The sequence below is a fragment of the Agelaius phoeniceus genome, chromosome 2, assembly GCF_051311805.1.
Source record: "Agelaius phoeniceus isolate bAgePho1 chromosome 2, bAgePho1.hap1, whole genome shotgun sequence".
Taxonomy (NCBI): Eukaryota; Metazoa; Chordata; class Aves; order Passeriformes; family Icteridae; genus Agelaius; species Agelaius phoeniceus.
Window position 1 is genome coordinate 57,440,202 of NC_135266.1, and position 288,358 is coordinate 57,728,559.

The following is a 288,358-nucleotide window of genomic DNA, read 5'->3' on the forward strand; positions in this document are numbered from 1 at the left end:
GAACTGGAGTCTTTACTCATCCACAGATTCAGTGTGTGGCTTCTGAGAAGTCATTTGAGCTACTTTAGTCCTCAGTTCTTTTTCTCCAAGGCGGTGGTGAGCCCTCCCACTTCGCTGTGCTGTTCTAAAGATCAGAGCACTCAAGTTTAGAGGTTGTCAGACATTTAAATAATAAGGCCTGAGAAAAAAAAAAAAGAGAATACCTTGATGAATATATGGAACAAAATCTCCCTTCAAAGCAAAAGAAAGGAACAGGGAAGATTAAAAAGGGCCCCTCACTGAAGGGGTTCAAAGCACAAAAGAGGAGGAGGGAATTCCTTTCACCCAGCCTCAGTCAGGTGCCCACATTAGCAGGACATCGTGGAGGTAAAAGAGAATCAACCTTCATGATGCTCAGAAGGCAATTTATGCAATGTGTTATTACTGGAAATTTCATCCACTACATCTATAGTGAGAAGTGTTTCCTGGTCCAGGCATTCATTGACTACCATGGCTGGACTGCACACACAGACCAACCCTCCATCTACCTCTGGGTACTCACAGAAAAGGAATGTGCATTTGGGGAAGACAGACACAGAATATTTCAGTTGTTCCCTTATTTAGAAAGCTAGGAATGATATTGAAATTAATCACACTAGAGAGATGTAAACAGAGCCTTTGTGACTGGCTTTTACAGCCTCAGCTTGCTTTTTCAGAGTCACCATGGATCTGTAGCTGAGCAAAAACAGAACTGGGTCCTATATCCTGTTCCAGTAATGTATTCATATCCTTCACATTTAGAAAAACTAATAAAACAAAATATTTCCAAGAACTTCTATTCTTAGTCTATATTGCCTTGATCTCTTGCATCCTAGCACATAGCAAAGCCTAAGTTAGGATCACTGAGCAAAGCACATAGACCTCCTGCCTGTGAAGAATATGAGATCACACAAAATCAAAGAACCATAGAATGGTTAGTGTTGGAAAGGGCCCATGGGAGGTCATCTAGTCCAACCTTCCTACTCAGGCAGGGTCCCCCAGAGCTTGTTACTCAGGGCTGTGTCTAGACAATTCTTGCCTATCCCCATGAGGGAGACTCCCCAGACTCTATGGGCTATCTGTTCCAGTGCTCGGCCACCTGCACAGGAAAAAAAGTTTTAACTCATATTCAGGTGGAACTTTCTGCTCATTGCCTCTTGTCCCCTATTGCCTGGCACCCCTGAGAAGAGCCTCTTGATGCCCTCCCTCCCTCCATATACACACCTGATAGGTCTGGCTCTTAACCCCTCTCTAGATCCCTTCTTACATGACAGCTGCTGGTTGACTGTTCAGTCTGGCAGTCTGGTCTCTGCTTTTCAGTTTGTGATTTATCTTCCTCTTGAAAGAGATTTAAGAACTGCCTCATGAAAGGACAGGGGGCCTTGGTGTTTAGCCTCCTTACTTAGCCAGTATGTCTCTCCAAGTAGGAAGATAACTGACAAATAAGATGTATAATACTACAGGACTCCCTACTGTGGCTGCTACCTAATGACTACCTGTCATTAAAAGTGTCTCAGAAGCTTTTAATAAACTCAGGAAAAAAAAAAAAAAATCTTTGCAGTGGTTGGTGTCCCAGAAGGCACAATGAGATTTATTAAGAATTTCTGCAGACTTTAGACACCTTGGTGTTCATGCAATTCTCATATTGATTTATGCTAATTTCCATTAAATGTAGCTCTTTGTCAAGAAAGAAAAAATGATTTTTTTTTCTTCAAGGAGTAAAACATATAAAAACTTCACATTCCCTTACCATGTAATATAATTGAGTACTATTTGTTTCTTTATTAAGATTGTTAAGGTTGGACACATCCTCCCAGGAGGTATCTCTGCTGAGATTATACATCTACACCCAACACTAATCAGCTTCACAGACTTTTAAAACATGTCACTTGGCTAACATTGAAGGCTGTAAAGGAGAATAAACCAACCCAAAAAACCACTTTATATTCTCAGCCACTTGACAGTGAATAGCTATAAAGACAGGTTTAAACTTGTTGAAATTGTTCTTAGACTTTTAAAACTGCATTGCTAGTCTTCACTTCCACTTTTACTGCTTTCAGCTAATTTTCTGCTGAACACTAACAGTAATCAGGTGTAATAAGAAACAGAAGAGGACTCACAAAACATATGGACTACATTTTACAAAATTGGGCATAATCTGGTGTGTATGTCTAAATTATGCATACAGAAACTAATACAAGGTAACAGACTGTGTGCAACACTAATACCTGGCTTGTACTGCACAGCAGGCATTTGATTAATGAACTGCATATTTCAAGTTTTGAGTGTCTAGTTTTGAAAATTTAGCCCACGTATCCATTTACTACAAGTAACAGTAATGAGTAAACCACTGTTACTATTGTTGCCTATTTAAATGATACTTATCCAAGTAAAATAGACAGACATTTGGACAACAGGACAATTGCTGTTTTATCTCCTTTCTTCTCGATCTAGAGACAAGTATTCCATAAAGCAAGAACAGGAAGTACAAAAGTACAGTTCACATACTGTTGAAGTTTGAAGTGCTCTCTGCAAGGAAAAAAAAGAAAAAAGAGAACTCATAGACAGCTTGTTTATGACTAGGAGAGTGTAAACACACATCTATTTTATTTAACTTGCTAATCCTCTGACACAACTTGTGAGGTGTCTGATCAGCAGGCTTCTTGTTCATCTTCCACTGTAGAAGTATCTCTGCTTTCCTTAGGGGTACTGACAGCTGGCAGCAATCAGAGCCATCTAACTGCCAGTATCTCATTTAAAGGCAATGACATTCAGCTACAGAAATGAAAATTACTTTAATTCACTCTATTGTACTGTGCATCTCAATGAAAAAAATGCAAACTCTCTTGGGAATGGAGACATTTAGACCCTTTCTTCTGGAAAGGGTTTGGTTCACTAACCAGTACTTCAGAGGTGAGCAGTGCAGGACATTTCTTGTTCTTGAGCAGGCCTCAGGCATAAAGCAGCTACGCCTATCATAATCCACTTTGGATATGTTGTCTTCAAGTTCAACATTAAGACACAATCTTCTTCAGAATTAGCATAATTGGTCTATTTGTGGTCTTTCAAACAAAGGCAAGACATTTTTCAGCAAATGACACTTTTGAAACAAATCCCTCCACCTATCTGGATTTTCAGCTCATTCAGGACAAGTCAAGTATAAGTTATCCTATAATGTGCTGGGGTAGAGTCTCGTGTAATTTCCTTCTATCTTGAGATGGAAGGTGAAAGAACTTTTCCTAAAAATTTCAAGTGGTATCAAGCTTTCTCAGCATATTGTCCTAACTTTGAAAAATGTTAGGGGCTTAGTCTCCTAGACCCAGTGTATATTAAATTTCCTGGAACTACCAAGTGGCTTTCCAGCAATTTCCAGCTTCTCCCAGTGTCAGGTTTTGATATAGCACAACTCCCTAGAAAAGTGAAAAAGACAAACTGAATGTCCCAGTGCTCTAGAGAACTTTATATATTGCTGGACTGATGGACTAACAAGAACCAGTGATGGGACTGGCACAATCTTTTTCTATGTCATCACTTGTAACTTCTGCAGAGCAGTGAGGTCTATTTTGCTTCTTACTCAGCATGTTAGTAATTGGTTACCATAGTATGACCAGGTCTGTATCAAAATTTCAACCCATGCATGTCTCTATCATATGCCTATCATCCTTCTTGTCCTTTAAGTCTGTAGTTTCAGAGCATTGTAGGCTTCTTAAGCGTAAATTGGTTCTTCTGAATTCAGTTCTCAGGAAATGCTAGCTATGTCACACTTTTATACATTACTTCTGAATCTTCAGCTGTGTATTCCAGTTTCTAATTTCAATCAGGATTTTTTTCAATCAGGATTTTTATCAGATGTCTCCTTTTTCCTGGCATTACATATTTGTCTTCTGTATCACTAACAGATTCTTACATATTTTCAGACTTTTTTTTTACATTCATCCTTCATGCATTTCACATATGTATGGGAGGCCCCACCCTCTGTCCAGCTTCATAGTGTATTGACATGATGAAGTTACTTTTTAAGTTAATTAAAAACTATGAAGCATAACAAGTGACAGAACCAGATATAAGTTAAGGACATCACGATTGTCTTCCTTCTCATTCATTGCTTAGATGGCAAATATAAGTGTTACTTAAATTTTTTGTCTTTGACAATCCAGATGAAAATTCTAGTAGTCTTTTACATGTCCTATTTTTCAACTCGGATTTTTTTCCTCTACCATTTACTCACAATACTTTGTGTTCAGTAGCCACATCAGGGCAAAGCACTTGGATGATATCTTATTTATTCAGTGACAAGTGCCAAATGTTTCTGCATAATAGAACACACATGTAGTTCATTCTTTGGCTCTCTAATTCAAACCCAGTTATTGTAACAGTAGATTCCTCACATTTCTTTCTCTCTTTTAGCGTGACATGTTTGCTGTAGTCCAAAACAATTTATTTAAAATATTTAAAAAGTTAACTATAGTCCCCATTTCATATTAATTGCATAAGCTACTGATCAGGTTACCCAGATGATGAGCTGTGCTAAAATTCCACACTGAAAGAGATGTACCACACTACAAAGCACCCAAAACTTTGAGTTGTCCTGTACCAAAGTAGACAAAAGTCCGGTTGTGGGAGCTGCAGTGAAGGGCTGCAGAACTCAAATTGACTCAAGTTGTTTCCATGGAATACTCTATGAAAGAATGTATCCAGCAAAACCTTGGAGTAGGGGAGAGCTGGTATTGCTATCTACTCACTACTCAAATAAATAACTCCACTGATCCAGAAAACTGACTACATTTCTTTCAGCTATAAAAATTAATCAAAATATTATCAGTTCTCCTGTACACTTTTCTCTGCCATTTTTCCTCATATCTGTATACTTTCCCAAACTCATTTTGCAACAACATGTTAAATTTTGCACATAGGATTAGAAGGCATGCATTGAGCAGTTAATAATGGGTACTCATTTTTTTTCCAGTTCCATTTCTGGTCCATTTTCTTGGTATTGTAGAAGGTCTTTGTACAGTTTTCCTAAACTGAGTATTTCATCAATCAAAGCCTAGGTAAATCAAGAGTAGAGAGATTAAAAATTGTCATTAGTTCAGCCCTTTATTATTTTTTCCTTGAGGTGACATCAGATACAAAACCCTTGCAGCTTATAACTGAACCAAGATACATACTGCAGCAGATTGCCCATCTGGTGTGACTTCAGAGTATTAAAATATTTTGCAGGCTATCAGCACAAGGACCAGTCAAAATCTTTGCAATCGCCCAGACATCTTATTTCACACTACACAGAGTTGTGTGATCTCCAATTAAGATGTTCAGAATCACCATTATTAGCTTGTGATGAATGTTGATCATATCACCTAACCACAACAGTTCTGCATTTCAGCTGTAACCATCCAGCTAATATGCAGTTACTGAAACAAGGTTTTGATCCAAAATATTACAGAAAATCAGGAACTGTCATTTACAGAGTGTGAAATCAAATGACTTTCTAGACTCTGTTGAACACTGTCACTGTAGATTAATGTGATACAACTAAATGATTGCAAAGCCATGATTTACATAAGACTGAATCTGAATGAATATAGCTTGTATAACCTCCCAGTTTAAAATAAATTGTTATACAACGACAACTTTGATTCTAGATACACAGATCATTTTCCTCTATTTCCACCTAAAACATAAATGGATAATTATATCCATCCCCACCTCCCTCTCAGAAGGCATACTAATAGATATGGGCATAAAACATTCAATTATGAGATTGTGCACATGTGTAGTTCAAAGCTAGAAAATACTACAAGTCTGAAAACTGTATTGAGCAATTTAAATTATAAAGCATGGATTATTTACTAAATATGGCGAACATTTAGAAATTACAACGGGTACTTAGTTACTTGTAATACTAGTTGAAGACTGGAAAGTTAAGTATGGAAAGCAAGCATTGTTTATTCTGATATATCTGTTCTGGTGAATTTTCTCATGTAAACACTGGCAGAAACTTACAGAGAAAGTCTAGAAATCAAACCGAGTTTAAGTGTTGTTGCTTTCGTGTGTAACACAAGTATCAAGCTCTGCGTATTAATCAAGACATTTATTATTGTAAAATGCCAGAGCTATTTAGAATGGGAAAAAAAAAGCAATGCCCCAAAAGCTTGGTGTCTCTTTGTGAAAGACACACAGGAGATGAAGACTAAACCAGGAGCAATACATAACAATGAGAGAGGCTGTATTTAATTCTTCACTTCTGTGGGCAGATTGGCAATGGAGAATTCTAAAGAAAGATTAAAACAATTAAGTTGTTTGCAGATGCCTACATATGACTTCTTCGTAGACTGAATGCCATCTGGGGTGAAGGCACAAAGGTACCTGTTTAGAAAGCTAACATATTCATGATGGGACTGCTGTCATGTACCTATTAGAAAGTTAATTTCTTAATCTTGCAAAAGTTTACAAGGTTGAATGCGAAGCTCTGCAAGTGAGAAAAAACCCCAATATATTGTAGCAGAAAAGAGGAAAAAAAGAGACAAAACAGAAAAATGGAATAGATTTTGCCAAGAACATGTTTTAGAACACTTAGGTTAGTAGCAGCATTAATTCTTTTAATCACCATCCAAGTAATTCTGTACAACAGGAGAGTGCATTTGCAACTTAACGCTTCACACAGTTTTTGAAGTAGTTTAATATCCATAATGATAACAGCCTGCAGCAAAAGGAGTAAGGGAACTAGTCATTAAACCTTTCAGGGAAAAAAAATATCTGTCTTCAGTTTTCAGACTATCAAAACCTATTTTCAAAGAAGTGCAGATTACCTTGGAAGTGTGGTTATTCGAGATTTTATTCTCTGAGGATCACAAAAGAATTTTATTGTTAATTCCAAGGAGTCATTAGCATTGCTATTTAACTATATCTGTGATTCTGAATTAATAAGAATATGTGTAATAAAATCTATTGAAAGGGAGTGAATTTATTGACTGAAAATCACTGAAATCCCCAGAACAGTTTGAGAGAATGAGATTTACCTCACCTGCTTTCAGCATTTAAATATACTCTTCTGGTCTAAACCAGGTATCAAAGCATCTTCTATAGTCAGTGAAGACATAGAAGGATCTCCAGAGGTTCTTCTTGCCATTTGTTCTAAATTCACATTTTAAGAGTGGATGAACTGATTTTTGTAGATGTTAGTTTTTCTTCACTACATAAAAGTGAGAACTTCAATTAAGTGTTAATTCCTTAATCATAGAAAGAGCCTAGCTTAGTTCTTTACTGATTCAATTGTCCTCAGCCAGAACCTCTCCTACACATAAATGCTACAAAACTCCCACATATTTTGCTTTACAGAACCATACTACTTTGAAATACTTTCTCATTTCAGTTATATTGTCACTTGTTCCCAGTATTGTTACTGACTTGTGACATGAAGGGCCACAGGGAAGTCACATCACCTAAGCAGAACTTGGAGTGATCATTACAGGGACAAGAAGCCTCAGAATGAGTAACACCATTGTGGGGGGGTGGAGGGTGGATGAGTCAAGCTCATGATATGCTGAAGCAATGCAGTTTATTTGGGATCGGTACATTCCAGCACTCCGTTCTCAGCAACATTCCATGCATAAGCCTGCCTGCTGCTTTGAGCTCTTTTTCCTGCTCTTGCTTCTGGGCATGCTGTTCTTCCAAAAATACTCTTTTTTGGTATCCTATTTCCAGCAAAGAATTGAAAGAGAGTTGACCACTGTACTGCTTTTAATTATGTGTATTTTGAACCATCTTTGGGGCAACATTCTTCCTTTTTCCATGTTGTACTTCATATAAAGAAAGCTGCTTGAAAGTATGTGTCATGCACACAATGCTGTATCTGGATTATTACATCTTGGCTACCTTATTAATCTCCCAGCATCCTGCAAGCTTATGCAGACAGATCTCCATATTCCCTTTCTTTCAGTGGGACAAAAAGAGGTCTTTGTTGGTGCCTTTGTAAATGGAAAACCTGCATCTATCTGATGTCCAGATTTTAAGCTCACAAAACATACAGTAAATAACAATTTTATGAGCACTTAGTAGGGTATAGTGATTGACTTATTGATAACCTCCTGCTTGATTTAAAATCTTGTCAAAGACTTTCCTTACTCCTTTGAGGAGACTTCCTCTTCATTGGAACCAGCACGATTGTTCAATACAAGGGGAAATGAACTCACGAATGAAAACAAATAGAGATTTGTAGACAGATGTGAATAAGGAATTACATTACTTTTAAGAGACTAATAGGCACACTTACAATACTGGAATTTTTTTTCTCTCATATTAATGGTGGCTGTAGCAGTAACAAACAAAGCTCTTGAGCCTCATGATGTTACTCATGGGATGAGTAACCTCATGAGTTACTCATCATCCATACATGATGGATTCTTGTGTGTATCACATCACAGAAAAAAAGACAGACTTTCACTCTGACAGATATAAACCCTGTTGATATAAACCACACAGTATGGGACTCCCAAGCTTCTTGTGTTTCATCACTGTGGATACACACAATCATCTCCAGACCCTTGTTACAGTCACTGGAACTGCTATAGTCAGCGGAACTATTCCTGACCCTGGTCTTGTCGTCATCCCATACTGTTGTCTCCTAATACAAAAGTTCCATACCTTCTTGGTGTTTCTCGTGGGCAGCTCCTCAGCACACTGACTCGTGCTTCTTCGCAAAGTAGCCAACTGACTCCAGCTCCCTTCTCAAGGGGCCAACCCACTCTTTTATAGCACTTTTCTTCTCATTGGTCACAGCTGTGGCCTGTAAAGTCAGGCCTGTTCCTAATCTTTGATAATTGGCCCAGCTGCAACTCCTTAGGGGTGAGATTACTTTCCACACTATATTTATTTTCTTATATTCTATCCTCCTACATGATCTTTGGCCTGACTTCCTCAGACTTGCTTCATCATCCCTAAGTCTCCTGACAGTCTGGACTACTAGATAAACTTGGCTATCACCTCTGGGCTGGTCTTTCTTTCCTCTGGCTGGGATCAGTGGGATGGGCCCTGGCAAGTAAGGGCCCTTGTCCTGCTGGCCATGGTATCTCCCTCAGCACCACGTAAACCGAGGCTGAGATTCTGCTCTCTCTAAGTTTTCCATTTATAAGGTACAGAAACAATGTCATCTGGCTTTTACTTTTCTGGCAAATAGACCTTGGTTTCATAAGTGTCCATTCTGGTTGGGCTGTCATACAATGAACCAAAAGCATCTTGAGACTCTATTGCCTATGGAGCTGAGGGGCAATCCTGTAATTGTTACAATACAATTTCTTTCACTTGCCTCCCTCCCCTCAAATACATATCTGACAGCTAATTGCATCTCTAGGTCCTACAGGATATCACAATTCAATATAATTATCTCTCCATTTCTGCAGAAATACTTTGTGAAAATAAGTTAAAGTGTTCATTTTTCTTAACCAACAGTTTTCATTTATCATAACATAGGTGAAGGAAGATGGAAACTTATGAAGTTTGTTCTGATTCACACTGTCATAAAACTGCCACTTAAGAAACTTCCTAGGAAAAACCCCTAAGCTTAGCTGTGCTGCACTGGAAGACTACTTGTGATGCAAAGTACACCCTCCAATTACACTCTTCATCATCCTATGACAAGAGATGAAGCTACTATTTAGCATAAGAAAGACAGTGCATTGCACCCCGTAGAAATTTATGACTATGTGTGTTAAAAAGCCATTAAAATCAGGCTGCCCTTTGAAACTTGCCAAAGAACAGAGCATCAGAAAAATAATATGCAGTTCGGATAGCAACAGAGTGACTTGCATTACCCACAAAGTTGCTGATTATGTTTCATATAACAATGTATTTCAGGAATTTCCCCAAATGATATATATTGTTTTTAAAAAAAAAGAGGATGCTTTTTTCTTAATCTCCATGTACAGTACTTACTGTAACTGAATATTAAGTTGAAGTAACCATAATGTGATTATATCCACTACTCTGGCAAGAGGAAAAAGTAGACTGAGAAACTTAAAGATGGATTAGAATAAGAAAATCAGTCAGAGAGAAATAAAAGCTATATAAACAAATTATAGTCAATTTTGAGACTTCTGCAATACATAACTAACACATAAAAAGCATTATATATGCACATACATATATGTGTTTATCTCTCTTTCCATCCCTCCCTCTCTCTCTTTAAAAGATACATCTGTCAAAAGAAAATAAGGGATCTCTAAAAGCAAACTGTATCATGCCCTAGTAGAAAGTAATATAAATTATCACAAGGAAAAATGAAAGACAGAATCTTAGAAGGAAATTTGGAAAGTGAATAATAAAAAAAATACAGAAGTATATTAAAAAAGGAAAGCTATGAGGAATTTGGAGAGTTATCAGGAAGTAATGGAAGATAATTACATCTCAGAAGTCTGACAGAAGACTTGAAATCTTTGTAGTGAACACCCTGAAAAAAATCACTAAGCTTGATCACACTTCTATGGACCCTTATATTCACAAAAAAAAACTTCAGTATGTGTGGGGGCATATAGTAGGAAAATAAAGATAGTGCAGAAGGTAATCTGGCCCCTAAGGAGCTGCAGCTGTACTAATTACCAAAGATTAGGAACAGGTCTGCCCTTAACAGGCCACAGCTGTGTCCAATGAGGTTGAGTGCTATAAAAGAGAGGGGTAGCTAGTTGAGAAGGGAGATGGTGTCTTCTGCCTGTGCTATGAAGAAGAAGGGGTTAGTGCTATGAGGAGATGACCATGAGAAATCATCAAGAAGGTATGAGAGCTTTGCAATAAGATGACAACAAGCATCATTTTATCTCTGGTTTTTTGGGTTTGGTTTTTTTTTTTTTTGACAGAACTGAATGCTTGCAATAGTTTTACTAGGAGCGTAACTATAGAATAGGTAAGGTTTGAACAGTTCATTTAATTCTTTAGGTGGCTCTGAAAATCCCACATGAAGTATAAAATTAAGTAACACAGCCTTTATTGCGGCCCATGATACTCAGACCATTTACAATTTATATCACCTGTCAGGCTTGGCCTAGTCACTTCAACTAAAGTTAGAATTGAAGATAATTTGGTCTATAATTAAATTACAAACCTGAACTTTATAATAATGTAGTATGCAATGTATCCTAAATAGTGCCACAAATCACATCTCAAATATCCTCATAAAGATCCATTTGATGAACTGTATAATGGACTTCTTTACTGGTTTTTTCCCATCTAGGTAGTATCTTGAAGAAGGTATATTAGATTGCCTTAGCTAAATGAGAGGCTAGCCTAAAATATTTTGTGAGAAATTATTAGCAACATGTAATCCACAATAAATTGATGAAGCAAACTACTTTCCTACTTCTTATATCCTCATGTTTTACAGGGTGACTTTGAAAGCTTCAAGAAGGAGAGTGGTGCTATTCAGACTACAACTATTTTTGAAAGCCCTTAAATTCCAACTAGAAAAGACAAAAAATGAATCCATTGCATGTTAAATTTTTTTTGAAATGTCAAAAGTATGACTGATATATCAATATCAGGACTGTGGCATGTGCTGTCCTCAGGAATGCCTTTCTTGTCTGTCCATTCTGGAGTAAAGATGGCTAAACCTGCAGCATCTTGCTTTGTTGTTTTCTTCAGTAAAAACTCTCACATTATAAGAAAAAAGGTATTGTAGTGTTTTAGACACAACTCTCATGGAAATTTCATTTCAGCTGGAGTCATTTAATTAGATCTTTTAAAGTGGAAAATACTGCCATGCAAACATGAAGAATAGGCCTGAAGTCCTTTGTGCTTCTCTAAAATCCAAGTATTTTTTATAACTGTTGCAAGATACACATTCCATTGACACTTAGCACTGATACCATCGTGCAAGTGTGACAGTCCAAGACTCCTAGTGATAAGAATGGCAATCAGGGATATTCTGGTTTCCAAAAGTATTTCTGCTGGTAACAGAAATTAATTGCAAGAAATATGACCATAATGCTTTCCTGAAATACAGCCATAGTGCTTTTTATGTAAGAAAGGGAAGAAAAGGGCTGTTTTCTGAAGACTTTAGTTCAGATATTTTTAAGAAACAAGAAATATATGTGCCAAGAGGTCTGATGAGTTCAGCTTTATGAACGCTGTGATCAAAATGTCTCAAAGCTGCTTGTTTTTACAGACTATTTGCCATACCAGGAAAGACAGCATTTTCTTTAATTTTTCTTTAGTTATCTGTCCTGCCATAAGTCCCTCTCTACTTCTGCCTAAGCTATTATACAAATATTAACTAGAACACACTACTTGTCTTCCAGGGTGCCAGTGAATGATGGCAAACAATTGTTTTGAGTACTTCTAACTGTACATTGCATGCTGGGCAGTCAAGACAGATGAGAGCAGTAGCAGGGCTTTAAAAGAGATGCATCATAAGACAAGTGGCATCATATGTTCTTCAAGCATCACATGAGAAAAAATATCTTATTACCAAAATGAGCCCAGAGAATATCAAAGAAAATTACTATTTTTTTTAGCACTGTCTTGGTTTAAGACAATTTAAAGAAGCGGATTCTCTAAAATGAGTTGCCTCCCCTTAGTTTCAACCAATCCCTTTCCACAATAAGGAATGAATATGAGTAGATATAAGTGAAAAATAACTATTTGCTAACAAGTAAAGCAGCAAGAGGCAATATACAGCAGTGAGTAATCACTAGATAGAAAATTGCAAAATCTCACCAACTCCAGAGGAACAAAGAAATATGCAAAATGTTTCCTAATCTCTTGCAAGATGGTGACCCCCACTGCTGACTGCATGTAGGGAGACAAAGGGAGAAAGGCACCCTTAGAAGGCACCAATGTGACACCCCAGTTACTTAAGTCCAGGGTATAACCAAGGTTTTTTTTGCTCTGGGTTGACACAAAGGAGACAATCCCAAACAGATATTCTTAAAAGGTAAAAAACACAAAAGTTTACTGGCAAATCTCATGAAATAAAGTAACATTGGCAAAAGAGTAAACGCAACGTAACATCACTTATCACAGAAAAGACTTAGCCCACAGAAAACATAACATTGAGTGGGTTTAAAGGTTATGGGAGAAAACAGTTAGAAGAAGAAAGGGAGAAAACCAGAAAGGCAGGAGAGGCATAGGAAAACAGTCCTAGCTCCCAACTCATGTGTTGCAGTGATGTCAAACCCCAAGATGATGGCAGGGCTAAAAGACAACAGGCTCGTCCCATGGTCGGGCTTTTTAAAATCCTGGACCCAGGTGGGACCTGTGGGTCTCGGCCACCCGGGGGCTGGGTCAGGCAACACTGGGGCTGCTCCACCGTGCTCTGACACTGAGGGGCTGGGGGGTACTGGGGGCACAGCACCCCTCATCAGAGCAAGCTCTAACCCACGTTGTTGGAATGTGCCCTACCACACATTCCAAGCTTCCCAAGATGCCTTGAAAGAGATTGCTTCTCCAGTCTCTGACAGCCGGCCATGGGTGACCGTGTGGTCTGGGAAACAAAGGGCCAAGGTGGTGGCCAGAAGACCTCTCCCAGGAAGGTAGGAGCTGAGGCAGGAGCTCTAGTGGCCGATGAGAGGTGCTGGTGGGCTGGGGTCAGCTCGGGCCGCTCCTCCTGCTGCCCAGGGGCTCTGCTGGCGCTGGGCTGGGGCAAAGCGGAGCGCTCTGGGGGCACCAGCGCCGGCTGCCCCAGCCCCGGGAACCCGCTCGCTTGGCTAAGTTCACTCAGAAACAGTTTGTGATGGCAAAATGCAGTTTTTCTGAGTGGGTATTATTGCAAGCCCAGAAAAACAAACAAAAAAATCCCCCAAATGCCAAACAGGCAAAAAGCCAACTGCCCAAGCCAACCCCTCTGAAGCAGAGCCTGCATCATCAGCAAGCACTGCCAGGCACAAGAGCAGGCTGGCTCAGCTGCCCCAGCCTTGTAAAGGCACCCGGCGACCAGCACCTCCCAGCTGCCTTGCAATTCCAGCTCTTGGAATCTGCTGGCTCTGAAAAAGACAGTAACAAGTTTGGGGCAGAGAGAGATATGGAATATAATAACATTCTGTGTTACCCACGACAAACATTTAGCCTGAACTCAGTTCTCAGAATCTCTTCAAATAGATTAATAACAAACATAAGTTATCCTGATCATGAGCTTAGGCAAAGGAAAAATTCAATCCTTTATGAAGAACGATTAAAACCAAAACTTCTTTTTGTCACATTTTAGTAGACTTACAATTCTGTAAGCTTTTACAACTAAGATCATAACCATAATCATATATCAGAAAATGCCTAATACATTTTTCTCTTGTAAGAACTTAAGGTTAGTGTCGTATTAGTTGGCAAATTTTCAGTTCTTTCCTTTTTCTGATTATCATGATCTTCTAGGATTGGTTTAGCTATGGATTTTAATTTTTCCCAGTCTATGCTAAAAACAGAATGTGGAGATGACATATACTACTACAGGGGCAGTGACACTGACTAAAGGAGAATCAAATTATGTGCAAAAAAGCCAAAATAATTGTTTGTTTTACAGGAAATAAAACTAAAAGCAATTTTTTTTTCAATAAAACTTTATTATTTGAACAGAGTATGAATTTTCTCATAACTGTACCATAAATTTGTTAATTTATTAGTATGATAAACTTACTGCCATGTTCCTTAGTAAACTTAATAGGCTAGACTAGATGAACAATTTGAGGTTTTATCTTCCCATTATCCTAATAATGAAATAATATGTTTTGCAAGCCACCCATGCTGTGAAAATTAAGTAAGATCTTATCCACAGGTTACATTTAAGGATATTACATTGCAATAAATTTAAAATATTAATGAGTGTTGTTTCAATATAAAAATACAACTGTTAAAGACTTTCTTAGATAAAACAAGGATCAATTGCCTCTATGAGACACGAGGACAGGCCATGGTTTTCTAATGTAATTTTTATTGGCCTTGTGAGTTAACAATCACATATATTTTTGTAAGTCCAGGACTAACTTTTTGAATAAGATGGTAGGAAAGGTATAAGATACATATTCAACTGGTACAACTTACAGATAGCTATGCAAGTTTGAGAGATTTGGGCAAGAATTGCCTGTTTGGGGCTTTCCATGGGACAAAAAGACATTTTCCTGAAAAGACGTGTGCTATTTGCTTGTCTCTGCCAAACCACAGGAGCTGTGGCTAGGAAGGTTTTCCTTGTTAGCATACTTAAATAGAGTAGTAATAAACTTGTAAAAACAAGTTGCTTGCTTGTAAAAACAGCTTGTAAAAACAACTTGTTGCTTGCTTTGTAAAAACAATAACACTGCTGAAAAAAATCCTTCATAACTTTTATGTGACAGGTCAAAAGGATGAATCTCATGAAAGAACAGTTAATTGACTGTTTTATCTTCTTCTTATGGGAAAGAACTAGGTGTCTCCAAATGAAATGTGGACAACTGCCTAAAGACAGCAAAGGCTGCCTTTGAAATACTTTGTACAGGAATATATTTGGAAAACTGCCTCTCTAGAACAATGAATATTAGGAGAGTATTCTTTTCTTTTTTTTTTTTTTTTTTAAGTCATGAGTCACAGTATATTAAAAAAAAAAAAAAAGAGAGAACAGAATGCTAAAAGCCTAAATGAATCCCATCAGTCTGCAGGACTATTTTGCAAATGTCCGTGGTTAACTTACAGACTTACTTTGTCTCAGACTTTCATATTTGAAAAATTCTCATTCCAGAACAAAAATAATGCAAAATGGCCAAGCTATTTGCATGCCCTGGACAATCTGCATGCTATGACAAAGTAGAATCTCTGCACAATTTTAGTATTAGTGATGCATTTCTTTCTCACAATTTTTTTCCTCAGTCATGATTAATCTTAGTAAACTGAGCTGTTGCAACAGTGTATTTGTTTTGTGAAACACCTAATGAGCACAAGAGGGGCAGTATAAAATAATAATAATAGATCAAAAGCACTAACATTTACTTTTGGCTTAGTAAAACTGCCTGATAAATTATTCCCTTCAGTGTTTCTCTGTTATTGCAACACAGTACCTTGAAAGTGATATATTGGCACAAGCCATTGTGTTCTACCACAGTGCATTTAGGAGGTCCATTTAAACAGCTTTATCATGTGCACACATAGCTTGATTAATTTTCTAATCAAATGTTCCAGGAAATCATTAACCATGACATTAAACACTGTTCTGCTAATTATACTCTCCACAAAGAATTCCAATATAAATTTACAAAACATCTATAGAAAGGTGCCAAAGGATGAAACACTTTAACTTATACAAATAATTACGGCATCTACTCTGCGTGGCCCCACAGCTCCTAGCCCTGCAAAGGCTGAGTCTGGGGCTGAATTCTGCTGTGTTTCACCAGAACTCTGTGTACTGGCAGATGTTACATTTTGTAGGTCACTGCCTGTGTAAGTCATGGTGAAGGACTGAATGACAGAAAAGAAATTCTTCTGTTTAGGAAATACTCTAGAGGTATAAATGCTGAGTATTAGCCTTTTCTTAATGATCCCTAACACTGAGATTTGGAGATAGATTTTCCCCTACATAAGTCTCCAATTTGCATCATTATTCTAACTACTCTTAATTTAAAATAAAGATAAATGCAAGGTATTGATTGTAGTAATGAGAATTCCATTGCCTTGTAAACCATATGCAATTTGCTAGTTTACAGCATAATGAAATCTCTATTTATGCATTTCCCCGTAAACCACAGTGTCTTGCAGGTCTTTCAGTGATGGAAAACAACAGATTGCATTAAACAAATGCAGACTGTAGGTCCACCTGTTCTTTTGGCCTTGGCAGAACAGTTAGCAGCTCCTCCACACAGACTGTGTCCATCACGAAACAGAAACTCGGATGCAGGAGGATGATGGAAACACTGCCACTGCTTTGGATAGGGACTGTGTCTCTTCTGTGTCATTCTGCCTTCTTAACCCAATACCTCCAGGTTGGTATAAAAGTAAAATGAGAAGTATTAATAATATATAAAATATATATAGGTATGTATGCATATCTATGTATGAATTGCTCTCTACAGCTACCAGAGAAGAGGTTCTAATGGAAGTGGGGGCCAGTTTCTACTGTGACTGCAGTGACAGGACCAGAGGAAATGGCCTAAAACTGAGACAGGGGAGATTCAGATCTGTGGAGGGATGGAATGTAAGAGAATAGTGCAGAAGGTCGTCTCACCCCTGAGGAGTTGCAGCTGTACTAATCACCAAAGATGAGGAACAGGTCTGCCCTTAATAGGCCACAGCTGTGTCCAATAAGAAGACGAGTGCTACAAAAGAGTGGGTTTGCTGGGTGAGGAGTTGTTGGAGTTTGTTGGCTGTGCTGTGAAGGAGTCAGTGCTGCGAGGAGGTGCCCATGAGATACCACCAAGAAGGTACGGGACTTTTGCAATACGATGACAACACAGATCAGGTATTAGGAAATTATTTTCGCTGTTAAGATGGGCAAGTGTAGGAATAGGTTGCTTGGGGAGGTGATGGAGTCCCCATCCCTGGGGGTGTTTTAAGAGGTGGTTTGGATTTTTGGACTGGGTGATCATAAAGGTCTCTTCCAAACCTGATGATTCTACGATTCTATGTAATAATACATGTTTACATATGAGAGTCAGTGCTCTAATTATAGAAAAAAGCCATTAGAAATAGATGAACCACTTTTCACCTGTCAAACAGCGGCTCGAGGTAAGGAATCGGAATTTTTAATAAAGCCACTTGTTGGAAATCGGCATCCTAGGCCAAACAGGTGAGGGACCCGCCCCATGATCAGATCCTGAACATTCAGGATGCAGAGAAGACAGGATTTGCACGATGAGGACACAAGCTCTCCCCTCCTCCGTGTGCGCAGCCCGGGGCCGCCGTTACCGCAGCCCCACGGGACGCTCCCGTTCCCGGCGGGGCGCGGCCCGGCGCGAGCGGCTGACTCACCGCAGACGGGCGCAGCTCCCGCCAACCGGGAGGCGCCGCCGCGGCCGCGCGGGCGCGGATTGGCCGGGGCGGGCGGGCGGGGGCGGGGCCGGCGGTGGCGGGACGGTTCGGACGGCGCGGACGTTGCCGCGCTCCGCCAGCCGCGGCCGTTGGGAGCGCGCGGCGCGGGCGTGGCGGGATTTAGGAGCTTCTCCTGGGTAAATCCTGCGCTGCGCTGAGGCCGCGGCTTTAGCGCTCAGCCCCGCTCCTCCCCCCGCGGCGCCCTGCTGGCCGAGCCCAGCTAAGCCGCGCTAATCGCGGGCGCCCAGCTCGGCCGGGGCCGCCGGGCCTGGGCCCGATCGCGGCCGGCGCTGCCCCCTGCCCATGTCCCTGCCTCGCCCGTGCGCGGCCATGGAGCCGCCGCGGCCGCGCTACTGCGCCCCGTCCCCGCCGCCGGGTCGCGGCGGGCGGGAGAACAAGGGGCTCCGTCGGAAGGGCCCGCCGGGCACCGGGAGCGCCGGGGGCCCCGAGGAGGCGGCGGACAGCAGGAAGCCCAAATTCGTAAGTACGAGCCGGTCCCGCGGCGGGGGTGCCTGAGGAGTGGGGCCTGGCGGGCCTGTGCCGAGGGGGCCCGGCCGGGCAGTGACACCCCCGTCTCCCCCTCGCCGTCCCCTCCGGGGCCAGTCACTGCCTGGGGCCCGCCGAGACCGGGCACTGAGTGGGAATCCGTGGCACAGTCAAGTTCAGCTGGGCTTCCAAGGCTGACCCCGCCTAGTCCAGCTCGCCTCTTGCTTGCCCGTGTGAAAGGACGCAGCAAGTTTTCAGCTCTCTCCCGAGTGCTTCATCACAAAGGTTCATTGCCTTTGCTTGCTGCGTGCCAGCTATGATTGCAAGGGGAATAGACCAGACTTCCACTCTTAATGTGTGTGTAAACGGTGTTACATCTAATAGGACTGCGGAGTTTGTTTTGTTGTTGTTGTGGGTTTTTTTGTGGTTTTGTTTTTTAACTTGAGTGATATAAACTCTACAGTGTAAAAACTGCCTTTGAATTTAAGGGACTTAGTACAGTTCTCTTCCGTAGGCCTGCTTTTACAAGCTTTTGGCTAGCACACCAAGAAATTGGGAAACTCAAGGTGGCTTGTCACGAGAGAATGTGTCTGCAAGATGTGCTCTAACCAAAGTGTACCCAGAAATAACCCGTTTTTGTTTGGACATGATGAAAATTCCAAGCATTAGAGTTGAGACCAGCGTATATTCTACAGGCCTTGTATCCAGTTGGGTTGGAAAACACCTCTGAAATCATCGAATCTAATCTGTGACTGACCACCACCATGCCAACTAGACCATGGCACCAAGTGCTGTGTTGAGTCTTTCCTTAAACACTCTCAGGGATGGTGACTCCGCCACCTCCCAGGGCAGCCCATTCCAATGTCTCATCACCCTTTCTGTGAAGAAATTCCTCATTATGTCCAGCCTAAACATCCTGTGGTGTAGTTTGAGACTGTGTCCTCTTATCCTGTCGCTTGTTGTCAGGGAGAAGGGGCTGATCCCACCTGGATACAACCTCATTTCAGGGAGTATCTGCTGCATGCAGAAGAAATCACCCTGTGCTCATATTTAGGTGATGCATGTTGATCTTTGTTCAGCTGTCCCTGATCCCACCTGCTCTAAACTGTATTTGTTACATAATTACAAAAGAGATGCTATAACGCTTATATTAGACACTTGATTCTAAGGTGAATTTATGAAATGTTCAGTACTTGAGTGCCTGGCACTGGTGCACAGGTTCAAAAAAGTTAGCCAATAAACGGTATCAAACAGACTGGCCAGACCTGTTCTGGAAGGTCACACCTTGCTCCTGGAATACTCCTGTTTGCTGCAATCTTTTTGTATTGTGGCTGCAGAGGCCACTGTTTGCACCATGTTCCTGTGCCTTTTTCTGCATGTGAGAATGGACATAAATGAAAATGACCAAGAGCTATTTGCTTGGCTTCGTAAGTGGCTGTGTATCTATTCACTGGGGACACGTGTGTTTTAGTCAGGCAGGTGACATGGCCCCTCACCTGATGAGGCTTTCAAAAGGGCTCATGATTGTTCCTGTATTCTGAGTTAGATGTACAGGAGAAATAGCAGCAAGATATTCTCAAGAGGTCAAAACATCAAAAAAGACTTTACTGGCAACCTCAGACAATCAAAGATCTTTGGCAAAAGGTTTAGTGCAACATTCAATCAACATAAAATTCATCTCTAAGCATTAACTTAGCCCATTCGACTTGGCAAACTTTAGGCCCTATTAAGTTACTCAGAAATTCTAAGAAGTGGGAATTAAACGAAAAAGGAGAGGATGACAAAAAAGACATAAAAAAGGACACGTATAGCTACCAGCTGCTGGGTTCCAGCAGTGCTCAGCTGACAGAAGTTCCAAGAGGAGGTAGGGTGAAAATATGTGCTTGCCTTGGGTTCAGCTTTAAATACCCCTTGGCCTTCTGGGGCCCCTCCCCCAGGTGGGACTTCTGTTTGTTTGGCCACTCAGGAGCTGGGTTAGGGGCTCCAGAGGCCAGGTGCGGAGCATTGCCACCTCTGTGCCAGGAATTGGCAGCCAGTGTGGGGCTGGGATACTCCAGGAGTGGGGTGTGTGTGCAGAGCAGGGCATCACCTCACCAAGGCAAGGGCCAACCAGCCCCTTGCTCCACACACATGTACCCCAAAATGTCTCATGACCCCAGATCTTCCCAGTCACTCACAGCATGCTTTAGTATATGAGCTGTGAGGAGAATGCCACGTGGTCTGGCCACTGTAAAAGATTGGATGGTGTTGCTGTATGAGTTGAGGGTTGGATTATTCCTTTTGTGAGAGTCATTGATTTTTGTGCGTCTGTGACTGACAAGAGCTCTGGGTTGAGAGGTTTCACTTACTACCAGTACTTTAACTGCCAAGTTCTTATGCAGATATCACAATGGTTTTCATTTTTTTCCTATAATTATGTGCTAAAACAGAAGTAGTGTGTTGCCATCACGTTCAGTTTTGCTAATCGTGTTAAAATGGCAGTACAATAGTTTATAGGGAGAAGAATGTGATAGATATGTCTATCTATAGATAGATATGTGATAAAAGCCATTGAGACTTTTTTCTTAGATGAAATCTCATCTTTTCAGTGAAAGAAGGCCTTTTCTCTGGTGCAGGTGAGCCTGTTGGGCATATGTCTAGGATTGCCAGGCTCTGTAAGGGTGATTTTGATAATGTGTCAATATAGGTATCAGCTGACTGGTTTTTAAGGTCATGGTGTTGAGGTCACAGCTACAGAAAATAAAGGGGGCTGAATTTGGGGTTCTGACTCAGGTTTATAGGGAATATAATAATCTTGTAGGTAGGTGTGAATTTTGACTTTTTTTTTTGCTTCTTCCTGTTCCCCTGCCCAGTTTCTCTTTAAGCAGGGATAGGTGAGAATGTCCTTAATTCATGAAAATGCTTTGTCAAACTGCAATTTTCAAAAGCATCATGGTCCTAACGATAGTCCTATTTTTCATCTTTAAATAATGTCTTAAACAAAGATTTTATCCTTGGATGTTGATAGGGACTGAAGATTTATGGATTGAACATGGATTGTATTCTAGGTGTGCTATAAACTCACTGGCTGACCTTATTGTCTCTACAACTGCCTGGAAGGAGGCTGTAGTGAGGTGGAGGTCAGTGTGCTCTCCTTGGTAACAAGTGACAGAACAAGAGGAAAGGGCCTCAAGTTGCACCAGAGTAGGTTTAGATTGGATATTAAGTAAACTTTCTTCACTGAAAGGGTGGTCAGGCATTGAAAGAGGCTGCCCAGAGGAGCGGTTGAGTCACCATCTCCTAAGGTGTTGAAAAGATGTGTAGGTGTGGCACTTTAGGATGTGGTTTAGTGATGGACTTGATGGTTGGGACTTGATGATCTTAGAGATATTTTCCAACTTGACTTCTTTGCATCTAACTCTTTCTGTAATACATCTTCGATGTAATTTTAATAGTTAAATTAGTTTTGTGTCTGAATGTGTAAAGCCTGGCTCTCATGCCTTTGGGCTCTCTGTGATCCAGTTTTAGATTTAGCTTATGCCCTTTTCTCTGTTTGGGGTATTTAGAGTGCCATACCTCATGTTACCTCAGTTTTATTTCTATCTGTGTACATTTGTCAGATTAAAGTAGCTGTTAGATTTATTGACCTCAAGTAATACAGATTATGTGAATGTAATATTTCTTAGTGTTCAAGGCTTGAAAATAAGTTCCAGGTTGGACCCTTCCAGTCAATGCAACATATTGATCTGTCATAGCAGATATGCTAATCTGGAAAATAATTTGATTCCCTGACAAACCTTGAGGTGAAATTGGATTGCTTATTGACAAAGGTGACATCATTAACATGCATCTCATCTTTTTTCTCCCTTCTAAAGAAAATTCTTTTTTTAAATGAGGAAAATACGGTTTTTAAAAACCCACCGCATATGAGGGGTGGAAGGGGGAGAAAGAGGCATTGGAATCAGCCACTATAACTGTTTAGCCCTGTCAAATGAGGCCTTGATGGACTCTTTTTGAATAAACTAGCTTCTCAAAAGAAGTGAATGAGTTTCAAGTCTCAGTTGTCTTGGTTCTTTTGCAGAATAATTTTAGATACTTTTTTTGAAAGAGTGATGGCTCATTTTGAGGCACATACCAGCATGACTTTGTTCAACAGGTCCAAATTTTTAGAGGAGTGGGACTTCTAAAAGGGTAAAAGAATTTCTGTGGTACTTCAGCTTATTGAAAGCTCATCCCTAAACCCCTTGTGGGATCTTGTGAAAAGAGGAAATCTACACGATGGCAGATATTTCACCTGTTCTCTATGTATACATTGATTGAGCAAAAAACTTCTGAAATCTGCTAGGGCAAGGTGGGGCAAAAAGCAATTGTTTGCCACTTGCTCTCCTTGATTCCCCCCCACCTTATTAATGTTTGAAAAACATTACAATGCGTGCTGTGTTATGTGACTTCCAGCTGCACTTTGCAGATACTACATATTGTAGACAGTGGTCCTCAAGAGATCAGCTTCAATTTCTAGTTCAAATTAGAGGTGTTTCTATTAATTTCAGTATAGTGTTGACCTGACTTCAGTGCCTTTTAGGTTATGTTTTTGATTAAGTTCTTTATGAAATTTATGAGTCAAGAAGGGTTTGTTTACACCAATCTGTTAAAAATAGACAAATTAACAGTTGCATTTAACAGTGTCTATAAATCAAAGAAAGATGTAGTTAAGAGGAAAAGCACTTCCATTTCTCTGGCATAGAGTAGAAAGGTAAGACCAATCTGTGTCAATATCTTTAATTACAAAGTGACTGAATTATTGCTGCAGTTATGCTGCAGTGTAAGACCTTGAATCTAAATTAGTCTTTTAAAGAAATGATTGCTGAACAGATGTTACCTAAAGCACTTTATCGCAGCTTTGTAAAATTGTAAATTCTTCATGCTGTTATTTTTGTTGGCATGAATTAACACTGTGGGTTATGATACTAAATTTTAGTGCTGTGTTCTAGCACTTTGTTATATGATCTTACCTGTAAGCACCAATTTTGAGTTTAACTCATCAATGCCTAAAGAATATCACTGTGTAGAACCTGTCATGTTAAGGTAGTTTTGCTCCTGATTGCTTTTCAGACTGCTTTTCAAGCAATAGAGACAGAGTGTGTGATAAAGCCATTATCTAAATGCTGAAGTAGTATATTGGAAATTAAAAGCAAGAAATGGTGTGCAGTTTGTAAGTTGCATTTTCAGACTGAGGTAGCAAAATTACTAAGGGAATATTGTTACAAAGGAGATCCTAAAGTGATAGCATTTTCTGTAATCATCCAATTAACATTTCTCTGAGTCTACAGGTTTCCTTCAGCCCTTGATTTGTTCTTCTACTTGTGTTTCTGCTGGAGAATATCCTTTGGGGGAAAAAAAACAGCTAATGTTGAATCTTTTTTTGGGTGATAATATTAATGGCAATGCATTCTTGCTCACTTTCAAATTTACAAAGGTGCAGAGGGGATTATGTGATTATATGAACATCCCTAGTCTTCATTTGTCTTGTTTCAGTGTTCATATTTTGTTGGTCTTTCTGTTATACTAACAATGCCCATCCCTGCCAGGCATGATCTGAGTTTAAGTACCAAACAATCTGTGTTTAAACTATCTGCTTTCATTCAGAAAGTTAGATGAGCAACATCACTTTGTGCTTGTGCCATGTGAAAAGATGGTGCCATGCTCCTTTTGGTGGAGTGCCAAAACTCTTAGATGATACAGACTATACTCAGTATTGTACCAGGCTAGTCTTCGCTGGTTCCAGGCCACACTGCCCTGTAGTACTGGTGGAAAAGCTGAAGACATGGGATCAGAGTCCAATGTGAGATGTCATTCTCCTGAATTCTGATCCTGTTTGCCTGAACTGCTTGTACCACACCTAGAGAGAATTTTGTCCATAAATATGCATATGTAAAGACAGGGAAATAGATGTAATGACACAAAAGATCGGACTAGTACTGTTGATCCAATTAAGTAGGATTTGTCATTGCTTTGCTTCACTGTCTCTACCTGGATTTGACTGAGGTAATTATATAGGCAATCCCTCAAGTTATTACATTCTATCTAGCAGATGAACTTCAAGTATGTACTGCTGTTTGGATGTGCAATATAGATCATAATCATCTTGTGTATTGATACATGGGCAACAAGATAATGTTGCCCCATCACCCTCCCTGGTTCGCCCCTCCTCCCTTCCTTGCTTTTGATGCCGAGGCAACGAGATAATGCCGGAGCTGTGCAAAAAGCTGTAGCTATGCGGAAAGAAGTAGTTACTTTGTAACAGGGTGTGTGAATGAAGCATTTTTTGGAAATTAGCAAATTTAGCCGAGCAAGCGAACTGCAAAAAGCTAACCACTGGCTGTTTGAGCAGACAAGCTTAAAGAGCATGTGCAGAGACAGAGGTGAAAAGTTCACACCCGAGGAAGACTTCTGAGCCTTCATCCAAAACGACCACCAGGAGGCTGATGACCACCTTGTTCAGAAACCACGTATGTGCTACAAGAGCTTATGTAATCATTAGGAAATTTGAAATTAGAAATTAGAATATGGTAATTAGAAAATATGTCACAATGTGAAGGTTAGGAAAGTATAGTATGCACATTAAGTAGAAAAAGTATAAAAGCCTATACTGTGCGAAGAATGAAAGAGTGAGTTTGTGGTGGAGCTATCCCACTCACTCCTGGCGCTGAATAAAAAAATACCTGCTCCATAGGCCTTATTCTGTGGAGTACAGTTTTCTTGCCTAGTTTTTCGGGCATAAGTATGACAATAAGATTCTTTACTGTGGATGTATATGAAGCTTAATAGTGTTTGGCTTCCTTTAGCTGGGTGGTGTGAAAGTTGCCTCACACCTGTCTTCATCATGTGTGACCTTTTCAAGAGGCACAGTACTCTCTGTCTCAGGAGCAGTCATCTTGTTGCTGTGCTTGTGCTGTGGAACTCAGCCCTTGTATCCTGTTGTACCTTTCAGCTTCTGTTTAAGACTCTCACTATCTTTGGAGTTTTGCCAGCTCATCAAGAACACTGTATCACATGCTGCGTGTGTGTGTGTGTGTGTGTGTGTGTGTGTGTGTGTGTGTGTGTGTGTATATCCTCTGTCTTATGACACTGGTTATTTAACAGTATGACTGAGGGACATCATCTCCCATAAGGGCTGATTCTGTCAGATTGCTTGCTTTCTTCAAAAATGATATACCTGTGCATTTCTTACTCATTGGACTTAGCTTTAAGAGAACTGCTTCTACTCATTTGCTAAACAAAATGACCTCTTACTCTATGTCCTAGACTAAAAGCTAAGGTACACTGAGGAGTGCAATTTTAAAATTTAGTTTATAAAAGTGTTTGTATATCTGAAGACTAAGCAATGCTGTTACTTCTGCTTTTCTAACTGTAGGTGCAACTGACAAGTCTCTCCTTCTGAACTGTCCTACGTAACTCTTTAATCTCTTAGTGCTTTCGTATATCTCTGACTAGAAAACACAATGTCAGCATACTTAAAATATTGATAATTTGTGTTTCAGGTTTGCATATCTACTTTGTACATGATAAACAGACTAGAGGAACACTTGTACATAGCTCCTATGCATTCAAATCAATAATTTTGTTATTGTGGAGTAGTTAACGGAAGGCTCAGAATAGCATAGAAATATTTTCATCCATTGTAGCATTGAAGCAGTATTCTGTAAAATTACTTAATGTTTTTAGCAGTGACTGAATATTATAGGAATATTACTTAAGTCATATTTATTTACTTGTGGGCCTGTGTTTAAGGCAACCTGTTCACTTGAGCAAAATGTGTCTTTTGTGAGCTGATATATCTGAGCCTGAAAATAGAAATACGTCCCTGTGGTAATAAAGCACTCTAGCCTCTACCTGGTATTTACCTGACTCCTAGTCTAGTTATTTGTACCCTTACTAGAAATATGTTTCCTTTGGCTGTCAAGAGTAAAAATATGCTCTTGTTCTTGAGCCACAGCACTCCTCTATATGCAATGCCATTAAAAGATCCAGTGTGGTAAGTTTCTTTGTTGTGGTTTTTGTTGTTAAGACCACATGCAATGTTCTACATATCTGTATCCTTGAATGCTATAGAAGACCAGTAAAGCTGTCAATTGATTTTACCTTTTACAGCCTTCTCAGAAGAGAAGGATTTGGTGAGGGAGAGGGGAAAAAGAGATCCCCAGTTCTGTTTTAACCAACTCCTCTGACTGAGAAGCATTATAACATAAAGTTTACTAAAGAAGTCTTTAGAGATGTCTTACAGCAAATCATTCAGCCTTTTGAATTCTGAAAGAGCTGAACATTAGGTTGTAGTTTGCATGGCATTTCGTCTCCTCTATAAAGTCTCTAAATATGTCACCAGTGTTGATATTTGATGCTGGTTAAGTAGATTCTTACTGAAGAACCTGCTTTTTGCACTTGCCCTCAAACTAGGCTCCACAACTTTTTATGAAAGAAATGCTGATATTTTTAGACTTCTGTACTCTAGGTATCCAGTAAGATGAAGACTTTGAGAGGAGGCTCATATCTGTATGTTGAATTTGTTATACTGTTTGGTTCCCTTACTTGGTTGTGTGGTAGTCTTTTTTCACTAATTAGTCAGATGACTTGGGTCAGTGAGGTGTTCTGATATACAAAATGGGAGGATTTTCACCCATTACCATACTAAATTGCACTGCTGAATTTCATGACTTAAATGAAAAATAAAATACTGGCTTGAACTATCCCACTAACTTCTGTCTTTTTCAAAGAACAAAACCTGAATCTGAAATTGCCTGTTTACCTGCATGATGATGGTGTCTTGTATGGAGCAATTGCAAAACATCCAACATCTGTTCTTAAATGGAAATGAACCTGATGTTGTTGCTTTCCTGCATTTTTTTAGTGGAGTGTACATGAGTTTGATGTGAATCTTGAATTTCCACTCAAAGCGTAGAATGCAGGTGGTTTTCATTCTAAGCAGATTATGTAATCTCCTGCCATGTTAGAGGAGCTCCATGATGGTATTTGTGCATTGCTTAAGGCTTAGTGATTTAAGTCATCTGTATAAAAAAGGAATAAATTTTCATGTTCTTCTCTACCTAGTTGCACTGTCAGACCATATGTTAGTGTTTTCTCTTGCAGTTTTGCTCACTTAAGGATAGAAGTATTATACCAAACCTTGGTAAATGAAAAGTCATGAGCTTTTGCAAATGACACCAGTTAACACTTTTACTGTCTTTGCAGATAATTAGCAGAATGGGAAAAGCAAGTAATAAACCCCAGTGCTATAGCAGTGTGTGAGGCAAAAGTCTGATCTATCCCTGTGGCAGGAGAACACCAGTGAGAAGGCTGGGATACAGATCTTCAGTCTCCTGGTTGGATTGGAATAGTTCTTTTCATTTATTACAAATCCTCACCTATTAGAACATGGAATGGAATTATCATAAAGGCTCAGTAGTGACCTAGCACCTTTTTAAACATTTTTTTTTTTGTTTGTAAGAATGTAGTGTGTCACTGAATACTGTGTTTCCTTGCACCTCATTTGTCTTTTATTTTTAACTCCATAACCATTCATCAGACACTTCTTCCTCAGTTTCTTGACACTTTTCAGACTAGACCTATTGTGTGATAATATTTGACTTAACACATATTGTTCTTTAATTCTGAGGGATGAGCCAGAGAAGATGTCAAAAGTAATGGTCACAATCATAGAACCATTAAAGTTGGAAGCCCCTGAGATCATTATCATTAACCTAGCACCACTACTTTTTCTGCCAAACTCAAGTGTTATGACTCTGTCTGCCTTTTGAACACTTCCAGAGATGTTGATTCCACATTTCCCTGGGCAGCCTGCCCCAATGCCTGACTACCTTTCCAGTGAATAAATTTTTCCTAATATCTAAGCTAACCTCCAGTGGTTTAACTTGACGCCACTTTCTTGTGTTCTATTGGGTGTTAACTGAGAGAAGCGACTCACCCTTACCTTGCTAAAACCTCCTTTCAGGTTGTAGAGAGTGATAGCCAATTATTGCTGACTTGAAGAGTTTCCAAATCTGTTAATTAGGATATAGTTGTTGACAGTTGCTGTAGCTGTGGCCAAGCTGTGTACACTAGGCAGAGAGGGGAATCTAAGAGAAGGGTAAGAGTCTACCTCAATAAGTATCTGACTTCACATTCTTGATATTTTCCTGCTTAGTCTGGTCTCAGCCTCCTCATAAAAATGATACATGGGATACTGCAATACTGACTCATCCGTTGCCAATGTTCTGTGCTGCTCTTTGGTTTTGTGCAAGAGCTGTACATCCTAACACTTGCTGTGTTTGTAAATATGCAGTGGAGAGCAAATATTGGTTCAGAAACTACTGTTTTGAGTGATCTATAGATTTTTTGGATGCTGCTATTATTAAATGTTTAGTTCAGTTTCTGCTTACAAGTTCATGTTCTGCTCGCATTACTTGCATTACACAGAGGCATTACTTGAGACTGTTCAACAATGTGAGTAGTTTGAGTGTTGCAGCTTGATGGATAGTTTTGAATTCTTGAGGAGCTCTGTGTTCTCTTATTGAGTTTGAAATCTCTGGATGATTTGTTGTTGGTGTCCCCGCAGCCATCTTGAGAAGACACGTCTTGTATCTGAATTTCGAATGCGCAGGTTGTCTGTATATTTAGCTATAAAGCATAATTTAGTTATGAAATATAAAATGCAACTTCTTTCAAGCTGTGTTTGGTTCACAGTCTTTTGATATTCTGTTGGAGGATCAAATGGAAGATTTTTAAAATCTGTATAACTTGCTGTGCATTGTAAACCAGCAAAGTACAACTTGCCAAGAAACTTGGTTCATTTCAGGTGTCAGGATTCAACACTGTTTACCTTCCATGTGATTTTGAATTACAGTAACTATAACTAAGCTTAAATTTTTTTTTTTTTTACTGAACAATTTTGACATGACTGCTTTCCTGTTTGATTTACAGCACTTAAATATCAAGACACTGACAGATGATGTGGTAAGACAACTTCAGTTTTGCTTTGGCTGGGCTAAGCAAATAACCTTACTGCTAATGCAATAAAAATAACCTTACTAATACAGGAAACTATCTTAACTTTGAGGATAATTTAGTTAATTGGCAAAGTCTCACTGAACTGGTAATTAGCTGTAACATAATCAGTATAAGTAGCAAAAATGTATGGATGGCTTTGAAGTATGCTCTAATCACAGCTAAATGAGCCTGACACAGGTAATTGTGCCAATCTACATGCAGTATAGTTAAGATATCTGTGATTGCATGTTTAATATCAAAGTTACTTAGGCTGCATGGCTAGCTTAAAATAACATGTTTAACAAAGTAACATTTGCTTGTGAAACTCATTATTGCTTGTTCAAACCACCTTAAGTATATTCAGTGTCATGTTTAACACTGCTTCTCAAATTTGATCAGAGGTGAGGTTCTGTATCTAACCATAAACCAGATTTTTTTCTTGCTCTTGAAGTTACCTATTTCACTTCCTGTACTATTCTTTTGTGCATAATATTTTTTTTCTTAAAATACATAATTTTACAAAGTCTTTGAATTTGCCTAGGAAGTAATGTTTTGTCATCACCTAAAGATCAGCTGTTATGACTTCAGTGCTATACAGAGTTCTCGCTAAAGTACTTCTGTGTGTAGCTGGGAGCTGAAGTGCAGAGAGATTTATGTCTATCAGTCTTAGTTTTACTTAAATCATCTGTTTCTATTTCTTTAGCAGAATTTCATTGGATGGAAATCGTGATTAAGAAATTTGAGTTTGCCTGGCTGATAATGCAAGTTTAACTGACTGATAATACAAGTTTGATTGTATAAACTTGTGTTTATCTTGAAAGACTAAGAAAATACTATCAGCTTTCTGAAAGCAAAAGTATTTTTTGGTAACTAGAAAACAAGTTTTGATAATGTCATATAAGTGCTGTAGTCGGGATACACGAGATCTTGCTGTTTGTTTTTGTGAGGTGCATTTTTTTACTTTTAAGGAGGCTAGACTGCTGCCTTTTTGCACTTTACAAAGCTTATTGGACTTGTCCAGCTTGTAATCGTAGCCCCAAAAAATTGGCGGGTTTATCGTGGATTTTGGGGATAAGAACAAAAAGTCTGTCATCTCTGTAGTAACCAAACTTTGCCCCAACTCCTTAAATTTCTCAGAGTATGAAAAAGGCCCCTTCACAGAGTAATGAAACTTCATTTGCAGGATAGTACCAAATTGTTCATATGAATATATATTTTTGAAAAGGGGAATGACAGCTATTTAGTAAAAGGCTAACAGTGAAATAAATTACAGCACCACAACATTTGAGAACTTTTAAATACATGTCGGGGAGATATTCTGTTTACTTGCAGCATCATCTTGGAATGAGGGTATGCTTTCAAATGGACACTTTTTATTCCTCTCAGTTTTCTCTTGGTTTAATCTTTCTGTGTGTGATTTTGGGACAAGGACAAAATTTGTAGTAAGAGAAGGTAAAGAAATTGAAGGTTTAAGATGACTGGATTTTGTAGCTTTCAATGAATTAATATATTTCCTTTCTTCTCATGGGCAATCGCTTGCATGTTAACTTACTGCTTCATTATGCTTTATGAAATATTTGTATTTCCCAACCCATTTCTGACAAATACAGTTGTATGTTAGTGACCAGGAACTTCTTTTTAAATTCAGGTATGTTAGCAGCATGTTGAGAATCTAAAAATGCAGGCTGTTTCTCAATACCTAAATTGGATTATTTGTGAGATGCTGATGAATTGTCTACTTTTAGTGATAAATCCTCATTAAGTTCAAAAACCTTGGTTTTTACACAGGTGCTTCTTTTAGCTTGATTGTTTGCTATCTGGAAAGATGGCAATTGCATTCTTGCTCCACAGGGAAATGGAAAGCAGGTAGCTGAGATATCAAATTATCTCTCCCAAGTGCTCCATATTCCAACAATCACAGAATCATCAATATTTGAGGATACCTTCAAGATCATGTAGTTCTACTGTCAACATAGCACCACCATAATCACCCCTAAACTATATCAAGTGCCACCTCCAGATGTCTTGTGAACAATTCCAGAGATGGCTACTCCATCATGCTCCTGGGCAACTCATTCCAATGCCTAACTACTCTGACAGTAATTTTTTTTTTCCTAATGTCCAATCTGAACCTCCCTGGGTGCGACTTAAAGCCATTTCCTCCCATCCTTTCACTTGAGATGGTGGAAGAGGCCACATCCCGCCTTGCTAAAACCTTCTTTCAGGTATTTGTACAGAGCAGTGGGATCCCCCTTGAACCTCTTCTACTCCAACATAAACATCCCCAGCTCCCTCAGCTGTTCCTCATAGGACTTGCTTTCTAGACCCTTCTTTCACCAGCTCTAAACACACTCCAGCACCTTAATGCCTTTTTTGTAGTGAGGGGCCCAAAACTGAACACAGGATTGAAGTGTAGTCTCACCAGAGCATCACCGGCGAGATGGTCATTGTCCTGGTCCTGGTGGCCACACTATTTCTGATACAGGCCAGGATGCCATTGGCCTTCTTGGCTGCCTAGACACATGCTGGCTCATTTCAGCCACTGTCAACCAGCACCTCCAGGTCCTTTTCTGCTTGGCCATGTTCCTCAGCCTGTAGCTCTGCAAGGGGTTTTGTGTGACCCAGATTCAGGATCTGGCACTTGGATTTATTTGAACATCAGGCTGCTGTCCTCAGTCCATTGATCCAACCTGTCCAGATTCCTCTGCAGAGCCTTCCTGCCTTCCAACAGATCAACACTTGTCAACCAGTGTGGTGTTGTCTGCACACTAACTGAGAGAGCACTTAACCCCTTAGTCCAGATCACTGATGAAGATATTTAACAGGACTGGCCCAATACTGAGCCTTGGGGAACCCCACTTGTGATCAGATATCAGCTTGATGTGGCCTCATTCACTACCACTCCCTGGATTCAGCCATCCAAACAGTTTTTCACCCAGCAAAGACTGTACCTGTCCAAGCCACGAGCAGCCAGTTTCTCCATGAGAATGCTGTGGGAAATGGTGTGAAATGCCTCAGTGAAGTCTAGGGAAGCACTGTCCACAGCCTTTCCCTTATCCACTGATTAGGTCAAATGATCATAGAAGGAGATCAGGTTGGTCAGGCAGGACCTGCCTTTCCCAAACCCATGCTGGCTGGGCCTGATGTCCTAATTGTCCTGTACATTCTGTATACTGACACTCAGGATGATCTGTTCCAAGACTTCCCCTGGTACCTAGGTTAGTTTGACAGGCTTGTGGTTCCTTGGATCATCTTTCCAATACTTCTTTTAGGTGGCCTTTATATTTGCTAATTTACAGTCAACTAGAAGTTCTCCAAATAATCAGGACTGCTGGTAAATGTTTGAAAGTGGAATTGGTGAGCTCTTTTACCAGCTCCCTCATTATTCCCTGGTACATCCTATCCATGCCCATAGACTTGTGGGTGTTTAACTTGCACAGCAGATCACTAGCCATTTCCTCCTGGATTATGGGGGCTTCACTTGGCTTCCCATCCCTAACGTGAATCTCTGGGAGTTGGGTTTGCTGAGCACAACTGGTTTTGGTATTGAAGACTGAGGTGAAGAAGGCATTAAATACCTCAGCCTTTTTGTCATCCTTGGACACTACACTACCATCTGCAACCAGCAAAGAATGGAGACTCTCCATAGCTGTACTTTGCTGGTAATGTATTCATTGAAACTTTTGTTGTCTGTAACAACAGTGACCAGGTTCCAGTTTGGCTTTGACTCTTCTACTTTTTCACCTTACATAACCTTACAACATCCTTGTAGTCCCCCCAAGTTATCTGACCCTCCTTCCAGAAGTGATATGCTTTTTTTCTTCCCTCTTCCCTCTTCCCCTGAGTTTCAGCCTAAAGTTCTCTGTTTAGCCAGGCTGGTCTTTTTCTCCCCTGGATTTTCTTATGGTATATGGGGACAGCCTGCTTCTGTATCTTTAAAATTTTCCTTATTACCTTATTTCCTTATTCTGTATCTTCAGCCTTCCTGGACTTCTTTACCCTTCAGAATTGATTCCAAGGGGCTTTGTCAGTCCATGTCCTAAAAAGGCCAAAATCTGCCTGCCTGAAGCCCAAAGTAGCAATTCTTCTGGTGCCCATCCTTACTTGATTCAGAATTGAGAACTTTATCAATGTTGTACTCCCTGTGCCCAAAATGGCCACCAGGCACACCATATCACCCACTAGTCCTTCTCTGCTCACAAAGATGTATTGGGACAGCTCCCTTGGTAGTTTGGGAGGGGATTCACCTGGCACCCCAAGCAGGGACCTACCTCCATTCTCCCTGTCTCTTAGGTCCCCTCCTGCCTATTGGGGGTGAGGATCTTCCTGAGATGCAGTTTGCTGGCATGCCTGTCTCAGCGTTGGCAGAGAGAGAAGAGAGTAAGACTCAGAAAGGTTAAAAAAACCTCCAAATTAACAGAATTTTATTAAAAGATATCTTATGTAGACAAAAAAGAAAAACATACTAAAATTCCTTAGACATCAAATTATACTGATTTCGTAGCAACTGCTTTAAAGATTAGAAAGGCTGTATAATTTTCAGTATATAGAGAAATAAGATTCAGAGTGAAATATTGTCTACACATTTAGAATGTGATTGTGCACAAGTCTAAAGTCTATAAATTTAAAGATTGGTAAAATAATCTCTGAGATTGAGCTTATTAGGAATAAGAAGTCATTTTATCAAAGGGATTCTTCTGTGTATCTTGGTTTATGCAAGTCTTGCTCTTCCTAAAAGCTCTACTGCTGGCTGTGGAATTTCTCACATACTAAGAAGTTAATCTTGTAGAGCAATTTGACTGTAAAAGAAAGAATATACTTTTTTAATCTTCTGGAGCTTCAAGGAGGAAAAATATGTTAAGAGGTCTTTGACTTAGAGTCATTGGAAGTAACTCCTTTGATCTTTTGAGAAGTATTTCTGCTGGTAAGTAGGTTGCTTTAAGTTCTGAAGATACTGAAATAAATTGTTGCAACCCAGTTCATCATGTTGGTTGCCTATCCAGTAGGAATAATAATTATTTCAAGTGAAGACACAGGATTTGTTCCACTTTGTATTCTCCTTTTGTTCCTTCCTATGTTGTTAATGTTCCCCTAAGCTTTTGTTGTCTGTTAGCATCAGGGTTTTACAGCAGACTTTCATGACTGAGCTGTTGGCTTCTGTGACTAAAATGACTGGCAAAATGTCTGTGAGACTGAGTTATTCTGTAGTGCTTGAGCAGATCTTTCAGATGTGAAAATGTGTTTACTGAGTATATAGATAGCAAGCAGTGAAAAATGTGAACTTGAAAATAAAGGGTGGCAGTACTTTTTGTCCTACATATCTGTAAGGCAGAGGGAGAAGAACACCCGGTAAAAGAGCAAAAGCTATAAGCAATACTCTTGGCTTTATGCTTTCACTCAGGAAAGGAATATTTTCTACCTGTATATATTTCATATCAGAACTCTTCTAAAAGACTGAGCTTAGTGATCACCATCAGTGTCTTAATGGTCCATACATATATGAATATATTTTTTATATATATGTGAATGTGTGTGTCTCTTCATGAGAATGCGAGTGAAAGAAAGAAGGTTGTTCAATACTTCTAGTAAGATATTTTAGGTTAAACCATAATAATTCTGTAATGCTCTGTCTTCATAATAAGGTATCAGAAGTTGTGTCCTCAGAAAGACAACCTATGGGGAAGATACCTGTGTCAGGGACCGAAAATGGGTCTAAGGCCTGATGTATTTGGTCTGCGATTGTGCCCGTCAACAAGATAATGTAGAAGAAGAACTTATTGTTAGTTGGTAGGCCTAACCTTCAGAAATGAAACTATGTATCAGTGGAATTCATCCTGTGAAAGGGGAATGATAAAGCTGTTGTTGGCATGGAGGTGTGATCCTGGGCCATTGTGACCTCATCTCATGCACTGGCCCCATGTGAGATGATGTTGAAACTGGCCACTCCTGAGGGGGAGATGTAAGGGTGGTGGAGAGAGGATGACATGATGCACATGGTATTCATCAGGGAACACCCTGAAGGTGTGTGGCCCTCCTGCCTCTCCCGCTCAGGAGCTGTGCTCTATCTCCTGCTCGGCAGCTTCTCCAACATCCAGGGGTTGGTATGTATTTATTGCAAACACAACTAATGAAATGGACTTGCTTTGCTATTCTGACTGCATCTTGAGTTTTTTTGTGCACAGGCATTCTCCTGAACCCGTAACAATATCTTCCTACATCTTTCTTCCCTCCCCCTTTCATTCCTTCTCCTCCTGACCGATTACAGTAGCCTTTGAGAATTTTAAAGATTTTGAGTACCCTTGAAACCAACCTGATCTTTTTCTTGGAGTCAGTATATTATTACATATGGTTCAGGTCTTGTTTAAGATCAGACTCTTAATTAAGAACATCACCCAGACATTTGCCCAAAAGCTGGATAGTTTGGAGTGGAGGAGTGTGTGGCACTGTTTGGGCCAGTGTCTAGGGCAGTGGTCTGCATTTGCACTTTACCCCTAGCAAGTGCATAATCCAGAAAAACCAGTGAAAGTTTTGGCCTTGGAAAAGGTGTTCTGCCACCCTGGCAATGCAGGAGGATCCAACCTCCTGCAATGTGTTAGGGCCTGGCCCAGGCCTACTGAGCCATGCCCAGCACTGCCCAGTGCCCTCAGGAGAGAGAGAAGGTCTCTGAATCTGACAGTGAGACACCAGGCCCGCAGCTGTTCTAGTCACTGTGACAGACACTGTGGTTAGTTCAAGCCTGATGACAGAGCCACTGAAGCAGAGAATCAACATGTGCTGGTGTCACTTGCCCTGTACACAAGCAGAAGAAATGTATATGAAGGTAACTGTTCAAAAAAGATTTAGCAAAAGCAGTCAAGGAGAACAAGGAGGTTGGAGAGGGTGGAGAGGAGGAAGAAGCAGGGCTATCACAAGGGCCATTTTCAGTGCTGTTACTAAGGCCATCACTTACAGTGATAATGAATGTGGTTTTTTACATGTGTGTGCTGGATTTCATTTTTGAGGAATTTCTTAATATAGGAATAGGTGTTTTGATGTATTAATTAAGGGAGGGATGAGGGAGGCAGGGTGGCAGTGAAGTAACACCTTGCATTCCTGCATGCATAGCAGCTTTATTAATAGGTGATGTCTTGATAAGCTGTAGTGCCAAAAATTATTCTAGCAGTAACTAATCCATTGATTCCTGCATTATCAAATGTGTAAGTTCAATATATACTATTTTCTTATGGAGAAAGGTATAAGAAGTCATCACTAAGATCAAAATCAGAGCACAAAAAAATTTACTTTCTAGGGACCTGATTAGTAAGTGTGATGAGTCAGAAAGTTTGTATTGTGGATCTCTGTGTAACTTTGACTTTTCAGGGCCATGGTGTGGGCATAAAATCACTTTCTTATTTCATGGGCTCTCAGTGGAATAATAGTCAGCCTATGAAATAAGCCAATAAAACCTTGCCATTCATCCTTGATGGTTGCTTGATTTTGGCTCATACAGATATTTTTCTTACTTTCCTAGAGCACTGTTGCTGTATTCATCTATATGTATCCATTGATAAAATAAATACCAAAAAATAGAAAAGATGCAAGGTCAAACCTGCTTTAAACTCTAGTGAAACTGTATCAAAGCTAAGCTTAGCTATAGCCTGTTGGTTAGCCTGATTTAAAATGTTTTGGTGTAACATGGAAGATTATTGAACTTTTTTTTTGCCGTTTCCTCCTCTATGCACTTGGATTGCCAGCAGCATCAGTGGTAGATTTCATTACACCCAAGCAATGAAATTTCTATTCTTTCTGTATAGTGCTTTCTGTGGACCATGAAATTATTTGCCTGTGTGGAATACTGAGAAGTATTAACTTTTCTGAAGCACTATCAGTGTATAATTTAAAAGGGAAGTATATGTAGAATATCCACACTCTACTGCTGTGCAAATCTTGTTATGAATTCCCTTTTATTAAAGTATGGGAATCTTCTTTTTAGGTTGCATTGTTTTAAATTATTTAAAATAATTAGTTTGACACATGTTTAAATGTATTTATAATCCTATTATCTCAATTTGTCTTAAATGTTCTGTCTGATCAAATATATTCCAAGATGTGCTTTCCTCCTCTAGGATGAGTGGTATAGGATTTGGTGAATATGGGGAATATAAAGGTTACAGCAGAATGTATAATGATGCAAAACATCTACTAGATATTCAAGAGAAGATTAAAACCAAAACATAAACTAAAAATGGGAACAAGTGAAATATCACTTTTCAAGGAGGAATAGGCCCTTCTCCCTGAATAAGGGCTGTTTGTTTCTGGTGACCTCTGGCACTGCATGCAGTTCTGCCTGGCCAGAACTTCTATTGCTGCTGTTGTGTGGAGCAGGAGAAGGAAGAGGAGACACTTGGGGAGCACAGACGGTAAAGAAGGGACTGAGATTTTTCAGGAGATACTGGAAAAAGAATTTAGGGCACAGCTGTCTAAAATGTAATTTGTTCTCTGTTCAGATTCATGGGCTGAAATCCATTATTTAGCCAAAGTGTCTTCCTTCTACACCTGTTGTCTGTATGTGAACCAGCTGCAAATACAATGGCTTGTATCTTAGGTTATGCACTTAAAAGTGAAGATATGGGGGCATGGAGAAGCTACTGGCTAACTCATTTTTTGGAGCAGGCATGCTGCCTTTCATCAGTACTTATGAAAGACATTGCTTGAAAAGAAAAGTCTCAAATAATAGGATTTTTTTACAATTCCTGTCTAGTCACTTCAGTTTGAAGTCTGGCTTCATCTCCCCATGCTTACCATAGACTTCTGATTTTAAAAGCAGGAAGGGAAATTGCTTCCCAGTCAAGATGTAAGATGGTTTTTGTTACTGATGACTACTACTTCACTTCCAGTGATGTTAGCCTCCCTTTTGCTTTTGTTACATTCTTTGTCTTCCTGGGTCTTGCCTATGTAATTATTCCTGTAGAGTATGCCATTCCTCATTGCCTGCTGGTTTGATGTGACACAGAAGGGCCCCATCATCCATGCTGAGCTCTTTTATGTTTATGCTATATTAATTTTCTGCTTTTGCATGTTCTACAACCATCTGTGAGTAGCTTACAATCTATTTCTATGTTCCAAAAACTGTTTCTTTTCAATTTTGAACTGGAAGAATTAAAGTCTTTATATTTTTCCTCTAAACCTCTCTTCATGGATGTCTGATAGTCAATTCTTGCTCTGACTAGAGTGGAGCACTTGTACCCAATTTTTGCTACTGATTTTCTTTGCTCTCTCTGATCTTAATTCCACAGATGCTATAATAATTTTACTTGTCATTTACTTTGGTAACTGATGTACTTGTCTCAAGATACTTATCTTAAAGATATATTGAAGCCTCAGAATATTTTTGCATAGCATTCCAAGACAGAAGTCAGTTGATATGGTTGAAATCTTGTCCAAAATCTCTTATGCATCAAATGTTTCCGTAACTTTTATTTTGTGTTGAGGAATGTGATGCTGTTCGTATGTGTTCAAAAGGGTGTTACAAAGATGATGATGTAGCACATCTCATTAGGTGTCCACTGCTTTTGCCTTCTGTTGGTCCTTGCCTCCATGTGCCTTAAAGCACAGGCTCTAGCATGGAAAATGTTTAAAGTTTCATTTAGTAACTCTTGATCAAAAAGCTGGTAAATATCTAGCCAGTTTAAAATCCCACAACCCAAACCACTTTTCTAAAGAAGGTTTTTGGCTCTTGGAAGGGTTAATAAAGCCAGAGTGATTGATGTCTGCTTGGGATTGGTCATAAGGATCATTCATGAAATCATAAACATACTTTATGTAGCTTTCGTGGAGGAGTCAATGGTTTCTCCAAAATGACTTTCTAAATAATTGGAACAAAGGCACTAAATTTTGTATTACATGATGCAAAAAGAAATAGAAATATAAAGAAAATAAATAGAACAGTGTCTTAGTTATGCTAACTTGTCTTTTAATAAAAAGTAGTTTCTTTGCATGTCTATATATTCTGTAGCCATGTTAGGAGTACAACTGTTTCTGGGTAACTAAAACCACTTTAAAACTATGCTTTTGGTAAATCAGCCTGCTTTCTCATATTCTACATGTAACGCTTGGAAAGAATTCTTCATAAATTGGTTTTGTAGATATCTATTCCTCCAAACTTTCTGTAAAATTCTGATGTTCTGCATGATTTCTTTATAATGTAATGGGATTCTGGTTGGTTAACTCCAGTGCTAGGCAACTGACCATCATATGTATCTTTAGGAAAATCCTTTAGAATAAGGCAGTTAAAGAACAGGTAAGCTACCACAGAAAAATAAGGATTTTCAACTTCCAAGAACACCCATGTTAATTAGGGTTACACGGAATGGAAACAGTATGTGATATGTTACACCTTTTATATTTTCAGTTGGATAGATTTGCCAGTATAAGAATTCCAAGAAGTAAAAAAGAAAGACCTCCTCTGCCACATATGAAGCAGTCACACTCTACAGATTGGTCATCCACACCCATGGACCTGGAGGATTTTGCTACAAAACCACTGTCAGAAAGGGAAATCATAGCACTGTTTGAAAAAATGATGGTAAGAGTCTTACACTTTCTTTTACTTAAAGAATGACAACATGGCTAAGTGATAGGTGGAACAAGTATTCTTCTGTGCATGTGTTCTAATCTTTACCTGAATTTTTAATATAATTGTTGTTGTGAGTTGTAATTGTGTATTTATTAGGGTGTTTCTCAGGAAATAAAGTATTGGAATTATTTTTGCAAAATTTTGGTCCAATATATTTAAACAGAAATTAGAAATGAGATTATGCAACATGTTTTGAGGAGGAACAAGAAATGGGGGATCTTTCTTCCTTTTAAAACGATCTGAAACTTTTACAAAGAGATTTTGTGCCTTCAAATGTCACGGTCACATTTACTTCTCAATTTATATGCCATGTCACTCTTGCACAAAAAGAATTGCCTCCAAAGCAGCATTTGTCTGCAAATTTGCTTCTTTCCTTAGTTGTCATTGTTAGTGCACTACAAAAGAGCAGTCACAAAGACCACGTGGCATTGGTAGCACCTCAGTAGGTTGAGCTTTTTGTCGTGATGATGACATTTTGGGCAATTGAAAACTAAACACAAATGGCCATGAGAAAAGAGTGACTGAAATCTGAAGAGCACAAGAGAACACTAACAAGGAGAATGATGCCCAGATTATTATTTCTTTCTCTGCCTCACAGCAAGTAACAAGTAACTCTTGAAATACAAAGGGACTACCAGGGACTGGCATGTGGAGAAAATGCAATGTGCAATGAGAGAAGTACCTTTGTGCAATTTGTACTTCCTAGTACTCAGTGATAATAGTTTAGTTTTGAGGAAGCTTTTGTAGAACTCTTGAGAACTGTAAATGAAGGATAACATTCAGGGTTTTCGTGGTTAAACTGGTGAGGGAAAGGAATAATTAACTGTTACCAACTTTTGTGTTTGTACTTCTTGCCAAATGGTTCATTTTTCTTTGATGTCTTGCTTCTCTTAAAAATTTTGCTGTCACTGATAATTGCTCAGAAAATGGGAGAGTTCTTTTTAATACAACTTGAAGGAGTGCCTTCAAAAACACCCCTTGCATTTAGATTGTATTTCTCTACCATCCTACAGACATTCTGGTATAGGGTAGTCTGTGATGTTGTACTGTGCCATAAATAAATAAATAAAAACTTTCAATAAATCCTCAGAAACCTACTACTGCATGTCTAGATAAATATAGATGTGTATATCTATGGATCCTTGAATAATTAATTCCAATTTTAAAGCTACTTTGCAAAATATGTTAAAGTAGTGATGACATCCGGATAATTTGAATGCTTTCCTTGTTTGATTGAATAACAAAGCACTTAAACTTGTATTAAGCTACTTTATCAGTGTTGTTTTATCTATAACATGCACTACAGAAAGGATTTTTCAGATTATCCACATTTGAATGGGCTGGAATAAAGCTAGTTTAGTCACAGTAGATTACATAGCTAATTATATATTGTAGCCTCTAGTTTGCTGTTCTGATCAAATTAAGTGATTTGGAGGGGTGGATTGGTGAACAATTTGAACAATTTGTTGTAGCCAGGCTTTTAGAAATAATTTTGTATGGAAAAAATAGTCAATGTGTTAGAACTGAAGGGAGAAGTTTTTCAATTCTTAGGGTTTACTGAATGTCTTTACCTTGTACTTGGGGTTTTCCTGGATGCATATGGCTTCCTTCTCCCACTATTTTATCCAGTGGCATCTTGTGTGGTTTTCATGGCAGAAATTATGAAAGAGCTCATAAAACCAGATAATAAAGATAATAATTGTCATATACCTCCTTTAGTTTCTGTTAGTGCTATTAGGAAAATATCCATGTGAAATGATGTATTCTTCTTTTCCAAAGAGGTACTGCTTACCTGTAGAATATATTTCAGTTATTTAAGAGATAAAGGATGGGGATGAAGTATTTTATTAACTAAGCAGTATCTGTTGTGCCCCTGTATCACTCTAGTCTATATAAATTAATTGTCTCAATGATGTTTCGTTTGTTAAAAACAAGAACAAAGAAATTACTTTTTACTGCACACACAAACAGACTATTTCCCATAAATTAACCTGCTGTTATACCTAGGCTTATGGAATATAGTTTATGTTGATAGGTTTCTTAATTCTTGGGGCTTTTTTTTGTGTTTAGAAGTTAGATACTTTTATTTAAGTTTAGAAACTGCTTTTCAGAAAACATGAAAGAGCAAGTCTGAAAGAAACTATTTTAAATAGAAGAATGAACTTTGCAATAGCTACATGATAATGTGAAAAGGTTTTTTTTTTTTTTTAGTTTAAGTTAAGTTCAAAATTAATCCTATCCCAGCTGAAACCAGGACAGGGGTCAAGCATTTTCTGCAATAACTTCTCAAAGCTTGGATTTATACAAAAGTGTAAATGTTTCTAGGAACTGTGCTTCATTCTCTTCTACTCAGCGTGAAAGCTATTGAAGGACAAGGCAACTTGAGTTTTGGTGTAGTACAAATTCTAAGGATTGTCTGTACTGTTCATCTTTGATTTCTGACTAGGTGAAATAACTTTGGTATCAAGATGGTTACTCACTGATTTTGTAGCATTGCTCCTGCCAAAGCTGATGAGGATTCACCTCATGAGTCTCAGCTGAAAATAACTGCAGTAATTCTTGCTAAGCTTGAGCAATGCACATAGTAAATCACACGCTGTATGTGCTTTATATGTTTGTGCCAAAATCGTTAATTGTTCCTGAAAACTTTTATTTTATTTTTTTTTCTCTTTTCCCTTTTATTTATCAACTTACACCATGATGAAAAATGCCATTTCTCCCAGATGTGCAACTGATTACAAGGATCAGAGCATTTCTAGGCTGGAGCAGTAGAACTCCCTTTGTCATAGATGCTAGTGACATTCAGAAGTGTCACTTGTGTGGTTTTCATTGTAGGTCTCTCTGCTCTTTTTGACCTCTGGATTTATATTGGGGTGAATGAATTATGATGGGGTTTTGATAATGGTTGAATGTTTTGACTTAATCCTTAAGAATTTTGGCCTTGCTTATTGCAAATGTGATTATTAATTTGTGAACTTGTTTCAGTGCAAGCCACATTCTGCTGCCAAGATGAACCATTTGGGAAGAGAGAAAGAGAATTACAGAATAAATTAAAAATTAAAAATATATAAAATACTGGTTTGAGTACATTTATAAATGTTTTGGGAAGTATTAAATAATGCTCTTCTGTAGTTTGGTGCACACATGTGTGAAACTGTAGGTCTTTCCTAAGAAAAGAGTGTACTAAAAATGGTTGTGATGCACTTGGGTATAGTTGACTGTTTTTGTTTTTTTCAGTCTGAGTTCAGAGGGAATATGGATAAGGATTTTATGGTTTTGATTAACATCTTATGAAAAGTTGTTTGTATAACAGCTTTCACTTGTATGAGTTTGTATTTTTGTGTCTATTTAAGTCAGTCTCTTACATTAAAATAATTCTGTTGATGTATGGTATTTAAGACTGTTTTTTCTTTTTTTTCCTATCCCATTCTAGGAGGATATGAATTTAAATGAAGACAAGAAGATGCCGTTGAGAGAAAAAGATTTTAATACCAAAAAAGAAATGGTGATGCAATATATTAGCACTGCTTCCAAGTCTGTAAGTAAATGCTAAAAGCTTACATTATTTCCTGTTGGTCAGAAAAAGTGATGCATGCATGTTACATTCCTTTGACTATCTTCTCTTTCTCATAGTGGTCTTTAAAAATGTTTGTGTCTGTCTTACTATTTTACAAGTTATAGTGGCAGATAGTCACTTGTACTTGGAATGTGTCTTCTATACAGAAACCAGCATTTCTTTTTGGTAAAGATATGGCTAAGAGTAGAGATGGAAAGATTCTGCAAAAACTTCTTGCAAAAGTTTGGTGTGAACTTTTTTCTTTTCTAGCATTGTTTAAAAATAATTCCTCAGTTGATGAGCCTTTTTCATGCCTGACTTAAAATAGAGGTCATGTTTGATGTTACATAGTAACTGATAATGAAAGTGTTGTGCACAAAATCAATTATTGTCCATTTTTTACCTATAATGATTGGTTGCTCTAAAGCAGTGCAAGGAGTTGTATATAAAGGCCAAATTAAGGATTCACTTGGCATAAAAGAACTGCTTAGTTTTTGCAGAGTGAGAACTGACTCCTGTGCTAAATGCTGCATAGCTAATCCTGTCCTCAGATATTCTGATTGTTTTAGAATTCATGTGTTTCAATCTTCAACTCTTACTGCTGTATGTAACTAGAGATATCAGTAAAAATAATCTGGATGTAATTATAACTAAATACTGACAAACCAAAACATTAAATGTAGTAATTTAAGTAAGATATTTATCTTACTGTCTGCTTCACATTATGTATATTATTAGTGTTAAGCTTTAGCACTTTTAGTAAGGTAGGTATGCCTAGTGCAGGACCTAACTGCCTAAAGATTACTTTATTTAAGATGAGTTTATCAAAGCTACTAGTCTTATCTATAGCTTAACAGGTCCTTAATACCAGAAGATTAGGTCTAGCTTGTTTTTCTTTTTTTAGAGATATTGCATGGGAAATCAAGAAACTTCAGACTAGTAGATCTTAAAACATTCTTGAAATTTATCTACCCAAAATAGTATGTGAGGGTTTATATATCATTGGCACCCCTAGGCTCTATATGTATTTTAAGACCTCAGTTGTTTGATCTAAAAAGTATGTGGTAATAGAACATAACTGGCTGTGCAGAGTTGCTGCATTCACATCTGTTGCTGAAATCATAGCATGCTGATGGTGGTGATGTTAGGGCTCTCTTTGTCAAGAGAAAGATTTTCATGTCTTTGCTTCTTGGCCACAGAGTATGTCTCATTGGTCCTTCTTTCTGCGTGCCGTTCACAATTCTCCTTTTTACTTTGGATGTCGTCGCACTTGTGTTTTGGCAATGGAGCTTCTTGCACTATGCCCAGAGGAGCTGTATAAGGTACTTTCTTGAAGAGGACAGGTCTGTTTCCTCCCCCAGGACAATGATTTGTTATCACACACTGTTGTCTTGTGTGTTTTCCTAAGGCTCCCAACAGCATTTTCTTTTTTCTGTTCCCTTCTCTTTTCTTCCCTCTGCTGCTTAGACCATGTATTCCTCTCTCTGGTGGGACATGACAAAAGAGCAATCCATGCAGGCAAATTTGTCTTTCCTGAACTCTCTTTCTGCTGTTGTGTCTTTACTGGAAGTGACATTCACCTGTTGTGTACTGGGAGAAGCTGTTTCAGTGAGACACAGATTCAGTACTTCAATCCAGTTGTGCTGCAGATGATTTCAGATTAGTGCTGGAGCTGTTGGGATGAAATTGAAAACCTTGCCATTGAAAACTCTTTGTTCCAGGCATGCTCTTTCATTCCTTGAGTTAGTTGGACTGAGTGCCTTCTGAGTCTAGAGAGAATAGTGCACTGCACCTCAAGAGTATTTGGCTAACTTTTGGTGTACCTTGACTTTGTGAAAGTGTCATACTTTTTTGGAACAGGTGAAGTGCCATGTAGCTCCTGACTATTGTGTGCAACTAATCCCATTTTGGGCCTCTCCTTCTATGAGTGATACTGCAGTAACTTCTTTTGGTGGTTCATACTTCTTTTCATACTTCTTGAACTTTAAGGAGATGGGTACTAAGATATTTCGCCTTGGGAAAGATATCCTCATTCACAAATGTTATGGAGAGTACTGAGTGTGTTTCATTTAAAGCAGTTATCATTTGAAGAACTATTAAAATGAAGAACAGAGACTGCATCTCTAATGAATCAATGAAAATGAAACAGTCTCTGGTGATCCAAGTGGGCTCTACTGTAATCAAAGCTTTATTATTGACCTCAGTGTCAGGGTTTCTGTTTCTCAGAAGTGCACAGCTCCTTTCCAATAATCACAAAGCACACCTCCTTGCATAGTAATACCTGCAGAAAAGAAAAGTTTTGAAAATAAAATTTCATGTTATGGAGTTAATACTCAAGGGGAAATAAAATGCATTGCTATCATGTTACTCAGCCATCATTTTTTCTGTTTTATATGTTCAAAACACACAAACCGAGTTTTTAGAGTGAATTTTCTTCTTAGTATTTTGTTTTTGTTGTTCACATTGTGCCCTTGTGATGTTTTAACTAGATTAATTAATGCTGACTTCATGCTGCATCTGCTCACAGACCAGTTGTTCTTCAGTTGAGCAATTAAGTTTCTAGAGGCATTGATGCCTCAAGATATTTCCTGTTTCTCAGTAAACTTGAACATTTTGAACTTAAGCAGCTTTTCTCATGCTGAAATACAGCTAATATAATCTGTTTCACAATTGATACCAAATGCAGCTCTCATTTTATTTAAGCACTGGCAGATGTATCATATTCTTATTATGTTGCAGAACTTTGGCATAATATGAATAAGTGGTACTTAGCACTGTGGTAGTTTGTTGTACAGACATGTTTACTGGTTCTTTTGCATAGGGTGATGTTCCAGTGGGGAGCTGAGTCTGAAATGGGATGACTGGTTACTCTCTGGATGTTGATGCGAGTCTCCACTGTGTGTGGCACTGTTTTCAGATGGGTCACATAAGGCTTTCTGAAATGTCATTCTAGTGAATTCTTCTAGTTTGACTGTCCCATGTGACCTTTGTACTGCACACATTTGCTGTTGATTATATTAAATTCCTTCCAAAATATCTTCTAACCATCTTAACTGTATGTCCTGTCCATATAACTGTCCTATATGACTGTGCATCAAAAGAAAGAAATTTTACTGACAACTCACAAGTATTTTGGTTACATCAGTTTTGTCAATTTTACAGCAGGAACTGCTGGGAGAAGTCACTGGAAATGACAGATTCTCCGCACAGGATATTAATCCTTATGCTTAGGCATACAAGTAGTGCTTATCAAGTAGTGTATGCACATCAGGAGCTGCCAGCAGAATTTCTGAGACTTCTTGAAATTTCCAACTCTTTGTAACATTTATTTAAATACTTTGGCTGCTGGGAGTTTGGTCATTTTGTCTCTAGTCAGTCTGTTATCTTATCTATGCAGAGTCCAGCTGGAAAGAGCCATGAAAGAAAACTGAAACTACTGAGTTTCATTTTGTTTGTGGGAGCATTTATTGTTCCTGATTTTTAAAATTTTTTTTTGGGTTTCCTAGATCTGTCTTCCAGATTCTCACCTCAACCCTCATCCTTTGCTGTACATCTCATCTACTTTTTTTTGTAGAGTTATTGGAAGTTACCCTCATACTTAAGCAAGTAGGGATATCCATCAATTCAGAAGCACATTTGGAATGACATGTATTACACATGATGTTTCAAAATATAACATGAGATGCTATATTTTCAGAGAATTGCTGGCAGCAGGTATTTAGAATTAGATTGGAAGAGACCCTGGAGATAGTTGCATCCAGCTTCTTATATATTCCAATTTTAATATCTCTGATAGGGGACACTACACAGTGTGCCTGAGCAACCTGTTCCAGTGCTTTACCAGTGCTCTGTTTTCTTAAGCCTCGTGCTTAAGAAAACAGAGGGAGGAGGAGGGAAGTTTGTGGTTGTCTTATGTTTAACCAATTTCCTGTATTTCAATTTGTTCTTCTTGTCCTTTCACTGATAGGGTTCCCCTGAGCCTTCTCTTGGACTAAACAATCTCAGTTCCACCAGCCTCTCCAAGTACTACAGATTCTCTTGTAATTGTGTCCACAGCCCTCTCTGGATTCATTCCAATATGTCCATGTCTCTCATGCTGGGGAGTCAGGAACTGGACAGAATTCTCTAGATGTCTCACCACTGCTGAGCTGAGGGGAAGGGTCATCTCCCTCAACCAGCTGGTGATGCACTTACCTGTGGTCAGCTTGTCATTCGTCACAACCCCTATTTTCCTACAAGCCTACATTCATGCTGGTAGCTTCAGCACACATTGGTGCATGGGTTTATTCCTCCTCAGGTTCAAGATTTACAGTTTTCTGTTGTGGAACTTCCTGAAATTCCTCTTCCCATTTTTCCTGTCTGTTGATGTCCCTCTTGATGGCAGCTCAGCAGCCTGGTCTGTCTGTATACACTTCCCAGCTTTTAACTTCATTTCTTTGCTAGAAACTATTTGATCATCTACTTCATAGAAGAAAAGATTACTTCTCAGTATTTCCTGAGGATCTAACAAAGGGAGAAAACATCACCTGTATGAAACTAGCTATAATAATATAATGAGACTACCTCACCATTTACACTGAATAATTTCAAGTTATTATTGCACTGCAAATCTAATTCTCTTCAATTACTGACTTGAACCACTAGTTAATCAAGAGGTATTTAGTAAGTCTCTTTGTGCAACATGACAGTTGTACTTCTATTTTGAAAAAAAGGAGTCTTGCAATGAATTAAGTCAAATCTAAGTTTTATGCACCATTGTATGCCTGCTTTTTTGTATTTAGATATGTTCTGTAGAAAATATATGGTATGCTGCATCTTTGCTCTGTATGCTTATGTGAGTGTAGTCACCCTTCTGGACATGTATCCTGTGATCTCTTCAGAGGACCTCATAATCATTATTGGTCTTTTCTTCTGTTGACTATTGACTTATGAAGATCTTTGCAATGCATAAACAGAATCCTTTCAATACAAAAACTTTATTTCACTGAGGATGTATGATAAATTTGTACATTTCATGCCTGTTGTTTTTGTCTGCTGGTAATAAATTTATTCATAAAATGACCCAATTTAGTCAGTGTTTGGCAAATAGTAGATGGGCATCAGTTACAGGTTTTCAGGTCTACATTATATATTTTTCAAGGAACAGAAATGAAACTTAGCCATTAATAATAATCTGTTTAAATTCTATATGCATCAAATAAAGAACAAGTGTTTTTTTTTGTGTTTCAGGGAAGTCTCAAGAACAGTAGGAAGATTTCTCCCCAAGAATTTATTCAGGATTTAAAATCTGGGTCAACGGATGAAAGACTAGTCACTTGCTTAGAATCTCTCCGTGTGTCCTTGACTAGTAATCCTGTCAGGTAACATCATTAGCACATGTTGAAGAGATTAATCATATTCTAATTTCTTAATGGATTAAAATTAATGGATATGTAGAAGGTTTTCTCGTTAATGAGTATGTATGCATTAGTGAGTGTTTTTAACTTCTTTCTGTTTCATTGATTATGTATCCTCTGTGGGTCTGTTATTTTTAATAGAGTTGCTGATCTATACAAGGTAATACTAAGAGAAGGTAAATTAAATGTGATGCAGAAGCAGTTCCCTTTGTTTTCTAGTGCTAAGTAGTCAGTTGTTTTTCATTTTAATTTTTGAAATATTTTCCAAGTCTTTGATCTTCTAACTTATTTTTATCAGGGTAATCAATAATGAGAGTTAGGCACCTTGGTGTAAGTTTGTTCACCAGAAAACATATATATTTCTAAATGTGTGCTGCTGCTTCTGTCCAGTCTACTTTAGGCTTTCATCCTTCCTTCCTTCTGGTATTTTTTTCTGTACCTGTAGGGTTTATCTATTCAGAAGAAAGCACAACCTTTGTTTACCTGCTTTATTGAAGGAAGGTTTAACTCTTCAGTAATCATTGATAAGTCTTAATTTTGATTTGTTCCATGCAGCTTGATTTCTGAATGCTGACTTTATTTCATTAAATTGTACTTTTTCCTATTCTATTCTATTTAAATCCTTTTGTTTAGAATTACCATTTAAGACAGTGGTTGTACACATGATTTGGGGAAACGCTTTAGGTTGTAGTTTAAAATAATGTAAATGAAATGTTGGGACATGATTAGAAAAGGATTGCACAACTTTCTTTTCTCTGTGTCTGGTTTGGGAGAATTGCTGATATGGGTCTTCTCTATGGGTATTTGCTACTTTCTTTCTATTATTTTGTTTCTGAATTGAGTTGTCTTATTTAGAATATATAATGGTTTATGTGGAAGGAAACATGCTTTACAGTAGCTTGAGTTATTCTGACAAAGGGTTTTCAATTAGTCTTTTTTGTAAATTGTATTTTTAGTTCACAGAGAAAATCTAAATCAAGTGTTACTGGGTTCTTTGATCTCTGGTACTTAGAAACAAATATTGAAATCCATGGTTTACTGCAAAAAGCTGTGGTTTTTTTCCCATCACTATAAAAAGTAAGCTTCTGAAAGGACAATCTTGGTCACTAATTTTCAGGTAAATAATTTAGGTGCTTTGACCTCATAGTTGCTATCACAGTTCATTAAAAGTGGTTCAAGTGATCTAGCTGTGCATATTATTACAGATAGCTAGTTATCTGCAACTATTTCTTCCCCTTTTGTGTAATAGTTGCAACAGGTTGAATTTCATTAGGAGGACCTTTTTGATAAATACATTGAAAATAGAGGCACTGATAACAGAATGACAAAAAGCTGAGTGTTTTCTTTGGGTATTGTAAGTAGTTTTTGTTCTGTTGTGGAAGCAGAGGTAAAGACAGTAAGAATGCATCAGTATATTAGTCAGTCATCCCCAGCTGTTGGATGTGCAGCAAAGTGGCTGCTCATAATTCTGCTAATATAAAATGAATCTTGTCGGATTATCTTTAGGACAGATATGGGCCAGATCTGACAAAAATAGTTTCCAGTTATTTGCCTAATCTGTTTCAGAATAAAACACCCATCGAAGAAAGAGAGAATCTATTTTCATAATGTATTTACTTTTAGAAGAAAAAAATATAAAAATATGTTTTTCTCTTCCTGTAATTTTTAGTGCTGCTGTCAGTGTGGCATTACTTGTATTTGATATCAAGGGGTTTTGAGCAATAGTAAACAGGACCATGAGGCATCTGTCATATGAAGAAACAACTAGCCAAGGGTTTAACCTCATTAAAAGATGCCTTTGGTAGTAGCTGAAATTTTAAATTTTTATTGTGTTCTGTTGGAGGTATTTTGGGTTTAACACCACCCAGTTATGCGTGCTTTTATTTATGGTGATAATTTTCTTTCACTATGATTAGTCTTCAAAATGTCAATTTTTTAAAATGTCTTTTTTCTCCCTCCTAGCTGGGTTGTAAACTTTGGCCAAGAAGGTCTGGGATTGCTGTTGGATGTTTTGGAACGATTGGTTGAGACAAAAAAGTAAGTATTTAGTATAAAATTAGCTTTTCTAAATATAAATAGAATATAAATATAATATAAATTATATATAATATCTAATTATATATAGAAATATCTTAATATAAAGTCTTAATATAAAGTTAGCATTTCTTAATATTTAAAGAGCATTTATTTACACTAAAATTTTGATTTTTTCAGTCAGGACAGACTTGTGAAAAGGAGTCAGCATAAAGTTATACAGTGTTTGAAAGCCTTCATGAATAATAAGGTATGGGATTTTATTTATTCTAGAAACAAAATTACTACAGTTCAATTAGATAAAGTACCTGATGAGTATAAGTCCATATGCAGTTTGGTGAAGTGGTGGGTTGGTCAGTTGTGGTTTTCTTTCTGTCTGCCAGAAGTCTGCCACTTTCTCTCTGCAGAAATATTGCACGACACTAATGTAAACTTTTGGTGCTGTTATATGCCCTTCTTACAGAATAAGGGACCCATTTGGGACTTTTTCTCTTTTTTTTTTTTTTTGTTTTGATTAGTTCACAGACTAAAATGTCATTTGAAATACTTATTTGAGGGGAACTATTGATGTCATTAATTAGATACTTGATGGTCATTTGGATTCCCTCCCTTACAAATGTTCTTCTGTTGTTTAGTACGGGTTGGAAAGAATTTTGGGAGAAGAGAGGAGCCTTTTGTTGCTGGCCAAAGCAATTGATCCCAAGCAAACTAACATGATGACGGATATAGTTAAACTCTTATCGGCAATGTGCATTGTTGGGGAGGAAAACATGTAAGTACTGTATTTAAGCAAGAAATATAAGGTAATTTTACAATATCCCAAATTATATCTGAATGAAATTATAAAATTTTCAATTTAGGTTTGAAAGTAGTATCTGTATTATATTGTCCGTTTTCAGCATACCTTTGTGAGTTTTTTTATCGTGGCCATATCAGTGAGTTTTCTTTTTCACATCTGGATGTACTGGTTAGATGGAAATAGTTATGCAGCGATTCTTTTGCTTACTATTTCTTACCATACTTTTTTTAACCCTTATAATCCAGTAAGTCATTCTTTGGTTACAAAAATCTCTAAAGGCAACAAGTATTGCTTAAACCTCCTAAATATGTTTACAAGAAATTGAGGCAGGTGAATAATTTGGCAACATGGCTTTGAAGATAGCAAATGAACAAGTTTAAATATCTCTCCTGAGTGAAATGATTCTCTTTTCTCACAGCCTTGAAAAAATATTGGAAGCTGTAACAGCAGCAGCAGAGGAGAGGAATGTTGATAGATTCTCTCCTATTGTAGAAGGTCTTCAGGATAACTCAGTTCAGCTGCAAGTAAGTAATCTTTTTTTAATCACTGCAACAAGTGAAAATAAAATTACATGGTTTTCTGGACTGAACAAGTCATTACAATAAAAGGGAGTAGGAATACTGTTTCAAGTTGGGTCAAATTTTGGAATATTGTTTATAATTTTGTCTTTTGAGGTGTGGCATGGGAAGATTTGGCCTGGAAACATGGGGGGGTTGCAAGTCAATTTGTTGATTTTCCACTGAGATCTTAGCTTTGCGAGTCAAAAGACAGTATATATTTAAAATAAAGGATAAGTCATATGTTTGGATGCAACAAGATCATATCACTTCTGGAAATATTTGTTGAAACTGAATATTGATTATAGTAAAAAGCAAGTTTTTAGGTAACTGCATTTTATAATTAATGTTTAAATCATTGGGAGGTCTGTCTTTCATGGTCACTTTATGATATCATAAAATTGCCCCCAGAAGGTCTGAGGAAAGAAAACTTGCACCTCTTTTTCAATTTGCCTCAGTTGGATGTAGAGTTTACTGCAGGAACGCACAAAGTATTAACTTTGTTTGAATGATCATTATAAATCATTGGTTTTTGAGTGTAGATATGAACTAATTGATATTCATGTAATCAGGTTGAACTGAGAGCTTTTCAAAATTTAAAATCTTTAAAATCTTCTACTATCTTGCTTAACATATTTTATTTGCTTACATGAGACATGTTTTAAGCAAGTAGAAATATATTTCAGCTTAAACTACAAATCTTGATTCTTATTTCATGTCTGTTTCACTATTTTATTCTAAAGCTTCAAGCCTTCTCCAAGGTCTTGGGTCAAACACTGTATCCATCTCTATCTCTGAGCTTGTGTGTTTGAGGCCTTGGTAGCTCTCTGTGCTTGCATTTCTCACATTAATTCTTTGTTACTATTACAAAAATAGTAAAAGATTAAAGTTTGAAAGAAATGCTTGCATTACTCAGCTTTTATATTAAATACTTCATGTCTGACAATAAAAGTTGCTGTTTGTTTCATTTGTCTCACAGAAAAGCTAACCATAAAGGAATATTTGCAGGTGGAGAATTGTTTGTAGTTCAATTTTTCCAGTACCAATGGAATTATCTTTTGAAAAATTGTCCCTTCTTTCTTACCCCTTCTCTCTTCTAGCCATAGACTGTTTTGGGTTGGAAGGCCCTTTAAAGGCCATGTGCTTCCAACCCAGGTACCTTGAGGGGGAATCTTTTCACCAGACCAGGTTGCTCAAGGCCTAGTTCAGTTTCATCTTGAACGCTTCCAGGGATGGGGCATCCACAGTTTCCCTGGACCATCCATGAATTTTATGGACTTTCAAAAAAATTCTGAGATATCAATTTTTCTCTGAGATATTAAAAAAAAATTAAAATATTTTGATTTTAAAAAAATATTAATGATTCATTCATCATTATTGGATTCATTGATTCAATACTTTAGATTACAAAAATTCTTTTTTTCAATTCCAGGATGTTGTATCTAAGTTAAGAGAATTCAAGAGTCTTTGTAGAGCATATAAGGATTTGAGGACTACCAAGTTGAAATTAGGAGGATGTTGTTTTGAGTGTAATGCTGAATTTTCAGGGCTTGTGTATATTTGCATCTGTGTAGATTTGATGAAGGAAAAAAAAAATACTGTAGATTTAATACAGAAAAAAGTTACCAACTGTAAGTTCCTTCTCTTTCTAGTTGAAACTCCCCTTAAAGCAGGCCGTTACTCTGTTTGAGCCACCAGGCAAGTTAAGTTTAATCCTTGGTATCTCTCGTTTTACCCATGATGGGTACCCACTGTTTGCAGGGGTGCTCAGCTCCATGAGCAAGATACCACTGGTGAGATAACCAATTCAGTGCTGAAAACTTCAGCTGAATTACCTATGCAGCAGCAATTTTAATTTTTCTAGGACTACTATTCAGATATTAAAAAAGTTTCTACTAGTTATGCCTTCTATCTCAGTTGGACTATACCTCCATCTGGTATTTTGTTATCCTCTAATATAGAAGATAGAAGCATTGTTAAAAATGAAAATTTACTCTAAATGTTACTGTTGCAATACTGCTAAAATACTTATGCTAAATATATTCATTTGGTTTTGCTGAGAGTGTTAGCCAGAAGTTCCTGCAAATAGGTAATGCTTTGCCATTTAGTTTGCTATATCTTGTGTAGACATGGAAACTCATTAAAAGTTCTTTTCTGTTTACTTTTTTTAGTTAAACTTTCATTAAAGTATGTTCCTTCTGCTAAAAGGCTTTTTGATATTTACTTTTTCAGACTTCATAAATGGTTGCTAGATTTCTATTTTTGAAGACCAGAAAAATCAAGCCTTCTCATGTGAATCATCTGTAAACTTTTCTAACAATGAAATTGACCTGGTGGTTAATTTGACAGGCTTTTAATGAGACAGAAGTTTACAGTTGTCAGTTACTTGGCATACTTGCCTTGATTGTCTGCTTGATGTATGTATGCTTGTTTTGTGGCAGTTCAATTTTGACACTAACAACTGACCTTTTCAATTTTGAATTGACTTAACATTTCTGTTACTAGAAGAGTGAATACATAAAAGGCCTCAGTAGGGTGATTTTTGTATTTTTAGTGGAAGCTCTGTCTATCTATTTTTTGCATTTGTTGAATGCAAAAGATGAATGCAATGTTCTATCTTTCATAAAATCCAAAATTATGGAAGGCATACTTAATTGATTTTGGTTCAAGACAAGATTAGTAGTCTTATTCTGAAAATATAACTACAGCCAGGAGTAATATCAAGTTTCTGGTTTTGTTACAATAAATGCAGCTTAACATCTTAAGCCTAAAACATGTAGAGGGCATTTATATTTATTTATGTATTTATGATGACAACTTATGTATTTATGTGTATTTATGATGACAACTGAAAAGTCTAATATTTTGCTTGTTCCAGTCATGAAGGCAGGAAATACAGCTCTTCTGACACAACCCATTTTGATATGTAAGAAAGTTAAGAAAATAACAGCAACAACAACTTTTTTGTTGCCTACTTCTCATTCTTCTAGGAGAATCAAATGAGTAATCATCAACTTTCACCACTGCTTCTCAAGCAGGTAGTTTAACTAACAGGAGAGTGCTCTTCTTCCATGCAGATCTAGTTGCAGATGCCAGCTCCTTCTAATTTTCCAGTTAGGACTGAGAAGAGGAACAGTTGTGAAGCAAAGGTGCAGTTTTTCCTTTCCTGGATAAGTTCCTGAAAAATGAATATTCATCATCCCTGTGGAAACGTGCAGGTTCATGCATATCCTAGGAGAAGTGTTTTTGTAAGAAAGTAAAAGATCCTAGGTATTCATCAATAGCTGTATCCTCCCAGTGTTTTCAGTTGTCAGGGAATACCATTTAATCTTTATCATTTAATAATATGAGGATGTGAGATGGCTGTGACATTTTGGTTTGCTGAATAACTTGATGATTCTTGGTTGCTCTGTGCTAATGAGGTCCTTCCCATAACTGCTTCTGTAACAGGGTCAATCAGAACAAAGCTTACCTTACCTAAATGTCAAGACTGCAGAAACTAATTTCAAATTATTGTGGTCTTGTGTGATTTAAGTATTTTATGCTAACCCCTAGGTATTGAATTAGTTTCACTTGGAATATGATTTAAATGTTTGTGATCTACTATCAGGTTCCTGCTATTGCCTCTATCTTTAGTCCTTTAAGAAGTTTTTAAACTTAGAAAAAAGAATTTGTGATCTAATTTACTTAAATCTAGATGTGTAAGCATTGTGTCTTGCTTAGACTTGTTTTTCTTTCCTCTTGTGTAACTTTTTCTCATTCTGCTTTTTGTAGGCTTATGTTTGGGACTTTCACTATTACTTTGTATTGCTACACAAATGAATAGTTAGCTAATATTATCCAATGGATCTTTGTCTTGTTTGTTCCAGGAAGGCTAGAGTATATTCTTGTTCTGAGCTGCAATTTAATTCCCACTTGATCAAATTTGACTAGAAATACTAGAATAGCAGTACATCTTACTGATTAATTTATTGCTTTTCATCATTGTATCATGGCTCTGTTTGAGTAACATATGTGCACGTGTACTGTGTTGATTTGGCAAATTTAAACAAAATAATATTTTTTATTACAGATGTAATACAATTATAGCTGTAGATATCCTTTCATTGAAATTGCCCTGCTATCTCAAAGATCAAGCTATAGTTTGCTCTTGATCAGGATTTTCATAGTAGTATTTTTTCAGTCTCTGACTCCTCACTGATAGTTGAAATCATCTGTGGTAAATGCTGTTTCCTTGCTTAACAGTCCATTCATATAGTGTTTTGCAGGGAAACATACTATGTTTTAAACTGCTGTCATAAGAATGACAAAGATTCCAAATTGTGTATAATCAAACAACATGGAGTTGAAATGTAAATGTAACCTTGTAGAACTGTACTTTGGTACTGACTCTGTGGTAGTGAAGTCTACAATCATTGAAATGCCTCCCTGATGTTAACAGGAGAGCAGGTGTTGGTGGCAGCTGTCAGTGCGCTGAATTACCGGTTTTGAATGGCACAACTAATTGAATCCAGAAAATGCAATTGAATGAAAGATTTTGTACTCCAGAGAGATGAATTGGAGATGATATCTTGTTTCAACTAAATAAGATCAAATTAGGGGAAGTAAAAATTTTCATCTTGGCTGTTGAAGGGGATGACAAATACTCATAAAGTGGACCCATACCAAAACAAATACAAAAAGCTTTAAAAATAAAGCCCATACTCAGATAATAAGACAATATATTCTTTACGCATTTATTGCAGTAAATTTAACTGGTTTGGTTGCTTGCATTTTAAACCACTTGTGACGTCCAAATTCTTCTGTTGTGACGTTGTAACTTGTGCAGTTTGTGGGCCTAAAAAATACACGTGGTATTCAAAGCCAAGGGCTTAATTTTTAGTCTAAGTGATGTCTTAGTGGTCTAATAAAATTGCTTTCAGTAGTGCTAACACTTCTCCACCCCATCCCATGCCTATACATTTCTATGCTGTATTTCATTTGTGGTCATATTCTATCCACTAATTACAGAAATGTATGTAACGGTAAACTTTATTCCAGAGACTTGTACAAGGCTAAGAAAAATGTACACCTAGTGGGGTGATAGTGATTCTGTTACTTGACAAATCCTGTTGCAACAAAAACAGCCAAAACTGAGCGAGCTCCAGACAGGCAAGCCAAGTCTCGGTGAAGCCTGAGAGTTCTGGAAGCATGTGGTGTTAGCTTCATACAAAACCTGTAGCCTGTTACTAGCAAAAATAAGTGGGCTACAAGGCAATGTGTCCTGAACAAGACTGTAGAGGAGTACAGACAAATATTCAATATGAGGAGCTTTTTCTTTCTTCAAAGTGCTTGGTTGTACAGCAGAACCTTTCATCTCTGTTGGTTGCTGTCGAGACAATTCCTGGAAGATTTTTTTCAGTCTACCTTTGAAAAATGGACTGGGCACCTTAGCTGGTTTCAAAATTTTGTGTATTGTAGTGTCAACGTTTGGATGTAAGAGAATTATATTATTTGTATTTATCTTTTGGTTGTTGTAGTTTCCTTTGCTGCGGTTAGCACCCTTCTTTGTTACCTAGTGTAGAGTGATGCTTTGGCAGTAACAAACATTAGAGTAACTCTCAGGAAAAAGTACTTGTGCAGAAACAGGCTTGAAGAGTAATACAGAGGTTTTGTTTGAATTTGAAGAAAATAATTGATAAGTTAACAAAGTCCTATTTTCCCCTAAGTTTCTCAAATACTGTAGACATAGATACAGAAGCAATTTGTATAAAATGAGGGCAATAACACATTTCAGGGAGAAGTATCATAAGAATTGTTCTGACAGACACTACAAAGATGAAAAATCCACTGTGACAGTTAAAGGCTCAAATTCTTATCTATTTAGCAGCTTTATAAGAAGAGAAGAATAACCAAGGGTTGTTTCTTATTTACAACTTCAAAGAAGCCCCAAATCAGAAAGATCTTTCTCCAGGAAACGTACTTTCTATAAGGCAAAACAGTCAGTGTTGTGGTGTTGTTAGCTATATTCCTAATTAACTGAGCTCTTTTAAAGCTGAGTGCTACTAATGGGATGCCAATACCTTTCTGAAAGAAAACATACTGTAAGTATATTCCTCTTTGATACGTGAGGCTATTTACTTTTCCTCATCAGGTGATGATCTAATTGCCCTCACTGTAAAGAATATGGAGAAGGGACAGGAACAGGCTTTTATTGCCTCGCCAAATCTTTTAAACACTTTGCTAACAAAAACATACAAAGACAGACTTACAGTGAGGCGGGGGGAAAACATTAGGAAACATTACTTGAACAGAATTTAATATGACATAATTTTTGAGCCATAGAAACTTTTTTAAAAACAGACTTTTAAACATCAAATTCAATATTACCTATTACTAGTAGAATTTTTGATTTTGTCTACTTAGCATGCTGTTTTCTACATTTTTCTGAATTGTTTTGATATTTGTCAAACTTGTTTAAATTTTTAAAGTCCAGACTTAGATTGGAACATTCTTGCCTGCTCCTTGGACCTTTCAAACACCTCTCATTGATTCATGAAATAGGACTTTGCTTTGCAAAGCCATTTATTTATACTGTCTCTTTATTGATATTACATTTTTTGTATTACTCATTAATTTTGTTCTCAACTATAAAAAATATATTTCTACTGTAGAAGAAGTCAAACTTGCCAATCTGTAGTTGTCCAGATCTTCCTGAAAGTGGCCTTTTAAATGTCAATACAATTTTGCCATCTTTATTTCTTCAGTGTCAAGATACATTTCAGTATAAACTTGGATTATTTTGTCCTCAATTTTTTTTTAAAGCTTTGAATGTTTGAAGAGTGAATGCTCTTTTGTTACTTCTCATGTTGGCTTAGTTCTCTGAATTCTTCTGCCGCTTTGGAACTTTTTTGTCTGTGTTCTACTTTGTGATCTCCTCTCACATGCCAGAATGACAAAGTGTTGCTGTTTGTGTTGCTTTGTTTTCATTGGGCACTTCTTTACGCCATAGTCTTTTACTGACTCTACAGATTCTGTTGTCTTCCTTCTTTTGCTATCTTTGGGGAATTAGATGTGTTAGTCATAGATGCTTTTTGCAAATTGTCCTTCAAAGTTCTCTGTCTCTTTTATTACGTTTTCATATTTGATTGGTTAGTTTTGATTCGTCCTCCCCTCCACTGGTTTTGAATTATTTTGTTTAGGTGTTGTAACTTGATTATTGTCTAACACTGGGGTAAGTTACAGAAGTCTATCTTAACACTTATGCAGTTGATTTAAATAATCCTTTTGAGTCCTGTATGCAGTCTTGGGTCCCACAATATAAGAAGGACATAAAACTGTTAGAATGTGTCCAAAGGAGGGCAATGAGGATGGTGAAGGTCCTTGAGGGGAAGCTGTGTGAGGAGCAATTGAGGTCACTTGGTTTGTTTAGCCAGAAGAGGAAACTGAGGGTAGACCTCATTGCAATCTGCAACTTCCTCGTGAGGGGAAGAGGAGGCGCAGACGCTAATCACTTCTCTGTGGTGACCTGTGACAGGACCCAAGGGTCCTTTCAGCCTGAAGCTGTGTCAGGGATATTTAAGTTAGATGTTAGGATTGGGTACCAGTTTTTCACCCAGAGGGTGATTGGGCACTGGAGCAGCTCCCCATGGCAGTGGTCACAGCACTAAGCCTGTCTGAGTTCAAGAAGGATTTGGACAATGCTGTGAGGCACAAGGTGTGATTCTTGGGACTTCCGGACTGGGAGTTGGACTTGATGATCCTTTTGAATCCCTTCCCACTCAGGACATTCTATCATTTTATATCCTTAATTTAGTGTGATTTTCTTATTTATGTCAATAAAATAAAACCAAAACTTTTCTATTATTATGCAAATATAGATATTTGCATGTACTCAATTTCATAAAAGTTCTGAGGGAATAGAAATTAATTTCAGCTCTTTCTTCAAGTAAGAAGAAGGAGCAAAGCTTGTTTCTTCTATAACTGTTTTGAAGTTATTGTTGAGGCAAGGTATGTGGTATGACAGAGTAATAAATGCTGTTGTGGCAGCTTTTATCCGGGAGAGGTATTGGATGGGTTAGTACAGTGGTTCCAACCATGGCATCCTCCCTTGAGCATTCTTGCCATTTCAGACATCTCTAGAAGTTGAAAAGATGGTCCCAAATCCTAATGCAGAGTTGTGGGGCCATCAAGATTCTCTTTTCAAGTGACTCCAAATACCGTCATTTATGGGTTTGGGTGAAGAATACCTCATGCACTTTTGGGTCATTCTAACCCTTGGTCCCTAAAAACCTGCTGTAGCTCACAGTCTGCTTGGTTTTATCAGCAGTTTCATTGCTCTCACATTAACAGATTGTTTACATTTGTTACATCTCTGTTCTCATAACTAAGCTGTTCTCTTCTAGAGTGTTAGCCAGTAAGTTCATCTACATAGACTAACACTGCAGTCAAACAGGCCTAAATTATGCTAATTGCCATTCACCTCCATAACAGTTCAGCTGAAATAATATATAAAGCTACTCTCATGCTTACATACTTTGCAGTAGGGTAAAGGTGAGATAATAGTTGTGGTCTGTGCTATTATGTAATCTTAGCATGTTCCTTCTGGAAACCTAATGGGTGCTATTGTTTCTTATAGTCTGTATCAAAGTAGCTTGTACATCTTTATACATAGTTGTTCTTGTGGCCATATGTAAATTAAGTACTTGGAATTATGCATACTTTGCAGATGACTGGGAGAGCATCGTTCCAGTATTACCTTTTGCCTATGGCATAATGCATCATCATTTTTTAGACTATAAAAGGCTTTACAGCAAAGTATTTGAACCAGATTGCTTTAATTGTTGACATAGTAGGTAAGGCCCAAATAGAATTCTAATGGTCTGGTGCTTTTAAAAAGCCCTTAAAATGCTGGAATTATTTGAATAACATATTTTTTGTAAATTAAAGCAAAATGTGCAAACAATAAAGAGGGTAAAAAAGGGATATAATGTCTCTTTTCATCTGTATTAGAGATAAACAGTAAGTTGCCATCGTTCTAAAGACTTGTGAATCCAGACAGGGAATTCCTGCTGCTCCTGGCTGTGGGTTTTCAAGATGAGTATCTTAATTTTTCAGAAGAGGTTCTGCTGAGTAGCTGGCGTGATTCTTTCTTTTGAGCTGAAGGAGTGATTCTCATGAAGTATTCTATAATTCTCAGTATGTTTAAAGAATGACTATTTCAAAAAACAAGTGGGGAAAAAACCCCATTCTGTTTTTCAGGCTCAGTTTAATTTACTCAGCATTTTAAAGAAAAGGTATGTTTCACTGTACACAGACTGCATTCTGTTACTAACTTCTTATATATATGTATAGATAAATGTATATTTGCAATGATTTTTATATGTCCATTATTATGCTTTATCTGCTAAAGTTCATCGGCTAAAGGAACTTGATATTTGTATAAAATGACAAAATTCAATGGAGTGGTAAAATATTGAACTATAATGGAAATTTGTGAACTAGAATTTGGTATTTATAGCTCATGTGGCTGATCAGGAATTTAAGTAGCTTATTTATAAGATTACAGTAGTTTCATAATTAGAAATTATGTAATGTCTAATTATTAGTTTGTTGTATCTTCTTGATTGTGATGCATATTGAAATCTTAGAAATAAGATGATTATTTTCTCTATTACAGGTAGCTTGCATGCAGCTCATCAATGCTCTTGTTACATCTCCTGATGACTTGGATTTTAGGCTTCACATCAGAAATGAATTTATGCGCAGTGGATTGAAAGAGTTATTACCAGTAAGCATCTTGTCTTCTCTCTTTGCATTACTGTTTAATTTTTTTTAATTATTTGAGCCTGAGAGCAGGAATGGGAGAACAAGTTCTAATAAATTATCCTCAAAGGCATTTTATTAAGTTTGGGAAAGAGCAGTAAGGGACAAGTATCAGCCTTAAAATAAAAATGAAAAGGTGAAATGTGCTTTCTGAGTTTTATTCTGATTTTATTCTGATTCCTCAGCATTTTATGACTTTGCTTAAGAACATGTGACACTCTGTTGTGCAAAAATTTTAAGCCAGCCTGAAGTTACATTTACCTTTTGAATATTTAACTTAACTCATGTGGTTTTGTAATTTTGAACTTTTAACTAATATAAACATATGGAATAAATTAAAAAGATACATTTATTTACATATGGAAATACTAATTTTGTAAGTCTTTGTGCTGTTTCTTCATTGCAGCAACTACGATATATAAAGAATGAAGCGCTAGATATTCAGCTGAAAGTGTTCAATGAGCATAAAGAAGAAGACATGATTGAATTCTCTCATCGTTTAGAAGATATTAGATCTGAACTAGAATATCCTTTTGAGGATGATGTGATCTTTGCTTGTGTCAGAAACAGTGTGGCCAGCAGGAGCAGGACACTGATCATTCCCCCCCTATATTAGGCGCTGGTGAGGCTGCACCTTGAATTCAGTGCTCAGTTTTGGGCCCCTCACCCACAAGAAGGACATGGAGGGGCTGGAGCATGTCCAGAGAAGGGTCTGGAGCACAAGTCCTGTGAGGAGCAGCTGAGAGAGCTGGGGTTATTCTGGAGAAGGATGCTCAGGGGGGCCTTGTAGCTCTCAATGACTACCTGAAAGGAGGTTATAGTGAGGTGGGGTCAGCCATTTCTCCCAAGTAACAAGTGACTGAATGGGAGGAAAGGGCCTCAAGGTGTGCTATATGAGGTTTAGATTGGATAATAGGAAAAATTTCTCAGAGAAAAGTTTGTCAAACACTGGAATAGGCTGCTCAGGGAAATGGAGTCTCCATCCCTAAAGATACTTAAAAAAGATTTCTAGATGAGACATGTAGTGGCATGGCTGAATGATGGACTTGGCAGTGCTTGGCTAATAGTTGGACTTGATCATCTTCTTAGAGGTCTATTCCAACATAAATGATTTAATGATATCAGCAGGACAAACATGAGCAAAATAAAGCATATAATGGACATTTTTTTGCTATAATTTTTGTTTAAAGAAGTTATCAGTAAACATTTGACTGAAATTTTTTGATTCTTTGTTATTATTCTCCTTAACACTTTCACTGAAGTGAATGATGTTTACAACATGGTGTGGAATACAGTAAAGGACACTAGTGCTGAAGGATATTTTCTTTCTATTCTCCAACATCTTTTGCTGATAAGAAATGATTATTTTATCCGGTATGTTTAATGCTGTTTTAAATGTTAATTATGGAATTTTTTTTATTATTCAGTTATTAATAGAATATTTCTTCCATAAATCCAATGATAGGTTTTAGTCTTTCTGTGCGGATTGTAATTTGTGAGCTCATGTTCAAAAGAATCCACTTGGAATCAATAATGCCATCTATATGTTTTATCTCTTTGGCTTAGGGTATAATTTTATTTTATAAACATAGAAAACTATTTTTGTTAAGAGCTGGGCCTTTTTGATTGCAAGTATAAGTGATCAGGAGAGATGTCTTAATCAGTTATAAATCATGGTAGTAGCATTATAATTTTGTGGTGTATTTGAGTCAAAGGACAAAATCGAGTAGGCAAAGAAATGTATTCTATACAGAAACCCGAACATATGCCTAATTTAGATTAACTTTTGGGTTGGAATGGAATATTTTCAGTATATATTATAGGTCAGTGTAGACATGTTTGTGTCTCCTGGAAAATTCATCAGGTGAATAAAGGGGAAACAGTTGATAAAACTTCAGTGTTTCAAGCTGACAAAAACTTTCCTTCCAAAACTCTTGTGTTGTCTTTGAGGAAACACTGGAGGAACGAGGTGTGAACTGAATAGGGGCCATCTGTTTTCTGCACAACATTCTGTATAACCTTGCATATCAGGCAAGGTCTAGCACAGATGTATGTTTAAAGGTTAAGGGTGCTTGCCTGCTATGGTACATCTGTGCTAGACCTCTTCCACCTGAAAAGGTTTAAATTCACAGCTTGCATGTTCTGGGCAAGTGACCCAGCTGTCATACCCCCTGGCATTTTAGAACATGGTGTTTTTCATTCCTTGTACTGAAGCAGGGCTGCAATGCACTTGTACTTACAAAAGTCACAAAACTAGTAGAATCAAGCTGAAGGAAGAGCGTTTTCTTTACTGAGAGGAAGCAGGGGATCTTTCCTTCTTATATTTCTGCAGGGAGGGAGATGTAGATTTTATAATACAAGAATAATTTTTCTTTAGGGCCACTGTTTTTTCAGGCTTTTTGTAAACTCCTTTTGTGTAATAAACTGCTAAATGTAATTTTCCTTTGAAACTTTTACCTTTCTATGGAAACAAATCAGCCTGAAGCTTTTGACTTTACTTTGTTCATAGACAAGATTTTAAATATAGATTGATTAATAAATATCTGTAAAATAGCTCATTTCTCTCTTTAGTCCACAGTATTTCAAATTAATTGAAGAGTGTGTATCACAGATAGTGTTACATCGAAGTGGAACAGACCCAGATTTCACGTATCGTAAGAGATTAGATATAAATTTCAGCCACTTACTAGGTAAGTACCGTGTTTGGAAATGATTACAGCATCATACTTCCTTATATGAAACTGAATAGGTGACTAAGAATCTTGTGTTCCCTACATATGTGTAAGTGTGCTTGTTGGTTTTTTTCCAGATGTTTGTGTAGATAGAGCAAGATTAGAAGAATGTGAAGAGAAGGCTTCTGAACTTTCCAGAAAAGTAAGTCATTCTTCATCGCATCATGATGTGATCAAAAGATGGACATGGAATTGCTTAATAGAATAATGAATGGCGTAACTGAACCATGGCATAGTTCTTAACTTTAACTTACTATTAGTTTTATGTTAAGGTGGGAATTTGGGTGCTCTTCTAGATTAGGAAGCCAAGTAGTGTGAAGTAGTTAATCTTAACTGAGAACCTTTCTACTATTTAAGTTTTCATATACAACTCTTCCAAAAAGCAACTTTATTTCAGCGGTTATCAGTATCCCTAACAAAATAAACAGTGGGAGAATAAAAAGAGACTCCTTTGTATCTACAGACTGTATTAGTGTACATCCATGGCTTTTAAGCTCCTCTGTGTAATACTGACTTAATATACGTTAAGTCTTTATGCCATTTTGTATAGTCAAGACCTGTTGTGGTGATTCAGATGATTCTTCCACTCAGCAGACATATGGAAGTTGGAATAGCAGACATGTGTCTTGGTATTGTTATCATGAAGGTTTTAAAAAGCACAAAAGGAAAAGGTGGAATTTAAAGAAACTATGCAGGACTGACTGGTACCAACAATTTTCTTTTTGTGTCTCTTTTCTTAGTTTGAAAAAGATTTTGTCGTTCATCAGGAGACCCAGGCCCTGCTTCAAAAAAAAGAGGAAAGAATCAATGAACTTGAAAAAGAATTACAAGCTTTTAAATCACAGGTAAAAGAGGGTATAAGTGAATGTATGAAATAATGTTTTTGAAAGGGACTCCTTTTGCATCTTCTTCAGAGTCTGATAGTATGATTGAGAGGTTTTTCAAAGAATCTTTCTTATCGATTATTATTGAATGTTAGTTTCCTTTATTTCTGTTTTATATAAATAATTGTAATGTGACATTAATTAGCTGTGAGTTCCCAGATGATCCTTTTTATGCCTGAGCTCAGTTAATTAAACTAGTTTCTTAGGTTTCATTTGGGTTTTGCTTTCAGAGTCATACATTTCCAAAGTAATTAACCACATAGGGTAATAAGTCTTATGCTTTTAGATTAGCATTCATCATTGTGATCTTTATCCCTGCACAGGAAATTGCTTATTATGCAGTTTGCTATACTGAGGCCTTACCATGGATATCCAGCAGTGAAAGAAATAACCTGTGGCTGGATAAGAACATTTCCTGATAATTTTTCAATTTTCAAGCAGAAATATGTGATGGAGAGGAATAGTGCAGATTTTTTGAGAATAATACTTGAGTTACTTGTAACTGCTTCAACTCTTAAATCTATGTAAGGAGACTGCGACCAAATGATATTTCCTGTGTCTTACTTCTGGGAACAAGAACAGTCTAAAAATGCCTGAAGAAGAAAACATCAGAAAGACGTGCTTTCTAGGGGTTTATTTTAATACTTCTGAGGATTTTTAAGAAATATTTATTGGCTTCTTTAATTTTCTTAGTGAGGAAAATTAATTTAGCTCTCCTTTGGTCTATTTAGAAATGTCATTCTAATTCATGTTTCTGGTCAAAATTAATTGTTAACGTCAAAGTCAAACATTTAACAAAAGCAAGAAATTGTTGCATTCTAAAAAACCAAATATAGTAAGAGTGGCACATCATTCATTAAGAAAGTACTTTTCTGTGTGTATCTTGAAGTCATACTTAAATACTTTTTGTAAGTGAAATTGGTTTCCTCCCTTTTTTACTTTTTCTGTTATTCACTGCATGAAATATAATTTTTTTTACATGCAGACAGAGAGCATAACATATGATTCTGCTCACTAATTATCATACCATGAATTATCCCAGTGTTGTTAATGGGATACATGAAAAGTTTTGTAAATGTCAGGTAACTGATTACTGCAACTTAGTACTTTTAATCTTTGGCTTCAGTATGGCATCAATTGCTACTTAGCATGTTGACTTCTACCTCTAATACTAATTTTTTTCCCTGGTCTCATTCCTTTAGTCTCTTCTTGCAACTGGTACGTGTTGATGTATTTCTTTCATTCTTTCATTTCTAGAGCCCAACTGTTCAGTGTCTATTTGTCAGTGTAAACAATGCTTATTCTCAGAAATTCAAAACATTATCATGCTGTTGTGCATGCATTTATTTGTTCTCATTGATAGTCAGCTATTTCCTTTTAGAAATTTAAAATCTTTTGCATATTGTATTTCCTTTAATTTTCTAAAATAATCAGTTTCAGCTCATAGTTAGTTGAAGAGGTAATTAGTGCTATCACCAGTAGATAAATATTTCTTATTTATTCTTTTGTTATTTTTGTCAGATACTTTCTCATTTATGTTTGCAGGCCTATGATAGAGTTTTTCAAATAGTAGTAGTAATTTTATTAGACTTGCTGAAGTTCTAATCCTATTTTGGTACATTATGGATGTCATTTCTATATGGAATAAGAAGCTAGTGTGTAAGGAACACTAATTTTTGGATGGATATTTTTTCATTATTGCTTCATGTTTTCAATTCTGTAGAATGAGAATGCTCCTACATTGGAAGATACCTGTTTTTCAATAGAATTATTTATCTCTTCAGATTTTTCTGTTATGTACTTGGAATGTTTCTGTGTCATCTATAGGATGAAAACAACAGAGACTAGGATGTTACTTTTTTTTAATTTGAACTAAACCATGGTAGTCTAGGTGAGGTCTCAGGATATCTATCATACCCTTTTTTGCTCATGGTCAGTGAAATGCAAAAAGTGGGAAACACCATTTCAGTTTGTCATTTTTGGTGTGCACCCCCCAGGTCTGAATGTCTGCTTCAAAGTATTGACACATCCAATCATGAAATCAAAAGCACATTGGGCTTTTGATTTCACGATTTTGATTAAGAATGTTATCATTCTTATTTGACTGTTCTATACAAGACAAATGGCATTGACTTTCAACTGTCTTTCTGTATTTAATCTATAAACTATGATTGTTGGAGCATTTTGTTGACAAAACAGTGAAACTGAATAAGACTATTTTCCTTATCAGTATGGCTCTCTGCCACCTGGTTTTCTACCATCAACTCATGGAGATGCATCTGTTGTTCCACGGGAAGGTGCAGGACCACACCAATTTCCACCCCCTCCTCCTCCACCGCTGCCTTCTAATGGAGCAATTCCACCACCACCGCCTCCCCCTCCTCCTCCACCACTTCTGAATAGCTCGGGAGCTCCTCTGGGTTTTGGTGGTGCTCCTCCACCACCACCTCTGCCAGGCCTGCCTGGAATACAGTGGTCCCCGCCTTCATGTGCTTTGCCATTTGGAATGAAGCCTAAAAAAGAATTCAAACCTGAGGTTACCATGAAAAGACTCAACTGGTCTAAGGTAGTGTTGATTAATGACAAATACTCGATGTAAAATCTGACATTGAAGTTGGGGAAAATAGATTGTCAGAAGTAAGACTAGACAAGCAATTAGTTAAAATTATGTAAGATATTAATACTTTCTGTCTTTAGCTTTTAATTGTTTTTTGAAAACTGTGTTTCATTAACCCATGAATCATCTGGGCAAGTATCTGTTGACTTTATTGGATGCCTAGAAAAGCCAGTTCTGGTCTAAAATAAAACAACCTTGATAGCAGGATGCTTCTTATGCTTCCTATTACACCTTGTTTTTCAGCAGACTCCTTATGTTGGATCAGTCACTGAACTATACTGATAGCTATACAGTTTCCAAACAAGTGTCTTGAATCTATCTAGCCTGGACTGGAAAGAGGGAGTACAGATCTCTCCATTTGTCTGTAGTACTTCAATGTACTTCCATAAATTTAATGACTGACAAAATACAGACTGAATTTGGAGTTTGGTTGGTTTTGGTTTTGTTTTTTTCTCCTTCTCCATTGTGACAAGATTGAGTATACTAGTCTGCTACTGAGTTTGGAAACTATAATTATTTAGACCAAAAATAAGTCAGTAAAGAGATTTTCACAATTAATGAAGTAATCAAAGCTAAATTCTGAAAAGTAAGGTACTTCGTATCTAGCTAAACCAATTGTCTGCAGAGATTATTTGAAGTTTGCCCAAGTTTTAACTCTAGACCTAAGCTAATTTGCTCCTTGTAGATCTTGGATACCAGTGTGTGTTGTCTGCATTGTTAGAATCAGTTTTTTCAAAACTCACTTATTTTAAATATTATTATTTTTAATGAGAAATATATTAACAGCCCTGAAGATTAGTTGTGTACTAAAAATTAACATGTTTTACAGAGCTCTTAAATATTTAATGTGCTTTAGACTTTACAGAGCACAGTTTCTGCATAGTATCAAAATAATGAATAAAATTTTGTTTTGTCTCTTGCTTGTAGATCAGACCTCAGGAGATGACAGAATCCTGTTTTTGGGTTAAGGCAGAAGAAGACAAGTATGAGAATGCTGACATGCTTTGCAAATTGGAGCTTACATTTTGTTGTCAAAAAAGAGGTAAGTAGCTGATGGATTTAATTTTCAGCTTTTGGAGATACCTTTAACATTCTTAGGACTTAAATAAATATATGAAAAAACCTTCAGAGTATAATATTAATGTTCTTATTTCTAAGTGGGATGTATGAAGAAAAATGTCTGAAAATCTAGACCTCTTAAAGCAGTAATATTGAATTATTTTACGCAAGCATGGCAATAATTGTGTGACCTGTAGGAAACCCTCACAGAAAAAAAACACCAAGAAGTTCTTCTGGCTAATACAGATTTTATTTATCACATTAAAAAAAAATTATAATATTTTATCAGAATATCTTCATCAATTACTGAAATCTAATCCAGAGCCCAGAAGGTGATGTGTTTACTCTCAGAATTGATATGATAATTGATGTGTGTTGCATCTGTGATGGACAATAGTCTTTCAGTGATTATTTTTTACTTCCTGATAAACCTGTAGGAACACAGATCTCCTTTGATATTTGCCTAGCTTCTTTAGCTTTTAAAGCATTGTGAAGTAACAGAATATTTGAAAGTATTCCTGGCTTTAAAACTTTTCTCCTTTCTGTGGCAGTAAGTTGTTTTAGTAGTAGTTTAGGTTATTCTGTCTCATATATAAAATGCCTGTTACTTCCTGACACATTTTTTTCCTACCTCCTTTTTTGGTATCAGAGATGTAGTATTTTAGAGCAGTCAAAGGCTTGTGATTTCTTTGCAAATTAAACAGGGGCTATTGTATTTTTACTTTGTTTTAAAAATTCTATTTTGATATTTTTATTAATTAAATGACATGGCATTCTCAAATTTTTCCTTTTTTAGGGGTATGCTTTAGTGTGTATAATCCATTATTTTTTTACCGTAACCAAGAACTTTATTCCACTCTTGTCAAAGCATGATTTTTATGCCTTAGCAGTGTTTCTGATGTAAGTATTATAGCTTGTTGCTGCTGATACCTAATAATATTAAGAATGTTGCACAAAGATAAAAAGGCAAGAAAACCTCACCATAGACATATTTGCTTGAATCTATTAAAGTAAGTCTAGAAGCTAATTATGGTGCCTTTAGAATGTTAGGAGAATTCCCAAGAATATTCCCTGAATTAATAGGTTGGAAGTTTTAAAAGCCACTGGAGGAAATAATTTCCTATGTGTAATTAAACAGTAAAATTTGGGAGACAAGAGGATGTTCAGGCCAAACATTTTAATGCCTCAGAAGACGATTGTGAGTCTCCACAGACAGCAAGAACATTAGAGTTAACAAGATTAACATCCCTCAATATTTAACAGAATGGACTGAATACATTGTTTTGACAAAACCCAATAGAAGAGACTTACTGGATCTACAGTTGGAAAGTCAGTGAATACACTTTTATACCAAAAGTGTGTGTGTGAGTGTGTAGCAATTTAAAGGCTGTAGTCTCCAGTGACAAATTTATTTCTTTTTTAAAAGTGAGGCTTACTGCTTAATAATTTTAGTTGTAAGTTTTGAAGTCTCTCCCGTCCCACGTGGGTGATATAAGTGTGCTATCATCTTAATTTTTCAAAGGAAGTGAAGACACTAAAGATTTTATTTAGAACAGCAAGTAGGTGTTTAAAGGGCAGCATGGAACTAAATTTCATCTTTGTTCAAGTGAGTGGTTTACAGCACTTTAAGTGAAAGCTTAAGTGTGTTAGTAGGCAGGACCGGATCTCAAGGTCCCTTGTTGACAGCATGAATTCCAGGACAGAGGACAGAAAAGCAACTGCTGTTGTCCTCATGACCACGGAGAGAGGGCATACTTCTTTGTAGCTTATGCTTAATGTACTGATTATAACAAAACTTACCAAAGAAATTAGAGACATACAGTTTTCTTCACAATCTTGAGGAGATTTAACAACAGGCTCTTTAAAGTAGAATCAGCAAGCTATTCACTACTCTCAAATTGGGAACAGTCCTTAACTATTTCTAAAGCTTTGTGTCTAAAACCAGAAAGAAGAGAAATTGAAAATGATTCTGTAGCCAAATGATGGCATGCAAAGAATGAGCTGGATTCCACTCTGCTGAAGGGTCTGCTTATGCACTCTTTTCATTAAAATCTTTGCATAAGAAGAAGTATCTGGTAGAGGAAGCGGGGATCAGAATGTTCAATGATGCTTCAAGTGGACTTTGTTATCATTAAGTAAAATCAAATTGAGGTACTCAAATATTCAGTTGGTGCATTTTGCCAGCTAATATGCCAAAAGTATATCAGCATTGATCTAGAAAAGGAAGTCTTATGTCTATGTAAATAATCCACTGAGGAATTTTCACTAGAAAAAAGAATACAGAACAGTATAGAATAGGTTTGAAGATTCAGCAGATGTTTGTACAGGAGTTATGAAATATGTTGATTCTGAAGGGGCATTGAAGCAATTGAAAAACTGAAGATGTTATGGAGCTATGAAAGAAATACTGTTGCAAGAATAAAGAAGTAAAAGAGGGCCTAGCTTCAGACTGTAGGGAACCTTTGTTGAGTATATCCAGGGATATTTTGGAGACATGAACCACAGAAGAAACCCCTGAAGGTCATCTGAAAGTCAAACAACTTTTTGTAAAGGGACCAGTCTAGTTTATCTTGTTCAGGACTTTCTCCAACTGAGTTTGAGGTATTTCTCAAGATGGAGATGTAGGGATGGATAGCCTGTTCCCATGTTTGTCATTGTGGTGAATTTTTTTTTCATACTCTCTTTTGGGATATCTTTTGTTGAAACTTGTGCCTATTTCCTCTTGTTGTGCACCTCCAAGAATTCTGGTTCCCTCTTATTTTGAGCCTTCTGTCAGGTTATTTTTTTTTGTCATCAGTAAGTTTTCCCTTGTTCTTTATTATCCTTCTCAAGACTGATGACTTTTTCAACTTTTCTGTCTGCATCTTTATGTTTCAGCCCTCAAATCATATTGATGATTTTCTGCTCTACTCATTCCAAAGTACCTATAGTTTTTTTCAAGTAGAGAAACCCATACAAAATACTCTAGATACTTCTCTCTGAGAGTGGGGAAGTATCTCCCTGAGAAGGGGAGTAGAGGGAAATAACTACTTTGACTTGTTGCTGGCAGCAGTCTTGATACTTTACTGGAGGAAATATTTTCACTGTGCTGCTTGCTATGGTAGTTGTGGAAAGTCCATACAGACTATGGATCATATAGGGTATTTTCTTTTGTGTTTTATAAAGCTGGTTTTGTCACTTTTCAAAAGTTAAATAATTTTGTGAAAGCAACATGTTTTATAACAATAAAAGCTTGAGATGAACACTGAGAAGTATCAAAGCACCACTTGTTGATGGTATTCTTGTAGCAACTTACTGAAGTTGAAATGCAATTTTTTTTCATTGATTTAGAATTTAGTCAAGGGCATAATGGCAAACCAGCTCCTTTGTCATAAAAGCCTGAGCGAGAGGGCTCCATGTGTGTCAGTGCTTGAGTGTGTACTTGAGGTCATTGTTCCTGTGCTTGTTGTGGTGATATCCCTGACTGATACAGTGAATCTATCACCTGTGAAATGTCACTGGATTATCATTGTGGTTACCCTTGTTATGGGTTTGTTTTGGCCATTGGTTTTGGTTGTGAGTTGGTTACCTGAATAGAGTTGGTTTTGTGTACCTCTGACAGCTCCATGACTGTTCTCTGGCTGGGAGGAAAGAAAAATAATTGACAAGTTCTGAAAATAAGGTGATGAATGTGAATGGTTTGCATGGGTGGTATTTTGTTACGTGATACATTTTAATGGCAAAAAGAAGGATTGGTATGAAGAGTGGTTGGAAGAGACATGAAAGAGAAAGAAATGAAATATCAAGAGACTAAGAATTAGACACCAGGGTTATCCTCATTATCTCAGACCAATGAAGAAATTCTGTGTAAACCCTTTCTGGCAACAATGGTTTTAAAGGAATCTCTTACTATGATTTTTGGAAAACATTTAACTGAATGTGTGACTTAAAGTCAATTGATATGTGAAATATTGAATAGCAGAGCTGGAGCTTACATGTGATTTTATGTTATTTAGTCCTAAGAGATAAGATGAACAAACACAAATGCTCATTATTGAATGTCAGCTGCTTTGTAATACACTGGAAGCCTGATGGAAGAACAATCACTGGTCTGTAAAGCTAACATGCTGCTAACTTTGCTGGAATTACTAGATGTACAGGCAGGGGAGCGACATTTTGCATAAAAGATAGCATGTGCTCTGGAATCATGGAAATCTTGTGGGGTAAAAGAAATCTCCTGTGCAAAACCTTGGGAATGGAAATTCCTTCTATAATAATTTATTGTAATATTAGCTCTTGGATCACAACATGTATATGATGAGAAAATTTTAAAATTAGAGAAGCTGAATATTTTGTGATAATAAAGTGGGAGATTTAACTATAGACAAGATTGGAGTAAACTTTGTGTTGTAATTCAGAAAAATTGCCAGCAGCTAAAGCTGTGGGGTAAAAAAAACTGCATGTGTCTTGATAGGGAAGTTCAAGATAGTATTGCAAGAAAAAAGTTAGCATTAAAAATGTAAAAGTGTGAAGATAATGGGAAAACTCATTAAATGTATCTAGATAAATATAAAGAGGATGTTTTTCATATATTCATTGTGAATCTTGAATTTCTTGCAAAGGAAGCCTTTGCTAATTAGCCTAATTAGCCGTCAGCTAATTTTAAAATGTGTATTTAATTTTTTGTAAGTTAAGCTAGCTAAGGAATTGGTAGGACCACTTGGAGACAACTTCAAAAGTTCAGTAGGTTCAAAGAAGATTAGAAAAATTCAGGGAAAAATGGTCCAAAAGAAATAGGAAGGGTTATATTTGTAGGAGGGAACTTTCTCTTTTGCTGAGTGAGGAGAATGGATTGTAAGAAGTGGTAAGGCTGGCATAATGTCTTTTCTATGAACCTCTCTTATTGCAGTTCTTGTTTTTAAATCAGTGATAGGACTGCCACGTTGTGTGGTGTTGGAGTGGCTTCAAACTACTATGTTTAAGACTTACAATACTTACCTTTACAATATGGTAAATTTTAATATGCAAACACTGGGTTTGTGGAGTTACTTTGAAGAGTTCTGGTGTGGAGAAGATTATAGCAGTAAGTTGCTGAAGTCACTGAATAAGTGTAATTAATGTAGTGAGACTGTAGTAGTTAGGCATAATGTGAGATGTGTGTTCAGGATAACAAGAGAGAACCAGCTGCAAATTCCTTACAGTAATCCTTTGGGTGGTTGAAGTGGTTTGCCAAGGTGGTTCCAAGACTTAGGAGGTTGTGTAGAGTACACAAGAAGGCAACCTCTAACCAAAAAAGAAATCTTGAAGCATTTCATTCCAAAATGACAAGCTGGAAATCTCATGTATGCAAAATATAAGAAAGCTAGCAGTTTAGTGAAATATGGGCTTTATAATTAATGTGCTGTATTTTAAATATCCTACCAATAAGTTGATTTGGCTTGATCCAAAGACTCTTATGTTTAAAGTGGCAATGTCCAAATGAGGATTAGAAATTGCACATTAAACATACAAGAAATCACTTGTAAATTCTTCATTATTTTTAGCAATATGCAGATAACTGCAGCTAATGGGAGATGGCATAAAAAAATTAGAAATGTTCTCTTCTTTCTTTTGTGGATATCAAAGGGAATTAATCTTGGAAACTCGAGAGAGAAAGATTGCATGATCTCTCTTATTTTTTTTTTATCAACTGGGACAGATTTTCATCCTAATCTTATTGGAAATGGCAGTGTCTGATCCCATCACACCAGAGCTCCTGCCAGACTTGATTATTCAGAAATAAAGCACTTCTGTGGGAGTACTATCTCTGTTGGCACTTGACTTGAAAAGGTCAATATAGTTATAATTTTTTTTTTCCCCTGTATACTCTGTAAGAAAAATCAAGACCTAAGGTGCTATAGTGCCAATTAAGTCTCAATTTTTTTAAATCAGAAAAGAGAGTAAATGCTACCAAGAAGATCAAATTAGCAATATAAATCAGTTTAGTGCCATGTTTAACACACCACAGCCTACCTTGCATAAGCAAGAGAACATGTTGTCATCCATCTGAAAGATTAGGTGGAGCCCAATAACCTTGTATTTTCCTCCTCCTCCAGAGGATTTATCAGAGATAGTTCCAAACTGTACTTCTTGTAGAATCTTATTATTACAAACCTATAAGACTGCCAACAATATAGTTTAGTAACTTCTGCTATAATACAGCACTGAGTAACCTGAATTGCCTTTTAATGTAACTGTACTAGTAGAAGTAATTAAAGCCCACTATGCATTTGTTTGGCTGCCTTTCAGTGTCATACTAACTATCCTGAAAGCACAATTATTCAAAAAGATTTGTGCATATAAAATGAAATAAGGAAAACCAGGTTATTTCTGAAGAAGGCAGGAGTAAGTTACAAGCATTTGCAAGGAACAGCAACACTAACGCATTGAGATGTCAGTGGTATCATCTTCACATGGAGAGACTGAATGGTATATTTAGTGTTGCTTGGTTATATATTAATTATATTATATTAATAAATTATATTAGTTGTTGATGTTGTTAGCAAATAGAATGAGATCTGCTCTTGTCCTTTTTAAATATTTGTAGCAAATCATATTTGTTATGTAGAGATTGATGCATAAGAATCGGTGAGTGGATGTACTTCTGTGGTGCACTGAGCTTAGCTGGCTGCCAGATGCCCACCCACCTGCTCTCTGATAAAATAGAAAAGCTTGTGTGTCAAATTCAAACCAGGGGGGTCACTTACTGATTACTGTCACGGTGAAACAGACCCAATGGAGGAAAAAATAATCCAACTTAATTTATTTTTTCTGATGTCCTGTCATGGATTGGAGAAACATTCAGTTGTTCAGTCTGTTAAATGCATTTAAAGAAGTGGGATGTGAATAACTCTTAAAATCTGACTTTGATATCCAGATAACTCCATGAATGTGTGGCAAACAAAAAATAGAAAACCTGAAAAAAAACATTAGCATAGCAGTGGTTAAAGTAGCCTAACAATAACTTTTTTTTTTGTAGATTGAATTTTTGAAGCTAAAATTGTGGCATGTTTTCCCCCTTATTCTCCTTCTTATACAATTTCTTAGGATGAATTCTCCCTTGAATTAATGAATTATTGAATTACTGTGTCATCAGTGTTCTAATCTATGTCAGAATCATGAGTAACATCAGATCATTCTTCTGCTAGGACTGTACGAAAGGGTGTGTCAGCATATACTGTAAATAGGATTAGAAAAACTTTTATTAGATAAGGTACTTTGATTTGTATTTTCAGTTAGGAACTGCTTTGTCAGGTTGTGAAAATATATTATTGAAGAGTTTGTTACAGCATTTGTAAGCATCTACCTAAGCACAGTATTAACTAGACCTTAATTTTAATTTATTTTACTTTTTTTTTCTTTTTGACGGAGTAGTAGTAGTATGTGCTGTTATTAAATGAGTGTTTCTTACCTTCTACACACAGACTATTATTTGCTGTCAGCTTCAAACCAGATTGAGTTGAGTGCTAGGCTTTTCTGCTCGGTGAAGTGCTTGGACAGAGTAGTTCCTTTAGTTCACCTTTAGCTTTTTCTTTCAAATAATTGATTATTTTTTTTAATAGTTGATTTCTACACAAAATACAATATCAGTCTGCAGTCACTTTATGTTTGATGAAAATATGACAGTATATTCAGGGTAATAAAAGCACTCCACTTCCATTTCCCAACACTGTGGTAGGAAAAGCCTTTGAAGGTTTTGGAAGCAATAAAAGCATTCCTTTATTGACTTCTACTAGAAAATATTTCCATCGTGTGAACAAGTAAGATCTTAGAGGAGGTAGATATTATTTTCATGTATCCAGAGATCAAAAAAAGTCTATTCAATTTCATAAAGCCAAAATTATAAATACCAACTGAATAGAAAAATGAGTTTGGATCCTAAAATGCAAGTTACAGAAAGTCATCCCAGTGCCCTGCTCAATCTAATAATTTTGTTTATTTAATGGAAAATACTCACTTTAAGAACTTCAATGTAATTGTCACTATACTGGTAAGCATTCTGCATGAATTAATTTGCTAATATTTGTATCACACAGGAGGTATAAAACTCTACGCCTGGTACAAACCTATTTTCATGGGTTTTTACCTCCTATTTGGTTTTGCTACATGTTTATGCACTAAATGCTTTTGATGAATTTCCAATCTAATGTTGCAAACATTTACATCTGACTAAAGGTAACACTATATTTGCCTGTAATAAAATCTTCATTACACTGCTGCTTTTATTGTAGCCTTTTTTCATTGTGAACTGAGAAAAATAATTTACATGCAAGAGAAGTTTAACAAACCTTATTTGGCAAACCTTCAAAGTCACTGTGGATGAAAATTATTAGCATTTAAATTTCCATGAGCACTAGTTTTTTGTCCTTTGGAAAATCTATCATTTAGTTTTTCAGTGAATGGCTTGTTTCAGAAGAAATTCATTTCAAGGACAATTCATTTTGAAAAACAACACAAAAAATCAAGGAGATTATGCATTAGTGGAGCAGTGATGTCCAATTAGGCAGCTGTTAGACAGTACTTGGGTACTGGCATGCCGTGCAGACTTGAGCAGTATTATATTTGGCAGTCTTTGGTTCTGTTTGCATTTGATCAGATTCAGCTGGAACAATATTTTAAGTTATTCATATGTATGGCCATAGACATTTTCTTTTCTTACCCACTAGGATTACATACTCTTCATTATCTACTAACTTTGTATAAATATGGCCTGGCCTTATCTAATGCATAATTTATTTTCTTAATTAAATTGAGTTCTTAATTAAAAAACCAGTAAGTTGAGTACTTCATATGAATTTTTGTGAAAGAGGCTTCCATTGTGGGCTGCTGTTCTCTGCATGATCTCAACATGATAAATTTCTCATACAGTTTTCTCATTCTAAACATATTTTTCTAGTCTCTATCTTGCCCTGATAGTTTGCTGACAGACATTTTAACAGGGCTCTTTCAATATTTTTTATGAAATAAACATCACCATGAAGCACTTTTGTAAATGTCCTGTACATGATGTACCCCCCCCCCTCCCCCCCCCCCCCATTAAAAGCAATCAGGTTCTGAAGGTTATGTAAGAATTGAGAGAATTTATTTGATCTGAAATCATTGGATTTTTTGGGGGTTAAATCAGAGCTTTAACAAAATATTCTTTTACATAGGATATAATCTAGTTCCACATTCTGAAAATTTTTGTAATAGGGCAGGATGTGTTTGCACTGTTGTAGTTGTTGGCTGGCACAATAGTTGAATATGTACAGTGAAATAGTTGTGTGTTCAGATACATTCTTCTTCTGGATGAGTTTGTTGCATTCAGTGTCATTTAAATTTAAGAGAATGAGGGCATGGACAACATATCCTGTCAATTTTAACAACTTCATATTTCTGTTTTATGGCTTTGCTGCTCCACTCTTCCTATTTTTACAAGTTAGTGGAACTCTACTTTTTTAACTCGCAACATAGTTCTTCAACCTTACTCCCCTCTAACATAAGTTACTGAGTAATGAAACTTTTTTCATCTGGTACATTACTCAGCTTAACAGTTGTAACGACTAAATGTTTCCTGCTGTGCAATCTGACTTGTCCTTTGATACAGAAATGGCTTTTTCTAAAATTGTAAATGCATATGTATAGCTGGCAAGGATAAGAAGTTAGAAGGAGCCTGCTTTAGGGTGACTGCTTATCTTTGCCATTCCTAGACTGTGCGGTGTAGTGTCTTGGGGCACTTAAAATTTGGCTGAATGGACTTGATATATATGAAACAGAATTATGGTTTTCGTTGCTGGCATATCAGTGTAAGGTCTTGAGAAATACTGGGTCATCTGTTTGAAACAGTGGGAGGATGAAAAAATCAAATCGGTGTTCAGCAAGATTGTTTGAATAAAAGCTGCTATTGAAGCTGACAGCATGGAAGGTAGCTGTAGCTGGAATGCTGGTAGAGAAACTGGGATTCAAGGCATGGTTGCACATTGCAGCAAAAATCTTGGCATCTGTAATGTTGCTGTGAAAATAATCTGTAATGTTGCTGTGAAAAGAAACAAACATGGATAGATGTAGCTAAAACCAAAGCAGGTTAGATGGCCATAACTTCAAAAAGCCAAAAGAGAAAGTTCATTTTCAGTACTAATCTAGTAGTGTGAGCTACTGTTCTGTGAACTGCTGTTTTAATGCTCTATAGAAGAGAAGCAGAAGTGATAAATGGACTTGTTCAAACTTTAAAAAGGGGAAGATAAAATCCATTTGCTGCTAGCGGTTGACTCTCAGAATGTACCTGGGATTGTTCCTTACTCAGCAGAATAAGGAAAAGGTAGTGATGAAGTGGGAACAAATGGTGACATAAGCTGAGCTGTGCAGATGCATGCTTTATAATAAACAAAAAGAATCTCAACCACTTCAACAAAAATAGATTTTTGAGAACAGGATACTCATATGCACTGGAAATAGACAGTTCTGATCTCCAGGTTTCTGTTGCTGAGAACCTGGGAGTATAGACTGAAACTCAAAGTAGGAAGCATATTTGGAACTGTATAAAGCCCTCCTGAAACTCCAGTGGCAAAAATAAGTCAGTATGAAAAGAGTAGGAGAAATTAAGGACAAAACATTCCTTGTGTGAAGGAGCTAATGTGCCTTTGATTTGTCAAGAAAATTCATTTTGCTAGAACTCATGTTTGCCTTTAGGATGAAATGTAAATTGTTTTATGCTTAACTTTCTTAAAAATAATAACACAGATTGTTAATTTGTAGGAGTCTTGTTTGTTTTGGATTGTCAGTATGGCTCTTGGTACTTATGCCATTCCAGGCTCTGAAGCTAAGGCTTATTCTTTGATCACCTGCTGAAGTTTTCTGTTTACTCAGGGTAATGTTTGTATTCCACCTTTTGAGGGGGAGGGAAGTCGTATAGATTTAATCAAATTATAATTCTGCTGCAGGAACTACATTTACATATAATGATATTTAGGTCAAATAGAATGAGTATGCTGTTACTAGTAGAACTGCTAACTAATTTTTATTCCTCTAAAATTAGACTAATTCCTCAATATCTGTAAGGTCTAGTGACTAGGTAGTCAACTGTTATGCATACATGAATGTAACAGGAAGAGAAGGATAAAATCTTATTCTACAGCTTTTAGAAATGCTAACTGAACAATACGAAAAAGACTCCATCTGGTGCAAAATAGATTCATTTTTCCCTTTTTGTCTTTTTTCAGCATTTAAAAAATTGTGGCTAGTGCAAAGATGTGTGAAGAGATAGTATAGAAATACTACTATTGTTCTCATATGATAAATTATATTTTTCTTCACAAAAGATGTGTGCAATAACCAAATCTGCATACTAGACTAATTATGCAGAATCTCTGTAATAGAGACTACATCATCTTCAGTCTTGTAGAACTATTGCACAGACTTTGAGGAGCAGGAATTCAAGTAGCTTTCATTATACAAGTTTTGTTTGCCTGAATTGCTGGAGGAATAAGAAGCTTTCTGGACAGAGGCTTAAAAACTTGCAAATTAGAATTAGCCTAAAACTATATTTACAGTATATTTGTCTGATATTCCAACTTAGGTAGATACATTAGATTATCAAATATCTATTTTTGTTGCAGAAATACATACCCTCTTTAACATAAGATGATATGAAGTTACATTCACTTTTAGAGTGTGATGTGGTATTAATGTGTTCTCTAGCCAACAGAGACAAGAATTCACTTGCAATTCCAGCATTTCTGTTGTTTAGCTTCTGTCAAATAGTGTGTCAAATAGAACAGCATTTCAGTGAGAATGAATGCTGCAGATCTCTCCTGCTTGCTTTTAAAAAAAAATATTCTAAAATGGTGAATATTCTTAAAGCTTGCTTGTAATGGAAATTTTCTGAGTTTGAATCTTTGTGTTTATGATTGGCTCATCACTTCATTCCTTAATGTACCACAAGAGTGTCTCATAGCACAGTAAATGATCTGTATTACTGAATAGTTATTACAGGTTTGGTGAAAGAGGAGAGAAAACCCTAATACAGATGTTAGAAGTAATGTCAATTGTACATCTGTAATAATGCATAAGAAATGTGATTCTGTAATTGGAAGATGCACAGCGATGGTTTTAACTAGAAAATTTTTTTGCACTTTTTGGAAAAGTGAAGTCAGTGTTATTTTCTGCAAGATTTATTTTCAGTGAAATAGAATACTTGTTGTCTTGTAATCCAGAATCCAACTGCTTCATTGATTCCTGTTTGTGCCATATTTTTCATATTTCTCTGTCATATTAGAGAGAGCTTTAACAGAATATTTTAATTTGAAGAAAATTGTTGCATTTTCTTTGCTATTTATATGGAATAGTACACTGAATCTTTGAGTCTATTTAAATATTGCTAAGCACTTAGCTTGTGAATTAATGGAAAAGGTTCTTTTGTGGGTTCTAAATCATGTGGATTCACCTAAATTACAAAATTTACTTCACTCTTTGTATTTTTTATAGTAGTGATTAAAAGCTTTTAATGTGCAACTTGTGAAAAACTGTTCTAAGATTAGAACACTTACGTGTTGTTGGAAAATGGTGCTGCAGATTATTATATAGTCTTCAGTTATACTCTCCACTTCTGAGGAAAAGGTTAAGGTGATTTACGCATTTGATGTGCATCCTGTTTACTTTCCTACAGAAATTGGAACTTTTTTTGTCTCTTTCTAAATATTGTATATGTTATAACTGAGCAAATGGATTATGTTTGTGATTTGAAAGAAATCCTCATATCCTGTTTCAGAGTTGAGAACTGTATAACTCTTTACATTTTATTTTACTGCACATCTCATGCCACTGACTACAAATAAATAACATGTACCTTTTTGTAGAGTTTGTGTGGCTCTGTTAAGTGCAATCACAAAAAATACACTTTAAAATATGAGGAAATTTATGTAAGGGGCAAGTGTTGTATAAATGCAAACATGAAAAACAATGAAGTTTCTTGGAAGTATTTTTACCAGGTAGCTTTGTATTGCTGAATACAAGTGCAGATAAGCAGTAGCTGAGAAAATCATATTAACTGGGATAGATTATAAAGTTTTTTAATGTAACTTTCTGGAAAGTGATAGTAGGAAGTAAGGACTATTTGCACAAAATCAGCCTGTGGATGTATGACAGCACTGCTAGGTTAAACTTCTTTTGGGAATGAAATACATGCTTTTGTTTCAATATCTTAGTTCTGGCACTGCAGTATAGCAGACTTGAAATAATCAAGGAAGTTTTATTGGTCTTAGTATATAACCAATATTTCAAACTTATTTATTTGGAGAAAAAGAAGATGCAAACTGCTTGTGTCTTTCAAAAGGTTGGATAGGTGCATCACTATCAGAAGCAGCACTGAGAAAACTATATTACTTTTCCCAGTTTCATTTTATTATTTTTATAATCTGGAAAGAACAGATGTTGTTATTTATAGCAATTAACCAGATCAACCTAAACCCCTCTCTTTGTTATATGTTTCGATATACATTGATTCTTGTCAATACACTTATCAATCATGGTAGTTCTAAATGGCTTGTTTTTCTTATAGATTACTATTGAAAAATATTGGTTAATGGTATTAAATAAATCTTTTAAAATACAAAGCTATGTCTTATTTACTGAGTATTTTATGTGAGAGTCCTTGTATCCCTAAGGAAAGAAAATACTCTGGTAGCTGAATAATCTGGTGTCTATAGGTATGTGATGCAATTCCCTTGTGCCATAGATACCTTCATGACTATGTTATGAACAGAGCAATTTTATTTGTTACAGTTTCTGATAAATTGACTTGTGGATAGAGTTCCTACATGATCCTTTCCCTCTTGTTTAGCCTTGTTAGTGTTCTTGTCTTTCAAGGCTTATTTCAAGAGAATCAGAATTTTAATCAACAGTGTATAAAGTCATAAAATTAGCTAAATCATCGTTGCCTCATTTTATATGTTTTTCTTAGTACTTTTTATTAGATTTTTCCTGTGTCAGATCTGTCCAAAATCAATAGCTTAAATGGGCACTCTTCTGAACAGACTTGAATAATTTGCTTATTACAGGGTATATTAAAGCATATAATCTAAATAAAGGTATGCTCCATTTACCTTTATTTGCAGTCTCATTATGGCTTGAGACTATGAGAGCTCAGTATGATGAGCACAGATTCTTAGCAGTGTAACTCACGAGCTTAGAGGGAATACCCTGTAACAGTGTAATCTTATGCTTGACACACAGTGCATTGAAGCTTCTAAAACCTCATTTACTTTAGCTATTCCTAATATACTGGGCAACCCTAAAGTGGTTTTGCAATCTGATGTAAACTGTACAGTGTTAGGTAGAAACTTTTAATCTGGAATATTTTGATAGAATCCAGTTGTATCCAGCTTGAATATATGAGGTCAGTCAGATCTCTTGGTCTATAGAAGACTCAGAAATGGCTATGATTTCTTAAGACTCAGAAATGGCTATGGTTTCTTGGCTGTTAAACATCTCCCTCCAAGACAAAGAAAATAATACACCCCCCCCCCCCCCCAAAATGGCCTGCCTTTGCTTGTGCTCTGGAACAGTTAATTTCTTTTCACTAGTTAATTTTCTAACATTTTAAAAGGTGTATTTAGGAAGTAAGTTGCAATTGTTTATCAGACTTTTTAACAAAAATTATTACAGAAATACTTAAGAGTAATTTCTGTGGTTTATGAGCTGAAGCCAGCATTAATTGTATGAGCTGGTATTTAATTTTAAAAACATTTTAAAAAAATCACTGTTAGCAATGTTAACACACTGGAATGAGTGTGGAGGTCAAGTGTGGGAAATGAGTGTGGGAAATAAGGTTTAGGTGACTGCATTCCCTTATCTTTTTCTGCTGAGGTTCAGCATATTTTTCAGTATGAGTGACCCCTTGAATTTAAAGAACATCTCATAAACTAATTTTTAGTTTTTGGTCTGAAGTCCTCAGGCTGTTGTCAGAAAGCTATTTTTGATGTGCATTGTATGACTGAAAGCGTAGTATTTGTGATAGTTCATGAATTCCTTCTGCAGAATATGTAAGGCTATTAATTATCTATCTTATTGAGGAGCTGCAGTACAGACCTATACACAGTAGTTCTTTATTCTTCATTAACATTTTCTACAGTATGTGGACTGTGTTGTTAGTATTCATCTATTAACAAGTTAATGCTGTTGATAATACCTGGATTTATTTATTAAATATGGCAAGTTGAGCCACATGGAGATTTTGTGTGACCTTGATTGATGTTGGCTTTAGTTATAGACCTCTGTAAATTGTTTATCATGCAAGTACTCCCTTGTGCTCTGGAGATTTGCTGTTCAGTACAATTTGTTTATTACACTTAAAAGTGGATTACTTTGTTACTTGCTGGTTTCTCTAAGTTTGAAAGATACATTTATGCTGCTTTCAGTAAGTAAATAATCTGGTTCATTTGGATTTTTCTCAGAAACTATTTTGACATATTTTTTATCAAGTGGAATGTTCCCATGTGCAACTGAGAGCTTGCTCACCTGTAACATGATTGCTACATAAATATTAAGCTTCAAATGTCAGGTTGAGTTCCTTCACAGAGACTTTTCTCAGAAAACTGTACATGCATGCAACGATTTTCTCTGTGTTTCAGAGAGAAAATATCTTCTTCTATTTCTTGAACATTCAAGAGTAAATCTCTAAGATGCATATAGCACAATAGCAATGCACTTTGTGCATCTACACTGCAAACTGTTCGCTCCTGTTAATACACTGTCTGTTTCCACAGTGCTAAGGACTGTAGTTTAGTGGAATGTAGCATTCTTGTAGGGAGACAGATATGTGAGATATGGACATTCCCTTAGTAGAGCAAACCAAACATTCTTATAACTGTAACTTCTATTGTTCATCTTCATTTCCTTAATTCTGGTTAATTTTAAACCTTAGTCTTTACTTTGAGGTCTTTGCATATACTTGTAAGAATAGGTAGATCAGAATTATAGCTGTTGCTATTACTGTTGTTGTTTGATGTGAAACTAATGTTTAAAGATGATAGTTTATGTGACCATGTTCACAGGGGTCCGAGGAAGAGGGAAGAGATGAGCATCTGACTCCATGTTTCAGAAGGCTTGATTTGTTATTTTATGATATATTATATATTATATTAAAACTATTCTAAAAGAATAGAAGAAAGGATTTCATCAGAAGGCTAGCTAAGAATAGAAAAAGAAAGAATGAATAACAAAGCCTTGTGGCTCAGACAGAGAGTTCAAGCCAGCTGACTGTGATTGGCCATTAATTAGAAACAACCACATGAGACCAATCACAGATGCACCTGTTGCATTCCACAGCAGCAGATAACCATTGTTTACATTTTGTTCCTGAGGCCTCTCAGCTTCTCAGGAGGAAAAATCCTAAGGAAAGGATTTTTCATAAAAGATGTCTGTGACAAGTTTAGTTCCTTAAGTATAAGATGATAAATTTTCTGAGTTTTAGCATGTTTAAATCTGCCTGATGGTTTAATGGCTGAGATAATTTAAATTAAATAAACACTTCTGTTACCTTAGATCTTGAACTAAATCAGACACTCATTATTGAGTAATGATTATGACAAATCAAAATAATATGATTTAAAAAAAATTATGTAAACAGTCTTTTTGTAATCAACAAGATTATTCTAACAAAAAACTAAAAAATGATCAAGAATTATAGTTTGCACTTTTATTTTCTAGTAGAAATAGTAATGATCTATTAAATTTCTGGCTCTGCAGTGCTTTAGATTTATCAGTAGGTTTCCAGTGTATGTTTCTGTCTTTGTATATTTTTCTTTATTTTGCATATATTATGTGAAATCAGTGTAATGTCTTATGTTACATTCTTGTACCACATCTTATTGTTATGTATCCAAATATTTTTTATAAACTATTTATGCATGTCTTTTTTGACTTTCTACTGCCTCCTGTCTTCACCATAGCAACTATATTCTTGAATCTTTTTTCAGGCTGTATTATGTCTTATATTACTTTTACCTTTCTACATGGAAAAAAGATTCCAAACTTTACTCATCGAACATTCATATTAAAAATTTATCTTAACATCATATTGGATAAATTGCTAATTTGTGCTTCTCTGTAAGCCTTGCAACCTCTGCTTTTTAAATAGATTGTATGCTATGGTTTTAGAGATTAGGAAGCAAAACATCTTTATTTTTTCTTTAATTTTTGTTGCACTTTATAACTGTGATTTTTAAAAAATATTTGGTTGAAGCTATGATTTTTAGTATGTGTTGAAAATAGTGGCTATGCAGCTTTAAGTATAGTTTTTTTCCCCAGTCTGAAACAGTAGCAGTTTTTTAAAATGTGTTTTCTATTATAGTTAACTTGTGGTTTTAAATATACCCATAGAGATTTAAAACAATGCTACCTTTATAGTTTCTAATGAAGAAATGTCATCTTATACCAAAGTTTCAGTTTTTCTTGGAGAAGGCTTTTATCACGATATGTTCCTAGATAAAATCATAAAGTGATATTTTGTAAATTTCTCTAATATACATCAAAGGAATTTTTTTCCACCAAATTTCAGGGAAAATGCGGGTCATAGCTTAGAAACAATTATGCTTCTAGATATGTACAGTATTTAAATGTAAATGTAAACAACAATAGCTTTGCATATTTATTGACAGAATTAAAATGATGTCTCTGAGTGCCATGTATAGTCAAGTTTAGATCTATGTGTTGATTTGAAGTTAAGTGGACAGAGAAAAAGAGTATTTTAAAAGTTGAACAGGTCTGTTATTGTTTTTTGATTTGTAGCTTATGTGGTTGCATTTTTTTCACAAAGTGAGAATGCAAAAAGGCAACTCTGAATCATTTTTGTGGTGAGATAGCTTTAGAAGTAGAATTACTGTGCAGAGTCTCAGTGTCTGCTGCTGAAAACCTGGATGATAGTAAGGGAAATTGTAGCTGTCAAGTGCATGTTCCAATCACTGAATAATGAATCAATTATGTTGGTACTTTTGATCAACAACAATAAAAATATCAACATTACAGAGCTATTGTAAGCTTGTGTATTTCTAATCTCAGTGTCATGTTTTTGCAAGTGGATAGCGTAGAGAAACATTGCTGTTTGGTTCTAGATGGTACTGAATAGTGTTATTTTGAACATTGGAACAGTACAGACTCAGTATTTGGGGATCTAACTTTTGAAACATTATGGAATCTTTTTGATTTATTTGGTTTACTATTTGAAATATTTGAAGCAGCATGGAAAGAAGTACAGCTAAAAGGGACTGGAAAGCTTTGGAAGAAGAATTTTGCATTTTTCCATTGTCTAATACAGTCCTGGTTATCTATGGTGTTAGTGTGGACAGTTTTAAACTAGTCATGAAAAATTGAAGGCTATACTTGGAAGTGGGAAACTGCTGTATAACCTCCCTCCTTCCTCTTATAGAGCAGTGTAAATACAGCCACATTTTCCTTCAGGTTGACTGGGTAAAAGGCATTTTGGATTCAACTGCTGAGCGATTTCAAAGAGACAACAGCTTCCTATTTTCTTTCTGAGGAACAACGGCTTAATTTTTTAGAGTGGATAAAAAAGACAAAAGTTGGAATTACTGTCCTGATTTTGAATATTGATCAGATCAGTTCTTCTTAAACCCACCACTTCAATTATAAAACATGACATTATGAACATGTTGTTATGACACAGGATCTCTTTTTCTTTTCTTAGCCTAAATTTAAAATCACTAAGCCAAGTTTTGTAAAGTGTATTATAAGAAAGGAAATGAAAAAAAAAGCATTTTCTTCAGAGGTTCATGAATTGAACTATGATCATCTCAATCCTGCATAATGAAGGCAGATCACTGTATTTGACTATGGACAGAGTTCAGACCGCTTCCTATCCTGGAGGTGTTCAGTGTTTGTACCTCTGGTAGGGGAAAAGGAGAGAAGGGCAGGAGCATGGCTGAACCTTCAGTGGTGACTGCATAATGTTTAGAAGTCTTGATTTCTAAAGGCAGAAACCAAGAAATGCTCCCTATGACTATATGGCATTTTCCCATTCTTGTACTTCATTTTGGGTAAAATTAAACTGCTATATCAATGCTGCCATGATGCTTGTTTTTGTTTTTACATGTGAAGAAATTTTTGACTTTTTCTTTACAGAAAGGTTTATCCATCCAGAATGCAGAGATACTGATTATATATTTATTTTTAGCTGAGGATTTTTTTCTGCTGTAGATTTTTGGATGAATTTTCCTTCCAAAAGTTTATCCATCTGAAGTTTTGGTGGGTATGAGTCTTTGGATGCACTTGAGGTCCAATGGAGGCTTAGCAGAGAAAATAACTCAAATGGGTAGATAGAATTCCATCTGCCTTTTCTTTTTCCATAAGGTTCTTCCATAAAGCACTATTAGCTTTGATGTGTTCTTAATCCCATTTCCCAGAGTAAGTATGGGAAGTCTAAGAGGTTTTTGAACTTACTCTTTCTGAAGTAAGTGTTCGAAGTATGAGAACTACAGACAAACAATGCTTAAGTATTTAAGCTTTGAAAATAAAACTATCACCACCTGTCCACAAGCCCTCCCCTCCCTGCTCCCCCCCCCCACCAAAAAAAAAAAAAAAAGACACCATAGGAGAAACACAACCAACAGTTCCAACAGCTTTCTCTCCATTCTTGACTTTCACTGGTATAGTTAAACCAAAACAAAACATCAAGTTTGCATCCCATCTGTTGTAAGTGTGTGAAAATCTATATTGTATAGAGGCCCCAAAAGACTACATTTGCAGATGCACCAGACATTGTTATAAGGGGAGTGAATGGGTGGGATTTAGGATGAATAAGCATTGATTGCTATATGGAGAGAAGTTTATGATAATAATGTGGTTGTTGGCCGCTTCAAGTGCATTTATGATTTTACCAGCTGTTCTCTTGCTGATATCTCTAAGCATCATATTGCTTTTAAAAGGGTGATATTTATTCTCTTAACTCCAGGATGGTTGTCCAGGTAATGGATGGTGTGTGAGTAGAGCACAGGAGAGAGTTACACAACTGTTAGAGAGAGCGAGAGATTGCCTGTCAGTGATTGGAATTCATTTAGACATGTTATCCATGTGTATAGATGTAACTTTTTTGAATATATGAGGTTGAAAGTAAAGTTCCTGCACCATGTTTGTATGGGAACAGCCCCTGTTTTGGGGAAGACCATGATGACTAAAAAGTATGCTTTAAGAAATGGCAGTGGCTCAAAGACTTGTGCCCTTACACTAGAAATTAAACTGCATTTGTTCTCAGTGCTGCCTTTGGGAGATAGGTGCTACAGAAAACAATTAATTGATTAACAACTGGTTTTAAACTGTACCTGAAATCTTTCCTGATTCCTGAAGATTTGTTTGATGCAAAAAAAGTAAGTCTTGTACTTTTCTTTCTTTCTTTCATTCTTTCTTTCATTCTTTCATTTGTAATTATGCTTGTCCAGCTTTCTGTTAGGAATAGATGCAGTGGTCTGTCTCCATGTTGTCATTATGTGTGGTCTTTTCCTAAGGCAGTAGAAAATTTTAATTTAAATCTGTTTCTTTTTTAAATTGAAATTATTTTTTCCCTACACAATTGCCTTCTATGTAAATTGACATCACTATCTGTTGCTGGAGGCCCATTTACTAGTTTCAAATTGAACAATTTGGTCTGGATGTAGGTTTCTAATGGATCTTCAATACAGTTTTTTTTCAGCATCTAAAGTCAGACTTTCTGTTGAAAATCTGCTTTCATTTTTATAGCTCTTCTTTCATCACCAAGATTTTCTTTTTATCCTAGTAAAAAGACTGAATAATTTCTGCAGATATCTGTCACTTAATAATAACAATACAAGCAGAACCCATTTTTATTATGAGGTCAGCCTTCTTACTATGAATAATTTTGAAGAAATAATGTTTTTCTAGATATGGAGATTTTTCTGTTGCTAAATTGGGACACTTTGATTTTTACAATTTCCTGGGAAACTACAGATAAATGTAGATGGCGTTATCCTCTGACTTCAAAAAAAGTTGAGTTTGGGGGCAGGAAAAGCAACAATTAATGCAGCATTGAAGTGATTATTCTAGAAGAGACAGGGAACATTATCAGCACATAGGAGTGTATTAAAAGAGTTAAAAATCTGAAAAATTGTTTAAATATAATTTATAAGTAATTTTGTTAGGTTTTGTGGTGTGGGGTTTTGTTTGGTTTTTATTTTTTATTTTTGTATCAGTCCATTATAATAACCATAGATCAGGTAGATATATAGTCTATTTTCCTTTAGCTCATGGTGGAATATAATTATACAGCTCTATGTACAGTTGTTTTCCTTAGTGATTTGTACTTGATCTGAATTGTTTTGTTATATTCCTAAATATGACACTTATCTTGTAGATGAGTACAGGAAAGTTATCATCAGAGTTTTGTAAAGGTGGTTTGTGATCTGGCAGTTATATAAATTATTCTTGTTATTTTATTAGCATTTAAATTAATAAATGACAAGCTAAGCTTCAGTTTATATCATGTGACAATTTTATAAATACTATAGAGTTGTGAGCTCGCATATTGCGATATTTGTCATGTGTTCTGGAGAAATTTCTGTCTTAGAAAATATAATGCAAGTGGGTCATTAAAGCCTAAAATATGTTAGGATTTCTTTAGTTGCTAATGAAATATCTTGAAAGCTGCTGAACAGGACAAATGACTTTTAAAGCTAATTGTAATTCACTAAGGCATACTATAATCTATAGGAAAGTTCACCTCTGCACAGTTCCTGTCCAGTTGTTGTCTCAAACAATTATCACCAAGTTATTGTTCTGGTATGAGCCATGTCATGCTTCAAAGTGAGATGAAAAAAATTAATGAGGGTGCATGAATGCTTGTTAAGTAGATACAGTTATGCTCTCAACATTCTTCACTATGACTGTTGAGATTGAGGCAATGTACTCTAATGAGACCATGCAAACAAATGTGCTGACTGACAGCTCTTTCTTTAGCAATAAAAAATGTTGGCTAAATTCATATTTTGTTTCAGCATAATCCTTCAAGTGCTTGTGCACATAAAATTGAAGTGCTTGTGCACTTGAATTTAATTTACACTGTAGACCATTATTGTTTTTTTCTTTATTCAATTATGTAAATCCATTTCACTGCTTTTATTAGAAACTGTGTATGATACTTAGTGATGATTGCAAGGGAATCATCCATCATTTAGTAGTTATAGCAAGGGAATACTGAGGGTTTTTTTATTTATTTTTACTGGGAAAAAAAGACAGCACCTTTTCTAGAAGTTATATTCAAAAATGTCTGAGGACTTGATTTCATAGATTCATTAGTTCATTATCAATGATATGCAGAAACACTGAACAGTTTTTCTAGAAATTACAGTCAAAGACACAGTGTTAGATTAAAAAAAAAGGAGAGTGAAGTGTGTATCAGATTCAGCATATGAAAAGTAAATTATGCTAGGCAGTAGATAACATTTTAGTTTTTTGAGAAGATGACAGTTTTTCTAAGCAAAACAAATATGATCTGTTTAAACTCTGGATTGCAGTAGGACTGCCATTGTACCAGTATTAATGAAAAGTGGGATTAGCTGCAGACTTGTAAAACAGGTAAGTTTAAGAGGATGTGGGGAATATTGAAAAAGGCTGCATTGGACTATGAGGCTATTAGTAAAGTTTTTGAAGGATCAGTTTTGGGAATAATTATTTATTAAATAGTCTCAATGATCTGTTGCATATGTTAAGAAAAGGCTGAACTTTGTGATGGCAGAGTTTGGAAGCATTTTCAGATTCAAGAAGGGTAGGATGTTACAAAAGCTGGATGAGTAGAAGAAAGACAAATTTGAGAACAAAGCCAAATACTTAAGTATGATTGGCAAATTTTATGTTACTTTTAAGTCCTGTTAGTTCTGAAAGAGCTTGCTCTATTCAAGTGGATTTCAAGTAATCTCATGGTATTTTTACTACATGTAGGATTTACAAAACTGAAACTGCAGGACTTCTTTTATACAAAGCCTTTAACTGTAGCTTCACTTGTTGTATTGAAACAGAACTTTTCTCACATAACAAAGAAATTTTAACATATTTAATCCCTTTTTCACATTGCTAAATGCTACTGCATTTGCCTACCTCATATTTACCAGTATGCTCTTGAGACCCCAGCATGTACCTGATGGCTGCAGAGGGCCAGTACAGAGAGCAGGACAGGCAGATAGGTAGCAGTCTCTAAAAAGTTTGTTACTGGCTTTGCATGGCCTTGCTGGCATTCCTTTGCTAATAGTGGATGATGGAGACCTCTGGTAGCTGACTGACTACTTAAAGGTGGCAGAGTATTGGTTGTGTTTGAGAATGGAGAGTGTGAGTGTGATTGTAGCTATTGCAGAAGAAAGCAAAGAAACCTGGGAATTAAACACACGAGAAAGAATCAGTCTGAAACAAGCTCACGCTTCTCCAGTCCATTTGGATGGATTTGATATTGTCTGAAAGCATGGCACAGTTCCCATGCCTTCCCTTGTGGTCAGGGAATCAGAACTTAGTGGAGATGCTCATGCCTGAAATTTAACACTGTGAACACAAATTTTAGGTTAGTACTAGAATCTGTGATTTTTTACTTCAGTTTATGTACATATGGGTATTTTTAGATATATATATGTATTGGTTGTTTACAAAAAAAGGAAATAAAGGTAAGGGAAGGAGAGCAGAACAAATCCTGGATTTCACAGAAATGTTTCCAGTAGGGAAGCATTGTCATTAATATGTTTACAAGTCACGCTTTGTAATGTGGCTTTCAGTTCTACTGTCCCAGACTCAAGGCAGATTAAATCACAGATGCGTGGAAGCTTCTGGTATCATCAGGTGAAGAGATTAAATGGATTTGAAATACTTAATTAAAAAAATCAAAGATCATGTTGTAGTGCTAAGATATTTTGTCATTCTTTAAGAAGAGCATTAGAAAGGGAAAATAACTGTTTAAACTGCTAGAAATAAGTAAAAACTAGTCATGAATAAATTGAACTGCAGATTGGTTCCAGACAAGTAGTTCAGAGAGATTCAGGCACGCTTACCTTGGGAATGCCTCTTTAAGAAAAAGACCTCAATATTTTAAAAATAGACCTAACAAAATTATGAAAAATGTATCTGCTGTGCTTTGTTTTAGGAGTGACCTGAACTTTGGACCATAGATGACACAGTAGTTGCTATTAATTGTTGCAAAACTTTACAAGTAAGGGATAGATTTGCATTCCTTTATCTTCTCTCTCCTGCTCCCATACACCACATAAGGTACACATTTGTAAGCAGCAGGTTTATCAGCAGTGCATGAGGAAGAGGGTGGGTTGCACGTTGCAGGATGGGAGATCCACAGTGATTTGTCTTTTTTTTGACTTGCCTCCCAGATGATTTCCCAGCTCGCAGGGATTGTAACAAGGGGTAAGCAGTCTCACCAGGCATCTGACCTGCAAGGCCACTACTTTCAGGCTGTTATTCAGCTAATGGCATCATCCTGGAGATCTAGTCGCACTGGCTGACTATATACCAGCATTTCATGTCTTAGGCTGATAGAAGTGTCCCATCCTGATCTCCAGATATGCTTCAGGTGCTTTGATGTACTTTAGGTGCTTGTGTGGGAGTGCTCTTTATTATCTCTGATACCCTTGATTTCCTGCTGCCTTTGTAATTTGGCAGTCCACTGCTGGCCGCGGCTCTTCATTCCATTTCAGTCAGAATACACCAGCTCCTCCCTAGTAATCCCAGTTTGCTATTCTTGTCCATTTGCCCTTTCAGTTTGGAGTCCCATGTACTGCTGATTCTTGTCACAAGTTAATGATCAGTCCTTTGTCAGGTTGGTACTGCCCCTGCCTTTGTGGTTTGTGAGGCACTGACAGTGCTATGAGGTGACAGTGGTAGCTTAGTAAGTTTTTTGTCCCTCTTATGTCAGATCATTCATTCCTGCCCTTGCACTACCTCATCTATTCTAGTTCCATGTCTTGGGGTGTTCTTGTATAGTCACTCAAAGAATTAGCTTGAAAGCCTGATCCAGTGTTTTCCTCCTGGAAATATCTTGAATTGTTTTAAGTTTATATCAGAGGTTAATAACAGAATTAAAAATAACATCAGAATACAGAGAATAGTTTATAAAAAATTTGGCAAAATTGTTCAGCAAAATTACTTACAGATGAATAACATATAGTGCAATATGCACTGTATTGTACTACAGTGTTCTGCAATGAAATTACTTCTACATAATAACTAATAAAAATTGTCTTTCTTGTGAATTGAGGTATTGTTCATTAATAAGGATATTTAGTTGAACTGATTTTGAGACTGGGTGCTGGTCAGACTATACAACAGTATTTTACACAAGTGAAATGAACCCCATAGTTTAAAGGAAGGAGATGAGGTCTTGATGGAATAATTTTTCTGTCAGGAATATGTCTTCAACCTATATGTATACTCAGATGGTACTTGTTAACTTTAAATCATACAATAACAAAGATCAAATCAATTATGCAAAATGTCTCTTTAATCAGTTACGCTGTACTATTCTGAGAGCAATTACCCTTAAAAACAAATGGTTAATTAAAAATGTGTAATTTTTGTTTATAATTTACACGATAGCAAATTTCATGAATTTGTTCTGTGCCATATTTCAGTGGCAGGCAAATCTGGTGCTGCTAGATGGGGGGAGTCCAATTCTTTTCCTTGTTTGATAGTGTTTATATGGCTGTGCAGGGAAGTGGCACAACTGAAAGCTAAGTTCTGGAATTCACTATACAGAGAAATAGGAAAATAGTGAATAGCTTCCTTCAGATGCATTGCAAGCTTCTGCTCTGCTGGGATCACAGGATGGTGCTCTTTGAGCAACAGAGCGCATGTCAGTTCATCGATGCTCAGTTGAAGAGGCCTGACTGATGTCTTCTGCCCTGCTTCTGGTTACGTGGTCTGCCTCTCTTTGGTGCTCATTTGATTACTCCACAAGCTGATTAAACTTGCTACTTTAATGTCACACTTCCCCCTGTCCCTGTTAATTTTTTGGTCATTTTTGTGAGTTGAAGTTTTTAAAGTATGTTGATTATTATGTTTCCCTTTTCATAAATTCTAGGAATATGCAAGCAGGACAAAAGCAGAGTGTGTAGGAAAGAATGGACTCCCATATATTTCTGGAAATGCTCAGCTATGTCTCCATACTGTGACTTTTGGAATTGTAGAATAGTTGGGATTGGAAGGGACATTTAAAGGCCACCTAGTCAAACTCATCTGCAATGGGCAGGGACATCATCCATGACATCAAATTGCTCAGAGCCACATCTGGCCTGCCTTCGAATGTTTCCAGGAGTGAGGCATCCACAACTTCTCCAGGCAACCTGTTCCAGTGTTTTCTCACCTTCACTGTAAAAAATGTTACCTATATATCTACTCTAAATCAACGGTTTTTAGGCTAAAACCCTTGTCCTGTCACAACTGACACTAATTTCTATAAGCTCCCTTGAAATATTCAAGAGCTTCAAGGTCTCCCTGGAGGCTTCTCTTCTCCAAGATAAACCCCGCTTTCTCAGCCTGTCTTTGTAGAAGTGCTGCAGCTCTCTGTTTTTGTGTCCTTCCTCTGGACCTGGGCCAAGAGGTTCATGTCCTTCTTGTGGTGGGGACCCCAGAGCTCGATGCAGCACTCCGGGTGGGGTTTCACCAGAGTGGAGTAGAGGGGCAGAATCACCTCCTTTGATCTCTCGGCCAGGCTGCTTTTGATGCAGCGCAGGATGTGGATAGATTTCTGGGCCTCAAGTGCACATTGCCAGGTCATGTCCAGTCATTCATCCACCAGCACCCCCAAGTCCTTCTCCAAAGGTGAAAAAACTTAAATTACTATATGTTCAAAGACTTGTAGTCTTTAAAACTCAAGGCTGGAAATATCTGTATTAAATTGAAAGTTAAGATTATGATGAAGCAATTTTTCCTGTGTAGTAAATTAAGATATAAAAATCAAAAAGATGCTACTACTTTTTCTTGTGAATAAATAATAAATACCAACATTTTCAAAGCTTGCACAGTAAGAAGAACTAAAATTAGCTTGTGTGTTGGACTTTGGTCTAGAAATAGGCCAAGTCCGGCTTCTAGAAGCTATTTAGTGAAGTTTAAAGAGTTTTGATATCAAACAAAGTAATGAATTCTTCATTAAAAGATAAAAAAATATTTAACTAGTAGACTCACCTAAAAAGCCTCAGAGCCTAGTTAAGGAAATACAGAGAGTGCAGCATATTAAGCATATTTAACAGATGCTACATATAATCTATAAGCAGCAAAAGCCATGTCTTTGAGTGTCTCTCTTTCATGCAGATTTCATTTAGGAGTATGCGCTTGTATTTTAATGGTGAGGACTTCAATAGGTTTCTGATTGTAACTGCTTTGCGATTTAGAGCTAAGGTTTAAAATTTTCATACTATTGAATTTTAAGCATGGATAAAGATGTAATAAAAATGCTATACAAAAGTATGATTTAGTGTGTCAGATCTGTCTTTCAAAGGAAAAAAAAAGAGTAACACAATTTTTTTCCTGCTTCCAAATGCTGAAGCTCTGAATTATTTCTGTTTGATCAATAATGAACTTACCTCCAAGCTGGACTTTGGGAGAACACCACATTACTGCAAGAAACATAACTTCCATGGTCAGCAGAGTGAGTTTTAGAATAGGTCAATAAAGTGGACAGTAACAGATTGCTAAGACCAGCTGGTATTCACCCTGGACTTCTAAGGGAACTGAAGGATGAAACAGCTGAGCTATGAACTGTGCCGTGTAAACTATTGCTTGAACTTATGCCAACATCAGAAGAAAGGAAGCAAGGTGACAAATGTGATGACAGTTTTAAAAAAGGCTTGAATATCTACAATTGCCAAAGTTGATACCAATTGATACAATCTAATAAATTACTGATATACTGGCAAAATAGGGTTTTGGGAGCTGTTAATAAAGGAAAACAAAATAATAAGTTAAAGTTTCATTATAAAAGTTCAAACTGTGCCCATATTCTGCCCACTTTTTGTGGTTTCCTTTCTTCTTACTAATAAAAAGTATAGTAGAGGTACAGCGAAATGGATCAAGATTATAAAAAATGATGTCTTTCTTTGTACAATGCATAATTAAGAATTGGAACTCTGTGCTGAAGGACTTAAACTTTAAAATTTATTAGGTTTAAAGAGCAATTACACAAATGTGTGGAAGAACAATCTGTCAGGGATTATTAAATGAAAAGATTTTGCTCTGGAATTCAACAATGTCTGAAAGGCAACTGTTGAACAGTTCCAAATAGTGGAGGGGAACAGTTGCCATTCCAATTTACAATCAATAACGTTATGGTGTTTCTTGAATCAACTATGCTCCCTTTGGGTACAAGTGCACTCAGAGCTGTTATTCAGCTTTTGATGCCTTTGGCAAATGATGGATCAGCTTTGTAAGGCCCAAACAGCTAAATCTTGATGGTAGGAATATATCTTAGAATGGGGAGATCTGGAAACTATAGAATTATGTGTCTACTGGTACTAGACTCTGTTCTGCTGGGAACAGCAGTATGCTTTGCTTTTTCCTGTCCAGCAAATTCCATTGTAGCTGAAAGCTCATTTCAGCCTCCCCTTTTATCTTTCCCCTCAGACAAGAATTAATGAAGTTTCAGATCTTTCCAGGAGTTGAATCACTCTTGGTTAAAACTTTCAGTTCTAGTGGGGAACCCAGCAAGTGTTCAGATTATAACTAAGAGAATGATCATTCTGATTTTGCATGCTGTATTTCTGTGAGCATTTTAGTTGCTTCTTAACAAATAAGACTTCAGGGTTGTTTTTTTTTTCCTTCAGAATTTTGTCAGCTACTGTTTAAAAATGTGAGAGTTTAATGTTCTTGGTTTAGAATGAACTATAATTTAAAACAGATCTTTTAGTGATGAGAAGTCCCTGATGCTAACAATTGTGTTGATGCAACCTTAGGTTGCTTAGTTTGGAAAGCAGAATATTTATCAGCTTCCTGGTATTTCAGTGTTCAGGCATTCTTCCTACTTCTGTGAGCTATGCCTAGAAACCTTATTTTAGCCTTGTCTTCATAAAAAAAAAAAAGAAAGCTATTTTCAAGGCTGTTGTAAAACTACTTAGATCTAGTTCATAATTTCTTTTGTATTTTAAAGTAAATTGTCACAAATAACTGCTGGTGAACAGCTCAATATGAAATAAGTGGATCTGATGGCACCTGTGTAGTGTCATGGTCTAGGTGACAGGGTCGGTGGTGCCTTTTTATTTTATTTTTTTCTTTTGAGACTGAAAGTTTGTTTTGTTTTGTTGCATGTCATATTATAGGACAGTAGTCATGCAGCTGTAAAAACAATCCAAGTCTTCAAAAGTTTTTGTCCTGTCAGTCAAAAGGCACATATTCCCTGCCTGGCTTTTGATTTCAGCACTGGCAGGGCCACAACTGGAATACTATGTCCAGCTCGAGGCTCCTCAGTGAAAGAGAGACATGGATGTAGTGGGAAGGGCCAACTAAGGGTCATGAAGATGGTGAAGGGACTGAAGCTGCCCTCCTGTGTGGAAAGGCCGAGAGAGCCATGAATATTTAACATGGGCAAGAGGACACTCCCGGAGGGTCTTGCCAGTTTACATAAATACCTGAAGGGAGAGTGCAAGGAGGATTGAGCCAAACGCTGCTCAGTAGTGCCCAGTGACAAGACAAGAGGCAGTGGGCACAAACTGAAACACAGGTTCCTCCTGAACATCACAAGCCACTTTTTTATTACTTTGAGGGAGACTGAACACTGGCACAGAGTGCCCAGGGAGGTTTTCGACTCTCCCTCCAGTCTTGGGGATATTCAAAAGCTGCCTGAATGCAGTTGTGGGCACCTGGCTGTAGATAGCCTTGTGTGAGTAAGGGGATTGGACCAAATGACTTCCAGAAGTCACTTCCAACCTCAGTATTGGTTGATACCAAGGTACTCCACATTTTAGCTTTGAATAAGTAAGAAGTTCTGAAGGATTTGTTATTTAGTTAGAACCTCATTTTCTATTAAACATCTGTTCTTTTGATTCTGCATAACATTTAGGAGATGAAGAAGCGCAGGTCTTCCCATTGAATACCCTGCTATATGGGACACAAGATATCATTTACTTTTAAGAATTAGAGTTCTATACAGATGAAGTAGGTATCTACTTTCATAATGACACCTGTTATGGGTACATCCTTTGAGTCCATGACCCAGGCTAGTTCTTTCATTCTTCAGTGAAGAGAGAATGCAAGATGACTGTTGTCTTAGCTAAGAGGCCAGGAAAAGTGTAAGGTCATGTGTAATCTTCTGTATGCTCTTTTACTTAGTGACAAAATAACTCTTCTTAGTGACGAAATAACTCCAGTGAGTGTTCTGTGTAATGTAGTTTTCAAGTTTCATCTGAAATAGGAATTCAGACTTTTAAAAATAAATGTTCAGATAGATTCCTTTTGAGGCATGTATTTCAAAGGTATTTTGTTTCAGTTTTTTCCACTAGGATGATGTGTTTTAGAAGATTTTTTTTCTTTAGCATACAGATGCACAGACATGATTTTTTTTACAAAGATTGTGGGTAGCAGATTATATCAAGACCTGTGGCAGAAATAGAAATGTGTATTGCAATTCATGAATGTAGATTATTTCAGTGGCACCTACCAAGAATGAAATTGTTTCAGAGTTTTACAGAGTAGCTCCCTAGGATCCAGTCCACAATTTTATGAAGTGCTGTTCTGCAGGCTTCCAATACTTCCAAGTGTTTATAAAACAGTCCTGTCACCACTCTTTTCAGGACCCTAATTTCAGTCAGGTCATTCCCACAGATGGAGGTAGTTGACTGCATTTGAATGTGTGTATGGATCTGAATTTGAAGGAGATGGTAAAAGCAATCTGTCCAGTATCCAAAACTCCTTTGAGGTATTGGTGTGTGTGTATGTTGGCAACCACATCTGTTAATTTTAGAGTCTTTTTAATAAGGATGTAGGGTGTGAAGATAAGGGGAACTGCGAAGGGTGGGAGGTGCATTCTTCTGTGTTTCAAAGTGCTGTAGCACTTTGTTTCTCAGCCTGAGAGGGCAGAGCAGGAGCATCAGCTGAGGTACTACTGACAATACAAAGGTCAGATGCTGGGGCCATGTGTGTGTCCTGCAGTGGGATAGATTTAGTGTATAGACAGAACTTTAAAGGGTGTGTAGTTTTCTATTGTATAAAGCTGAAAAAAAAAAGTAATTTTGGAAAAGTTCATGCTTAGTAAGATGAAACTTCTGGAGCTGTGAGAACTGTCGGTGTATTTTGTGATCCCCTGGTTTCTTCTCTCATTAGCATGGTAACATCTCACATCTATTTCCTTCAAATTATCACATCCTTTCTACAGTAGCTGCCCACTCCCACTAGCCTGCTTTATTTTTTTTCCACTGTAAGCAGATGTTCCCATTTTCTTTCTTCTGTGTACTTTCCCTTCTATTCCAGTGCTCTCCACAAATGAAAATTTAACTGCATATTTTTCTTTGATTTCCTTTTAGTCTAGATTCTTACTTCACCTGTTCAGATATTTCTATTCATTCCCTTCAGCTGTGGGATTTCTTTCTCTTTTTACTTGTTGGAAATAGAGAATAGTTATGTTTCTTGGGATTTTGGGGGCTTTTTTTTTTTTTTTTTGTGCCACTTGTTATGGTTAAGAAGTGGCGCTCCCTCGTTCAGTGCCCCTTACAACCTTCAATGGGAAATAAAAAAGGCAGAGATCATGGGTTGAGATAAAAGCAATTTACTGGAAACGGCAATGAGATAAGAACAGTAGCAGCAACAATATTAATAACAACAGTTTACAAAAAGAGTGTGATTTGCAGGGAATTGCTCACTGACTGGGAAAGTGAACAAAATGGTGGACAGACCATCTCCCTCCATGTTTTGTCCCCAAGCCCAAGACAATGAAAAAAATGACAGACAGATCATCTGGTCAGGACCAGTGTTACCCCACCACTGCATTTGTCGCTTGGTTCCCAGGCAAAGGAATGCCTCCCCCTTCTTTTCCAGGAAGCAAGAGAGAGACCCATTTCCCTCCTTCCTGGCCATGAGGTGAGATGGGATTGAATTGCACTGTGTCTTGGCCATGCCCACATGGCTCCACATAACCCGTGTCCTTGTCCAAAACCAGGACATTAGCAAAGGAGGTGAAAATTTCTAGAGACATTAGGATGTATCAGGGTTTTCAGTGGGAAGTGCAACATTTCAAACCAGCAAGAAAAGTAATACATGTCCTCTGCTTCTTATTGCTGCCAACTACATAAGGACGTGACCTGAAGTCTACTAAAGAAGCATCATGTAAGTTTGCAGTAACTTAGTTTATTGTATAATTGTAGAACTCTGCATACAATTCCTGCATGAGTTGCCTAGAGTAGACACATTCTATGCTTAAATGTTTTTCCTAGTGTTGTGATGCCTTAAGTTGTGCTGTAATATTGTGTATAACCCCCTCCTGGGTGAAAATTCCTGAGGCTATTAGCCAGTTCATTTACAGCATTGTTTCTTGATTTGGAAGTAGGGAATTAAGTAGTGCATGTTTAACTGTTAATTCTTTTTGCATGTTTGTGTGTCTGTATTATCTCAGTTATAAGACTTGTAATGAATAAAGTTTGCTTTCTAGTGCTGAAAGAGGCAGACTTTTTTTTTAATTTTTTTTTTTATTTCTGCCCTTTTAGCATACAGTTTGAGGCTGGCAGGGCACACTTAAGGAAATTAGTAAATTTAGATAATTTAACTACTTTTTATTCTGACTACAAAGGAAATTATTTTGTTTCTTGTAAAGTTCCAGGTTTCTTTGCGAAGTTCCAAGGTAGCCATGAAGAATTTTACTTTATTTTCATTAAGGCATGAAAATTGCTTGGAACCTGTCCTGCAGGGATGTATATGTCTTCTAGGACAATCTACAATGCTAGCATTGATAAGACTTTGAGGCAACTCAAGTCATGTTTTTAAGAGTCACAGTTTTCAGTGTGTAGTTGAAGGAGTTAAGAAATCTGAGAGGTCTGTTAAAGTGTAACTGCAAGAGAAAACAGTCATGTGATTCTGGGATCTGCAGCCCCTTGACATACCCTTTTGGGTTCAGTAAGGGCTCTTCTTCAAGGATAATCAGAAAAAGTGAACCTTTAGTGGTAACCTTTTTTTTATCCAGTAGCTTTAATGTCATTCTATTCCTTTGGTGCCTGAGCTATAGAGTTCTCACATTGCTGGTGAAAACCTACTTTTGCTTTCACATGTGTAGTAAGCAGGGTGTGTAGCTTTCCCTGGTACAGGAGAGTGCTAAACATTCTGTTCAATGTGCTAAAAGAAATTCAAGGCCATGTGAATTTTGTGGGTAGACTGGGAACAGACAAAAGACAAGGACTGTGGCTTTGTAACCTATTTTCCAGAATGCTGGTTATCAGTCCTTCTTCTAAGGACTGCTTTATGTCTTAGTTTAGTGATTTCATTTTTGCAGAATACAGGTTCTTTTCTGTACTGTGGCATGTTCTCAGGAGCATTGTGCTGCCTAGCAGGTGTAGAGTATTAAAAGTGATTTAGGAGATGATTCAAATGTCTCTCTCCACCTACTCAGAAGGGACTTGAACCTGGTTCCTTCAATCCCTGTGTGAGGTCTTGAATTTCTTATCTCTTTGGTTGTATCCTAGACAACAAAGATCAAAGACCTCAAGAGGTCATTTAGTCTGTGTCCCAATCCTTGGCAAAATTTATCGTGCTTTGGAAAACATTTTTTAAGAATTATGTAGCTCTTAAATAGCTCTCTTACCATTTTTGGAATTAATTTCAGCTTAGGGAAATCCTCATGATAATTCATGCTTATGTCTAGTTTTGTCAAGGATCATCACTGAGCTAGAAATTTTAATCCTATGTCTCCTTGGCAGGACTTCTCGTCTATACCTATCTCCTTTGGAAGTCGGTAGCGTGTTATACTATTGTAGCATATTTTCTTCTCTCAAATATTTGAAGCATGTATAACTTAATTTGGAACAATCATACTATAAAGCTAGGAAACTAATCTCATTTGTGAAATAATATACAGAATTAGCTAAACAGTAGCAATGTATTTGGTAAATAACATTTGACAGTGAAGATTTGTGCTGGGGGAAGGAAGAAGGAAAAGTTAAAAAAAAGAGTATTTTGTATTATGTATTATTGTAAAATAATACAATAACAGATCATATTTAAGGAAAGATTTGTGTGGTTTTAGCTTTTTAGTTTGTTTGCATAATAATTCCTACTAATACTTTATCAAGCCTATGTTGTTATTTTAAGTGAAATTCTTATGACAATGTGTGACTAATGAGAAATAAATTCAGCTTACACAATGTATTTGGGAGATCCTATTTGTATTAATTATTTTCTATTTGTATGAATTATTAAAAGAAAGAATAAGCCAAAATCTCCAGCAATGTTAATATATGTTTATACAATCACTTTTTCTTTGTGGTATTTTGTAATAATGTGATTACATCATATATTTTTAAAAATACATCCTTTTGAGGGGGGCAAGAAAAGAGATCTATATATATACCTACATGCTATGTAGGTATATAACAACTCAGCTATATTCTAAGCTAATGTTATTTTTTTAATAAGCTGGTGATCTTTGATAATTTTGGTGCATATAGTTAGACAAAAGCAATCACAAAAATAGATAGATGTCTCAGTGTTGAGACATATTGCCATGTTTTTTAAGATCTGTTATTGTTAAAATCCAATTCATAATCCTAGCCTGGCCAGGGTAACTGGAGCATGTTGCATATTTTAAATATGACTCAGTTTGTACAATTAACATTAGCATGTTTATTCAGGCCCTATATATTAAAAAAAATAAATCTAGAAGGCTAACAAGCTGACAAATTTGACTGAAGAGCAAAAGTATTGAAATACAAACAAAACATGCAAAACCTCTCAATTTTTTGTCTGTGTGTTTTATGATCTTTTCTCTGTGAATTGAGTATGCTTGATAGCAAATATTCTTTCTGAATTCATGAATGTTTCCTTTAAATATTAAGAATTAACCATGATTGTATTTGTGATTAATCTGGCAGTAAAAAGAGAGGAGGAGGATTTTGAAGAAAAGAAATCCATTAAGAAACGCATCAAAGAATTAAAAGTTTTGGATCCTAAGATTGCACAGAATCTGTGTAAGTAGCTTCTGTTGGTTATTTTTTTTCCTCAGAGTAATGTATAAATCTTCCATAAAAATGCCTTTCTTTCTTGTGTGATTACCTGGTAACCACTTATTGTTTAAAATGTGTTTAAAGATGTGCATATTGTTTTAAGCACAAATATGAGTTTACACAACTGAAATGCTTAAAAAGACCCGAGAAGTAGTTAAAGATTATTCCTTGTTCAAGACTGTATGTGTTGAAGCGCAAGCATACAGCTATGTATCTAATCCATCTGTACTGTCAATATATCCATCAAGGAATACTGGATGCCCCCTTCCCCTGCATGTCCCCACCCCTTGTCAACAAAAGGATGAAAATGCCTGCAGCGTGTCTGCCCATCTCATGAACTTTGTAGAAACTAGTTGATACTCAGTATTATGGAATAATATACAAAGAAAGAAGATAAAGTTTTGATGGAGAGGAGTTCTAGGTTCCTAAATGCCAGCAGAGATTAAATAAGAAATAACTGTATTATGGTGACTAAATAAGGAGTGCTTATAAGAACATTTAACAAAATGTTCTGTTTCTGTGGCTTGGTTTTGGTTTGTCATGGTGCTTCTTTCAGAGAAGGCTCTGACAAGACTATTGAAAAAATTACAATTGTCATCTTAGCACAAAATACTGTAATAGCAGTGATTCTTCTGAAAAGTAGACTTGTCTCTGACTGCTTATGGAAGTCTTCTGTGATGCTGGATGTTGTATATAACAAATGGATATGGAGAAGGCTGGAATTGAAAGAAAACAGTAATTAAAAATACATTAAAAATTGTTATCTTGCTTATATTATTTGGCATAGTGTTTGTTAATCTGGAGATGCTACGACCTGTTTTGCTGCTGTTTTTTACATAGAAGCAGGATAGTTCTTGTCTTGCTTTCTTCATTATTTGTGGAATCTCTGTTTTAGCAATTTTCCTTGGATCTTTCCGAGTGCCTTATGAAGAGATCAAAATAATGATATTGGAAGTAGATGAAACACAGCTCTCAGAGTCCATGATTCAGGTAACAAAAATAGCACTTAAGATCCAGGTATTTCAAGAGAAGCTCCTCAGTAAATAGAAATCGTAGCTAAAAACACCTCTTAATGTAAATTTTTGGCTAATAATTAACTGCAAGAATGTTCTTTTTCTGTGAACAGTAGTTGTTTTTTTTTTTTTAAATTTGTAATGTTAATATTTTTATGAAAGCAGCTTGTGTTGTTTTTGGCTGGGACTAAGTTAATTGTCTTCATGGTGGCTCATATGGGGTTATGTTTGCATTTGTGCTGAACACAGGGTTGAGAATACAGAGATGGTTTTGTTGTTGCTGAGCCGGGCTTACACAGTAGCCAAGGCCTTTTCTGTTGGTACTGCCACGCTGGCAAGGGGGCTGGGTGTGTATGGGAGGTTGGGAGGGGACACAGCCAGGACAGGTGCCCCCAAATGACCAAGGGGACATTCCAGACCATGTGACATCATGCCCAGTATGTAAAGTGTGAGGGAGAAAAAAGAAGGGAGATGGAGTGGTGGTGTTTGTCAAGTCACCATTACATTTAATGGAGCCCTGCTCTCCTGAAGATGGCAGTAAACATCTCCCTGCCCATGGGAACCAGTGAATGAATTCCTTGCTTTGCTTTGCTTGAGTGCACGGTTTTATCTCATCCTGTGAGTTTTCTGACTTTAACCCTTACAGCCTCATCCTTATCCCACTGTGGGGAGAGTGAGTGAGTAGCTGCTTGGGGCTTGGTTGCTGGATGCGATTAAAGTATGACACAGCTGAATTTATATCTCAATTTTCAGTATTGTCCACACCTAAATAGAGACTTTTCTTGTGTACATATGATGTTTTGTTTTTCCCTACTTACCAAATTTTTCTTGGCTTTGTTTTAGCTCTGTCTTATCTGCACAAATCTCTATTTTGGTTGTTTGGTTTGGGTTTTTTTTTGTTTGTTAGAGCTGTAACAATCCAATATCTTGCTTTAGAGCATTTACAGCATTCACCACTTCTCTTCCATGGAGTTTATTTAGGTAGTGTCTTCTCTTTCAATATTACTTTTTTAAAAGACAAAGTCAGTATGACTCTATGTGGAGCCAAAATAAACTGGAAGTTCTTCTATATACAGTGTTATTTAAAGGTTGAAAAGCTGAAGAATTTAATGAAGTAAACACAAATGAATAATTTTAGAAACATGGGAAAAATAATTTGGAGGGGGTGTCTTGAAGTCATTTGAGCCAAGGCTCTCAAAGCCAGGTCAACTAGAGCACTTTGATCAGGGCCTTTCCCATCAAATTTTTAGTATCTCCAACTCTGGAGACCCCATTGGCTTTTCTGCAAACCTTTTTCAGTGTTGAATACTTGTAGTAGAAAATGTTTCTTTGTTTATCTAACTGGAATCTTAATTGTATAACTTGTGACCTTCGTTCTTCTATTGCACAACTCCAAGAAGAGCTTAATTACACCTTCTTTGTACCACTTAGTTGGGTATCTGCACACAATAAGGGCCCACGAGGCTTTCCCAGAGGTCAACAGAGTGACTTCTCTGAGTCTGTCCTTGCCTGTCATGTGCCATATTCTTGAGTCATCTTGATGGGCATCAGTAAATTTGAAAACGTCTTACTTTAGAAAAATTATCTGTATTTTGGACAGGACTCTGGCATACTGTGATGAACTTCAAATTATTTCTATTATGGCTCATAAATGTCAAAACATAATATAGCAATAATTGATAATTACTGTCTATCTACTAGTAATGTGGTACAGGTTTTAGATAGCTAATCTCTTCAGCGTACTTCAAAATGTGTTTCAGGCATGGGTACCAGTCCCTGCTGAAACGTGAAAGAAAAGTGAAGGTAGATTGGTTTTTAGAAACATAATCTATTTGCAGGAATGTTGATTAGTTAAAACAAGTACAGGTATCAGGGTCATAAAATTAGTTGTTACATTAAGGCTCACTGAAATTCAGGTGTGGCTTCTACTGCAACACACAGGAACTTGTATTCAGATGTCAAAACAAGACAAATCTGTATTTATGTGGTTTTCCTGCAAAATTAATTTCCACCGTATCAGAATATCAAAATAACATCTTGTCTTATCGCACAGGAGGCTATGCAATGCTCAGCATGCATTTCTTCCTGCATGCAGTTTTGCCCTCACTTCCCGTGACTTGGATTTCAAAGATGTTTAATTTCTCTTCAGCTATTTAGACTTCACTTTCCCTTCTTCATTGAAGAATGAGATGTTTCTCTTAAATATTTGAAGGAGCAAGCATGAACCATGATCTCCAGTGACAGTATATATAATCATTGTATAATACTCATTCTTTTGTTCAGTGATGCAGTTAATATTGGCACTAAAACTGTTACTTTAAGGTTATTAGGATGAACATAGTTTACACTTCTAAAATGTTTTTTTAGTCTAATTTGCACTTAGATCACTTTTTCAAGGTTTTCTTCATGCTCAACAGCAGCATGATGTGTATCTTTATCTTATTTGGTATAACAGTGGAAATTCTCTATGGTAGCATGAAAAACTGAGAGATGGAATATGCTCTTCTGTTATGCTCTGCTTAAACTCTGTCTCAGGTAGTCCATCCTTGCTCTGAGTCTCTCAAGCTATTTGATCTTAGCACTGTTGTTCAGCAGTTAAAATTTAGCTTGTCAGAAAAATTAGGTCCACAAGAATTAAATGAAGCAACCTGTATAAATAAGTACTGTATATCAAAAATATAAAAAACTGTTATTTTGATAATTTCTATGTGTGTTATCTAAAGAAGGCGAAATTTATTTTTGCATTTAGACTCTGGTAAAGAAAATCATCAAACCAATAACGTGTAGTTAATTAATGGCATACTTCTATGTGAAGATGTGGTAAGCTAAGAAGAGAAAATTTATTTTCATGGATAATTTTTTTGCTTTTGTATCATTATTTTTAATTTCTTCTGTGGACTATTATTTTCATTATAATTGTATATGCCTTGGGATAAAGAATGCCTAATTTTCAGTATATTTAGAACATCTAGCACACCCTATCCCCACTGGAGCTTTGCAGTAGGCATAGCTAAAAATATGATAGGATATAACTTTTTGACACTATGCTGATAATCTTGTGGCTCTATTAATTGGTATTGGCAGTAAATTATGTTGAAAGTCAGTGTATACAGTAACCTCTGTATACGGTTGGCATCACAATTGAGTCCAAAGTGGTATCAGCAGTGGTTGAGCCCTTTCGTGTTTGCTTTTGGAGGGGAGTGAACAATTTTATTTAAGAAAAGGGTAAGAGAAGATGAAGAGCCAAAAGTGAGAAATTATATCCTACAAGAGTACAATGATATTAGCAGCTGCTGTGATTGTGTAAAAGTCGGTGGAATGGAATACAAGTGATCATGTGCACAATATCCCGGATGAACACGGTCATATAAATCACTCAAGAATATAGACTGCATTTTTTTGCCAAGTGATTAATCCCTTGAAGACCTAAATCAGGTGGAAAATTCAGTAGAACTTAGGCTTCAAATTTAGTTTCCAAGTTTGGATGTAATAATATTTATCAAATGGGTTCATCCAAATTGATTGTTTCTGAGTAAAACAACCCTATAATAACTTTGAAAAAGGGACTAAGTTTGAACTTGAAAAAGGACTTAAGACACCCATCTTTCTTTGAAAGTGGTAAAACAATGTGCCCCATTACTTCAAAAAGTTGGGATACACCTTCATATATACTTAGGTTAATAAATAACTTTAAGTATCGAGCTCTATGTCTCTATTTCTACCTTCCACATCCTTTTCAAGTATGCACTATGACCATGCTATGAAAATGTGTTCCACGTATTTCATCATTCTGAGAAGAGGGAAATAGTATATAGGTTTACAGCGATATATGGCTAATTTTCTTCATTCATATAAGTTACTTTAGACAGTATGGTACGTCTTCTTTTCAGAAATTTCTTGCGTTCAGCAGATATTTTTGTTTAGTTGTAACTGTTTTTTCAGTGGGTCCTAATAATCACTGTTTCTGAAACTGGAAATTTGTTCTTAATCCAACTCTTGTTATGCTTAAGAAATGAAATGTATTTTCTCTCCATCTGTCTCCATTCCCTGCTTCAGTTAGAAATTAAATCTAGCACTTCAAAATGTAAAAACTCCAAAAGCCGTGTTGTAATCCAAAAACTCATTGACTAATTATTGAAATATTTCCCGTGACTTAGTTAAAATTCTTTCTCCTGCTTATTCCTTGTTTGATATTCAAAATGTGTTTAATCTGTAGCTTCTCAAAAGCTTTATCTGAACACCATAAAAGCTCCTTTGATATCAGCTGCTCCTTCTGTTTTGGTTGCTTTTTTTTTTTTATATTCTGATGCTCAACATTGAAAATATTCATCCAACACTTGACTGTTTTTGGTTTTTGAAAGTTTTGTGGGCAGTTTTTGTTCATATGAGAACTTTTTCTGCATCAAAGAATAACATTTTAATTTCAGTAAATATTAAGGAATTGTCTTATATTTAGAGCTGTATTTGGAAATGTTGGATATCAAAAAAAGAAATAGGTGTGTTATGAATTTCTAATTTAAAATGTATCTTTTTACACTTTGTACCCTTTCATTTTTGCTCAGTGTTACTGATTTATTGCCAGACACCTTCATCCATAATTAATAAGTGTAGTCTGTTTTACAAAAATATTTTCCAAATGTGAGAGTAGTAAGGATATGTATGACTGCTGTTCCACTAAAATTCAGTTTGATCATATCTAAATCAAGCTCCTAAAATTTAAGTTTACATTATTGTTTTAAGCATCATTGTTCCTGCATTTTTAATAGTTTTCTCTTTTCTTACCAAAATCCTTATTTGAGCATGGAATTCTGTTGAATCAGTCTACTGATTTAGGGATATTTTTCAGCTACTACTGAAAAGCGTAAAATTTGATTCTTCTTAAACTAAAGAAGTGTGTTAAGCAAAGCACAGGTATGACTTTTTATCTGCCTGGCCCCAGGGAGGTAGTTTTTATATCTTAACTGGCTAAATTTCCTGCTTAAGAAGGAATTAGGATCTTTAGTGGGTAAAATAAGGGTTTTTTAAGACTTTCAGATGGAGATTCGGCTCACTAACTGAAACAAATTCTTTTTTGCTCATTGTATATCACCAAAGCTATTTACTTGAGAGGTAATAAAACAAATGTTGGCAACCAAAATATCTGCCCTTTCCATCAAATAATGGGGAAGTTGGTCTGGTTTCTTTCTTGAAATATGGTAATTTTCAAGTGGTTGTGGGGTGGCTGTGTATCCTAGACTGGCTTCAGTGTTAAAAGGATTGAATCTTAAGTTCAGGAGAGTGAGCTTACCAGTAGACCAAAGAGTGTTTTAAGAAAGGAAAATCTCTCTTGTGTTTTTCTCATTGTGACAGAAACTTAACCAATGTGCAACCAGAAACACAAGGGTCATAATCTGAGAGACACAGAAGGCTGTAGGGACTCTGGCTATTGCCTGGTAGTTGCAGCAGTCATCTTGGGAAGGGACAGAATTGAGCTACTGATTCAAATTTTATGCCACAATTAAGTGTGTGAGAAGCTTTCTATTTCCAGAATATCCAAAAAGCCATTTTTAGCCAGCCTAGCAGAAGCTAATTAGAGTGGGGTTCAGGTGCCCAAAAGTGAGTGTCTTTTTGTAGATAATATGTGTCTAAGTGTTTAGGAAGCTCCAGGGAGTCAGAGGATTCTTCAGAGGAACAGATGAAGGTGAAATGTTTGATTCCCTTACCTGTAAGACGTTCACTTTATATGTGTCCAACCTCCCCATACTGACTTCTGAATTTGGCTGAAGCTGAATCTTACCTTTGATTTACTACTTCTAGCAAGTTTTCATGCTAAGTAGTAGTGTAAGTAAGTAAATGTAATGGGTTTAAACTTTTGTTTTGAAATGCTAGAAAATTAATTATTCTTTTCCAAAATACTTTTCATCTAGCATTAATAATTCTTGCCAGCCTTTGGATGGTTATGTTATACTTCAAGTTCCTTGTTTGCTTTGAAGTATTCTGTTTCCATCATGCCTATCAAGCACATTCCTTCTTTAAACACAGTTTTAAAAAAATACTACGGAAGCGTGTAGAATCAGTGTCAGTATTGCAGTATTGCTGGCAGTATTGCATCACTTATCTTTTACACTCTCAGTTCCTTTAATTTGTGTGTTGCTATGTACATTCTGCTGTCTTCAGGAAAGAGTGTTGTCTTTGGAGTGTATGGCAGTAATGCATGTGTAAACCTGTTTGTTTACAATAATAGAAGCAACATTGAATCTGAGATTTTTAAGCCTATTTTATTTTCCTTTATAGAATTTAATAAAACACCTCCCTGAACAAGAGCAATTGAATGCATTGTCCAAGTTCAAGAACGAGTATAACAATTTGTCTGAGCCAGAGCAGTTTGGTGTTGTGGTGAGTTCTGCTTTATTATCACTGGTTGTTTTTTTTTTTTTTTGTCCTTTCTGGAAATACAGTGTTAATATAATATTATAGAAAAAAACCAAAACAGTTGCTTCTTCCTAAAAGTGAAGGGGCTCCAGACTGGGAGAAGATTACAGGTGCTGCCATTCAAGTGGACTTTTGTTGGACATATCCATGGAGGTGAAAGGCCTGATTATTGAAATATTGCTTCTGGAATGATTTTGGATTCTCTTTGTTTAAACAAGTTATTTACATTTGCAAAAGAAACCGAATCAAAACCATAAAAACTTTGTTATTTTCTGTGGCAAAGTTTCACTGGGAGATACAGAGCTATTTTTTGAATTTTCGTAGCTAAAATAGTTTGGCCTTACTTTTGTTTGCATTAAAACATCTGAACTTTTTAAACTGAGGTTTTCTACACTTACGTTTTTCTTTCTATTCTCCATGTAAATGAGAAGAACATAATGTCATAGTGATCATGTTGACCTATTCTGCCTCCTGCCGCCTGTGTTTTATACCATGTCCTATAAAGAGTATCCCTAATCACTTTTTCCCTTCCCTCTGGAAAGATATGTTTGTAGTATCTTCCAGGTTGAATTCACAAAGGAAGACTGGAAGTGAAAAAAAGAAAATGCTACTTCAGAGCTGGCAGTTGATGCTTTTTGTGGAAATACAGTTTGCATCTAATTTCTCTATAGCTCATAATTCATAGTTGGTAATTACTTCATCCAGACAAACACAGAGTAATGCTACGTAGTTTCCTGGTGCATAAATCTGTACAAGGCTTTGATTTTTCTCGTCCATTCCTGGAGTTTAAACCTAAGGTGGTTATTGCTAAGATTATCTTATCTGAGGGAATTTCCCATGAGGGAATAATACTTACTCAGTTAGATGGAACTGTCAGTTGATGAGAAGAGCTAGACCAGTAACAGTGTAGGTAGAGTTTTGCTGCATCTGGTCCAACTTTTCTGATAAATTTGTCTTTAAAAGTTGAAGCATGTGATAACTCAGAAAAATAAAATAAATGGACAAAATGATAAGAGTTCTTATATCTCAAAAATTTCTGGAACTTATTTTCTGAAGGAACAACCAGATTTCCACTGACTGAAAAGTGCAAGTCCTTGCTTTTCCTGGTTTTCTATGCAAAACACTGAAAAACAAAGTCCACAAACAAGACCAAACCCCATCATCAGGAACAGTTTCTGTCATGTCACAGCTTCTATGCATGTAGTAGAGTGGATTTGAGAGAACAAGCGACAATGTTTATTACATGAAACATTTTTCATTTCTGTTCCAATGGGATAAAATTTGAATAAGTCACTTTTTTCTACTCTGAATATGGAATCCTATCCATTTACTTTCCATCGAAGTTCTTCAAGCTCCATCTGGCTCTCCTGGATCTTTTCTGTTATTGTTGTCCGCAGAGCGGGCTGAGAAATTCTCATTTCTTAGGAAGCCACTGTTAATGGCTAATGTGAATCTTCACATTATTGCTGGTTTTGTTGCTTTTGTTTATTTTTCCTTAAAAATATTGGTTTATGCCTTAATTTTTGCTGTCTGTTTTAAATGGGGAGAATACACAGTGCAAGGCTTGAAGTCTTTTAGATGAGTAGTGTTTTATAGTTATGTTTTTTAGAGAATTAGGAGATTCCATGTTAATTTTCTCTGAAGTTGTGATTAAAGGAACAATTAAACTATTTGACTCCTAAGGAAGAATCTAAATAGTGAATAAATGGCTAATTACTACTTGTGTGATAAATTTTTTTTCATCATGGAAACCCATTATCTTTCAGGCTTTGAATTGAAAGTCAAGATTTGATACTCTGAAACCAACAGCAAAACACTTAGTGAGATATTGGCTGGCAGTGATTGTTACAGTGTTGTATGTTTCAAGAAAAGTCAATTAAGTTTCGTTGCTGGCTTAAAGACCTTGAGAGCATGATTCTAAACGGTTCAGGTTCCCTTCATGAGTGTTGCATGTGGTTTTGGGGTTTTGTTTGGGGTTTTGTCTTACGGTTGTGAGGTTCTTTTTTTTTTTTGAATTGACCCTCTGAGTTGCTTTTGTGGTTTCTGCCTTCTCTTTTTTAAGTTATTTATCATTTTTATATTTTCTGTTCATTCAGCAGTAAGTATAAAATAAATCCTTTGTGGCCCTTATCTTCTCTTCCAGACTTTGGGTTTTCTTAGATAAACTACTTTATTTTCCGCTAGGTTCTTTCTTTCACTTACTCCAGGCCAGTGTCTCAGAGCACAGATATTATCATGTATTACTGTGGAAATTTGTTTTTGGTGTAGAGTTGTGGGGTTTTTTTGGGGGTGGGAGGGGGACAGGGAGGGGCTTGTACAGATTCATTAACTATTTCATGACAATTACATTAATTCTGTTCATCTTACTAAAAATTTAGTTTGCTATTATTACTTTAATTTGATGTTATATTGAATGTTGTATTTTCTTGCTCAAATTCATGGGGTATTTCAAATTCATGATGAAGTTTTCATCAAGCTTGTGCTTGATGAAACATATATACTCAATTGCATCTTGTTTTACCATAGTTCTTGTTTTGTACTTGGTTTTACTTACTGCAATCAACTTCCTCCAAAACTTCTTAAAAACTTCCTTAACCTTCATATTGTTTTCTTGGTAATTTCATTGATTACCACAGAATCACAGAATATTCTCAGTTGGAAGGGATCCACAAGGATCATTGAGTCCAGCTCTTAAGGGCATAGCCCTTACAGGGATCAAACTCACAACCTTGTCTTTACTAGCACCATGCTGAATCTTGAATAAAACTTGATAATGGTGAAGATTATCTTTGTGCAATATGAAACCCACTGGAGATGAATGAGGTTTCATCTAGATGTTCATCTTGGTAACTGTTGAGAGAGGCTGTATTTTGGAGGTTTTTACTTTTTTTTACCTGGTTCTTTCTTCAATGGACAGTATAAATATTTTGTTGCTTTAGGACTTTTAGCAGTGTTGATTTGTTTTGCAGGTAGTTCTTTCCTGCTAAGAAAAAGGTACTGTTTTAGAGAGTATTTTTCCTAATTTTTGGTGTAGTGTCTGTCATCATATCAAAGAAATGTTTAAGGAGTAGATAATTTAGTAAATATTAATCTAATTTATTTTCAGTGAAGTTGATATAATAACTACTAGTTAGATTTATTGATCATGACTGATACTTTGAGTGCAGGAATCTGTTTAATGGATTTTTACTGAACTATTACCATACCACTGGTTAATATCTTATTTATAAGGAAGTTGGGCACAAGCATCTTCTAGCTATTCAGAACTTGAATTGTTCTGAATTCTCGTAGAATTCCATTCTATGATTTGAGGTACACTTGTTTATTTACAGTGGCTGTAATTCTTTGTGTTGTAAGATAGTCATAGACTATTTCAAATTTATTTTATGGTTTGATATCCAAAAATGCAATTCCATTTAAGAAATCACAGTTTTGATGCTCTTTATCAGGGATCCCTGTGCCTCTAGGTCTGACATTTCAGGGCATTTATCGAGGCACAGAGGTGCATGGCAATGTTTAGTCCCATATCAGATGGTTCCACATCTTTGCTGCACCTCCCCTCCCCTCAGTGTCCTGTAACTGTAGTTCCCCAACTTTACAGCACCACACATCTGCCTCTCCTCCCACTCTTGTCCACACAGCAGTGCTAAGGCTTCAGGCCTACTCATGCCAACATATTTTAACTGTTTGTTGCACTAGGAACCATTCCAAAAAGTTGTTCTGAATTGATAATGCTGCATGCATATAGCTGAATCCAGTAGTAAATTCCAGCATGAGACAACTGGAACAGGTTGCCCAGGGAATGTGGATGTCCCATCCCTGGAAATTTTCAAAGCTAGGTTGAATGAAGCTCAGAGCAACCTGGTCTGGTGGAAGGTGTCCCTATCCATGGCAGGATGATTTTTAAGATTCCTTCCAACACAAAAAAATTCTAGGACTTTATGTAGCCTCATCAGTGCCTGTAATCCTTAGGGTATAAAATGGTCCTGGTCCATATTAAATTTATTATGTGGTTTGAAATCTATAAATGTGATTACATTCAAAAATCAAAGTTTTGATGTTGTTTATAAACACTTCTAATGTAAAAAGTTTCTAATGCTTGACAGGATGCTATTAGTAGACATTTGACCTCAGGTGTATGCAAGTGTACTAGCATTCTTACATATGAGAATACTGTCTCAAGAGCCACATGTGATAGCTCCTGCTGTCTTTCTTTTCTTGTAATCTGAGACATTCAGAAAGATGTTCCCATATTGTCTGGTAGTGAAAAAAAAGGAAACAGATTTTTCCTTGATCACTTATATTTGCTCAAAGATAAAATTGAGGGAATTACAAAATATTGTTTCAGAAATAATTAATGTTCAGACCTTGTGAGATTCACTGACAGCTAACCCAAATAGAATTTGGCAAGCAATCCTCATGTGGCTTCACAGCTTGTTCACTGATGGATGTGTTTTTAATGAGTTCGTACCAAAGGAAAAGATTTCGCTAGAGTAAATTGAAGATTAGAGTGAGGCCTGATGAAGGCTAGTTTGTCTTAAATAATTCAGCAGACACTTAAATTGATCAATTCCATATTCAGCTGATAGTTTCACCTGTATGTTCTCGTTGAGGATAACTCAAAATGTATTAATGTTTCTTCACTGTTGTCTGGAAAATATCATACTATCACTGTTTCTGCAGAAGCGTACTCTGCCTTTCATAAGACTTGATGCTTGGACAGAGCCATACCTAGTGACATTTCAGTCTGTTTAAAATTCTGAAGTGCTGATGTGCATCTGGGCTGTGAGATATTTTGATTGTGTTAATTTCTATCTGCAAACCTTATCTTCTGTGTCTTCTAGACGTCATGTGTATCTGCTGCTCTGCCTTGTCAGTGTTCTTTATCAGTATTTCCAGCCTTTACAAGAGTGTTGCCAAAAATTAACTCTCTCTTATATGCCATCTGTGAGAATTAAAAAAATCTTTATGACAAATTACAGTCAAATTACCTATGCTGTTGCGAAGGAGAACATCCTTAACTCCTGTAATGTTGATGTTTTTCAAACCTTGAACCTAGGTAAGGGCGGAGAGCAAGGCTCCAGAAATACCTTCTGAAAATGGCCATCATGAATGATCTGCAATAATCTGACTGTTTGCAATTGCCATTGGATTGACTTGTATTGATTCCTTTGTGATGCCATATTACAGATGAGTGCTCCTGTAAATGCTTCGGTAGAAGCTGGCCTTACTCTTATCTCTTGTTTAGTTCTGGTAGAACCATTTCGTGTAGTTAATCAACAGAACAATTTTTAAAAAAATTGTCTTACTGCCTGATATTAATTCAGATGGCTAAGTGGGTGTTTGTTATTTGTTCTAGCCCACACACAGGCTATCTCAGTTCTCTTCTTGGCAGATATTGCTGCAGCTTCAGAGCAGGAATGTTATTTCTCTGAAGGGTCCTCATCTTTTGCTTCCAGCCATTCACTTTGCACATTCTATCAAGAGCCTGTCCTGGATCCGATTTGATGTTTTTCTTCACTAGTAATGTAAGCAACCCTCTAATGGTCATGTCATGCATTACATATCATAAGGAAAACACTTCTGTGTTTAGTAGGTACCATGATCCTGCCATTTTAACTCAGCAAATTCAAGGATTTCTTGGAATTTAGCCACCTAAATTGAGTTAGGTATCCAATGACTGGCTAGTGTAGGGCAGCTGTGCTGAAAGAACCATGAGGCTGATCAGTACTTATTAAATCCCTAGAGCCTGAAATTAGTATGCAGATATTTCACCTTTCCAGCTTCAGACATTAGAGTCCAGTGGATCTCCAGGTGCTGTAGGATTTGCTTTCCCTGTGATCATTTTGTAGAACTGAGAAACTTTCTCCAAGTCATGCAAACTGTCATCTGCAGCATTCACTTATGTGACATATCAGACTGTTTTTGCCACAGATTAACTGTGGTTCCAAATACACCAAATAACCATATGGATAAAAATTCCTCAGTCATTACTGAATTTGCTATTGACAGGGCTACAGAAGCTGTACAATGGAGTGTTTTTTCCTTAGCAGTACTGTCATGATCATAGACACATATCTTCCTTCTGAGAAAATTAACTGGGACACACCTTGTTGGGTCAATAGAGAAGATGATACAAATGGTTGGAGGCCTGAACTTTTTTGAAGTGGGTCATGTCTGTCACATCAAAGACATCAAAATCAGCTGCTAACTATGTAACATCACATTCCACTTCTATGTGGGAATTGCTATGATGGTTCAACCATTATGGGAAGTACTGAACGTGCTGTCATGATTTTGAGACATTCTCATCCAGACCTTGATCATTCGTCTTCATGACCTCTGTTTTGGGATATTCCATATCCCAAAACTTTCATTAGGAGGTGGATTACTAGTAGTAGCCAGACAGAAAATGAGGAATTTATTTTAAAGTCAGGCTTACCAGATTTTTTGATGTGGAATACAGTTACACCTGATTTACTTTCAGAAACTTTTCTCCATTTGGTTTGATGCTATAATATTTGGTTTTAAATTCCTCAATGACATCTCCCCTTGACTTCTGGTGTTAATTTATTTATTCTTGCTACCTGGATGAATTAGAGGTTTTACAGAGGATTTTACCTATATTAAGCTCTTGACTTGGTTTCCCACGAGGAAACCTTTTCAGTCTAATAGCATCTGCTCCATATGTGTCTTTTAATGAAAATAGCCTTTCAGACATCTGTTAGGCCAGCTAAAAATAGAAGAATTTTGGAAATTTGGACCCTCTCCTTCTTGGAAGTTTTGTTTTTAGGAAAATATCATTGTCTGGTTTCAACTTGGAGAAACAAAAGCGGTCTGCATTTCATACTGATCAAGATGTCAGTACATCTAATTGTATTTTTTGGATAAGACAAAAGAAAAGGGCTACTTTCTTTTCACAGAACTTACCTTCCTGTGAATTTCAGCCTGAAGATTGTAAGCTCAGCTTATTTTGACAGCTGTGTTGTAGCTCCCATTGGCAATTCTGAGATATGCTCACTGACCTTGCTGGGCCATCTTTGTTGAACATAATGCAATCCAAAACAGTACCAGGGATTTTCCGCACTGTGAATCAGTGCACTGTCATCCACAAGACAAGAGAAGGCCTCCTGTGTGCACCTAGGAGGTAATTGATAGGTGTTGTCCCCATGTCACTTATGATACACTGCCTTCTATTCTGCTCTGAATATCCTTTAGGAAAATATTTGATTTGCAAGAAACTTACTTAGTGGTTCAAGCTGTTTATAATTCAGGCTGGAGAAGCAGAGTAACAGGACATGCTCTCCATCATTGCTAATAAGGCTGAAAAGTCATTAGTTCAATTGTTGGCATGTATACATATATATATATATATATATATATATGTGGGTATGTATATATATATATATGTTAATATGTGTACTCAATTTCTCTTAAGTAATTTTAATTTTGTGTTGGCAGTTCTTGACTTTATTATTATTTCCTTGAGGAAAAAGAGTATATCAAAGGTGAAGAAAGAGGTACTATTTCCACTGTACATAAAAACATTTCAACAAAAATACTGATTTTTATCGCGAATTGACTTCCCATAGTGTGAAATAATGTTTGATCTTTCCAGAATGCTGCTGTTTTTCACTAAGATTTAGGCATGTTGGCTGTCCTTTTCAAATTGAGCAAGATGTTCTTTTATCTTCTTTAAATGTGATAAAATATCTGTTAAGGTATCAGTCCTTCCCTATTTGATTTTTTTTCCTGTTTTTCAAGTGCCTGGGTTTAAAGATAAGTGTCATTTTTACCTCTGCACTCTTAGGAGTTTACTGATGCTGCAGAGGTGAAAGCCATACATTATCCACAGGGAATGGTGTTCCAGTTTGCTCTCTTTAGTCAGCTTGGCTTTAACTGTTATTTTACCTTTTGGATGAGACATTTTCAGGTGGTCTGACAGCCTTAGCACTGGTACTCCTTTTAAAGAAGGTATGAAACTGATGTGCTTGCAGTGTTTTTTTCTATGAGCTTGTGACAGGAATGAAACCCCTTCAGTGATCAAAATGTAGTGTCAGTGGAACTTCTGAGATGCTTTCCTTTACTTGACATCAACAGAAAAAATAGTGAGAGTACACATATATCAGATTGCACATTCTTGTAGTTGCCTTGTGATTTATGCTGTATTTGAGAGGAGAACCTGTCTTTGCTGTTGGATGTGAGATCTGTGAGAGCTGCTACTGGGTATCTCAACTCATAAGTCAGTTCCCATTTGGACTTGCTTGTAGTGAAACTCTTTTTGTGGACTATTACTTAAAAAGTGGTACAATTCATTGCCTGTGCACTGAGTTCTCTGACATGTATAGGTTTCTAATTCAACTTCCTGTTTTAGTTATTTGGATTGTTTTTGGAATTCCACTATCAAAACTGACATAAACGTATGTCCTTATACTCTGATTATAAAAAAAATAAGGGGTATTAACATAAGATGGTGAGCATTGCACGACTTAGATTCTTAGCACGTCTTGTGGTAGGGTGTATGGATTTTACAGTTTAAATATAACTGTGAACTACATGTCACAAAAAAAGCCATATGTTACTAAGGGAACTCTTCTCAATTATTGACTTAGCAAACAGGTGAAGAAATAATACCAACAACATGCATTGTGCATGGATTTCAGAGCATTTTCAACAACAACAACAATACTAGTAATAGCAATAATAACAATCCCAGTGGCATTTCTGTTGTGTTTCTGGCATGTGTTCCTGTTTCTAATTTTTAAGATTACATATTTCTGCATTCAGCTTTAAGAATTGCATACTTATGTACTGGACATCTGAATTTCTTGTAGTTCAAGTGGTTCTGATGAAAACTTTGCACCTTTTATACAGATGTGCATGCTCATGTTTGTGCAACACATCTCTGTGGTCCAAAGTACATGAATATTTCAGTTTTGAGGATCTGCCTGTCTGAAAAGCCAAGCATCAACAAGTGATAGATCTTCTGGTGATTCAGTAGTATCTTGAATTCAATACCATTTAAAATTAATGCACCTTACAGCGAATTTTTGTATTTTCTATGGTTTAATATTAATGATCATCTCTATTGCACCCTGAGTATGGTATTAAATACTAAAAATCTGGATAATTTCAATGGAATGTTGTGGGGGTTTTTTTCCTAGTCTAGTCCAAATTTTTTTTCTGGCTAACTTTAGGACAAAACTTATGACTAAAAACATGTTCTCAAGATGCTGAGAAGTAGTAGTAGTACATATACAAATTTAGCAAGATAATTGAGGAAAAGGAGTTAATAGTGATTCTTCCTGACAGAAATTGTAGAATGAATTTATGACACTTGCTTCTGTCCACTACCTTAACATTCTTTTATGTAGTTATTCTTAAATTAGGTATAAAGTTGTTGGAGTACTATCTTAATTTCATGTGGAATTCAGTTATTTCTGTTTCTATTTTGCTGTGAAATGCCCTGTTCAAATTCAAGTGCCGTTATCCTTATTTATCCATTCTTAAGTAAGAATTTTACCACACTTGTTGGATGTTATTTCATGTAGTATAAGAACAGAATATCTGCCTACAGTTGATACTGAGTTAATAATGTTCAAAGTGTACATTTTAAGTGTTTTACTTGACGACCAGGCTGGAGGCAGTCAGTCAACTAAAGTACAACAGTTGATTTTCAACCTAGCTTAATCTGAAAGACATCCTGATTGTGTGATCTGCTCTATGATGAAAACCAAAGTACAGTTAGTGGAAATTATTTCTTATTTTACATCAAGATTTTTTACCTGAACTAAAATCCAAATGGTGTGTTTACTTCAATGAGACATCATCATGTGGCTGCACAGCTATGCAGGCATTTCTGAAATGGCCTAGTGGCATAAAATGTTAACTCTACCTGATTTTATTTTCTTCTACTGTCACAGTAAAACCAATAAAATACATTGTAAATTCCATCCTCTTCTGCCTCTATATCAAACCCTTTGGATGAGACAGCCTTCAGTTTCACTTTACACTGAAAATGGATGGAGTGTCACCATTATCCTTTACACTGAGTCTCTGGGGATAATCAGTGCCATATGACTTATGAATGCTGCACTGTCAGAGGAATTTTCACATTGGTAGACTTGATCTGTGTTGAGAAATAGTCTGTAAAACCCTTAGGTATCACTGTGGTTTGGAGGGGGATATGTCCAATTTAAAGGCAAAAGTTTAAGGCCATTATATGAAGCCTACTGCTTTGTAGAAGTGCCAGTATTATTGCTTCTTTCTTGCATCGAGAAGTACTGATAGCTGGAAACAATGTGTTCCTTATTAAGAAAAAAATGTAAAAACTTAGTTTAAGGTTTTGGGAATTGTAAAGAAATTATTGTCTTGAAACTTGCCTTGAAAAGAAGAGGGCAAGCATGAGGAAGGAGATCTTATGGAATTCATGAAATTGATGAGAAAACAGGGATAGGGAAAAAGAAGATAAGCAGCTCATTGAATAATGTTTTAGTGTTCCTTGTGTGGATGTAGTAAACAATGTGCAAAGTACATCTGGAGTGAGAATTCGGTGACCTAGTTTATAAGAAGGTCAAAATTTCTGCTGAAAATACATGATCAGTAAGCCATAGAAAAAGCCAAGTCTTTTGTATATGATCAACAGAAGCTGTTTTCCTGGAAGCATTCAGCTGCAACTAATGAACTGTATTAGGTTAGTATACAGGAGTGTAGGGGGTATGAATATTGGTATATATTAGTGTATACTATATTGAGTGTTTCAAAGATTTTTTCAAAACTGTTATTTTCCTGCAAATTTATCATAGGCTCTTATTGACGTCAGCTTTCAAATATTTGCACCAGAAAATGAGATTTGTCTTGTTTTGGTACATCCAGAGTTATACAAAATTTGTGAACTACTTTCATTCCTTTGCAACTACTGGGTCATAAACTTGGATTAGTTTTATAGGATTTGGTATATGAGTTGACAGATGTGATATATGATGACACTTTATCTTTTATTGCTTACACATACTAGTTATTTGGAAAGGATGGGGGCAGTTCCTATTAACCACAAGATGGGATTTCAGTTGCTTACCCAAGTGTCTCTCATTCATTCATTTATTTGCTATCAGTTATAGCAGATATATTGCTTCTTCAAGCCTGTCACACCAATAAATCATTTCAGAGCGTATGCATTTGTACAGTGCCAAAGTGTACCATGAATTTTAAAGGAAATCTTCTATTTTTCTTTTCAATCAGATGAGCAACGTGAAGAGACTACGGCCACGGCTCAGTGCTATTCTTTTTAAGCTTCAGTTTGAGGAGCAGGTGAACAACATCAAACCTGACATCATGGCTGTCAGTGCTGCCTGTGAAGAGATAAAGAAGAGTAAAAGCTTTAGCAAGCTACTGGAACTAGTATTGTTAATGGGAAACTACATGAATGCAGGTTCTCGGAATGCACAGACCTTTGGATATAATCTCAGCTCGCTATGTAAAGTGAGTTTTGAAATGTCCATATACTGCATAAATACTCTAGTTTTGATGTTTTTCCTGCAGTTAATTATTTGCTTACTATTTTTTTCCTTATTATTTGCATTAGTTGATAGTTTGAAAAGTACAGTTGATCCATGAATAGTCATCTTAAAACTGGCTTGCATTTAATCACTTTTAAGTGATTTTATTTTGAGGGAATAATAAAAAACCTAAACTAAATAAGGTTGTGTAAGGATCCAATCACTGTGATCATAGTAGTTTTGTAATTTTAACATGTCTGAGCACTTCTAAGACATCTATTACATTTTAGTATGTTTTAATAGTGTTATGTTTTCTTTTGAATTTACTCCTTATGTGATTCTCTTATGTTGCTCAGTTTCATCAGTTTCTTGCTTCTTCTGTTTTTTCTTAAGTTTTCACTCTTTCAACTTTTGTATAAGGTATATACAAGAAAATGTCTATACTTTTCTGGGTGTTAATTTATAATCCATTCTAATGCTAGTTACCTTTCCCATATTTAGTGTTGTTGTTTTTTTCCTATGCTCCCTGGGAGATTGCTGAATAATCTTCAGAGTGCACATGTAGTTCTTACAAAGAAGGAATTATTTGAAACTTTGTATGTACTCTTTGTCTTTCTGTTTCTTTATCTTTTTGCACAAGAGAAAACACAATATGTTAACTTCTACATTCATGAAACTGATCATCTTTATTCTGCCATATTTCAGAAGAATTCTTTCACTGAGTGTTGAATGTGATACCTATGACATAAATATTCATAAAGAATAACTTAGATTCTTTCCCTAGTCTAAAGTAAGCATTAAGCATGAGTCATCCACCTGGTGTTAATACACTGTAGATGAAGTGATTGAGTTAAAAAGACAACTTGCTGAGGAACATATTCAGAAGGAAGATACTAAAGGTTCTTTATCCTTTAGGTGCATTTACTTAAGTATGATTTTACAAGAATCTGTCCTATGTCTGGTTATATTCTCTGTATTTTTAATGCACAAGACAAAAATATATTATGAAAAGAATAAGAGCAGGATCAAAAGTCAATTTATCTTGGAGAAATAATTTATTAAGATCTAGAATATGAAGATTTTGAAGATAACCATGGAGTACTAGATATAGGAGAGGGAATTGATGTATATAGATAATGCAAGTATGGAATGAATGACTGTATTAGTTCTTCTACATCAGAGAACAGCCATGAGTAGTCTCAGGAGATACAATATTGATATGCTAATACTCAATCATTAATTAATTATTGATGTAGTAAATTATATGCATGGTTATAACACAGGTTCGTATTTATAGCTAACTATTGTTATGTATCACAGTGTATTGCATGCATCACAGTGTCACATTGTAGAAGTTTTTTGTGGTGTTATTGAGACATCTTTCAGTGAGATTCCCAATACAATAGAAGTAACATATTTTATAACATTGCATACAGTAAGGCTCCTAGAATATATTTTTGGGTTTTGATATATATGTGTTCCATTTCCTGTTTATTTGGAAAACTGTGTTATTAATCCACTTTTCTGAAGGAAAATATGCATGCTCTGGGAGAGTACATCTCAGCATAGTAGCATTTTGATCTTTGGAAATAAACAGACTTTTTAGAGTTAATTATGAAAAATCAATACTGTGTGCCGTGATATTCAGATGGACAAGTCTTTGTGTAATTGTGGGAGCCCTTTTTATACTCCTGTTTACTTTGTGCCTACATGCTTTATACTTTTCCTAATAATTTTTTTAATACAGAAATAGTTCTTAAGTAGTGAATAAACACTTTCATATGTGATGTCATTTTCTATTTATAAAAATGTCTTTGATTTAAAAGAACATCTCATTTGAAAGACTGCAACAGAAGTTTGTCAGTTGTCAATTGTTAATGTTTTTACTCAAGTAGCTGCAAGATTTAAATTGACCAGGTTTGAAAATAATTTTATATGTATAAAGAGTGTAGAAAGAAAGCTTTACATTTAAGAATTCTTTAAGTCAGCATTTTTAAACAATAAGACCTATGAGCTCTTATTTACTGTATTGAGAATTGATAACAGGAACTTGTGCGTGTTGAGGTTGTATAGCTTCCACTACATAAATATTTTTAGGTTAGAGTTAATTTTATACATAAAGAAGGAAATCATGTCATCAGTGGATATGTGCATTATGTACAGTTCGATTTTGTTGATTTAACTTTGATTTTTCTTTTTTGTACTTTCATGTGCTTATTCACAGTTTTGTAAATATTCCTGTATTGTTGAAATAATTACATTTTAAAAAGAAATATGTATACTGTTTTTGAATACTGAACAGAAAAATTGCATGAAATGAAAAAATACTTATTCCGACCTTTCTAGGGATTTTTAGCAAAGGGGGAAATGAAACAGCCCATTGGTGTCTTTAAAAAAATTGTACTACTCTAATAGTTTGCTCTTTCCTTTCTCAGATTAATAATTACTAATATATATCAATTATTAAAATGGCCAGAAATAGAATTTTTCTCAATGTTTTTACTTTTCTTTTTTTTCCCCTTCCCAGCTGAAAGACACAAAGTCAGCAGACCAGAAAACAACATTGCTTCATTTTCTTGTAGAAGTGTGTGAAGAAAGCTATCAGGATGTCCTGAACTTTGTTGAGGATTTTCAGCATTTGGATAAAGCTAGTAAAGGTTTGTGTAACTAACTAAAAGTTTTGATTTTGACACATTTCAATGTCTTGTGTATAAGATGATGCTTATTTTTTATTAACAATATTGAAAAAATAGATATTAACAATCAATATCTCAGATCAGTAATTTAAGCTGATGCGAATGGTCTTGAGTTGTTTGGTCCTCTAACACTTACTACAGGACTTCCCATTACAGTTCCTCTAACATATTTTCTAGAACCATTTTCCATACTGGATTTCTTTTAAAAGTTCTTTTCTGTTACCAGATCTTAATTCCAATATTTGATCTTTTATACGGTAAGTGTATCACTCACCATCTTCTAATTCAGATGTGTAGAAAGGCTGCCCTGGCATCACTTTATTTTATTTTATTTTTTTCAAAACATGGTACAGTTTCATCTTCCCTACATGTATCTTTTTCATGCAACAGTAGCATTGGAAGTCAGTAAACGTGTAGTTTCATCATGCAATATAGAATCTGTATAAGCATCAGCAGAGTTTTTTGAAATTAACTTCTTAATTAAAAGCTCCTTTTCCACATTTTATAAGTTTAAGTAATTTAAACAGGCAAAGGACACGGGTAGAAATTGATGGTACCTTAGCACTGTCCTTCTCTGGCAGGAAAAAGTGATTTGATGGGCTCAGTAAAAAATATTTTAGTTTATGTCAGTTTGGAAAATATCACAGTTTTATCTATAATGTTTTGTAGAGTGTCACTCTCATACCTCAGTCAGTCTCCCTGCCACAATTACAATTTTGCAAAAGCTGCCTCTGATAGAGGACTTGAGATAGTGGTCACTTACATAGAGTTCACTTTCTGCTGCTTAAAATTTCCAGTTTTACTTGGTGTATTATAACCCAAAAATTTCAATTATTTTTAAATAGCTGTCAAATGCTTCAAGCCCTTCACCTAACTGTTTATACTGGTAATAGAAACAGTTTCTGCTGTATATTAATTTGGTATGTTTGACATTATTTTCAGTGTGAACTGGTCACTGATTTTTTTTTCATCACTAATATGTTATTGTATGTATTGTGGTTGAGTTTATTTTTATCCTTAATAGAAGGCAGTATTTTCAGTATAGACAGTTGTCTTATATGACAACTGCTGACTGTTTTCTGGAAAATTTCTGAGATCTAGATCACTGACCATTCAAATAGTAGCCAGTAAAATTATCAGTTAGCCCAGGCTTTTTGTTCTGTTCTAGGCATCTGGTAATGACTAGGAGAGTCTTTGATCTCACTTAATATGAGGTAGGATGGAAATCAATGATCATGTTTTCAATTTTATATATTGAATTTACTACAGCGTATTCTGAGATGCATTTTGCATTTCAGTTTTCCTGTGTGAAGAAGACAAAAGCTTAGGATATCTAACAGATTAGTGTATCAGTGTGTTTGTTTATATTTGTTTTCCTCCCTGCAAAACTCCATTCTGTTTTCAAAGACTCCTGCTGCACTGGAATTTTGGAAAACCCAGCAGATCACAAAAAACTGTAACTCATGGAGTTTTTATAAACCTTTTAGTACTTCTGTAAAAGTACATTTTTATGAAGCAAGTTGATTTAATATGCACCGACTTTTGTACAGTAAATTTTTAATGAAGTGGCTATTTTTGCTTGAGCTTAGCAGAAGGTCAGTTATAAAGAAAGTCTGTGAATCTGTTCAGTCACATCCACTGTAATGGTCTCATGTATTACTGATATGCTGATGAAGTCTAACAAGTTGACCAAGAGAGCTGGAAATTCATAGCAGATATTACAAGCCATCATTATGGCTGCTAGGAACAGTGATAGAGGGGAAGTAATAAAAAACTTTTTCTATAGTTAGATATGTGTATTCCAGGAAAAAAAAAACAACCAACAACTTGTGGTAGAACAGAGCTTTGGTACTGAGGGCTTAGAGGATTTCCTCCATTCTAAGATATTGTAATTTAGGGTTTAGTAGAAATAATCCATCCTGATTTGCATTCCTGGGAGGCAATTTACACTTCCAGTAAATTTGGAAAACCAGTGGATCCAAATGCTATGTCTAAGGGTTACAGGCTGCTGATAGCCCAGAAGGGAGGAAGTCAGCCTTGGTTTTTCCTGTCATCCAATAGAAAGGTTCTATTCACACATATGCTGCTTTGTTCATTCAAGTTGTTGGGTGAAGAGACAACATTGCTCTTTTCTGCTTTTGTGTCATATTAATATATTGTTCAATTTTTCCCTGAACCATAGAGGTAGCATTTTGTTCCAGTACTTGTTTTTAAATCCTCTTCTTTAGCTTTTGTTCTGGCAAAGGTTAGGGCCTTGTACAGGTGGCAGAATTTAATTCCCTTCATGGTTTTACTGAATTTTGTTTTCTGAAGTAATTCTTAAAAATATTTTCTGATAATAAATCAATGAAGTAGGATAAGAATATTCTATTCTCCTATTGCAACCTTTGTTGCAAGCTATTTTTTTATTGAACTGGTTTAATTACCTGTCTGCATATTCATGTCTTCAGATACAATAATTTCACATTTTTATCTGACATAAAAGAATTATTTGCAGCTGTTCTTTAAATTATAAATCAAAATTATTGTGGTAGAAAGATATGTAAATGCTATTTGAACAATATTAACAGAAAACTTGAAGTTGCACATATATATTTATACATAAAAATGGAACTATACTGTGCACTTGTTAGTTTTGGCTTAATCATCTTTGAGTAATTGTTGAGTCTTCCACAGGTATCTCAAAACAAGTGTCTTAAAGGATGCTTTTTTGTAGAATTCTTCCTTGACATGACTGTCATTGTATTAGCCAGCCTATTTGTAGCATGCCTTGGATTTTTTTGGTTTATGCTTGCTCGTTCTTAAAACTTCTCTTTCAAGTTATTTCTTATTCAAAATGGTGAACATTAGAACATTACAGCGTTCAGCAACTTGTTTACTTTTTATACTTCCCAGAAGAAACATTCATGCTTCTTTAGTTTCATTAAACATTGTCCAGTGATCATACAGTGAGCTGTTAAAATGGCTTGTAAGACTTCAAGAGCAGTGTCAAGTGACTGCACCAAGTTAATGGCAACACTATTGTATTTTATAAATTATTAAATATTTACAGTATGTAAACAATTGTTGCAGGAAAAATACTTTTTAAAATCCAATTTTGAGAGGCAAACAGTAAAGGACATATGACATGTGCAATTGAAGTTTGCTTCAGGGTATTTAAGGTATTTAATTTGTGGTTTTGGTTTCCTTCCACTGTATGCTAAAGTTTTAGTTTTTACTTCTGCAATACTAGAAGTAGATTTAATTCATTGTTACAGTACATGAATTAAAGATACCTTTTTACTTTGAAGTGTAACAAATCCTGTTTTCTAAGTGCTCTTAGATCAGCAGGAGGAACTTTCATTGCAGCTAATGAGCTTACAGATATGACAGTTCCTGAAGATTTCTATAATTAAAGCTGTCCTTTCTTTTAAACATAATGACTTCCCTGCTTTTCTGTTAGTATTCCAGACAAGAAATATTTTGGTAATTCAGTACAATTTACTAATTTCTTATTTTATGGTATTATAAAGTTTTATATTGCATTTATGCAGGCTGCTGTTTTACTTGATTGACTCTAATTTACACAGACCTTACAGGTAACTGTGTATTGAATCTTTCATATTGTACTAACACTGTAAAGCTGTGGATTTTCCTTTCTCCAAAAGACATTAACTCATCACAGCTTTACAAGTAACCTACCCATTTTCTCTCTTTTGAAACTTCATTTTTTTAATAGACAATTGATTTAACTTCAAAATTAAAAAAGCTAGAAACCAAATTGAAAATGTGAAGTTTAAACTGTATCAATGAAAAATAGGGCACCTCCACCTATAAAACTTAAAGACATTGGGGCAGCATGAGAGAAAAATAGTAACATATATGTCATAAGAATTCTATACGTCATAAGGAAAGGTTGTTTTTCTTATTAGAGAATTTCTAAGGTAATGACAAATTTCTCAGTACTATTAAATAATATATTTATTCTATGCATTTCTTGGGTTTTGATTTGGGTCACAAATTCACAGGCTCTTGTTTTCAGGCCATCAAGGTTATATACTCTGTAGGGAAAAAATGTGGATATCAGCTGAAATACAAAAAATATCGAATGGGTTATACAGAAATCGATTGCAAGAGGTACCTTAAAGTGGTGGAAAAGGCAATTAAAAAAGCTGAAGGCATTGTGCAGATGTATGGACCCTTAGAGGTGAGAAAGCTTAATTTTAATGAGTAGGAAGGTGCTGAAGTTGCATTTAGATGTACATGTAGACTTGTGTATCTTGCTACCTATATACCTCAGGGAGTTTGATTTTAGAGTGACAGTATTGGATAGAAGATTGATAAATGTGGCCACTTTTAAACTTTTATTTTTAACTCTACTAGACTGATATTCATTGCTATTCCATGCTAATAGTTCATTTGGAATCATTATTAACCACTCTCACTGCATATTTAAAACAGTTAGTTATTAACAATCTTACCCTAAATTATCTGCAAGTATACAACACACTGCAGTCAGCTCAGCACTTTGTGGTCCCCAAGGAAGCAGGTGGTGAGGCTCAAGAATTCTTCAGCAAGGGAAGCTGCCACTGATGCAAGGATCTTCTTTGTGCTCCCTCCTCTGAATTTAATTTCTTCTTTTATAAGATGGTTTTGTCTCTTGACAGATCGTGATCCACCACTGTACCATATCACTGTGTGCTGTGTAACACTGGGGGACCTTGGTCCCTGTGCTCAGGGCTAGTGCCACATCCTGTTGCTTGGCCATTTTTTCCTGCTTGCCTTAGCAGCTGCTTCTTTCTTTCAGTAGCAGCTCAGGGATGAATAACTGACAATCAGTGAGTTGTCATTCAGGTGTTTCTGTTTTCAGCTGTTTCCCATATTAAGAATTTCTGAGCTTAAACTGACCATTAAAAAAAGAGATGTGGTGTCAGACTGCATTTCTCCTAGGAGGCTTTTGAAGTTTATAACAAGTCCAGCAGGCCAGGGTTCTTGTGGAGGTAGTATAGGGCATAGTTGCTGTAAGATCTGAGGCTTACTACTACTGGTGATAGTACTGGTGAACTGGGTACAAAAATGCTTCCACATTGTTTACCAGTTACACTACATTGGCGTGCTCATATTTGAATTAAAAAAAAGAGACTAAAATCCTACTTAGGTGTTTTTTTTCATGTGTGAAACTAACGTCTACTCTGGCTACAGAAGGGAAAGTCTGAGTGCTAAAGAGCCAGTGGCATTGTCAGAGCTTTGGGAAAAAAAAGATCTCAAAAAGAGTGTTGTATGCACCTTAGGCACACACACACAAAGAAGAAAGGGGAGAGAAAAGGTAAGAAAGCCAGAAAGTAGCTGTAGAGACAAGGGAAATCATTATTTTTGGAGAAAAAAAGTATAATTTTTATATTTTCAGTGCCGTGTGACACTGAGTATATCCAAGTAGATCTTTTGCTACTTTTAATGATATTTCAGATCTTTGCTGGTGTTTACAGAAACACTCAATACTTTTCCTCTGCAATATTTGTTAGTGCTCTAAATTCACTGAAAATATGGATGAGTTTTTTCTTGTTGGTTATTGGGCTTTTTCTGGCTATGTTTTGTCATTTAAGTTTTCTTTTAAATGCCACATTTATAATATGATGACAATTTTACAGAATTATTCAGTAAACTCAGTTCAGTGTGATTTTCACATGGCAAAACTAATACTACATTTCCAGAATATTTTTTAATAATATGGTATAATTTTTTGTATCAGGCTAGAGGTCAGTATGTCACTGTCACTCTCTTAGAATAAAGGGGCCATAATAGCACAAGGTAGAATACTGGTAGATAAGAGGATGAAAATCGTGATTAGGAGATGGCAACATCCAAGCAAATTGTCATAGAGTGTGGGCATGATGTCTGAAATACTGATTGATGCAAAAAGTAGCAAAAGGTTTGCAGCAATAAACATGAGAGAACATGCAAGTATTGCTTCACTTTGGAGAATTATTTCTACTATTTAAGATTAAACAGGTATGGTTTCAAAGCTAGATTAAATATTGTTTTATTTTTAAGCAAGAATAATGATGGGATGGGAGAGATGGGAGTGAAAATTCTTCATAGAAATTTCTTGAAAGAAAAAATTCAGAGTACGGTATTCTCATATTGTAAATACCAGTTTCATATTCTGCATCCTGAGATAATTGAGATGAAACTAGAAGTTTAGTAAGTACATTTTTTATCAAGTTTTGCTGTGGCTTTTGTAATGTTGTGCTACTACAGAATATTTAAGAAACTGAAAAAATAATGATTTGAGCAATTTCATGTCTTTATATCTGACTTTATCGATATGAAGGTTTATAAAGGAAAAATAATCCAACACAGACAGAGGTTAATGAGAGTAGCATAAAATAAAAATGAATTTATTGGTAGCTTTGGTTATTAATTTATTTTTTTCATTCCCATAAAATCTATGTTGACTTTAGTAAAGCACTTGATATTATGTACAATGGGAGAATATTCATTAGAATTAAAAGTAGAAGAAACAAAACACTGTCTTAAAAGGAACATGGTTAAAAAAAATAAATTGTGATATTGCACCGATGAGCATGTCTGACACAGGGTTAGATAGTTTGCCAGATGAGAGGGGTATTGGGTTGTCATCACTGAGTGATCCTGAGGAAGCAGAATAAAAGAAAAGAAAATCAATAGCATGAAGATCATGCATCTTGATACTGTAATAAGGGCCTTGGTCAAAAAAAAAAAAGAGGATATTTTATTGTAAGTTAATCAGATAAGGTATTCCCAGAATAACTGGAGAAATTGTAATGCAAGAATTAAAGGGCTGGTGGGTCATCACCTGAAACACTGCAGAAATATTTGAAAACAGAAGCAGGTGAAGAGGCTTCTGGTATAATTGTGATATTAGAAAACCAGATTCAGAAGCCCTAAGAATGAAGTTGTTTTAACCATGAAAAACAGATGGTGGAAAATCTAATTATTGCTTACAAAAATAGCAGGAGCCATTCTGGAAGAGGAGTGTGAGAGCTTAGTGGGTATGAGCAGGTGTAAGTAGGAGATTGTTTAGGCACACATGCATTGTATTCAGCAAACAACTTGGCTTTGTAGGCTCACTGACATTCAGAACCCCAGGGTTTGACTTTGTTTTTTAACTGGCATTTGAGTTGTATACTTCAGTTTGGCTTGGGTTTATTTCTGAATCCTTCCAGGATTAGGGGTTAAAGTTAAAGAGGTTTTTTTTTCATTTTCTGCCATTCTTCTATGTCCCTTCAGATTTTATACCACAGCTTTCAGAGTCACACAAGAAAAGATTGGCAATTATTTTATATGATCTTTTTTTGGAAGAGCTGGTTATATTTACAGGTTTGATTTTTTTTTAATGTTTTCACTAAATTGAAAGCTGCACAGACAATGGTACCAAACTTAATAGCAGCATATTGTGAACTAGCCTTTATTTGAGGTATCATCAGAAATATAGGCTTAAAGGAAAATATATCTAATAGTTATACACTGCTGAAATCAAAGGCATGCTGAAATCTTAAGTTCAAGAAAAACCTAAGATCATGACAGAGGAAAAGAACCTCTTCAGGACAAAATAGAGTTATAAAGATTCTTGATCAAACATGTAAATGTTCAATGTCAAAAAACCTGAAGAACTAGAGTGAAAAACTCTGGCTTGCTGGAAGCAAGAGCTTGCAAATCTCTTGTATAGAATGTGTTAATCAGCTCTAGGCACTGAGTTATTTTGCTGAATTTCTCATCTGGGTAAAAGAGTGTAGCTGTTACTCAGCTGCTACCTGCAACTGGTGTAGAGGACTTTTTGGTGTGTTGGGCTTTTGTCATGTTTTTAAATTGGTGTTCCTTGCCAGCACTCATAATTTCGAGATTATTTACTATATCTACTATGTGTGTATGTCACATTAATTTATACTATGAACTCTTTATGCAAGATAAACGGTCTTATGAAGAGTCCAAGCAATAGTTAGATTAGGCACAAGTTGTTATATTCTGTGTTTCTTAGCATGGTGTGTGCCTAACCCTTAGATGCTTCTCATGACAGCAGAAGTATGACTTTCTATTAAAGTATGACTTTCTATTAAAATCAGGTTTGTTTCTGGGCCTGGTGAAGATGGAAACATGTCTTAGTCAACATTGTCAGCTTCTAATTTCAGCTCTGCTCCCCAAACAAAAGAATTTTTGAACTGCTGAAGCCAACTGACCTAACTGGTGATGATTTGCTGAGTCAAAATGTGCAAGTCTAACATACAATTGAAAAACTATTTTTTAAGTAACCAGAGGCTTTTAAAAATGGTGATTATAAAGCAATTTATCACATTGCCATGGATCATTTTATAGTTGTCTTAACCTTTCTGCTATGAATGGGCTTGTAGTTGCTATGCAGCATTTTACTGTGGTAATTTGGGGACTCTGTCAGGCTTTTATCAGAGAAGGATGTGTTTATTCTATGTATTTTATATTTTCTCTCACATAACTATTTGGTGGATGAAACTAGGTATCCACTACGCAGTGTAGTAACATCATAGGGATACAGGCTTTCTCCAAAGTGTTTTTTTTTTAAGATGAAGATAACTATACCTTTACAGATATTTACACTATATTATGAATTAAATAGATCATTAAAAACAAAAAAGTCTTTGGACTAGAATTCACAGTGTGTTCTTACATCTTTATATATTGCTCCTATGAAAGTTGAATAAATGCTAAGTTGCCTTCATAAATAATTGAAAATAAGTTTTAACCAATGGCAATATTATAGATCTAAGAAAGAACACATGCTAATTATCCTAACATTACTCTGGTCACCTTAATATTTCAATCAACTATTTACAGATAAAGTGTTCAACTTTACATGCATTGCTTCAAATAAATGAAAGTTGTATCTCTCTTTTCCTGGCAAAGAAAATTTATGCTTTTTCTTCATCCTTCTATAAATCCCTGATGTTTCAGGTCCACTCCTTTCTTTTTGCTAAGTCCCTGTGTTGCTCTGTTGTACTCTCTCAAATGCTTGGCCAGCACTTTTGCTCCAAAAAATTCTGTTGTGTTTTTTACCATACATAGTGCTTTTAAACTAGAGAACTGAGGTTTAAGTTTTATGCATAGGTGTTTAATAGCCCAATTTTCTGTGTTTGAGAATCTTATTTTCTTTATGGTCGTTCATAAAAATGATTGTATTTTCTGTTTTAACAGAATGAGATGGAGACAAGCTTTGTGGTTTCTTAGAATATCTTGAAAACTTGTCCTTTGGTTAATCAGAGGAGACAGACTGGCATATGTATATCTCAGGTTCCCTAAAACAGAGTGTTAATTGGAATGCAAAACCTTGGGCATAAAATCAGATGAAAATACAACATTCAAACAGCATACATCTAGTGAGAATAAAGAATCTGTGTAAGAGGGGAGAGCTGGACATTGTAGAGCAACCACCTCATCTTGCATGTAATTTGTTCAGTATGCTTTTATTTCAGAATTAACAATGTAGCATGCTGACTTGGGTAAGGTTTTAACTCTTGCATTTTGGAAACAATGGTTTTTATTTAGTGTGTTAACAGAATGTGTGTTCTGTATTTTAGTCTCAGCAGAAAACCTGGAGAAGAGCCTCAAGCATATGGAGAGGCAGCTTCAACAGCTTGAGAAGGATTTGCAGACTTTTCCAGTTCCTGAAGATAAGCACGATAAGTTTGTAGCAAAAATGTCAATATCCTTTGAGGCACTCTGCAAATCAAAAATCCCTAAGTAATTTTACTGCATTGCTTTAAATTCTAAATTTATTTGCATAACTTCTGTCTAGTTTGTACCATCTATTTTTGAAAAATATGACTTATTTTTCCTCTCAAAAACTATATACATGAATAGTCCAATTAAAGGATTCCCCTGAAGTGGAATGAATGAGGGAAAAATGCTCACTGGCGGTATATGAGTTTCTTAACTTAGTAAAGAGAAGTTATAATAGGAATGTTAAGCACCCTAGTGTTACATGGTATTTTTATGTCAGAGTCTCTTTGAAAAATGTGTCTGTCACCCTGTGCATCTTTTTTTTCTAGTGTATGCATTACCATTGTGAATGTTTTTGTACATGCAACCGCAGAACCAGAAAGTTTCTGTTATTCCAGAAATGACATTCATAGCTCATGAAAACTGTTTTCTGGTGTTATTTTTGCCAAAATTCTTTTTCTCACTATTTGATCCAAATCATGCAGCCAACTTCACTGCCTGTCTTTCATAAGAACACCTTGTGACATGAAGATAATTAATTAAACTGGGAAAAAAAATAATTCTTTTGCTTAAACCTCTGTAGCAAATGTTGGCCATGTATGCTTGGCACCAAGACTAATCTGGAAGCAGAAATATGAGCAGACAGGTTGAAATTTGCTCTGCAGGCATGGTTAGGTTATTACCTAGCTGGAAGACTGCTTTGTTATCTACAAAGGCTGGAGGACTCAGGACACAGTCCTCTTGATTCATCTCATCCTATTACACAAGCCTTGGCAAATGGCCCCGAGGCCAGGTGGATGCACTGGCTCTTCCTGTGTGAGGGCCAGTTCTGTCCTTGTTAGATGCACTGCAACCCAAGTGTTTGCAACTTAGCTTCAGGCCTTCTGTGGCTGCTGTGGGTTATCTTAACCTTCCAGTGTCGTTACTAATATTTTGTAAGTTTGGATATTTCGTTGTTGAGTTTGTTCTGTTTAATGTTGGTGGTGATGCCTTTTTTTCCCAGCTCAATGTGCTTTTGGGAGAAACATTGCAGCCCACCAGCATGGTGTCTCTACAGTATGAAACATAAGTTTGATCCTGAAGAAACTGACAGCATAATAGGAGAACTAGGAGATGGTTCCTGAAGGCAAGAGATAAAATATTGCTAGGAAGTTAGAGGAAAATATATCTATGAGAGCTTTTGGAGAATATTGCTAGGACTTAAAAAGTCTGTGCTTGGTCTGGAAAATTATATGTAGTCTAGCAAGTTAGGAATGGGAAGCACTTGTTAAAAAATCTAAACTATGGAAAAGGACAGGCCCTTCTTCATCTGTTAAAATATAATAGACTATTTCAGTTGGAAAGGACCTACAACAATCATCTAATCTGAAATAGTCATGATGCAGGCTCTTCAAATACCTTCTAACTTTTTGTATTTTTTTCTAATGACTAAATTTTGAAGGAACAGTTAGTATACAGCTCTTCTTGGATATGTAGTTGTAAAAAAAGATAAGAATTAGCAAAATTCAGTTGAGAATGAGTGAATCCTCCCAAAAATCTAAGGAGAGCAAGAGAAAAGTGGATAAATAAAGATGTAGTTTATATACACTGTATGCTAATACCAAACATCTAATATCCAAAAATAGTTATGTAGAATGCCTCATTTCCCTTTGTGTTACTAACGTTTTGGGCATTTATGAAACTTCCTGGCAGAAGTGAGTGGAATACTGTGATAAAAAGTTATCAGTTGTATTTAAGACAGAGTAAGCAGGCAGACCTTGTTGATAAGAAGCATAAACTTTTTCCAGGATTGAAATTCCCTCCCCATATATGAAGACCATTAGAGTAGTTTACTGATTGATTAAAAAGGATAGTGATCATCTTAGGAAATCCAAAGGAGGATCTACAATTCATCTTTTTCAGGCATCTCAAAAGCTCTAATCCTGCTAGAGAAGACATGGATTATCAATGTCTGTCAAGAAGATAAGTCATAGCCATAAAGTTAAATTCATTCTTTGCATCAGTTTTCTCTAGGGAGAATTTCAGTTGACCCTACTGTGTAATATTTTAAATGGAAGGATGATGTTAAATGAAGGAATCAGTAGAATTCTTTTTCTTAATATAAAATAAGTGGCAATAAATCCCCAGGAGTAAACAGTGGTCACAAAACACTTGAACAAATTTCAGAATTAACTCAAATATAAACTTAATGGACTACAGACTCTTACATGAACTAAGCTAGCTGGAGGCACAAACTTCCTCATGCACCTGAAGATTCGTAGAATAATTTGCATTGGAAGGAATCTTTAGGATCATCTGGTTTCAACCTCTCTGCTATGGGCAGGAACAGCTTTCACCAGGTCAGGTCAAAGCTGAAAAGAAGCCCACAAGTTTTTTAGGAGGGCTACAAGGAGGATCTTCAAGTCAGGCTTTCACCAAGAAAATTGATGAAGACTAAATATGAAATGAATATGTATTAACTGGAAGTAAAATGTGATGGAAGAGAGTCATTGTGTATTTTGTAAGGAGAAACCATCCTTTGCAGGTCTGTTGCAGCATGCAGATAAAGGTAAGAAGCCAATAGAACATAAGTGAATTTCCATTCACATTTCAACAAGGTGTTTTCACAAAGACTTATAAGGAAAGAATTTTCTTAGGTTAAAAAGTGGTTTCATTACTTTTTTTTTAATTAATATGTTTGAAAAAAAATCCTTACATCAAAGGGAGATACTGATAAATGCTGACAAAGCAACAAGTGAACTTCATTGATTATAGACTGATAGATCTGAAGAAGAAACACTCTATTAGAACAATTGGGAACAAATCCAGTTGAGAACAAGGAAAAAACATAAACAAGGTACTGTAAAAACCAGCAATACTCTTACATCAGTTCTTCCATTACTCCATCTCAAAAAGTGTAATATGTATCTACTGATGTGGCAGAGAATGGTGGCAATGAGCAGCAGCTAGCAATAGGTTATAAAGAAGGAATGTTTTAATAAAGTAATAAGTAATAAAGTCTGATGATAGAAAATCAAAAAAGTTAAGAAAATACAGTAAAAATCTAGTAATTTTGCGTCCCATGCAGAAGGAAAGAGAGGAATATATTCTTTGTGTCTTTAAATAACCATGGGTTCATCTCATGTGAAATACTGTCCAGCAGGCTAAAACACACTGACAGAAATGTTTTCATGGACAATAGACAATTAAACTGAAAATGTGCATGCATTTCATATAAGGCCTAGATAGCTAGCTCAGCAGTAGCCTAGAGGCTCAGAAGAATGACTAACATACAGATTGCTAGAAACTGAATGCTACATCACTTGAATTATCATGCTACATTTGCCAAGTTTTGTTTACTCCTTGTTTTCCCTAATTGTTGGGTATTGACTGCTGTCAGAAACTGCCAAAATAAATATTTGGTCTTAGAATAAATCAGTACAGGTAAAACCAACTCTTAAGATCCGATTAGTGACCTGAGACCATATGCTGAAGTCAATAATACACATTTTGTTTAACAGTAAATGGGGGTGGGTAGGGGGAAAGGAAGGGAGATGTAAAGCGGGAGATAGTCCCCACTTGTGGATCCAATGGTATGGTGTTAGTCTTTCTTCACTTTAGGCTTCTTGGTGATGGTATGTCCTGAGGTGGTTCAAAGCTTTTCACTATTTATATAGTTTAGCAAACAAATAAATTAATGCTCACTGGCTACACAGTTCTCTTACTGTTAGTCCTGTGCTCAGTCTTTCTCTTCATTTGAGTCAGTGCGTTTCTTGTTTCAGTGGGTTGTGATCTTCCCTGCCAGAATTACCTTCTACCCAACTGGAGCTGATTTCAGCACAGTTGCTGAATTGGCTTTCCTTGTGGACTAGAAATTCTATGTTCTTTGTGTCCATTATCGGTGATCTATTCTTCGCCTCCAGCTTTGTTGCCTTCCCTAGGTCTGAGATAACACCCAACAACAGTACCATCTTTATCTTATCTTGGGTTCCTGTCACAGTGGCTTAATTTATAGTCCCTTATATTTGGAGGCATATTCTTCAGTAGTCACTGTTGCCCGTCTATCCCATAACTTGGGGTGATCTTTGTTTGACCAGTGATATTTGTATTTGCAGTTGCTTCTTTACACAGATTTCCATAGAGGAAATTGTTGTCTGGATGCATTAACCAGGATTTGCTACCCTGATCTCACCTCTGCCAGGATAGAAACAGCCTGTCGCTCCCTTCTGCGCCTATCTCATGGTAATGTTCCATGGCCTGAAGAGTGCTTGAGACAGGCAACTGTGCTCTTTAAGTCCTTACACCAGCCATACTACATATTTCATTGTATTAGAGTATTCAAATACAATATGTTGATTAGTAAATATTATAAACAGAAGCAGTTTACTCTCACCTACTACCTGACCCAGCAGACAGACAGCAATTTCTAAACAGCATAGTTGCCTACGGTCTCTAGTCATGTCTGTGAACACACTAATTAAAGCAGCTCACTTTTAGCAAAACAGGAACTTCAATAAATTACAAAGCAGAAAAGGTTTGATGTAAAGGTTAGATAATCCTGCACAGCATGATGAAACCTGGACCTGTTTTTACTTTTATTCCTATGACAAGGAAATCTGAATGGTGATGATGTCTTGAAAAGCATGCAGCTCATAAAAAGAAACCAGCAGGAAGTCTTAAAAAAGAAGGATAGTGCTTTGTAGAAAATAATTTTTCATCCTGAGTACAATTAAGCTTCGTGGACAAGCAGGCCATTACATCCTGTCGCTAAATATCACAACCCAAAGCCCCCTAATGAACTGATTAGCATTCTTGTTTCTTTAGGAAGTCAGAGACATGCACAGTTGGTTCACTCTTTTATTGACAAAGTCTGTAATTATGAATATTTCTCCTATATATTAGATTGCGTTAATTTGTGAGCCATCGTGTGTATGCTAGCTGAAAAGAAATAGTTATTATCTCAATTCTTCTGTTTCCTTTAATTAGGAAAGTCAAAGAATATTGAATTGATATCGATCTAACGTATTAAATCCATTGAGTGAAATGTTCCATAAAAAGCACAGTGAACAAAATACATTTGTACATTCAAAATAAAAATTTAGTGGGTTTAGGAAGAGTATTTAAATTGCATATTAAAAGTTTAATTAAGTGATTTAGTCAACATGCTGTTTATCAGTAGAGCTTCCATCTTCTGATTTTCCAAGCAGCAGCTGAGAAAGTTTGAGCTTACTGATAAAAGTGGTGTTGATGGTGTTCTTTTACAGAAACTTATGGAACTAATACTTGAGAGACAATCAGCTGATTGCTGCTTTTCAGCTAGGAAAAAAATCCTTTATTTTGATCAATTAGCTGTTCCTTTGCCATTTAATTTGATTTGTTGACATTGCAGAAAGGGGAGGAAGAAACAGTACTTAAATGAGTCAGAGCCTTCACTACCAAATGAGGTAAAAGAAACCCATTTCAGCTGCAGGGAAGGGACTTGCTGCCTCCAAACTGTTGGTTATTTAATTGACCTCATAGTTTGAAGGTCCCCCTGTGCAACATAAATGAATCTGTAAGATGTCCTTGCATCCTAAGGACTTTGTGGATTACAGAACCTAAACTCTTCAGGTAAAAAAGGGTTGTGTGTTGCTCTTTGGTAGAAGGTCAAAATGTTAACTGTGTGGACAGGTAATGAGATAGGGCATTGGCAACCAGTGTAAATTTAATTTAGGTCTATACTTCTTTTAATATCTCGTCTGGACTTGAGGCATATATTATAGCTAGCACAGGTTTTACTTGTAATATATGATACATACACAGTGGATGCAGCAACTTTGTGTGATACAAATACCTGCCAATTTGTTTTAGTATTATAACCTAGAGATAAGTAGGAGTGAATCAAAGAGAAGGTATTATTTGACAAGTACTCTTCAGAAGGTACTGATTTAAAAATTGAAACATTTCTATGTTTCTTGAACTATTATTTTCAGATGCAGAATTTTTCTGTTGAACCTTGGTATATGCATATAAAAAGAATTCTCTCTGACATGTATTTTTCAGACAATTGCAATTATTTTCCCAAAATGTGAGAAATCCTTAACAGTCCTACAGCATTCACACTGCTTGCTCTTAGTAGAAAATCATTTGTTGAAATGGTTTGAAGTGACCACAAAGCGTTTTGCACCAGTCTTCAAAAGGTTTGCCATGTTTTGTGGAGGCTGTTGTCATCCAGTATAGTGGCAGTCCCAGTTCCCTTTTGAAGATTCTTCTAAAATACAAGTGGTGAATACTGGTGTCTTTTAAGAAGTGTTTGATAGAGATTAAAGTTATTCATAATCTTTTCTAGGGTAACAGCTGTTTTTACTTAGCTTGATATGCTACACTATGTTAGTATCTTATATACACAATGTATTAAAATCCATATAAATTTCAGACAAGCAATTCAGTGTGAAAAGAGCTGCCATAATATGCAAGACCAAACATAGAGCAGTTAGAAATTTTGCCACAGATCTTGTCTCAGCCGTGCAATGCTGTCCTGTTACATTAATTAGCAGAACGATCTGTAGTCCAGTGATTCCAAAAAGGCAATCCATGATGTAAAGCCATTTCAGAAAAGGTTAACAAATACCAAACTACTTGATATTGTTTTCTTCCCACCTGTGTTGCAGCTCAGCTGTACTTCTGTCTTCATTCATCCAAAACCAATGAATTGTGTAGTTGATAATGTGTATGTATCAACCTGTTCATAATAATTACAGTTGGGATTGCTGTACTCAGTAGTATTCCCTGTTGTTTCCAGTTTAGCTAGAGTTGGCTAACAAAAGCCATATTTAAGGAGAAAAGGAAGAGGAGTTATTAAAAGTACCTAAATTGAAGCACAGTCTCAGTAGAATGCCAAGAGCTTAGAGGTATCCCATAATGCACCAGATGGAAAATAAAAATCTCAGTATTCATCATGTCTGGCATTGAAATATTAGATAGCAAAACATCCTGCCAGAATACTGTTATTTTGTCTTTAAAATTATGCATCAGATATTCAAGGGGAGTCAGTTTTCAACAGTATAAAATTAACCATCTTGTATGGACTCTATTAACCTAGCTGTAATTTTAGCAGTGTCTTGAAGAATATCACAGAAATTTTCTCTCACTTCCTCCACTCCCCAGGTTTTCTTTTCAGGATATTTTTTGGAATTTACAAGATGAAGTCTACATTTGACTGATAATTTCAACCCTTTTTTTGTTTTGCTTCCTAGAAAATGAAAAATACTGGAGTGTTTAATATCTGGCATTTATGTAGAGAGACAGCAAAACTAATTTATCTATTTTTCCTTTACCCTTCACTCTATGAAAATAAACACCCTCACAATTGCAAAAAAACTATAATTTTTCATAAGATCTGCTAATAGTCAAAGAATCACAAATAATAATTATCCTAAATTTTAGGATCAAAATTCAACCAGATGTAGGAATTATTTTTTCTAGTTTCACTCTTCTTTGTTGTTTTGGTTGTTTGTGTTTTTGTGAACTGGTGACATTTCTTTTGACGGTCTTAGCTTGTTTTGCCATGTCTTGTTTCACATGATCCTTTTTTATATAGTCCTTGGGCAGCATTTATAGACAAACCTCTCATCAACTTTCTCTGCTTTCCTACCAATAGCTTTTTAAGAGTCTGAATAATTTTTTAAGAATCTCAAGTGTAAAGATCAGTTTCCTGTGCGCTATGCTCATCTTGGGAGCTGAGTAAAGGAGATTCAAATTGGTGTAGAAGAAAAGAGGGCTGGCAGCATCAGTTCTCTTTGATCTGTTGCCAGCCAGTCAGCACAGGCAGTCTGGAGCTGCTTACGAGCTGCATCTTGTGAAGTTACTAAAAGCATGAAAAGAAGTTTGTACTGGCAAAAGAGCCACATTGAGAAAGTCTGAAATTAGGGGGTTGATGGGTGATGGAAGATGTATCTTTTAAAATTGTTGAATCTTGACTTTAGTTAGTCCTTTTGCACGAGACTGTCGTAGGGGAGGTTGTTCTGCACTTATATAATCAGCTAGTAGCCATTAGTGACTGATTAGAATATTGTGAAAGTGCATTATCTCTCCCTTCCTGCACATATCTGAGATCACTATTGTGTGAATTTCTGGCCTGGATTCTAAATCACAAAAAAAACCCCAGGAACTTCTTACTTGTTATTTTTAAAGTCAACCTTAATCAACCAGAAGGACACTTAACAGTGCAGCTGAAATGGAATTCAGCTTCTAAACAAAACTAAACTAAAAAAGGAGTGCATTGCAAAAAACCTGAAGAATGAAAACAGTCATCCAGCTGTAAAACATTAATATGTACTGGTCACTAGTGGAGTTCCCCAGGGCTTGGTATTGGGGCCAGTCCTGTTCAACATCTTTATTGATGATCTGCACTACAGGATTGATTTCACCCTCAACCAACAACAAGTTTGCTAACAACACCAAATTGGGTGGGACTGTTGATCTGCTGGAGGTAGAACGGCTCTGCAGAGGCATCTGTGCAGCCTGGGATGATAGACTGAGGCCAGTGGTACGAGATTCATTAAGAAAAAATGCCAGGTTCTGTGCTATTCTGTTGGTCTAGATTTTCATGCACTTGAATAAAAATTCTGCGCTTTATAAAGTGACCATAGTGTATTTATTCTGTAATAGAAAGTGTGCAAACACAGTAAATTCTCTTTTGCAGTAGAGGTGGGCAATTTAGAGTAAAAATAAAATGGCTATTTCTTGTCTTTTGTAGTATTCACTGCAGCAGAAAAATAAGGGAACATAAATATTTGTTTATCTACCCTTCCATTAAAGTACACAATTCCTGAAGTTGCCCAACATAGAGAAATGGCTATGTAGAATATTTTGTCTTTGAGCTTCTTTGGCAAACTATGTTATTGGAAGTTCTGAATAAACATAGAGGTTTTTATTTTATATGCAATATTTTGATGCTGTTTATAAATTGCTTATCTTTTATAGAAGTAGTTTTATTGTTTTCACCTCTAATTTAATTAAGTTGTGTTGACATTGTGAATAGCCTTAGAAAAATCATAAATGCCTAATGCGGCTTTCAGGAACAGAAATAAATGCATTGCTGTTACAATGAAGTTTTTTATCTTTCATGATTTTTACTTTTGATTCTCTTTATCAATATTTCTGTTTTTACTCTAATTTTATTAGGGACTGTAGTATTTATTGATAAAGTATTCAGGTTAATTATTAGTATCTGTACCTAAATTCCTAGGATATTGTAATTTATATACCTAAGCATTTAGCTTCAATAAGAAGACAATGATACTAAATAAACTACATGGGTGCTTGAAATTAGATTAGTTACATACCTTTCATTTCATTTCATAAGAAATTATGTAGTAATTGAATGATCTTTAAAGTGGTTGAGGTATTTTGATGAAAGTCCCTGAATTTATTCATAGGCTTAGTATACACAGTAAATACCAGGAAGCATGTACAACACGAAAGGAATTCTTTTGGTCCTTATTTGAGGAAATAAGAAATTGGTATGACATACAAGTCAATGTTAAATGAAAGCAGTGTTTTTGATTGGATTCACTGAGTATTCTTGAAGCCTTAACAGCAAGGTACAGCTTCCTAGTTCATGCCAAAGAAGATTTTCAGAAACTTTCACGGATGCACGAGAATATGGAAAAACTCTATCAGAATGTGATGGGGTATTTTGCCATTGACCTGAAGAAAGTTTCAGTGGAGGAGTTTTTAACGGACTTAAACAACTTCAGGATGATGTTCATGGTACAATATATTTATTTTATATCTAATGTTTCTTAGAAGTTATATTTTGTAGCCTTATCTATATGTATGAATTTGGATAATAAGCTGATTTGTGTCACATCTGGCTTCTTATTACATGGCTTAATTTACTGACTACGCTCCTGCAGGAATATTGCATGTGCATGAATTTCGTGACAAAATCTGGAGGAATGATCCAGCTAATGCCTATAGATCAAAAGAAAGATTGAAAGATTCACTTAGTCATTCTGCCACCTACTCCTCATTGCAGCCTAGTCATTACAACTTATCATCACGACACATGTATTTAGGTTGCTTGCATGTTTCCCAGTCTTGTTTGGTTTTACTTGGTGGGTGTGGTTTTTTAATGATTTCACACAGTCTGAAGATATAGGTGGAAAAAATTACTTCTTTCACAGGTATTGAGAAACAGTTTGAAATTCATATAATTCATATCCATCAGTTTTGAGGAAAGCGTTTCAACTGGAACCAATATTTAGCAACCATTTGGAACATGTAATGATTACTAAGCCTCTGCTGCTTCAGAGACTCACAACTAAAAACCAAGATACTATTCAATTGCAATAATTGTGCTTGACAAGTTACATATGCCAGATTTTTGGGAACAGGGGCATTGATTGTGTTTTCCTAACTTGATCAGTGCCTAATACAAAGCTCAGTAGTCTGATTTCAGAATTAATAAATATTACAAAATATTATTTTAATTTCTGATGTTTAAACCATACCTCCGATGCAAATGTTGTAGAATTTTAAAAGGTTAGGTTCATGTTGAGTTGGAGGCTCTAAGAAAGTGGTTGTGCTTTGTATTAATTTTCTCATATTTCTTCTTTGTGTCTTTAAAATTAGCACTGATGCTAGCCTCTACTTCACAGCAGTTTCATGAAGATAGATTAATTAACGCTTCAAAACAGTTAGGTATTATTGATGAGCATGATAGAAGAAACCTTGAGGAAAATTAATAATTCTGTCTTGCAGAGTAGTTTGAAGGCTATATGAAAAAGATGTGTAGATAAGGCATGAAACCTCCTATCATTCAATGACACTAATCAAAATCTCGAGTAGCTGCTCAGTTTTGAGACTTTTCAGAAAAGATTTTTGAGATGCCTAGCATGAGACAAATGAGCTGATTTTCACGATTGTTTGGTATTGGAGTTTATTACTGACAGAAACTGAAGGTGATGGTTATCTTAGAAAATTTAGTTCAGAAGACTTGTAAATTTGGTGCTAAAAAATTATTGCGTGATTTTGAAGCCCAAACTAAAAGATGACTTGTCACCAGGAGGTATGGGAGAGTGCAGTTCAGTCAACTTGTTGTCATGCAAAGTTGATGATTTACATGTATTTTCCTACTTACAATTTTTTTTTATTCTTAATTAATGAAAATTTATTTAAAAGATTTTAAAATCTCTGTGTTTAAATCTGGAGCCCTAGATAGACTTGTGTTTCATAGCTAACTTTGATTTGCACTTTGTATTTCAGTGTTATTTGGTAGCTGTGACAACTATTATTTGCACTCTGTGAGCACCAAATCTAGAGTACAGTCACTTGGCCAGATCCAAAAAAAAGGTGTGAAGCATCTTGCCTTCAGAGCTTTAGCTTCCACAGCTAAATTACTGGTACACTCAGTGGAACATCTTAGGTATCAGGTATCCCTGTTAACCTCCCTGTGTACTTTCACAGCATCATGGGTGCTGCTAACAAGCTCATTCCTTTCCTGGGAAGGATAGCTTTCATGATGAAGATATTGTCTAATGGTTAGAATTTTCCTCCAGTTGTAGGAGAGGGAGCAAACACACCTTGAGGTAACAGCTCTTCTGTCGAAGACTAAGCTAATCAGGCTAATCATAGGGTACAGAAACCCCTTGCTCCTATTGGCACTAGGTTACTCTTCAGCAGAGACATAACTTCAAGAATCAGAAGAAGAGCAACAAAGTATAGGGCACAGTAAAAGTGTACCCTAGACTCTGTTTTTCCTTTATATGAAGCAAATACTTAAATAAAAATTATAAGTTACCCTGGAAGTTGCAAGAGAGAACCCAAGAATGCCTCTAGTTTGGAAAATCAAGGTCTTGGCATTCCACTTACATTTAGTGTTGAAAACACATGTCGGATAGAATTTGGCCTTAGGGCATGTTTGTAGGAGAGTTTGAGTTTCTAATCTTGTGTTTTAGTCAGAGGAGATGCATACTTAATTAATTCAGTGGAATTTGGAAAGCTGTCTACCTGATGTCTCAAAGGAGATGTAACAACAGAAGTACCTGGTATCCTGGAGAAGCAACTTAAATAGTACTCAAGATATCATCAGCCTGAAATTTCAAGCTTTGACATAGAATTTGTGGAAAATTGGTTTCCTGTTAGAGAAAGGCTGAGGGCAAGGTGTGATACTCCAAAGCATCCAATTTGCACTGCATATGAAGGTATAAACTGTTAAGTCAGGCCCACTTGTTCAGTGTGGTTAAAAAGAATAGACATCTGCATTTGAATGACTGCAGTCTGAGGCTGAGTCCTACTGATATTATTTTTGGGGAAAAAGTAGGTGCAAAGTAGAAGTTTTCTTCGTCTCTCTATAAGGAAAGTGTGTAATTTCTGTCAGTATTGTCAAGTACCAGGTCCCATTTGGATTTTATCCAGTAATTTATCTAGTAGTTTATTCTACAGAATGCCCAGTCTGAAAATCAGCAAATAATTTGTCAAAATTATTTTAATCAAAAATTGTAGTATTTTTTAGGAAGCATCTACCCTCTTCTCCCTGAATCAAGAAATTTGACTGAGATGACTTTGGAGGAGTCACTGTGAAAGTACAGTTTTGCTTTGTAAAAAAAAATCCATTCTATTTTTGTTTTTCATGATGGAAAGCTTATTCTTCTTTAGTTATCCAACACAATATTTCTTCACAAGCTTTATGTGATAGTTTTTTTCCCCCTTCTTTTGGTCACTCTCTATGGCAGTGATGCTGCAAACAGTGCCTGTGTGCCTGTGCAAGTATTGCTGTAATCCACATTTGTCTGTACTATGTAATACTTGGCAGCCTGTTTTTTTTCTTTCCTGAGTGCAGTCTGTTTTCCCGCTAAAAACAAATGAGCTGCAAAATTGCAGCTTTTGCCTCAGACCTTGTAAAGATGTTAGCCATTTTGTAAGAGGAGACACTTTAATATATTATCAGATTCAGGGTTCTATGTAGCTGTTCTGAATAAAACAACTGTCTACAATGAAGAATAGGTGCACTTATGCAAATGTAGATTCTTAGAGCACTGGGAGTTTACCGGTCTACATAGCTGACATTAAAATAATGAAAAGGTAATCCCAAAATACTTTTGTTAAAAATGTATTGAATGTAACAGAGTTCTTTTGCTTAGTGTCTGAATATGCAAAATATTTTTATTTCAAAACTCTGAAACTCATTGTTCTGGTTTAGCTTCACTGGAAGTTTTAGAGTACATATTTATAATTCTAAATAAACAGTATTGTGCAGATATTAACCAGAATTTTTAAACCTAGTGAATTAATGCAAATGTTTATAAGAATAAGAAAAATGCAACCTATTACACAGGCAGCCTTGTTTTGCTTGGTGTAGTGGCAGCATGAGAAAGAAGAAAGTGTTGGAATTGTTTTAGAGCTACAAATCGTAACATACATTTTTGTAGAACAAGGTGGTTTAGACATTTTGAATTCTTCCTACATGTGTATTCTTAAGATGCATTTCTTGCTGAATTTATAATCCTCATTTGGGAGCAATTAGTATGCTTTTAATGTATTTATTCTGAATTTGCTTACTCTTCTGAATAAAATGTTCTAAATATGGAATGTGAAATGCTTACTTGATTTGATAAATTAATGTTAGTTAGGGGTTACAGTTTGAAAGCTTTTTTCTTTGTTTTTAAGGTTCAACTTTGTTTTTGCTAAGACTTCCATTTTAATGGAACTCTATTACCTTTTTTTATAGCAAGCAGTAAAAGAAAATATGAGGAGAAGGGAAGCAGAAGAAAAACAGAGACGTGCTAAAATAGCGAAGGAGAAGGCAGAAAAAGAAAAACTAGAGAGACAACAAAAGAAAAAACGCTTGTTAGAAATGAAAACAGGTGAGTGATGTAGAAAACACATTTGACCCAGCATTTTACTGGAAATAAATCTTCTATTTTTTCATTATCTGAATGTGCTATGAGAAAAAAAAAAAAACAAAACAAAAGAGATGAATGCTTTTTCATTGGTCAAAGTTTTCAGCAAAGAGGTGTTTAAATTTTGGGTTTTTTAAATGAGCTTTCCTTATTGCCTGGGGTTTTGAGTTATAAAATAACTCAAATTGCTGCTTTTGTTTTTCCCTTGGAATATATTGAACCTTGTGTGACAACGTGTAAGTTCAGTTATGCTCAAAACCCTTTATGTTACTTGAGAAAAGACATTTTCCAAATCACAAAGCCATTTTCTTTAACTAATGTTACATACTCATTTTTCTTCTTTTATAAGACTAAGCTCTTCCTGAATTACTTGGTATTTTTCTTTGAGTATGTCAATTGTTATTTTAACAGGTCCCTACTGAAACACCTCAAAAACCCCTTCAGCCATGCATTTGAAAAGTTACTGGTACTATATTGTCTTTTGTACCAAAAGAGATGGCAGATGCCGTGAGTTTTCTGTTAGTAAAAGAGGTGTCTGATGATCCTCTATATGCCTGTATTTTATCCTAGACTGAGCTTCTGTAGTCCTTCAGAATGATACATGACTTACTGTGTAATTGCCATGAGCTTCTCTTTTTCTTTTCCTGAGCAGATCTTGTTAAACAGTTCCCTACCTAAAGCCTGGTTGGCACCCTTGGCATAAATGATTATCTGTCTTTTCCAGTTTTCACTAATAGCCAGAGTAGGTGTGCTTAGTTTCAGAGATGTTTCAGACCAAAAGGCTTTGATTCATTTTTATAAGCCTGTCCATGTTTTGAGGTGTGAGTTCTTGTGGGAAATCAGGCAGCTGCTCTCTGGACACAGAAATTCTAAGTACAATTCAAGACCCAGTCAGAAAACAACCAGTGACAATCTTTTCAATGCTCACAGAAGATAGAGGAGGCTGCCAAAGACTAGGAAGGGGTAAAAGTGGTGTCTGTATTTATGCGTGGTTGGAAATGTTTCAAACAAGATTTCTCGTAGACATTTCTCTCAGATTTCTCTCAGTATGTATGACTGATAGCATTTTGGATGGAAAATTGATAGTCTTTTAGTCCAAGTTAAAGCTGCTCCCAAGTCCTGTTCTTCACAATGTTCTTCACATGTTCAATCTTCCCAGGATACAGGTGCCAACATTTGAGACTTATGTGATATACACATATGTGTATGTAGGCCTCTGATAGTGAACCTTTCCACTTCAGCTGATGTGGCAGGGAACTAAGTACTTGTCCTCTACTTGGCTTTAAGTTGCTTGGGGTTTTGATATCATGCAAGTGTATAGAAAGATGTTTCTTCTCCTGTGAGTCATGGAAGGTTCAGTTTGAAATGACTGATCTAAACAGTAGATACTAGAAGATGGTGTTAAGGTCACTTCAAGCTATAAATATCTTGAGCCTGATATTGAATAAATTGGCCACTGATGAGTTATAAGGTTTCTTGTGCCTTTTTGCAACAGATTTTCAAGTTGACTAGAAAACTTGAATTTTGGGAGTGGGAAGGAAAGGACATGTGGTAGATTTGTTTGTCAGGGAGGACAACAACAAATGTGTGAAAATGGGGTTGTTTGTTTTGGGTTTTAATGATGATAATTATTATTATTTTAGCAGTCTTACTGAAATTATACTTACAGTATTTAATTGGGACATAATGTAGCTCTGATTTTTTTGGAGTTACCTAGCTAATGAAAAAAAACCCACATTTTTTTCTTTTTCCCTTTTTCCCTTTTTTTTCCTAGCTATGATTTGTTCATTTAAAGGCTGTCTTCTCATTAAGAATCTGTAAATCAGTCATGTCTGATCTGCTAAAAAATTCGTAACCAGGTCCTCTGTCTGTTAAAATATCAAAACACTCTTGCCTGAAGTGTGACTTGGGAGTAACTGATTTTTGCTGCCTGTTATTTCTTTATATGGTGACTAGATAACATGTTAGATTTGTGGGAACATTATTTCAAATATTGCTCGAGTAAAACTCATTGATGTAACCAACCCAGAAGTTGTTTTTGGGGTTTCAAAGAGGTGCTTATTTGGTAGAAGAGAAAAGATGGGAGTATATATACTAAATAGTTCTTCAATTTTTTTTTCTCAGTGGATAGATCATAGTGTATTCTACACCTCAACTCTTTTTTTTTTGAGTAACATGGCATTTTAACTGAAAATGATTTGAGGATTAGGAATGGCTGTGAATCCCTTTACTATGTGCTACTTCATGGTTTCTTAATTGTGTTATAAATGATCAAATTGGTAGCTAAATTTATAAAAAAATTTAACAAATATTTATTAGATCAATAACAAAAATAATAGAATTTCGTAAGACCACTGTAGCCAAGACAGCGTCAGCCCTGGGTGCGGGCGCTGGGTGAACCGAGATCTGACTGACAAAGTGCCAGCGTTTCCCCAGTGGTTCACCCCAACTGCTTCAAGCAGCCAGCTTATATACAGTTTATTCTGCCTGAGGCAGGGATGACTGAATGTTCCTATGTGTCTCTTCACATGTAGAACTGGATCCATACATGTGCAGGAATAGACAAAGGTAGGTCTAGGGGTCCAGATGGATGTCTGAGCACCTTGGCAGAGTCTGTATTGTATGTAGTAGAGTGATGGCCCGGTTCTTGAGTATGGTAGATGTAATCTTCCCAGGTGCAGGTCCTGTGAGTGATTTAGATATTCTACAGAAACTATCAATCATGGCCCAGGAAGGTTTCTTTCATACGTTAACAGATTTGATATTATTTTAACGTTGTCTGGGAACTAATTGAATAAAAATGAGATTCTGGTCTTAGTTAGGGTGATTACAGATATATTTTATATTTTTATTAGATATTATAACTTTTTTAAAATTTATTTTATTAATTTAATTTATGTTTATAATTGTTAAGCTTTTAATTATTTATATTCATTTATTACTGATAAGGATTTTTTACAAATAGAGTACTCTTTTAAACTACTTGGTATTTTTTTGGTGGTATGTTTTGATATATTATTTATTTTTACAGTTATTTGATTTTTGAATTTTGTTAATGCTTTTGTAGCATTGCTGGTATATTTTTTTTTTAACTGTATGATCTTAGATGTGTTTTTTTTGGAAGCTCTTTCTGAATTTACAGGAACTATAGCAATTTGTATTTCTTGGACTACGGAATGGATTAGTCTGATAAAACATGGGATCAGACAAGGAAGGAATAAGATTACAAGAAGCATTACTTTGTTTTACTATGTTTTATTAAATAATTTGTCCCACCATGAAGATTGTGAAATTGAATTTTATTTTTGGATAGGGATATGGGTTATTTTTTTGATTTTGGCTGTTAAATTTTTATGGTTTTTTTATAATTATTGATTTTGATATAACATTTTGACTTACTGAATTTTTTACACACTTTCTTTTTTTTTGCTAGCAAATAGTCTAGAGCTATTCGATTCTGGTACACACCGTACCTGGGTGTGCTGCTGGCTCAGTAAATCTAGGGCTTAAGAGGTGTGATTTAAAATAATTTTTATAACTGCTTGCAGCTTAATCAATCTGTTCAGTAGATATATCAGAGTTTTATACTCGTAGTTTTTATTTTGAGCTTATGTGGCTGGTTTATAATAATTAATTATTTGTGCTGCTGGCTATTTTTTTTCTTTTCAGGTTTGTTTACTGTTTATTATTGGTATTATTTTTTTAGACTTATTTTTTTAGGGTCTCGTATAACGGAGTTTTTAACAGATTACTTTTTGTTTTCGGGAGAGTCAAGAAAACTGGTCGGATCATACTTAAAGTGCATGATTTCTTTTATTTGGAGGGTAATTTACTGTATGGGTTTTTTTTACATATTTAGTAAATTTTATTAGGGGCTTTTTCTTTGAAATTTATTTGCTTTGGGTTTTTTTAGTATTCTTTTATACTTTCCAAGGATTGGAAAGGGTTGGCTCTTGGACTCTTGACTTAGCACAATTTTATTTTTTTGTATTATTCACAATTTGTTTCGTTCTTCTGGCTTCAGTACCCCAAGGCAGGGGCTAGGTGTTAGACCCTGCTTTTCATGTCTGAGTTCACCATCAGGGTAGATGCACATGGAGTGTACCCTACCATCTCGGTGTACTTTTTTTTTTTTTTCGACTGATACAGATTGTGCTGATTATTTTTCGATCTAAAATCTATCCCTTGGGTCTCTGCACTGATTTTGAGACTCTTGGATTGTCTCATTTTAAGAGCTGCTCTGGAGTTAAATTTTTTCTTTTCTAAGGTCATTTTTTTTGCAGATTTTAGCTTTTTAAAAATTTAACAATTTGACAAACTTACTTTTGTTGCGATTTTTTGTATTAAATCAATGAACAAGTTCTTATTTGGGGAAGGTAATTCTCTGTTAGAGTATTGTTTTTCTAGTATTTCATATTTCTTGTTTAATGTTTTTAATTTTGTTTTTGTTTGACTTTTTGTTTTTTTAATTTTGACTCCCTCCGTTTCAGTTCCTAAGTTATCTCCTTCATTCTTCCCTCAGGATCCTTGTTATTTTTATTTTTCACAAAGTAAACAACTCTGTCATATTGGAGGCACACTTTGTCATCATTAGCTGGTGCCAGGTCCAATATGAATGGGTCTTTGTTCAGGGTAAATTTGCTGTCAAATTTTGTATTTTTTGTTATTTAGTATATTTTTTTTATTTATTATGCACATTTTTAGCTTAAGTTGTCACAGCACAACGGATTCACTTGGTGGTATGCGATAAAGATAGATTTTGCTTTCTCCCCAACCCACATGGTTCGGTTACATTGATTACAAATGGGGATTGACATTGGTTTTATACTTCGTTTTCTCATTTGATGCTTGTGATCACTTGACTGCTCGTGCTCTAGCTCTGCTTCGGGATTGATACACTAAGTTTTGATTTTTAATTTATCTAATTTAACTTGAATGCCATTTCTTTAACAGTATCTGCTAGTTTTCTTGAGACATTTATTTGGGGTTTGGTGTGCTGAGTGTCTTTTGCGACTGGGACTACTTGAGTGCACTTTTTGCACTTGTTTGCGGAGCTGTAACTTCTGCTTTTCTTCGGGACTTCAGTGCACAGACTCTGTGTCTCGCACACAACTAGGCTCAGGCTAATCAGGATTCTTACTAGGCGTGCTCCTCTGCCTTTGCTTCCGCCTCTGGGGTGCTACTAGCGGCGAGGAAGACTATTTTCGCAGCAGCAGGAGAATCCTTTGGGGAAGATGCTTTTGGACTTTGCTGCATACTTTTTTTAAAAGGCGCCCCACCACGACACTCTAATTGTATCAGAACTGCACGGGACTTTGATGGATTTTTGGCACTTTACATCTAAGATTTTTGCTCGAGATCTAAGTTTCTTATGCACCCCGTTTTGAAAAATGCAAAACTACTCTTCAGAGTCTAATTCAGTGATGCCCAGATTGTTGGCTAAGGTCAGGATATGGTCAGTCAATTTAAGTTTTTCTTCTAAACACTGAGTACACAGTCTTTTCGGCTTCTGTCTTTTTTTACAATGAATGACAAAATTTCTTTTTTTTATAATATTCACACTTAAAGTGTACAAATGGATAACATACACATCTGACAGTATACAACTTATCTGCTCACTGTTGGTCAGTTACGAGGACACTGGAGTTTGATCTTCAAGTTGCCGGGGGAAGTAATCTTCTACTTGGGTTCTTCTTTTTGCTGTTTGACTTTTTTCACTCTAGACACGTGCATCTAGCCTTTCTCTGCTCTCTGAATGGCCGTGTCTGTTGTCAGGAGTACAAGAAAAGGACCTTCCCAGTGAGGAGAAAGCGGCACCTCTTTTTACACTTTGACAAACACTTTGTCTCTTGGTTGGATTTTGTGAATGGCGAACTTTAGAGGAGCGCTCTGTGTCACTATTCCCTGCTTTCGGAGTTCTTGTAAATTTTTGTTGATTGCAACCAAGTATGGTTGAATCTGACTATTTTTAAACCTGGGGTGTCCTACTGGCATTTCATGTTTATACGGCATTCCATATAACATTTCAAACGGTGAAAGCCCCGTCTCTGAGTGAGGCATGGTTTGGATATTAAGCAGTGCAAACGGCAGACACTTCAGCTAGGACATTTTTGTTTTTAAAATTAATTTAGATAACTGTGTCTTTAAAGTTTGATTTATTTTTTCTACTTGTCCTGAACTCTGGGAGTGCTACAGAGTGTGGTACTCCCATCAGATGCCCAGTGCATCAGCCATCTGCTTAATAACTTTTGATATGAAATCTGTTCTTTGATCTGAACTAATGCAACTCACTACCCCATATCAGGGTATAATTTTTTTTAACAATTTTCTGGCCACAGTCTGGGCCGTTGTCCATGAGCTGGGGAAGGCTTTTACTTAATGGGTTAATTTATTTATAATTATTAATACAAATTTGAACTTTTTTACTTTTGGCAATTTTGTGAAATTAACTTGAATTTTTTCAAATGGTCAGTATGCAATGGGGTGACTCTTCAGGGCAGCCTTTCTGGCTTTTGATTTGTTTACTTTTTGACAAATCAAACACTTTTGTATTTCTTGTCTCACTAATTTATAAATTCTCTTGCACCCAAAAAATTTTAGAAATCGCTCTGCCAGAAATCGCTTGTGACCCTCAGTGCGTTTTCTGGTGCAATCTCTGCAAAATCTTTCTGGTAAAACTTCTGGAAATTAATTCCCTCTCATCAGGTAACTTTTACTTACTTTTTTTCAAGTTTGCTTCGATTTTTCATAGCATTCGATCTCCTTTTGGGAGAGCTGAGGGGGATCATCAGGGGTCTCTTCCCCTTCGATTTCTGGGGTACTTACCACCATCAACGCCGCAGTTTTGGCCTCCTGGTCTGCTAAATTGTTCTCTCTGGTCCGGAACTGAATCTCTGTCTGATGACTTTTCGCATGAACTACTGCAATTTCTTCCGGCTCCTTTAGAGCTTCTAAGATTTGCCGGAATAATTTTCTGTATATTAGTTTTTTTCTTCTTGTGTGGATAAGTTTTTTGGGTTTTTTTAATTTTTTCAAACGTATGAACTACTCTAAAAGTATACTTTGAATCTGTGAAAATGATTTTTTTTTTTTTTTAGTCTTTTCAATGCTTTCAAAACGGCGTAAAGTTCGCATGCTTGTGCAGACCAGCTCACATTCAGGGGACTTGTTTTTATTACTTTTTCTATTTTTTCATTTATAACTGCATATTTCGATTTTCTTTTTTTATTATTATTTTGTTTGAACTGTTTACAAACTATTTTTTTCCTTGTTTAATTTTTTTTTATTTTTTTCTGATCTTGGTCTGCAGTTTGACTACTTCTACGCAGTCGTGAACTTACTTTTCTGCAGTTTCCCCAAACAGGAACTGCGCCAGATTCTGCGCAGTCGTTGTCCGCAACTCCAAGTCTTGCGAGTGAATCAAAATGGCTTCATATTTTAGGAACTTTGCATCAGCGAGCTATTTGTCTGCTTTTTGCTGTAGTATGCCCCGCATGTTGTGTGGTGCAAACACTACTAGAGGTGCCTTGAAGGTCACCTTTTTCGCTTATTTTACTAGCAAAGCTACAGCTACAATCACTTGCAAGCACGTGGGCCAACTTCTGCTGACCGGGTCTAAAAGCTGGGACAAGTAACCCACAGGTTTCTTGACCCCTGCCCAATTTTGCTTTGACACCCCATGTGCTGTGTTATTGTTAGCATCTACAAACAACTGAAAGGGTTTTCTCACATCAGGGAGGCTCAGCACTGGTGCTGCTGTGAGAGCTTTTTTGATTTTTTTGAATTTTTTATCATTCTTTTGGGTTTATTTGATTTGCAGTAGAAACACTCAAAATCCTGCTTCTGTTCTCACGAGCCCCTCCCCTGAGCCAGGCTCAGTTTCTTTGCTGGCGCCTTTTTCGCCATGTCTTTCTCTTGTTCTTGCTTTTGAGCTTCTCTTACTGTTGCCACGAGAACCTTGGCTTGAATCTTTTGCTTTTCCTCCTCTAGGCGCATGTATACTTTCTGGGCTTCTTGCAACAGTTCTTGCAATCCCAGCTCCTGCTACTTGTTTATTTTTTCTAGTTTTTCTGGATATCCTCCTAGGATTTTGCCACGAATTGTGTTTTTAGCAATACTATCTCCACCAGGGAGTCAGGGTCTGTTCTTGAGTACATCCTCAGACCCTTTCGGAGTCTTTCTAACCACTCTGTGGGGGTCTCATCTCTCTCCTGACATTCCCAGAGCACCTTGCTCATGTTCTGCTCTTTTGCTCATGTTCTGCCTCTCTGATATTTGAAATAACTATATTCTTTAAATTTATCATCTTTTGCCTCCCTTCTTCTGTCTGGGCTTCCTAAGACAGCTTCTGATTTGGCAAACGCTCCTCCCCGGCTCCCCCGTTTGGGTTCCGCTTTTCCCAATCCTTGATCGCGGCTAACCAGATCGTGTCTTTTTTTCATTGTTAAACAATGACTTTAATATCGCTTGAAGATCCTCATAGGTGTATATGCTGGTTCTCAAAAACTCATCCAACCTCTCCGCCATCCCCAAAGGATCGTCTATTAATTTTCCCATTTCCTTTTTGTACACCTTCACATCACTGGTGTCAATCGTGGTGTGCAAGTATCTAATCACCCCTGGAGCTGTCGGCAGCTCCTGTAAAGGATAGATGCCAGGTTTTTCCTCCTCATCCCCACTGTCCCCCACTGTTGCCTGCCTTGTTCTCTGCCTTGTTCGACGTGTTGGGGGAGAGATGTCCTTAGAGATGTTTACCTTTCTCTTCTCGATTTTCGGAGACGCCTGTGGACGCGGCTGTGCCGCCCCTGCATGGCCATGTGGGAAAGCGGATGCTGCCGCCTGCTCCGGTGGCGGCACTGGTACAGTTGCCTGTGCCTGTGAAGCCCCTGCCTTGGGAGCCATTCCTTGTGCTGCTTGTGCCTGCGCTGGATATGGCTGCTGCAGGGTCACATGGTAGGGGGGTGGAAGATTTTCCAGCGGTTCCCATTCCCTCCCCACTTTTGCTGCACGCCGGAGAGCTCGTACTGGGTACAGACCCGAGCAAGCATGCCTCCACATGTCGGTGTATTCGATTTCCTCAGGATCCCGTGGGCTGCAACCGGCCACGTGGTCAAACAAAGACTCACAAGTTCAAATGTGCTGAATATTGGCCAGACGACGTATTTTCTAGTTTCCCTCCCTCTCCATTTTTCCATACAAAAATGGATCTCTTTCTCCTAGGACTTCTCCACCCTCCGCAGGTTTTCATCCCAGTGTTCCAGCATCCACCCCAGGGAACTATCTCTGGGGATCTCTGGTAAGATTCTTCCAGGGACTTGGGAGGGTTTTTCCTGAGCTTTCTTCTGGCGTCTGCTCTTTCTCAAACCCATTTTCTCAAGGAATGTTGCAATTTTTCTTACCTTTTCTCGTTTTGCCGGGATGTTCATCGTGAGTCTCGTCTCTCTCTCTCTGATGTCGAGTTTTCCGGCTCATGAAGCGCCACCAGCTTGACCAAGTCGAGCAGTGAACCACTCTGCCAACTTTCGGGCTGTTTTCTTACTTGTTTCCTCCAGTCTCAGAAGGTGGATGAATACCTGGAAGTTTCCAGGCTCGTCTCTCCCCTCCTGATCCCGACCGTGACCGCTTTTCCCCCTAGACTCCCCCCCCGAGTCCCGGGTCTCATGAGTTTCGAACAAAAACCTTGCACTTCCCCCTCGACTGACCACGTCCCTCACGGGAAAGTGGAACTTCAGTCTTGGGGTCTGCTCTCACTCCATGACAAAGTCATGTCTCACACACGCATCCACTCATGTTCCACCCAACCACACAATACTTCGTGCACATTGAATTTTATGGGTGAAAAAAACCTTGGGTCTCGGAAGTCTCTCTTGAGCTTTTCCGAGAATTGGGCCCTCTGTCTCCCTTGGCTGGGGTTTCGGTTGCAACACACGGATCCGATTACAGTCCGCGACTCCGGTTGTGGGTCTTTTGTGGATCTGATTGGTTTTCGGGATCTGATTCCTCTTGGGCTGCTGAAATCAGCGGGGCACCCCCCGAGTGGAAAAGGGGCTCCCGAATCCCAGTTTCAGATCATGTCGGGCCAGTCACCAAATTGTTATAAATTATCAAATTGGTAGCTAAATTTATAAAAAAATTTTAACAAAGATTTATTAGATCGATAACAAAAAAAATAGAATTTCGAAAGACCACTGTAGCCAAGACAGCGTCAGCCCTGGGTGCAGATGCTGGGTGAACCGAGATCTGACTGACAAAGTGCCAACGTTTCCCCAGTGGTTCACCCCGACTGCTTCAAGAAGCCAGTTTATTCTCCCTGAGGCAGGGATGACTGAACATTTCTTGTCTCTTCACATGTAGAACTGGATCCATACATGTGCAGGAATAGACAAAGGTAGGTCCAGGGGTCCAGATGGATGTCTGAGCAGCTTGGCAGAGTCTGTATTGTATGTAGCAGAGTGATGGCCCGGTTCTTGAGTATGGTAGATGTAATCTTCCCAGGTGCAGGTCCTGTGAGTGATTCAGACATTCCACAGAAACTATCAATCATGGCCCAGGAAGGGCCATCTTTTATATGTTAACAGACTTGATATTATTTTAACGTTGTCTGGGAACTAATTGAATAAAAATGAGACTCTGCTCCCAGCCAGGGTGATTACAGACATATTTTATATTTTACAATATTTTATACACCTATATAGCATGAATTATCTCTACTACATACTACAATTGTTTCTCTTAAACTTCTTTTAAACACTCTTTTAAACAGTGGCAGCAATAAAAACCAAAACAATAAAAAAACAATAACAAATCCAATCCCACTTAACTGGGGTGACAGTCATTAGCAGCACTGGTAGTGCTATTTTCTTACTCTTGTCACTATAATTGGTTCTTGGTACCTATCAATCACTACCTCTTTATAGTCTGTCTTAACTTCTGCATCCGAAATTTAATGTCAGGATAAAATCCCATGAAGTTGATACTGTTGTGTTGATGATCATGCCTACCAGTGATGTTTTTAGTTGACAAGATGACATACTGAAATTTCAGAGGTTTTCTGCAAGGGGTTTTCTGAAATAGATTTTTTTTCCTACTCTACCATCTCACTTTCCTTCCCTAGGCACAGTTTTGGATCTTATTCTTTTATAAAATGGTTTAGTTTCTAGATAGTTCAAATCCTCTTGTTGATTAGCTCCCCAGGCCACAGCAATGCCTTTGATTTTTTTCTTGCTTAGCTGCTGCTCCTTTTCTTGAGGTAAAAGCAATCTTTCAGTACTTGAGGTTGTGCTTTTATTCAGTGACTGTTAATTAGCCATTAGTGACTACTTTATGATTCTGGAGCTTCTCTTTCAGCCTATACTTCATACCTTTCAAGACCTGAGGTGCCATCAAGTGCTTAAACAGGATTTGCATCATCATCCTAAACTTGCATTGTTAACCACTGGTCTCATTTACAACACAGATATCTAACCTTCCCCATATTCTGCTTTATTCTTGAAGTCCTTTTGTTTCAGTTTCTTCATCTTTCATCTTCTTTTGGAAGCTATTTGAAGAGCAGGGGTTTGTTGCCTATCATGCTACCTTTGGCTGCATGAGGTGGAGGAAGCTAATTTTTCATAAAAGTAATCTACATAATACTGCAAAAGATTTTAGTTACTTGGGGTTATTTGCTGACTTTTTTGCATTAACAAAAACTTAATATAGAATCATAGAATAATAGAATTCTAGGGGGTTGGAACAGACAATAAACCTCCAACCCCTCTGCCATGCGCAGGGACACTTACATCATAAAGTAATATGTAACAAAATATAAATTTTATTAAAATATACCCAGTATGTCACTTGAGTCATTAATTTGCATATGGCATGTTAGGACTGTGTTTATACCAGTTTTGAATGAACTACAACAAAAAAAAATGAAAACTACAAAGGTCATATTAATCCAAAAAAAACCCCAATCTGGATTAAAGGTAACTCCTCAGTTTTAGTTTAAACTAATTTCTTCAGGATGAAAACAATAATTTTGTTAGTAGTAATAGACATTTATGACAAATATGAGTTCCAAGGTAGTCCTGTAATATATTGGCCTTCTCACAAACTATAACAATCTTTCTTAGCCTGTGCACTTGTGTGCACTTCTTAGCCTGTGCACTTAGCCTTCCTTGTGCCTTTTATACGCAGGTGACAACTGAGTCATCTAGATCACAGGTATGCTCTGTCATCCATGCTTCTATATCAGGCTTCTTTTGACATACTGTTGCACCATATCAGTGTTGATATGGTCATTTTCTCAAATTAGATAAATATGTGCACTTTGTGATAAGTCTTTGTGAAGTTTAAAAGTTTTTTTTTGTATCTCAGATATAAATGTATTAATATTTTATAGTTTGTGAAGTGTGTAGTTTATGAATATGCAGTACAGCATGTTTTAGAAAAACCTGAACATTTTAGGTAGTCTTTACAATATATATTTTAACTTCTGCTAATAAGACCATAGATTTCTGTTATTATATGGAATAGTTTCATTTGCCCTCTTGGAAATTGTTTTTGAGATTTGGACCTGCAACAGGTGTCAGATTTACACACCTCTAAAGTGTAGTTTGCTAAAAGTCTCTATCTCTACTTTACATCTTAGCAACACCTTCATGTCCTAGTGGTCACAGCCCAAATAGTTCACTGATAAGAAGGCTGTGAGTCTTCAGTTTACATAGTAAAAGTAACGGCTTCATATTTTCCTTTCAGCTCCATCCTAAATTGAAAAGTAAGTGGAATTCAGTAAACATTTTGACTAAGTAGTGAGTGATACTTAGCATTTTGAAACTTATGTTAATAAAATCTGTCCACTAAATATTCTCTGGACTACAAAATTATATTCATCATGAGATGCTTTACTTGCTTTTCTGAAGCCAAATCAAACTATCACACACTACCCTTCCAAAGGTAAATAGCCAGTGAAAGGGGATCTTTATGTAAATGCCACTTGTCTTGCATACTATTAACTTTCAGATACATACTTTCTCATGCTGTTCAGATTCTTATTAGAAGCACACCAATCAATTATTTTGATCTTATCAGAATATAAAGAATTCTAAAGCTGAGATAATAGCAGCTAAATTTATTGTAATATAATTGAGAACTTCATCATTGTGGCATCTTCATTGTGTCTCACTTTGAATACTATTTAAGTAACAAGCCACTTTTATCAGTGGTTATTTACCATGATTGCCCTTTTCTTGCATAAAAGCAGTGAAGAAATGCCAAAATGGAATATCTGATTTCCAATATAGCATATTAGTTTGTTCTCAGTTGTGTTATTCAGTTTCATTTTTATCATAATGATCTAGTTTTAAATAAGTTTTAGTTCATTTAAACTGTTATGACCTTATTTGCATTCAATTTTGCAGCATTTATTTTTGCAGAGGTTTTATATTGTTTTTCTTGGTTTGGAAAAAAACCCCAACAAAACACATTCCTGTCTCACTGTCTCACAAACTTGCTAAGAGCATTTTAGGCTTTGGTTCTTCAAATATTTACTGCTTTATTATTGTCTGCTAAGTTGGGCAATATGAATATTTTCATTAGTTCTGTAGTGTTCTGCAAAACAAAAGGACACCATGGATGCCAGTACTGATAGTTTAAAAAATGAAAGTAGTAAATGTAATTAGGTAATTAAAGTTCAGATTCCAACAGATAAAATGCTTGCCTTTAAAATAAATTAAAAATCCCCAAAGCTGTTTATATTAGTAGGTACCCTCAAAGACCCTACTTTACCTGCTTAGCTCAAGTTCGTAAGGCCTCCATTTTATTAATTTGTTCTCACTAGAGTAAGAGATTCAATACTCCTCAAGAGTACCCCTTTCCTCTGAGGGGAGTGAAGGACTGCAAAAGTCATTGAAATGACATCATTAGTTTCTAACATATGTTGGCAATTTGTTTTTTCAGAATGTCTGCTGGAATAATATCCTGAAAAAATACAGATTTTTGGACAATATTATGTATATTATTAGCTTTTGGGAATTCAGGAGTATGTTCCATTCAACTAAATTACTAAATTTAGTTGTAAAGGGGATAGAAGATCTAACAATGATATATATGAAGAATTCCTAATATCCAACAAGCATTTTGTGGAAGCTATTTTCTCCAGGTAGTTTCCCCTTTTGGAATTACAGGTGCTTCACTCAAGTTGCTTCCTCCCTGGTGCTGGTAACTTTTTCCTCTTGTTCCCTGATTGCCTCCACTTATCCTCAAATTGGGCCCTCTTCACCAAGAGGATTCCTGAGGTCACTTTCTGTTATTTGAATTCATTCTTAAGAATCACTTTTATTAGGAAGCCAGTGGGAAATAACTCTTTTCCATAACTGTGAGGAGTATAAGCTCTTCCTCTTATGTTAAATTACAGTGGCAGAAGCAGAAAGAACTCTGAGACCTTTCAGAGTTGCTTACTCAGTATTTACTCATGTTAGTATTTACTGGACAGTTGGTAGAGTAGATCTAATTTTTGCATAATGTCTATTTACAAAAAAAAAAGAAAAAAGAAAGTCATACATATGAGGAAGGAGATGTGACAGACGTTGGCCACAAATCCGCCAGAAAGGAGATATCACTTGATACTTCCCTAAGTATGGAGGTTATTTTTCAGCTACAATTGCATTGTTTTGACAGTAAAGAATAAATCTGGGTAAATTAGCAAGAACATCCAGATGTTCCTTCAAGAATAATTGGCACATACATACTTGAAAAAGGTTCCAGAGAATGATAAAATACAGGTATGTTTAATCAAAAAGAATCTAAGAGACTCAATGTGATACATCTGATGTAAAACATCTGCAGAAGCCACAGCAAAAGATGAGATACAGCAAAATCTTATCTGTTCACAGAATTTGATGTTTTTAGTGCAAAAAAGTAGAACTGATCTGAATGTATATTAATCTAATCAACAACTAATAGTCACAGGTTGTGCTCTAACAAGATGTCAAAGGTGTTAAGTCTTCTGGAACATGGAGGTTCATGCACTTATTTGCAGCCCATGGGCTCAGAATGCAGCAACTGCTGTTAGTTTGTACTATGTAGAAGCTCCAAAAGAGCAAGTTGTTTAGAAGAAACAATTATTTTCCTTCTGAAAATTTTACTTAGAAATGGAATCTTTGGAGATAGCAGCTGAAAAGCATTTGTGAAACTGAGGTTTACACAAAGCCCAAGGGAAAATAAATAACAGCTGTATTTGGAAGAGAGAAAAATAATTAGAACAAACAGAACTGTTGAAAAAAATTAAGGGTCAATAAAGAAATGTCTGTAGATGAATATTCTCATAAGGCTTGCCATTTATGTTATAGCGGTAAAATTTCTCAACAAATGTGAAAACAATGCTGCAAACTTAAAATGGCATTACCATGAAAAACAATTACAATCTCTGGAGACATCTTTGGGATTAAGAGCTCTAACAGCTCTAATGTTTGTACAGATAGTAGGTTTTGATTTGAGTAGGCATTTCCTAATCCAAATACAACCTCACATCTCCTCTGTAAGGAGGTAGACATCAGAGTCCTCTAGAGTCTCACTCCTGCTATATGATGCTTTTATTCTTTCAGGTTTTTTTCTGTATCATCAAAAGTTTCTTTTCTCAAGTTGCAGAGGAAGGGAGGAATAAATACCCTTACCAAAGTATTGGAGGATATGCTTTATTTTTACTTTCCTCAGTTCAAGGTTGTAAAAGAGCCAAGAACCTGCTCTGTAATTGTTGGAAAGCTAGCTGATGGGAAGGTCATGTCTCTGACTCTTCCTTCAAACTGAGTCTGCTGCTGCTTCTATTACTATGCTGTTTGCTAGGACGCTTATCTTCACTCAGCAATACCTCAGTGGTTGTACAGAAGAACAGCCTTGTTACTGCATACCAAAATATTCTTGCTCTGAAGTTTGCTGACAAAAGTGACTTGATTTCTCTGGCAGCTTCTCTCTATTGAAGACTACTAAATTCAAATACAAAGTCTTTGAATCGTGAACAGCTGGAGACCAAGAGACCATTCTAGAAATGTAATTATATGTTATCTTGTCCTTTGTATAAATGTTTGCTATTGGCTACTAGTGCACAAAGCATGCAGCGGTAGGTGGGCTGTTGCTCTGATTTTTTTGGGTATTCTTAGGCATTTACACCTACCCAACCCAAGACCAAAGGGTCTTTCCCACCCAAAGCTACACAGAAGTTTTCCTTAGAGTAAGCTCAGTCACACAGTCCAGTCAGAACTCTATCACTCCACCCATGAAAAAATATTTAACCTGAAAATTTTCTTGAGCCCCTCATCTCTGTAGCACAACTTTCAGTATGAGCAATCAATGTGTATATTTTCTAATTTATTGCCTGTTTATAAATTTAAATGGAAACAGTACTGGGCTCAATAAACTTCTTAAGAGGCACACAGTAACCAAGAGATAAGATGTTCACACATACAAAGGTGTATTATGTCCAGCTCCATATATTCTTTTAAGAAGCTATGTTCAATTTATAATGCTCCTAGAGTTGTTCTTCCTGTTTTCTAAATGAAATTGTAATAGATTCATCTCAATAATAGATGTTTGTATTTTTTCCCCCTGTGAAACAAAACTAGTGAAAATACCAGTTTTTGGCTATTCTGGAAAACAGATTGGTTGTATTCTTGTCAGTGTCATTGGAGTTGACATGTAAAGAAAATGGGAAACTCCCTAATAGTATGTTGACTGACTTCTTCATATGTAATCAATAGTTCTTGCTATTAGCTGTCCTTTCAAGTCATAGCCATAGATAATCTGAGTGCATAAGGCTGATCTGTTTTGGTTATAAGTGGTTAAATAAAACTAAAAGAAACTTAGCATTGTTCTCAATTTAATAGGCTTTTTTCCCTGCTGAAAGGCACAGCATCCCAAGCGAATAGGAAAAGGGCTATAAAAAGATTGAGTCTTTTAAATGGCTTTTAAAAACATTAGCAGGTAATGCAATATAAAATGCATTTCTAGACTATCCTGTATTGTTGAGTTGGTCAATGCAAAAAAGTTTTTGTCAATGCAAAAAAGAGAGTAGGTATGTATGCAAAATTCAGTGGACTTAGTGAAAAGGTAACCTCTTTGTAATCAGTTTGTGCTCATTGCCTACTGTCCTCTCTGGGCATCTCTAAGATGAGTCTGGTGCAATCCCATTTACACCCCACACCATTCCTCACAGGTGATTATATATATTAAGATCCCTCTGAGCCTCCTCGTTTCAGGCTGAACAGCCCTAGCTCTCTCAGTGTGTTCTCACATGAGAGATGTTCTAGTCTCAGCATCTTCGTGGCCCTTGACTTTGCTTGGATATGTTTGTGTCTCCCTTGTACAGGGGGGCCAGAGCTGAGCTCAACACTGCAGATGTGTCTCACCAGTGCTGAGAAAAGGGGAGGATGCCCTCTTGTGACCTGCTAGCAATGCTTTTCTTTGGTCATCTTTGCCACAGAGCCACAATACCCATGATCAGTATGTTGTCCACCAGAGTCCCCAGTTATTTTTTTTAAAGATGCTTTCCAGCCAGTTAGCCCCCCTCAGTGCTCCTGGATGAGGTTTCACCTCATCACATACAGGTCTTTTGCTGGAGTTCATTAGGATGCTTATGTGTCAAGCTTTTTAATGTTCTTCTGAATGGGTCAGCTGTCGCAGACATCTTTTAGTTAAAAATCTTTCCTTAAGATTTTTTCCTCCTGAGAAGCTGAGAGGCTTCAGGAACAAAATGTAAATAATGGTTATCTGCTGCTGTGGAATGCAACAGGTGCATCTGTGATTGGTTTCGTCTGCTTGTATGTAATTAATGGCCAATCACAGCGGAGCTGACTCGGACAGAGAGTCTGAGGCAGGTGCCTTTGTTATCATTCTTGTCTATTCTATTCTTAGCTTAGCTAGCTTCTGAGATGAAACTTTTCCTTCTATTCTTTTAGTGTAGTTGTAATGTAATGTATATCATAAAATAATAAATCAAGCCTTCTGAACATGGAGTCAACATTCTAGTCTCTTCCCTCACCTGAAAACCCCTGTGACCACTGTCACAGTCAGCCATTATTTTGAATTTTGCACGATATGCAAACTTGATCAGACTGCACTCTATTCCATCATTCAGGTCATGAACAAAGATATAATAAATATTATCCCCAGTATCAAGTCCTGGGGTACACAATTTCAAAGGCTTAGCTTTCTGTTAATTCTTTTATAAGTCCAGTTTACCTAGATGTCTCTCAGAAACACTTGCTTTGAGAGTCATTCTACTGTATCTGGCACCAATATAAATAAAACTGGATAATCTCTGTGGAAAACTCAGTGTGAGTTTACAGTGTTTTTTTTCTGTTGTCATAGAAAGAAGGGCTTACAAAATCACAATGAACATCAGAAATGTTTTATTAACATTTTTATTAAAATGCTCAATGTTAAGATGATTTCACTCTCATTCCCATTATTTAAATGAGAAATTGTGATCCAACTGAGGTGCAAGAATTGGTACCTTACACCACTGAACTATTTTTATATCTCTGTGGTAAAGAACCACCTCTTACCATAGCTTACCTTTGGTTTTGTCATATGAGCAATCTTAAATTAAATTTGTGTAAGTATCAACCTTAATTTCAACAGCTGATTTGAAAGGGACAGCTGTCTTTCAGGCTTCGTGAAGGGTGGAGTTTATTTTGAATTTAACTTGTTTTAAGCTCTCTGGAGCTTGGAGCCCTCTTTGTTATTGTGATTAGAGTCAAAATGTATCTATTTCTAAACCATAAAAGCACTCTAGGACAGCTCAACAATGGACCAGTTTATCAAGAGCAAACAAGATGGCATGAAACCCACTCTTCTCAGCTAGATTTATGGAATGGGTTCATCAGTCATTAGAAGAAATCATACTTTTTTAGATTATACTTGCCAAGGCTCTGAAGCACTATCAAAGGCTTTCTACTTTGTGTTGGACACAAGTAAGACATGTAACTCTTCTGACACTGGACTAGAGTGTTGATTTGAAATGTGAGGTATGTGCATGTGTTTTGCTTTTGGAAGGACTGTTATGTGTCCTTTGCCTGAAGTCACTGCAAATAGTGATACTTTTCTTAAGTTTCATTTAATACTTCTAAATCTAAAAGGAGCTGTCCTTTCAGCCAGTCCATTCAAAGCATCTGGCACCTGTTTCTGCTTTTAACTGTACACTGGAAATTTTATTTTTCTTACTGCATTGTAACCAGGTTCTTCCAAAATTTTAGCAGTGTCAAAGGAATCCCTGTGTTCGCGGTCACGGCTCTAGTTTGTGCACTGTTATTGAAAGTCAGACTGATAGTCATATATTCCTTAACTCACCTGTCAGTGAAGATTATCTGGTTGCTGCTATGGCTTTACCAGAAAAAATTCAAAGCCTTATAAAAAGTTCAACTTGAAGTCTACATATCCTGTGCATTTTCTTGACAAAGTTGCTCTTATCATCCACCCACAAATGCTTTGTAAAATTGTATCTGAATTTCATTGGAATGAAGGCTCAGAGTTTAGGTAGTCATTTTTAAATGACAACCAAAATGTTTCAATATTACATTGAAACATTAAGGTTGCTTTATATGTTTATGTTTACAATGTAAAAGCCTTCAAAAAGTCTTCTGCCCTGATCATATATATGGCTGAAGGATCTAGAAATTGTTCACATCAGCACTATGAACACTGCACAGAATCTGACTGCCTTACACTCTGAGACTGAAAACATGGACCCCACATCCAAAACATTGGAGCCCACTGCTGCACTGATGGCTTCATTTATCTTTCTCTCTGTGATCTGCTATTCTGCTTCCTGGAGCCTAAGTCATTCAAAATGATGCATGCCGAAAGCTTTCCTCTTGTGATTTTGTTCGGAGAATGTTACTTCAAATTTAGATGGAGGCCTTTAGTCAGCTGAGCAATGCTTTGTAGCCTCCACTCATCAAAATCAGTCCTTACCTTGTAAAAGCAAATATAAAGGACTTTGCATGATGTCTTTAAAGTAAAGGTGCAACAATAATAAAGTTAAGAGATATAACTTTCTTTTTTCCTTCCTTGTGCAAATAGTCTGGAAACATCTCAGCTGTCGCTGTCCCAAGCCTGGCAATCATTTGCCTCTGAAATTTTTGTATGTAAATGCACAAGACAGGAGGGAGCTAAACCTTCAAGTAGGCTGTGAAGGGCTTATATTTTAATCAGTCAAAAACTGGGTGAAGTATGTCTAACTTGAATTATGTCCTGAGCTGAAGAGAAAGGAAAAAACCAGTGTATATTCTAGCAAACAAGAGTAAAAAAGCATCAATTCTGGTATTTGCTGAATTGACAGGATTTCATTCTTAAGAAGAGGAAAATAAATCCAATACCCTCAGCACTCCAAGTTTGTTGTTAATGTATATGAAGGCTTGAGTGCTGCCAGGAAGTTACATCAAAGATGAAACAAAGATAATTAAACTCGGCTATCCAGCTAACTTCAGGAGTAGCCCTTGAGGTTTTGCATCCTTTTCCTTCTGTATGGTATGGAATCTGTAAGGTCTCTTTTTAATGTAAGTATTTGTGGTCTCTTTTTAATGTAAGTATTTGTCCAAGTTGTATGGTTTTAGTTTCACACGAAACTTAGTGTTTAGCTTTAGGAGCTGGTCCTTTTCATTATCTATAGTATAACAAAAAGCTGCACATAGTTGCAATGCCATAAATAAAGACGGGGGAAGATGATAGTCAAGATTCCTGTAGCTAAATCTCGTAAGTGTAGAGCTTGAGTAAGCAACATCAACAGTAACCATGCTAAAGAATCCATGGTTTGCTTTTCTGAAACTTCTCGGTATTTTACTTTGTGAGAAGAGTAGCTGAATAAAGCTTTGATTCTGTGAAAAAGGAAACAGGCATATTATTATGTTTTCTCCTGGTAAAGTGAACTTTTGGAGTCCTGGTGTTCTGTGGTTTATTTTATAGTGGACAGGTTCAGGGAACTGTAAAAATAAAACATTTTTCATCCAAAATAATATTGTTGCAGCACTCGTTTTTTAAAACCACACTGCTAATGGTATTTGTGATTGTATCATGTCAGTGGACTACTGCTCCTGGAATTATAATATATATAATTTGTTCTTTATAAGTACATGAAATGCAGTTGTCACTACCAGCTGCAATATCTGTTGCTATCGTTATAAGACATTATAGGTGCACATGTAAAGTTAATGATACTCACTGCACTAGAAGAGAAGGGTCTTTAATATTCTTAACATTTTTAAAGATGTAATTATGAAATTAGGTAGTTTATATCTGACTTGGCACTGAAATGTCAAGGGCAAGACTCACCGGCTACTTTGGGAAGTTTACTTCTCCTTTAAATGGTATTTAAAAGACAGTTGTATGAGTTTTAATTAGGTATGATATTAAAAAGTGTTTAAATCTTCTATTCTGCAATCGAGGGAAAAGAGATCATTTAAATCATAAAAGGGTATCTTTCTCAAAGGAATTACTGTGGACTATGTAACTATCTGCAAGCCAACCAGAATTCCTAGTTCTATGGTGTCAAAAGATTGATACACTTGACTAATTAGGAAGCTGGTTGGGACTGGTGCCAGTCATCTGCAGCAGCTTGTGAAAGCCGATTTAAAGGCCCCTTAGGAAGTGTTAATATCGAACAGTATTTGTGACTCTTGTACTGGCTTGGTGGCAATGTTGTATACACTCTCCCAAGGTAATTTAAAAGATTTCTCACATACTGCATGGTAGACTCTCATTTCTTAATCTTCCCATCATAGGCACTTGGACAACATTATTAATAGTGTGGGTACTGATAGTTACCTGCATAACTTAACAGCAATTGTCACAGTCAGCTGCTGATGTAGGTATCAGAAACGGAATTTGGAGCCTACTGAAGTTGTACAAGTTTGAAAACTATGCTTTCTACGTGTTTTGGGTACAGAGATTGTTAAGTATGTGCTTTTATTTGCAGTGGTTGGCTTGTTTCAATACATCCATACAGAACAACTATTAGATGAGTTTTTTCATTCAAGTTTCGATCTTCTACAATTTATTCTTCTAATACTGTTTTGCATGTCAATGGAAGCACTAATCTATAATCTACTTTGTGACTACCAGAATATTTCAGATAAGTGTGAAAAACAGTGCATGTAAATGTTACAGCTTTACTCCAAGAAGTTGTGGGTTTGCAATATATCTGTTGCATTATTTTAAATCTTCTTTTAAAAACATTTTTTTATTAGCCTTTTATAGTAATCAAGGTTTTTATACTAATAAATTGTTACGTTTTTGAAATTACTATGAAATCTGTAGACAGGCTTAAGAGGAAACAGATGATATGCTGAAATAGCATTGAAATTTTTCTTCTGTTATTCCTATTTCCTAAAATTCAACTTATGAACTCTTTTCCATAGACATGAATGGTATCATTTTGTGATACTATTCAGCATTGTTTGAATTGCTATTACCTAAAATGCTTATATGTTTTTCTCCAACATTCATGTTTTTCATGTTTGTTAATGTAACTGATGTATTGGCTCAAAATTTCTTCAGGCATCATGTTGGTTTGAAACTATTCACTGACTATATTCAGTCGAGACATTAGTATTTTAAAGACTTGCATGACATCAGATGGAGAAAGTTACACAAGTAACAAAAAACCCCCTACCAAACCAACAAGAAAAAGACACCAAAAAAAACCAACAAAAAAAAACCAAACCAAAACAAAAGCAAAAAAAAGCAAAAGAAAATCCAAACCTGAATAAACAAATAGGAAGCCAAAGACATATCTGAGTGATTTTTTATAAGGTGTATTCCAAGCCATATTAATAGGTGTAATAGTCCATTAGTTGTAAGAGAGCAAACTCCAGTGTAATAGATAAAGCATGTTATAGCAAACACAAGAAAAATTTTAAAACATTCTATATTTCAGTCTTCATGTTTATTCTATACCTGCCATAAATATAAATGTTAGGAAAAATTATTATTTATTTGCTAATTTTCACTTATTTGGTTTTGTATGTAGCACTTTAGACAAAAGTTGAAAACTAGGCTGGTAGTGCAGAGTATAGAGAAAAGAGAAGAGCTAAGGGTTACTGTTTCCTGGATAAAAAGCTGGTTGGATGGCTGAGCCCAAAGAGTGGTGGTAAGTAGAGTTACATCCAGCTGATGGCTGGCCAGGAGTAGCCCTCCACAGGGCCCAGTGTTGGGCCCTGTCCTGTTAAGTATCTTTGTCAGTAATCTGGATGAGGGAATTGAGTGCCCCCTCAGTCAGTTTGCAGATGACACCAAGCTGGGTGACAAGTGTTGATTGAATTGCTGGAGCACAGAAAGGCTCTGCAGAGGGATCTGAACAAGCTGGATCAGTGGGCTGAGGCCAGTTGTATGAGGTTCAAGAAGGCCAACTGGTGGGTCCTGGATGGGGGTCACAGCAATCCTCTGCAGCGCTACAGGCTGGGGGCAGAGTGGCTGGAAAACTGCCCAGTGGAAAAGGCCCTGGGGGTGTTGATTGACAGCAGCTGAAAGTGAGCCAGTATGTGCTCAGGTGGCCAATAAAGCCACTGGCACCCTGGTTTGTGTCAGCAATAGTGTGGCCAGCAGGACCAGGGCAGTGATTGTCCCCCTGTACTCAGCATCTTGTTATATGCACCAGGTGGTTTAGATCCTGATTTGCATACTCACTGTTAGCGATAACTGCTAACTCTGTCCAAGATGTGTGTTGACCTAGGGAGTTTTGCCCAGTGGGGTATAATGAGATTTCTATCGTGGAATTCTTTATTCCTCCATGGAGATTTTTTTGTTGTATAGTTAATCCCTGGATTCTGTTCTTTGTCCTCCCATGCATACATACAGTGGGGTAACAAGGTTAAAAAATAGAACACTTTCTGATGTCTTTATTAAAGGAAGTAAAAGGAGAGTGTTTAATACTTGCATTTGGTTACCATCTCAGAGTAACATTCATAATTCTTTTGGGGGTTTTTGTGCACATGTGTATATTATTAGGCATTATAAGCATATAATTTAACGAGTAGAATTTTCCTGAACTACATCAATTATTTATTATTGGCCAGAGGTTATTAAATGTAGACGGAAAATGGCTTTTGATTAAAGCTACCTATGGATATCACTATATCCTATCCAGTCCAATACTGTTCACTCTGCTCCCTGCTGAGAAACAATTTTAACTTTTTATCACAATAACTGAATGGTCTTTTGTCAAATGTAACAAATCATATAAAGGACAGCTCTCGAAAGCTGACATGAGACTGATTATTTGCAGTTGTAGAAGGGTACTAAAATGAAAATATGAGTTAAATGACATTTCTCTTAAAACTATGCTTGACTCTCCGTATAGAGAAAGAGGAATGTGAAATGAGTGGAATAGAAATTTGTTCTAGTTCAGTTCTAGAAAACCAAATCTGTTGTAGTTAATTGCAAGAGAGCAATTTGTAAATATTAAAGCACTGGTCAAGGTTTGAAATTAATTGTTTTAATAATAATATTGGTATCCATTATTATTGGTTTTTGTTGATGTTATTCTTTATGCTTTGATATTGCTATGGTAACCAAGAGGGTTCTTTCTTTTTCCTTTACAGAAGGTGAGGAGACTGGAGTGATGGATAGCCTGTTGGAGGCCTTGCAGTCAGGTGCGGCTTTTCGAGACCGAAGGAAAAGGACACCAAGGTCCAGAGGTGAATATTCTATTTTAGATTTTATTTTCTAGTGAAAGTTAAAAGCAATATGGGTCCAGTGCTCTAGAATTTAGATACTGTCAGATTTAATTCGTTAGTACAATGAATTTTCAGGGATGTTCAGACTGTTGCTTATGTCAATAAGACTGGAAATTAATGTACTGAACTTATAGCCAGATCGTTATGACAAGACTTTTCAATACAGCCAAATGTACTTTTAACTTTTTAGGGTTAATAGCTGTATGGGGGAAGCGACAGTTCTCTTGCTCCATAAGTGAGTCTGAGTCAAATTATTTCTCTGGTATATAACTGTCATTTATTCCAAGAAATACCTAACTCGTAATTCTTAAATTCCTAAACTTCTGCTATGTCATGTTATAATATTCTGGTAGCTTTCAAACAGGTGTTTTATTTCCATTGTTTCTTTGCTTTTGCAGACACACCACAAAATCTCAGTCCAACCACACAGCGGCCTGTGCTGAAAGCTTGTAACCATGGTAATGAATCATATTCATGAATTGCATGCACTTCTTAGCTTAGCTTATGTAGTTGAACTGTGCTTTCAAGACTGCTGTAATTTTTTTTTCACTTTTGTACATTAATGGTGTACTATACCATATTGGAACTTGCTTTTTAAGAATCATCTGAATATTACAACCTGAAAACTATACTTACTGATTCCTCTGCAGAGCTCTTCTGCCTTTTGTGGGATTTTTATTTATTTAAATTTTGATTATGTTTTTAAATTGTAGTACTTTTAAAATCCTTAAGAATCATTATGCAAGTTTTTTAGGGTTTATGGAATTGTAATAGAAAGCAGAGATTGTGTAACGTTTCAAGTGTTAGTTACTAAGTGCCTATTATACTGAATCTGAGAACTTTTGGCATTCATTCTGTGTTTCTTTGTCTTGGTTTTTTTGGTGCTATAGCTGGAATGGCTTAAGCTATTGTTTATTAGTGTTAATTCAAAAGGAGTGTTGACTCAACAAGGTTATAGTAAATATTTATTTGTAAACTGCTGAACTATCTCGCTATCAGTAGGACTTATTCTTGCAAGTTACAGTGCAGGTGTGGGTGCCTGTTAGCTTTGTTAGATAGTCAGTCTACAGAATATTGCTATATTGGCTGTGTTTTAATTAAGCTTGAGGAGTCCAGAGTGACTCAGTTGCTCATGACTAGTGGTCTCAGGAAAAAGTTTATATCTGTAGTCCTTCTGTTAAAGAGAAAGTTGAATAATGGGAGGAAAAAGATCTTCTTTCTTAGTTTTTAAAGCAGATTGCACTATTTTTTAATATTTATATGCACTGCGGGTTTTATGGAGCAGATGTCATAAAATTGATTATATTAATTTTACCTCATGTGTAAGTGTTTATTTCTCTAAGTGAGTGTAGCAAAAAAAACCCCAAACCTGTTCAATTTGTCAAATAAAAACAAAATTGAAGAAAATAGAGCTGAAAGGACAGTTTGTCGATAATTACAGAAATTGGATCAAAGAGAAATCAAGTATATTTGACAGGTACTTGTCTAGCACATAACATATTGATATTTAAGTAATGACTATAGAGCACATCTGAATTTATCCTGTAAGTGGTTTTGCTTGTAAGAGCATTCATGTTGGATACTGCTCATATTGGATACTGCTCTTACTGTTCTTATCAGCACATTCCATCTAGGTAGCTGTCTGTAGACAGACTTGTAGATTCCAGTTTTCAAACTTAACTGCCTTTGGTCAAACATGATGGCCATGTTTCAGATTAAAAAACAAAACAACAAAAAAAACCACTCACACTCACCAAAATTTTAATGCTGAAAAATCTTAGTCTAAACCATGGATGGATTTGTACATCAGATGGATATAATTTGGTGCTAAAGTTTGAAGTTCAGATATCTAATTTGGAGAGAAGAGTAAAAGTAAACTCTTGAATCTTTTGTTGTTTTTACCAAAGTCAGTTTTTCCATAGAGCATTTTGAGAAAGTCTCATTCTAAGACATTTTAAAAAATTAATTCAATGTTTCTGTCACTTGTCTTGTTGGTTGAGAAACAGGCTAGTACAGATCTGAGCTTGATTTTAAGGAATGAGCATGTTTTTGATTTGTTGACACTTGTCACAATGTCTATGTGTTACATCTTACTATCTTGAGCCAAATAGAGTACCAAACCTGGTGTAGATTAGGGTGAGTTCAGAGCCTTTTTTTCCTATTTAGTAAAAGCATATGGTCATTTAAGTTACATACTGTCTAGAATGAATGCTAGACTCTGAATGTCAAAGTCAATTTGGGATAATAATAATAATAGTAATAACCTTAAAAAAGTTAATGTGGTCCGTAAAGATAGGAATTATAATGATAAAGTTTCTTTAATTTTCTGAGTTCAACAATGTATGTCAGTATTGTTCTCTGTATCATTTTTTTCTTGCACTTTATATCTGATGCTCAATAGCCTGTTCTTTCTATATATATGTGTATAATAAGTGATAAATGCTCTATACAATGGTCTGTTATGTATATACCATACAAGCAAGAAGTCCATGACTTCAGAAAAACTGGAATATGTTTTTAGACAGAAGTATTGGCTAGGTTATTCCTAATTTGCTATTTTCTTTCCCACCCTTAAATTTCAAATGGATGCCAAATTTTATATCATAGGAAAAAAACCCACTGTCTTACTGTAAAGCTAAAATATGTGGAGATTGCTGAAAGTCCTTAAGTACCATTTCTAGCGCTTTCCATGTTTGCTTCTGTACTGGTTTTGGCTGTTTCAGTTGGCTGGTTACTGGTTTGGTTACTGTTTATTCTGCTGAGACTGACAGATTCATTTATAGTAGATATATTATATTACTGCACACTGCAAATTCATACCTAGGATTCATCATACAGTCAAAAAGAATTACAAGCCATGACTTGAAATGGCTGTCCTGAATCCTTTAGAGTGGAGTAATCTCTGTTGAGCAGGTGCCATCAAGTTCTAACTAATCTCTTCTATTTCAAAACATAACCAACCAAATTAAAAAAAGTGTAGTTTCATCTTTCTGATTAAAGATATTTCTCTTACAAAAGTGGAAACCAAATCAGATCCAAGCATAAATAGTGTATAACCCTAAGCTGGCAATTAAGTGCCTTGCAGCCACACAGTCTGTCTTCCCTGGTGGGATGGAAATAGGTAAAGCTCATGGGCTGAGGAAAAAGCAGCATAATAATAATAATAATAATAATAATAATAATATTGAGGAGGAGGAGTAAAAGGTAGAGGGAGGGAGAGGAATGAAACACAAGAGAAACAAATGATGCACAATACAATTGCTCACTGCTGTGGGCCAATGCTGAGCCAGTCTCTTCCTAGCAATCCACATCTCCTGACCAACTTCCTCAGTTTTCATGCTGAGCCTGATGCCATGTGGAATGGAGAATCCCTTTGGCCAGTTCAGGCCAGCTGTCCCAGCTGTGCTGCCCCCCAGTTTATTGTGCCTCTTCCCACTGAGCACGGCACATGCAGAACATGTGAACATCCCAGAGCATGGGATCCTGACAATTCTTGACTTAGGCACTGCTGAGCAACAGCTAAAACATTGGTATGTTATCAACATTCTTCATAGACTCAGTTCAAAACAGAGCATTGTACCAACTACTAGGAAGGGAATTAACTCTATCCCACACAAACACAGGACAGGAAACTGGTTCCATGTCTCATGAGGCATGACGAGGGAGAGAAATATAGCCTGAATATTTCTTTCTCCATAGCTGTCATATAAATGGAAGCAGGAAGGAAATTTTTCTAACCATTGCCAGTGTCACCCTCAGTACAATGCTACACAAGGTATCAAACTAGCATTTGCTTTTCAGTCTTAGCCAAACCCTGTAAAACAAAATAATACAGAGAAGCAAGCCAACCCTGCTCAGGTCTAGAACTGGGAACTGGAATTGTTTCCTGTAACTAAATAGACTACTTAAGAAAAAAAAAAAGAGAAATAATAAATTTAGTGAAATGCTGGCTAATGTGTGAGCTGTTTTTCTCTTCGTGATCTGTTGAGCTCCCCTGAAATCTCTGGTAGTGTTCAGCTGATATTTCTAGTTAAAAAAGAGTGCTTGTTCTCATGCTACATTCCATGGTAGCCGAATGTGTATTTTTTTATTTTCAATCCTACTGCTTTCTTCTGTTTTTGAACAGATTGCCTCTTTCTAACCTGATATGTGTTTAAAAAAACATGTACTTAAAAAAAGATTGGATGTGGCACTTCGTGCTATGGTTTAGTTGAGGTGTTAGGGCATGGGTTGGATTCAATGATCTTGAAAGGCTCTTCCAACTTTGTGATTCTGTGATATGTAGGTTTTGTCAAGTTTAAATCTGCTCTACTTTTGTGACCAGAATTACCAGTTGTATTTTTAATGCTTGTGACAAAGCCCATCAAGTCACAATATTTCTTGTGGAGAAAAATTCCTGCTGCATAACTAACAGAAGTAATATACATTAAGAATTGCCAAGTCTTGGAAGTGTTTTAATGCCGTAAGAATGCAAGTACTATACACTAGATTTTAGTGGATATAGATACGATTGGTATATTTTATTCCCGCTCATAGTGGTTTTTATTTTTAAATTACCTACTGAATTACATCTATGTGCAAAACTATGTGTTAATGTTACAGTTTGCTTTAACTGCAAAGGACCATGGACTGCAGTAAATATTGTGGTACAATCTTTTGCTGTAATTCCATTTCAGAGCACTGTTTGACACAAGCAAAGTATTAGTATAGTTTTAGTGGTATGCTTAGGATTCAATAGCATCTAATAGAGGAGCTCTTTTATTTTATTTAGGAAGCAGAAGAAAGCACGTAATTTTCAGCAATCAGGATGTTGCACATTAGAAGATCTTCTCAAGCAGCTAATAGCTATGACTGATCTGAGTTTTTCAGTTATTTACAACAAGAGTCAAGGCATATTTGCAGTTTGTATGTTTACTTCAAGCTACTGAAGTCCAGATACATGGAGCAGCATATCCAAGGCAGGGCAGAGCCCACTGCAGCACAGAAAGCTGCATTATTCACTAAGTTTTGGTCAGGTTTTGCAGCCTGCATCAAGTTCTCTGCTGCTATGGCTACGCATTTATTTGCTGTAGCATTAGCCAAGCTAATGCTACCTGAATTGCATGAATACAAATTTGAGATGCAGCTTTGATTGCATATAAACACATACCTCAAATGCAGCAGAAAGAGTTTATCTTTACAAGTTGATCATATTAAAAATGTTGTGAGTAAAGAAAAGCTATAATAAAATGCAAGCAAAAAAATACAGATTGCTTTTTGAGACTGCAGAGGTTGAAAGAAATCTTTATGTCACAATCAGTAATTGCGTTGTGGACAACATTTCTAAAGGTGACTAAAAGGTCTTGTTTCTATATTGAGATCAAACTTCTATTGTAAGAGATGGTTGTAATTATTATAGCTTTTTGTTCAGTAAATCTATACACAATAGAATAATTTTCATGTCACATCTAGTCTGAAGCATTTTAAAGACTTCTGTTAAATAAAACCCTTATATAGTAAAGTCATTCTCTCCCAATTAAGCATAAGGAAACCCTTTTTTCATGTGTGTTCGGTTCTTTTCATCTCATATTTATAATAGAACTGTCATCTGATAGTCATATTAATGTCTCTGCTACCTTTTTTTTGACAAGCAAAGCTGACAGTGAGCTCAAGCTCATCTTAGTTCTTGAAACTGTGTGACCACATAGAGGTCATTTTTATTTCATCATTGTATGTGACAGCAAGCTATGATTGGCATTTCAACCTAATTTTTCCTTAACTCTGTGTATGTGGTTGTCTTTTCCTCAACTGTATGTAGTGAACATTAGGAAGTACCTAATAGTGAAGGATCTACCCATGAAGATAATATTTTCCCCAGAACATGTTGGCAGTAAAGGCACCCTCTTGAGCATTAGCAGTCCTTCACAGTAGATACTGCTTTCAAGGCATTGTGCATGTTTAGCCATGTGATCACAAAACATCAGTACCTCTGGTGGAGAAAATTTTTGTTAAGCTTTGTGAAGTTTTACTCAATAGACAAGTTTTCTCAGTAGTAGACATGGAATAACTGTAGGCACTGTTATGAAAGGAAAACATTTAATAGGATTTCTATTAAAAATGGTTCTCAGATGTTGCCATTTTAAGACCAAACCTTCACTTCAATATTGACTTCATAGGTCAAGTAAAATTGCTGCTTATTCTAACAGAAATAATTCCCCTGGAACCATCCACACTGTTTATAATAGTTTTTTTCCTAGAGCATACTGCAGAGTTCAAAGGAACTGACCATAAAAGTCAATTTTGCATGTGTGGAAAGAAAAAATAATATCCAGACAAGGAAAGTGAATTTACACATTTTTATTTCTGTCATTAGAAGTATTTCTCCATTGCTGCAGTTGAAAACACATATCATCACAAAAATATCCCTGAAGAATTTCATTCCAAAATATCTAGGAAAAAGATTATTTTGATGCAGTTTTTAGCAGTTTCTCACACTCATAATTTAATGTTAGAATGAAGAAAATTTCCTACTCAGAAAGGATGGCAGCCAGCAAGAAGAGTTTAGAATGGAAAATGAGAATTTGGGGGGGGGCCTTTTCTAACAAAAGGTTCTTTGAAATAAAGACTGAGATGGAGAGGTATAAACCACTCATTTATTGAAACATTTATTTATTTTAAAGTGCCAAATACTGAAAAATGGTTGGAGACTTCCAAGAGTGGTAAAGGGTACTTCAAATTAGTAGGAATTGCATATTATTACTGTGAAAATACTGATCTAGACAGAAAAAAATGTTATCTTGCCCTTAGTATAAGCTAAACGCACACTGGCAAAGTGTATTTAGAAAGATGAGGAGGAATTGTAATCCTATAAAAATGTCTGTACTTTATTAAAGTCTTGTGAGATTTCCCTTATCAACTCTTATGAGTGAGGTTGCATGCATATCCTTCACCCTGTGTCTTATCATATAGCATTATATCTGAACATAATGTAGACAAAAAGTAGAACCCAAGCTTTTTTTCAGAGTAAAAATTTTAAGTACTACCCTGAGACAAGGTGGACCTTATCATGTGACCCTTTGAAGATGTCAAATTAGACACTCAGAAGGGCTAATTGCTTTTGTAAATATTTTGCCAGTGTTCATTGGTGCTAGTTGAATAAGATCACAGCTCTCAAGGGAGGCGAGGACACGTTCTGCAAGATAAGAACAGTAGCAAAGAGGTGACATTTGAAAGCAGTGACACTGTATATTCCATAATTGCACATACCATAAATGTCAGCTTCATAATTGCCTAGGTAGGTAACCGGATTTCCAAAAGCTACAGCAGGCAAGTTATATATTCAAATCAGTCAGCAGAACATTTATCAGTGGAAAATCTTAAATCTGCAAAGGGAGCTGTAAATTACCAGCAATTTACCCATATTTGTCTTTTCATATTTTAGTCACACAGAACTTCCCATTCAAAAACAATTACCAAGTTGATAGGTATAGCAAAGAGATTCTGTCACTTCTCAGAGCACTTTTCAAGTCTCTTCCATATTTGTTAAACAAGATTTTAGGTATAAATTTACCAGTCTGTTTCACTTCTGTTTTCTGAATGTTAAGAACAAATAGTATCTAAACTTCTGCCTCATTCTTCAGAGGCTTTTAGAAATTTCATCTGAGTAGCAGATTTGCTGAACAACAGCCATAAAGCTCTTTATATATTTTGTGGGTTTTTAAAAATAGCTAGATAGATATACACACATATATATTTTCTTAAAGGGGTTATCTTTCATAAAGAAACCACAAATAAACCACAAGTGAAATATTAGGTAGGAAATTTTCATCAGCTAGATATTAAAAATGAGTTTTCACTGGGGACAAAATCTGAGATCCTAACTGAGTATGATTCCTGACCTGAGTTTGTTCTGTGACTCCAGCGATGTCTGATTAATGCAACATTATTTAGTCAGTCAGAATTCAAAAGATTTAGAGAAAGCACCAAATATTTTTCATTAAATTCTTCAAGCACTTTTCTTAAGTCATCTATTTTTGCCATGTAAGTGAATGTGTTCTATTAATGTTCTGGGATATTTTCCTCCTTTGGGAGAATTTTGTTCATTCTTTTTCCTAAGTGGTCGCTGTAACAGAACAAAAATGTTGTGTAGAAATACTGGAGTTACTCTGCAAAGGTGCAAACATGCAGAGAAAACAAGGCTATCTTTAACTTCTCCCTTTTGTTGGGTGGGAACACTTGGAAAATTTACTTTCAAGTTTTTGAATACTCTAAAGGGAAATTGGCAGTTCAGCTGTATCAGAATTAGTGCTTGTGCCTGTAAGTTGCTTGATAAATCCAGTATCTTGTTTCATTCAAAAAATAGATTAATCTTGTGTATTTCCACCACACATACCTAAGGCAATATCTGCATCAATCACCCAGAAAAATAATCTGAATCCTCAGAAGGCGTAAATAAAAAATAATCTGAATCCTTTTGGTGGCTCAAACCTGGAGATCATGAGTGATAAAGGAAGGAAATACAGGAGTCAAATGCAGCTCTTGCTTGAATGGCAGGAGGAAAGATGGTAGCCAGGCTTCTGCTGAATGATATGGAATAGTGTGAGCAAGTTACAAATCCAAGATGGGAAGCTGAAGTTCGAGTAATTTAGGGAAAGAATATTTGGATTTTGGAAGATACTGGGCAAATCAATCTATTCCCTTTCAGCATGAACTGTGAAGAGATTGGCTCTTATCCTTAGCATTATAATCTTTTGCTTTAAAAAAAAAGCCAACAACTTTTTAAAGCAAAATTGTTTTAACCAGACAGAAAAACTATGTGAAGTCTATACAACTTCCTAGATGATTTTACTTCCTGGAGGATAACTAATGTGTAGATTCTTTCTGTGAGAGACTGTAACTGTCTAGTTAGTAGCATAGTCTTTTTGTTACAATAGTTTGTCATGATGTCTTCAAAAGAAGACTTTGTTTGTAATGGTGATGGTCTTTATTTCCATGGGAAAAAGAGTTTTCATCATGCTTTTTTTGTCACCTGATATTATCTAACTCCATATACCAGAGAAATAAGAGAAAAGCTGTTTTCTGACCCTATAAGCTTGACCATATTTGCCATAGGTGTTAAAAAATCTAAAGACTGGGATTTGGAAAACTAAGAGTGAATTTATTCTACACTATTCAAGCTTGCAGTTCTTGATATTTTTCCGTCCTTGTAGCATAGCAAAATGATAAAATAAGAAATTGAAAAGATAACATCAGGACTCCTTAGTGTCATAAACAGGGAAATGGAATGAAATCTCAGCAGATTTTCAGCACAGACAAATAATTATTCCAGAGGTATTTCTTTTTATCTGTTTTCTTAGGCTTTAAGCCTGTTTCCTTGTATTTGAAAAGAGATGAGTGTACATGGTGCATTATAATACAGTGCACATAAAAATACTTGAATTGGCTCTAGACAGTCTACTTTGTGTACTTGAGGCAGGATAGCTTCTAGGTCAGGAACAAATTTGGATATCACAGCCCAGTTTGGGGGGTTCAGAAGATTTTTGGACATGAGTGTACTACACCTAATTGAGCTATGCAGTTTCAGAAGCATATCCAAGAATGTGGCAGGAATCATTACCATCCATCCCCATCCATTATGATTATTTGAATCAGTAGACTCACTAACATTTGTTATTTATAGTGGCACTCTGTGAGCAGAGGGGCTAATGAACAGAAGGGAACTTTCCAGGGATATAGAAAACATGGTTTAAATCCTCTCCTTGAGGGAACAATATATCTTGATGAACCAGGGTTAAACACAGCTGAGTGAGAGCTTTCATTACTCAGTTTAACTTTGGCACCTAGGTTTTACTGGTATTTTAGCTTGGTAACTAAATTTATTTACAACAGAAGAAATTCATATCAGAGTTGTGTACCTTAGCTTAAAGGCAGCTGATTGAGTTACTACAGTTACATATTAGCCAGAAAAATAACTTTTAAAGGTGGTGATCTTCCCATTGTTTTCTCTAGGCTCTAGAGAAGGGATCAGAATATAAAACCTATTAATACATAACAGCTTCTGCTTCTTTTATAGCTTTGTATAAGGTTGGTACTTTCTGATTTTGTTTTTTTTTGCTGTAGTCATAATTACATTTGGTGATTTTTTTTCAATGTTGCCTTATTTTCAAAAGCAGAGACTAATCCCCAAATATTCTCAATTCCTTGCCAAAATTGCTTTTTTTTCAGTGCATAAGCACAAAAACATTTATCTGGGGACATATTTCAGTGGGTGCATTTTATTGCTGTCATTACCAGGCAAGGGAGACTAAATATATATTTTTTCTTCCTATGCTTTAAAATGTAAATATCTCCTTTGATCCATCTTTTCCATGATAAAGTGAACTTTATGGTATCTAATCTTTCACTCTGCCATCGGTAGCGCAAAAGCTCTGAGTCAATCTAATGCTTCCAAATCTGCTGAGTAACTCATATGAACACGATGCCAAATTAGGCAATTAGGCTGAGGGAGGAGCTTGGGGAGGACATTGTTTTGGTCAGTATTTATAAAGTGAGATAACATTAAATGACAGCTATGTCAAAATAAATGCTAGAAGCTAATAGAGTGCCCCATCTTTTCCTCTGATCCTAAACTTGCGGAGGTGAGTGGGAAGTGGCTTTGGTTTTGGGTTGCTTGGGTTTTTATAGAATCATTAAGGTTGAAAAAGACCTCCAACAACATTGAGTTCAACCTTTGATCGAACACCATCATGTCAACTGAAGAATGGCACTAAGTGCCACATCCAGTAATCTCTTGAACACTACCAAAGATGGTGGCCCTACGACCTCCCTGGGTAGCCCATGTCAAAGTCTTGCCACCCATTCAGTGAAGATTTTCTTCCTGGTGTCCATCCTAAAGCTACCCTTGTGCAACTTGAGGCTGTGTCCTCTTGTCCTGGGATTGCCTGGGAAAAGAGACCAGCCTCCACCTTGCTGAAGGTGATAGAGTTGTAGAGAGTGATAAAGTCTACCCTGAGCCTCCTTTTGCTCAGGATAAACAACCTCAGCTCCATTGCCCTTCTCTGGACATGCTCCAGCACTTCAATGTCTTTCTGCCAGTGAGGGACCCATAAACAATCAGAGGGCTTGATTGCCTCACCAGTGCTGAGTACAGGGGGACAATCAGTTCCCTGGTCCTGCTGGCCTCACCATTGTTGACACAGGCCAAGATACCATTGGCCTTCTTGGCCACCTGGGCACACACTGGATCATGTTCAGTTGCTGTCAACCATCACCCCCAGGGCCTTTTCCACTTGGCTTTCCAGCCACATTGCCTCCAGCCTTTAGTGCTGCAAGGGGTTGTTATCGTTATCCAGGTGCAGGACCCACCAGTCGGCCTTGTTGAACTTCATACAACTGGCCTCAGTCCATTGATCCAGCTTGTTCAGATCCTTCTGCAGAGCCTTCCTGACCTCCAGCAGATCAACACTCCTGCCCAGCTCAGTGTCATCTGCAAGCTGACTGAGGCTGCACTTGATGCTCTCATCCAGATCATCATTAAGGATGTTAAACAGGACTGGTCCCCATGCTGAGCCCAGGGGAACACTGCTAGCAACTGGCTGCCAGCTGGGTTTAGTTCCTTTCTCCACCACTCTCTGGGCCTGACCATCCAGACAGCAAGGACTGTACCCTCTCTAAGCCATGGTCCGTCATCTTCTCCAGTAGAATGGTGTAGGAGACAGTGTTGAAGGTCTTACTGAAGTCTGTGTAGACTACATTCGCAGCCTTTCATCAGTTGCCTGCGTGATGAAAGGAGATCAGGTTAGTCAAGCAGGACCTGCCTTTCTTAAACCTGTGTTGGCTGGGCCTGATGCCCTGGTTGTCCTGTACATGCCATGTGATGGCACTCAAGATAATCTGTTCTATAACCTTCCCCAGCACCAAAGTCAGGCTGCCAGGCCTGTAGTTTACAGGATTCTCCTTCCCACCCGTCTGGTAGATGGGTGAAATTTGTCACAATTTGCATTGTTTGGTTCTTAAACTGAGATCTCCAGGCTCTCTTTACAGACATCTACAATTGCATTGAAAGGTAGAATCAAAGCACTAAACTCATGAAGTGCTTTATAGCGTTAATTACTCTGGTAAATCAGAGTAATCAGAGTTTTTAGCTGACCTCCAAAATTAATCTATGTATTTAGTCTCTTGAAGAGATGAAATACCTCATAAATAGATGCAGAGTTTAGAGTGTTTAGGCTCCTCATAGTGGCTAGAGAGAGGCATATACCCATCCTATACAGGAGTTAGCCTATGTAAATTGTTAATAATTGATGACTTCATGCCTCCAATTTAAAGTGCTTGAGGCTGAGAGACCTGATAAGGATTGTTCATGTTTTAGTTCTCTGTCTCTGTGTATAATAAAGTTAATAAAACAGGACACAGCACACTCAATACTGCAAATGAAACAATAACTTGAATAGCTGAATAGCTGCTCTTTAAGTTCATATTCTGTCCTAGACAATGAATGATACAAGTGCTTCTGAGGGGCAAAAAAAAATTTAATTCTCTTACATGCATGCATACAAAATTTACATTAACTTTGGATAGCTAACTTTGTTATGCTTCCGAATTCTAGTATTTTGATACTCGTCTCTTTTCCTTTACTATACAGTACGCTGTGTAATTTGTGTTACACTGCTATAATAGCATTTTTTTTATCTACTCATGCTTTATTTAACTGGATTAAAAGTAAATAGATCAGTAGTGTGGCTTTAAGTTATGCAGCCTTCCTCAAATGCGAGGTGAGTTCTTAATTTCAGCATAAAGAGTAAATGAGGATTGATGTTTGAGTACCTGCAAACTCTGTTTTGGCCATTCAACACAGAATAAAAAGTACTTTGCTATCAGGTAATCCCTAGTTTTATAATTGTACTGTAGATGGTAGTCTTCCCCTTTCTCTAAGAAATATAAAATCATTTTAATTCTGTGTGATCCATCATCAGGCAACTACTCAAAAAAGTAACATTCTTAAATGCTCTCAAATGTCCAGTAGCAAAAATAAATGAAGGGCAGAGTGCATTAAGGGATTTCCAGTTGTGTCTCACAGGGCAGAGAAAACTGCTGTGAGAGAGCTCCTGGGATAGCTCCTACCCTTGCTGCCTTTAGCAATAGCTTTCTGACTAATCAGTCTCTGAGCTTACCCCAGTGCTTTAAGTCTGTTCTTTCTCTGTTGCCAGCTGCTGACTGAAAACAGGACACAGCCAATTACTCTCCGCTGAGCTTACCCAGTCTCTGTTTATCCACCTAACAGCAGTTGCTCTGAGATCATTTTATTGAAAACTTGTTATGTAGTGAGATCTGCTATTATAAAATCTTGTATTTGTTTCAGTGGGGTCAAAAATACAGGAATCTTACAGTCTAAGATTGGATTATATTATTTGGAATAGTTGCTTCCTATGGGACAGAAAACAAAGCGCGCTGAAGTGGAATTAATTTCTTCCTTTTCCACATTCCAATGCCCATCAAATAGAAAAAGGGTTATCTTTAATATTAGAAGTTAAAAAATAAACTGTTAATGACTTTTTAATTGTAGATACTACTGGCTATATCCTAATTTCTTGCTTTAGGTTCTGATCTTCCTTTGCAGATCTTTTTTCTTCCTTTCTATTCACATCAGAAACCATGTGAATGATGCCTAATGATAGATTTTCTTGTCCCCAACCACATCTTGTAGCATCTTTAATCTAACCCATCTTTATTACTCATTTATCAGTCCTATAGAACATTAGCACGTTCAACAGAACCACTTAACTCTAGTTTCTAAAACATTTTACTCCTATTTCATTCTGTAACTGCAGGTTTAGCTTAATAAAAAGGGCATTTTTGACCTGTGCCAATAAACTATAAAATGTACTGTGGTCTAAAAATGAGAATATTACTTATTATAGAAGTCTTTTGCACTCACATTAGGAATAAAGCTTTGGTGAAATTGTGCATGTTGAAGGAGCTGATCAACCAGAAAGTCTGCAAAACACCTTCAGTTGACGTTTTCTGGGAAAGCAGTAGTAACACAAAATGTACTTTTATTATTTTTCTAGTAACTGAAAGTCCAAAGCCATGCATTAAAAAAAGGTATGTCCTAACTGCTTAAAGCTAAATGAGAGACAGGTCAGCAATAACTTACAATAATGTGCTGTCAAAAAGTCATAAAATATTTTAAAATTAAATAGCCATACAGTTTACATCCTTTTAAAGTTCTGAGGTAAAGGTGATGGGATGGGATTCAAACATCATATGCTTAGATCTCCCCTCCAAAACTGGGTGGCACTCAGAATCTGGTTTTGCTCAGATATTGCTACAAGATGCTCTTTAAGATCTACTAACTCTGGGGTTGCACCGTGCAGTCAAAGAAGATTTTCTTCATCTGTACTTCTACAATGCCAGTGCATTGAGTAGTTGCAGGGTATTTTTTTCTTATACATAGTACCTCTTTGCTTTAATTTAGCCCATTTGAAAAAAAGTCACCAAACAAACAGGCGTTGCTTCTTATTTTTAGTTTAAAAATCTTTATACCCTTAGCCTGCACTGACATAGTGAAAGTTATTTCAATGTTTGCATTACAGTAATACATTTCTGCAAGTGATAAGAAAACTTACTTGGTCAAGAACACTTTTTAACAAAAGTGCTAGCTGTATTTCATATGGAAATAAAGTTTGACTAAAATTAATCTACCAGCACCTGGCTTTTTCAAAGCTAAACTAAACAAGTTAGGGAGAACCATAGGAAAATATGAGAAATGGGAAAGCTTTTCTTAAGCTGCCAGTGTGCTTGCTAGTGAAGAGTGCACTGCACTGCCTTATGATCTTGGCTTCAATTGCAGATTTCAGCCTTAATTTTTTTAGTTATTAATGTAGAATTCTCTTTACATCAAATTGTCTACCTTCAAAAACTAAGTTGAGTGCAATAAAATTTTATAATCTGTTAGTTTTCTTGGAATATGGTGAACAAGCTAGTGTAGAAGTCTACTTCATGGTGCTTTGTATTTGGAAAACAGTGCTGCAGCATTGCTGTCCTAAACAAGATTTTCAGATTTTGGAGCTAATGATATACTGTGTACACTTACATGAGGTATACTGATGAGAAAAATATATTGCTCTTGAAGTGTTTTCTTGTGATGAAGCTGCTTCTCTGCAGTATTAAGTTCTGCTGCATATCTTTGGACAAAAAGAGTTTGGTAGTTTTCACACTGCATAATACTAAAAGTATCATAATTGGTATTTCAATGTCTTTTAACATGTTCATATTTGGTGTATCACAGACATTAAATTTGAGCTTTGAGATTATGCCATCTTCAGTACATATTGAATTCCTTCCCGTTTGATGAAAGTAACATACTCTAACAGATGTTTTACCTGTTGTCTTTGAGGAGTTACTTAACTTTGAGGTATATGAGCAGTGCTGGGTTTGATGTTTAGTTCTTAAACTTGCATAGAAGTGGGTATGTGGGAGTGAACAAATTCACCCAAGAAAGCTGAAATATCTTTTAATTTACTCAGTAAATCAGTCCAGGCTTATTAAGTCAGCCTAAGAATAGAACTTCTATCAGCTAAACTTTCCACTGGGATTTATGATTGGAGTGCATATAATAACTCATTACTGATCAATGCACCAGAGATGCTTTGCTGTATTGTGTATTCATGGGAAGTATCTGTACTCGTTTTCCATTTTACATTTTTGTAAATAAAATCCCATTAATTATTAACAAAAAATTGAGTCAACCTTGAAACTCCCTGGATCACAGTGCATCAATCAAACAGAAGCAGTGATTTTTCTGGGAATTTTTTATTTTTCAAAATAGGTTTCCAATTAATAGTACTTACTTCTTCCTTGTTGGCAAATTACATTTTCAGCGGTTTAAGGAAACAAGAAATAGTGCTGTCTAACCGATACTATTTGTTGAACTGATTAATCCTTAAAGCAAGTTAATAAGACTATCATCCAGAGCCACAATAAGATAATATAAAAATTACCCGAGTGCCACTACAGACACTTTTGATAAAAATTTTCATATTTCTTCATCACAATTGGAGTTTACCTAAAAGTTTCATTTCTAATACAATAGAAATAATTGCAACTAAAACTTGGGGCGGAAGTCTATTAGTTTAAAGAAAAAGAAAAGTTTATGGGTTTTTCTTGTTAATTTTTAGAAATTGTTTCATTTGTGCTCATTCCTTTGATAATTTGATATATGAAGAGAAGTATGGAAATGAATTATTTCACTCAAACAGTGGTGCTAGAAATGAGTTTGTAGAATGAGTTTTAACTTCTGAGTCGCTTTTTATAACCTACTCTGATAATAATCGTTCTCCCCATGGTAAGAAAAAGAGAAAATAAAGCACTTCCTTTCCAGAAAGAAATCAGTGAAGTATCTACATTCTTTACTTTTTCCCTACATACAGTAAGAAAATGTGGCAGGTGATATCATAGTCAAACTGATTCTTCAAGTCTTGAAATATACTAATTTCTTGGGATGGGTATTTGTTTACTAGCCAGTTCAGTGGCCCAGCTGTGTTAGCATGAGTCACCTGAAGAACTGTTTATAACCATTATACTGGGTGGAGTTTGCATTTGATAAACTCACAAGCATTACCAAAAAAAAGTAACAGGCCTATGGTGTTTTCAAAGGTTTTCAAACAACTCACAGCAGCTTCCTGACTTAAATGTGTGGCCCAAGAGGAAGAAGCAGCTTGAAGTTCGCTGTTTTGTTTGGGATAAAAGTTTTGAAGAGTGCTTCTGAAACACTTTATTTACGTGTTTTATTTTCTGGTACAGTATTTTCAGTTAATTCAGATTCAGCTCAAATTAACAACTCTGTGTGCTTTGGGATAATTAAATTATGTTTCCTCTTATCTTGGCTCACCATGCAGACTGTTGCCCACCCCTATAGCTGCTTTTACTCCATTGCTATAGCAGCTCTGTTATTTAGGGATAAATCTTTTCTTCTCCCCATCAGTTGTTGTGAAAGAAATGTAAGCCACCTGTGAAAAAAATTAGCATATTTGGAGTGACTTCTTGGGTTTGCTTGTCTGGCTGTATTCCAGGTATTTTTATGTCTCTGTAAGGGAAGGAGCAAATAAAGGTATTTCAGCTGTTCCTACTTATTAAAATTGACCTGGATGCACCATGGACTGGGAGGATGAAGAAAACCCGGTTCTTATGAATCAAAGTGGGGAATGAAGGAGGAGGGACATGAAGGGCGGCTGAACGGGTGCCTGAGCCCAAGGCTGCTGTTGGGAGCATCAGCCGCCACATCGTCCGGGCAACCCAGGTTGCCATGGTGATGGCAGCAGGACCGAGGGAGGAGTACAGCTCCCACTGCCCGGCCCTCCCCAGACTGCAGCTGCCAGATGAGTGTTAGAGACTCCCCAGACCTTGTTCTGGCAAAGCACCTTTGTTCCCCGAGGGGAGGGCAAAACAAAGCTGCTCCTGGGTTTACAAAACTGTTGCGCATTCAGCAAAGCTTTACAGTCATGAGTGTTTCTTTCTGGCAGTTGGTGAAGAGCAGTAGGGCTTAGAAGGTAGATATAGAAAACAAACACTGGTTCTGCTCCAGGGAAACTTGCCATGATGCAGTTGATTTTTTAAAATTTATTTTTTTAGAAATACAGGTGACTACTAATAGCACAGGCGCTCTAATTGCCTCCCAGGAAACCAAGTTAAAACTGATATTGTCCCTGTTATTTGTTATCAAGAGGTCATTACATAACAATGCATTTCTATAGTAGTAGCACACTTCATTTTTCCTGCACAAATAGGCATTCTCTGTCATTTCAAATGCGAGTTTTACTTAACTCTAAATGGAGATTTTAAGACACTTGTCTTTACATAACAGAAAAGAATCCTTAAAATAGCCAATTACATTCAACCTTAAAAATTTCATCAAAGAAGGACATCATGTGTGTTTGTTTCTGGAAGGTTAAAATTGCTCACAGTTAAAACTGGTTACAGTATTTTTAGAGGACCAAGATTTGTGTCACCATTGTACCATATCATCTAGCTTAAAAGGCAGAATGTTTGTTTTTCTGCTTTTTTTTCCAGTCTGTGCACATATATAGCTATTTGTAACATCCAATCCTATCACTTGATTATTTCCTTGAACTCCAGGAAAACATTTGAAACTGACTGTTAAATGAGGGTTTTGTTTGGCTTAGGTTTGGGAATTTGGGAGCAGGAGATGTTTGCTTGGTTGGTTGGGATTTTTCAGGGCTTTTTGTGTGGTGGGGAGGAAGGGGGAGTATTGTTGTTAAAGTTGTAATGTGATACCCAGAAAGATTTAGTCGAAGTCCTAGGCTGAAAATAAATGTGGTAACTCTTCTGTAAGTGAGTCTGTCACTGAACAGCAGGCTGACTGCCATCAAGAAACACTTCTGACACAGTAGATGTATTTTGGGAAAGGGGGGAGTAATGGAATGGCTTATTTGATGGGGAGCTGAGAACGTATTGCCTGAGAGAGATGTCTGGGGTAGAGCTATGATACCTACTCTTTTTTTCTTCATTTTGTTTTTCTGTTGCTAAGGCAAAGGGAAAAAATAAATTTTACCCCAAATGTGCATTTTTCTGCATTGTATTGAAAACTGAAATTTCTTTCCGTTTGGCATGAAATATTTGCTTTTCTTAGAGAAAGAAAGAAAAGCAATTGAGAAAGAAGGAGATGGATGTTACTGCCTTTGCTCAACGCCCAGATTACTTCATCATTTAGCCAGGAGATGAGAACACAGATTCAGTTTTGTTCCTTTGTGTGAGAATGTTTGTGAATTTTCTAGAAATAAACAAGTCACCTACCCACAAAGCTTGGCTGTTCTTTCCCAATCGCATGCATGAATATCTATGAGTAGTAGAACAGTCCCAATGGATTAAGTCTAACGTAAGTCTCAGTGAGAAATGGGTTTGACAGAGTTAATCAAGACATCCAGACACTGCATTGGATCATCAGCTTACTTTTTAGGTGAAGTTGCAAGGTTTATGGCCTCAGTTACTACAGTTTAGATAACCCTTAGGTCAGGGTATAAAATCTAAGAAGATATTGATTGATCTATGCGCCTTTTGTGTGAGGTACAGGATTTTCTCTGTGGATGATGTGCTAGTAGAATCAAAAGAAAACATGCCTGAAGCCTTTCTTTTCACATCTTTTATACAACCCTTCTTTTTGTAATAACCTGTGAAAACATGCCACAATAAGTGGCAATTTTTTTTATCTGCCTTTGGAGAAAACGAATCCTAAGGCGCCTTCCCTGAATACCTTGGGAATAAAAGCTACTGTGTTTGACGTAGTTCTGAAGATCATAGGACCAATACTATTTCTTCATGGTTTTTTCCTCCTTTTTCTTTCTTTTCTTTTGGAGTTTCTCTTTGCAACAGGATTAAAATTACCACAGTGACTTCTGAAAAAAGTTGCTGTTCTAATTTCGCTTTATATTTTTCCAGATCATCTCCCTCACTGCCCTTTTCTGGGGGCCTTCACGGGAGAAATTGTTTTAAAAGGATGATGAATCAATTTAGGCAGAAGCAAGATAAATTCCCCTACACTTTCAGGGAAATGTCTCTTGTATTTTTCTGTCAAATGATCATCAATATGTATTAAGGTCTGGTGTGCAAGTACTAACCAGTCATTTCCTGGATATTTTATCTATTTCTGTTTTTTTCTTCACTTTTTTTTTTTCCATTAGTTATGGCTAAGATAAGCATTGAAGAGCACAGTGTATGTTTGTCACGTCCCTACCATATTTTCCTACACTAACAGAAGGATGTAAGACAGCATTTAGGTTAGGGTTTCATCCCAAATGAACATGCCCTTCCTGGTTTGTACATTTTATGAGAACATCATTCTTTCTTGGGTTTTACATTGCTATGTTAGGATCTTTCATCACCTCAACAACCCACCCATTTCTCTAAATGCATTCCTAGAGTTCTGTACATCTAACATACTGATACGTTGAAACAAACAAACAAAAACAGCAACAATCCCCAAAACCTCCTACTCTTTTGGACTTGCTGCATGTTAAAGACTGAAGTAATTGGTTGGCAATGAGATAACGTGGTAGGCATAAGTGTTCATTGGATAGCAGGTGAAATTTTTGACTTTCCATAATGTAAGAGAGGAGCCTCTTGTTTAAAAAAAAAATAAAAATGGCAGAGCACTCAGAGGAACATCAGAAAGGGAGTTTCCGCCAGTCGATTTGTGTGGCTTTGGTTGGTGTGGGTGTTGTTGGTTTGCTTTTTGAGTAGAACTGACTGTCCCAAAAACTGCCAGGAATCAGTCTGAGGGGGTTTTCTTGTTCTTTTATTAATCCTTTACACTTTAGCCTAGGGAATCCTGGGAATGTCTTGTGATAGCGTGAGGTTTTTTTTACAGAAGGAAAAGTGTAATTATCTATTGATCATTTAATATTCTCCCCAAGACAAGTGCATACTTTAGTGCTCTGTTCTGTAAGACTTAGGTGCCAATGGAACTATTTTCTCTGATTTAACAATATAATATTAATACTATGGATCAGAAATAAATTTTCTAAGTGATTTAAAAAAGTATTTATTCTAGTCAATGCAAGTATTACCAATGTACATAATAACAGTGCTATAAAGTTCCACTATAGAAGTATCATTGTTATCTGCAGTGGAAATACAATGTTTTTCATCCCAAAACACAGATACGAACCATTAAAACAGCATCCCCCTGCAGAAACATCTGAACACAGTGGTTTGCTGGAAAACTGAGTGTGACAGACTTTTATTTCTTAAGCATACACTGTAACCTGATACATACCATGGTTTAGAGCTTCACACAAACCAGAGAGCTGAACCGTTCACCAATTGCTTAAGCAAAGGAAGATTGCAATTCATTTAGTAATTCAGTTCTTTCCAGGTCAGCTTGGAAACTTAGATGTGAAGCAGATCCATAAGTTAAGATATGTAGCCTCTCTGTTGCCACACAACTCATTGTGCCACTTAGTATACCAGTGAATTCTGTAATATAATACAAACTTATATTTTTAACTACTGTTTGTGTTTTAGAAGAGTATCATAGTTTTAAAATATTATAATTATTATTTTTCATCTTTGTAGAACATTAAAGATCTTCTTTTTTAGTATTAACATCCTAGCTGAGCATGGTAGGAAAAATACAGAGTTTATCTATCATCTCATGCTTGGAAAGTCTGAGTTTCATTTAAATGATTCACTGTTCAACTTTCAGGTATAATTACTGTAAGGCCATAATAACAGGTCAAAAGAGCAATTTCTTTTTGGATCAGATGATAGTATTACCTAATAAAGAGAAAATTCCCAGCAAAGCTAGGTGTCAATAAATTGTTAAAATTACAGAGCATGATTCTCTTGGTTCCTCCTACCATCTTTAAAAATAATTGACTCTTTATCTTTTCTAAGTGTTGCTCTGGTGCCAGTGTATAGGAGATTCTAAACAAAACCAGTTTTATACATTAACCTTTCTGAATAGTTTATGCGTTAAAAATTATAACAGTAAAGTGAAACCAGATGGACTGAGCAGAGTTGACAGCACCTTTCTGAGTGATGAAATTGCTATTGATTTATGACAAATGCCAGTAAAAGCAGGCAGGGACTGTTTTGTTGCTGTCAGATGAGAACCGAAAGTAGGCAGGTTTTGTTATCAATCATTTGTTGTCGCTGTAAGACAGTGGCAGGCTGCTATAATTGATTTGATAGCTCTGTCTGACTTGAGCTCCAGTGGCCACCACAGATCGTGGCAATGCAGCAGTGCAGAGAATTGACATGAAAAAGAAGTGACATGACTCCTCAGAGGCCAAGTTGTATGATTTAAAGGTGCATGTTTGTCAAAACATTTTATAAATCAGAATTTTCAGACTTGGAGGCAATTTATTGATAGCATGCAGTTTTGAGGTTAGTCTGGAAATGGGCTTATTTTATATTGTGGTATTAATTTAATAGATGTTTTATGACCTAAAAGGATTTGCATGGATAAAGAGACTTCCTTTTTCTCTTTTCTTTGCCTTGAAGAACAGCTTACAGGATTTCATTCAGTTTGGTCTTTTGATGAAACTTTTCCCCTGATATAGTTATCTGTCCCAGTTATGCCTAGTGTGATTGTAGAATATCACTATGACACTTTGATCCTCTGTAATAGGCTGGGTTTTGTGTTTTAAAGAAATAAAATAATGATGGCTACTGAAGACCTAATAGGACTATTGAATAAAGGTTTGGGGACTTAATTCTGAGGTAACCCCAAATTAATCTGTAATGTAATGTCCAGAAAACCTTACTAATTTCTCTGTGAATTTTCAATTTCTGAACAGTTTCAAGTTTGGTGCAAGCTGAGTTAATTAACAGACACAGATTGTCTTCTTTTCCATTTCCTACAAGGGTAAGGATTATAGAATTGGAAAACACACAGCAGAGAATTATTTTAAGAAATATGAAGTTATGGATACATTCTGCCTCTTCCTTATTTCAAACATTACTTAGATACAATTAGATACAAACTTGATTCCCAAACAAAACTCTGTAATGATACTTATTTTATGTATATGAGAACTTGAGAGATAAGAAAACATCATATACTTTATATAAAGGATTCATGCACTAGGAAGGACTTGGACAGTTAAGAAAGTGTAAAGATCAGACTTATTTTTAATTCCACTGCTGTGCATCTGTACAAAAAAGTCAGTAATTCTCTGTCTGGGTCAAGAGAAGTATTTTTGCAAATAAAAAGTGAGATATCAATAGTGTTCAAAAACAATTAATTCAACTAGAGTTAATGTAGAGCATAGCTGCTAGGTAAATACAGATGAATAGGCTATTTAAAATTAAGTGATTGAAACAGTGTGGCTTGTTTAGTCCAACAAAAGGAAGACAAGAAGAAAGTATATGTGTACGTAGATATGCGTGTGTGTGTAAAATACACATAAATCTGTACTACATGCAATGTAAATATATATGCAAATATAATATATACAGTATGTTGTATATGTTTGGGAGGGTAAATATTGGAGAAAAAAATGTTAACAGCTTAAACACAAGAACAAGTGGAGATTAGTAACTAGTGCAGTTTTGAAAATAGCATTCTAGTAGGCTGGCTAGTTGGTCCCATTTACATGGGGACATTTAAAAATTTCATCTATTAATCAGCAAGTGAAAGTATTTTAGCATGATCATTGAAAATAATGAAGGAACTGGAATCTCTGAAATCTTTTATCCTATATTTTAACTGTGACTTTCTTCACACAAATTTTTCCCCCATCAATTCCTGTTTGCTTAAAAGGCTTATCTTTTTTAGATAAAATGATCTCTCAAAAAGAGATGTTCATCAGTTGTGTTTGTATTACAGAAAAAAAATTGTAAGATCTTTACACTCCAGATGTCAAATATTGCTAGATCTTTTAAATATATATAGCTTTCCTATTTTTTTTCAATTTTGTTAACATTCCCACAGTCAAAGAAAAGCAAAAAATGTTTATTTCATACGCTGATGGATATTAGTTGCAGAATAATATTATAGATAGGATGAAGAAAGCAAAGACAACTGATGGATGTAAAGAGAGGTCACATTTCATACTGCTTCTAAAAAGATTCTACTTTAAAGAGAGTATCAGGTGGATAAGACATGGAAAGCTACTTCAACTACATGGGTGTTTTGATAAAACACTTAAAGATAAGATTTAACGACAACACAAAAGGAATAGTGAATTCTGCAAGGAACCTGAAGAGACTAAAAGCATTGAAACAACAAGGATTAAAGGCAGAAATATGGGAATAATCTTGAAGTCATTGAGTTTCTACAACTGGAAAAAGTTGTAGTGAGTTCCCTGTTCCAGCTCCTAAATGTTACTCTAGGAAGAGATACCCAAAATCTCTGTGAGAAGAAATTTTCTGAAGAACTTGAGTCTAAATTACTTGCACTTCATACAGTATGTTTATCATCTTAAATTTTACCTAGGTACATTTACTGCAAGGCATCAGAACACAGGTGTAATACGCTCCTGCAGATTACTGAGCAACTGCATTAAATGTAGAAATACTGAGTAAAAACCCTACACAACTATAACATAGAAAATTATGCATTTGATTGCTCTACTCTTATGCCATATTTATATTCAAGAGTAATACTGTAAATGCAGTCAATTTAAGCTGTAAAATACCCTGAAAATCTGTACCGCAACAGGCTTGAAACTTGCAGAAGATGATCTGGGTTAATTAGCTGCAACCTTTAAGACACATTTCCAACATGCTGAAGTTCATGGGTTTGACATAACCGGAGTACTGAAATATCAAAACTGCTTCTATCAAAGATGATTGTGCTTAATGATGTATCTCAACTAGTGTGTCTCTGCATCCTTGTCTCACTATTTATCTGCCTCACTTCATCATTAATGCTGATCTCTATGCTTGTTTTCCAAAAGCAGTGCATTTCTGTATCCCATGATTCCTTTAATACACTAAGTTCCCTGGTTGAGTGGACTGCTCGCTCATTATGGAGCTGGCACTGCACTGAGGAGGCTAACTGAGACTCAGAGTTAAAAGTGGCTCCTCTGCACTCTTGGTATGCTCATTACACTATTGGTTTCTAACCTTTACCTCTTGCCTTCCCCTAAAAAAGTATCTGAAAAAATCATTTCAGTTATTAAACTTGTATTTCTCTCCACCAGTACTCTGCAATTTTTATTTTGTATGTGCTGCTTTAGACTCCTGTGTCCTCTTAACAAAATTTGAAACAATTCACTAGAATGTAACAACAATACTGTAGCCTGTAACGTTAAGGGTAGAAATTCTGGAAATTTCTCATCTTTCCTTAGATACTGTGAACCCTTTCTTTTTTTAAGTACTACTGTTTGACAGAAGCCATAATAATACTCTCTTCTGAAACCATTATCTGTATTAAATAGATATGAAACCATTAAAAGGTAAATTTTTCTATTACATATCCTGTAAACTATATTTGAGCTTAGTTACAGATGGATAAAGTGAGTAGCTTGTTTCCATAATCTCACTACTTGAGCAACTTGTTATGAAGCTAATACATAACTACTGTTTTTTCTTAAGTGCACTAATTCAGAAACTCTCCTTCTGGTCACCTGGATTAGACCATTAACATTTCAGAGAGCATTTCATTAACATTTACATAGTATCTCATCAGACTGTTCTTTGACTTGATATAGCATGAGACCAAATCACCTCTGAGATTTCCCAAGGTGCTTCTTGCCTCTGAAGCTTGTGTGTCAAAAGCCCTTAGGAACTTGCATATTTTCCAGCTAGAATATAATGATGGGACTGCAATTCAGACAGAGCTTTGAAGGAAGTGTACCAAAAGACACAAAAGGCTCCCTATTTATCTTCCCATTGTGGAAGAATATAAAAAGAATAAAATAATTATGTATGTAGCAAAAAATCAAAACTGGTGGGTGAGCTGGATGACCTGAAAAACTTCAGAACTCATTTGTATCCTGCCCTCAGTGTCCTCTGAAAAAAAGTTCATCTACTTCATCCCCTTCTATTCTGCATTAAGAAACTTGGCTAAAGTTGAGCATGATTACTTCCTCAAGCAAGAAGCAAAATGCCCCATCTCCAGAAACTTCATAGTCAGCTGCCTTGCATTTGTCAGGGGATAGTAAACCAGCTTTCCCTCACTGTGATCTTTTCACAAAATGGCTGTTACTGCACCTATGCAGTGAACAAACAAACGTTACAGCTATTTTCTATATAATCCTGTTACCTAGAAATGAGTAAAAATAAATAGAATCACTTCAAGGTGTTCAAATCTTAACTGGTGCTTTATAGGGGAGGGGAGTAAAGAAAGCTTTCAGTGTTTGCCTCTGCAATATTGTCCAGCAATCTGTAGGTTAAATTTCATTTCTTCCTTATAAAATATCTTTATTGTCAGTGGTTCTTTATTTTCTTAATTTTACTCCCCCTTTCCCTAACTTGAAGGGTAATGCCACATTATACTGCAGTAAATTATATATTTATAGCTTAATACTTTGTATTTGGAGTTTTCAGGGTATATATTTTAGCTTGAAATTTTAATTGCATGCATTTGTACTTAATTATGTATGCCATTTCTACTTTTTGTGGCTTCATTATTATATTTTTTGTGCTTTTCTGTCCATTATTGCTTTGCAAAAGTCCAATGCAAAAGAGGAAATGGGTAAGTTAAGCGAGGTAAATAATGCAGAATGTTCCCTTATAGGGAAGAATTATTCCTTTATTTTATTTCTTTGAATTGCAGTTGGGCAAATGCGATTTTTAAGTTGGCTGTGTCCTTTTTCTAGCACTTTAAAATATTTAATCAGGTACTGATGGCTAGCTAAATCTTCCTGAGATATGAAACAATCTCCATCATTCTTTATCTTCCTAACACCTTCCAGTTTTCCCTTTCATCTTTTTTTCTCCATTTTTCTGAAAGAACAGGAGAATATAAACAATTCTCACAAGTCTCCATTCTCACACTATTATTTAAGAGTCTGTGTTCTGAAACTTTGCAAGCCTAAAAAGGCCAACATGGTGATCACCTATTACAGGAGTTTTACACTAAGACATTCATTTCACCAGGCCAGTGGGCTTTTCTCATCTGCCTCTGTGTGTAGGTGCACACACTTAAACATAAGGTTTTGCATTATGAATATATTAATATCTTAAAATCTGCCCTTGCCATGCCAAATTGTCTCTCATTTGAGATGCCTGTGAGTTAATGCTTCAAACATTTGCCTACAATTCATTATCTGCTTCCACATCAGTTTCAGTGTGTTAATATAAAGCATGTCTGTGTGAAGGTGTATTCCAAATAAAATGAAACAGCTATAGAAAGGTATTGTGGGTTGTGCTGCCAAAACTGCTATGAAATAATATATTGTGTATTTGTGTGTTGCTAAAAAAGTATCTGAATGTGCTGTATGGATAGTAAAAAAGAGGGAAGGGCTGTTTATTAGTGATCAGTGCTCTGTCACCTGATCTATGGAGACTTTACAGTTAAGAGTCTTAATTCAGGGGGAAAAGCTGAGGGAAAACCTACCAGAAAGGGATAATAATTATTCCTAATAATCCTGTTGGAAATTCTGAGGAGTTAAGAAAATAATCTGTCATTTTTGATTGAGACTGGTAATTTTAATTTAGGATGGCTAATCCTAAACTATGGATCAGTCATAGACATGTAAAAAACAACTGTTTAAGAAACTATACATTAAAATATTGTAGTTGGGAATGGAAGGGAATACATGGTCTGGTCTGTAGATTTAAATGCCTGGGTGTTAAATTAATGGCACAAGTGGTTAAATATAGTACTTAGAAGGAAATTCAGGAGCCAGGAAGAAAACTGCAGGGATAAAAGGGAGAGGTGTTATCGCTTCTGATAGGCATGACTGGCACAGTAGTACATCATGTACTTCATTTTTGCATATTAATACATTTTAAGCTTGTTGTGGTAGAAATTCTCATCATTTAATTAGTTTCCTTGTTTTGTAAATTAATTCAGACTTCTAATGTTAATATAGCAACCATTTCCAAATGAAATCAGTTGTTTAGTTTCTTTTTAAGTGTAACTCAAGTTGTAGTACTTATAAATACTTAGAATATCACTGTCTGTCTGTTCTACAATTGAAAATGTAGGCTGCATTGACTTAAGGAGAGCTTTCACTGTGATGCTGCAGTCCAAGATTGTTCTTATGTCCCTGTTTTAGATATGCTCAACTTTCCAGAAAAATGAGTTTTAACTAAAAGGTATTTGATTATTTTAGACATATAAGTAAATTTAGAGTTGTATCTCTTACCTCTATTTATTACCACTGTGGAATTTCTGTTAATAAATGTCAGAAATATGTTTACTTTATAAAGCTGGTTCACAGATGTAATTTAACTGTTAGCACATGGTCTATCACATCTTCTCATTGATACTACAACAAGAATTACATGAAGTTTCATGTTTAGTGTGACAGATGAGCTGCAGGGGGATTTTTTAACAAATCCATATATACCTTATTAGTGCTCTTGCTGTACTCTTTGGTTTTGTTACCCTGATTTTGAGTAAAATAACATAGTTATATTAGTCAGGAGAAATAATAAAATCACTTTTTCACATGGCAGATAGCTCTCCTTCCTTTCACTACATTTAAGAATCATAAAACAATGGATAGTTAAGAGTTTATTTATTTCCCTTTAACATTGTGAGCTCAAGGGTACAAATGCCATTCTCAATGAAGCTTTCTATGAAAAAATTAGAGGCACACATCCACACTGGACAAAAAGAGCAGCATGTTTTTTTCTTTTTTTGCATATTTGTTTCATTTTTGCTTCTTTATATATATTCAGAAAAAAGAATTACTGAATTGAGTGTCTTACTGCAGAGGAAGACAGCCAGCACTGATCAAGGCAATAAGAGGCTTATGTGGACTTCTGAAGTACCTTTATCATCCCATGTTTTCCTTGGTATTTTGCTGTCTGCAGACATAACAACATGATACCTTTTTCCTGCTTGTTCTTGTAGATTAGGATTTTCAGCTATCTAAAAGGAAAAAGTCAACTTATTTCTTGTAGTTCAGTGTCTAAAACTAGACAAAAATCTGAAGTTGATGAACAGGAGAGCTAAGACATAGTTCATGTTTTTTGAAAGATGATGTTCTTGTTCATACATCCTAGAAACAGCCTGATATTTTGACTTGTGTTGAGCAATTCTGTGACACTTTTGTCCTTTGTTATTATTAGAATCATGACTTTAACATTATTTCAGTTTTCTTAAATCAAATCTATTCTAAAAAATTTTATCAAGTGTAACTGCAATTTGGTGGTCTCATCCACCCAAAGATTTTCTTCCCTTTTGAGAATGAACCAAGTCTTTATTTGGTCTCCTGCTTATCAGTATACCTAAAGAGTGATTTTTTTTCTTTCTTTGCCAATTTTTGTGATGCTATTATTTTGTCCTTACACAATTGTATATATTCGTCCTTACTAATTATCTCCAAAGACTGTGGTTTCTGCTTTTTTCTGAATTTCAACTCATCAAAGCCTTTGTGAATTGATCAAGTTGATTTCTTACTACTTTTTCTGTACTTTCTCTGTGTTGGGATAATGGGATTTCATTATTTTTATATTGCATTTGTTAAAACGCGCCAATGTTTTTGAGTCCACTCATTTCTAGTATTTCTTGGTGTGGGAACTTTCTTCTATGCAAAAAATAATGTGGGCAGCGTTTACAATAAAACTAACAAAACCCATATTTATTTCTCCAGTTTCAAGGCATTTCTTTTGAGGATATAAACTTTCTAGCATTAATCTAAATTGGAATGCTGGTGTTCCAACCTTTTTATATTAATAAGCAGCAGTAATAGTTTCCCTCTTGAAGACTGAGCAAAATGACTTGAAAAAATCCAATGACTTGAAAATTTCTTTTTTCAGAAAAAATTTATGTTCTTCTAGAGAAAACTCCTTTTTATTTAATTTCTTGGTTGCAGTCAAAAAGATAGAATAGACAGGTCGTCTGACACCAGTTCAGATTTTTGGAGTATTTAAAAATCCATTTTCTGGTAAGATTTCTGCTTGATAAATTTTCTCATTTCCCATGTCAAATGGCTGAGGTAGCTGTTCATACCAATCTGTTTGGCCTGCATCTAGACCAGAATTGAAGGTAGATAGTACACTTAAATATTGGGTTTTAATATATCAAATGGGAAAAGTGTCAAAAAGTTGCATTTTTGGTGGCATTTGGCAAATGCAGAACATTTCAGATTATTTGAGTCTGAGACCATTTTAGTTAATGATTTATGTGAACACCAAAAATGGTAAGCTCTCCTTGATTTTGACATACTATAAGGCTATCTTTGTCATATTAAACTTATTTCTTGAATATAGTGAAGAATTTTCCTATTCATATGTTTTTTTCTACCTTTCTATACTGACTGTCCTGGGTATTCTAGAATATGTGCAGTACATTGACAGAAGGAGGTTGTTTGCCAGGGTGTTTATTTCCTGAGCTGTGTGTAATCCTCTAACGTTAGAGAGTAAGCATTGTGGTGTCAAATTGGCCTCACTCTTAGTACAAAGCACTGTTATGCAATAACTACACAATATTTTCATTAGAGATGAAGATATGATATTCCTCATTGAAGTTACCTTATGAGAGTTTGATAAGTGAGCAGTTAACCATTTTCACCCTAATCCTAACCCTAATGCTGACCAGCACTGACACCGTTTCATCTTCTCTGGGTGGAAGCATTCAGGAGAAAGTCTATAGATTGTATCTATGAGTTTGTCAGATAAATATTTCAGATATTTAAAAGAAAATAAAAGCAGTTCTGAGAATGACTTCTGCCATGGAATTAAGTGGCTGTGGTGCCAAAGAGATTACATAGATGCATTGTAGATGCCACAGTTTTGATGTATGGCTCACAATCCGTTACGAGGCGAAAGAATCCTCTTCAAGGATTGTGATGCCAACATGTAATTGGGAAGAAAAGCAGCCAGATGACAAACTAAATAGACCTAATATAACATCCATCAAATTAGAATTGCTTTCTACTTGCTGCAAGCTAGTAGATGAGAAAACCCTGAACAAGTTTTTTTTTTTTTAAGCAGCAACCTGGGTTGGGAGATGTTGAATACAACCTGAATTTGAGAAGATTAATATAAAGTTAACTAGACAGAGAGGAATATTTTAAATACAATAAAACTTGTTTGTTGAGAAGATTTTTATATTTTAACAAAAGAAGTTTGCTTTCTTATTTTAGGAAGGTTAAAAATGAATTTTCAAAAGAACTCTTATCTTTTATTTTCCTTTTTGTTGATTCAACATCATTTATAGACATTTTTTCATGTCTTTGTACTTTTTCCCATTATAATATGTAAATATTATTTTTGAATCCTTGTAATGCACTTGATAAATCTTTTTTTCTGAGAATAAATTAGTTAAAGGTGAAGTGCCTTTTTGCAACTGAGTTTAGACTGACAGCTGGGATTTTGCAAAGTCACTGTCAAAGTATTGGTGTCGATTATTAACAGAACTTCTCTTGGCATTAAGAGTTTTACTAAAGCCTGTTGAGTCAAGAAATCTGGATGTAATATATATTCATGCATAATATCTGCATATGTGTAAAATATCTATAGACATCATCATTTTTATATGTATTTAATAATTATATATTTGTTAGAATCAGGCATTAATTTTTAGTAGTATCAAAATTAGGGTTTTCAAGAGTGTTAGTAATGAAAAATATTCTCTGTAATAGTTGTTGTTCAATGTAGATACGGGTTCTGTTGCTTATATTTTTTCAGCTTAAGGGAAACAGTTTGGTTTCCAAAAGCAGTACATTAAAAAATGGTAAGATTTTTCACTTGTCTACCTAAATCACTCACTAGAATTCATAGGTCAGTTATGTCTGAAATTCATTGACTTTAGATTGACCTGGGTAAATAATGTGTTGAATGGAAAGCTGTTTTACAAAGAATCTCTACCATTAATCAGTATTTCAGATAACTGTTGTCCTCTTTTTTTTCATATGCTGACATGTTAAAGAAGAAAATTAAGCCTTTTAATGAAATGCTACCAAAATACCCAGAAAGTAGTTGTGTATTGTGAGAACAATCCTATTCCTGATTAATATTTACTATTGTTCATATTTGTGATTCAGATTTTTCTTAAGCTCATTTTTAAACGTATTTACAGTACTTAGTTAATTTTCAAGCAATAATCATATTTTAAACTTAGAGTATCAGTTTCTTCTTGTGACAGTTCTACCAGAAGAGAAGTCCAGTTTGCAAAGTGTAGTTACAGTGAAATTCTGAATCCCTTAGCCTTGTTATTGGCAAGAATTTTGGCCATAGTGGAATTATGCTGGTAGTAAAATTGTATCCAAAAAACGTACAACTGCAAAAACTTTCATATTTGGGCTTCAGGTTTTTTAAGGTAAAATCCTATATTAAGCATTGCCAGATTATTTTTTGGCCAGTGCAGAAACAGTCTGAATTATTACAGTGTGAAGTTCTAGCTATTTACTATAAGAATGTAAATAATGTGGCACAAAGCCATATTTATAATGACTAATGAAAGCTGTTACACTGCAGTCAGAGTGATGCAGAGCAACAGGGCAATTCATTAGGAGAAAAGCAGTTAATAAACAGCTAAAACATGCCAGTTTGGACCTTTTCCTTTCAACTTCAAAACATACACTCTGCTCTTGGTTTGTTATGCTAAATAATTATTTCTAAGGTAAAGTAGATAAGGAAAAGTAAGTTTATTCCTGCCTGCTGATGCTTGCTTACTCACAAAATGCAAAGAGAAGGTGTCATTTCTGGCTTTGTTATGAACAGATAAATATGCTTGCTGTGTTCTGCTTGTTAAACATACTGTACTTGTGATTTGTTGCAATGGGATGTTGATTCAGTACAGCATATAAGCACATACATAAGTCCCTCCTGACTTCAAGCTCCTCCATTTAAATTCAGTGTTCAACTAAACTAGATCAGGGAGTCAGTAAAGTAAATCAGGCAATCTGGACTTAAATTGTATGCTTTTAAATTCCAGCTTCTGTAATATTAACAATGTATATCTCAAAAGACACTGCTGACATTTTTGATTGATTTTTGTTTCCACTTTCTGTCTTTAAGACACTATTTCAAAAAATAGAAATTATAAAGCTGCATTTAATTTCAATTTCTCTTTTATATAGGCTATATATATATATATATATATGTATATATATAGGGAAAAAGGCAAGTGTCACAGGTACTAAATTATAAAGTTCGTAGTTTTTAGGACAGGCTTCATCTGATATTTTATTTTTGAAATAGTGTGAACCCAAAATTTAAACAGATATGAGTACTTAAAAAACACCTTGCTATATTTATTTTAGAAATAGCATTTTGTACAAAGTAATTTTACGAAAGGCTATTGACAAAAGTATGTGTCCTTATCTTTAAACATTAGCAATATTACATGCTGAAATCTTATTGTGGTTTTAATTCTATTTGCCCATAAATCACCATTTCCTGTATGTTTTCATTGAATAGCATTTCAGAAAATTATTTTATTAAAAGGTGAAACATTCAGGAAGTAAAATTGTAGTTTGCTAGTACAGGAGGAGGAATTTTTAAAAAGTGTCAAATGACCTGACTGCCATATTCCCATCTCGTCTTCTCCAGACAAAGCAGGGTCTTGCACTTATATGATGCAGTTCAAGAAAAGGTCCATATCATGTTGACACGTTAGCTAAAAATTCAAAACTTATTTGCAACTACAGTTATTTATAATCTTGTTCTATTTCTAAAGTAGGTATATTTATGAAATATGTGTCAAACCTCTCTCTAATTGTTGAGGTTGTTTTAGTTAAATACGCTCAAATTCTGTTCCAGATGAATTTTATGTATAACACAAAGAATACAAATTTGTGTATAACATAAAGTTGCTCAAAGTCATTTCCACCACCTGCAAGTACCTCAGGTTTGTTACACTTAAGACAGTTTACCAATAAGAAGTTCCCTGCTATGTATATGGTAAGGTAGAGTTTCTGTAAGTCTGGTTCAGACTTACTGATTTGCGGTCTGTCCCATGCATGTCAGCCTGCTAAGAGCAGAGGTGCTTATGCTTTCACAGAAGCAATGTTTTCTATTAAGTTGTTCTCACATCTCTACTTAAATAAGAAATCCAGACTTCCAGAATCATGCTGAAAGTTTTGAAGTATTAAATGAACAACTAATCATAGAATCATGGAATGGCTTGGGTTTGAAGGAAACTTCAAGATCATTAAGTCCCAATGCCTCTGCCATGGGCACAGATGCCACTCACTAGGATGAAGTTGGTCAGGGCCCCATCCAACCTGGTCTTCAACATTTCAGGGATGTACATGCACAGTCTCTCTGCACAACCTGTTCATTCCTCTCCACTCTCTGAGTAAAGAATTTCTTCCTAACATCTAATCTAAATCTGCTGTCTTTCAGTTTAAAGCCGTTGCCCCATGTCCTGTCAATATCTGCTTGCATAAAAAGTCCCTCTCCTCATTTTTATAAGCCCTCTTTAGGTAGTGGAATGCTTCTTCAAGGTCTCCCTTGAGCTTTCTCCTCTCCAGATTGAATAACCCCAGCTCTCTCAGCCTGTCTTTGTAGGAGAGACACTCCAGCCTTTCCTTTGTGTTTGATACATTTACTGATTTTCTGTAAATTTTCCAAAACACAAAACTAGCTTTTATAATAAGTTGTGGGTTTTTTGTTCTAGCATAGTTTTAAAGGAAAGTTTTAGTAGTTTGAAAATGTGAAATCAGCACTGTCCAAAGTATGTTGCTGACCAGAACTGCAATTGTAGACTTGAACATGAGCAACTTCTGCGAAGAGTGACAGTATTTGGAGTAAGCTGAAGTGCTAACTTAGGTTGCTTCTTTCGTTATGTTTCAGAAATAACTACAAGTAGGGATGAAATGATTCTTAGCAGCATTTAGAAGATGTCCACTAATTATCTGAAGAAATATTTTTGTTCCTAAGGCATTGCATTAGCTATTAAGAAATTAATCTTAGAAAATGACAGGTATGCAGCAGATTTCCCTTTTTCTTAGCTCTAGCCAAGCAAAATGATCAATTTTCTGTAGAAATCATTTGTATAATATTTTCTTAAATTTGATAGGGGAGTAAATAACATTTGGACCTATAATCAACATGATTCTTCTGAACAATCAGTGATAGATTGCTTATAAGAGATGACCATACCTAGCATATTTTCAAGCAACTCCAGAAGTAACTTCTTATGACTCTCTAATCTTCTAAAATTATCGTCTTTACATCCCAAACTTTCATTTATGTTTCAGAATATTCAATATATTCAGTAGCAGTTAAATTTAATAGGTTTCCATCAACTGAGTCAGTAAGAATTCTAGAATTTAATTCCTAAGCCTTTTTTTATTTTGAAGATGGCACTAGAAAAACTGCACACTCAAAAAAAGAAATAAGTCATATAGGGAAAAAAGCCCCAAAAGATTTTGCTCTGTGAGCTGTATTGTTCATGAAGCTTGGTTACTTTACATTTATGGTCATTAGTTAATAGGCTGTTGAGGTGAACTTTACTTACTGCTCTGCATAGACTAATCATGCTGTCCTACATGGAATGGATGGGCATTTTTGGTGTTATCTTTGACTACTTAATTCAGGTGATGTGATTAAACGTCACCAAGGTTAAATTATGAAGTTTGAATCTTTAACAGTCTATCCTTTGAAAAATTTTATGATCCGACTTAACAACTGTATCTCACTTTGAAGCTGGGTTTGAACCAGATGACCTCTATAGAGGTCTTCACCAACCTAAGCTTTTTCATTATCTGAGAGAGCTCTATCTCTTTATTAAATTTTGTGAATTAAAACATATAAGTACATTTTGAAGTTACGACATATGCAAATGTCTTGAATATAAAGGACTTGTTTCCATCAGGTGCCATGTAGAAGATCTGATCATTAATTTTCAGCAATATTTTCACATCCATATAAAAAATAAGAAGCTCCTTGAATAACATAAAAAGGCATTTGTCTTGCATTCCTCATATTCAGGTTTTAGTGGGGCACAAGACATTTCAGATAAGTCAGGAATTTTTAGGGCACCTATTCTATAGTACCTAAATCTTCTGTACTTGTGCTTCATGTCAGCAAGAGCCTTCGTATTTTTGCATTCTCTTTATCAGGGAAATAAAAGGCTGTATTATTTTATTTGTGGTTTTGTTTTTAGGCTGATAAACTGAAGTATACATTCTTTGGACTTCTTTATAAATGTGTTTCCATTGGTCATGTAACTAAGAAACTATCTTTGCGTGTCTCCCCAAAATCCCACTGGAAAGTTACTTATTAGGAAATCACCTAATCCTAAATTTTATTTTGTGATGTTTAAGGAGAATCTGTTTACCTTCATGGCAAGCTGAGCAGTTCTGGAAGCAGTACTACTGTGTTTTACCTCCTAAGGATTCACTTGCACAGCTTCAACAGGTCACAAATTTGATGGCAAAACTTAGTGACTCTGTCCCATGCTTTGGCCACTAAGGGATTTTCCCTAAAGTACATATTGCAATAGTTACAAGTTTTTATCTATAACTTCTTTTCTTCATAGCAATAATAGGCATCTCAATAAAAATGGGGAAATGCTTTGCATTGATGGAATTAAGCTTACTGTAAATGCAGTAGCCAACCTTGTCACATTCAAATTGGAAAAACGAAAAAAACACTGTCAAAAATTCAATTTAGCATTAGAGAGATTACTGCAGTATAACAGCCCTTTATCTGTAGTAGTGTATAAAAGCACTTCTAACAGTGCATCAATTTTCACAGCCATTTAGTAGATTAGAAAGCAATTGTAAACAGAGTAAAACCCACATTAACTCCTGTCAGCAGCCTGCCTTTTTCTCAGTTATGGATTTGTTTGAAATAACAGTGAAGTCTAAAGTGATTGCATCAACATCACAGATTGTATTATAAATATGAATGAACCCATTGTAATGGACTGCATAGTAATAGATGGCAAGAATTTGTCCCCTCCCCTCAAAGTAACAGCTTTTGTAAGTGATGAATAGCTGTGGCATAAGGAAACATGTCACTCTTCAAGAAATTACTGCTCCTGTTGTGAAACAGTAACTGCACCAAGTGATGGATTTTTAAACTGCCCCTATTTTAATATTTTAGCAATGCACCATTAATAAATGTCTGCTATTTCTTTTAACTGAAATAAACTGAAAGTTATATATATTAAAAAATTTTAAATCAACTATTTTTAAATGACCAGTTATTTAAACAACAGTACTGGTGGTGTTTTTTGAGGTGCAGAGAAAGAAAGTAGCTATGCATGGGTTTGTTAATTTTGGAAAATTGCCTTTCTTTTAACTGCTTCAAAACAAGAAATGCAGTGAAAATGAAAAGAATAGTATTTTTTTTCTCATCATCAGATAGCACAGTCGTAGTTACAATAAACTGATTCATGGCCAGTGTGGTGAAAGCTGATCTTGAAAGACTTAAAGATTTTTCAGACACAACATCAGGCAGAGTGAGGTGTCTTTTGCATTTTTTCATTTCTCCAGAAGATGTCTAATGTCTCTAGCAAACACTGGTCACTAGATATTTCCTAACACCTGTTTCTAAAAGGTGTTCCACTGCATATCTTGTTAATTGTTGCTGTCCATTTAGCTATTCCTTACAGACTTCAATAAGTCTACTATTCTGCTATTCAATTGCTTTTGTTAGGAAACTCTGGCTACCAGGGCGTTGTGATAAATGTACTACAGTCATAATGCTAGGGCACTGTGCTATAAAATATGGCTTCTCTGAAGTAAAAGGAACAATACTGTATATTTGAGTTCCAATTTATCACACACAGGATATTAAACATTGAGGACCAAATTTGCAAATGAGGACAAATGTAATGTGGGACTCCCAGACTTATGGGAGTAAAATCTGTTAGTAAATTAACTACAAAGGTAAAAATAAAATTTTCTCCAAATTGTAAGAATGAAATGTGACAATATCTTCTCTCAGCTGCTGCATTTCATTGTTATTTTGTGAAATACTATGGCAATTACTCAATGAAACATTTTGCACAAAGACTTCATTTAAAAAGTCTTTAAATTTTGGCTGAGAAAGCGAATAGTTTTCTCCATAGAGACTGTATATTTCTTTGATAACCCATTTGTAATTGTAGTTTTTATCCTTCAACTTTGTACATTTAAGCAAAAACAGTTTCAGGAATGGTGATTTCACATTAGTGAATTTTCTGCTTTACTGTGTTATAGCTATTTTTGATATTTTTTATATTTTTGTAAATATAACAAGAGAATGTAATTGATCTTTTTGAGAATGAAATGCTTATCGGTGCTATATCTGGATTTATATTATTTCATCCAATAAAAAAAATCATTCTTTTAATGATTTAAGTTTAATGAAACTTAAAGAAATATAATCATCACTAAAAAATACGAAACATCTAAGAGCTAATTTTATACTTCTGTGATTTCTTGATTTATATTTTTAAAAAAAAGAATTCAAACATTTTTTTCTCTTTTTTTTCAGAAAGTGCAGGTGAATGTGTGGTTTCTTAAATTGGACCCAGCATTCTAATGTAACTTCCTGTTCTTAAGCGTTCCTATTCAGTGGATTTCAAATTCCAAGTCAAATAAGTGCACAGAATTCAAGTGCTCTTCTGTGTCCTAGACTTACACAATCAGAAATTTGATTATCTTGCCTTCCCCTATCCTTTATTTACCTACACGCTCTTGGGTGCAGCTGAAAATGTTTTTCCAAAACTCTCTCATCCATCCTAAGTGCTCAGTTCTTTCTAAGATGCTTTCTCATCTAATTCAGTTTCACATGTAGCCAATGTTTTCTAGTAATAGATAAAATTAACTGTATCTTGCAGTAATTTTATTACCATTAGCTTACTAATCTGTCTTCTTAAAGAAGACTTAAATGCCACTTAAAAGCAAGTGAAATTCAAAGGAAAGAAGCTGGTAGAAACGAGAACCGGTGAAGGTCCCAGGGCTAGAGAGCAAGCTCTCATCTCATTAGGACCTGCTTTGGAATGACATCCTCAAGAAGGAATTGCAGTTGAAAGTGAACTCAGACATTGTTCCTGAACTCAGACAAGAATGATGTCATGTCACCCCTAAAGCAGTCAAGAGTCTCTTTTCTCTGAACAGCAGAATTGTCTTCCCAAGGCAGATGAGGACTCCCAGTCCAAGAGTTACCAGTCTTTCTGGCCAGGAGGTCACATCAGTGCACCCTCTGCAGCCATCCAGCTGCCCACAGTGCTGCTCTTACAAGTGTCTGTTTCATATACTCTATTTAGCTACTTCAACCCACTTCTCTTTCCAAGTTACACCACTTCTGTTTGAAAAAAAACATCTTTTAAATACTATTGGTGAGAAATTACTTGTCAAAGCTGGCAGTTCTCAGACAGGTATAGACACATGTAAAGCAGGTAAATAAACTTTATGTTCAGGTGTATATATATTCCACTTAATTACATGGGATCTGTTTTGCTTGCCTTCACTATCTATTTAAAACTAATCTAAGCTAGGCTCTGTCTCTAATCAAAAGAAGCCAATAGATACCTAAAGTATGTGCTTTTAATTGTGCTCTGAAGATTGCCTTTTTCCCTTGACTAGTCCCTTGACAGTGCAATCTCTTTGCCATTATTGTTCTGCAGAGTCAGGCATAATGATTCTGCACCAGGACTACCATGCTCTACAATGATTTCATTATAGTGAAATACAGCACTAGTGGGTATGTAGGATCCATAGATAACATTCCACACTTTGTATCGCTCTCAGAAATTCTGTATTTTGTGTAATTAGTATGGTACAAAACAACCTCAGCCACCCACAAATAGATTTTCCTATAAATGAGTTGTCTCCTAAATTTGAAATACCTTTCAGCTGAATCTCTGTGTATCACAGTCCTTCCTGTATGCACCGGTGACTATGGAGCTGTGCATAATCTGATGAGGAAAATGGTATTTCTGTTTTAATTCTGATGGGCATAGGTCATTTGGATTAGTTTCTGAATGAATGATGGAATATATACCAAAGTCTGTTAAACAATGAAATGATTATTGAAATTAGTCTTTTCAAATGATCGAGTCTCAAGTAACAGCATGTTTTTGTTTCATACCAAAAACAGCTTTGTGTGTTGGCATTTTATTTTTTTTACCATGTTGAACTCTTAATACTTTTCTTTGCTAGTTCTTTAGCTTTATGCTTTATGGAATAATTCAAATTTAGCGTAATATTTAGTATGTTGTACAAGTAAGAGAAAAATATTCTGTAATATATGCATAAAATATTGATGATAAGGCCCAGGTTTTATCCCTTTATCCCTTTGTCTTTAACTTGGTGCATACTCTGCAAAAGCAGTGCTATGGGTGTTTTGGTTTTTTTGGGTTATCTTGTTTTTTTAGAGAGACTTCAGGAAACATTTTCATGGAACTCAAATCTCTGTTACTTTAATTCTTTCACCTACTAATCTATCTTACTTAACAAAAATGCATACACTCCAGAGGTAATATCTAATAATCACAGGGTTGCCTTCCCTTTTGAAGTATCATCTCTAAAGACTAAGCTTAAACACAGTCCTCTGTAGATGCGAAATTCTTAAGTTTTGATGTATACAACTAGAGTTTTCTAAGTTTTGCATGGCCAGGACTAAATCTAAGCCAATTTCAGTTTAAAGAAGTGATGATTTTCACCTCAAGGGTAGGATTCCATGTACCAATGCAGAAGTAGAAATCATTTATTTTATAGGCTGATTTTTAAATCCAGAATACATTTCAAACTTGTCAGAAACTTGCAAAGCTGTACACAAGTTTGGGTATCCCAAATCTGTCAGAGAAAAGAACCTAAACAACTATAAGAGCTATTGCTACTGGAGGTATAGGTTAGTGAACATGAAGGATATTTAAAAAGGAAAAAATGTTGATAGTTAATGGCTGAGCAGTGTGGTTAGTAATGGTGTCTCATATCTACAGTTCTTGTCAGCATATTGCATACTAAAGAGTGTTCCCCTGCTTATATCCAAAGTGTTCACTGTAGCAACTGTAACTTTTTTGATTATATTCTTCATGTAGCCAGAAAAAGCTTTGTGAAATTTTACAGCTTCTGTTAAATAAGTGGTGAGATGTTTACTTAATAGTCTATCAGTCCTTAAAATCACCAAATCTGCACCCTGTCCTCCCCCGTAGGGGAGGTGTCATCTCAACAATCCCTTGTCTTGGTCCAGACTAGGAAATGCACCTTTTATGCAGATTTTGCTGTGGTCAAAAGTCTAAATCTTCCGGATCCAGAAGTTTCTTTTAGATATCTGAAGTGTAGGCTCTCTTTACCTGTTTAACATACCTACATTAGGGTGAAATGAAGCACAGTTTGAAAGTGCTTGTTTCTCCTGACTGAATGTGAAGGGAGCCTGAGGCAACCAGCACAAATTCATTCGGTCCACTTAATCTCACACTGGATCAAGGGCCTTTGGTCAGGCACAAGGACGCACAGGACTTTGCATGCTGTTGTTACAAACAATTTTATATAACACTGAAGAGTCAGGTTTGTTTCTGTACCTGCAAAACATATGTATCCATAGTCAATGAGTTTTATCTATTTCATAGTTGTAGTTATAATAAGGCCAGTTAAATTTGCAGTTTATTGTTTTAAATTTAACTGAGAATATTTCAAAGTATTCATTACCACACAAAAACAAAAAGGAAATGCATCTACACAAATGTAACTGGATGTTTTGTTTTAAGCCGTATTCTGTTACATAAGACTTATAAATTTATACATCTGCTTCAGCTTATTGAAACTGTCCTGATTTTAAGCTTAATTTCTGGAAGAAATCTGTTTTACTAGTAAGCTCAGAAGAAGCAAAGGTTTTTAAAAGATGTAAGATAAATTATCGAGTGCCTTAACTGAATTCTTAGACATAGAGGACTAAGACTCCCTTCACACTCCCTTCCACAAAGTTTTCCTCAGTTATGTTTCTGAAATAAAAACACATAAATATCTAGCCTACTATTCTTGCTGCAAAATTTTTACAAATCTCCTTGGAGTCAGCTGAATTGTTATTCTTAACACTGCTGACTAACATTAAGAATCTAGATAATAATACCAATTGTATGTGGTATTATTTTATTACACAAAACGGAAAATTATATTTCTTCTATAGGATATTGCTTTAAAATTAATAGTAACATGCATGAAATTTGCATTTTAATAAATTTTCCTTAGGCAAGTGAACTGCTGAACATTGTGATATTTTTCAATTGCATTTGTTTTTTTCCTTAGCATTTAAAGCTACTCAGGTGTAGCTTTTCTCTGGAAAGGAGCACTAATGAAGGTGCTAAAAAAGACTTGAGAATATATCTCTAATGTGTTTAGTATGACTGACTAATTTAACTGATGAGCTAGCAATGAGTTTACACAATATAGTTGTTCTAGAAAGAAGTGTCATTTTAATTGTTATTATGTATATTGTGTTTCCTAAAAGGTGTTTTTATCATCTCTTTAGAACACGGTGAGAGAAAAAGAATTCTCTTCATGAGAACTGTGTGGCGATTGTGCTTGTGTATAACTAGGAATAACCTATAGACATTCTAGCCTGAATGAATTTATGTACACATGAATCTGTGTGTGCATCTTATGTCCTAAAAAAATGTTTTCAAGTTTTTTGAGTCATCTTAAGTCTTTGAAGAGTATCCACAGAACTTCCCATGGCTGTCTTCTAGTTTCTTCAGCTATGTATGGAATAATGGAGCAGAAAATTGAGGAGATTTCTGAACAGTCAAGTGATTTCCATCACAGACTAATTTGGTTCTGGAAATAAGTTGTTTAATGGGTTGAGGTTTTTTTATCTACACCAGGTTGGCATCTGTAGTCAGTACAGTTGCAAAGTAGGAAACACTAGTGATTCCACACAATTAGCAAAGCTCACCCCTAAACAATGGCTGGTTTACTAGGAGAAGCATCTGAACATCACCATTTGAGAAGAAATTGTCATTGCTTAGATGTGATCATTTATGGGCTTGGAACTAAAGTCTAGGTTTACAGTGGGGTGCATGGCAATATAAACTGATACAGTAAACAACTAAACAAAAGCCTGAACAGGAAAAACTGGAATTGTGTAAAAGTTTGCCTTTAAGTCTGAAATCTGTCATGTGAACAGCTTCCATCAAATTCATGTATGCAATGGCATAGAGTTGTTACACCATCTCTGGTTTCACTGGGGGTGCCAGGGTTGGCCTTTATGTTCTCCATGGCAGCCCATAAGCTGCTGTGCTTTATCTTAGTGACTGGTGATGCCATCAGACCAGTGTTTTGCCTGTTGCTGAGCTGTGCTTGCATGGTGTCATGGCTTTCTGTCTGTCTACACACCAAAGCACAGAGCCAGGAGGCTCAGGGTGGGAAAGAGGTTGGGAGGGGATAACTGACATGGCTAACTGATTCTCTACCATATGATGTCATGCTCAGCAATAAAATCTCAGGGAAAGGAGGGAAAGTTCTTTTTGAACATGTTCCCTTACAACCTGAAGCATATCTTAAAAGGACTACATTTTTCCCAACTTCATTCAGAAAACCCCTTCACAGATTTTATGCTTTTGTGTGTCATAGTATGAATAATATTTAGTTGAATGCCCAGAGTAATTGAAGAAAGAAAAGCATTCATGATAGTTCAGATAAACTTCAGTGGTCTTTGCTATAATATGTTGTTCTCTGAATTCTTGCACTGTTCAAGCATTTACATTTAACATGAGAATGTATTTTACCACGCATGCTACAAAGAAATAAGTTAAGCATATGTTTTTTCCTTTGTGAGTGTCTGAGCTTGTGTATTATTATTTTAATTACCCCTCAGGCAATCTTCTGATATGTGATCAAGTGCAGGTCAATGTTCTGAGAGTCCTTCAACATGACAGTTCACAGAATAATTATCCTGTCATCGCACCTTGATTCATTGTTACATCGTTTCTTGGACTTTTTCCTCTTTCTCACATTTGCTTAGCAACCAGATCACAAGTCTCATACTTATTATTCAAGTAATCACTCTCTGCAGCACATAGATGCACCAATTAAAGCTTTACAATGAGGTATATTGTTCTGTGTGGAATCCTCAGGTGTCAGGAATTAAAAATTGATTTTAAATGTTGCAGGCTGCGTTCAAATGGCTCATCTGTGTTTATGCTAAACAAACAAGCATGCTAACAATTCCGAACAAAAGAGATAGGTCAAAATCATTAGGAAATGAATGATAAAATTATATTTTGTTCTTAAAGCACTTAGTCTTTTAGAGATTTACCAATTAAATTCAGCTCTGAAATGTCTGGGTGCCAAACATTTATTTTAGCTGTTCCTTTCAGATGCAAATCAATTTGATATCTGCTTTATATGTTCTTACCTATGGTCTTTGTAAACATTTTCTGTCTAATTTTCCGATTTGTGTAAATTTCACAGCAATTTATTATTAGAATGAAATTCAAGTACCCAGAAGCTGTCAAGATGGTTCAGTGATTTAATGTTGGCATCCTGCAGCTTTGACTTTAATCAGCAGATGCTCTGGCATTACCATAAATGTTTTCTTAACCGTCTCTGTCAAAAAAAAAAAAGAAAAAAAGAGAGAGACAATTTTTCCTGTTTGGAGTCTCCTGTTTCTGATTAAATTCGGTTTGGGTTCTTTTGCATAATTAATATACCATGATGATCTCTAACCATTTGTTTTTAATATCACCTTTTGTGCTAAACTCATTTGCAAGACTGCATCATAAGTCAAAACAGACAAAAGAAAAACAAGTCTATGTTTAAGTCTATGTTAAATCTCTGTTTCCGTGGCTTGGGAGGTCTTATTGCCTTCTGCCTTGTTTTCTCAGTGAATATAAAGGCTTCAGGGTTTCAGTAGTTCAGTTTTCCATATTCTATGTAATATTTTAAGTCCCTCCATGAGAAAGAGGGTTTTTTTCTGTATGTGCAAAGGTGTGCTGCATTTTAGATTTTAGAAAATTTAAAAAAAACCTCCTCCTATGTGGTAAGATTAACCTTTGCTAGCTGGTGATTACTAAATAGTATTTGAGTGCAGTTGATTAGGAATAGAAGGAGGAATTACTACAGTTAACTTCTGTTGTTTTTAACATACCAAAGTGGCTGCTAAGAGTTTAACTGGTCAAATATAGGGCAGTAAATATGTTCATTGCATAAAAAGTGCATACCATTAGTGATGTTAAACACAGCATTTTGAATTCACAATGACCGGATTAATTACCCATGATAATGTAGCTTGAATTTGTCTTGTGATAATTCAGTGGTATTTGGAGGAGTCGGTAAAAGCCATTTTTAAATAATAATTCCTCTTTCAGAGACTGTTGAAATCAGTGTCCCTTTTCAGAGCAGTTTGTCACACTTGCAGAGTACAGTTGTTAGTGTCAAATACACATATGGCTGGATCATGTGCAGAGTAGAAACATTTTTTTTTGTTCCATCTCTCTCCACACATGAACAAGGCCAAATTAGTCCATCCCAAAGAGAGGGAATAATTACGTGAAAGCACATAGCATTAATTAGAGCATCATATAAAGAGAGAGAGAATTATCAAAGGAATATATTTATGCAATCTTGTAGAGTGAGAGAGAGATGAATAACTTTTCCTCTGCCTTTATTTTCCAATATTTACTTTTGCACAGGAATCTTCTTGAATATGTACTATTTCCTGCTCCACAGTTACAATCTGCTCATTAGCATGGTATCAATTATTTTCTGCAGAGCTTTGTCAGAGGAAAGTAAGGACCATAATAAAAATATGAAAGTTACATGAACTAGGATGGTTCAGCTTCATTTCATTTCCATCCAGTGTATTCATGAAGGCAATCTTGGATGTTAGTTTACACAAGTTAAACTTCACAGTCAGGTCTGCTTCTGTTCTCTTAAAAAGCACCCATGCTATAAAGAAGCACAGATTAGAATTCAGAGTTCTCATAAATACTTGTCCAGGTTAGTAAATCACTACACTCTTCCCTGTCATAGCATTAACAGCATGTAGTGCTCTCTGTTGCTCTTCTTCCAGAGACCTCTTTTAAAAACATTTAAAGTTAGAGCAGCCTGAGAGCCATATGCTATTCTTGCAATCTTTTGAATAATAGTGAATGACAGCCCACTGTGACTGTGACCTGTGTGGGCAAGAGCTACCCCAGGACGTTGGTCCTGTGCCTCTTACAGCAATGTGAGGAGACTGTTTTTCTATTCAACTGCTAAAACTAATACCCACCTAATGTACTTTCAGCTCTAGCCTCTCCTCTTTGTGCTGTTCCCAAAAGTATTTCCAGGACTCTGTAGATCTATCTCCCTTTAGCTCAGAAGTAGTTTGATTCCTTAGGAGAAAAGAGCAGCAGATGATGACAGAAAGATGGTTTTTCTCATTGGTTTGATCTGATATAACAAAGTATTTGTATTCAAACTTAAATCAGTTCAATCTACCAGTACTCTCATTGCTGGTATAAACCTGGGAATGGAAGTTTGGGATAAAAAATAAGAAGTAAAAATTGTATGGATTTGTAGAAGCAACTGGAATAGCTAGGGAATATCTTGTAAGCATTTGATATCAAGAGTAGTGGATAAGAAATATTAATAGTGTCAAACTTTTGAGGAAGTTGCTAGCAATAGATACATGTCCTGGTTTAAGGTAAATTTGGAAGGAAACTTCTGAAGGGGTCCCTTTAGAAAGCAAATTCAAGTGACCCCTCCCCCTACCAGTTTTGGACACATGAATCTCCTTCGACAAAAGCGGAAAACAACTGGTTTTTAACAAGCAAAGTTCTCACAAATGTAGAAAAATAAATGAAACAATAAAACCTCTCACTGTTCTGAAGAGATGGCAAATTTAGAAAGTCCTTGTCGTGGGCTGTAGCTTGGCTCACTCAGTCTCTTATCAGTCCCTCCTGTGCTGGAAATGCCACATCCTGGGCCCCAGTGGGACACAGGTGTGAGCTCCCAGGGTTTTTCTGGGTTTTCAGTCCAGAGCAGGTTTGAACAGTTCCAAGAAAAAGAAAAAAAACACAGTCTGGGGAACTTCTCTGCCTCAGCTAGCAAAAAACTAACTATGAGCAAAGGAGGGCTCCGTTCCTCTGTTTATGCTGCAGACAGCACAGTCTGGGAGCAGGAATGTGGAGGAGTGAGTGCAGTGTCTGAAAACAAACTGCATGCTTCTTCTCTGCCCCTTCGCTCTTGAACCAAACTTAAAGGTGCAAAACTTAATATCCAGCATAAACAGAACAGACCACTGGGGATACAAGCATCACAAGACATAAAATCATAGAGTGGTTTGGGTCAGAATTGGCCTTAAAGGTGATCTAATTCCAACACCCACACCATGGGGACGGACACCACCCACTAGATCAGGTTGCTCAGAACCAAATCCAGCCTGGCCTTGAACCTCTCCAGGAATGGGGCATGTTTTTTGTGGGGTTTTGTGGGTTTTGCTTGTTTGTCTGGGTTTTTTTTCCATGTGTATGCTAAATAGTATATACTCAACAGATGCAATAACATTTAGAACTGCGGTGAGAAGAATCTCATAAATATAAGGTCAGTCTTTAAGATTTACTTTGTTGTTTGGATTTGTTGTGGGTTTTATTTTCCAAAGGAAGGAGGCTTCCTACTGTGTTTTTCCTCAACGGTTGGTAAAAGAAGACAAAATTGTGTTTCTTTTCCATTTCAGTTATTTTCCATCAGCATGTTGCTTATCATTCCCTATTGCATCTGCTAGTGGCTTTCCTTTGATGACAGCAGTCTTTATGCATATTCCTGAAGTTTTTTTATCAAAGTGCACCTTGAAAGCAGAATTCATCTATAGGGAGCTGGTTTGCAGACAGGTTTGGAGACTAAATGTGTCTGCTGCTGGAAGGCATTTTAGTTTGTGTGATCTACATTAACTATCATCAGATGAAGAGGGTAGCTTTAGACTATGGACCTCTGTGTATCTTGTCACAGGTCACTAACTTAGACATTCATCATTTTTGACTGTTAACTCTAAAGACAGTTTGGAATGCAAGCTTCAATATACCTGTGAACAAAATAAAACAAGTAATAAACCACATTTCAGGACTTTAAAATACTGTAAAATATGTTAACTTCCAGTTTTATTGTCATTTCCCTGCTACTTTTTGACTTAAGAGAAAAAGTTGATGTTTGTCCTATTTGTACCTTGAGAGGAATACTATAAACACGTAGGCTGTGGATTGTTTCTGCCTTCTGGGGTCTGAAGACCCTATGCCTCTGGTATTCATGTAGATCAATATTTACCTTTTAACTGCCTTTGTCTGACAAATAAGAAGATGAATTTATTAGTTATTAATACTAAAGTTATGACTTATGATTTATCAGTTTTGAAATTAAGAGACTTAGAATTTAGTTTTTCAAGAATATTTCAAAGCATGTGCTCTAAAAATCATTAATGACCACAAAGTAGATTTCTGTTTAGGAAATTTCCATTTTGCAGTTTTCCTAGAAACTGCCAAATGTGCCTTCTTTGGGGAAAAATGCATTAAAAGACACTGAAAATCAACTGTAATTCAGGGTGAAATAGGAAGGATGCCAAACTCCTTAGTCTGAAACAGTTGTCTTAGAAGACACCTGCAGAGGATTCTTCTCTTACTGACCTTGGGTGATTTCTGTCAGCAGCTTGATCTCCACATTCTTGTTCTCTTATCATCTTGACAGGTGCTCAAGACTTTTGTTAAAATCCTAGTAAATGAAAGTTGCATTTCTTGTAAAAAAAAGTCATTGTCTTATCACAGGTGAGAATATATTAGTTTAAACAGAGAAATTGGTTCAAACTCATTGCAATTGCGAAGTGTCTTCAGAAAAGATAGTTAAAACTTTGAATGGAGTGATCAGCAGGAACTTAAAGTAGTCTTTGAGAAAATATAGGGAGGAAAGGGATTAAAAGAATTTTTAAAGGCTTTACTTTGGGGCCAAGTAAAAGGGAGCTGGTCCAGCATAGTTCCTCTTGTCAAAAATTTCTTTGCTCACAGTTTGTAATTGACTGTCTTTTGAAATTTAGTTTCTATAAATTCTCTGTATTAGTCACACTGTGTGTTGATGTACTCATTTCTTGCCTTTGAAATGCACATAAACCCCCTATATTCACTCTTTCTGAAAACTGTCTCATCTAAATTGAGCTTACTGATAGTGTTTCTTCCTTGTGTTTCACACCTTTTTAATGCAACACTCAAGAACAGCAGCAAATATTAAATGATATGTGCATAGTTTAAAAAGAAATGTTCCAAATATCAGTAACACTTTTTCATGTCTCATGAGTTATTGCCTGCTTAAGATCAGTAGAGTCGTGAGCATTAAGTATGAAATACAAAGGTGTAAGAAATTGCTTATCAAGCAAAGGTCTTTTGAGTACAGTTCACACTCCTTTATGGATTAGGGTTGAAGCTGCAGGTTCAAACTGAAATAAGTCTTAGCAACAAACAGTGCTCCTTTTAGCAGGGACATTCTTCAAACCTACCCTTGTCAGTCAGAGATATTGTTGCAAAAACATGAAATCAATAAAAAGTATTTAAAATATTTTCCATTAAACCATCCAGAAAGAAGCTATCCTATTTTTTCATGAATGATCTTATGTAATACAGATGAACCTTCTAGCTATAGCAGTCTTTCATATTATGTCTTAATTCTGGTTCTGAGGGAAAAGACTAGCTTTGAGAAGGATCTTTTCCCCTGATGTTTTGCTGGGAAAATAAATGAGTACAGCATCAGCATGGTGTTGCTTTTTGAGAATTTCAGTTCCATGCATCAGGGATGAGGAACCAGAGACAAACTATGGCACCAAACTGGGGAGCCAGTGGTAAGAGTTATGGCTCAGGCTGTTACCTTTTCCAAGCTAAAGCCCTTTGGTATGGGGACAGTCCCTCAGAGTATTGTCTAGGACATGACTTAAATGACAAGTCATGACTTAAAATGTAAAAATAATTTGCATTTCCAGTAATGTCAGTATGGGTGGGCTTTAGAAAATGTTGGCAGCTTCAGGAATATGAAGTAGCATGTGAGGCACAAGTCAGCGAGATCAGAAATATTCCACTGGGTTGTTGAGCATTTTTCCTTGTTAACTTGGTAAGAGATGTAATGAGGTTGTAACTGCAATTGTTCTTTCTATGTTACAGTTTTGTCATGCCCTACATTTAGATGTATGACTGTAATACGAGCATATAATGCCACGCAGTGCTGTTCTCTTTATTGTATTTGCAACTTTATTTTTCAATCAGTCTACAAGTATTTACATAAAACCAAAATATGTCCTTAGTATCAAGACTTTTACTGAGAAACTGTGATGAAATAAAGCTTTTCAGCATCCTTTTTAATATTAAATATTTATTAGTTGTTTAAAAAAAAATCTATCTCAACTTTAGTGAGTCTCTTGCAATCATTTCTGTTCCATATTAAAGGTAATATATAACACTATTGTGTAGGATTTTAAAATCTCCAACTGATCATATTTTTTTCCCCAAGTTCACAGCAGGCAAGTCTTATACTACTGATCTTTTTTTTTTTTGTTCAGATACTAGGGCACAATTTCCTTTTTCTGAATATGATGTATCCTTTAATAGGTTATAAGCATACTGTTATAAGTTGTGCTGTGTTTGGACATCATTTCAACTGTGGACAGCTATTTTAAGCACAATTTTCTGTCAGTTGAATTTCCTGAGCATTGCAGTTATAAGTCTTGTATCTAGATGATAGTAACTATTTGGCTCTAGGTTTTGTGAATATGGCTTGAACAGCAATGTTCAAACAATTAATATCTGCAAAAACTGCATTTGAATAGATCTGGAGGACCCACAAAAGTTCAATATTGAACAAGGGAAAGAAAAGATTTAAATATCATGGAATCTGGACACTGAGACTTTTGTAGCAGACAAAATGATCTCTGCCTAACCCGTGCTTGGGAGCATTCACTAGCAGTAAAGTCAAAACTATTATAGGTTATCACCTGAGCATTTAGAAAACTTAATAATTAATTCAAAATGATTGATTTTTTTTTTTTAATCTGCATAGTGATTGTTATGATATGGGTGAATGACAAATTTCGATTGTTCAAAGTGACCAAACAGTAGAAACTTGTCTCAACTACTTCCAGTATATACAGGAAATTAATAAGTTCTGTCTTTATCCAGTGATTTTTAATGTCTGATTTCTTTTTGTCTTGCTACTGCCGGAAGGTGCTCCTTGCTACAGTAGGTGGACAAATAGTGCATCTCCAGAAATGTAAGCTTTCTTCTTAACAGGAATTCATGCAGAAGTGCCTTTTCATGAGTAGTTTTTGTTTAACCTTCTGTGTGTTTAATTATATTCAGTTCTTTAGAAGTGTATTTGAACCAATACATGTGAGTAAATACATATTTTTTTTCAAATATAGTTTATTGTCAAAAGCAGAAAACAAATTTATGTATGTCTATGATGTAATGGTCCAAAACATTTTAGGAAAGTCTGTTAAAGACCGGTATGGTTTGTGGATTTTCTGTGTGTTCCCTTTTTCTGGAAGCATAGGTGGCCAATGTGACTAAGCCATGTCCTGGCTGTTTGGGCAGCCATATCAAAGACTGTCTTCAGAAACAGATCAAGTTCATGCTTATGACTGGTTATGGTTTCCTGCTTTCGCATGTATATATGTGAATTCCAGAACTTCATTACTCTGATGGTTCAAGGTTTTAATGTCTAATAGCAGTAAATTAATGGCTGTTTATTCTTGTACTTACTTTGTCAGGTAATCTTGACTTCCGGCTTTTTTTGCAAGTAAATAACTATATGCTTTATAGTCTTTATCATACGGAACTAAAGAAGTCTGATTTTTCCACAGTTGTGGTCAAAGCTGCGTGCTAACCTGCAGCAGTTTGCGGCCATGTAGTTCTGTATCCACATGCAAGATGCACTGTTTTTTTTAAACCACTCACCTCAACACTGACAGGTTGAAAATTAACTTATTTGGTTTCACCACTATAGCACAGGATTTGAGGGAGGTGAGGTTACAATTCCAAGTTAAGGCAGTGGAATGGATGTGGTACCAAAACACCAATGCATGTGAGTTTTGAATCAGTGTGTGAAGCAGTATAGAGTGCTTAAGAGTTTGAATTTAACACAAATTAATTTCTGTTGGCTGTAAAATGAAAAACTGAGGAATTAGTGAGACTTTTTACCTTGATAGTGGTCATTTTACTAGTTATGCACTTTGATTTAAAGAAAAGTCATCTTTCGCTCTGTTAAGAATGCCACAAGTGGCACATATACCTTAAGTAATACAGCGGTTAATTCTTTGCATGCACACTTACTGAAGTGAAATCTAGGGCTGTAAGTAAATGTGTATGCTTTCTGAGCCAAGCCTAGCAAAGTTCAGTGTTTCTGAATGAAATTCACAACAGCCAATTTGCTAAGCAGGGCACTATCTACCTCCACATCTGCTAATACCAGACTTGCACTTCGGCATAGCAATGCTCTGTGAAGTTCCTCCTTGACTGAAGAACATAAGCAGAAAAGATGCCACCTGATTTAGAAAGCAGCTAAATAACAACTTCGAGATGATAATACTGGATTTAGATAAAATATGTGTCCAAGAACTATTTTTTTTCATTTACTCTAGCTGCTCAATATTATTTGTAACATGTCTGAGACCAAAGTATTCTCATTATTAAGGAATGCTGCTAATCACTACCGTGACTTTGTGATTTTTCTGGTGAATCTTGACATCATCAAGGAGATAAAACAAAAACTACTCACATAAACAAAACACTGTTTAAGGCACTTTCCTAATGCCATTTTTCATTTTTTTCAGGACCCTTCAGAGTGAAGGGAAAGGCTGGTCATTCGAGTTAAGTGTTGCACTTATTAGTCGGTGCCTAGAAATTCACAACTGCTGTTGTTTTAAGGGGAAAAAAAGGCACAGCTGTCTTCAGCTTTACTCTGTCCTATCCCTACACAACAATTCCAGATTGTAGGCAGCAATTTGTGGGACACGCTGAAGTGAAAGCCTCAATTACTTACTGCGTTTCAAAGTGGTGAAGGAGTTTAGACAGATCCCATGAGCTACTACTTATTAATAGCTAGCTTGCAGCAGCTCCTTGCTTAGGCTGCAGTTGTGAGTCTCACTCTAAGGCACCTCTACTCTGCCCTGTGTACACTATGAGAAACTGGGGGATTTTACTGCTGGATTTTACTTTGAGGCCTCAGTTAATAAGAGTTCGCCATGTCTGTTATACAGTCTAATTCAACACACCTAATTCATCCTCACATTTTTGGGTGAAGACTGCTCAAGTGCAAAATAGTTAAAATTTTGTTGATGGTGCATTTGAGAAGCTTACTTTCAGTGCCTAATTTCTTTTACACTTTTTTAAAATCCAACAATTATGCTTCACCTCTGATGATGATACGACAGTGGGTTTTCTTATACTTAAAAGTGTTGATTTTCAAACACCAAGTATTTTTCCTGCTGCCCCTAGATGAATGTAAACAGGAAGGTCTGTGGTGCAGCTGGTAGTTTGTATATTGACACAGGTAGCACACTTTTATCTGCTTGCAAATATGTGTTCAGAATCAATAAGCATAAACATTTAAGTAGAATGGGACATTTAAGAGTGCACATACAGGGGATATTTTAATTATATATGACGGGTTTATTACATGTAATTATAAAGCTATGTTCATAACCAGTCATTGGCCTCCTGTGATTCAGGAACACTGCTGCTGCATATTCAAGGTCAAATTATTTTCCTTAGTGAAAAAAAAAATTACGTTTTTCAGCTAAGTGTCAAATTTGTCTTAAGAAATTTTAATTAAGAATTGCTTATCTGATTTAGAAGATGATGGAAAGGAGGTATTTATTTTCTTCCCACCTCCCAAAAGGTGATCGTACTTACAAAATTCGCTGAGATTGTCCAAGAAAGTGTGTAAAATCCTCATCCATCACCAAGAGCCCCTGGTCAGGGAATGACAGTGCAGTAAATATCTTCAGCAGCTGCCTTTTAATGTACAAGCTGTTTTCGGTAGGAATTTTCAGCACTCACATAAAACACACTGTCATGAGTGACTGCCTGTGCTCCAAAGTCATTACTATTGGGATGATGGAACATCTTTCAGCGAATAACCAAAAAACTTTAAATGTCATGTCAAGTGTGTTGAAGGCATTTTCAAGCCTTGCTCAAGGTTACATGAATATTGAGTAGGCCTGTTTTTAAAAAGTTTGAGATCTATGAGAGAAGCGACTCATATGCTGGTTTGGAAAACAGTCACTTGATCTGGAAGGGGCATGGGGAGTGACAGAAAAAGAAATCTGTCTATTAATACATGCCAAACCTGCAAAACTCCTGCCTGGATATTAACTGAGTGCAACTTTGTGTGACAGGCAATGCCAGTGATGTTTAGCAAAAAATAGTGAATTATGCAATTTCTTGAAATTATTTAGCTGCCTAAAAGTTCCCTAAGGAAAGAAAAGGTATAACAATTAAATTAATAATTAAATTAAAATAGACTTTTGAATACATTTTAAAATTTGAACAATTAAAAAGTATGTAGGAAATGTAATTAATGAGGTAAAACCTTGGAAGACACTGAGAGGGGCTAGGTACCTCTTTGACTCCAGTAAGAAAGGGGGATCCTGTAATGCTATATACATGATTTTGTAAGAAATATGGATGTTAATTTAATGAAGACATGTAAAGTCTGTATCACTTCCAAGGGACCCAGTCCACTGCTTTTGAAGTGGATAATATATTTTGTCTTACCTCCTTGGCATTCATTACTCCTTGTAGTACATCATCTGCATGTAAAATTTCTCTGATCAAGAGGTCTTTTTATATTACAGAATATTGAAACTGAGTATTTTAATATGAAACAAGGTTTGTTTGATTTGTCTCTGCAGAGAACCAGAAAGGACAGCCAGAGAAGCCGTGTTCACACCACAGTATCACTTTAAACTCGACAAGAAGCCCAGTCACCAAAGAAGTTACATATGATGTGGAAACAAGTTCTAAGGTGTTGAACAGGGCTGTTGGGAGAAAGGAATCCTGTCATGGAGAAGGTGGCAAAGAGAAGAAAATGGATCGTATCGGGTCCCCTCCTAAGGGAGAAGCCATTCCAGAAGTAGAAGCTCTCTTGGCAAGACTGCGAGCACTATAGAATAATCATATAACAGATTAAATAAAAGTTAAAAACAATAGCCTACACTACATCTTTAAAGAAATAATAATTTTCTATTTTTGATGTTACATATTTCTGACTTCCTGACTTCTATGTGGATGAAGGATCTGCTTCTAAACTTTGTTTGCAAGACTATAGAAAACAATACTATAGTTTTGGATAACTGCAAGATTGTTTTTTATTATATGTTTTTACTTAAAAATCATATGAAAAGTATCAGAAGAAGATAAATACTAAATTGTTCCAAAGCACAATCTTTCTAGTGGACAGGCTGCTAACCATCTGTTTTGAGTGCTTCTGAAAATAGGAATATCTTTTAAGTATTGTTAAATCATCATGCCTGGGAATAGGGTCAATAAATAACACAAAAAAGGTATTCTTATATTTTCTACTGTAATTTTTATATTTAGCAGGCTAAAGCACCAAAAATGTATCATTATAGTGTCCTTTTCAATTACAGTAATATACAGTATCAACCATATTCCAGTTTGAGCTCATCAAAGAGCACCAAAGCTTGATGAACTATAGATGTATTTACCAAATGGTAATCCATGGGCAGTAAACAAAAAATCTATGCAAATAATATACTTTATATGTAATTAGTATATCGCTGCTTTAAAATTGTGATTATTATATCAAAATAATATATACAATTGCTTTGATTGCAAGATTTTGCAATTGTGTCCTTAGTGGGGGAAAATGTCTTCACAGTTATTTACCAGTGTAATATTTTATCTTTTCACATGAGAATTAATATGTTTCTATAAAAGGAACATGTAACGGAGAAGATTTTTTCAATTGGTTTTTCACAAACTCATTTTCCAGTAGCCCATAAAGTCTTACTGCTGGCATAACAGGAGTCTTGCAAGTGATTGCATCTCTTTTATCCCACTGTCACTGTACAGGGTTGCGTGTTCGCTATCGTATTTATTAATTGCACATCAGAAAGAGCTGCTACCAGTGTTACCAAGTAGGGAGCTATTGTTAGTCTCTTTGCTCTGTTATTTAAAGCTTCCTTAATATAAGAGTGTATTAAGAATCTAATATCATTCTTCTAAATTACTTTATTTTTCTTTACAAAATGCTGAAAAATATGTCTTTCAATAAGAGTCAGTTACATGAAACCCGTGTTTCAATGCTCCAGTGCTTTTTATATCCTTGTTTAAGTTGCCTTTGTACTTCCTGCACTAAACATTAATAAAGTTAATTAGAACTCAAAAACTGGGCCTGATTACACACATGGCATAGGGGGGTTTTCAGCCATGGTGGGAATCAATCTCCTGTTTCTGGGACTGTTGTAGCTGTCATTATACACTAATTACATTTCCCGCCTTTGCTGAAAAAAGAGAGGTATAAACACAAATCAGGGAAGGATTCAGAGCAGGCCTGTAAGACAGACATTTCTTCAGCTCCCCTTGCAAACAATGGGCATGGCTCCCCCTGCAAACAAAAGACTCCTTTGGTAATTTGAAATATGTCTTGAATGTATAACTCAAAATACAGTGACTGTGAGTTGTTCTACTAAGGTCTTCTGCACCTCCAGTATTAACACTTACTACCCCTATTTACAGGGTGCAGTAAAAATTACTGTCTAAAAAGTCCAATATGATTGACTACATAAAATGACATTTCAAACACAAAGAAAATACCTGTTCAAGGGGAATAAAAGTTAGCAGTACACTGGATCTCTTCAGTTGCTGGGGATGTGCTAAAATAAAAGGGCTAAAAGTAGAGAGCCATACCTTAAATATTAGGATGTTCCTCCTGCATTTGGAGGATGGTAGTGTAGGTGGTGTGTAGGTGGAAGTAAAAATTATTTTCATGAACTCTGTAAACTTGTTCATTTGAATTAATGGGTGAAACTCCACCTCAGAAAACTGACAGTTCAGGATGCTACTGCGTAGCTGATCAAGCAAAGAAAAGTTACAAAAGTATCTACTGAATTTCGCAATGAACAAAATGCTGCTAGAAGCCTTTAAAATAAATATTTATCTTTAAATCACAGAATTTAAGCTACATTTTTTTACAGTTTGGGAAGCTTTTAGAAAGGTATTCCAGGGCTTATAGTCCTTCTAAGGTATTGTGTTTCTGAATTAATCCTTTCAAGCAGCCATCAAGTTAATTTGCAGAGGTTTTATTTCTGTAACAAGGCAAATAAAAAGCTGTGCAACTTCTTAGAATACATGTAAATACAGCATCCAGATTTTTTCTTCCTTCTGTGCTTCTTTGTACCATCATAACCTAATCTACTCAGAGCTAAAGTACATGGTCCAGTTGAAGTACACAGTAGGCTTTCTTTCTACATTTTATCTTGCTTTAATTTCCATTAGACACAAACTCATACACAGGGTGTTTTTGATATGAAAAATGCTAGTATTGCCTAATGAGTTCAGAGAAAAAAAAACTTTGAAAGTATTATAGCTGCATTGATTTCTATGATTTTATGTTTTTATTAAAGTATAAAACTCGGCTTGTAAATTATATAGAGTAAATTGCTTTAATTAAATTTAAAAATTAATTCATTTATTCAGTTTAAAATTTAAAGTTAATTCAATCCCAGAATACTTAGGGTAGACCTTTTTTGGTATGTGCTAGTCATTTTTGGCAGGTATTGAGCCTACTCCTACAGCTAAGGGATTGAGCCATGAACCACTTCTGTTAGAAATGGACAAAGGTTTCACGTACTGTGCCACACCCTCTCTATAATTCACACCTGAAAATTAAGTCCTTATAAAAAGAGCTTCCTGATTTAGTCAAACACGACTGCTCAGATAAAAGCATTTGAAGTAATCTTGCAGGGCTCCTTCCCTACCTGAGCAGGAGACAGAAGGCACAAAAATCCATTACTTTTCTTGCCAGTCCAACTGTAAAGGTCTAACACATCTTTTTGATACTTCATATGCATTTTGGATGACTTTTCATTTCACTCAGTAAAAGAATTTTGATTACTACATCAACTTTTACTTCCTGTAGACACTGTATTGTTTGTGGTAGTAGTATAAATTTGTATGAAATATTCTAATGTTTTGACCTTAGCAAGGCAGGAATGTTTGCAGCAGCCTCTTCAAGCTGCACACAGCCAAGCTTGACACCTGACTCACAGGTTGTGGGTAATACCCCAGTGTGTGTAAGCCCAGAAGCAAAAGTGGAGGGAGTGCTTTCATTGCAAACAAGTGCCAGCATCTGGTGACTGCCATGAGAGGTGATAGTGCTCTGGGTCGGGCGCTTCATTGAAGAGGCATGGACCAGCAACATGAAAATACTTATTTTTAGTTGCCAATTATTATGGCAACACTACTGCTTCAGAGACTGAAAGGACCACATGTAGGAAAAAAATGTCTCAGATGCAGTTGCTACAAATATTTTTCCTCCAGCACAAAGTTTTCTTTGTTTTCCCTCATACAACCATTCCTCAGCCTGACCCATCCAAAGTCACATTCTCCAGAACTGCACGAGTTAATGCTGACCAGCTGGAGGTGTTGCAGCCCTTCAGGCTTTTATAATAAAAGCTGAGAAGGACGACATTTACTGCTAACACTTTTTCCACAACCATTTCTAATGAGTAGGACCAAATTATAATTTTTACACTAATCTTTCCAAGCCTTACAATACTCAGTAACTATAAAACAAATGGGCAACAAACAGGGGTCAATAAACCCGAAGCTATGGCACCTAAAACATTATAATAAGCAAGCAGGGTCAAGTGAAAGAGCTCAGCAAAAAAGCAATTACATGACAACATTGCTTTCTCCAGAATGAAATAAAGCATTACTATACCATTTTCTAATTTTTTTTAATGTGATGTATGGGTTCTACACAACTGAACTGCAGCAGAAAAATAACTTCTCTTGAAAGTTTGAGGAACTATTGCCTAGTTTATTAAATAAAAGAAATTAGACAAACTGCACTTTATCAATTTTTCAATCTAATTTTATGCCAAGATTCCTATATCTAAGAAATTCTGAAATTACCATCTGCTATTAAATTAACTACAGCACCAACTAATGAACTTGGTTTGTGTTTTTTTAACGCAAGAAGCAAACACATTTTCTTCCTTTCCAAACACATTTTCTCTATTGCACTATTGTGTGTTCTAGGTGAAGTATAGTATTTAGAACAGGGCTCTACACCTCACTGTAAAAACATGTTTGATAAAGCATTCTGGTCACTCTGACAGCAGTACAAAATAAACAAGAGGTGTTCAGGCACAATTTGTCTCTCCCTCCCAGCTGCAGAGGTAGCCATTAAGTTTCATATGTTAGCTGGGTACATTTAAACTCCTCTGTGCTTCTTCTTCCATAATGCAGCTTTTTCTTTTTTGTGATCCATGCAAAGGCATACACTGAAGAATTGTTAAGGGAAATATGTTCTAGCAGCATACCAGAAGGACACTAAGCAGATGACTTGCATGCGACATCAGCCCTATATGCCGTAGGAGGCATAACACTTGAAATGTAACCCAAACAGGCAGATAAGGTATTTCATTCCACAGAAAGAAAATGGTTCCTTTAATCTAAATGAGCTTATTCCACTGCTGATACCAGATTTGTATGTATTTTGGGAGGATAATGTACCCCTATTTTTAAATCTGTGTTACATTAGTCAGAAAAAATAAACTATGGAAAGACAGAAGTGCAGAGACTGGGGAGAAGAGTTGATTAATGTGCTGCCTGATTTCACTTCTGGGACCTGAAATTGCATTCAGTGCAGAATGAAAGAACTAGGGGGGGAAAAACCCAGTCTCATCTGACATCTATAAAGGTCATGAAGGAAATGATGGTGGGTGATCCAGAGTTGGTATGGCCACAGGTGTCTTTTCAAAGACATATATCAGAATATCCTCAGAGTAAGCAATGCTGTTGGGCTGTTAGTTCTTGAAGCCCTCAAATGAATCAAAGGAAGGAAAAGTCTGGCAGAGATAAATATGTGCTACCATAAAACCTGAGAATATTTTCATCTTAAATCCAAGCACCAGCTCTGCTCCTCTTCACTTTGGTAGCAAAAAGAAGAGCATGAGGAGAGAGAGGAGTCCACACGGTGGCCATACCTTCCCTATGGCTGTGCCAGACAATGCTGCTCTTGGCAGCTGCCCTGGCTGGCGCAGTGAAGGCAGCACAGATGCCACTCTGCCCTCCCAGTGTTTCAGACTGTGGAAAGGCACAGGAAGCATGGCCAGCAAATGTGGCCTCAAATCATGGGATCACCATAAAAAAGACCCCATGGTTCTAGAGCCACACATTAAGTACAATTAAAAAAGACAGTCTTCTAAATTATTCAGGTGTCAAAACAGCACCAGAATGTGCACATATTCCTTATGCCTCCTAAAGACAGCTATTACACCCACTCTCCAAGTCTAATGACTCCATGCAAGCTGCACAGAAGGAGCTTAAATTCTCAATTATTTTGCCTTCTTATATATAGTTTAGCCCTTAATTGAAATTTTCTATCCAAAGCAAGCCATTTTAAACTTTGCAGTCTATAACTGTTAGTTAAAAAAGAGGCTTTTGTAAAAGCTCTGTTTAATTTGTTGCATTTTAATGGGAGGGTTGTTTCATATAGTTGAAAACATGGAGTGCAACACGACTCTTTCCATTAACTAAGACAGAAATGGCAATTATGCAGTCTGTTGATCGAATTCCTTCCTAATGAAGGGTACTTTCTGCTAATGGATAGAAAAGCAGAGCAGTCCAGTCAAACAAGTCACCTTGATAGTGGAATGTAAGACCCATCAATTTCACTCACGACTTCTTCAGTAATGAATCTCAGAGCACAACCCATCAGCACTGCTCCTGAAAGACAACCACTGAGGTAGAGGAACCACAAAAAAATGGTTTGAAATGAAAAATGAGGTGAGAGATTTCCACCCCTTTAGAAGGGGAGGGAGTTGGTTATGGACAAATTTATCTCCAAGGTGCCTAGGCACTGCATTAAAAACACTTGGACAGAAAAACTTTCCTGCCATGTGGAAGGTGGAACCTTTCCTGCAAGGTGGCACTTTGCCTTTTTGTGCTGCAGCATCATGACAAGATAACCAGATCCCTGTCTTCATCTCCGTCCTGGAATCCACTGACATGGTGGACAATCAGAAGGAACAGTAACCATGGCAGTATGAGAATTTTTTTCACTTGGGATGTAATGGATTCCAGCCTGCAACCCCACACCACAGATTAGTTGCTCAAGCCTCTGGACAATGGCTGGAAGAGCCAGTTTTCTCCCTGTCCCCTCAGCAGGGGACATGGGACACTCTTGTCCAGAAGGAACAGAATGAGCTCTCATTAACTTTGGCTCCAGAATACAATTTTCTATTCTTTGATTACCAAATCCCCAAGGAGACATTAGATGTTTTTATTTTTCGCAGAAAGGCTGTGCGACAGTAAATCTTTCCATTATCTAATAAACAGTTAAAATTGAATAGCACCTAGGTAGAGTATCAAAATCAGCAGGCAAGAACAAATTAAGTCTTTCATGAAACAGTCTGTGCAGGATCATTTCTTCCATTTCCATCTCCAATATCTTTAATACTAAATACACAAACCTATATTAAAGTTAAAATTGCTTTTAATTAGATAAAACCAAGAAGACTCAATGTTCATCTTATATCTTTTGCAATGGTGCTTTGATTAGCAGCTTCAGCACCTTGCCTGAAATTATTAACCTGCCCCATTTTCAGCTCAGAAGTCCAGTATATGAACACAGGTGCCCAAAACCTAATCCTGTGAGGTCCCCAGCATGTCCTCGCAAGTACTCGTCATCCTCAGGCTGCATGAAATTACTCTGATCAAAGGGTGAGTGTAGCCTTTCAGGATCATGCCCTAATGAATAAAATATACAAAGGTGACTTGAGCAAAATCCTCTCCAATGTGCTGACAAAGGTAAAATAAAATATGCCCCTTAGGACATTTTCCTGGCAGAACAACTTGACCCCTTTGTGATTGGCCTTCAGAAAGAAATGGATAATGCTCCAACTAACTAATTCATTCACTAAACTTTTGGGCGATTTTTTGCCAAATGATTGGCGTGTTCCACCATATATACAGCAGATACATCTCAAAGTACCATAAAGTTTTAGATGAGTATATAATACATTTTTAACTTCAAGCCCCTTGCATGCAAACTGCACTGCTAATTGCTGTGGTTTTTATTTCTAAATGCTGCCTATTTTCCAGCCATGGATTTTGTTTTTGACAAACCTCTCCCATGCTGCACATCAAGCATTACCCCAGAAATTCAGCTTTGTCCTTGCTCACTGATGAAATTTTACTATTATGTAGTAATTGCAGTGCCCTGAACTCTCATCCTCCTGCAAATTTTATGTTTCTCCAAGGAGCATGTTTCTTCTTAAAGTGATATTATTTCATTGGTACAATGTGGCTCACGAAGCTTGCCTTTTGCCCCCTTGTTCTTAGACTTTAAAAGGAGACTGTAACAGTCTGATCCAGCACCTACTGAGAAGAAATCAAAGGCTCCTGTTGACTTCAGTGAGTGCTGGAGACAGCTCCTAAATAGGATGACTCAAAGTGCAGTTCTAGCCTGGAGGCAGCTATACAGCTGATACTGTGGGGCTTTATTGTCTCATTGCTTCCAGCTCCAATCTGTGCAGTTTTTTAGTATAATTATAATTTTCTTGTTGCCAGTCCAATAAATATCATGCTGGATAGGAGAGTTGAATTACTGCCTGAAATTTTAACCAGCAAAAATGATCCTGTAATCAAATTTCTTATGTCATGCAGGAGTCAGGATTGTGTACAATTCTAATTTTCCTTAAATGAGCCACAATCATAAAGACCCCTCAGCAGAAAACACATGGTCTACAAGGCAGCATTCCAGTCAATGGCTGAGCCAATTGGGAGCAAAGCAAAGGGCAAGCAATTTTGAAGGCCATGTCGCAGGACACACAGCCTCTGTGTTGGCTGTTTTGTCACCCCACAAACTGTGCATGGGCATATTGGCATAGGTCACACTTATTTCAGGGACAGATTAACGATTATATAATGTGGTGGACAGTGGGCCAATGCCTCAGCCCATGCTATGACTCCTTGAAGAGTACTGTTATACTCATAGACTTGGTGAACTTGAAATCCACAACCTAGTATTCTTATAAAAACAAAGTCTGTTATCACACTTCTCCCGTCCATCCACAACTAACTCAGGCATGCAGTACTGGCCCGTCACAGAAAATTTCCTTGCATCACTGAGATAGTCACACTGGACAGAAACAACTCCTACCTTTAAGGTAAGTCATGTTGTTAGTCCTCAGTACAGTGCACCTCACTGAGAGCCCTGCCACGTTTGTATGCAAGCAACAGCCACCACCACTAGTCTCTGCCTTTGGTCACCACTAACAAGTGGAAGAGAGTTAATAGTGGTATAGTTAAATTAATGTGAAATGCCTGACTTGTCTCATTCACATTCCTTTGACAGTAGCATATGTTCCTGCTTTACACATGAAAGCTTAATTACAGCATTTTAGGTGGCAAACCAGTTAATTATATAAAAATGGGGCCCAGAAGTCTGTGATATGACACCTTTCCATGTTTCCCTGGGAGATGTCATGGACAAAAGAAGATGTTTATTGTTAGCAGCATCAGGCTGAGGGCTGCAGGGGAGCATTGCCACTGAAGCCTGAGCTCCCTGTGCACAGTCCGGCTATAATGGAGAGCAAAATGCGTTTTATACAGATTGCTCTTGCTAATAGTAAAAGTGAAAGGAAAACTCTTTTTTGCATGGAACAATACGCAATCTCTTGTGCAGGCTTCATATCACCTCACTTTAGAAGTTGCTGATGTTAAAATCCCCAACAGAGATCATCATTCATCTCAGCTTTTCTTTATCACTCATCATGGCTTTCCTCCTACACAGAACAGGCCAATTTGAACTCTTTCAACTGCATATGTTGGGAAGAGAGAAGGCAGTCTGCAGCCATGCCTATTGCCTCCTTCAACTAGAAAGAGAGCCTGAGGGGACCAGCTCGGGTGTGGGCAGATGTGACTGAACATTTGCAAATGATTAGAGAAACCAGTGTGCCACCTAAATCCAGAATAAAGGGAAGATGGAGTCCCTGCTCAGCATCATGTCACGAACTCCATGTGCTTTATTCTTTCTTGCCAGGCTTGAGACAGCAGATGTCTCTCATGTTCATAAAAGAAGGAGGTGAATTGAGTCCTCTAGGTGGAAAATTCTCTCTTTGAATGGTATTAGCACAATTTTTTTCCTTCAGAACCTAACACAAGTACCTGGACAATTCTTTTCCCTGGGGACCTTCTGTCTGCCTTTCAGTTGATGATATGCTGGAGGCTACCACACGTACAGTGTGATCCCACAGACTGCATGTTTTAGACCCTGTGGTGTCGCTTGTTGTCCCATGGATTTTCTGCTCAGTTTGGACCTTGAAATTAAATTCCCACTTGTGACCCATCCACCAACAGTCACTCACTAAGCCTATGGCAAAACAACTATCCACTTAAAACCAACCCACCATCAAAGCAGCAGGCACTGCAGGTCAAAAAAACCCAGCAGCATAAATTTGTAGCCATCACCTGACAAGAAGGTGTCTAGTTTTGTTCTTCCTCCTGTGTGTTTTTGTGCTTTGCATCAGACTTTGACTGGTACAACAGCTAGTCATAGCCTATGTATATTTGGAATAATCAACTTCTACAAATGTCTTGGCATTGCACTTGCATGTAGTCACCTGTTTTCCATCTCATATTCTGCAGCTATGAAAATTCTCTCTTAAAAATAATATATATAAAATGTACAATAGGCTATTATTATTATATTATTATAAAATGTACACCTCAGGCTCTTGATGACAAGAATAACTCCTTGAACTTCATCTTGCAGGTTTATAATATGACTCTAGGGTTTTTAATAAAAGCAGAAAGAAGGTACAGCTTTAGTGTACCTTTAGTTTAGGACTTGCTATCTGTGGTTTTAGAGACTATCTCAGAAAGCCCTGTGAACAAAATAGAATAAATTACTTAAGCTTGCAAAAACAAGGATATCTCAGAATGCTGACCTCCCAGTTTCACCTTTATCTCACCTAATTATTTTGACATGCACAACTGGATAATGCCCTGCTACAGCTTTCCAAGATGCTTTGTAGATCATAGGTGCAGCAGCACGCTGAAAGCCTCGGGCATTACAGCAGATATGCACTGTTTCAGGAAAGGCAGAGGGGGGATTGTGTCATGTTCCAAAAGGGTGAGGAGTGCTACTTTTGCACAGGGGGCTTCTGAAAAGCACAGCTGCTATCAGATGGCAAAATACCTAGCGTTGATATGTTTACTTTTTTTTAAAATAATGGGAAAAGCAAAATGCACAATCCTCCAAAACTGCTGCAGACGTGGTGTCAAGACAAAAAGCAATGAGATTTTATTCCTAAGCAAAGATTGCTGTGTTACTGAAGGCAAAGAAACCTTTATGCCAACAGCTCACAAAAGAAACCATGAGATTTTCTAAAGGTAATTGAATAGTGGTAAAGGAACATAGCAACAAAAACAAACCATCTCTGCTCCCCGAAGGGGAATGCAGGGACTTACCTGTGTCTAGCAGTTGGAAGCTATGTGCTATGGAAACGATTCAGTCCTGTAAACATGTCTAGTACTCATCTGATCTCTCTTTCTGCTGCTTTTCCAGTCATGTAAACATCTCTTGTGCACAGTGTCCTTTGGCAAGGAACTCAACTCTCATACTCTCCCCTCGGCATCTCCCTTTGTTTATTTTGAGCCTGACTCCTACTGACACCGTGTGCTGGCACTAATCCTCACATTGCAGGTACAACCCCAGTCTCACTGGCACTTTAGGAAAAGCCACACACTCGAAAGGCTCAGAAATTCATCATCATTTCCAGGAAGAAGCAAAAGAGCAGTGGTAGTGATTGCTGCCTCTTTCCTAAGGGCAACAGAGGAATGTATCTGTCAACCAGGCATGGCATCCAGGGAAAGCTAACACCAAGTGCTCCTGTCCTGCTCATCCCTATGGTATTAATTGGAGCAGTGGCCGGTGAAAAGTGAAACGCCCAGGCTAGATAAGTGTCCAGCCAACCTCCAGCCAGTAAGGCACTTCCCCAACCCGGAGTCAGGGCTTTGTGCCCAAGGCGATGTCAAGCCTTGCGGACATGTGGCCGCAGTAAAGAGCTCCGAAGTCGCAGGATGAAATGAAGAGGCGACCCTCAGTTTCTTCGGGGGGGTGGTTTTATTGGTAGGGAAACGTGCAGGTTCGGTGGAAGAAGCTGAGAGCCCCGAGGCAGGGAAAAAGCCTCGGTTTTACAGAGGGTGGGAGGGGTGAAAGATAGCAAATCAGAGAGGGATACATTAAGGATTGGCATGATCGGAGAACCCATCAAACACAGTTGCGGGAGGGACCCTGGCCCCTAACCCAATCACTCGACACCCTGGCCCGAACTCTCTAGAAAAAGAGGCAGGGGTGTCGAGTGACAGGCAGGCTGCCAGGGGTGGGGAACAAGAAAGATACATTTGGTATCCAAGACAACTGGGGAGGGGTTTGGGGATTGACACAAACGGGTAACAGGGCAGGACTTTCTGAGAGAAACAATGGAGGGAAAACTGAACAAGCATAAAACACACCACAACATCTCCCCCTTTTTCGTTTAGAAATAAAAGAACTGTAAGGGCAAACACCGTCCATTGGGGGAAAACTAAAAACAAACAAGAGACAGACATAAGGAATGACTCTGAATCAGGTCCTGCCTGGGGCAGGGAGAGGGTTAAACTGGGAGTGGCTCCATCCCTGGGAGCTTCCGCCGCCGCCGCCAACATGCCTCCGTGACCTGTTCTACGTTTTCTGCTCTCAGAGTCTTCCCAGGGCGGAAGGGCTTGACCCACTTAGCGGGGATCCATCTCGGACCTGAGGGGGTGGACACGCAAGCGTATCCCCTTCCCCAGGTCACTAGATCGAAAGGCCCCTCCGTTTTCCAGGTCTCCGGATCCTTAATCAGGACAGGAGGCCTGACCCTGGCCTGCAGCTGCTCATGTCTCCCGAAATGTCGCACAATAGGCGGATTGAGATTTTCGAAAGAACAGTTTAGGAAGTTAATGGTAAAAAGCGCCTTCGCGAGACGGATATGGGGGGACTCCACCTTCACAGCCACTCGCTGTTGTTCTAAAACTCTCTTTAGGCTCTGGTGGGTCCTTTCTACCACGGCTTGGCCTGTCGGGGAATAGGGGATGCCGGTCTTATGCTCTATTCCCCATTGTTGCAGGAAGCTTCGCAGCTCCCTGGATTTATACGCCGGGCCATTGTCTGTTTTCAGGACCTTGGGGATGCCCAGGACAGCGAACGCTTGAACTAGGTGTTTTTCACAATCTGCTGCCTTTTCCCCTGTGTGGGCAGAGGCATAGACTGCGCCGGAGAAGGTATCCACCGAGACATGTACGAATTGCAGACGGCCAAAGGCAGGGATGTGGGTAACATCCATCTGCCACACCTCGCAACTAGATAGACCTCTGGGGTTAGCTCCCAAGGGTATTGTTGGGAGCTGGTGGGACTGGCATTGAGGACATGTAGCCACGATCGCCTTGGCCTGTTCGCGTGTAAGATGGAATTGTCGAACAAGGCCAGGGGCGTTCTGATGAAATTGCTGGTGGCTGATCTTGGCCTGACTGAACAGATCAGGGAGTGGGGCAGCTTGAACAGGAGCGGCAAGGGCGTCAGCACGCCTATTGCCTTCCGCAATAAACCCAGGCAAATCGGTATGTGACCTGACATGCATCACATAAAAGGGTTGCTCTCGGTGGGAGACTAAGTTCACAAGTTTAGAGAGCAAGTTAAACAAAGGGATGTTTGATACCTCCTGTAAAATTGCATTTTCGGCTCTGGAAACTACACCCGCGACATAGGCTGAATCAGTGACCAAATTGAATGGTTCAGAGAACCTCTCAAAGGCTCTGACAACTGCGTCCAACTCAGCAACTTGAGGTGAACCTTCCACCTCGGTGACATCTGCCTCCCACCGCTGAGTCTGAGGATCCTTCCAGGTCATCACTGACTTGTGGGATGCTCCAGACGCGTCTGTAAAAACTGTCAAAGCCTTCAGAGGGGTTCTACTCTGAACTGATTTTATAGACAATGTGAATTCCTGATTGAATAATTTGTGGGCCGGCTGATCTACTGCAATTTGGCCGGTGTAGCTGTCCAAAGCCAGTTGAAGCGTCTCATTTGTTTCCAGAAGGTTATCAATCATTTTTCTTTTTAGATGGCCTGAATCGAATTTTAAAGGAATGTGGATGCAGTCAAAGTCACAACCTGCCAACTCTCTGATCCGTGATCTAGCCTTTCTGATCAATTCTGCCACCAGCTCGGCTGGCTGCGTCATCCTTTTGGACCTGTGATGGCTGAGGAACACCCACTCTATGATTAAGAGGGGATCCCCCGAGCCCCGGTCCTTGCCCTTGATGGAATCATCCCACTGGAAAATCACCCCATGGAGGTGTGGCAGCTTACCTAGAACAATGAATTTAAATGGCAGGCCCGGGTGATATCTGTGGGCCTGCCTGGCCGAGATGGAGTTTTGGATCTTCTCCAGCGCTGTCTGGGCCTCTGGGGTAAGGGACCTTGGAGAACTAAGCTCTTCTCCCCCTTTCAATAAATTGAAAAGGGGGGCTAGGTCTTCTGTTGGAATGCCTAGCCAAGGCCTTACCCAATTCAAGGACCCACACAGCTGATGGACATCTGCCAGGTTTTTGATGTTAGTTTTAATAGCCAATTTTTGCGGAACAATGGTCCGCTTCGTTATTTCCAGGCCCAGGTACTTCCAGGGTGGCATCTGTTGAATCTTATCTTGCTGGAGCTCGAACCCTGCAACAACCAATGCATCGATTGTCAGGTCAAGCGCGTGGGTAAGTAGGTCGTTGGTCGGAGCGCACACTAGGATGTCATCCATATAATGGTAAATGATGGTGTCTTTGGTGGCTGCACGTACTGGGGACAGCAAGGAGGCGACGTACCATTGGCAGATCATTGGGCTGGCCTTCAGGCCTTGCGGAAGGACTCGCCAATGATAGCGCTTGCTTGGGGCTTCACGGTTGATGGCAGGAACTGTGAAGGCGAAACGCGGAGCATCGTCCGGGTGTAAGGGAATTTGGAAAAAGCAATCTTTTATGTCAATTACGACCAAATTCCAATTTTGGGGGAGCATCGTTGGGGACGGCATCCCTGGTTGGAGAGGCCCCATATCTTCAATGATGTTGTTAATTTGGCGGAGGTCGTGAAGGAGCCGCCACTTATCTTTGTTGGGCTTTTTGATAACAAACACTGGGGAGTTCCATTCGGACATGGTCTCCACCAGGTTGCCTTTGAGTAGCTGCTCCTTAACGAGCTCATTGAGCGCCGCTAATTTTTGCTTGTTGAGCGGCCACTGCGCTACCTGCACTGGTTTATCTGATTTCCAATTCAGTTTCCAGGTAGGGCGCTCATCAGTGACCGCTGCCCGAAAAACCTGGGGAGCTGCTGGGAGGTCAATTCGGGCTCCCCACTGGGCCAAGAGGTCTCTCCCCCACAGGGGTTCTGTGTAATCTAATACGAATGGGCGCACTGAAGCCAATTGCCCATCCGGCCCCGTAATTTGTACAACGCTTTTAGATTGGCGTGCCAATTGTAAACCCCCGACACCTCGGACATGGCCAGGCGCGTTTTGCAATTCCCAATGTGACGGCCATTCCCGGGAAGGAATGATCGTTACATCTGCTCCTGTGTCCAACAAGCCTTTAAGAGGCTTGCCCTCTCCCCCTTTCGAGATATGACAGGTGACATGAGGCCTTTCCCGCCCCAGGACCTGGGCCCAAGCTACTGTTGGATTTTGGAGTTCAGCCGGAGGAAACCCCAGGGCCCAAGTCATTTCGGGAACAGGGATCGCTTGCGCGATCACCTGTCCCTTGGGCAGGAAAGTGGGGGGTTGGACACAGTGCAGCCCCACGGCGAACAGTCCCGGGTCAGATGGCAGAAGACCTGGAATTATGTTCACCTCTAAAGGTGTGTGCTTAGTGTCTCCAACAACGACGTACTTACACCTTATCCGCCCCCAGTTTCCTGGGCATTCCGGGCTGACTGACACGAGTTGAAAATCGGAGTTCTTAAGATGTAGCGGCTCCGTCAGCTGCAGCCAGAAGGGTCTGAAAGCAGAAAAGGTAGTTAGCACGGGTCTAGGTTGGAGACATGCAACATGTGACAAGTCCGGTGAGAATATGTCTTGTTTGGCAGGCGGCGGTCCCTGAGATCTCCCCTCCCTGCATGGTGTTAGTTGTCCCGCCCTATTTTTATCATGGCGCAGGGGGGAACTGCGCTCAGATGTTAGTTTTTTGTCTGGGTTTTCCCCAGGAGTCCCTGCCCCCTTTTGAACTCATAAAATTCCCGCCGCAGCGGGCAGTCGGGCATCCAATGCCCGAGCTTTCCGCACAGATGGCAGGGTGATTTGGCGGCGGAAGGACCGGGAGCAGGCGAGCGGCAGGTGGCTTCAGAGAAGGTGTTTTCAGGCGCCTCTTCCGCGGCGCTGACTCGGGGTGGCAGCTGTTTTCTCTTCTCTCCCTCCCTAGATGGCATGATTAGGACCTTCCGGGTGCAGACCTCGAGCATATCGTGCAGCGAGGGGGGTGGGTGCATCGGGAGGCTGAGGATGGCATCCCTACACGCAGAGTTTGCATTCGTGGATGCTACTTCCTTCAGGATATGTTCCCGGGCAACCTCGTCCGCCACTTGCTGCTCGACAGCTTTTCGAAGACGCTCGACAAAATCGAGGAAAGATTCCTCGGCGCCCTGAAAGATTCTGGAAAAAGAAAGGAGAGGAGCCGCCCCCGGCAGCGCCAGGAACGCCTTCTCGGCTGCCCGCGCTGACTCCCGGAGTGCTTCCTGGGGGATGGCACTCGCCTGCGAGTGCCCATCTGCCCAGTTGCCGGTCCCAAGGAGTTGATCGATGGCCAGGACATTGCCTGTTAGGTCCAGCCCCGTGTGGGGCTGTTCCCACGGGCTCGGGAGGGCCTCCGTCACTCCCCTCTTCCAGGCTGCCTCCCACATAGCCCGCTCGGTGGGATTGAGCAGACACGTGAAGAGGCGCCGGATGTCAGAGGGGGTGACATCGGCTTCGGTAAGTGTTGCCTGCAACACTCCCCGAAAGTATTCGCTGTCCCGGCCGTAATCTTTCTGTGCCTTGCACAGCTCCTTAATTTGTGAATGGTGTAAGGGGACCCACTGGCGACGCACCCCACCATCTCCCTCTGGATGGTAAACAACCGGGGCTGCAGATGGTATCGCAGCAGACCCCAGTTCCCGGTTCCCAACTGCTGCCCCCCCCCCGGAACCCAAAGCGCGGGAGCCGGCAGGGAGAGCGTGGGAACCGGGAGAGGAGGAGGTAGGGGCGTGGCTGGGAACTTGAGCAGGGCAATCCGATATCGAGGGACCCTCCCAGGAGGCGGAGACAAGGGGTGGAACCTTTTGACTGGCAGGGGGTGGAGAGATGGGAGGTGGTATGGGAGGGACCGAGGGAGGAGCTATGGGCGGGGATGTGGGAGGAGAAAGGGGAGGGACTACTGAAGAGGAGGTTTCTGGAAAGGAGGAGGGACCAGGAGGGGGGAAGGACGAGGGGGTAGAACATTGGGAGTGGCCGACTGGCAGGAAGGGGTTGGAGCTTGGGAAAAAGGGATTCTGGGGAGAAGAAGAGGGCTTTCCCGCCATTTCAGCCATGTGGTTGCCTCCATCTTGGGCCCCATAGGAGCCATTTTGGGGAATTGGAGGCGACTGGGAGCAAACTGGGGACTTAGAAATTAGGGTTTTGGATTTTGGGGTTTTAGAAACTGAGGACCTGGGGGCGGGAACAGGAGAGGTAGGGGAAGACGAGGAGCCCCTAAGAGACTGGCCAGGACTCTTAGGGCGGGGGGGCCGAGGATTTTGAAGGGGGCCAGGGGACGAATGGTCACCCTGCGCGGGGCTGGAGCGCGCTGCACCCTTCAAAATCCCGGTTTTACGTTTATGGGGACGGGAAGAAGGGTTAGGGGTAGAGGGAGAGGCAGAAGAACTGGGGCACGAACTAAAACTGACCGAAGGTTTTTCTGAGTTTCCTCCTGCTTTCAAAATAGATCGAATTTGTGAAATCCAAAAAGCTAACGGAGAAAGCGAGGTGTCTCCTGATCTAATCAAGTTTGATAACTTGGCATTTGCCCTCTGCCAAAAGGCAGGATCTTTAATTTGATCGGGGGAGACTTCGGGAAACTCAGAAAAAAGCCATCGGATTAATTTTTTAACTTCCTTTTTATCAACGGAACAACCCCCCCCAACTAGGATACCCACAACTTGGTAAAACAGCCCCTTCTGAGCTGCCGAGAGCGAAAACTTTGCACCCATCGCTCAATGTTATAAGTGGCAGCTGCGGTAAAGCCCCCCCCCGTTCCAGTAAACGCGAAAGAAAAAAAAAATAAGGGTGCCCACCCCCGGCCCCTGTCTAGAGAAAAAGAAGGGTGGTGACGAAACACCAATAGAGGGGAAGGCGACAGGGAGAGTAGCAGAATACTCACGAAGTCCGGAGGCGACAAACGAAAAGCTGGAACGAGGGGTTTCCTGCGACAGGACGACTCCCAGGTGCAAGGAGCTGCCGTCCAGGGTCCCCGGGGAGCGCTACCTCGCGAACAAGGTCTGCTCGACCACAGGGTAGTTCCGCGACCGCTGGGATTCTCGAAATCCCGTCCGTGGGGTCCACGAATCCGAGAAAAGGGGGGGCCCCGCGCCGGGCGCCAAAACTGGAGCAGTGGCCGGTGAAAAGTGAAACGCCCAGGCTAGATAAGTGTCCAGCCAACCTCCAGCCAGTAAGGCACTTCCCCAACCCGGAGTCAGGGCTTTGTGCCCAAGGCGATGTCAAGCCTTGCGGACATGTGGCCGCAGTAAAGAGCTCCGAAGTCGCAGGATGAAATGAAGAGGCGACCCTCAGTTTCTTCGGGGGGGTGGTTTTATTGGTAGGGAAACGTGCAGGTTCGGTGGAAGAAGCTGAGAGCCCCGAGGCAGGGAAAAAGCCTCGGTTTTACAGAGGGTGGGAGGGGTGAAAGATAGCAAATCAGAGAGGGATACATTAAGGATTGGCATGATCGGAGAACCCATCAAACACAGTTGCGGGAGGGACCCTGGCCCCTAACCCAATCACTCGACACCCTGGCCCGAACTCTCTAGAAAAAGAGGCAGGGGTGTCGAGTGACAGGCAGGCTGCCAGGGGTGGGGAACAAGAAAGATACATTTGGTATCCAAGACAACTGGGGAGGGGTTTGGGGATTGACACAAACGGGTAACAGGGCAGGACTTTCTGAGAGAAACAATGGAGGGAAAACTGAACAAGCATAAAACACACCACAACAATTAATAACACTGACAGGAATGATCATGGCAGAACAAAAGTGACTACAAGGAGTTGGAGCGTGGGTGGAAACCCTGGTATGTGCCAATTGTTCCTAACAAGAATCATGTTTTGGGTAACAGCAGAAACAGGCTTCTGGGGTGGCACTGGAGTGCTGGTTTCTCATCTATGGGCTGTTGCTTAATGAGCAGCTGGGTAAGGATTAAGGTAACTTATAGTGAGTGTGTTTGTATTTAATAGAGGATAGTGAATAGATGGAAACCCATCCTGGAGGGTGGCATCCAATCCTGGGGTCCTCAGTACAGTGACCTGTTGGAGTGGGCCCAGAGAAAGGCCATGAAGGCAAGCACAGGGCAGGAACTCCTCTCCTGAGAGGACAGGCTGGAAGTTGGGTCAGTTCAGCCTGGAGAAGAGAGGCTGTGGGGAGGCCTTATTGAGCCTTTCAGCACTTAAGGGCAGCTTATAAGGTGGAGAGAAACTATTAGCAGGGCCTGTTGCACCCAGACACAGGGTAATCATTTTAAACTGAAGGAGGGTAGATTCAGACTGGATACAAGGAAGAATTTATTTTATGAAAAGGATGTGGAATACTGGAAGTTATTTCCCAGAGATGTGGCAGACAACCCATCTCAGGAAACATTCAAGGTGAGATGGATCGGGGCTCTGAATAACCTGATGTAGTGGAAGGTGTCCCTGCTCATTGCAGGAGAGTTGGAATTGGATGAACTTTAAAGGTCCCTTCCAACCCAAACTATTCTATGATTCTATAAACAGACTGCCCTAAAAATGGGAGGAAATCAGGATATGCCATAGGGTTCATAGAGGAGGATGCTAAACTGGTCAGAGCAGCTCAGTTCCTGTATTCTACTGCAAGTACCTGAACAGGAGATGATGGAAAGGTAGACACATGATCAAATCAGTGACTGAATCAGTGTAACACATTCAGATGGATAATGCTTACCAGAAGAAGGAGAATACCAAACCAACCTTTAGGGTTCCAGTGGGAGACTTTAATGAATTCAGAGGTTTGCATGGTAAAATCATCTGTGATTCTCATCCAAAGTAAATAAGTGTTAAAGATGGCATTTCCTAAGAAAATATCCCTCCAAAATGAAGCAAATAAAATATGGGAAGGGTAGCTATCTGTAGAGAAAAATGTTAGCAGATACAAGTATGAATAAGTTGGATTTGAGAGTCATAGAGGTTGCACAATGGGAAAAACATAACTCAGGTTTCAAACTACAAAAATAAAAATAAATTCAAAGATATGGAAGGAAAAAAAAAAGAAAAACAGCAATATAACATGATATTCTATATCTATAACTCTATATAATTAATAGAGAGCATGGAAGATAGCAAGAAATTGGTTTGTAAGAATACTGACGTATCCACCAAGACTGAGAAAAGTTGTTGTTCTGATACGCAATGGAGAAGGAAAGCATCAAGAGACAGCTTCAGGAAGGCTCTTTAACTCTTTTGCATGCTTTTGCTGTAAAAGAAAACCAATCACATGGCTGCCATTTCATAGGTGTGAGTAAGGGACAATGCCACATTTTTTTAGCACGGAAATAAAGGCTAGGAAGCATTTAAGGCATAAAGAAGTTAAAACCTTTCATATCTATTGGGTCTCAGGAATTTTATTCTAGTTCATACAATGACCATCCTTGAGAACTCCTAAGGGTTCAGGAGGGATCAGAGATCAGGACAGGTAGAAGTAATCATGATACTAATCGAAAAGAGGGTTACAGCACCACCTTAGACTGTCATATACCCTGGACTCCATGTGGCATTTCACACCATGCTCTGGAGCTTTCTTGCAGGAAAATGTGACTATGCAAAACCAGTTCCAAATAGTTACAAAGCTGTTTAGAAAAATGTATTTTGTTGTAGGCAGAAGTAATCTGTTGTGCAAATAGAGAAAAAAGAAACCACTCTAGCTACATGAAGTCACCATGGTAGTCACCATGAAAAACGTGATGAGGGTTTTGTAGAACCAAAGCAAGGGCAAATGAACTTCAGTCATCACACTGCTTCAGAAAAAAGGTAATCACCCTGTTGGGGCTTACAGATCCTTCTACAGCATGGCACACCTGTCAAAACATCCTGGGAAAGCTGTGTGCAGTTTTCCAGCACTGAATTTCAATAACAAATCCCGGAACAAATCTTAAGAGCAAGGGCACCAATCAGAGATCTAGCAAAGCCCACCTAGAAGGAAAGATTGAAAGATTTGGGGTTATTTATCTAAATAAAAATGAGGAGGGATGCAAAATAATGCAGGGAAAATGATCACAAAGAGGACTATTCTGTTCTTCAAACCTTTAATGGTTAGGACAAAAGTCACAGACAAACTGAAGTGACAGTGCTTCAGACAGACAATAAAAGAGAATTCCTAGCCATATGGAGAAGGGCAGTGATTCCACCATACATCCTGCTATCATCACACCCACCCCTCACTGCAGAGGATGCACAGTCCCCACATTGGATGTCTTTTAATTGCTTAGTCAATCATCTATCAGGATTTCCATAATTAGAGTTGAACTTGACATATGGCAGGATGATGGATTAAGTAAACAATATCTCTTGCCCTCTTGTGTTTTTTGTCAAAGAAAACAGGGCTTTCATGCTCCTCCTCCCTCATGATACGGTAGTCAGAATAATTGTCTGACACCTAAGCTGATCTGCTGGTGCAGATCACCCCCAGATGTGTGTCCCACATTGATATTCTTTCTCTGGAGCCAAACCACAATATTTGACTGCCCTGTTCTCAGCAGATGTGATGCTGATGCAGAGCCCTGTCCCTGGCATGTGGGAGGGAAATGGGAACAGAGGTCTGTTTCAGTCACAAGAGGCAGCATGTGGTGCTGCACCCCAAATATGACAAAGGCTTTCACTGAATTCAGTTCAAATAGGTGAAGGTGGAGATTTCAATTTCCAATCCTAGTTTTGCCTGCTAGGATTCCTTTCCTTTTCTTTCCAAAGCTCAGTATGAGCAGAAGGCTGCAAGGAAAAGGGCTTGTGTGAAACAAAAGAGACAAAGGACAGGACAGCAATAGCTCTGAACACCACCTAATCCTGCTCAAACAAATCTGTTATTTTGGATATTTAAAGAAAGAAGCCTGTCTACTTGACAAACCAGAGTGTGTCCAAAGAAACGATTACAACCTGTCGCATCAGGTCATACTGAAAAGAGTTTCTATACAGCCCATGGTTCTATAAATTACATTTACAGTCACTTCACTTCCCAGCCTGAAGCAGTGCAGACTAGGGCAAAATGAACAGTGACAAAATTGTACAGGTTTTACACAGTGGGATTGTAAAGAATAATATGGAGATGGGAATGAACTTGATCGAATCGCAATGAAAGATTAATTGTGTGACGTGTATATAATTGGTTAATGGGACTGGGTCAGCACCTGGTGTCTGATGGTTTGAAAGGAGGATAAGAATGCAGCTTCAGCTATTTGAAAAAGGTTTTGCAGGCCAAAATGTTCCCAGCTCTGTAACTTGCAGAGTCTGGGAAATTAAATAAATCTAAATGTAAATTACAGAGTTGTCTGAGGCAGAAAAATCTGCTTTGAGACTGATATTCACATTGTCCAGGTCTGAGGCAGAAAGAAGCCAGAATGGGAATCCAAAAGGGGAAAACCATGGGCTGAGCAAATGAACCTGAATGAGACGTGATGCATTAACCTGGAAGTAATTATAAGGAAAGGGCAGGGGGTAGCCTTGTTAGTGACTCCTCAGTGTGTAACAGAGAGCCATTATGGTAATATGAGACTGTAAAAAATGAGGCCTTGTCTGCTCTGCAAGGACATTAAAGAATGAGTGACACTTCTCTCATGAAAAGAAGGATTGCCCCATTGTCCTTCACCAACATTTTCTCTGTCTTGTCAACAGCCTACCTGGCTATTGCCCTTCCCTGCATTTTGGCTACATCTCAGCTGTGCTATAGCTGTGTGTTTTGGAAAGGTAATAAACTCACAGAAGCTCTAAGACAATTATAATGTAACAATTATTTCAGTTGGTATTTAAATAGGCAACTTCTCAAGATTATTCATGAAAGGTTTTTTTCCCCCCCTCTACTACAATATAAGTTCACATTGCACTTGTAGGAAAGAAAAAAAATTTCCAGGTGATCCAAACCAATTTTTTTTAAGCATTAAAGACTGCACTCATTGTGATGTTCATAGAAAATGTCAGTGCTGAGGATTCCATTTCAACATCTCATAGCAATGGGATTTTAGATCTGGACTTCCATGTTTGCCTACAGAAATAAGTAACACTCTAGTTCTAGAACTACTTTATCTGATCATACCACTATTAAAGAAGAAGAAAGGGATAAAATCAGAAAAAGTCATTTTACCAGGAATAAAGGACATGAAAGGAAACTAGAAAAAGATTTAGAAATAAAACTGAAGTGTGAAAAAGACAACAGAATACCCAGGCTGATTATTCAAATCAGAGGGCAGCAATAGTTAATGGTACAAAGTTGTATGAAAAATCTCTTGCACCAGTCTTCATAAGAACTGTTATGTGTGATCAGCTGCCTAGAGCAATGGTTTTAGAAGGAGACAGAAACATAAGCTAGGAGAGGAATAGAATAAAGAAATAACACTCAAATAATATAGATGAATTCTTGTCAGTATTCCTCAAAGAAATGCCTGCTAAGGTATGCAAGAATTGAGAAAAAACAGACTCTGTAATCCTGGTGGTCTTCAAGAACTTGGTGATTCAAGGCAGGTTGAAGTGATCAAAAAGGAAGGTAAATATATACCCTGTCTGATTAAACAAAAAGAGCCTGGGCAACCAAGAATAATTAGTTAAAGTTTCATCCATGATGACACACAGGAACAAATGACTCCACAGCAACTGGCAAGCTCTGGAATAGCATTCCTGACCCTTTTTATCTCCTTAGACATGTTCACAGAGCAGAGCAGGTAGGTCTGAGGTGAGACCTGGCAGGCTGGATGCTGGGAAGAGGACAACAAAACATGTGGCTCCTTAAGGACCAGATGCCAATCATGGACCAACTCCATCCCACTTAAAGAGGTGTCCTGGACCATGAGCAGTTTGACAGACACTGGCCTAAAGGTTGAGGCTGGGATGGACAACCAAGAGAGAGCTGTGAAGGATAAACTTCAGGATGTGACAGGATGTGACAGACTTATGTCATTCTCTGACAGGATGTGGTGGATCAGAAGGGGTATGTCTTTTGAGATACTCTGACTTTACTAGAGTTTATGATGTTAATCTATGTTACTTTTTTTATAACCAAAACCTGTGTAATTTTGTCTAAGTGAAATTGCCATGTGGTGCCTTCACATCTGCTCAAAAATGGCCTCACAGGTGAGCTGCTCTAAGCAATACACTGATAAAATGAGGAGAACATTTTTCAGGAGAACCAGATCCTGAGACATTGACCATGGATCCACTTCTATGTCAAGTTTACTTTGAATTGGTTGCATTGCAGGAGTGGTTACATTTGGAAAATGTACAGATGGTACCTGACCGTGAGGCCTTGCAAGCATTTGGAATAATAGGATTAAAGTCTTAAATTGTTCTGTAAATTGGGGACAGAGTATGAAATAAGCATGATGCTATTCAGTAAAAAACAAAGAGTAATACTTAAAAGGATTAATAGAACAATAAAAATGTGGAAAGCTTGATTAATACAGTAGTGTACTTTTAAGAAATCCTATTTTGAGACAACAAATTACCATTGTAATTTGCCCCTTTTTTGCATTTTGGGATGTATTTATTGATATATTCACTCAGATACCTACTTATTGTGTATATATATACTTTATGATTTTCTTATGCCTACACTCATGCACACACATGAAGGGACTAAAGCCAGTCATTGTCCAAACTCACTGAAAGAAAAGACAGGGTCAGATTCACTCAGATCACAACTCTGCAAAAGTGGATTTGAATATCACCAAATTAGTAGGTATGACAAAAATGCTGTGGTCTCACTGTGCCCCCACACCTGACCTTAGAGAGAATCCATGAGAGATCATCTGTTCCTGTGGTGTACCTTTTAAATAATAAAAAAATGAGAGTATGGTGCAGGGCACTGACACAACTGGACATTTGTACAACCAACACTTTTGCAATGCACCGTGCATGGAGTGCTGTAAATCTAAGAGATTTTAAATGTCTTTTCTGTGGAGAGAAGCTGCTAATCCTGAAGCCTAGAGGTCTTCTGCTAAAAAGAGGAGAAACAGCAGGCAGTCTGCATCTCAGGGCAGCAGTGAAACAAGGGATGTATTCCATTGTTAAGATGAATTTTACTTCACTTATAATCTTGTTTCTTTCAGCCTGTGTATCTATCCCTTTGATATATGACAACTGGATAATTACACTTGTAATTTGTTTCATTACAATGACAGCCTAGTTTCACAGGATGAGCCAAATGTCATGGGATGAACCAGGGTGGAGATGATAAACTGGGAAGCACTGCTTCTGTGGAAATGATCATCCTAAGGCAGAGTGTAGCGATCTGAGCCCTCAAGAGGTTCAGTGGCTGGTGAATACACTTTACAGGGAGCCAGCACAGGATGATTGTACTGCAAGTTGTCATTCTTGCAGATGAAAAGTATCAGAAAATGTATAATTAAGTGCTCCCCCTTCTCCCCCAGGCATGACACCCATCATCAAAGATTTTCAAGGAAAAGGTTAGACAAACACCAGTGCAAGGTACTCTAGGGAGGGCCGGCTCTTCCTCAAAGCAGGAGGAGGAACACACTTCCTAACTTAAATTTATCTCACTAATTTACCATGTTACAGTGCACAGGACAGACAAAAACACCTCCAGGGTGTTTGTACCAGCCCAATCCTTCCAACAGTCCCCCAGCTTCCTCTGCAGTCTGGCCTGGCCAATTTATTACATTTTGTAGCCTGAGAGGGTCCTTGTTAAATGAAGGAACTCACAGTCAATTAACAATAATGTGTTTTTATTCCTAGTGCCATCCACTCAACACTAGGGAAGTGATATCCTGTTTCCCAACGAGTCTAAATTGGTCTTTAGGTCATTTTTACTCTGAGGGCAAAAATAATTGGCCTTGTGGTTAGATCTCCTCCTGGATGTACACTCTACATTTTACACCCAGTGAGATCCACAACTCTGCTTGAACAAGTGATTGATCTGGCACTGACTGTTCTCACACTGCGAGTGCAAACAGGATGCCAGTTCAATTCTCATTCTGGCAACCAATCTCTGCCTTCTAATATGCTTTTATTTTGCCTTTGTTGTTACACAGTGGAAAGAATGCACCACCAGGTTTTCTAACATATATGTGAAGAGTGGAGTTTTCAGTCCAGCTCTGCACTGTTACAGTGCATCTTCACAGGTCATATCAGCTCACATCTGCTGTGGAGGTCATTCACTCCACTGGCTCATGGTAATGCCTCACTTCCATCCTTTCTGAGCAATGCAACATGTGCACTTCATTTTCCTCAGAGCCATCTGATTTATCCTTCTTCCAACCTCACTCCAAAAACTGTTTGACAGGGGATTTTTGCCTTTTTTCCCCTTTTTTACCCCTCCCCTGCACCCAAAATGTCCAATTTTTAGTCTTTTTGACCATTAATTTTATTTTCAAAATCTCCAGTTGATTATCTCCTCAGAGGCATGAATTCTTGTAAGACAGTCTTCCCATTTTGTCTGTTTGCATCAGTTTGACATGCTGTGAACAGATACTGTAAAACTTAAGTCTTCCAGTCCTGTCTTCATTCTAGTGCTGCTACCAAAGCAGAACTGCTCAGATCACATTCCCTTCCAGCAGCTACTGTGCAAGAATGCTTTTATTTCTGGATAGCCTAGATGAGTCTATTTTACAGTATTTCCTTTATGCCAGCGATTTTCATACAGCTTTTCCCTGCCGACCACCATGTCACTGGTGAGGTCTGCTCAGCACAGCACAATGCACCTCCAGGTGAAGCTGATGTGCTTGCAGCAAGAACTTACATGCTGATCCTGCATATCATTTTACAGAAGAAAAGAGCTCACTGAAACTCTCTGAATGCTGCAGCCAGCATAATATAGAAACTATCACAATCTAGGCTATTGCCATTTCTGTATTTTCCAAGTCTTGCTGGAGGTTCCTCTGCTGCCAGTGGTAGTCAAGTGACATCTCTCTTTCTCCTTAGTCTTAGAATCATAGGATAATTCAGGTTGGAAAAGGCCTCTAAGGTCATTGGGTCCAATTGTTACCTTTACACCTCTGAAGTCCTCGCAGCACCCTCCTGCCCAGCAGCTCTGCTGGCTGCTGTGGTGTGTCAGCCACAGAAAGTAAAGGACAGGGACACAAATAAAGAGAGACAGAGCCCTGTGACCCACTTCAGCCCACAGCAAATACAGGAAAAGACAGCAATATGGGAGAGGGAAGAGGATATGTTGGTGAGAAACTAGCTGTCAGTCCAGTGCAGACTGAGTGCTCCTCCCTCCTTTGGTCAGGATTCAGGGTCAGGAGCTTTATCTGCAGGAAAGGGAGGAGAGCACAGTGGCAGGAGTACAAAGGTTCTGCACAAAGGTCTCACTTCAAGAGGATGGGGAGGTTCTCAGACTCAACAGAAGGAAATGTAATTCCCACAAAGATTTAGTCACTAGAGGGGTGTTCTCAGCATGTCTCATAGCTGGCATTCTGTGCAGCCAGGGTAGCAAAAGGCAGCAGATCTGCTCATGGGCATGAAGAGGCAGTCCAGAGTTAACTCAGGGCACTACACAGAAAGAGAGATTTTGGGGTCTGCTCCTCATTTCAGGGTATGACATAAGTGTAATATGTAAACACCTGAGCTGACTTTTGTCACTTTGGCTAGGTGTCCTAGGCACAATGCTAAAGAATGCCTTCCTATTATTTTTTTTCTTTTCTTCCTATTCTTTTTTCTTTCCTATTTTTTTTCTTACTATTTTTTTCTTGTGTTTTTTTTTTTTGTTTTGTTTTTGTGTTGTTGTTGCTGTTGCTGTTGTTTTTGGATTCTGTTTCTATAGTAGAGGAAATGTATTTGAATATCTGTATAGAGGCTTTGCCCCAGAGGTCCCGGTTGCCCTTGATGGGCTGCAGCTGTGATGTCCTTAATTGGGCTGCAGCTGTGACCAATGAAGATGACTGGGATAAAAGGGGGGTGGGTTAGCCAGTCAGGGAGAGCCTTGGAGGAGCCCTGACCTGGGGGAGTACAGCGTGCAGCAGAAGGAGTCAGTGAAGATCTGCAGCCATGAGAATACAACAAAGAGGTATGGACTCTAGAGAAATAGAACAACAACAATCCAACAAGTGGTGAGAATATGTCATAGAAGTATGGACTCTAGAGAAATAATAGAAGAACAGCATGTTTCCTCTGTTGGGTGGTGGGTTTTTTGCCAGCTATGCAGAGAGCTCTCTTGCATGCCAGGCTATACATTTAACAAGAGAGCTTTTAAGTCTTGTACACCAAATGCTCCAACAGACTAAGAGCATTCTCATAGTTTATCAGAGACTGGTGTTCAACCAATTTAGGCTGAATAAAGGATAGAATGAGGTTTAGCTATTTCTTGTGTATGTTCATTGATCTCCAAAAGCATAAATTGTGCACCATCTCCTCAGATGAAGTTAGCCATAATATCAGACATGCCTAGATTTTGGAGTTGTTTTTGTTTTTCAGGTGGCTTGATTGAGGTGTTTATCCACTTTTCCCTGAACTCAGGATGATAAATGACAGCTGTATACTTATATTCCCAGAAAAGTTAATTCTGAGAATTTACATCACATAGGGTGATATTTTATTACTCTGCTCTGTACAGGGCTACACAGTCCTGAAACACTTATGGTAATTTTTCATTGCTTGAGCCCTAACTTGAGTAGAGGGTAAGTTCACAGTTGCTGTGTAGGAAGGCAAGTTTGAGTCATGTCCTAAACAATCCAAAAGCTTTAAAGAAATATAAATACACAAAACCACAATTTTATTTGTACAGAAGTTTTAAAATAAAGTTTTATTTTGTGCATTATTTATATGAATACAGCAACACAGTACTACATCTATGCTAACACTTTTGTAAGTCAGATTAGCTCCAACACAATGTGAATCCCTCCTTCACCTTCTTTCCTCACACTGTTTATCTGGCTAGTGAACTACATCTGGCTTGTGGTAGAACACATCTGGCCTCTATGACCTTTGCTGGTTATTTCATGATTCCCAATCCTGACCTTAAGTACTTCTTTTTCATTTGTGTGTGTGTGGGTGCTGAACAATCCTTAATGCAGTAGCACTTTACTCCTTCAAGTGTCGCCCACCTCCAAGCCATGTTCCACCTACCTTAAAACAGCTACTCACACGCATGCTGCAAGGCATCTCATGAAAGATTTTCTATCAATCTACATTTAACAACATTTCAAGCCACAGAAGATCCATTCATATCTATTCCCTGGAGCACCTGTGGTGTTTGGAAGCAGGCAGGAGTCTTGCAAGTAAAACCAAACCTACCAATTTAAGCAGGTCAGCAAAGCCTTGGGCAAACACAGCCTGGGACCGGGTCTCTGTAAACAACTGCAGTGTTGTCATTATCATGAATACTTAAATTAGATGTAAGATACCTGATTTTCTGTAGTAAAAAATGCCCAGCAGCTTGCAGGACTCCTCGTGTAATTCCAGCCTTGCTTTCCAAAAATCTCCATTTGGTAGTTTTCACAGGTACAGTTTGATGTACGACAGTTTTCTTTCTCCTGTTTAAGCTCTTGTCCGCTGTTACAAAGCCAAACTTGGGAGATTTTTTGAAAGCAGATTCTGTCAAAACCATTGCAGTTTGGAAAGTTCAGATAAGAATTGGCAAAGTTCCACTTTACATTTCAGAAATGCCAATCTTTCAAAGAGTCCCACAGACAGAACTGAACTCTATAACTATTTCTTAGAAGAAAATGTGGATCAAGTGCAAAATGAAAGTCTAAATACTGCAAAATCAACCATTTATTTCAATACTGCATCAACCACAGTTCACACAAGTACAAATATTTTACCCTGTGTGAGTCTCATTAGATGTTCAAATTGAGAATTACTATTTGACTTAAAATGAGTCAAGGTAATATTTCAACAAGGTTTCAACAAGTTTGTCACTTATGATGAATGAATACCCACCTTCCTTGTAAACAGGAAATGTGAGCTTAATGAAGTACCTTGCTACCACTATGAAGCAGAGGATTCTTGCTACCATCATCTGCAGTGGTGTGTTCAAGTATGTATTCTTAAAATTTCTCAAAGAGTGTGGGATGCTATGATCAAACTGCTGGCACAGAAAGCACTGGAGAGAACAAGCACATGGGAGGTAATTGCTGACAATTGTGGAAAGAAAATGAGGGAAGCAATGACTGCTAGCTGTGCTGGGGAAGCAAAATAGCTGTCTGGACTGATGGCAAGTCTGAGATTTTATCCTCCAAGAGGACCAGCACACAATGCCATGCTCTGTACAGGGAAGCACACAGACTGCAGATCCAAATTTGGCAGTAAAGGCTAGGCTACAAATGATCTAATTTATCTCAATTCGTATCAGCTTAGCAAATTTGGAAGAGTTTATGTGAAAATAGGTAACAAGGGAGTCACAAAAGCACGGATTTAAAAGTCTTTAAGCAATAATGACTTTTCATAATGCCTGATCTTTTTAATTGACGTCCCTCTGGTAAACAACAAGGAAATAACAAAGAATAGAATGGAATTTTTGTTTAGGAAAGGTAAGAAATACCAAAAAGCAGGCAAACAGATTTTGTAATGCTTTAACAAAGGAAAATAGCCTACAATTTCACTGTCAGGGTGAAATACAAAGAATACCTCTGTGCATGTTTACACAGAAAACAGTAATCAGTCAATCATCGACACAACTGATTATATACTTTGATTTACAAGCATGAAGAATAAATCTAAAATGCCATAAAATTACTCTGCTGACATCATTTGCAAAAACAAAGCCCTTATGACAACAAGAATGATTAATGCAGGAAAAAAAATCTCAAAAAGAAAATAGTATTTTTAATGCAAAAGCATTTAAATCACTAGGGAAGCAAGAAATAAGGAATGTAGGTAATGAATAGTGGAGAGGAAAATAATTGCTATCTTCTTCATTCTTTTCTCTATAAGACTGAAAGGACATCCAGGCACACTGAAAGACAAAACTCCAAATTTGAATAAAGAACAGTTTGATTGAGTAGGGAAATCAGAAAAGTGTGACCATCCTGTTAAACAGACTGTCACAGGGCACTCTTGAGATTAATAAACCAACAAAATTAAAGGAAGTCTACACATAATCCTATTAATAAAATTGTCCAGCTATAACATCAAGCAGCAATGCCAAACAAAAACAAAGGGGCAGAATTTAGAGTTCCAGGGCTGATCTGTAAGGAGAAAACATATTAGGAACCATATGATATCCTATGATGATATCCTACCATCATTTGATATCCTACAAGCATTTGGTAGTAGCTGCTATGTGGTGCAGACTATTCTTTAAATATACACACAGCCCAAAATCAATGAGTGTCAAGTGTCAATACCCTCAAGTATGATGATTCCTAAATTTTTATGCTGTGTCTACATTCCATTGCAGTTTACAAGATATTGTTCCTGATAGTTGCATTCAATGTAATGTTTCTTAAAGACCTATAAAAAAAAGGGAAGGCTTGTTTGTGTGTTTGGTGTGTGTGTTTTGGTTGTTTTTGATTTTGTTCTTTTAGTTAGAAAGAAATCAAGGAAGGCCCTTGTGGCAAGAAAAGCATTGGCAGGAGACAGAGGGAGATGATCCTTCCTGCCTGTCCAGTCCCAGTGAGACATCTCTGGAATGCTGAGTCCAGTTCTGGGCTCCCCAGTGTAATATTGACACAGATGTGCTGGAATGAGTCCAGTGAAGTGCCATGGACATGGTAATGCACTAGACTGACCTGAGGATGGTTTCCTTGGGTAAGACCAATGGCAAAACTTTAGCAAAAGAAATGCCACAAAAATTGTTGATATAGAATGTTGAAATGTGAATAAGTCTTTCTATAAACGAGAGTTGGTTAGGATACACAAACACCCTAAGAAAACTTAACACATACCATTAGTAACAAACCTCTGTCTGGGATACTGAAAATATTATCTCAACAGTCTATATGAATAATTTGTGAGAGGTTAGTTTTTCTTATGGTGTCCATTCATTTTAGACTTTCCAATATATGCTGTAATTTTAAGGAATCTCCCCCATTTCATTACTTCTAATTGAGACAAAAACACTGCATGGACTTTAATTAATCTCCTGGAAAAACAGAGTTTAGAAATGACAAACTGCACACAGACAGCTGCCTGATCAAACCATGTGTTTGAGTTATTCCCAAATCAAAGCATCCCAGGGACCTCATTCATTAATTTTTTTCACTCATTCCACCAATGTTTCTACTGCAGCCTCACTGTTTCCACAGTATAAACCTCTGAGAGGAACTTGAAGATATTTCAAAATTAGAATCTTGTCCAGAACACAGAAAAAAAAAAAAGGCTATGCTATTATTTATGTACTCAAAATTTATTGAATCTGTAGCAAAACTGGGCTGAATAAAAAAAAAAACACAGACCCACAGGACTAACTACCTCAAGCCTAAAAAGAAGAGCAGAGGGTTGTTTAGGGTCTTATTTCTCTGTGGTTTTGTTGGGTTTTTTTGGCACATATGATAAAATGCAGTGTGTGGCCTTGGACTGCCACTCACTGCTTTTTATTATCTTCAGATTTATTGCTTGTTTTGCACTTAGACACTTCTCTCATTTTTCTGTCTGAGTATGTTTGTAACATGGCTAAAGTTGTATGAAGAAATTCTCATTTTGTCCTTATTTTTCTGAACACCTTCCCTCTAAATAGCAACTCATATCCTGCCTTTCACCATTCATTACTGTTACACCGTAGATAACTGGCCTATGTGAACTGACTTACTGATCTCAGCCCCAGCCTAGCAAGGTGCAGAAATGCTGTCACAACTGCTGCTGGTTGGCACCTTATTTATAGACTCAATAGCATATTAATCAATATCTCATGGAAAACTGCACCACAACTTTCCCTTTAAAATATGTCAGTAGTTTTCCAGTAATGTGGCGGCACCACATAATATGTTGTCAAAGAGTCATCTGATATTGCTTCAGTGGTTTTATGTTGTACTCCATAAAGTATAAAAGGGGACCTCCCAGGTTATTGCCCTGCTCATGGATAAGAATAAGATTTTAATTACCTCCAAGATAATTGGATCTCTTACTTTGAGCTTTTCTGTAAAGGAATGCTGATTTATGGAATGCAAGCAAAAAATCAGGAGTATGATATGCTTTCAGAAAAAGAAATTTCTTCCCTTTCTTGACAAAGCTAAACTGTGTTTCCATTAATCCCAAGGTCATTTGGCCATATCTTTCCCAAATCTACAGCAAACCATCAACCACTACGTACTGAAACTTAAACACATGCAGCAGTTTGCAATACATGGCCAGACCTGGTGCACACCGTGAGCAATGTGGGCATCACAGGGGTGTAAACCACACTGTCTGGGTGGGCTGACAGGGTGCCAACCCCCTCTGCCACCTGTAGCTGCTCCCTCAGATCTTAACGCTGCTGCCTCTTTCCCTCTTCGCAATGTTGAGTGTGTCTGAGTGGCCATGCTGACATGGAGGTCAGGAGAAAAACCAGCTGTGATTTAAAGAAGTTCTCTGACCATGCTGGGTGGTTTCTTTTTAGCCTGATGGTTTTGATGCTTTAGGTTACAGAGCAGCCCCAGTAAAAGCAATGTTTGTAAAACCGATGGGCTGATGAGATGCAGAACAAGTGCCTGGGGACAGAGGTTCCTTCAGCTGTCTTTGTTACCAGCTAAAAATTGTCACTAGACAACACTGAGCATTATTGTCTTTGGGAGATTTTCCCTTTGGACCATTTCCATCTTTCTTCCATGTACTCAGTGACCAGGCCACTCTCTCAAAAGATGAAATCTGAAATGGATCACTGGCCAGACATTCCCATTTCTTCAGCTCTGGTAGCATGACAAGTGCATCTGGCATCTGTGAGCCCTTCTTCCTTCAGGGATTTGTGACTGCTGAGCCAACTGCAGGTTTTTTCAGAATGTTTTTTTTTCAGAGCAAAGCACTCGCTTTTTCAAAGTTACACACATGCAGAGAAGAGAGCTAAAAATAAAATAACCTTTTCTGGATATTTCCCTCCTTCCTCAAAGAATATTTTTGCTGAAGTTTTGATACATTCCAGTCAGCTCAATACACTTCCTTCAGTTTATGCACTCCTTTTTTGTCAGAGACTCTTACCCACCTGTTAGTAACTGCTTCATTCATCTTCATTCCCATTAAAACCTGCCATCATTAGGGCTTCATTATCTCCTTGAAATTTTGGTCTAGTAAGACAGACTACAATTTCTGTCTAGTTAAACTACTCTCAAAAACTAACTTGTCCAGAAAAACACCCTTATAGTATAATACTGATTATTTTTCCATCTCCCATAGCTTTCCCTGCTCTCCTGGTTCTACCTCTTAAAATCTTTAACTCTGTCTGGGCAGGCAGGATGATATCTACCTATAAATGGAGTTACACAGAGAACTGAATACCAATCACATCAGTATGGTTTCATCCTCTGCCAAGTAACATGGATATAAATGCTTTTCAGATACGTTTTAGAAGTAATTTGGAACTGAGCTCCAATTTACTAACAGGACCCCAGTTATTACAAATTAAGCACCTGTTACATGTGAAAAGAAGTAATAAGGAGGTATCCAGAAGAATGTAATTTCCTGTGTCCTCAGGAGAGCTGCATTACAGTATGTGTAAATATCCCTTTCTGCTCATACCTCAGTGGGGAGTGCATTTACTGAGGTCATGATTAGTCTCTGGTTAAATTCCTTCTATTTCTTGAAAGGGTTTGAAGACAGTGCTGGTACCTAAACAAAAAATTTTCCAGTGAGGAAAAGCACAAGATTATGATAAGAGAGAGTAGAACATCTCAGCATGTGAATCCCTACATCTTAGTCTTTTTTCTTGTTCATGCTCAATTAAAAAAAACGTGCAAGATGGACCTGTTGGGAAATGGGAGTTTGAGTCCACCCAAGCCAAGGAAGACACTGAGCCAGGTTTTCTGCCTTTTGAGGATGTCTCTTTAACTCCTGTTTTACTGTAGAAAAGGCTGCTTGTTACTTTCAACCTCATGAACATCAGTTGCTGGAAAATCCATTACCAGTACAATTCTAATTGAAATATAGGGATCATGTTGGGCCACAGTGCTGAAATCTGGATTTTATTTTGCCAAAGTTCCTCGTGCATGAAGGAGGTAATTTCTCCATAAGAGAAATACAAAGTTCAGTTTTCACTTGATAATAATGGATGTATTCCTGAACAGGACTGTGGGATTTGGTTTATAAATGGTGATGAGTTTGTCTTGAGATGCTGATAGTAAATCTGCTGTTGATGGACATTTACCAATTTCAAGTGAATCTTTTTTTTCTTTAATTCTTCTAACCTAAAACTAAATGAGAATATTTACCAATCTCACTGATAAATTTTCATTCAGAATCTTCATGTGAATCACATTACATAAACAATGGCCTTTTGTAGGTAATATATTAATATATGGGAATTACATTTAGCAAGTGCATATCTTTTAACATGATCAAACACAGAGCTTAGCCACATTAATATAAATGAAAACCTGATTGTATTACTGTTTGCAGTCGCACAGTGCGCTGCACTGATAACAGACCTGCCAGTGCACGCACTACAGGTTATGCAGGACAAAGAAGGATTTTGCTTTGCGAGTCTTTGTTGCTGAATACGTTATGGAGAACAGAGATTGCGGTTGCTAATGCCATTTTTCAGTAAAAAGTCTGAAAAAATTTTGGAAACTCTTGGCAAGTATACAGAGAAGATGAAGAGACATATCTCTCCCCTGTATTTATACAAAGCCTTTGAGTTAAGAAAAATGAATCAAAATAATCCTTTTTTGCCTCCCTTAAAAAAGTCTTCTTTGTAATAGGTGAATAATTGTTATTTCCATAGGCCCTGGGTGTTTATGATTTTGAAAGCCATAATAAAAACATACATACAGCAGGAAAATGGCCAAACTAATTGCTGATAAATATTTTCAGTATCAGATAACTTTCCCTTACAGCATTTACGGGTCCTAAGCATGGGTTATTACTTAACTGATGAACACTTACTTTATGTTCTTTTTCAAGAAATTGAAGCATTTCTACAGACAGTTGTGAGATAAACTAAAACACCTTCTGATATTTACCATCCAAATTTATCAAAACATTCATATTGTAGTCTTTATAATCTGTTCTTTCTCAAAAAAATGTCTTGTATTTTGCCCAGTCTAGACTTCCCAAAATTAGCAGATTTTGAAGCTAAACCTCGTTTTCAGAAGGGGGGGAGACATTTTGAATTATAAGTCTCCTTGACAGTTGATGTCATTTTGCTCCTAAATTATTTCTGGGAACAGGATTTGGAAATGCAAATCAATGAGATTTTTGTAAGGATTTTTTTCCTGTGGCCTGCTGGTGGAATCTGAAAATCTTGAAAAGAAATATAAATACTAAATAACCTGTTCTGGTTGCTTGCAAGAATTGATGTTTTTTTTCAGTCAGCATGCCTGGTTCAAGACTTCTCACCTCTATAGGCAAGGCTGCATTTTGCCATCTTTGTGTTCTCAAAAAAATACTTTAAAAAGTATTTCATGGAAAGGTCACTAAGATGCTATGGTCTTTATCTTTCTTTTCTTCTTCTCAGGAGCACACACAAAAGTTCCAGCTAATGGAGTGAAATAAAAATAGAGGAATAAAAAAGGTCCAAGGAAAAAAAAGGAGCAAGGCACATCAGGGGGCTCCTCATCATTCCACTCTTGATTCAACCTTGCACTTCTTCATCTAGGTCTCCCCAAGGCAACTCTGTGATGGAAAGGACTAGGGACCCCATGAGTATAATTAACCTCAGAGCCAACGCTGGGTCCTACACTGAGAGAGCGAGCAGGAGAGTGAGAGCCTGTTTCTGCACATCCCGTCTTGCTTTGTCACACTGCCTCAGTTGCACCTCACACCTTGGGGCTGCTGGGCTGCAGTGGGGCACGTGGACTTCTGGACTTGGTACAGGAAAGCTCCCGTGGCCCAACCATGGGGAAGGTGTGCTGGTGGGAGAGGGCTGTTCTGACTCCCAGGTCCATTAGGGTTAGTCCATGCAATCCCTGGAGAACCACTAGTTAAGCCAAAATACCTGCCCAAATAACTCTAATTACTCATCAAGTAGAGCTCACAAATTTGGGTGGAGCCTGAGCACTCTACCTGTCACACTAAACTGGTGGACAGTGCTTGAAAAACAGAAGCACAGTCCTCAAGCAGAAAATTAACTATTGCTACCTGAAAAATATCTAAACACCTGTGTTTGATAATGCACATTGATATCTGCTCGTGTGCTGGAATGCAGCCAGCTTTGCCAGATACTGACAGCAAATAAAAGAAGCATCTTCCTTTAATTAGTACGTCCAGATTAATCCAAAGTTGCAGCCTTCAGTCAAGCAATGCTCTAAAGAGTCAAGCAACACTCTAAGCATGACAGAACCTGTCAAACTTCACTTCATAATAACATACACAAGTCCTTGGATATCAATCTCCATTTTTATTTCTACATTTTCTTTTTATCTTAGGGTCACCTAAATCAGGGGATATTAATACTTAAAAAATAAAAGGTTACAGGCAAGATTAAAATATTTTTTCTCTCTTCTCCCTAAAGCAGGTTATATTGACTGTTGCCCAGGGAAATAGTGGAATTTCCATCCCTGGAAGTGTTCAACAGTGGGGTGTGGCACATAGGGGCATGATTTAGTGAACACGTTGGTGCTGGGTTAACAGTTGGACTCAATGATTTTAGAGGTTTTCTCCAACTTAATGATTCTGTGATGCTATAGCAGGCATTTTTACTTGTCAAGGCAGTACCAGAATGAAATAGTGTTCAATATAGAAAAAATAAAAATTACCAAATGATGTGGGTATTAGAGTAAATCAAATCTGCTGTTTAAGAATGGACTTGGCTAACAAAAAAAATTCAAAATACATATCTTGATGGAGTCTCATATTGATGAGAATATGTTATGAGCTACACTGCTCAGCATTTGTCAATATAGGAGAAGTTATGACTGCCCCCACCATTCTCCCTAAGGACTGGACTTGGATGTTTAACCAACACAGAAATCTTTCCTGATTTTACTTGCATAAAGACTGAAATTTGATGCTCTGTGTGTTTTATATAAGTACCGGTATCAGTCTGGAAGAAATTTCTACCAAAAAAAAAAGACACTATTAGAGAATAAATACATTATGAGGCTGATTTTGTGTCTATTAGCTAGAAATTAAATTTTAAATTACCTTTTGCAGGCAGGATGCTTGATGTGACTTCAAGAACATATGATGCTGTTTGGTACCTACCACTGAGAGATTTTGTTCTGTTGTCATGTTTTGGACTGGCAGAAGTAGTCTCGTTCTCAGCTTATCACAGGGACATACTGGACTGTGAATAGCTTTATTGAATTCAATATCCTGTAAGGATATACTTATAACCTATGGAGTTGACAGGCAAAAGGTTGAAATAATACTCAGCTAAAGCTTTATAAATGAAAACCGTTTCTCGTTACATCACTTCCCTGTTCAGAAGCACATGGTACTTTTGCCAGTGAGTATAAAAGCAAAATCAAACTGTCCCTTGCAAACTGAGTTAAATTTCACTTTAATTCCAGCATCCTTGTAACCTTTTGCTGATGTACTAGAGGGAAAAATGGTCATGGAAGAGCTAGATAAAATTAAAAATCAGGTAGAATTCTTTCTTAACACTTTCAGAGGCTGGTAAGGAACACTGGAGGACTGTGGTTGTTGCCTGAAGGTAGAAGTCCTCAAGGAAATCCTTGTATCTGAATAGTATAGCTAAACATAAAATCCTATGAATCCCAGGAAGATACTGAAATGCACTGCTGAAATAAATATCTGACTCAAAATAAAAAATCCATCTACTCGCTATGGTTGCAAGAATAGTTGAGATGATTTTAAAGGAGGACTCTAAAAATGCTACAAAAACAGTATGAAAATCATGAGTGAGTTAAATTTAGTATCTGTAATCAAGTAATTTACATGGTGTGTAATTTTGTGCTGCTCTACTGGACAGACTGAAATTCCAGTGTGAACTTGAGATGAAGGGACTGGGATGTATGAATGAGGGGGCAGAGATCCACCTGCAGCCTTTGGAGCATCCCAGGTGGATGTCTGAAGGAGAATCCATGCATGAAGGACCTGTGACCTGTGAGATGCCTGTGATGGAGCAGGTTTGCTGGCAGGACTTGTGACCTCGCAGGAAACCCATGCTGGAGCAGTTTGTGAAGAAGTGCAGCCCGTGGGAAGGATCCATGTTGGAGGAGTTCAAGGAGGAGTGTCTCCTGGGTGTAGGACCCCACAATGGAGCAGGGGAAGAAAAGATTCCCTTCCAGCCTGCGATGCAAACCATGGTGAGGCAGGCTGTGCCCCTGCAGCCCATGGAGGACTGTGATACAGACTGTACTGATGGTGGGCTCCAGCTTCAATCCCTTGTTAAACAGGTTGGGAACAAGGGGAAGAGTTCATTGCAATGTTAAACCAGATAACCAGGCCCAAGACAGCCAGTGGTGGAGATTGAAATGGGTGTGCCTTTCAGTTGTTGTGAACCATGATTTGCGTTGTGTGTTACAGGAATTAGCATAACAGGAACCTCCTGAACCATGGGAAGTAGTGAATTAATTCCTTGTTTTGCTCTGCCAGTGTGTGCTGTTTTTGCTTTCCCTATTAAATTGTCTTTATCTCACCCCAAGAGTTTTCTATCTTTTACCCTTCTGATTCTGTCCCTGATCCTGCTGGTGGGGGACTGAGTCAGTGGCACCGTGGGGCTTGGTTGCTGGCTGGGGTTAAACCACAACACATGGAAAGAATAAACACATTTTAGTAATCCTGAGACAGCTGGGGATACTTCTAAAGCTAGACTGAAGTTCGCTGATTTTTTTTTCTTTTAATATATAATTTTATTTGCTGTACTTTATGAGTTATAAGACAGGTTTAGGGTTTTTTTGATAACGCCCAAGATAAATACTGATGTGATTTACAGAAAAATGGAGAATGACAGGAAGCCTGCTCTAAAAAAAAAAAAAATGCATCTGTTTTATTTATATATAGTTAGGAAATATAAAAGCCCAAGAGACCATATAATTTCATTTGAGTTATTCAGAGTGTGGGGTGGGGGAGAAAAAAATTGTTCTTCTGTTAAGCTCAAGAGAGCTGTCAACTCTTGGGACTCTGAGGTATGCATTTGCTTTCAATGTGCAGAAAATAGAGAAAGAATCCAGACAAGGGACAATCTAAACAGCTCGAACAAATGAAACAACTGAAATAAACACTCCCGAGGGGATTCAACAATTCCCGCAACTACTCCGACACACTGGCACTTGTGATTATAATGGATTTCATAATGGTGCTGACTTTTCCTACCAGAGTTTGCAAAAGCAAAGTAGAGTAATGACATACTCTTACACTTATTACCTCTGAAAAATACCTGGTATTTATTTATATTTATAAATTGGGTTAGGGACAGGGTTTAAAGTGCAAGAAAGCTTACAGTGTCAGGGAAAGTGGGACTGGAAAAGTCATTCCAAGTGGATCACAGCAAGGCAGTAAGATTGCTGCCTCTGCACATTTCTAATCTGGGCCACCCATGGGGATGGGATGAGGGAAGCCATGCGAGAAGTGACTGAGATCACTTGGTCTGTTCAGCCAGGAGGAGACTGAGGGGAGACCTCATTGCAGTTACAACTTCCTGGTGAGGGACAACAGGAGCCAATCTCTTCTCTCTTGGGACCAGTGATAGGACTCGAGGAAATGGCCTGAAGCTGAGTTGGGGGTGGCTTAGGCTGGATATCAGGAAAAGGTTCTGCACACAGAAGGTAGTTGGTAGGGCACTGGGATGGCTCTCCTGGGAAGTATACTCACAGAACCAACTTACCAGAGGTCAAGCACCTGGACAATGCTCTCAGGTGCATGTGATTGTTGGTGTAGCACTGCAGAGGGCCAGAACATGGATTTCAATGATCCTTGTGGGTTCCTTCCAACTTAGGATATGTTAGGATTTGATAATTCTCGATTCTAGGAAATTTTCTTTTATCTCAAGGTAAGTAAGCACAAAGGAAGGTGGAAGCACTTTCTGTCTTCCTGAATTAGAACAACTTACAGGTTTTCAGCACAGATTGCAAAAAACATTTAAGGCACAATCCCATCAAAATGACCTTATTGTTGCTTTAGAACACTTCTTCCTAGTGCTGCAAGGGTTGGATTTTTTTGCTTGTTTGTTTGTTTAATTTTAATGCTTTTTGTTTAATTTTCAGCCTTTAATTCCTTAGGTCTCAGACTGTTTAAGATCACAATACATGCAAGTAAGAGCATGCATGCACATCTTTCTGTCCTGTCCCTTACAATTTTTGAAAATGGAGATGTATTTTAGAAAAATCTTGCTTACAAAAATGGGCAACTAATAAAGAAGGTTCTCCATTAGTACTCCCTCTTCTTCAAAGGAAAAGTTGCAGATATTACTCAACAACAAATTTCTGTGGTCAAAAATGCTTGTTAGGAACTTTTCAGCCAGGAAACACTTCAGCTGAATTAGATCAAAGAATTCAATGAGATGACCAATTCCCTTTGGATACCAGGCTTCCTTATCTTTGCTTCTGGTAGAGCTACCTTTTATCCTCATTTGCTTTGAAATACACTGATCTTGAAGTGTTCTTGACTCCTAGCATGCCTCATTTTTGTAGATTAGGGCAGATTCCTGGGAACTGTACACGGCTCTGATAAATTCTAGAAGTACAAATGTAGGAGAGTGCAAGACTTTTATGATAATTAATAGGAAATAACTAGTTGCATTCCATGAGACATTGCTGAGAGTACTTACTATAGACAGTTATATTCAATGAACAGTTTAAAGTCAATACACTAAATATTTACTTATGACCTTTCAAATAAGACAGTGATAAGCCAATATGACCTGTGAACTTGGTGGATGATCTCCTAACTTATTCCCACAAAGTGCTGACCTTGTCAATTAGAAGACACACCAAGTCCACAAAGTCTAACTCATTGCCAGAAGAGTTACAGCTAGAAGACCATATGGGTGCACACAAACATGCACACTTATATCCCTGTGGACGGATGGAAAAGGTTTTGGTTAATAAATTATAATTATTTCTTCAAAGTACTGCACTTAAATCAAAGGTAATTTTTCAAAAATAGACATGGTACAGTGAAAACAATGCAAGATTAATAGCTTCCCCTAGTTGCCAGCCTCTCTCAACATCAAGAAGATATGATGAAAAAGCCTCTGATAAAACAGACTAAGGCTAATTTACATATCCTTTGCCCTGACGTGAAATCCCTTTTGGTTGATAAGGTCTAATTTTCTCTCAAATGCTGTGCAAATTCTAAAAAATGAAGAGTTCATTCACAGAACCTAATGAAGACCTTCCCCTTAAAATATCTGCCCTTTATATTTTTCCAAGAATTTCTGTAGGTATATCAGTTTTTGTTTCATAAAGTAACACCAAAGGAATATATCCAGAACCAGAAGCTGGTAGGAAGGCAGAGGACAATGTGAAGTCTCTAACAGAGACTTCAAGTCACAGCACTCCTGCAAGCTAAACTCATGATGGTCACGAGTCAAAGACAGGGAATCACTGAACAACTTCCTCCTTAAACCTTACTCACAAATGGAGAAAGAAGACCCCACCCAAGAAAGGTGATACCCAATGACTTAAGAGAGGAGATGGCTCAAGACGAACAAAGACCCCTCAACTGTCCATCTTGAGGTCATGTTTCCAAGCAGTGATTTTTTCTGAAATATGGCTAGATATGGACTTAACATACTTCAAGCTTTAAGTACCCAGGCCTAAACATTAACTAATTGACCCTTATAATCTGACACTTTACCTCCATGGTGAAAAGTTAGCACAATAAATATCATAAAATACTTTTTCCAGACCTCTGATAGACAATATGTATTATATATCCCACTTACAGAGATCCTTAAACACTCCATAAAAATAACTTTTCTCTAGGGAAAGGAAAACAAATAAATGGCTTCCTAGCAAAACAAGGCTCTTTCCCCATAAAAAATGAAACAGAACATTAGACAGTGCTGCCAGAGAGGCTTTCACAAAAAATCAGTGAAAAGACTGGCAGATGCTGACACCAAAATAGGGATAGGGCACTTGCACCTCAGCCATGCTTACCTCTGTAATTTGCACTTCAAGAGACCCTTTTATCTATACATGTTAAAGTACCTGACAAACATTAAATTTGTCAATCAAAAGTTTCCAACACATTAACTTCCTTGTACCTGAAAGGAAACTGAGGCGCAGTATGATTAATCAAAGTTTTCACAAAAATTAAAAAAAAAAGAAGACATATTAAAACCCCCAAACACTACAGAGATAGAAACATGTTTTTAGGTAACTGGCTTTATTTATCCTGTATTTAAATCATCAGTCAAAAAGTTCCTTTGTAAATGAGATATATTTGCCTTCCTAATGAGCTGACAAAAGACAGCAATCCTGATTATCACAGCACAACAATTACTTTTGTGTTACGCTGGCATTTCTGCAGAGCTGCTGAGACAAAAAGACACACAGGAAGCCAGGCTAACACTATAACAACCTCTCTTGCACCCTGCTATCACACATTAGAGAATAAGCAAGTTGTTGAGCTAATGGGGCCTATGGAGATTAACATCCGTTTCTCCTACTATTACTTTAGTTCTGAACTCCAAAACTCCAACTGTGAGAGAAATATATATCCGTGAAGGAACAATAGAGGAGGCTGATCCTGTCAAATTACAGAGCTTTAAAACTGCTGGGGGAAGGGAACTTCAATCCACACCACTCCTACAAGTTTGATGCTAGGGCCAGTGAGAAATGCCCAGAGGCTGGAGAGGGATTGCAAGCCAGGAGAGCACCTGAAGTGCAGCATAAAGGAATTCTAGCCACTTCAGCCAGCAAATCAGTTTCACTGTCAGTCAGTTAAATGCCCTTATGCAAACACATACAGCAGGGGGAATAAGCAAAAGGAGTCAGAGATGGAGTTAGGCCTCCATGACTACAGGGCTGTGATCCTATTGGCAGCATGGAGATGTGGTGGGATGGCTAGTGGTGGAATGGAAGGATACAGGCTCTTTAGGAAGGACAAGCAGGGGAAACCAGGAGGGAGTGTCATGCTCCATGTCAGTGGCCTGCTGTAGTGCATGGAGTTCCACCTGGGGATGGATGAGGAGTCATTGAAAACAGGGGCAAGGGGTCTAAGAAGGCTGGGTAATGTCAAGGAATACCTCCTTCAAGCTCAGGAGTGACACATCCTGAGGAATTCAGCCAAATTACCAGTAGGCCTGTATGGATGAACATGGACCTGTTGGAAAGAGCCCAGAAGAAAGTCACAAAGATGATCAAATGAATGGAGCACCTCTCCTAAGAGGACCTGTCCTTGAAAGAATTTGGGCTTTTCACCCTGAAGAAAGGCTCCAAAGAGACCTTGGAGCACCTTCCAGTACCTGAAGAGAACTACAAGAGAACTGGAGAGTGACTTTTGACAAAGCCTTGTAGTGATAGGACAGGAGGAGAGGCTTCAAACCAAAAGATGGTAGATTTAGATTAGAAATGATGAAAAAATTCTTTACTATGAGGGTGGTGAAGCACTGGAACTTGTTTCCTAGAGAAGATGTCCCACCCCTAGAAATGTTCAAGGCCAAAGCTGGATGGGGCTTTGAGCAATCTGATCTAGTGGAAGGTGTCCCTGCATGTGGCATGGGAATTGGAACCAGATGATCTTTAATGCTTCATCCAACCCAAACGTTTCTATGTTTCTATGAAAATTTTCCCTACCCACTTTCCTCAGGGAACATTCATAAAAAATATCTTCATGAGGATCTTGCAGTTGTGGTCTAGTCTGGCCAGAACAGGCACATTAGCAGGTGTGTCACATGAGTTCTACATTATGTGCAAAAATTTTCTGCAACAAAATGCTGATGGGAAAAACCCCAACTAGTTAGCATGTTTCTGTGAACTGAGCACATATAACCTCAAAGCAAGCGACGTGTCTCTGATTGGCTCCCACAAAAGCTCTCTTTCTGGCTGCAGTCCTTTATCATTAGGTTGAGGTCAGAAAGGCTGGAATAATATTTAATTACTTGGGCAAAAATGAAGCTGCTTGTCATCATTCTGCCATGATCAGACAGTAAGAATAGATTTATATGAAGCTTTAAGGTCACTGATGTTTTCTTTTTCCAGAAAACTATTTTAAAATGCAGACATTTTGTGGTTTCTGAAAAATCCTAAAGAATCTGAAAAGAAGTGACGGCTGTGAAGTTGCATCACTGAGATAGTATAATCCTTTATTACATTCTATCATTTTTAGAATAATTTAATCTGTGCTGGGTCCTGAAATACTTCAGAAAGTATATTCTTGAAGAAAAGCAGAGAAATCAACTTTTTTATTAGGAAATGATAAATTCTTGTCTCTCTGACTTCAAGGAGGTGTGCTTAGTATCTGTCCCCATTCCATGAAAGATCATGGCAAATACTTCACATAGGAATATACCGTGAAGAGGCCTGTGAGATGTACCTTTATGTGAAAACTGAAATAGGAATCACCACCTAAAGAGTTTTGATCTGTGTCTTTGACTCACTAGTTTTAACATGTACAGGGATAGGTAAGGGAGAAAATACAATGCTGGCAGAATGTGAGTGAATGTACAGCTATATAATAGATAACGTGCTCTGTGACCAGGCTTTTCAAGCCTGCCCTTAATCTCTTTCCTTATAGACTCACTCAGGTTTCCAGCAAAATCTTTCAAATATAGAACAGTTGAAGCAAGTTTTCTTGTCCAGTTCCTTCCTCACCTCCCTTTCCCTCACCAGTATGTTTCCTGCAGGGAGGTGGAGAAGGTCAGGGCTAGTGACTCCTCTCCTCCATCAGGGTCCATGTCATGGAGGCATCACATTTTTGTGCCTTGTTCCCCAGCTGTGGGAGTCTAAAGGGCAGTCTGGCTCTCAGTCACTGTTGTGGCAGAAAAGAACAACTTGTACCCACTGGCTGTGAGAGACAGGAGCTCTGTTTAGCTCTGGCTTCAGGTCTGATGATCTCAGGCTGCAAAAAAGTAAAACCAGATCTGGAAGGTTTCCAAGCAAACACTGTCTCAGGATTATTGCATGCCACTTGACATCTGTCATTTCCTATATCTTTGCCTGCCCACAAGTCATGTGTGGGACAAAATAGCTCTTCCCTGGATTAAAATATTTGGTATAGTCCAAGAGAGAGAAGCATTACTATCTATATATTGTGGACTTCAACTATTCAGAATCTTTCATACTCATGTATCTCTCATACTTCAGAGAGAGAGAGAGAGACATTTCCAGTAACTGTAGAGGGTCATTTTGCCATTAATCCTAATAATATAAGAAAGCCTTATTTTCACCTAGTCAATAGAGCCACGTTTGTGAAAATAGAACACTGACAGGAGACACTAAGGGTTTAGCTGTATCCAAATGTGAATGACATTTTTAATCTAAATAATATCAGAATGCATTAAGAGAGATTACAGAAGGGAACACAGAGAGCTGCAGTGTTAAAAAGTCAGGTGAAAATCTGAACTGAACTTTTCCTTCATGCTGAAATTCAGAGATGACCTGTCTGTCACTACGCAGTCTACATTTGTCCGCCACCATCCAGGAAAGAACAATTCTAGTGTCTGCAGATCATATCAGCTCTGTTAAATCTTGCCCACTTTTGCCCTCATTAAGCTAATGAGATTGTTTCACATTGATGATGCTGGTATGAGATAGAGCCTTCCTTGGTCAGAGCCAGTGTTTCTACAAGCAACAGTAAAAGACAGACTGGCATTCTCACAAAGAGAATATTTTCAGTTCATTTTTCAGGGAGTATGTTGAAGTCAGACCAATATTCTCTATTTCTGTCACAGCTGTATGGATGTAGGCACTTGCATAATACTGTTTCCTTCCAAGAAAATAGGGCAGAAAAAGAAGTGTTCTGAAGTAGTATTTATCAGAAAAAAAAAAGTGCTGTTATACAGGTTGTGAAATATTAGACTGTAATAGTGGGAGAGCTGTCTGAGCAGATGTAAATAACAGAGTGCATATAAAATACAAGTGTGCTAAATCAATGGGCAAAGCAGCAGACTGATGAAGGCCCAGACTAACTTCATTTGTGTTCCTTTTAAATTTGAGCAACTGGGACAAGGAACTCACCTTCTGTACATGTAACATAGGTATATGTTCTGTCTTATGGATGGAGGAAAATATTGATACTTCAGAAACATAATAGCTCTTTAATATTTTCAATTACCTAATGACATTTTGCTTTCATTATAACAGTTGTCTCAGCCATTTTTTCTTCCTTTTGTCTTTCATATGAGGCCCTGTTGTAAGGCCCTTTATTACACAATCACATTCTCTATTGTATTGCATTATTAACAAAAAATGGCCTATAAAATGTTATTTGAGTCACCAGAAAAGCAGAGTAGGATAAAGTGACCTATATAAAAAGCAACCATTTTACTTCACAGAACAGCTACAATTGATATTGCGGCAGCACTCCTGTGTTGAAAAATGCTCCACTCCCAGATATTGTATACAATGAACACAGCACTGCTTCTGCCCAAAGATCTTATGTGAAAGCTTAAACAACATGTTTCAGAAATTAAATGGCAAAAACTTCATGCTATTTTCCATAGAAAAAAAAAATCCTATTTGCTTCTAATTCCACTGTTAAGCCACCAGTGTTATGTGACTGTACAAATACATGAGATTAGAATTTCAGGAAATTCCGACTTTGAAAGATCTTGAACATTCTGCAGTTAATACCAAGCGAAGAAACATAACACAATACCATGAAAAAGTAAAAAGCAAGTCTCTAAATATCTGAGACACTTTTCCATCAAGCATGTCTGTTTTAATATACTTAAGCCAGATGAATCTTGCGCAGATGAATCCAGCTTTCCATTAGTGGGTATGAAATGCAAATGATACCAGGTTTGCAGACTTAGTCTATGGAAAGTGAAATACATCAGAAATTAAGTTTAAGAAAAAAAGCACTATTTTTGACATAAGTGCCTTACAATTAGCACTAACTGTATTGGTGGGTGTATTACACTGTACCATTTACCAATGCAATCTAAAACATCTACAGTTTCTCTAGCTGCTTATTTAGGTGGAAGTTTATAAGTTTTCTATGCTTTGTATCGCCCTTTAAATCACTTTGTCTTTTTTTCATTCAAAATATTGAATGAAAGAAGAATACCTCAATCTTTTAATTAGTATCATGGTCAGAAAACATCAACAAGATGGCAATAAAAAAGCTTTAAAGGAAAGTGTGCTGTGATAAAAGGATGTCTCACTCCAAGAAAAAGGAGAAGGCAATACTATTAAAATTGCTAATTGCAACCAAATAATAAAATTATTTTGAGACATTTCAAGAATGTCTGAAGTTGTAAAGTGGATTATATTATCTATTATGTTGAGGCCTGACTAGAAAATGCCATACTGTATATATTGCTCTGTATCACTGAGCCTTATGAATTGGACGTCTGCAGTTATAGGCAGATCCATTTTCTCTACTTGAAGGTCTGTGCTTGAACAAAAAAAGATGAGAGGTAAAAAAATATCATTGTCTAAACAGAAAACAACCTCTTTTTCTCCTGAAGAGAACAAACCACAAATAGTAAGTGTGAGGAAATGATGGAGACTGCATTTTGCACAGACATATTTGTCAAGACATGTTTTCAAAGTAATTGCTTGATTTCAGTTCCTGTAAAAGCATAAATTGGGCAATCACTCCCCAAAGAAATCAGGGAATCCATTGTAAAAACCAAATGGACTACAACATCCTTACATTCCCCTAATTTCTGTTCTTGCCCCTTGCTCTGAAACAAGCCATTTTTATTTCTTACCATTAAAGAAATTCACTACAACTGAGTAGGTAGATCATGGTCAAGGAAAGGGGACTATCTAAGAGTACACAAAAGTTTGTGCAAGGTCAGAATGGGAAAGAAATGGACAAGACAGTTCTTTATTCAATGTAGAACCAAATAAACTGCATTTTAAAGCATTTGATTTACAGCTAATTTCTAAAGCAACAGTGATTGGTGTCCACATCTGTCTAAGATAATGGGCAGTGACTGCCTGGGTAAAAGTAAAGAAGAAATATATTTTTATCCAGAAATATCATAAAGAAATATTCATGATGACAGAGTGGAATGTCAACTTTTTTCAATTTTTTAACATACATTATCCAGGAAAAACAGCTGCTTTAAAAAAGGTGGTGACCACCTAAATGTGAACAATCAGAGATGAACAGAAAATAAGAAAATGAAACAACTTCTCAGTAAATATGCTTACAAGTGAAAAGAGTCACGAAAAGAGTCAAACTGGTCCCAATTCAATTTTTAACAACTAAAAAAATTATGAGATTGGAGAGTTAATTTTAAAATATGGATGTCAAATCTAGTTCACATCTGACTATAACTGAGCAGGGTTACCAAACAGTAAATTCAGTTTGAATACCAGGGTGGTACTGTGGATGCCAGGAAAGCTGGATTAATAACTAGGTTTTCAAAACCATTTGGACTGATAACATCTTATAAATTGAGTTTCATCACACCATGTACTTCTGAGAACATTACTATAACAAAATCTGACTACTTTTCCACTTCTTTCTATATTTTTACTTTTAAATTTAATTTTTGATTGCTCCATCTTTGGAATTTCCTTAATACTGATTCAACATGAAACAATGAGGTCTGTATCTTTTAAATACTTATGCAGTCAGATCAGAGTAATGCTTGTGTCTTTCCAATGTATCCAAATAGAGACAAAAAACCCCAATCTTTCTGTTCCTGTAAAAGAGAAGAAAAAAGAATTACAGCTGTGTTTTTATGTCTGTTGTGCTCACTGCTCTTCCTATGACATTTTGCATTTGGACTTGACTGACAAAGCAATGCCTCACTTCATCAAAACTTGTGCTGACTTTTATTCTTCCTAGTATGAATTCCTGCCAAGCAAACTCTCAATTCTCCTGCACAAATGCACGAGCAATGTGTGCTGGACAGCAATCTCAGGGCTCAGAGAGTGCCTGTGTTACCCAAGGTGATTTCACCTGCACAGAGCAGTTCCCCACTGGAGCCATCCCGGCTGTGTGGGGATGGAGAGCAAGGATGCAACTTGAGCAGGGTTGCTCCCATTTCTGGTGAACTCTTTTGCTGAGCAAAGGGGTGTTGCTGTCACTGGCCATTGCTGCTGAAGCCTTGGCAAGAGCGATGGAATCGAAGCCCGATGCCATAATGCAGGTACAGTCAAACAGGGAATATCTGCAATGGGAGAACTCCACTTTTCCTTCAGTAACTGGGGGAAGAGAGCCTTGGTGGGCATCTGTGACTAAGCAATTTTGAAAGACTCCACGCCAGCAAAGCCTCTTATTCTGGGACTGGACACCTAAAAAGAGTGCACAACACTGAAATTTGCCACTGGGACGTGCTGCTGATCTTTTTTAAAATGTAATTAGAAGTCAAAACTGGCAACTATTTACTTCTAAACTCTGCACAGCACAAGTACCCTCTTTTATGATCACATGCTAAATGTGAAATAAAATTTTGGGGTTTAGGCTTCTGTTCTTTAGAATCTGAAGAAGAATATGCAAAGGACCACAGTACCAATCATCTCAGAGAAAGAATCTGATTGATTTGCATTTTTGTTTGCATAATCTCAGAAACAGAGCTTGGAAGCATGAAAATAAATGAGATGGGAGAGAGGGGGAAAAATACCCAAAGAAAGAAAAGAGGGCATAAAGAAGAGATCAGTGCAACTGAACATGTACCTGCAAAGAAGAGTGCTGGAAAAAAGAGAGGAGTTGAAAGGACAGAAATTAATTTGCTCATTGATCCTTCATGAGGAAAGAATGGAAGGAAGACCCAGAAAGTAAAGTTGCCTCACAATATTGTCTGAATTCTGAATTCAGTCTCTGCTTTGTTTGCAAAGTGGAAGTAATTTTAGTTCCCTTATTATTAGTTTCAGAGGACTGACTCTTACTTAACCCAATCTTTATTTAGGCAGGACTGTTAAAGACCTCAAAGGGCACTTAGCTTCAACAAAAATCTGAGCAAGGGGATATTGATGTGATCTTCTGTTTGTTTGCATCCTGTGATTAGCTATGAGCTGGTGGCATCTCGCTGGCGGAAGGAAGGCTGTGGAACAGAATGACCAGGCATTAGTGGAGACATGTGAGTCAGCCAGCATTGACTCTGGCACACATGGGGGAAGCTTTTGGCGGTTCCTCAGAGAAATCACCCATGTAAAACCCCCCTGCAGCCCCTGCTACCAAACCCTTGCCATGCAAATTCAATTAATATCAGGTTAAAAAGTGGGCAAAACAAGTAGAAACCCCTAAAGTTAAAAAAAAATCGTATGACATTTTCAATTACTCTATTTTAAAAACAAACAAGAAAGTCAGATTTCAGATAAAAAATCTAAACAAAAAATTTCTTCCCTGTGGCATCTCCAGATGAAAAAACAGCTAAAAAAGACATATTAGCTCCATATAAAATATGAATTGAATGTAACCTGCTGGGTCACTGATCCATGTGGTGTTGCTGGCAATTACATCATGTAGCTCCCTCTGTGAAATGATTGTATCATCTCTGCTGGATGCTTATGAAATATGACATCATTCTCAGAAATTAGATCATGCATAACCCTAGTTATCAGACCATTACAATGACATTATATGCAAAAGCGAATCTGCAAAAAATTACCTTCTTTGCTTCATCTGTTCATCTTCACCCAAAATATACTTAGACCAGATTCTTGCAGTGACTGAAGAAAGGCAAATCTGGGTCATACCCAGCCACTATGCAAATTGTTCTAAATCATCCCAAAATGCTCATCAAACTTGTATTTTTTTCCCCCAATCTGTTTTATCACATGTACCTCAAATAAAGCCCTTTAAATTCTACAATATTATTTCTACATGTAAGCAAGGCATTTTTGCTCCTCCTGGATTAAACATAGCAGACAGCACCTTTGTCCTTCCAACCCTATTTCTAATTTGTTTGGAAGTTCTATTTGATGAAGTAAAAAGCCCAGTTACAACACTCTAGGTTCAATGACTCCATTGTCACTGCTCATGCTAGCAAGGTGTTCTATGATATTAACAGAGGCTTGATTAGGATTATGCTGGGATCAGAATTGGTATGTGCTGAATGTTTTTAGATAATTATTTTCACTGTGATGCAGCCATTACCTAGTTATTTAGATTTCTTTGTTTCTTTAGCACAGAAAAATCCCAGCACACAGCACAACTCCCATTCACAGAGTCATCCAGTCCAAATAAGTTTAGTTTATAACTACTGAAGAGTTAATATCCAGGATTTTGACCTGTCAAGAACAAACTGGACTGTAGCTTCTTGTGCCAGATTGTTCTAACCCATTGCACCCTGATTGTAAAATGGCACTCCTTCTGACCCAAGTAATTAATTTGGTTCTGGAAATATCAGCTTCCCAAACTCTGTAGAATGAGGGACTGAATAAGTAGATTGGAGAAAGGAAAAACTGAAAGATAGATTAAAGAATCAAATAGGAAAGCAGCAATAAATATATTAAAATATGCTATAAATACAGAGAAGAGGGGAAATAAGAGCTTTTTTTTTTAATTTAATAGTTAAATGGCGAGAGAAAAATAAGCAAATGAAAGAATCCACAGTAGGTCAGGGGGTGGAAGCATTATGGATTTCCCAGTTCATCCTCCCAAAGCAGAGGTTGACAAAAGGTTGATAACAACTGATTAAACTCACTGAATGGTTGTGTTGTAAATTCCACAATAGTGTGCAGGCTAATAAGAGCACAGAGTTAAAAAGTCAGGGGACACACAGAGAATTAGGTAGGAGAAACTGGAGGGCTATCACTCACAAAGCTTGTGTTAAGCAATGGAAATCCTTTTCAAAATCAACAGTTCACTCTTAGCATATGTCACATTTCTAATGTATGTGTCTCAAGACTCCGAGACAGCAAGAGTGACATGCAGCAACCAACATATGCCTGGCACTTTTCAAGTACTGACATACTGAGCGAAACAGCAAGTACAAGGTGAAGAACAGCATGAGAGTATTAGCATCTTCCATTTTCCTGGAAGCTGGGAGTGAGAGACATTCTGTAGTTGCCAAAGGCAATATCAGCTTTACACAGAGGCTCTAAGGCACACAGGATGTGCACTGTGTGTGTTACTGGAGAAACCACTGTGTATGCAAAGCTGGATGTCTAGCCAGGTACCAAAATACTTAATTGACCACCTTCACCCCCACGTATTTTATTTGTTTGAATGTGGAATTGTAGAGGTGTTGGCTGAGTCATGAAGCCTCTTTTTACAAGCAGTTATTGTGGCAACATACAGGTGGATGAACTCCACTTATAGAAAGGGTACTAGAGGAAATCCTGAGACCTACAGACTAGGTTGGGAATTCTGGCTTCCATTGTTGTTAAGATAGTGGTGTTTATGATAGACAATAATATCACTGAGTGCCCAAATGGACGGCTATTGCTGCAAAAAGAGTAAGCACAGCTTCTGTAAAGTGAAATCTTGCAAAACTACTCTGCTTTTACTTGAACAGGAGGTACCTGGACAAAGATAATACCTGCCTAAATAATGTATTTGGGTTTTTTTTTAAAGTATTTGATAATATTCTACATCAAAGATTATGAAAGAAATTAAGCCGCCACTGTATGTGGTGAAAATGCTCTCTTGTAGACCGGGAGCTGATTAAAGATTAGGTGCTACACAGAGAGGTTATTGGTCTTTTTTTTAAATTAAAAAGAATCTTCAATGGTCTCCCAGAGATCATCAGTGTCTTAGAAAAGGAAATAAACAGTAACATTTCCCAGTCTGCAGACATAAGGCCACCAAAGGCAAAAAGGCTGGCAGGTGAACTTTAGTGTAGACAGACATGAAGTAATGCACCTAGGAAAAAAAGAATCTGAACCCTGTGTACATGGTGCTGACATCAGAACTGATACTAAATCTAGTGAAAGAGATTTTAAAGCAGCAGAGTTGGCAGCTCTCTAAATCATTGAGTCAGTGTGCAGGGGCCACCAAAAAAGCCTGCAAAATCTTGGTCACCACCAGGATGGATGTGGTGGACAAGAAAGGATGTCACTTCTGTGCAAAAAGCTCAGCTGTGCACACACCAAGTTCTGTGTGCCATTCTGCTCTCTGCATCTCAAAGAAGGGATTAGTGGAGTTGGAGAGGGTGCAGAAGAGGACAGTTAAAATAGCCCATGATGAGGAGCAGCTGCTTTCTAAGGAGTAGAGGCTGAGAATCTTCATGTTGGAGAGGCTAAGCAGGAGAGAGGATATGAACAAAGTTTGCAAAATTATGAAGGCAATCGAATAGCTGAATGCAGAACTGTTATTTGCTAAATATCGCATACTAAACTGGATTCAATTGTGGGAGTTAAGTTTGAACTGAATAAAAGAAGGGTTTTTTTTGAGCAGCAGATAGTGTTCTGAGCACTGAGACTATGGAAGCAGACAGTATCAGCAGGGCTTAAAAGAAGTTAGATAAATTCATAGACAGCACATCTGTTAAGGGGTACTAAAAGGACTAGACAGGAATGCAACAACTTTAACTACTCTAATACAGCACTTCTAGATGCCATGGGAGTATAAGGAGAAAGATCATAGAAAGCAGTCAAGCCCATGTGCCCTCCCTAGAAAACATTCTCTATTGCCACTATCAGAAATAGAATTCTGGTCTTAGCGTTTTCTTGGCACCTAGAAGTTAGATACAGCTCAGCAGTATCATGCCTTGGGAGACAAATACCTAGCCCTTGCCAAAGTCCCAAAGCCCCAGGCAGAGATGGTTAGGTTTCATACAGACTCATAGCTACCCAAGCTGAAAAATATTTAAGAGATGCTGACAGAATTAATTAAAAACAAATACGGCAAATGCTGATTATACCAGCACAGAACTGAGTTAAAGCACAGCATGGCTTTAATACTGACACTGTCCCACGCTTGTCTGACTCAGACCACAAATTAAACTGTGCTGTGTCTATCTACAAATGATCATGTAAAGTCAGTCTTGGATTTCAAGGCAGCAGACCAGTGCACAGAAAAGTAAAAACCCAATAATCTTACAATGACAGTCAAGGTCCAGTGCTCAAGCTCTTTGGCCAACTTTTGAACTTGTGTTCAATGGTGCTGGATTGTTCCACCATAAACACTGAAATGGGGCCAGAGCCAAGAATGACTTTTTTCCTGGTCACTATACTCTTAACTACAAACTTAAGTGTTACTCATCCTGATGTAGCACAGGCTGCTTTAACATTAGTGAAGCTGGATCCTGCTAGCAGTGTCATGAGGGCAGATGGGAGCCCAGCAGGGTTATGTCTCCTAGTTACATGCCTGAGGTCTGCACAGACTTCTTCTGCAAGATTTAAGCTCTGTGTTGTTTTTACTGCATTTTGTTGTAGCAGATCTGGCAGTCTACAGGAGCTGCACTGCATTTTTGGCTTCAGTGTAGGCATATTTGAAGCAGAAAAGGAGGTAAAACTCACTATGATCTCTCACTATGCCAGTAATTTATTTTGAAGAAGTCTGCTTTTCCATGCAGACACTTGAAATATAAATAGGAACAGGAAAATAACACTTTTTCATTTCAGCCAGGAGAGAAACTTTTCCCTGAAGTTCTTTGATGGTGTTTTTCTTTGCACAAGTTTTTGCCACATTTGCTGGCATATGATTATTTGCTCAGAGCTCAAAGGTGACACATGTAGAAGGAACAGACTCACTCCATCCCATGACCAGCAGACATCTATTCTGGGCTTCATTAAAAATCTTTCTAATCTTACAGAACTGTAGCAGTGAGCACTAACTGGCATCAATTTACTTGTGTGCCTAAATATTCAGAAGGAACTGTTGCACTGTGTTTCTATATATTTTAATTTCCTTCACCTGGCACGGCAACAGCATTAACTAAAGAAAACATAACAAGCCATTATATAAGAAAGACAGAACATTGGTTTTGGCAAGGAAAATCTCATTGTATATGGGTAAATGAAACGAGTTTACAAGACATCCCCAAAATTAGTCAAGTTGCACAGAACAAGCCCATAGATAGGGGGCTCTGCAGGACAGGAAATAGAAGAGATTCTTTCTCAAGCAGACTCATAAATCTAACATGATCTTTTCGTGCTCATATCCCAAGTACAGTAGACCTTGTCCCTCTGTTCAGATGATAAATGATGATAGATGTCCTTCTAATGCATTTAGATATTTTTTTCCTCCTAAACAGAGAATAACTTACCTGCAGATAGTTTAAATAAGACAACAGTTTAACTGGTTAACAGAACAACTATGCCGTATAACCAACAATCATGATGTTGCCATAGTTTATAGCAGACAAACACCTCAGTCTTTTTCTAGTATTTTTTTTCATCACAAACTTTGGAACTCTGTATCCTGCATTTCTACTGTTCTGTGTTTTCAGTGTGAAGTCAGGAACCTTAATGATGCTCTGTGATGCACCAGTGCAGGGGATAACTGCAAATCTAGGACACTAAATGTTTAAAATTGCTTTTCCTCTCAGAGTGTAGCAAACACTATTTAAACTTGTTTAGCTAATGGTGGTATGGCTTGTTTGGCTCTTATTAGTAAATCTCCTTCTCTAACATTCAGAGGGCTAAGTGTGCTTGCACAAGCCTCTCAGTGGCCACAAGACACAGCAGTATCACACCTACCTCAGCTGAGCACACTCACTCCATGGACATTGCTCAGTTCCACCATTTGGCCCTGGAAGTCACCAGATACCTGAATGAAAATAAACCTCCATAAATCCTCCACTCATTTCCATTCCAGATACCTCCTCAGCCTACTTTTCTGATTTGTGCCTGTCCCATGCCATTTCTGACCCTGCAAACATCACTCCATCATCCTTCAAAAACAGCATCTGCTTCCTGCCTCTCCTTCCTTCCTCTCCTCTCCTTTCCTCCTCTTACTCAACATCATGGCACCTTTTTTCCTAAAGCCATTCAAACAACCTGGCTTCTTACTGACCACTCAATGAACGACTTTGATTATTCACACACACACACATACACTCCTCTTTCACACAAATATTTGGTATTGTCCTCACCCAACTCCCTCTTTAGCCTTTCTAACAAACTCAGCATTCTCATCTGCCATCCCCCCAGTGACAGCTATCCATACATTACTTTTCCTCTAGGGCTCCTATCCTATCACATCAAATTCTTAAGATCATGCCGTCTTTGTCTCCTTTCGCTAACATTTCCTCTCCAGCATTTCTTCCAGTTAATGTTTAAGCTCCTTGTTACTCTGTCTGATGGACATCCCTTTCCACCTCTCTCAAAACATAAAAAAATTTAATCAGCTCTGCAGAAACCAGGAAGATTTGAATGGTTCATCAGGTGGGACTGTGCCACATACCCACCTGAGCTGCAACCTGATGTTCTCTGTGGCTGTCAAACTCTCACTCATGTCATGCACAAGCAGGGTTTCTGGGCAACAGACCAAGCTTCCCCATCTGGATATCCTTCCCACAAGTAGCAAGAGATCCTTTCATTCCCTAATCCAAGCACTTTACTCTGCTCCACTCGCCCTGCAGAAGAAATTGCACCAGAAATGCATAGAAGGATCTGAGGAGAAACAAAGACGAGTCAGCTTGGATGGTCAAAAATCAGTTAATGATACAAGACTTTTACATGTAATTGATCTGAAAATAATCTTTTGTTATGCTTCTTACTTGTAATGTGTACTTTATAAGGGACAGATATCTTGTGTAGCAAATTTATTTAAATTTATATAATTTGGTGCAATACTCTTTCCTCCCTTCATGTAGTGTGTGTGCATCTCTCATAACATTCCATGGTAATTCTTCTGTTTTTATCTAGAAATCTGAGTACTCTATCACATAGAGATTAATCCTTTTATTTGCCTCCTGGTAATAGCTTTCATTTCCTTTTGTCTTCTAGGAAAAATGTACTTCAAATAACACAAGTAAAACATGAAATAGATAAGACAACCAACATGGCCCATTGGAAGGAGGGAAAAAACCCACCCCAAAACCTGAGATAAGCAATTGAGCTGTCCCACAGGAAAGAAATTTTAATACCTGGAATGCTGAAGAGAAATAGGTCCACTTCACTACCTGCAGTTTGAAGATGACTACTTATACATTATTCTATCCAGCAATTTATTTGTGAGTTTTCTGGTCACAGAGTGGGAGATATCTTAGTAAGAACTTAATTAAGTAAAAAGATTTCTTAACATATTCAAATCAATATTTATTGAAAGGAAAAAGACAACATAAAATAAATTTCTTGCCTAAGATATTGTTGGCTACTTAGAGACAGGAGACAGTTTAGAAGGGGATGTATTTTGCTGGCATTTTTCTCCTTAACATTCACAAAAATTGCAATGAAATATTTTGACGGCCTGCTTCATTTGTAGAAACTTTTGACTGCAACATTGCCTTTATAGACATAATTGTCCAACCACTGACTAGTTGCCAGTTATTTCTCAGTCTATCAAGCATTATCTTGAAAAATGTTCATTTTTATTTGATGAAAAATCCCATTTCTTACCAATACAAAAATGTTCCTTTAAAAGCACCTAACATTTAAACCCATCATTTGAAAGAATGGCAGCCACTGGTTTTTAAGGTGTACAGTGAAAACATCCATTTATTTGTTAAACAGACTTCTGAAAACTGTTGCTGATGACATTACCAAGCTTGTAATCTAAATTGTGAACTATTACTGAATTTGCTGTCAGAAGTTTTAGTTACAATTGCTTTTGCAACCCAATGTAACAAGGTGCTTTCTGTTCTGGAAAAAGTAAAATCTCAGTGCACTGCTGTGTTTCTGTTATTGTCACAAACAGATAGTGCAGGGGGAATTCTGGATAGAATTACATCTGCTAGTAAGACCTGCACTGATCCTTGTACAAATGTGCCTTGTCTCAAAATAAAGAGTCAGGAAGGAGCTTTTCAGATGCACATTAATTAAGCCTTGTTATCAGTCAGGCAGCCTCTACTACCTGGAAAGTAGAAGCTGATTTGCAACTCATGATACAGTTCAACAGAAATCAAATACTCATTCGGATGAGTTGATACACACATTCACTGTAGTGGAAAGATCTCTCTCCTCTGGCTTACTATGGATGTGACTTACATATGTTCAGGAATCAGCTTTTTATATCTGCTTGCTGTACAACATGGGCAAGCACAGCTATGAAAAGCACTGTGAAACTATTTCTGATTACATTGTCTCCCTTCCCTGTAGTCTTAGGTAGTGCAGAATTGATCTGAAGAGCAGATCAGACAGAGGTGCCTGGAAAAGCATGAGGAAGAGGAGGTGCATGTAATTTCTGCTATGGTTCTGATCTCATATAAGAGGACCCAGATTAGTTAATCATGGAAATTTCCTAAGGAACATTAATGTTGAAAAGAGTAGGGAATTACTGCTTTCTCATTTCTGGCTGCTCCAAAATGGTACATCAGACAGGTATAACTGGTGTGTGTCAAAGGTTACTCCAGCTGACCTACCACTGCCATCTTTCAACCTTCACCTTGATTATGCAGGAGACAAATAAAATCAACTTCCAGACT

The 288,358-nt window shown here is 37.2% G+C and overlaps 1 protein-coding gene across 1 annotated transcript; it reads left to right on the top strand.

The window, feature by feature from the left end:
• Positions 1-18,101: 18,101 nt before the first annotated feature.
• DIAPH3 (diaphanous related formin 3) lies at positions 18,102-230,489 on the top strand. The gene is made up of 28 exons (XM_077173643.1): positions 18,102-18,462; positions 39,878-40,051; positions 43,536-43,640; positions 48,888-49,018; positions 51,017-51,091; positions 51,269-51,338; positions 51,724-51,860; positions 52,306-52,411; positions 62,103-62,213; positions 62,655-62,773; positions 63,506-63,622; positions 64,820-64,938; positions 65,058-65,122; positions 65,721-65,825; positions 68,095-68,430; positions 69,409-69,523; positions 101,818-101,850; positions 104,601-104,696; positions 105,628-105,722; positions 112,019-112,120; positions 123,398-123,637; positions 126,182-126,311; positions 135,917-136,041; positions 145,626-145,790; positions 149,752-149,887; positions 174,490-174,585; positions 175,023-175,082; positions 228,991-230,489. Exons 1-28 carry the CDS (start codon positions 18,286-18,288, stop codon positions 229,245-229,247), a joined length of 3,597 nt encoding a protein of 1,198 aa, XP_077029758.1. The 5' UTR covers positions 18,102-18,285; the 3' UTR covers positions 229,248-230,489.
• Positions 230,490-288,358: the final 57,869 nt, after the last annotated feature.

What these genes read in the sequence shown, in the direction of transcription:
- DIAPH3 (XM_077173643.1), top strand. Translation starts at nt 18,286, where the DNA reads ATGTCCCTGCCTCGCCCGTGCGCGGCCATGGAGCCGCCGCGGCCGCGC. An exon ending in TCTCAGAGTCCATGATTCAG is followed by an intron (nt 105,723 to 112,018) that starts GTAACAAAAATA and finishes TTTCCTTTATAG; the next exon opens with AATTTAATAAAACACCTCCC. An exon ending in ATCTCAGCTCGCTATGTAAA is followed by an intron (nt 123,638 to 126,181) that starts GTGAGTTTTGAA and finishes TCCCCTTCCCAG; the next exon opens with CTGAAAGACACAAAGTCAGC.